The 288,358-nt window shown below is 41.0% G+C and overlaps 1 protein-coding gene across 2 annotated transcripts; it reads left to right on the top strand.

Annotated features, from left to right (window-relative positions):
• Nucleotides 1-47,204: 47,204 nt before the first annotated feature.
• On the top strand, nt 47,205-278,487 carry EPHA3 (EPH receptor A3). Of its 2 annotated transcripts, none has more exons than XM_056329548.1 (17): nt 47,205-47,447; nt 65,750-65,814; nt 120,942-121,602; nt 198,619-198,774; nt 199,266-199,601; nt 218,052-218,176; nt 224,868-225,027; nt 227,271-227,373; nt 227,828-227,895; nt 232,186-232,311; nt 239,309-239,494; nt 245,051-245,112; nt 247,433-247,642; nt 257,728-257,877; nt 259,811-260,004; nt 274,301-274,456; nt 275,912-278,487. In XM_056329548.1, the coding sequence occupies exons 1-17, from the start codon at nt 47,351-47,353 to the stop codon at nt 276,015-276,017; spliced, it is 2,961 nt and encodes a 986-aa protein (XP_056185523.1). In that variant the 5' UTR covers nt 47,205-47,350; the 3' UTR covers nt 276,018-278,487. The 2 variants fall into 2 exon arrangements, with proteins under 2 accessions (XP_056185523.1, XP_056185522.1); XM_056329547.1 differs by having other exon boundaries at nt 224,865-225,027.
• The last annotated feature ends 9,871 nt before the right edge of the window (nt 278,488-288,358 follow it).

Here is a 288,358-nt window from a genome sequence, read left to right as displayed (position 1 = left end):
GAGCTGGTTTAGTTTTTGCTTATTCAGTTTTCTGAAGGAGGAGAGACTGCACTGTTATGTAAAGCTTTTTAAAATCTAAAATAGGATAGGAAAAGAGAGAGATGAGGGATATAGGACCAAATTTTATCCATGTTGGTTAATACGTAGCTTTTCAACCAAGAAAGCTTTCTATTTTTTCCAGTTTAACAGTCCACATTAAAACTTCTAAATTGACTTCCTGGGTGCACGGAGTTGGCCTTTGCCTTTTAACAGAGATGCCAAACCAGCAATTTACAGGCACAAGATTTACTTTCCTTCTCACAGATGTTTTGCTTTGCCTTACTTTTATATTCACTCTTTTCTTTTTAGCTCTTTTACAATGAGTGCATATACTCAAGAAACACAGTATAGCTTAAATTAAGATTTAACTAGTTCATTTAAAGCCTTACAAAATCAAGCATAGAGGAACAAGTCCATCATGCTTATGGTGATTCAAGCGACTTTAAAAAAACCCACAAAGCTGAACAAGAACGGCAGCATTTATGTTCATTTACACAAACAAGTGCCTGTTTGGGTATAGTATGCATTTTTTTTATTTAAATGAAAAGTCATTTTTCGGGTCATAAACCCCAGGCATTGTCAGATCCCCAACCTCATCTAATCCCAATAACTCTGCTTTCCCCAAATTCTGCTTTGTGCTTGGATGGCGCACCAGCTTGCTCCTTTAGTGTGAGCAATTACTGTCATAAGGCATAAATCTGCTTCATAAAGCGACAGTTTAAGCTCGGGATTCTTAATGCTGGGCCTCTTAGCTTAATGGTTCCTTAACATAACATGTGGAGAATTACCCATGTGGATCAGAAAGAAGTCTTGAGTGAAAAAATTGTTCTGTCTTCTAGAGGAGTCTCTGATTGTCTTTATACTGCTTTTAGGCATATAAACTACTGTTATTTCATTCAATACTAAAACTTGTACTGAGCTTATGTAAGAACTTCATTTAAAGACACCAAGAAGACAGGAGAGAGCGATTGTCTGCAGTTTAACGGACCGTCTTCTCCTCTGACGCAATGTTTTACATATAAAAAAAACAACCCCTGTAAATCAATGGAGAGGCATAATGGCAAACTAACTTCTCCTTTAAGACATAAGCCTTCTGTATTTCTTGGGAAATCTTCCTTATGTAAGACATGTTGATATGTTTAAAGAGTGCATTAAGTTAAGCTAGAATCCTCTAGTCCTTCAGTGTGACCAAAAAAAAAAAAAAAAAGCAAACCACCCACTCACAAAAAGTAGGTATCATTGAGAATCTTCAGCAGCCCCTATGTAGATAATGTAGTGAAAGCATATTGGGTATTTACGGCTGTATTTTTGTGTTAGGACTGTAGGATGTGTAGATTTTTATATAACTGTTGTTACTGAATCCTGTGGAAATTTCCAGCTGATTGGACACCATGCTCCTCAAATTCTAGTCCTAGTTTGGTTTTTGACTTGCTGATAAGCTTGGCAACCTTCACTGTCCTTCCCTAATGACAAAGGAGAAATATTGGCCTTTTGAGTAGCTGGTAGAATTAATGCCTGATGATTCTACGATTAATGTAATCTTTATGCAGCAATTTCCACTGTTGTCCAATATCCAGGATGAATCTTTTCATAGCAGCTATCAAATATTTTAAGGAATTGTTACTTGGTCAGGAGCATGAGATACACATCTAATCCGAACTTTCTGAATGTAAATCATATTCATGCAAGGCAGACAGATCTCCTTGGTAAAAGAAGTCAATAATTAACCAGGAAAAATTTGTTCTGTCGCACATACAGTACTTTTAATGTGCTCAAACTTTGTTGGGTGCTCTTAGACTGTCTTTTTAACTCAGATTTCCAGACAGAGCTAAACCACATCCTGGATACAAACCATACCACAACTATATGTAATTCTGATCCAGAAAAATTACTCACAACCATCAAGGGCTACATGGATATCTTTTTTTACTGTCCTTTCAATACAATCGACATCCAAGTAAGCCTCAGCAAATGTGGTTTAGCCAATATTTTCTACTGGCATTACTAGTATGGCTTGGAATAGAGAGTGAGTCACCTACCAGACATAATAACTGTATTAGGAAGGATGCTATTTGTCATACTGATCTTTGTCTGCCTGCACAGCAGGAGATGAGAAGACAGCTTGCCTGACTTTGTGATTTTATTGCCCCCCGCACCCTTTCTCTGATTTGGCTAAACCTAGTTCTACTGAAGCCAGTGGAAATACTTTGCTCATCTCACATAGCCTTGGCTCGTGTAACCTTTCACAAATGCCTATTTTGTTTCTGTATCTCAGACTTATTTTCATTCAGGAATCCCAGCAACTATTGCAAAATCCCTAGCATTTACACTAATTGATAAAGGAAACCCTCGATCATTTTAAAAACCTACAAAGCCTGTGATCAGTATCTGTATAACACAAAGCAAATGTGTCAGGAGAAGATTTTTGAAAACCAAGATTGGGACTGGACTCAAAAATTGTAAGCCTGTGGTGAGGCTGAAGGCAAGAACATGTTCTTTCCTCCCTTACCTTCAGCAGTTGCCCCTGCTGCCTTGGTATGGGTTAGTTACTGCAGGCTGGCGTATAAATCCACGACTTTGTCTCACTGGGAGTTAGTTAATTTTTTTTGCTGTTTTTCTAGTACATTTTAAAATTAGAATTCTGAACTCTGTGTTCAAAGTTTTTTCTCCTGTTTGTGTTTTTATAGTCTAAATCAACTACAAGGAGAAACAAACCCAGACACTTGCTTTGGTGAATCCTAATCTGTTTTGTTACACAGACCTTGGTGGTGGAATATTGGATGGGATGAGATGTACAGTGCATGAGCTGCCACTTTTTCTGCAGTTGAAGTTCAGTAAGATGGCAACCTTCCTGCCTCAAGGTCTCAGCATTAGCTAAAGAAAATTTCCTTTAAAGTAACACATGAGTTAGAGCAGTATAAACAGTAAGGCTGCCAATTCATTGCTATAGACTTCTGTCAGGAATCTGAGTGAACTTGGGACTTGATTTTGACGTGCATGTTTATTTTACACCACAAGGTTTGCTTTTTCCAATCATACTTCTCCTCAGGGTTTATTTAGTTTTGCCAATACTAACAAAACTATTTGTGTGGTACCTGCTGGATTATTATCAAAGACATCCAGCAAGTCATTCTACACCCTCTTCTTAACGTATTTTTAACTCGACTACATAAACAGTTAACTTATTCCTTAAGTAACTGCCTTCCAAATCTCAAGTCACTTAAGCATTCTCTGATTATGTATTTACTGGATGTCACTTGTTAGATTTTGTTTTTTCAACATTATTAGAGAGAAATGCTCTGGCTATCAGAATGTACTAGTGGTGTTTCATACACTGCAGTCACCCCACATTTGTCTGGGCCTCTCATCCTTGTTGTACTTCTTTTCCTTGTCAAAATGTTAGTTGAAGACTGAATTATTTGCTAAACATTTCATTTGGTGTTTGCTTTTTGCTGGTGGTTTTTTTTTTTTCCTTCTTTCTTTTTTTTTTTTTTTTTTTTCCTGGTGGGGTGGTAATTGGCCCCTAGCTTTAATACATCTTAAGACTCCTGAGATGGACAAAGGCAACGTTTTTTCACCTTGATAAACTGGAAAGCCTAGTTCAGTGCTCAACAAGGAAGAGCCTATTTGCATGCTCTTTCTGCTTGAGGATACTCTAAATTTACCAGATCTCCAAAGTAATCTCACTTTGAGCTTAATATGCTTAACACTTTATACTGTCTCTGCTTTATTTTCTGCTGGCCATCATGGATCAGCGCTGAGAATTCCTGCAGACCCTTGTGTATTTTAGCATTTTTCTGTCATGACTATCATTAAGCATGCTGTTTTCCAGGGACAGTTTCACGTGGGATGGGTGAAAGTTTTCTGCCAAATTTCTTGAGCGTTTGGCAAAGTGGCAGTATTAATTGAAGCAACCTGCTGGTGGTTCATGCATGCTCATGTAAACTCTTGTTTCCAGTTGTGTGTTCTAGCCATTTACTGGCAAGATTTTAGTTCCTGGGCATATGAAAGCTCTTGTGCTGGACAGCAGCTAAGTCTTCCTGCAGGAAGAATATTATTCCCATCCCAGACAAAAACAGATTATGTCAACTGAAGTCGCCCCCCTTCTTGAGAAGGTGCCGTTTGATGTTCTGGCTGAGGAGGGATCTGAGAGAAAGTAGAGTAGGTAAGTTTATCCTCGAGGTGGTCATCTACCAGGAAAATGGAATGGATGAGGAGATGCATAATATTCCATCACCAGGCTTAAATAGGGATTTCCAAATCTTCGGTATTGGCGTTGCTGTGTTGTCTGCCGAGAGGACAAGTACACGCCTATATATCATTTTAGGCTTCAGTGATGTAGGAGCTGTGTGATACCAAATTGCTGGTGACGCTCACCTGAGTGGGTACAACTGCAATCTCCCTTTAAGTCAATAAGCAGGCTGCTATTCTGCTATAAAGGTGTGTGTGTTTTTGGTTTTTTCTAGGGGATAAAATATTTAAATTCAGGTTTGAAAACAGTAGAAGACCATTTACTGTGAGAAGCTATGAGCAGCAGGTAAGAGAATGAAAGCCTGCATAAGGACTGTTGTGCCTGCCTTGCTACAAGGGCAAATTCTCTTCTGTTAGGATCTGCTGTGTTGGCTGGGCCAGATGTTGACTTGCAGTTGCAGCGTGGTTCTCCTTTCCCTCACAGTCCTAGGGAGGAAGAATCGCGACCAGGATGAGCTGTGGGCTCTGCTCACTTACCGCCTTTGGCATCATTAGCCCCCATGCTTGTACTCTGCTCTCCAGCTGAGTAGACTCTCTTGCAGGCGAGGAGGCAAGCTGGCCAGAATATTTTAATATTTAGCACTGAAAAGCTATTTCTAGTTCAGAGCAGGATTCTAATTTAAAGTAGCCCTGCTGGTTTTGATGGGACAGGGAAAACACTTAAGCCCTGCTTTAATCCAGTTAGTCAGTCCAGGTATCAATAAGAAGGTTCCAGCCAGGACTTGGGATAATTAGGCCAGGTATTTGTGTGGTGCTTTTTTTCTCTTGCTAATACCTGAGCTAGATGTCTTCAATTTATCCTGGGTAAGGACACATTTGCTGCAGTCACGCTTCTGACTGTGGTGTAGACATAGCCTATGACTCTCATTTCTCAAGGGAAATAGGCGAGTTTTCCTGGCATAAATAGAAGAAACTAATGACTGCATCTACTTTTCTTCATTATCCTCATCATTTTGCTGCTGCTGTTAGGCAACGTGTCGGCATTTGGCCATAAACATCTCAGCCATGTAAAAGATGTATGCTGACTTACAAACATCATGGTATATTGCAAGCATGTATATGATTTCTGAGTGGGGGCTTTTTTTTTGTTGTCCCCCTTCAGGGCTGCAGAGTTGTTTCTGTGGGTGAGATTACTCACTGGTCTGCATCCCTCCTTTCTTCTGGTGTTACTAATTGGCCCTTGCTTTAGAAGTAAATCAAAATGCACAGATTTGTTTGGGATGTAAGCAGTGAGTGTTGCTGGTAACAAAAGCTACTAATTGTGAACCTACATGCTCAAAAAGAGAAAGGCATGGAACTGTTATTGTGACAATTTTATTTGATGGAAATTGATGCAAATCTTTATGAATTTTACTAAGAAGGAGGAAGGCAACAAGACTTGACTTGTTTGTATAGAGTCCCCGTTCGTGAATACGTGTTTGAAAACTGATGAAAACTTGAAGCTGCAACTTAGCAATTGAAAGAAAAAAATGGCTTGGAATAAATTGATTAAAAATGTAGAAAGAGCTATTATGGAATTTTCCCTGAATTTAAATCTCATGATGTATTTGAGTCAAATCATTATGTGCCACATTCACAATTTATACCAGCTGACTTTAAGTGTACTTCATTAGTGTAATGCCAGCGAGAATTTTCCACTTATTGAAAACCTAACGAATGCAGAAGAAGATTTAACAAGCTTTTAATCCACATTAATCTAAAACATGAAGAATCAAAAATAACAATGAAGTTCCCACTTATAATGCCATTGATCATGCTAGTGATCCACATAGCCTAGAATCCCTACATCTTTTGTGAGATCTTAAGGGCTGTCAAGCATAGGAGATTTATATAGAATGAATTCCTTGCAGTATATCTAGTAGGAAACTCGAGCCTGGCTGTGTTCATAGGCTTTCTAGTTAGGACCTTTAATTATTACAGCATTACTAAAATCAGTCTTTAAAAAAACAACAGATTTATATAAAATAAATTCTAGTGCTTCAATACATCAGCCCTTAAGAGGAGTTTTGCGTGGTCTTGAATAAACTCATGCTCTGTAGAGGCAGTATGCTTCTTTTATGCAATGCTAATAATAAGATGTTTTTCTGTAAAATGTAAATGGATTCTGAGTTTTTGTTTTATTGCTGTCTCTGGCAATGACTTATTGTTTGTTCATGGGAGCAGTGAAAGACTTGTTAAACTGAAAGTTTCTTTTTAACGTTTCTAGATAAATGGGCTGATTCTGATCTCCTGCTTTTTATACTTGAGTGCCTTCAGCTCTGCTGCTATTGTTTTTATGCCATCCAAAGTCATGATCTGGCTCAGTGGCAAATGGGAGACCTAAAGTTCAGATAAGTAGCATTAGTTGAACATTATTTGGGGAACGGTAATATTTCAGACTAAGATATTTAATCTTATTATTCAATTAATTAAATTTTATTAAGAAGCACAATGAATACAGGGACCTGATAGTCCTATTATGTGTCTGCATCCAACTTTAAAGCCAAGTTTGAAATTACTTCCAGTCTGCAACTTTTTTAGCAGTCAGGCTGAGTTAAGCTGGTTGAATAAACCCACAAATGTCACTAAGTAATGATAGCTTACCATAATCTCTAAAAAATCCTCATATTGCCAAAAAGGAAAGTCATGTGCAATGGATACAGAAATCACAGGAATTAGTGTACTCTTTGAAAAGCTTCTGAAGTTTCTCTGCAGCTCTGACACTACAAATCCATGAATATGTAATCATTTTTTTTCATTAACATAAATCTTTATGTATTATAATGTCAAATGACTGAAAGATGAGGATTCAACATAAGAGTTTTAAGCATTTCGTAAGGAAAGTGATTTAAAAAGGGATGATTTGGTGACAGAGACGGGAATTTCAGCCTACTGTCTGTACTCTGTTAATCTTGGGCAGTATTTTAGGCAGCATAATAATACAAATATGGGGCAAGCTAAACGTGGGATTTTTGTTCCATGAAGGAATATTGTTTTCTGTCATAAGCTAGGTTAAAATATTGACATTTTAATTATGTTTGTAGAATACTATGTTTATTTGCAAATTGTAACATTATCAATTATATATGTGTGTGTGTGCATATATATACACACACTTTTTAGGGAGCAATTAATCTGGCAAGTCACGTTGGTCTGGCGTTGCCTTAGAAGCACTACAAAATTAAATCTGGACTTCAGGTGCTGCTCCAGAAGGCTGGAGGCCCTCAGCCGTGCACGCTGTTCCAACGTGCATGTCTTACACACCTTAGAGGATCTAAAATAGCATTAGATGCATATGTTTTGGCAGCTGAATATCATTGTTACAACCATCTGTGTAACTTATAATTTCTATTGCTTTGCTTTTATATCTTATGGAAATAATACATTTTTAAGATATACAATTAATTTTATGAAGAACCTAATGAAGTAGAACATTTGAGTATTTAACTCACAGTTGCTTTCGCTCAGAAGAGTTTGCGATAGGAAACTTTTTAAAACCTCTGCTGGCTCTTTGTAGTGCTTTAGATACTTCAAATGACAGACAGAAGCAGTAGATATCAACCAGTTGGGTAGTTTAAATTCTGGGAATGTTACTGCGAGCAGTAGTCCAAGAAACAACATTCAGCCACAGCAAATTGAGTGAAAATCATACTTAACTGTTTTCAGACAAAATTTTTAATACTGTACAAATGATATTACGCAATAAGAATATAAGACACATAGATGTTCACTTTCACATAAGTGGGAAAATGAGGATGCTCAGAAAACTGAGACTAAAATGAAAATTAGGGAAAAAATTAAAAATGCAATATGTGGAAAGATCTAATAGAGAACTGTGGTCGTACAAAGAAGCAAGTACAATAAACATCTATTTGAACATTTGTGTGACTTTCATCAACACGCCGTTGGGCTGACAGAGAAAGGCTTACAAAAGCTTGCTCGAAAAGGTCAATTTTATGCCCTTCGCCTTGGCAGTTGGTTAAGGAGAAGATATGGAATCGGACCTAATGGCTGTGAATGTATGTTTCTGGCAATACAAAAGCAGAGAGGCAAGCTACAGGAGTTATAAACTTCTTATGGAGCCAGGGAGCAAGTCAAGCCTATACCGTAGATGCAGAGCCCCGTGGCCATGTGGGCAACCACCACCTCAAAGAAGCTGTAAACATAAGCTGAGACCTCAAAAAAATGTTTTCTGTTGCCTGGTGTTGTAAGAAAAATCTGGAAAGCCGGGAGAGAACCCTCTGCTACTCCGGCAGCCTGCCTCTGTGCCTGGGGGTGATGGCTTCGGGTACCCCTGTGTGCACGGAATCACCCTGCCGCTGTTCTGCCGCCTCCATAGGCTTTCTGTCAGTGCTGGCCTGTTGCAAGGCAAGTTAATACTCCCACTCCCTGAGGTCCTGTGCCAACGTCTGTCACAGTCCCCTTCTCCCTCTGCTGAGTTTGTCTTAAAAAAAAATAAAAAATATATTCCTTAAATTATGTGGGTTTTGTCCCTCCCTCAACTTTTGTGATGCTTCTGCTCATGGCAGCTCAATAAATAACTTTTGTCAGAAATACATGATGTGATCATATTGGGGTTTTTCTTCAGAAATCTCGTACTTGAGGAATTTCTGGGAAAGTATGCCAAAGAGCCTTTTTTTTTTTTTTTTTGAGGTTTGTACAGCACCTGCTGCTGCATCTGTGTATCCCGTGCATAGGGGATGCAGATATTCAGATATGCTTGAAAGTATGGTTAAATTAATAATAGAGGAACAAAACTCGGTTGGCATTTGTGTGTAAGGAGTGATCATCGTTAGAGCTGCAACCAAGCAACCCTGCTTAATTTCTGAGGGCAGCGCTTGTGTTTGAGTCAGGCCAGGATCAGGCAGCTGGTGAAAGGAGCGTTGGAAATATTTTCATGGTTGTACAAGGGTGGCCTTGACAAACATGGAAAGTGAAATCTTAGTATGGACAAGCCCCTTTAGAAAGGAAAATCATGCTGCACTAGAAAAGAGAGTATCAAAAATGCGGTGTAGGCTTCCAGTTCACATATGAGACTGATTTCCTAATGCAGAATCACAGAAGTTTTGGCTGGAGGGGACCTGTGAAGGTCCAACCATATGTTCGATGCAGTTCTGTCACCAATGGTAGGTTAGCTTAGCTGTGGTTTTGTCTAGCTGAGCCTCAAAAACCTCTAAGAATGGAGATTCCAACATCTCTCTGGGCAGAAAAATAAACAAAAACATGCCTTATAAATCAAACTGAATCCAGGTGATGAGTTGCTTCTGATCAGCCATTCCTTTGTGCAGTCCTGAAAGAAAACACACAATCAAAAGTGATTATTTGGTTATTTTCTTTGTTTTAATTTTCAGAGCTACATGGAGATCCATCATATGTTGCTGAAGGGATGCAATATTTTTGATGCAACTGTGTTTCTTCACTAGTGTCTGGGTGGTTTATGCATAGCGGTAGAAGGTGTCGTTAATAAGCTGTAGGTGCAATTTGGATGAGCAAGTGGAAGTTTGGTAGAGAGCAATCCAAAAAACCTGTTTGTCAAAAGGGGCTACGTCCAGATATTCCTATGGGCTGCACAGAATAGACATCTACGTATAGAAGAGAAATAGGACCATTTCCTTAACAAATGTGACTTGTTTACACCTTTCAGCTGGACAACAGATTGACCAGAAGGAGCCGTGTACAGCAGGGCGTGCAGTGATCCATGTTGCAGGTGCTGTAGGAGCACTTTCCTCTTTTGCAGTAGTGGTGGTTATCTGGGGGGGGTGTGTGTGTGTATGTGAGTGTGGGCTGTTAGTACAAAAGATTTTAATGATTTATGCTACTGGGAAGAAGGAAGATGTGCTTGTTTTTCCCCCACCCGGTGCAAAATGCATGGGATATTTCTACAGAAATGGTGGAGTTTCCTGAAGACTTAGGAGGTCAAAACAAACTGTAAAGGTGTGGTTGTGGGGGAATAGAATAGGAATGTGTATGCTGCTATGTCACGTAGCAAATATTTTTTGATCATATGGTTACTTTTCTGGTTTTGGCCTGAGATCTTGTTTCTGCTTGTTGTTTCTGAATGCTGTGAAATTTTGGTTGCAAACAAGACAGATACTTTAAATGACTGTTAATAATATTTCTCTGTAACTCGCTATGGGTTTTAAGAGATACATGGATGATAATTGCTAATTTCACATCATTCTTATGAGATGTGTGCAATAAAAAGATGAATCCACAGTGCTTTGGTTGAGGCACCTTGATAAAGCTCAGGTGTCCTACTGCAGTACTGGTGTAGTACTTGGTCTTGTTTCACATTTTTAAACTAGGAAAAATAATTATTCAGGTATGAATTCTGATGGTAACTGGAACAAAGACCATTTAGTTTACGTAAAATTAGAAAGATACCTAGAGCAGAATGAGACCAAATGTTCACCATGGAATTCAAGTTCAGAATTTGGGGCATCACATCTTGCAATCACTACTTAGCAAACCACAGTAATCTTTAGTAGTATGCACCCTAACCAATCTTGCTAAGTTTTGGATAAAATAATTACCATAGAGCAATTTGTAAGTTTTTTCACATTTCTAAGGTTGTAGTACTCTCAAGCCGATTGCAGGAGGCCAGGAGAATTACTGTTTTCAATGCTGTAACAGTAACAAATTCCACTTTAAAGAAAGAATGCAAAACAAAACCAACAACAAAACCCCCTTTTTGGTCCATGGAAGACAGAAAAAACGAATTCTGGTTTCTTTAGCATTTCCATGATGTCTGTGAGTATCACGGGACCTCTAAAAATGTGAATAACTGCATCCTGTTGCCTTGCAGTAGTCAAGTGATACTATCCTCAGCTTAAACACAGAAACGGAGATGAATTACAGAAGCTGCTAGTGTGAACTATATTTGATTTTTTTAGAGTAGTGTTTTCAAACATTCAAGTCTTACGCATGTTTTGGAATTCCCTTTTCAGTATTTTTGAAGTTCCCTATTTACAGTCCAGGTTATCCCCTGGTACCCCTCCCAAAACAAGAGAGGCTATGGAAGTGTGAGGGTATTCCCACATCCTTGACTACTTTAGTCTTAGCTTCCTGACTGAGATTTTCAGTTCAGATTTTTTTTTTTTTTTTTTTTTTTTGACAGTTAAAGCTGGCATCAATTTTACAGAATTGCTACTCTCGGCTAATGTGAAAGTTGTAATCTACAGGTGAAGTGATATTCCCAAGTTGCTTCACATTTGTCTTTGGTAATGGGATTTTATAAAAGTGAATACTTAGAGCTCTGCTCTGTATTTGCTCCAAATTGGACTAAAAATCTCACATGAAAGGAACTGAATCAGCTTGTGTTTTGTTGAGAGAAAGAATGCATGCTTCTGCTTGATCTGGTTGTACTTAAGTTCATTAAGTCTAAAAAAAAAATATCTGGCAAACAGAGTCATGTGTAGTTTTGTTTGTCTATTTGTCTTCTGCCCAAAAATGCCTGTAGCAGGAGTTTATATCTTCTGCAACTGGCTCAAACTGGGTTTTCTCCTGTAAAGTGTGCAGAAGTTATGGGTTTTCTTCCTTGATTTTTGTTCTTAAGATTTTACAACATTTTTTCTGGTTGAATAGCTGAATAGCAAAGCAGAAAGTCACCCAATTATAGCATGTAATTAAGCTTTTTATATGCTGAACCTTTGTCATTAACACAGGAAAAAAAAAATGTTTGCTGCTCTTGTGTAGTGTTTTGACAGTAAATACTGTGAGTAATTTCTTTCATTGTTACAGGTGATTTTTTGACAAACCAACGTTTTAAACAGAGCTTTTGCTTTCCTTTACAAACAGCTGAAGTATAATAGAAGAGGCTGAAAATTAAAAGTGATCCCTAATGCAAGGAACATAACAAAAATCATACTTTCACTGCCCATCTTCACAGGATGCTGTGTGTTACAATTTATGACAATCAGTGCAAATCAAGTGACGTGCACCATGCTGAGCTTGGAATCAGCATTCAACATGCAACCCTCAGGACAGAAATAGGCAGTACTGGTGGGGATGAAAACTGGTTTGGATGAAAACTACGAAAAGTAGAAAAATAGATCTCCTAATGACAAAATCACACCTGGTGTTAAAGCCTAGTCTCTCATTAAGCAATGATTATTGCCTGCTGTGTATAAAAATAGCCAACACAAATAGCACAGCTTAGCAGTGCTAATTTAATAGTTGAATGTGCTTATGGGTGTTCAGTGGAGCAGAGCGAATAATCCGGCAGGAGTAGTGTATTGAGTGATTTTTAGTCCCTCTTTTCTACTTCTGGAATAACCACAAACAGATTACAATTTCCTTGCATTCATCTCTGCAAATATTTTTTATTAACAGCTTTTCCCAGATACAATTTACTGAGTTGATTGATCATGAATATTCTGAATTTAAACCATAGTGCATACTTGCGGTTAATCAGATAAATCACATTTTATTATTCTTGTTGACTGGCTGGGTGAGTAGACACCAGCTTTCAGGAAGCTCAGCCCAGGTGTATGTAAAAGGAAGCAAATGTACTAAAGAACATCTGAAATATGATACTTCCCTAAACACATTTGTGTTATCTATCTTCAGTATAGGTAGAACAGAACCTTCGCTGTGTGCCTTAACTGTAGAGTAGAACGGGACCGGTAACTTTGCACTTAAATGTTATATGTTGCTATTGCAGATGTGTATTCTAGTGGGTAATGTGCATGCTTTGTTTCCTTCACAGAGCAATGTGAAATATGACTTATCCGTTGGCTTTCCAAGGTGGGAAGGAAATGTCACACTGGAAGAGCATAGGAGACAAAATTTAAGTATTGTACCTTTAAATGGAATGTGAAATTCATGCACCGGCTGGTAGCCTGCATGCTCCTTGATGAAGCACAAGCAAGAGATGAGATGATGCAGGGCCACCGGGCAGGGCTGCAACATGCTGGGATTCACTCCCGAGAGCGTTAAGTCACTGGGGAGCTTGTGCGAGTAACAGGGGTGAGCGCAATGGTGGGGACCCTGCACAGAGTGAGTCTGGTGGTAGATCAGGAGGGGGTCCTGACAGAGCACCGTGCATCTCTATGGTCCTGGTCTCTTCTTTTCTCCTACTTTAACTTTGGGTATGTTGTTCCACCTCCATGCACATGATTCATGATGTTTTATAAAAGCTCATTTGAAGTTGGCGAGCAGTTCAGCTTCTGCTTCGTAATATATGTGCATCGTATTATGAATTTACATTGTGCACAGACCTACAGGGACCCCGGTCCATTTGGCTTTTGGATGCAGTAGTAATAGCTGATGTTATAGACCCCACAATATAGCATAGGCTGGGGCTTTACAGGTCACTCTTATGCTCTTGTGTGATTTATGTATGGTGTGTACCACAGAAAAGCAAGGCCTTTTTCTTATATTCTTTTTCTCAGTGTCTGAGCCAATGGAGAAACCTGGGAGGTGTTTTCGTGTTGAAAATCCACCATACCTCAATTACATTTAACTTACACATAATTACTGCTAAACTTGATCGCTTGTAGCTGCTACTTCTATACCCAGCAGATGCTCAAGAACCTTTCTCATAGTGAGAATAAAACAAAGTCGTGGCTACATCAATGTATTCTTCTGTGTTTAAAAGAGGAAAACTCCGAGATTTTGATCCTAGTTTTACCTGAATTACTTGAAATCACAAAACAGTCATTATTGCATTGAATATTTCTGTTTTATGCTCTGACTTCTGCCAGAGCCATAGTGCAAACAGTTAACAAATGTGCCGTTATGTACATTTATCCTATAGTCATGCTTTCATCTGAGGCTGCTGGAAGAAAGCAAAGATGAAATAAGTGAAAATAATCTTGAAACACAGCTAGTATTGACTGCCTCACTGAATGTTTTTCCAACTCTTTCTGCCTCTGGAAGTTGCTGATAATTTATCCTTACAAAATGCAGGAGGCAAGATAACAAGAATTTGGAAATAATATAGTAAGAGGATGCTTGAAAGAAGAAACTATCAGAGTTGTTACAATATTTACAAAACCAAATCTGAAGCATCATGATAGACCCCTGTTTTGGCACTTAAGGATCGTTTTAATTCAGTTTTCCGGTCTCTTTTTGAGATCTGTAAGTAGTTTTTCAGCTATAGGAATTCATGGTTTATTTCAAAGGGTCAGGGAGAGGAAACAGAAGCTCAGAAGCTCCTGCGTTCCAATACAATGGAAATTGATGGTGCTGATTTTATAGGTACTAAAGGTGGAAGGTATTGTCTGCATTCATGTAGTGCAGAACCTTGCTTCATTTAAACTCTGACTTTCTGGTGTGACTAGATGTTAGATGTGGTTCTGCAGTGACTAGAATGAGACTTACACCTGTAACTGTGTGATATTTAAATATTGATTTATAAAACTGGGAATACTCACTCTGAAATCACACTAAACACCTGAAAGCATTTCTTTCCTGATAGTGCCGGATAGTATTTGTTTATGCTTTCCTCCCCTTGCCTCCCCTTCCTCCTTTACAAAAAACAAAAAAACAAACAAACAAAAAAAGTATTGCAAAAGGGTTTTTCCCAGCCAGATGCATTTGCAATTTGCTGCAGAGGGAACTGTGTTAGCTCAGCAGGAAAGAGCAGGCATGAGAGGATGCTTCGGCTGGATTAAAGTTACTTGTGCAGCCCTTCTCCCAAATGTGTGAAACCACAGCTCTTGCACCTTTTGACACAAGGTAACGTAAGAAACAGAAGGAGGACAAAAATTGAATTTTTATACCAAGAGGTGCTAAGCAGTTTAGCATTCAGTGATTCATTGACAAATACCTGCATTCCATGATGCCTAATCCCAGGTTGCTTTTATTTGCAGATTTAAATTTGAATTTAACATCCATTTCATTGCAGACTGAAAACAAACACTGGCGTTTGCCACAAAATATAACTTCAGTTCCAGTTATGGCATGTGAGTCTTTAAGAGATAGGACACCCATTGACTGGAGATTTAGGACTTCAACTTTCTTTTGCTTATTTGGACAATTGATATGGTTTTCGAAAGGGATAACAAGCCATAGACACAGCTAACTTTGCTGTAGCAGAAATGAAGGAATCTTGTAGCTGATGTGTACCAAAGGTACTGTTTGACATACATAATAATACCCTGAATTAAATCATAATAGCCAGACTTACTGTATGGTGTCAAACGTAACCGTAAGGGTGGGAAAGCCTCTGGCTGAGTGAGCTCAGTGATACGTATGCAGCATCTTTAATCAGGTGTCCTCTGGTCCTTAATCCCCAGTTTCCTTCACCCACAGCTGGTGGAGCCTTTGGGAGCAAACTGAAAAACTCCTCTCTCCACTCCTACCCACCTTAACTGGCAACCATCAAAACCTGTTGATTCAGAGGATGCTACAAATCTTGCTCTCCCATTAATCCTTAGGAGGAAAATGCCTTCTAAGGATGGGTTGACAGATTATATTCTTTATTTCCTGGTTTTTGAGTGACTTTTAATTTATTTACATAGCTTTCCTTTAAAACACAAAGACCTCTACAGTTAGGGCGGTGCCTTTTTAAGTGAGTGTGCTGTAGAGGCAGGTGTTTGATACAACCGATCCATCCAGCTGGGATTTAGAGTCCATTGTAATCTCTGGTTCCATTCCTCCCACCTGTCCCCTGCTCTGTGCATGCTGCCTGTTCTCCCCTTGTTTCCTCTCACTCTTCTCCCTTCCTTCTCTACTATCCTCTCCTAAAATCTCCTCTGCTTCATAGGTACCAAATTGCTTTATTTGCCTTAGCTTTGCCTTGGCTTTTTTGCCTCACATTTACCTTTGAACCTGTAGCATCTATTAAAGAGCAGAAGAAACCTGCCTAATTTTCCTAACCACATCTGTTGGCCTTATGAAGATTTTTTTCTTCTATCTTCAAATCTATGGGAGTGCTGAATTTATCCACGTTGATTTGTATCTTATATATAGTCTCTTTCCTCAGGAAGATAACATCAAGGTTAGAGACACATCTTCAAAACGTAATTACAAGCATCAAGAGGAAGACAGAGCGATCAAGCCTTTCGGTTTGCTCGGACGTAGGTACGGTGTGATATATGGCAAACATTAAAACTGGAGATGATGCAGAGTTCATACTGGAAAATTTAAACACTGTAGCATGATGTATACGCAAATGACTTTTCTACAGCATGGTGGTGATTTATGAACTTAGTGATTTCTAAAATAAGAAATGAGAATCTTTCGTGGAAAGCTTCTTCGTCTTTACTCCCCGAAACGAGTGATGAGCTGACAAATGGCATAAGCCAGAGATGTCACCCCAGGAATGGGCTTACCTGAACTTTTCTTGTAGTGGATGTCTAAAAAACAAAACAAAGCCCCTTCAGTGTTCTCTTAGAGTGTTTTATGTCACATCACTTACATTACTCCCGTTTAATTTTCCTGAGAGCTCTTTGCTGAAGTTCTATAACCGTGCTTCGTTATAGTGTCTCATTATCTATGTAGATGGCTGTTGTCAATTTGGTTAAAACTGAATTTCAGTACGTGTGGACGGATAACATTAATAGAACAATGAACTGGGTTGTGTTTGGGTTTTTTTAAACGTATTAAATTTCTAGATTGGCTCAAATTAGACTTTTCTTAGAACTAAGGAAAAATAATCTCAAACAATAGAGCTTTGACTAGTATTCCTTGATCTGAAATTGCCGGTTCATCCTGCTTCATAGACTTTATATAATTTGACCTTGAGTGAAAGAGCTTTCATTCCTGATAGAAACTAATTGTATGTGTGGTGTTCAAATCATAGTGTTAAAATGAAATTAGTACTGCACAGAAGGGGATAATACAAGGAAAAACATACTGTCTTAATGGGCTATAAACCTTCTGAGGGAAGCGCTGTTTTCAGACCAGTGAGATAGCCGTAAAGTCATCTTTACTATCTGTGATTCAAGTATACCCCTGAAAGTTATAATTTATACCTTAAATAAAAAAGACTATAGAGACTGAAATCTGCGCTCTGATTCTGCAAGATGTCTTCCTCTGGGTCAGCAGGGTCGGCCAATGTTCTTAGGCTGCTCAGGAGCTGTAAAAGCTTCCTAGAAAAATTAGTTAAGGGCACATGTGCCTTGTGTCATGGTATTTGCTAAAAACCTCCTTGCAGTCAATTGTGTGGTGCAGAAAGATGCCATGAGGTTCTGGGCAGTGTGCACGTTTCAGTAACGTGACGATAAGCCTCAGAGAGTCCGTGACAGTGTGGATTACAGCTGCGATAAATTAAGTATTTTAACAAATTTTAATGCCAAGGACTGACATATAAAGGTTTTAATATGTTCTTTAGAAAGTCAGCTTTCATTACATTAATACGAATCTTTCCGTTGTGCTTTCTTTCCTTAAGAGCACATGTTGTAAATTAATGCAGTTTCTATCTTGCTTTTTTTGCAGCACGCTTCACTTTCAGTGTACACAGTGATCTGATCTCAGCTTGTTTGCTCTAAAGATAATGTAAGTTTTGCCAATGACTTTGACAAAGAAAAGCACTTTGCCCAGTAATTGCTTGTAATATGCAGATATAACTATCTATAATAATACGTGCTATATTTTAAAAATAGAAGGAACAAGAAATGTAAAGCCGGAATACTGAAGAACTCCGAGGCTTCAGTTCTCGTCTGTGCTACACCACCCCCCACCACCCCCTTTTATACTGGTTAGCTCTGGGAACGTAAAGCGCTCTTGAAATGGTACAATTATAAACTTGGGTCACTTCAAGTTTGCTTTACTTTGACACAAGGTAAAGAAGCCTTTGTGCACCAGGGGACAGGCACCTAGGAATAAGCGCTGCCCCTGCTCCTTCCTTAGTCTACCTATATCTACAGCTTCTGGGCATATATTCTTTAGGCTCTGCGCACTTCAGGTAGTTGCACCTCCAGCTGTGGAGATCTCCGAGGGAATGTGACAGAAGAGGAAAGTACAAGAAAAATCTGTTGTAAAGATCTTGTTAAAATTTGGAAATAATTTATTGTCTTCGAACCCTTTTCTTCTGTGAATAGCGACGGGCTATTGAAGGCCGTGTGTTACAGAAGTGGTGGCTCTCCAGTGCAGGAGACCTTGTGACAGGGACTGTTCCATGCTTTTGCATCAGGCTGAGGTAGGCTGTGCTTACCGAACTGCCATCCTGCTCCAGAAGGGTCTGGTGCTGCCTCAGTACTGCCTGCCCTTGGGGTGGGCTTGACTCAAACAGTAGACAATAACTAAGAAAAGCGTTGGTTTAAAAGAAGAAAAGTCTGAGCTGTAGACCACTGCTGCTTCTGCACCATGAGGAAAGGAGACTTCCAAGGATGCACGGGAGCCTTACCCTGCCCGTTGGGTGGTAGCATGCCCAGTACTCCAGCTTTCCAGTTATGCTGGAGCACAGCTGGGGTGGAGGTGGCTGCTCCTTGTGACTCCGCCGCTGACTGTGTGTAGCAAGCACTGTCACGGCATCCCACCGTATTTTAGCTAGAGTGGATATCATCCTGGCCAGGGCTCACAGTGACCTGGACTAAAGCACTAGGCGAGATGTCCAAAAACAAGTGGCAGGTGTACGGGGACTGAAATTATCAGTCGGTAACCCCCCACGTGGGTGTGAAGACCTTCACTAGTTTGGGTATGGGAGTGAGAACCTAACCTGACATGTCCTTTGTGTTTTCCATCCTCTGTTTTGGAAATATTACTCAGCAGAATGAAACAGGATGAAGTTTGTACTGCTTCTGGAAATGAATTTAAATGTGCAGTGTCCAGGTAGCTTTCTAGAAACTTTGAGGTATCAGATATGATATCCTGCCCTCTGGCATATCCAGGCATTTAGAACGACTACTGCACCAGAATTATACCTGTTGCTTCTCCCATGATATGCATTTAGTAGGGATTTTTTCCCACTTTAAAGCCATTGAATCTATTTTTTAAGTGGAAAAAGTCTCAGCTTTTATTTAAACAAACAAACTTCTGTCTTCAGAGAAAGACTTGCAAGTGTAAAATCAAACTGAAGGCAGGAAAAACAAAATTTTGTCTTGGACTTTCCTGTAGCGTGTTTCAGATGAAGCCAGTCCAAATATTTGTGCACGCCTAAGGCTGACGATCACGATTAGGCATAGTCCTGAGACCAGAAAATGGAGATGACTGTTTGTATTGGGTCTTTCCCCTTATCTTGCTTTGTTGCAGAAAGAGTGAGAAACGATAACAAAAGGACTTCCTGAAAAGTGGCTCTGGCAGACATGCCACCTCTGCAGAGTTTCTGATCCAAAGCCACTGTGATGGCTGGAGAGGCCGGGGTCCCCCCCTCGCTGCCATGCCAGTGCACTTGCCCCCATTTCAGCTCTACTCGACTTCTTCCCATCCTTTGCACCCAGAGTGGAGAAATCTGGCAAGAGGGCTGACCAAGGGAAATAGGTGTCATTTTCCCTTGTAAGTTAAGGGAAGGAGGGAATCTGCTCACCCTGAATGTTTTGCATGCCCTTTTTCACACAGGGAGCACCTACTCATTGCCTAACAAAGCATACAAAGTAAATGAAAGAAGCTGATGGCATGAAATTAAGTTATCCACATCCACTTACACCCATTCTTTTTAATAAATACAGCAAATTAGGATGCTCTTCCTACTTCACTGTAGTGAAATTCTGGTGTTGCAGGTGCGTTTAAGAAGGAGCGTTGAGTCAGCGGTGCTTATCGAGAGAGCCCCGATCCTGCAAACCTCTCGTGAATGAGTAATTGCTTCATCCTCTTGGGTTCTCCAGAGTTCCTTCAGGCTGAGTAAAAAGGGCTGGCCCACTCTTAAAAACTGTCCTATCTCTTCCATACACATTCCTATTTCTTTAGCTTTCCTTGCTGAGGGGAGTTGTTCAGAGATTTTGATTAAAACTGTAAAATACATACTATTAATATACAATCTCTAATGGGTAAAATGTTGCTAAATTACAAACCATACCGGTTCACACCTCTGGACTTTTGTTTCTAATTTATTTCTTGTCAACAGCACAAAATGTCTTTGGCATCTTTGTTTAATGTTCACACATCTGAAACTGCTGCTGTGGCTTTTTCCAACAGGCCCTGGAGTTACACTCCAGTGAAATTAAAGGAATTCATTTGCTTATATCTTTGGCAACGGGACAAGAGAGTGGGTAAGAGAAAGTCTTTGCCAATTGTATAATCGTTTAGTAGTGATATAGGATAGTGAGGTACATCTGTGAATTATCAAATGATTGAATGAAGTACATTTATCTACATTAAAAAAACCCAACAAAACAAAACCAACGTAGTTTTTTTTTTAAATTCACAGATTTATACAGGACCTTTTGGATGAAAAAAGACCATTTCTGTGTTGTAATTGTCAATTTGTAGTTGAAGGAATGCTTATTAGCAGTTACTAATAACTATACAAAAGAAATGTGGCAACTTTAATTTGCTTTTTCAGTATTCTACTCTGTTTTCTTCTAAAAGCAAGGATTGATGCAAAAGCATCACTGTTAGTAACCAAATCATTAACATAAAATGTCACATTTTGAAAAGCTGGAAAAGTAAAGCAGTCATTCCTTCAAACTGAAGGTTTTCTTAACTCTCACACTGCTGTAAACTGCCATGAGCTCCGATGGCATTTGGAGGTATTTTTTGTTGTTACTTTCTGTTTCAGAGTGAATCAGTGGCTAGAAGTAAGGATCTAACAGAAGTGCAGTATTTTCAAACAAAGGTGGGATTTTTCCATGGAAAATGGTGGAAATATGTAAAATTTAATTGCATGGAAGAAATGTTATTTTTTTACATTTTCATCAAGTAAGGACTACTGTAAAATCTTGAAATTAAGATTGCGCTTTATAAAAAAACCTTTTAAGAAACTATTAAAAAAAATGGTCCTATTCCTTTAAAAACAACTGAACTACAAATAATGGGTTTGATGTAAATTGACAAATTACTTCAGTGGATCTGAGCATGAATGTTGGTGTGGGCAAACAGCTTGGCTGTATGAAAATGAAAATGTTCATATTTTCAATTTAAAATGAGATCTAGAGAATATAGATACCCTCTGGACTGTAACGTGCAAGACAATTTGAAACAGATTTATGGAAAAATCCAAATAATTTGCGCATGAATTATGATGTGGCTATAACCCTATTGTTTATAGCTGAAATTTAAGATATGCCATATACCCAAAGTAAAAACAGTTGTGAGCAAATGGGAAATTTTAGCTCATTCTGCAGAAATATTGGATAGATACTGACCGTCAGTGAAGCAAGCTATTAGTTTGAGTCAGGTTCCACCAGTCTGTTCTACCATGAGCAAGGGCAACGCAAAACATCACTTTCAGTAGCGGAGTCTAAAGGTTTCCACTATAGAGCATCACCCAGAGGTAATACATTGAAACAGAAAAAGGATGCCCCTTTGTATGTTGATTGTTGGGAAAAAACATCAGAGGATTAAGACAATTGTACTTGGAATTACTTAAATCTTGAATTGATGTCACAGAGAATTCAAGCCTTGTTAATTTATTCAGTTAATTCTGAATTAGTTGAAACCTAAGGATAGCACTTTCTGGAGGACTCGAAAATAGCAACACACAAACTAAGAGGTTTTCTCTCTTTAGTTTCAGCAGTGATCTTACCTAGAAGGCTTAAAAAGAACAGCTCCACACTTTTCACACTGTATTTTATTATTTGCTGATTATTTGAGGGTAATCTAACACCTTAATTGTTTTCATGCTTTTCTACAGGCAATCTGTGACAAAGAAAGGCAACTGAGGAGATGGGAGCATTATCTAAATGATATGAGGATAACCAGTGGGGCATCCAAATGCACCGCATTAACCCCTGTCAATAATCAGAGCAGCAGTATTTATAATTGGCATAATGTGAACCCTGTTTCGGAGCATAACTCAGCACATATTTTGTTTCCTTTTTAAAAGGAACAAAAATCCTTATCGGTATTAATTTAACTATAGTATATTATGAACTTTTAGACAGGGAAACATATCCAAAAGCTTGTGGGAGTCCTCAAAAGGGAGGTATTCATGACAGTTCCAAAACGTTTTTTTTTATAAACCCATTATGTAAAAGTGAGAGATTGCTGGAATCAAGATTTTCCCTTAAAAAGGAAAAAAAGTAGTCACTTTCCCTTGCAGATGGGAGGTATCAGGGAAGCAGCCTTAACCGTGGAAAGGGGATGGCTCTGCTGCAAGGGGTAACGTAAATCAGATGTGTCTCCAAAATTAATTCCACTACTTTTTTTTTTTTTTTTTTTTTTTTGCCACTAGTTTCAGAATCATGGAAAAATAACCCATAAATAAATGAAAATGTGGTTGTTTTCTACCTTAGGGATAAAGAATGGATTAAATTTATTTAATTAAGTTAATCTGCTGCTTAAGTGGAAAACATTTCTTTGGTGGAGTAAACAGACAGGAAGGCTAAATTTCTGAAACTTTGTTAATGCCCAAGTTAAGCTACCTCAAATAAGTTTCCCTTTGATTCCTTGAGAAAGAGAGAAAGAGAGAAAGAGAGAGAGAAAGAGAAAGAGAGAGAGAAAAAGAGCATAGAATATTAGCCCTTCTCCATGGCCACAGAGATGGTGGGATGTTTCTTAATTGTGCAGAGCTGTTACCCTTTCACATCCTTTTGTCTTCAGATTCAGTATATGCTCAGTTTTACGATTTACTTTTTTCAATGTCACAGTCATGTCAACTGTTGACTGTCCTTCCAGTACAGAAGAACGCAAGACGGTGATGGTTGTCACTATTTACCATGCTTAAGGTGCTTCAGACAGGAGAAAATGCTATCGGAATGCCTGTTATGCCTATATTGTAAAATGAGTCCTTTTTCATGCAAGCAGAAGGGGGAAACTGTGAATATAACAACAAAGACATCACGTTCTGTATGTATGGAATCTTCCTCTCTGCAAAACCTACTTAGTTCTTGTTTAGGAAGGTAAGACATCATCCAGAATAAGAGTCCTGCATTGGTTGCAATTTTTGCGTGTAATTGCAATTTAAAGTTTCATGTTTTCTTAGTACTAATAAGAAACAAATGACAAAACCAGTTTTGTGCTTACACACACACAGAGAAGATTTTATCTCTGAAAGCAGAATTAGGGTGATTTTCATTCTCTTACCCACTTTGGATGTTTGGTTTGTTTATATATTTGATTTTGTCTGCTTGAAATCAGCTCTAAAAGAAACTTTCTGTGTTCTTCCTTCACTCTTAAATCTGGCACAGGAAATGGAATCAGTGCTGGGAAAGATTATTTCTTGCAGAAATAATGAAGCAATAGGAACATTGTTGCTGCTCCCCCCCGCCCCCCCCCCCCCCCCGCCTTTAAAGTGGATTTGAATATATCCCGTGGTTTGAAAAGATCATATGCTGAAGTTTCCGTGAAAAGTCCCGTGAGGAGTTAGATGCTTATTCTTGGATTTATTTGAAAATGTTGGCTCAAGTTCGTAAATTTGATCTGTGGATAAGAAATAGTATCAAATGTGGGGTAATATCACTCAGGACAGCAGGAACTGTCCACACCTCACTCACTGCAGGCAACAGGAGACAGCACAGATCAAAGGCAGACAGTGATTCAGACTTACTGTTTAGGGCTATTGATGGTACTGGCTGCTTAAAAACTAGTTTTGAAACATTTCTGTAGAATCTTTTCATGCGTAATCATTCTCGATAGATTAGTCACAGTCCCTCTCCTGTTACTGTTTCAATCCATTTTTTAATTTCTCTTTCCTCTTTCTTTGCTTCTCCTTTCCTCTGAACAAGTTTCTCCTGGACTTCACTTTTACAGAGAGGGTTCACTTAGATTCTGAAAAATGGTACCGGGTTCCAAAATGTATTTAAATCACACCTGCCAAGCCCCTGCCAGCTGTATTTCAAGACTTAGGGTTACCTGGATGCGTACCTGAGCATGTAGAAGCTGTTTTCATTCCAGTGGGTCTTAAAGCCCACGAAGCCTTTGCAGATCTTTGTCAAAGATACTACTGTGCAACCCAAAGTTACATTTAAGTTGAGCATCACAGAATAGTACGCACTGCCACTGTGGGAATACGCATCTTGGTAAAAGCTCATCTGTTCTTCTGCCTAAAGCATCTCGATGTTGGCACAAGTTTTGTGCTGTGAATCACAGTTATTGACCCACTCTGGGTGACTTCAGTTTGCTGCCTCGTGAACCCTCCATCAGCACTGTTAGATCATCGTTCGTCTTAACTACATGACCTGTATGTGATAGCGTTGGCCTGTGGTATCGGCAATGCTAATTAAATAACATTCTGATAACCTTTTCAAATGGGTTCGTTTTGATTCACAGAGAATATAGCACTGCTGAAGGAGCACTGCTTGCACCTCCCGTGGATGATGCTCTTCTGACTGAGCAACACGGATGATCAAAATTCACTGCTTGTTATACTTCCCCCTCAAATTCAAAATTATTTTTTGCATCTTTTATTTAAATGCCTGAAGTAAATTTATATTTATAAAAATATTGCTGGGAAAAAAGCCTGAAAACTCATCTACATATTTCCAGAGTGTAAAAAACCCCAGAGACAGATGTTGCAAGCTCCCACTTATATTTATGAAAATTTAAAAAATAGCTAAGAAGCATGCTGAACTTTTGGAAGTGTGACTAAAGACTTGTGATGTTGGCAATACTGCACACAGCCTCAGGAAAGCTGTGAAATGCTTACTCAGAACAACACATGAGTAAAGACTGGGAACTGGAAGACTGAGGCAGAGTGCTGAGGGCGACATCTCAGCAAAAGCTGGTGGTGCCCCCATGGGTTCGTGCAGAAGCACACCTTGCAATTGTCCAAAGCAGATGAGGAAACCTTGAAAATGTGCTTTAAAGAAGTGAGGAATCATAACACCTAAAAGGTGTTGGATTTCTGAGAGCTGACATTTTGATCCTTCACAGTCTTCCTGCTTGGTATCATTTGGGTTAAGGATATTTTAGGACAAGAAAGATCCTTAAAATCTCTCTTCCCTCTCAGCATAGCATGACGAGGTCAGAGCTAATAACAAATTTGGTAGCTTTATGGCAGACTCTAGCTGTGACCTGTAAAATATGTGACACAATTATCTATATATCTCCTAAGCATATGCATTTTCTCATTTCTCTCTAGGCAATTCCTAATATAATTATGAGCCATGACATAAGGAATATAATCTTCTTGGGGTCAATGCAAATGTGCAATTGAGTGACTAAACGTCCTAATTGGGAATGGAGCACCCTGCCTTTAGTTGGCTTCTGCGTCTGACCTAACCCAAGGTGTAGAAAGACAAATGACGGTCATTCTGTTCCTCGTCACTGCACAATACTGGTGGGATATCTTTGGCAATAGAGCTCCAAGGGGACGTTTGGCTTCACTGTGTTGACAGCGAGGGTCATGGCTTTACTGGGCACAGACCCAGTTACACAGGTACCTTGTTCATCCCCATAAAGCAGGAAGGAAAGCATGGCTGCTCCTCCAGTGCCCCGCTCAGCACAACAAACACTGCTTTAAATAGGCAAGAACGCAACCGATGTGTTTATGAAAATATTGAAACTGCCCTGATTAGTATTTAGAAGGTTAAAAATTACTTAGGGTCCATTTAATCAAAACTCTATTTACCAATTTCTTTGCAAAGCAGTATGCATTATCTAAATATTACAATCAGAATATTCTGTCCTTCTTGCCAATTTGCTGGTATCGGTCGTGTTGCTGATGAACAGTGACAAAAACAAACCGCAGCTCCCTTAGGGACTCTTGGGACGTTTGAGCTCTTGCCTGCTTGAAAGAGCTGGGAGAATAAATCATGTGAATCTTCTTCTAAATGTGGTTGTTATGTTCCACAAACAGTGCCTGTATTCTAATACAAGAATGTGATTCTGTGAGTTGCTGCTGATGGCTCAGATGCACTGGTAAAGGCAGTTGTGGGCTCAAGATTTCAATTTTAACTGTGAATCCCGATTTCATGGAACATGAAGTAGCGTAACCCTGGTTATTACTACATTTACAGCTGGTACCTAGGGTAAAGGATGCCCGACTTCATGGCCACGTTTCAGAATAACAGAATCCCTTATTTCCCTCAGGGGAGACGCAAAGCAAAGCATTAGGAGACCTACATCTCTGGTTCCCAGAGGCCCCAGAACATGGGCTGCCTTGGGACAGCCCTGGGACAACGTCCCAGCTTCCCGGCCAAGTACGTGGGTCAGCCTGGGTTACCTGGTTGTTTACAGCCTCATCCTTTAAAGCCACGGCAGCCTTCTCAGAGCTTGTCAAGCAACCTCTGCATTTTCTGGAACTGTGAAGAAGCTGGGAGTCCCGGTAGCCCCAGCACAGTTCTGTTTCCCAAGAAAATTCTGCTATGGTCCTGCTACTTCAGATAGTGCCAGCACGGTCCTGCGCCTGGGACCTGTTGAAATGAGTTGTGCATCTTTGCGAGCTGGCTGCATCGACCTCCGTGTTAGTCAAGGTACAGCAGCTCTTTCTCCATGTAACCACCTTTCCACTTCAGGCCCTGTTAAGGGGGTGAACTCGCTTTGAACTGGGACAGCCTGGCGACGGCATTTACTCAAAGCAGCCAACTCTGACACCTGACCGAGTTTTTCTATTGCAATCAAACAAAATGGGGAACGACACAGCCAAACCGCACGTCAGCAGTCAGAAGTAAATACGACAAACTCTGCCTTAGCGTGTAGAGGTTAGTACAGTTCAGCAGCGTTGTTCTTCTGTGAACCAGATTCAAATAAGTGCAGAACAGTGCAGTGTGTAGTTTGTCACCTGCCTGTGTCACTGGTGAAATGCCACAGCCGCTGAGAAGCGCGGGAGGGATGCTGCAGGAGCAGGAAGGAGAAGCAGAAGAGACTGAGGACCTGATAACTGGAAACTAAAGAGCCTGGCAACCGCAGATAAGCAGATGCTTATTACTTAATCTGTGAAGAAGTATCATGAGACAGGTAGCAGGGCTGGCATGCTACGGAATTTATTTAATATGTCATTTTTTGTTTTGTTTCTAATTCCTCTCTGGGTCTTAGAGCTACGTTTTCAGAGAGGCAGAGACCTGCCCGTCAGTACAGGAAGGCACCGACTTTTGGGCGCTTGTGCTACAAAGCTCACAGGCTTCCTCCCCAGCTTGCAGGTTTTGTCATATCTGCAAATAAAACTAAAAGTACAGATGCTCTTTTTTGGATGCTGCAGTACCTACTCAGCCACAACTATTCAGTCAAAACCGTGGTCCTTGTTGAACAGATCTTAAGGAAGAATTCCCACTGGTATCTATAAATCTGACTTTTTGCAGGACAGCTGCAATGTGGGAAGAAATAGAATTGACTGTGCCATATAGCTGGAATATAAGATGTCACCTCTGTTTCAAAAAAATATAAAAAATTGCTTACAAAGTCTGCTGTCCCTTAATAAATATACGTAGTGATAACAATAAAAAGCTTGTAATTACACTTGATCCTATTCAAAGCTTGTTTCTGTTGACAGAAACGTGAAAGACTTGGTAGCTATAAGAATGCAAGGGTTTAGTAGAGGATGATTCTTTCATTGCAAAAGCATTGTGAAGGGGGAGAAATAAGCACATAAAGGAGACACATTATGGATTTCAACCACAGAAGCCAACACTGGAGTATTCAGCCCTGGGAAAGTCAAAGAATGGGGGATCTACTGTGTGTTTAAGAACACTGCGATTATGCTGTAGTTTATGTCTTGTGGCATTAAAGTAATCTTGTTAGAATCTGTTTTCTGTGTTTAAAAAAAAAAAAGAAAAGAAGTTTTGCTTTGTGCTTTGTAATGTTGAAAGCATTAAGATCCATAAACAATAGCATGGCTTAATCAAGTTTTACAATTGACTCCTAGAAGTATTCCAAAAGTTCCCAACGTTCTGGCAATGTTTCCCCTTTCCCATCTGCACCCGCAATCCCCGCGACGTTCTCCTGGTTTCATCCGATGTGCACAAGAGTCTCCACAGAGATCACAGCTGCTCTGATCACAGTTATTCACTAGTGACACTGCTTTTTAGCACAAACTTAAGTTTTTTGGTAAATGAATACCTAGTCTCAGCTATAGCTTTTTGATATCGACAGGAGTCGTTCCGCTAGTAACTCTGGGGTGGTATTTTTTAAAATTTGTATAGGATTGAGAGCATCTATATTTTTACTTTTTTGTGGTTTTATTGCAAAGTCAAAGTATGCGGTGAGTTATGTCTCATGTAGAACGCATCTGATTCACATACAGCTGGATGTCAAAATGCCCCCGTTGTAAGATTAATAGCTCTGTTGTTCGATTTAGATGCACCCTCATTTGTTCAGTTGCCCTTATCATCCAGCATCTCTGGTGAGTATCTCTTCTGGAACCTTCTCAGATGCTTTGGTCAGAGGCATTTGCAAACTTTGTCAGGAACACTAACCTTAAAGAGATGTAATTTCATTGTTAAGGTGCTTACAACAAGTACACAGTCCAACGTGTTGACAGTAGTCCATATTTTACTGAATTTTTCTGGGAAGCTTACATTTTTAAGTAAGGAATTGGTATGTTGGGAAACTTAGGGCCAGACCTTGACCTGCAGCATCTCCTGGTGTGCAGCGGTGTCGGTGTCTGGCAGAAGTCAGTTCTGGGTTTTTCCTCAAAGTTCTGATGGCCACTATGGAATGCTTCACAAGTTTAATCTGTCTTAAGGTTGCACATCTCTTTCTTGGTCATGTGAGTTGTTATTTTACATTTACATGTAAAAAAATGATGTTTCTTAGTGTAAACTTCCCTAAAGAATCTCAGCCTACCAAAGTGAGCGTATTGAGGGAGCTGGAGTTGTGCATTTCCAATAGAGAGGGTTGTTTAGGGTTTGGGGTTTTTCCCCAATTAGCATTTGTTCTGTTATATCTCTGGTCGGAAGCAGGTGTTCTGAGCGGGTCTCATTCTTTGCTGAATAAAGACAGCAGTTATTACCAGCCCAACCATGGCCCTATTTTTGATGTGAACAACGTAACTACAAATGCTTCTTAAATGTTTTCATTAAGAAAATCATTTAAATATTGTTGTTAATAATTGGTGATTGCTTTATATTCTAAAACCTATCACGGTTTGCATTCCTTTTCTAAAGCAGTGAATAAGAGAAAATTATTTTGAATATGACCGGTAACTTGTAATTTATAGACAGGGTCAGAAAAACTTTGCTTTTGTGTTAGTTGTGGGATAGTTGCTTGGCTTAAAACCATATTAAAAAAATGCGGTATTAAGATGTAAGAGCAATTCTCTCAGGTGTCAGAGTATGCTTCTAAATCAGATGAGCCTGGCATACGCATTCCTTTAACGTAAAAGGGAAAATACTCAGAAACTTCATTATGCAAAATACGCAGAGAAGGTTTGGATGCCTTCATTGCGTCAAGCCCTTATATCCATGTCAGTGAATCCTAGAACTCCTTTTTTCCCAAATAAGCTTTCTAGCATTTGAACAAAGAAGCAAAAGCCTTCGCTCTCATCTTTCTTCTTGCCCCTACCGTTTTTAATAATATATGTCTGACATGCTAACAATCAGGCACATGCTCATTCATTGTTGCCTCATCTCAGCTGCCTGATAATGGCTTAAGAGGGATGATGAGTGGAATTGCACATCAAGGATCTCTTTTGTTGATGGAGTAACCAGGAGTGCGTTTCCAATTTGCAGTTTGGCTCTGGGGCTTCAGAAGCACCATGTATGTTTGATATCCACTTGGTTGCTTGCCACCAAACTTGGGTATGAATCACTATGTTGTGAGAGGATATATGGGGAAAAAAACAACTACAACCAAACCAAACCAAAAACCAAAACCAAACAAAACAAAAAAAGAGGAAAAGGAAAAAAAAAAAAAAAAAGCAGGAAACCCCCCTTACTTTTATTTTGGAAATAGTAGGGTATCACACAGATTGAGAACTTGTCTATTGCAAAACATGCGGAGGAGTGTGTGTGTGTGTGTGTGTGTGTGTGTCTGAGTGAGAGGGAACATATGTATGTCTGTATTTCTCTTTCATAATATCTCAAAGACAAAATAATTCATAATTTGATTCCACTGACTGTTTTTGAGTTAAACCAGGGATTACACTGAGCCATTCTTAGACAACCACTTCCATGTTAATTCAGGACTCCTTGTGGCAAATCTGCATTCTTCCTAATCGCTTGCAGTCAATCAGATTTTAATTTGTCTTTGTCTTCAGCCTTGCAAAGTTTGGGCCTGGAATCCCTTTGCTTCAAGGATCAAAGAGTGTTTTCCCTGTGTATGTCAGGCACACTTATGGAATGCTCTTCTATGTTTATTTAGCTCAATAATTATTCCATATTAACAAAAGCAGATTGCTTCAGGAATGTTTTTCAGAATAGCCTTTTTGAAATCTTGCTTTGTTGGCATTATGGCACCTCCAATCCTGTTGTTTTCCTTTTGAAATACATTGTAGGAATTCACTACAAAACCTATAAAAACCCCATTCAGGGATGAATGGCTTATTCTGCTTCTTATCTTGTTAATCAATATTGTTAAATAGCTGTGATGGACATAATTAATGGAATGACCCTAGCCCCCCCCCCCCCCAATTAGAAATAATTGCCTTATTCAGTCGCATTCACTGTCCAAAATATAAGTGCACGACCATAAATTTCAGAATTTATTTTAGACTCCACCACAGCCATTACGTATTTTGTTTTCTTGTTAACAACTAATTTTAATTGTAGCTCACCCAGCAAAGTTGAAAGCCACGGAATGGCCCTCGTACCTCTCTGAGCCGGATGGCTAAATAACACCTCACTGCATCGCACGGAGGGTTGATGAGAGTAAACCCAGAATTCCACTGCTTGCTGGGCTCTGCTGCTGACATGAATCCATTGCCCAAGAGCCTGGTAAGATGCTGCCTGATGAGATACGTGTCTTGGCTTGAAGTTAAATGGTGCTGATATCAGAATAAGCCTCCTGGATTTTGGTATGCGTTTCGTGTATCCTTTTATCAGCTTTATTATTTGTTATGCTTTTGCTGAGCTTCCTTGAATAAGAACAAAAGGGTACACTTATTATGCAGCAATTTCATGAAAGCTATTTAAAATAATATTTGAGGAGGAAAAAACAAATCAAAATGAATAAAATCTATGAAACACATGATGAAACAGAATGAATATCAGAGCTATTAAATTAATAAGCTTGCAAAGCATTATTTATGGTATCTCAATGGAAGTTTAGAAATTGATACTGACTTTCCAAAATTAATTGAGCACCTTTGTTGTGTTTCAGGAAAACATATTCAAACTCATTGTGCCCATTCCTTGTGGGGAAAATTGTTCCACCTGCCAAAAACCTCAGGAGCTTCATCTGATTTTCATCTTCTCGAGGTAAACAGCGGAGGTATTGACTCAGTGTGCCGTTCAGTCAGTCACTCCGTACCGCTGGCGATTGCCTGTAGATGCTTGTCCTTGTTTTCCCAAGTTGCCCATTAAAAGAGTGTTTGAAGCTCTGCAGAAGCAGTAGCCTGAAGCAGACAACTCCACCGCCTCACAAAGTGTCCTGTCAGAGCGGGTTATTCTTAGTTTTTTCCCTTCCCTAACAACCACTTGTGCTGCTCATGAAGCGGCAGAAATGCAGGTGGAGGATTTGGTGTCGAGGATTGACATGCTCAGGAAGACTGTGGGCTCAGCTCAGATGTCCAGCTGGCTTGAAGCCCAGCAGCACGTTCCCGTGGAGCATCTCATATGCTTGGGGCTGGAGGATATCCCTCAGCGGTGTCCCCAGTTCTCAGTGGCCTGCAAAGAAGCACGGGGTCAGTGCTGCTACAGGCAGAGCAGCTGAGAGCACTGGAAGGGCAGAGGACTGGATGAACCATCACCGAGCCTCGTGGTACCAAGTTCTTTGGAGATTACCTTCACAGTATTGACTGGTATTGACTAGTGCAAACCAGGTGGAGATGCAGGTGTTCAGGTCTCTGAAAAACGGGTGTCAACAGACCGGAGCTGTCTCCTCAGAGTTAGCTGGCTGGTTTCTGATGGCTTTGATTGTGAGGAGCAGCTGAAATTCTAGTCCTTTGTGTTACAGCCATGAAATCTCCCTGCCTACCCACCTTTCACCATTAGAAGTACATCTGTTAATTTTTCCAGGATAGATGACTTCTGTGTGACGCTAGTTTGCCCCAGATTTACTAAATTGGCTGTTTCTGTTATAGCTTCTCATGCAAGAATGATGGCTGAAGTGACCCACCAAAAAGTGAACAGGGAAGATACAGAAGAACTGACAGAACGAATCCCATACCTGTTGTTGTTTCAGTTGATTATTCCATTTCTCGTCCCTCTTTTTTGCTTCTCCTTTTCTCTGAAGGAGCTTCTCCTGGACTTGCTTTTTTTTTGTTTGTTTTTCAGTGAGGGCTCTTTTCTTTTTCAGAGCAATTGTGCTGTGTTACAAAATCTGTGCTTTCCAAGTCCTTAGCAGCCACGTCTCCAAGCTTACGGTAACGTAAAACTCCCATGCAAAGTGTGCTGCGGCGTAGGTCCTTATTTTGTAGTTTTTAACTATTAATGGGCTAGTAGCTTAAGCTTTGCATTGTTTTTCCTAAGGCAGCTGGGTGCTGTGGTGGACGAGGGAACTCGGCGAGTGCACAACACCAGTGAAGCATCACTCATGTGGACCTGTTGAAGCTGAGCATGTGCGTAAACTCCTGCCAGCACCCATAGCAAGCGCACCGTTGACTGTGCACTCTTCTTGGCCTCCTCGTGGCTGTTGAAAGAATTAGCAGGATTTTCAGGCTGCTGAGGTGCTCAGCCCAGCAGCTCACCTGGCTCCATCTGTTTCATGCAACCTTATGCAGGGGCCTCGCAAAACCAGCGTGATTACGCAGGGAATCAGGCTTCCCAAATGTGATCCTTAAACAAGGTATTGGGTGAGAGCTCACAATTTCCAGGATATGTAAAAGATGTTCAAGGATATGTAAAAGAAGCATCAGAGCAAAGTGAATAATAGCACAGGAACAGCCAGTTCCATACTTAATCCTTCCTGCAAATCTACTTCTGCAAGTGTTTGCAATTCTGCCAATAGTTGCAAATGTTATTTGCCAGTGCAACACATCAGTTTGTAGTAAGCAGTAAAAATGTCTTTTACATTAAGCTGATTTTTCCCCTCATTGCTTGTCTTCAAATAGCCATAGCTTAGCTACAAATAGTTTTGTTTCCAACCAAAGTTTCAAAGCTTTATTTCTTTGATTGGTAGGCATCACCTGAAAGGTGATATTCACTACCCAGTGAGTAGTACCATCCCCCCCAGTCCTCCCCTGCTTAAATGGGGAACCTTGCAGAACCCTGCTATAGATAGCTATCAAAGCTTTTGTCCTTATTGCTTTGTTCTGAGATATTATCAAAGTGGTAGCTTTCCCTTTTAATATTGTCTATGCTAGCTGGGCGTATTTTTCTTTTTTTCTCTGAAATGTTCCTGACATGAACTTCTGAGATTAAGTAGTGTTTTAACTGCTTAGGATTGTTCTCAGCAAGGGTGAAAAGTGAAAGACCTCGTAATTGTTTGGACCAAAAGAGGCAGAGAATGGGGTTTTTTTTACAAATCCAGCTTCTGTCTGCACACCAGCAATGAACAAATGCTCGTGGGTTTGTTTCTTTTTCATTTCTTGTTGGCACCTTGCATATCTTATTGGGTTAATACCAAGGACTTTATCACTGAGGACTGTGCCCTCATAGTTCACAGCTCTAAAGGACGTTGTTCTTGGCTGGTATCTCCAGGCACTGATATAATGCAAAAAAAAAAAAATAAAAAAAAATAGATAGAGTAATTGTAGCTGCTGTTTATATTCATGTTTGTACCTGTAGGGATGCGTCGATGGGGAGGTGTGGTGAAATGATAAAAATGTTATGAAAGGCAGTTATTCCTTTCCATGAAATAAGGAAACCTGACGGCACCAATTCAATTCCTGGGAGCATAGTGAAAGGGACTAGGACCATATAAAGGCAGCACAAGAAGGAATTGAAAAATAATAATGGAAAAATCTATATCTAAAACACTGGCAGAAATATATTTATTCATGAAGAGTATTCAGTGATTGATCTACAATAAAACTGAGTGAGACACAGAAACAATACATAGACGTTTGTATCACTCTACAACTTCCACTGGAGATAAATATGAAATATAGTCGTATTTCATGAGCCCTATTTTAAGCGTTCCTCATTCCAGCATGCCCTTAACTTTTGTAGTGGATTTGTAACCACTTCCTTGCTTCTGATGGAGTCGTGTTCATCTTTTTGACCCATGAAATGCTTTCAGAGAATAAGTTTTGTCCTCGATATTGAAATAGTTACCTTAAACTACAGAGGCTAGAATTCTCAAAATACATGCTGAGACACAGCAGCCCTGATTTCTCTCTGTCATATCTCTTCACTCCCCTATTTTATGTTACACAAAGAAAACCTTCTGTCACTTTGTCACTGTACTCATTTTTCTATTAACCACCAAGCAGGAAAATGTCCAGTGAATTACGGTTGCCTCAGTCTTTCACTGGGGTAATTTTTGTTTAAATGTGGAAAAAAAATGCATGGGTAACTCAGTTTTTCTCCCCTCCTGTTTGTAAAAAGAGGAAAGCGAACTAAGTTTTAGCAGATTGGGTAGATTCCTCTTTTAAATTTCAGGAGTACTGGGCAGTGGTGAGGATTTAAATATTCTCATTATTCATCTCCTTTTTTTTGACTGCACACAACATTTCATGCACTGGAAGATACATTAGGCAAAACCAGAAGGCTTCTGAAATTCAGAAGCTGTCACTCAAACCCATCAACATGTCTCCTGAGTTTGAAACACCAAGGTCTGACTCCTGGCCTCAAATTTGACATCGCATGCCTTGAATTTGACATCATAGGTTTCTTTAGGAAAGACTTTAACTGCTGCATTCCTTGGGAAAGACTTCCACTACATATTCTTCAGTTTGAGTTTTTCCAATTAGATACAGAAAGAAGAGATTTCACTTTTTATCACCAGTTGGTTTGAGAATCTTAATTTTCTAAATCGGATTGTCTCTTCAGGCTAAGGAGGATCCGGTCCAGGAACGAGCCATAGCTCAGAGACAGCTTTGCATCTCTTAACGTTCAGGATCTTACAGTATTCTTTAGGGAGAAGAAATTAGGGTAGTTTTTCAGCCTGCGGAAGGGAGAGGAGCCTAGAGATCAGGAAAAAAGATCTTTTCATCACATTTTTCTTTGATATCTGAAATCAGATTGGTAGTACTACTATTTTCTTTTTCATTTCAGAGCCTATAAAAAATTAATTTAAAAAAGCAGAAATGGGCAAGTGAGTTCGAGTGAGACTTGATATTTATACTCAAGATGGAGAGTCCAAAATGAAGAGCTGTGTAACAGAGTAAATGGCACCCATGATTCATTGCCCAAAATAGCGCCTGGCAAAAGAGATGAAGTTTGAGATCCTCATGAGATAAAAGGAAAATCTTCTGTGATATGATTGGCCTTTACCTCTAGAAAACAGTGTGATTTATAAAGCGTTTTGTATTAAGGCAAGTGGTGGAAGAATCAGGTGAGACAGTGACGAGGTTTTATGATAGAAATCTATTTTCCGTTTTGGCTTTTAAGATTAAGTCTCAAATTTCAGAACATTTGGTGTCACAGAACCACGTAACTACTTTCAGAGAACACTTAGTAGCTGGCAATGCATGAGGCGAACCGTATTCCCTTTTGAGAATATGCAGCCCCGCAGAAGTCATTGGGGTGTCTGCAGGCTGATAGACACAGCGAAGCGAGTCTCTAGAATGAAGTATTAGTTTAAAACCTTACATTTACTGCATCATACACTATAAGATTCATGGATTTGTTCAGCATTTGGGGAAAAAATCACAAATGAGATAATTGTTCCGCAATTATGGATGGGATGGAATGCTCAGCAGTAGAAAAACTAATCTAAAATTCAAGTCAGGATATGGGATAGTCATTAGCTATGCTGTGTAAAGCAGACATATACAATCAATGTGTGAATGTCACGTTTGTCAGGCCAAAGTGATGGGAAAAGACTTCTACTAACAGAGAGAAAATTGAACACATCTATAACGGTGGAGGATAGTTCATATCCTGTTGTAATTGCAGTGCACTCGAAGCAGAATGAGAATAGCACGGGGGGAAAAAACCCCTCTCCAGAGCTTTACAGCAGCTCTGCCTGGAACGCGTGACAAAGGTAAAGGCTTGAAAGGTGATGTTGTGAAGCAACCCGAAGCCAAGCGAAGAAGCTTAGGGAGATGCTGTGGGAAAAAAAAAAAAAAAAAAAAAAAAAAAAAGCAAGCTGCGTTGAGCTTTAGGCAGCTAGGAAGAAAGTAACTGTAAAAGAACCCCAGATGGTGCCAGGGAGAACTGATAGTTTTGTTCCTTCTGTCTATTAAAATGTGTCAAGTGTGCAGGGTCAGAGTGCACGCGATGGGTTGATGGCAAACAGAGACATGGTAAAGCAGAAAAAGGCTTTGGAAGTTTGGATATGCATTATTGATAGGTATGTATTGGATAAGGTATTTACGTACCACTGCTCGTTCTTGTGCTATGAGGTGCCACCAAGAACAATCCTTTAGGGAGGAAAAAAAACTGAAAAAGAAAAGAGAAAATGGAAATAGTGTTACCTCATTAGAAAACCATGAAAACCAGATTTATTTGAGGCCATATCAGTTAAAAAGTCCAAAAACTTCTGAGTGTGCACCGAAGAAGTGAAGTCTGAAGGCATGAGATGGTTCTTGAGATACCGTGGTATACTAGATGCTGTAGTCATGGACAAGGATCTTGTTATGGGGTGGTAATAATAATAACAAGAAACCCCCCACAATTAAAACTCTGAAGCACCACACCACTATAGATAAAGCAAGAGAAATAACAGGTACACAACTGAGAGCCAAGTATAAAAAAAAAAAAAAAAAAAAAGAAATCAGACAATATTGCTCAGCAAGATAGGTAGTAGTCCAGTAGTCCAGTTCCATCAGAATGAACCAACTTACTTTCTGGTTTGGTTTTTGGCTTGCTTAGTAGTTGGTGAGTGTCTAGAGCTGGGAACAATTTAGTTCAGTGCTCCCTTGGCTGTGCCACTCTCCGAAACGCCTGGTGCTGCTGTGGGTTAATTAACGCCGAAGGAGCCGAGACGGGATGTGGGACTGGAGGGAGAGATGCCTGCATTTCTGTGCATGCATTTCTGCAGTTAGCTTGGAAAAACCACTCACTGGCCTGAAAATAGTCTTTCTTTTCACAGCTGACTTCATAGTCCAGAAACACAAGCAGCAGCTTCTGTACATTAAGGGACTGAAACAGTAAATTTTACAGCACGATTCATCAATGGCGTCAGTCAGATTTAAGAGAGAGCGAGCATGTTTTTGCAAAGCTGCAGAGACTGCTGTAACTGAGGTCAACGGCAAACTCCTAGTGCTTTTAAAAATTGATTTTACTGAAATCTTACTCTATTTTCCTAGTAATAAGGGCCTCCAAGGATTTAAAGTGCTGTAACTGAGAGCTGTGTTTGGCCCTGTTCTCTAAGTAGGTGTGGTATAGTTCCATTACAACTCCAGTGCAAAGAATATCCTTTAGAAATGGAGCATCCTTCCTCATATTTTAGTAAGCATCCTTTTGTTTTCTCTTGTAAAAGCTTAGAGGTCACAAGCTTAAACTTCTAAAGCCTCCAAGAAACCTATTTATGGCCTTTGTAAAAGGTCTAAAATGAAATAAGAAAACATATGTGACAGGAATATAAATATATTTGCTTATCTGACAAATCCAGTGCAGATTGCTTCATCAAAGATCTTGGCAGAATCAGTGTGGCTTGGTTATTTAATTCTAGACAGAATATTTGATACTGTATAAAATAATAGAAGATGTTGTCTTGATTATTCTGGACCTCACGAGAATATTCCACTGTTTTCCTCCGGAAATCTAAAGGGCAGGTGCCCCAGCATATATTGATCTGAAATTTATAGAACAGCAAATTCTTTAGAAATAGGTAATGTTGTAACTTGCAATTTTAATTTAAAAAAAAAACCAACACAAAAAAAGCAACAAGCACACACACACACACAACCCCCCAAAAAGCCAAGCAAAAAACCCCAAGCCACCCAATAACCAGTACCTGTGCTATAAACGATCTGATCTTACCTGCTGCCTTCGAGTGAGTGTTGTCACCTCTGGGTCACAGATCTCAGGCTTCTGCGGTTCTCTGAAGGCATGTGCATGGTTCTCTCTCCTTAAGCAGTGACGGAGGTTACGGTCCTCTTTCCACTTTCCGTGATTTATCTGAGCAGCTCTTACTTCTGTCTATGCTGCAGTTCTTTTCTCTTCTGGGGACTGGTAATAAGTCACCCAACTGCCACCTTAAAGCAAAGTATTATTTAAAACAAAGTCACATCAGAGGAAGCACATCCATAAAGCCAGCAGAGTACACTGTTTGCATATATTGTGTTCCAATAAAACTTTCCCCTCTGCAGGTCTGGCAAGTCCCCTGATTTTTTTTTCCCAGCCCCTCTGCAGAGCATCTCCTTCTTTAATTTCATGTAAGGTTCTCATTTTATGTCATTTTTTATGAGCATCGTCTTTTCTCAAGAAATGCTCTTTGGTTCTAGTGGGTTTAGATTTTTACTTTTGCAGCTTGGCGTGATGTTGGTGTCAGTTCAGCTTAGAAGCTGAATGTGGGCAATTTTCTAATAGCCCTCAGCTTTTCCAAGAATATTTTTTTTATTATTATTATTATTAATTTTACTTGTGGTCCCTTTTCTGTATATGTTTTCTACAGCTGCCTTTTGAGTTAGAACATTGCATTCATTTGGGAAGATCTTGCAACTATTTGTAATGAATTTCCCCCACCATATTTTGCAAATTATTTAACTGTCACATCTTTCTATTCAGTCTGCTGTCACTTCCCAGTTCCAAAGCTGATGCAGTGGGCACCTGAGTGAAATGAGTGAATACTGGATATTTTATTTCTCTCATTAAAGCCTCTAGAGAGAAGACAAGTTTCAATGTTGGTATACCTTTTTTTTAGCAACTTTTTTAGTTTGGAAATACAAAGGACTAGGAAGTAAAACGGTATTTGTTTTCCATTTCTGGTACCATAAAAGTAACATAGCCGTTCTTCCATGGTTGGTGACAGTTCAAAAAAATGAATGGAGCTATTTATGCAAATGCTTAATCTAACAGACCCATTAAGTCTTGGACTATACGTACCATGAAAAATAACACTGATGAACAAAGGTATTTTAAAGATTGAAAACTTAGTGTAGATAAACTGAATCTGATGTTGCAGTGGGAAAATTTTTTTTTCACATTCAAGAAAACAAGAAATCTTTGTGATACATTTTCCTGACATAGATAGCACAGCTCCAGCACAGGGTATGTAATGTTTGCATTTGCAGTCCTGCTTGGTGGCCCTTCCAAGTTAAAAAGGTTGAGGAGCTCCATCCTTCGCTGCAGGGCTGGGGAGGAAAGCGTATCAGCAAAATAACCTGTTTAATGGATAAGAACTGCTTGACTCAAGGTTAACAGACCATCTTGCTGCAGGTCATTTATTTCCTCTTGGGCTGGGAGAATACTAATGATGTATAATTATTTATTGCACGTGTTGTATAATAATTATAACAACAATATTCTAAACAATAATGTTTAGATAACATTAGCTTAATCTTCGGCAGAAACTGCAATTCATCATTGCCCAAGTGGCCAGGGAGGATTATTAAAAGATACCTCATCCGTTCTGGCGAAGTGATTAACTCGTTATAATCAAGAAGAAAATACTGGAAGTAATTCAGAGCTTCCCAGCATGTCCAGGGGAAGCTGGGATGCTGGGTCAGGCGGATGGGGACGTTTCATACCCTGTGGCATTCAGGCTGAAGGCATTCAGCAATACAGGTGAGACTGCGGGCAGTTTGCTCTGCGCCCAAACGCTGCTGACTGTAGCTGAGACAAGCCTGATTCGGGGTCCCGGGATTTAGGGGTTGCCTCAACTTGTGTGGCCTTACTCTTGCTGTATTTTGGTGGGAGGCTCAGAAGTCTGGGTAAAAGCCAGGTGTGCACGTTTGATTCCATGAAGGAACTTCTGAAAGTTCTGTGTACCCTGACAGGGATTTGTTCGGAACTTGCGTAACTCTTAATTGTCATATATGATGTTGTTCTCAGATTCCAGATTCGTTAATCTCTTCCCGAAGACCTGAGATGAGTGTTTTTTGAAGTAAATAGGAACTTTTTGTCTACACACTGTCATTAGAGTTGGGATCAAGTCTTTTGAAAACGGTTGCTGCCTTTTGAGTTCTGATTTTCTCCTTGGGGGGGAGGCATTTAGCTGGGAAATGCTGATTATACGTACACCATGCAATCAAATATATATCTCGCCATTCTGAGCAAAGATGTGAAATGATTTTATACCTTTGTGCTAGATGTGTAGCTGAGGCTTCTAAGATAATGCTACTTTATGGCCCTTTACTGATCTTATTCCAGATGCTTCCTTGGACCATCAATGAAACTCATGGTGCTGGGTCCGAGAGGGTAAAGAGGAGAAAAGCCCATCTTTGAGTACAAGGGGGAAAGCGAGAGGATTGAGAAAAATCAGCAGATGCACAAAAATTTGAAAGGACCCAAATTTATATATGGGATCTCAGGTATTCACTATAACTAAAAAGTATGCTGTAAGATAGTCGATCAGTTGTCAAATGCAAAAGTTCACTGTGGAAATGAAACTGTTAAGGAGGCTCTGCGCATTGTGAACACTGGCTCTTCAAATTATTTGCATTATGCTATTCAGACTTGCAGTTTACAATAACTCTTTCTGCAGTTTTTTAGTTAGCAAAAATACACGACCTATTTTGCTGTCAACGTGCAAGCTTGGCGCTGCAAAGACAAGGGAATACTTCCAATCCGGCTCAGCCAGATCACAGAAATAAGTCTGTGCACTCTCCAAGTGCATTCCCTGAATTGAATCCTGATCCTACTATTAGAAGTACTGGGGCATTTATTTTATAATCTGTCTGTCTATTTATTGTCCAATACTGCCTGACAGTACCTTCTGAAATGCAAAAAAAAAAAAAAAACAACAAACCAAACCCAAACCCCAAAAAACTAAAAAAGGCAAAAAAAAGCAGTTATTTGAAATACATGAGAATAAATAATTTAATTTCTTGGTGTGTGTATATATATATATATATGTTATTTTTAACAACATAATTGTTTTTGAACATTCGTTGTGATCTGGAAGAAAAAAATAAACTAATCAAGTTTGCCATTATGCACCTCGCTGGAGGTCTGCCAGCATCTCCATAATACAGTCTGGTTTTATAGGATTCATAGATTTCTACTGTAAATGCTGAGTCCAAGCAGAGATTTGGCAAGCTTTTTCATGATATAGTAATACTCTCTGCTGGATGTAAATGTTGCTTTTCCCTGAAAACGGACAGTAATGCTAGTGAAGCTTTTCTTTTATGTCTTCTATAGATTTTTGTTTACAGATAGGTAAATTCAGTCTAAGTGCTTGGAGTGTCACCTTTTTATTGCATATTTAACAAATGATTCAGCCTTTATGGGGAAAATTTGCAGCTACGCTGCATTTGCATTTCACATGCTTTCCTACTGTATTCCATCTCCATAATAAGTCATGCTTTTTTTCATTATGGAATTGGTGTGCAGTCGCTTCATAATTACAATTGCAGCTATGTTGCTGCTCAAAGCTGAATTTCTTATGCTGCCTAGTTAATCCATTTTTCTGGATTTTCACGTAATTATTGTGGAAGTATTGATTAGAAAGAGCTAGAGCTTAGCTTTAAATAACCGACTTATTTCAAGTAACTTTTCACACTTCATTTATCATGTGTTTTTATTGCATCCTGTCTTTTATTCCTCTGCATCCTGCATTTTCTTCTCCACCTGCACTTTCAGTGCAACTTTGTACGTTAGGAGACCTTTTGGTTGTGCTATAAAATCTCTCCTAAAGAATATTTAAAACATTTAAGTCTAGTTACTCGGTGGCTGGTAGGAGGGCTCTTCCTCCGTGGCCACCATTCCCAAGGCTGGCCCACGGCAGACTGCTGCCTTCTGATGAATTCCAGCAGCAACGCTGCCATTTATATTTTAACACTTAAAGAGTTAATCTGAAAAGATATGGTGATCTATAGACAGGCGCTTATTTATAAGGAGGCCTAAATGATCGCGAAACAGCTTGGAAAAGCTGCCCCTGGTGTGATTTATGTGGAGATGTGTCAGTCCAGGTCTCCGTGAAGGTGAGCGGGTGTGTGTGGGCAGGTATCAACAGCACAAACAAGAACCTTCATAATGAAGTACCAGAAATGGAGGGAGAAAATGTTCTCACGCCTCCAAAGATTCCCCTGGTGCCGGAGGCGAGGCATGTACTGCTGGGGAGCATCGCTCCGCCGCGCGCCTTGCCTCCTCCCCCAGTCACCCTTCTTTGTGAGTGGTGAACCTATCATTAATTAATTAATTGGATTTGTTTGTTTTTAAGGAAAATATTTTACCTTTAAACCTCTAAGATTAGAAGCTTCATGTTGTTCAATTAATTAAACAATGCAACTCAAGAGCCATAAACATTAAAAAGCCTTCTTGGAAGCAGACTGTGGCCCAGTCCATTGGATAAATTGATTGATTACTTCTGTGGCTGTTCCTAATAATCTGTAACATTTTTTCATTAGGCAGAAAGTTGTTTTCCTATTTAGTATGCAAACATGAGATCTGGAGCATTCTGCCCATGTGTTATGATTTCTTTTTTCCATTATGCAATCACAGAATGTGTCACTTCCCTGTTTACAAAAGAAAAATGTAAGAGATAAAATTTGTGTTTAGTAAGGATTTTGATCTCCAATATATTAAAGAAATTAAAGTCCAGGGTTGGCAGAAAATCATAAATCATGGTTATGTGTTTCTCTAGAATGATTTTATGGATGCTAAGGCAAAGATATTACCATGTGCTCCCTGGTTATGTAGAAATGCCACTAGAGGCTATTTTCTTTCTTCAAAGGTGCCCTTTAAGCTCACACAAAATTACTCTTAATAGAGTAAACATGCAACTTGCACAAAACTAACACAATGCGTTCCAGGTTACGTGTCACAGAGAAAAAAGCATAGTGAAAAATTCGCAACATATTTTGTCTGTCTTTCCTGATGAGGATTTTTCCCAGAACCTGCAGTTTTCTAAAATGTGTTCTTAATTTCAATTTTTTCCAAATATTTCTGCTATTCACTTCTAGCTGGTGAGGTGCCCTATGTACAGATTTGATACTGAAGATTTGTGTTACAGGGATGGCATTGTTTAATACTTTTTTCTTGAGTGAGATGAGTTCTATGGTGCCAGGATATTTACGAGTTCAGAATGTGTTTGCTACGAGTAACCTCAAAATATTTGTTTAACGTTTCTCTAATCCAGACAGAAAATTCTTCAGGATTAAGCTGTAGTGTTCGGCTGTGTTATCCATGTTGCTCCTTGTTAGGAAACTCTCTAACAAATGTCCACAATACGACATGAAAATCTGATCTTTCTTTTGTTTCTGGGAGGTGCATTTCTAACCCTCACAAGGAGAAACGGCTGAGAAATACACCTTGAGGCACGGACGGGGAAACTAACCCAAAATACGTGTGTGTGCGCGCACTGGCATGAGGCAGACTTGGGAATTCACAATCTGTTGTTTACAGTATAGACCTTAACTTGTTCCTCCCCTTCCTTCTTCTACCTCCTTTGCCTTTTTTTTTTTTTTAAAAAAAAATAAATCTTTACCTGGTAACCACATCGTTACATTAGAAAAAGTTGCATAGTTATTTTAACATCTTATGTTAGAAAAAGTTGCATAGATATTTTAACATCCACCCTTTGGTTTCTTACAGCAAACCAGTGAAGGAGTTAACGGTGACCTTAATACTTGGAGTAATAATACACTTGTAGTGTGTATTATCTTTTTTGTGATTTTTTTTTACCAGCTTTTTCTGTCAATCTCACCTACCACGTTTTCCTTTCTTTTTTTTCCTTTTTTTCAGCTTGGTTTTGTAGAAAAGGACATCACAACAGAGGACCGAAGCGGTTTCTCTGGTTTTGGGGTGAGCTGTGCGAACATTCCCAGCCCTATGGGTGCAGGCTTGGGAGCTGTTCGATAGCAGGTGGGGTGCTGGGGTGGGACCGTGCCCAGTCCGGAGGGATGCTGGTCAATCCAGCTTCGGAGCGTGACACAGGCCAGGACAAAGCGAGGGGATGCTGGGGCCGGGCTCAGCCACTGGCTGCCACCCTCAGCCCCTTGGAGGAGCTCTGTTCCTCCCGGGCAGGAGGAGACGTGCTTTATGTGACCAGCAGCCGTATGTATGACGGCGTGGATATGTGGCTCCGAGGGTCAGGAGCATCTGTGTGCTGGTGGAAGGAGAGTTTGGCCTTTAGCAAAGCGCTGCACCCTGTGTGTTGGCAGGAGCTGCCTGAGAATATTCGCATCTCATGGGCTCAAAGGAGTTGCCTCTCCTGCTTCCACTGTTCATGTGCCGGACAAGTTCCTCTGTCGCAAAGGGAGGATTGCCCTCCATGGGAAGGGAAATGCTGAATGCTGCGGCTCTTCCCCGAGGAGAAAAACAAGGTTTGGCAGTTGAATGTGGTTGCATTTCCTTTTTCTCTTTTCCTTTTTCAGCAAATGATTATTGTGTGGTAAAACCATGATGGGTGCTCAGCCTCCCGCTCCCAGAGGGGGAGCAAGAGCAGAATCAGGTGCTGCAGCTGGATGGTGCAGATGTTTTATACACACAAAGCTTGAAGACTGGAAAACAAAAATTCCCTCCTTTGCTTCTTGGGAAGTATATTTTCCCACTAACTGGAAACTGAAGGTTTCAGATCATATTTTTTGGTGGTGTCCCCCCCTGCCCCCGCCCCCCAAGAGATTTGTTAAATTTTCTAACCCTTTTTCTTCTACCTTTTTCTTTCACCGTAAAAAAAAAATATTTACCTGAAATCATGAAAGAAAATCCACAGAGACTGCACAGAGACCAAAACTAGTGGTCCTGAGAATTCCGTAGCGTTTTAAATAGTAGACTTACCTCTGCTGTAAGGAAGAACTCAAGGAAGAGAGCTGCGTATTCTAGAAAAGACTGGGAAAAGGTCTGCAAAAAAACCACCCAAACCAAACCAGATTTTATTACCAGGGACAGTAATATTTTGAGGAAATTAGGTTTATTTCTGGACTTCTTGCTTTGGAAAAGCATCTTTGTCATATAAATGAAAAGGTATAATGAAATGAGCCTTGAGAAAGACAGAGGAGGACAGGAGATGCCCTTCTCTGGGCCATACAGCGTTAGGCATACGGCTGGACCCCCCTGCCCTCCTTCTCTCTGCCTCTGAAGGCGGCTGCTCCAGAGCCCTGGGCAGCTCGCTCGTGCCTTTTGGAAGTTCAGCCGGAGAAGAAATAAGTAGGGTCGATGGTAAATACAAGTATAAGTGGAAGGAAGCATTGGAGGCATGAAAGAAGCAATATTGTTGATTTGGTGATTCCTTAATCTGGTTGAAGAATCAAACCTGGAAACAGGAAAGGAGGAGGAAAGTGATGCTCGTGTCCTCAACCCCTGAAACAAATGCCCGACTTCTGTCCTTTGACAAATGAGTGCCTTTGACAGCCTTACGCCTGCTTTGCTTGGCCTCTGGGGCATTTCCACCCCCTTCCATGCAGCGCAAACCTGGCACGGCTGGGTTGGGTGGCCGGGGCTGTGGCCGTGTCGCGCAGGAGAGGCGTGGGCACAGGCCCTGGCTTGGCACCAGCCCGGCACCTCCTCGGCCACTGCTGGGGGTGGCGGGGCTGGGGGGAGCCTGGAGCTGGGGTGGTGCCGGCAGCCCTTCCCAGGGGCGGGTGCCGGTGGCCCTGAGGAGACACAGGGGAATTCTTTGGTGTTATGGCGGGGCCGGCTGCTGGGGCGTTTAACGTGTGAAACAGGGAGGTTTGGCTCCTGTGGCATCCACGATTTTTGACGTTACTTCTGCACTTAGTTCCGTATCTGTTGCCAAAGGCTCCGTCCCTCCCGCCTGCGCAGCCAGTGCATGCGCTCAGCGCAAGACCCCGTACTATGTGGATGCGTTAACTTCGGCTTGGAGTAAAATATTTATTTGACCTAAGTACTATTCCAATATGTCCCTGTTTCCACAGAACCACGCTGGGTGGCTCTGGAGACCTGAGATGAGTCACTTGGGAAGAAAGATGTCCATGTTCTGAAGAAATGCTCCACAGAAGGGGAAGCCGGGTAAGTGCTGCTCTGCAGCGATTCCTCCTGGGAGCAGCGGAATCGCAGCGCCGCACGCCTGCTGCTCTGCCCTCTGCTCCGCCAGGTTCTCTGGGGCCTGCGGGGCGCTGAGGAGGATGGAGGCGAGGTGCGGGCGTGTAGAGAAGGCTTCAAAACCGCACCTTTGACATGGCAACCTGGAGAGCGAGGCTGCGCACCCCTACGGAGAGCAGTGCCTGGGAGGGGGCCCTGCCAGCGCCAAGGCTCCGCTTTGCTGTGACCGGGTGGCACTGAGGCTGCTCCCCGGGGAGCGGGCTGGGCTGGGCTGGGGTCCTCGTGGGCTGGGAAGGGCTGGGTGATGGAACCGGTGGCTTTCTAGCAAGGCTGCTACGGCTGCGCTAGGGAAGTCGGCCGGCTTTACCGCCACTTCGCACTTGTACCCACCTAGGAAAGGCCGGTAACGCAGACCGTGGGCTTGTGGCCGGCTCAGAGCCCCGAGCGAGCCTTCCGAGCGACGTGCCCGCTGGCACCCCCTTGGCAGAGCCTCCGCGCTTTGCCCATCGCCTCCCGCCGCCCAGCGCTTTGGCAGCGCCCCCCCCGCGCTGCGGGGTGCGTGTGCGTGCGTGCGTGTGTGTGTGTGCGTGTCTCTGTGTGTGTGTGTGTGTGTGCGTGTGCCAGCGCACGACCCCCGAGCGCGCCGTTCCCGCTGGGGAGCGCCCCCCCCGCGCCGCGCCCCCCGCGGGCAGGCAGGTGGGCGGGGCGGCGCTAGGGCCCGGGGCGGCGCGGCGGCGGCGGCGGGGCCGGGCGGGGGCGGCCCCTCCCGGGCGCAGCGCGAAGGCGGGCGCGGGCGGCGCGGGGCATGGTCCCGGTGCCGGTGCCGGCCCCGGCGGCGCGGAGCGGGCGCGGAGCGGTGGCATGCGGCGCGGAGACATGCGGCTCTGCCTGCGCGCTGCCCCGCCGACATGGACCGCCTGCTGCTGCCGCCGCTGCTGCTGCTGCTGCTGCTCTGCGCTGCCCTCGGCGCCGCCGGGCGTCTGAGCGCCCGCCCCGGCAACGAAGGTGAGCGGCGGCCCGGCCGGGGGCGAGCGGGTGGGTGGGCGGCCGCGCCGCGCTCTCCCCCTGCTTTTTTTCCTCTCCTTTTTTCATGTTTTTTTTTCCTCTCCTTTTTTCATGTTTCGTCTTGCCCTTTTTTCCCATTTTCCTATTTCTTTTTCCCTTTTCGTCCTCCCTCCCCTTTTCCTATTTCTTTCCTCCCCTTTTTTCCCCCCCTTGTATCCCTTCCCCCCCCGTTAAGGTGGTCCCGGGCGGCAGCTGCACCCCTCCCCGGGACCGCGCCGCTGCCCCCGCCTGGCGCCCTGGCCGCGCGGCCGCCGCCCGGTGCGGTGCGACGGGGGAAGGAGGGTCAGGTCAATCCCCCCACCCCCCCGCAGCAACAGCACCCCCACCCCCACCCTAGGGAACCCCCCTGGAAAGTTGGCGAGGGGGGAAGGACGGGCAGTGCCACCCCCGGGCTGCGCGGGGGGCGATGCGCGGAGAGCCGCGGTGGACCGGGGGCGAGGTGGGGAGCAAGGGGGATTTGCGGGGCCGGAGGGGGCTCTTTGCGGGGCTCTCTGCGGGGCTGGGGGGGGTGTGTCTCTGCGGGGTTCTCTGCGGGGCTGGGGGGTTCTCAGCGGGACCGGGGGGGGTTGCCCAGCCCCGGCAGGTGCCCAGCCTCCCCGGGCAGGGCAGGGCGGGCCGCCGCGCCCGCAGGCTGGGATGGCGGGGTGATGGCTGGCGGCCGTAGGCAATCAGCTTCCCTCGTTAAGTAATAAAAATCAGCTCTGAAAGCTAACGGTGGCCCCCGTCTCCCTCGCCCCGGTGCTAACCGGGCTGTGAGCTCTTTTGGATGTGCAAGGGGGGTGGTGGTTTCAGCAGCCGTCCTGTGCTTCAAAACTTTTAATTAACACCAAAAAGAAGCTTGCTCCCCTATAAAACCTCTTTTTGAGTCCGTAGCGGGTTTTGCAGTGTGTTGAAATGCCGCGTGTGGATGTGAACGTGTGTAAATGCCCAGTAACAAAGCACGAGTGGTTTGTTCTCCTTTGGTGTGGTAATTTTTATGATGACATTTGATGATAACACGTGTTAGATTTCAGGGAAAAATAATGACCGCTAGATGCTGTTTGAAAAGTAATTAAAATACTTGGAAAAAAAAAAAAGATTAAATCGCCCTTTCCCTCTTTCCCTATGGTAAAAGAAATAAATTATGCAGCTTTCACTCCGTTGCCCGGTGGTGGAGGCAGCCGGCACGGCTGGGATGTCCAGTGCAATCGTCTTTAGGGATAGAACCCAGAGGCCAAAGTGTGGGAAGAACTTACAGCATCAACCACCCATGTAAAACCTGCACCTGCTTGAGCTGTAGCGTTTGTGCAGAGGAGCAGGTATCAAAGCTGTTAGAGCAATCATTTCTCCTGCATGGGTAGCGCTGATGTACTTCCTGATATTCCGGGTGCTTGCGGGATAAGGCAGTGAGGTAATGACTTTCAATGACTTCAGGAAGGATAAAGAAATAGGACCTGAACCAACTAAGGAAAGATTCAAACTTTGCACATCCTGGATAACCTTAAATCAGTTGGTTTTATTGCTAGGAAGGAAGCTATGGTACCATCACACCAGAAGAGCAATATATCATATTTTGTATGTTTTATGTAAATTTGTTTTGCATGCATGGCCCTTTATAGGTTGCTTAAAAAAATGTGGTTTTAATAGTTGGTCACTTTTAAACCTCTGTATACGTGCTGGTTTGTAAGTGTTGTCATCTTTCACAAATGATTTTCAGAAATGAGAACAAGAGCATTAGTAGGGGTTACTCTTGTCTTATTCTTAAAAGCTTTTTGGGAACGTATGTAGTTCTGTCAGTCAGCAGAGCAGCTCTGCCTCCACGGCAGTGATAGACAGACACAGCCTGTAAACTGAGGCTAATTATGCAAAAACAAACAAACAAAAAAACCAACAAAAAACCAACCCCAAACCAACAACCCACCCACTTTTTGTTTCTTTGTTTAAAATCACTGTCACTGAGAATTGAGAAAGGAAGAAAAAAATTGGTATCATACCGAACGTGCATTAAGCATCCTCGCCCGAGTCAGCTTTCAGCAGACTCTGCTTCCAGTCTCCCTCCCTTCAGCTTCAAGCACTTGTACGATATGGGCAATATTCTTAAAATGGATAGTGAAAACAACAGCATAAATGCAGTTACCGGACAGGCACTCACTTTTGCATGCTTCCTTTTTTCAAGTACGTATTTTGCGATTCCTTTCAAAAACAGGAACACTGACAGTTTCTTTTAAAAATGAGATCAACTTTGAAGCGCTTACACACGCAGAGCCCCTTCCTTAGGAAAGCTCAGTAATTCTTTTATTTATTTACAGCATGTTTAGGCTGATGATGTGAGTTTAGAAATCTGAATTATTACAATTTGCAGACACACTGATTTGTATGACCATCAAGGGTTAGCATGCAGCTTTAGACCATGTCAGAAGATTGTTTTCCTCTTTTTAAATAATCTTTTTCTCACCACTTCACTTAACTTCCCTACTGTTGTTACCATACATTTCCTCCTGAAACTAGATGTGTCTGCGTTGCTGTGGGTATTTAGAAAAGTTTTCTTTTTCCACCACCAAGAATGAAAAACACTTTGGACAGAGGTTGTTAATATGGGCTTATAGATAAAAATGTATACATTTTTTCCTTACACTTTATATAAAAGTTTCCATTGAAATTCTCCTTGTGAATTGTTTTAATAAAGGATGGAACTGATTTTTGGTGTGTTTATATAGCATTGTCTAACTTTTAGGGGACGTGAATGTTGCAGTAGGCACGCTACAAGGGTATGTTTGGTAACATTGCTTATAATTTATTTGACTTGAAAGAATTGTATCACATTTTTCAATACAACTTTAGTTAATGTTTAAAGTTAATATTAAAACTGATGACTGTCTGAGTGAGTGCTAATACTGCAGTGGAAGTGGATGGGACGAAGGGAGGGAAGGATGAAAGGGATGAAGGCACGTTGTTGGCTTACTTTGTCATGTCAAATGCAGGTGGTTTTTTTCTTTGTGGTTTTTTTTTTTTTTTTTCTTGAAGTGCTGGAGTTTTTATTTACTTGTTTCACCCCCAAGAAGTGTTAGAGTTTTTTCTTGATGAAATGTAAAATTTTCCACCGAGTTTATTTTTAAACTCTCAGCCGTGCTCAGCGCAAGGCTGCGTGCATTTTACCTACGTAATCACAGGAGCTCGGGAGGGTTCTCTTAAAGTTCAGATCTATCTGTGTGCGGTGGTAAGGTGTGTGCTGTTTTCTGCAAGGCAGGAAAACGTCAGGAAGATTTAACATCTAACTTTCCCAGTTTGAAGCCACAAGCCGAACCCCATAGGTGCACAGAAACCACATGTTCTGATCTTCCATTCTGTTTGATATTTTCCACCTAGGGAGGATCGTGGGTTTTTAAAGGATGCAATTTCTTTCTGAGTAATTCCTATGGTATCAAGAAATCGAATGAGCTATATCAATCTGTAATTTAATAATTTTTCCTCAATCTCTTCTGTAACTATATTGCCTGCCTGAGGGTACCAGCAACCTTAATTTCTCTGTTTTATAACCCACAACAGTTAACACTTGACCTAGGTCATTAACAGGATTATCAGCAAATTTGTTTAAGCTTTTACTGACAACCTGAATTGCTTCAATAATATTTTGACTGTGCAGACAGGAAACTTCTTGTAACCTCTCAATCTAGCATAAAATTAATTTCTTGTGAACACAGCTACCAAAAGATCAATAAGGTAAATCTGCTTACAGGACTTGGTTTCAAATAGTGCCTGTTCTGGTTTACAGCAAGAAGGTTGCAATCAGCCTCTCTTTTTCAGGCTGCGTTGGATTTGGAGATGTGGTTTCATCTTTTATTCATCGATTACCATCTCAGAACTTGGCATAACTGCGCAATTAAACACCATTTTATCTGGGCTGGTCTCCGTTGACACTTAAAGTCGCGAAAGATGACTTAGTGTGTCTGGGTGGGCAGGACAGCTCTTGGCATGGCTCTGAGAAGCACGGTGTTTGCACGTGGGGCAAAACGCCTGCCGCGCTCTCGCAGGTTTGTTTTTTTTTTTTTTTTTTTTAAAGTAATTTTTGGAAAAGGCTGGCAATACCGGGAACTCTTCTGTAGCACCAAAAGGGATTCCACGGGGAAATGCTTTTTACAAATCTCGCCTCGCTGTGTGTCAGGTATCATTAGGTCAGAGCAAGTCTTCATTTGCTGTGACACAATTCCTGCTGGTGCCTCTAGCTTGCTCTGGAGTGTTTATCTGCAAAAGAAGTTAAAAGTAGGTTTAGAAATCTTAATGGGATGTCTTTTAAAATTTAATTTCAGTAAGCTCAAAGTCATGGGGGTCTAGAGGGCAGTTTTTCATACAGCTGTATCTTATTCAAAGCTTCTGTGCTTAATCCTAAGCTGTACGATTAGACAAATAATGAGCGTGCTTTAAAATTCACACCATGGTGTTTTTAAAATCCTGTGCAACAGGACAAGTCAGTCAGGTAAATTCCTCATTTTCTGTCAACATTTTTGGTAGGAGGCTGCAACACGTGGAATAATTATTTTTTTTTTTTTGTTTGTCCCTGAACTTTGTCTCGATTACTGCTGATTTCAGTGCGGTGTATTAAAAAGAAAAATCCCTGCATTGTCTATAGCAAACTTGAAGCAGATGTTTGAAATACGAAGATGTCCAAATTGGACACGGCAATTAATTCTTATTGGAGTTAATTTGGATACAACATATTTGCTACCCAACGAAGCAGTCAGGGCATAGACACGGGTTAGAACTCTCCTGTACTTGCAGCCTCAGGAAATTAGGCTTCAGAGGCACTTCCAGAAGGGAAAGCCTTAAACAGATAATAGGCACGCCAAGTTGGACAGTTGTTTACATGAAATCTTTGCAAATCAGGAGTGTATTCAGATTGAATGTTAGTTTTTCATTCCCATCCGGGAAGATATAGAAATTAGTTGGGGGTGTGTGGTGGTTTGTGTCTCTTTTAAAAATTTATTATTTATGATCTGCTGGAGTTAGGTAAGTTGCTGTTAGTATACTTACTTTTGATTCTGTTTGAGAACCTGGAAGTTTTCCTCTAGGAACGTATGTAATGGCTCTTGTTCTTGTAATCCCCACTTGATGAAAGTTTAGAAATACGGATGCAGGTGTTCATTTTCTTGTTTTCAGAGCTCTGGATTTTATCACCAGTGAGGGTCACTACAGAGCTGTTACCAAATCCAACAGTACTGTTTGTAGATTTTTGTACAGAGCCTGAGTTAGTTCTGTAAGTTGCCTGTAATTCATGTAGGTACCGCTGCTTTGTAGCTGCTGTTTGATTTTTCTGCTAAAAAAAAATAAAAAAAATATACAGATAACTGGAGATATAATCATGTCCTTACTTTTGTTAAGGTTCAGAGCTCTGCTCAGTGGGGCTGGTATTGATACACAGAAAGGACATTTTGGTACCCTAAGGTGCAAAATTGACTGGACTTGTCCACAGCCACTAGATAAAACTTCAGAGGTGGGGCAGAGGGCTCTCGCTGACCCATCGCAGCTCAAAATGGTAATTCCAGCATCCAAAGAGTTGTTTTTCCTGAAGTGAGATGTAGGGATTTTAAAATTTATTTTTTAACTTTTCCTTTCTTATGAAAATGGATTGTCTGATTTGTTGAAACGTTGTTGGAAATTGTTGAAAATACGTTTATGAGGAGGAAAAGACTTGCATTAAGGAATCATACAACAAAATGGAAGAATTTTTTTTTACTAATGCATGTGGCTACTGTGAAGCAATCAGTTTTGCTAAAAATTCACTGCAGTGGTGTAGCCCTTCTTATTTCCATAAACACTTTAGAGCAGTAGCTTTTGCTTTTTTTTTATATTTAAACTGTTGTAAACAAGAGCCACCACTTAAAAGAAAATAGTTTAATTCAGAAGATTAGATATGAACTCCCAGTGGTGTAATTTTGGAAACAGAATGTGGTAATAATTTGCTTGGTTAGGGTTGTGTTCCCTACCGGTACTTTTGTGCTTCTTTGTTCCTTAGGTGCGTGATAAATCCTAGCACGCATACTTCTTTTGCAGTGTAAGTACTCATTTTGCAGTGTGAAACGGCTGCAAGATTAAAATTCAGTCTCTTGGACTGAAGATTCCTTTAAATTTCTGCAGTGAAGGGATGAAAGAAATAAAGATACAGAAATAAAGATAATCCTGCCTGAAAGAAATCTTGGGATGGTGACAAAAAAGTTCCAGTCTAGGAGAGTGGCTGGTAGCCTGAATGGAGCACCAGCATGTAGAGGCTTAAATTTGCAGAGATGTTATTAAACCAGACACACTGTAAGCAGAAACGTTGCTGCCACGCTCCTGTTTTTTTTCATTAAACTACTGTGTCCTGCTGTTTCAGGCAAAATATGGAGGAAAATCCCATTAATCTGCTGGAAAAATATTGATGAAAGAAGAATAGCAGACCAAACGAACAGTGGGTGAAACTTGCTAGCAATTAAGTGAACAATAGGATGAATGTTAAGGTTCAGTCAGGGCAGTTTAGTGTAAAAAGGTGTGGGAATGGTGATTTTTTTTTTTTTTTTTTTTTTTATCTCCAGATGGTTTTATATACCATTTTTATACCTGTATTTGGATGGAAAGGTTTGCATTTCATTGGTCTCTCTCTTTTATTTTCCTTCTTTTTTTTTTTTTTAAATAATTAAAAAAACTTGCTAAAGCATAGCAGCCTCATGCAAGAGGAGATTAATGAAAAATGAAAACTTTTAAATTGGTGCCTAAGAAAGGAGGGGTTTGTTGAAAATCTAGAGTGGCTAGTTACCATTTAAATAAGTACTAATTAAAGCATCAAAATATATTTTGGTCCATGGTAGGCTTTCCACAAACTTTGTGCCGTAACAAATCGCAACGAGTGATGTTGGGTTTCTGGATTTAGGTGTGGAGAAGCTAGAAGGCAGCAAGAGAGGTTTTGCTCTGCTTGATTTTTGGAGAGGCAAGGCTTTTTGAGAGATCTCTTGGAGCAGGAGAGAAGCATTAAAGGAAGAGGAAAGGTAGGCAGTGGTGAAGTTAAAGTTGGACCAGAATCTTAGAAAAATCAGACCAAAATCCAAATTTTTTCTGGTTAATGACAGTGTTAGGAACCCAGAATTCAGTGCTGACAATGAACTGAACACTCAGCAAACCACAAATTAAGAAATTCCTTGCCTCCCTGAAAGTCTAAGCTTTGTTTACATTAGTAAGCTTCATGACTGATTTACCAGTGGTGAATTTCAACGGAGGCTGCAGTTAAGACAGGGTGGAGGCTTTTTTTTTTTTTACTGTTCTATTTAATCTTTCTGTAATGGTGCTTTCTCTTTTTTTAAAAAAAATAATATAAAGAAAGAAAAGAAAGTTATGTCTAACCAGCCTTAGCATTCATGACCAACCACGGAGAACACCCGCTTAAGGCATTTATTTCAGAACAGGTTCTGAGATGCTGAGAGTCTTATTCAGCACAAACTTTTCTCCCACATCTGATTTACCCCAGAGAGCAAATGTTCTACAGCAATGGTTGAGAGTTCAGTTTTCCTGAGTGGTGTGGCTACGGCTATGGAAAATGTACTGTGCTCACCCAAACCATCGAGGGAGAACCCAACCGCAGGGACACCTCATCGGTCGCTTTTGTTCCCAGCCCACCTACCCACGCTCTCTCGCAGTCTCTCTCTCATGCCTGGGCTTTTTATTCTGTCCCTTTCCCCCCAAAAAAACCAACATTTGCCCATAAAGAGTAGAAGGCAGAGATTGTTTTCTTTTCCTGATTGGGACAGCTGCATGTCCGTTCCTTCTTACTACGTGCTGTCTGCCAGAAGGGGGATGCTTTGATGCTGTAGATGCCCAGAAAAAACCCCAAAAGACACAGGAAAAGATTTCGATGTTTAATGGCATGGCTCTTTGTATGGTTAGTTGGCTGTGTTGGTCCTGAAAGCTGCGTTAAAGCTGGACAGAGAGTGTTGAAGGCATCAAAGCAGAAGTTGTCTGTGCTATCCAAGAAAAAGCAGTTCTGGAGGTGTGAGGAGCACACTTAGTTTGTGGAACGTGATGGAAACCCAAGCAGTTTGCGGGAAGGTAATGGAAGCAGAGGAGTAAGCAGAAGACAGGGGTCTGAAAAACTGGCTTGTGGGTAGATGGGAGTAGAACAGTCATTTAGGCATTTACCTTTTGTTATAAATATTTGTATTTCTCACATATGGAAATAGTGAAAAAAGATGTTAGTGGGGTTCTGGTTGCAAAGGCAGTGAATGAAGTCAGGGGCAATTCCATTTTTCATATGGATAGCTCAGCACACATGTTTTGCATTAATTACCTCCATAAATTCTGTTAACCTGGCAAACAATGAAAATATCATGTTGGTGACATCACTGTATTGGAAAATAAAACTGGTTTTAGTATCTTGGTTTTCTCAACCTGACATTTGAGGAGATTTCTTATGCTATTGGCATTTTACTCCCCCAGTTTGCACCAAGATGTTTAGTCATTTGCTCTATGGGTTTATTTTGTCTGTGGAGTAGCTGTGTAAGGATCCAGGCGTTTCGTATCCCATGTGAGCTGGAGCCCTTGATTCATGGCAGTAGAGAAGAAAAGCTTGACAAAAAACCCTCTGTCAGGGCACACCTGAGTAGATGGCTTTCCACATGTAGTAATTCAGGATTCTCAGATTTTTTTTTTACAAGCCTTAACTTCTGTGCTTCAAACTTAAAAAAACAACAACACCCAAACACCAAAACTACCCAAAAGTCAACCAAAGCCAATGCAACTATATTAACTTTTAAGGGTTTTTGTTTTTCTGTGCCCCATGTGAATAATTTCTTAAAAAGTGATTTGTAGCGAGATTATTATTATTATTATTTTTTTTTATTCTGAGTTGTGGCGTGTTGCCAGCTGGTTGACTCAGGGGGTATCACAGCTTTTTTAACAAATGAATGGTCATTTGCTGGACTTATGCTCTGATGCCTGCCTCAAAAAATTCTGTCCTCAAAGGAGTATTGATTACTTGCTGTGATTTTTTTTTTTTTTTTGGAGATTTCAGGACTTTGAATATATTTGAACTGCAGTACAGTTTGTAGGAACTTAGGAACTTTTAGTCGTGGGTGCTGCATGTGCCCAGGTGTCTCTTCTGGGACACTTTTTTTGGTGTCTAGAATTCTAGAAACTGTGTTGTACTGGGTTTCGAATTCTCAGTTTACTTTCAGTGAACTTGGACACTATGGTGCAACGTGGTTTTGCCCACATTAAGTTGCTCGATGCCTTTCCCGGGGGGGGCTTTGTGATGCTGTGGTAGACCCCAAATCTATCAGATCTTCTGTAAAACTAGTGAGCACTGAATGTTATTTTTTTTCCCCAAGGGAGGAAGAATGCAGCAGTGAAAAGACTTCCTTGTGCAGTGTGCTTAAGGCTTTTTGAAGAAGTGCTTTATTAAAATTGAGTCATGTTTGCTGCTGAGTTTTGGTTAGACGTAGGCATATGGTGACATGTCCTGTGGGAGACCCACTTCTATTCTGGGCTAGTGAGAGGCATGGAGTGGCTGGGTTTAAGCTGGGTCTCATCCTCAATGTCTGGTATATGTGTGGTGTTTTGTGTTTTGTTTTGTTTTTTTTTTCTCCTGAGAAAGGTGAACTTGGGTTTTGCAATTTCAACTCCTTTTTCACACAGTGGCCCCTGTTTTGTATTTACGTGTTTAGAGCTGCACTTTACCGATGTCAGATTTAATGCTATAGTAGTAAAGCAGGATAAGATTTGCAGGATCTGGATCTGAATGTGATGTTCAGCAGAACAGTAATTCAGATATCCCAGGGTTTATGCCTCTTGTCGGCGGCACTGGAAAAGGACCAGTTGGAATGGGTTAAAAAAAAAAAAATGCAAAGAAGTGAAAGTGACACAGTAATTTGGAACCCATTAGGTTAATCCATTTTTAATTTTTATATCCTTGTCTTAATGAAAAGAACTGGCACATATCAACTTACAGGAAATAGCCTAATAAAAGTGAAACCTTATTAGGCCCCTTTGATAAACATTGCATTCCAGCCCACCAGTCGTATGTTTTTGCATACTTGGAAATTGAGCTTTACGCCACTTTAACGATATCAAGAGAAGTCTCGTGTTTCAAACTAATAAAATAAAAAAAAAAAAAAAAAAAAAGAAAATCTGTTTTGTCTGTGTTCATCCATGAGAATGGATGGGCAGTTGTCAGCATTACTCAGACAGGTACTCCGAGAAAACGCAGCGCAGAGATTTGTCACCTCACTCCTATGAAAAGAGCTGCGAGTTCCTATGTCATCGTCGGTGCAGGAGCGGCTTGTCTTGGTTTTCTCTTTCCAGTAGCCAGAACAGCTTCTGCAAGGTGCCAGGGCCGGTGGGAGCGCGCCTGCACGCCCGCGTCGGCTCGATGGAGATTGATGAGGGGGGAAGGGGAAAGCGTCGCATGTGCCGCCTTGCCTTAGCTGTCACCTGCAGTCCCCCCGCAACGGGATGGGGGAGATCGGCTTTTGGCATTATGGGAGCGCTCCTAAGGTTTCTAGCAGCAAAATGTTTGCTTGCTTTCAGTGCCCCTTTGAAATAAGTTCCAGTTTTGCCTGCTAAGGAACAGTATCGTTCTGTGGTTTTGCTCTCGGGAACCTCTCACGTGAGGCTTTTATTTTTGGAACCGATCACCCTGTCCGTCCAGGAGACTTGGGACAGCGGCGTCCCTTTTGCGCGTGCAGGCTCCGTACCGAGCGAAAGGAGGAAGGCTGCTGGAGAGCTGCTGCTTGGCGTCGAGCGCAGGTGATGGGCTGAGGCACGCAGGGCAGTGGCTGCACGGGGGCACGGGAGCGCAGCCGATCCCTAGCAGTGTCACAATTCATGCTGCACGCAGGGAGAGGGCTGCTGTGTGACCACAGAGCCTCCCTGACTGCCTCTGGTTTTGCAGTTTACAATCCCTGCGTATATTTATAGGCAGTCCTGCACTGCTTATCGCTGTCCTGTGTTCCCTTGCTCGTGGCAGCCTCTTGAGGGAAACTTGCAGTGAGGTTCCTGCTTTGGCTGCTTCAGTATCCAGCTGCAGGAGAACCAGAGGTATCTAAATCTGGCTGCAGATGCTTTTGGAGAGTGTTTGATGAGGAGAGTAAAATCAGGGAGGAAAATTAAACACTTCAGCTTCAAAAGCTGGGGTAACTGCCGTTAAAACAGAATTTGCCAAATAATCCAGATTGATGTAGGAACCTTCTGTGTTCTATAGGAGCAACGATGTGTAGGGTAACTTGACATGTATTGCTAGTCTTTTGTCTTTTCAGCTGAGACTTGTGATGCCATTTCCTAATTTTGGAAACTGTTATTTACAGTACGTTTAAATGAAAATGATGGAGGCTTGGGCTATCCAGTCATCTTTTGTGAAGATTCCTGTGTTTAGTATCAGACAACGGTCTTTGAATTCATTTTGGTTTTTCCTTGTTTGTTCATCTCTTGCCCCAACCCTGGTGGAGCTCTTCAGTCAGCAATTTAACCACAGATTGAACATGAGAGTTGCCAAATTTGGAACGTTCTGCACAAAATCACATTTGTATCGTACAGTACAAAGACACAGGCAAGGAGGGTTGAAAGTGCAGACCTCACAGCGCTGTGCCTCTCGAAGGACTGTGGTCTGGCTTTGAGCTGTAGCAGAAATCTCACTGAGAAATCTCACATTTGGAAAGGAGTTTGTGTCGTAAATGGGCCAAACTTTGTTGTAGCTTAGTGTCACTTTGCTTCCTGGGGTGTCCCAGGCTGGAGGGAGACAAAACCATAAAAGCGGAGCTAGTAGATGGGGACGCAGAAGATCTCTTACGCTAAGGTTGTTTTCTTCTGAGAATAATAAACTTCTTCACTACAATATTTGATGGGAAGCGCAGGACCGTAAAATCACAAGAAACAAACAGTAAATTAGGCCTCAAGTCTGCTGCTTTAAACCAGGCTTCACTGTGGGACACCCTTCGTGAGGAGAGTATTGCACGTGTTAGCACCGCTTCACGGGGTGCTTTCCTACCTACCGATGTTACTGATATGTTGTCCTTCCCGAAGATTTTGTGGTCTACCTTACAAATTTCAGCACGATTCCAGCAACACCAACAAGATAGCTGATCCTAGTTGGCGTTGCACCTAGCCTTGGAATAAACCAAAGGCACAAAGGTGATCTGCTGCTGCTCTTACTTCACTTTTACCACTGCTGAGGGATCGGAGAGTTGAGAAAATTCGAATCTGTACTCGTAGGTAGATGAAAATCCAGGTGCAAATCCCCTTTGCTGGGGAGAGGCCACCATTCTAAAATTGCACACCGGGGTTTGTGCTGACTCCGCTCTGTCCCACCCCAAACCCAAGTTCTGGCTGTCTTCCTGCCGCAAAGGATTTTCTTTGCTGCTCAGGATTATATGACACATTTCAATTATGGGCATTCACCATTTTTTTTTTTTTATACAATTTTAATTTTTGGTTGCATAGCAAACAATTTTCCCCATTTGTTGGCACTTTTTTAATAACCAGCTGGTGTATTTCTAAACTGACAGTTTGATGCCAAAGAGGAAAAGACAAAACAGTGGTGGTTTCTTGTTCTTGGCTTTTTTAAAAAAACCTTTAATTGGAAAATGTAAATTAGATGAAGAAAAAATATTGTATATGTTTTACCTCATTGGCTGTTGCTCTCTATTTTCTTTGTAAAGAATATGAGCTGGAAATGCTTTCTAGGGGTGAAGTTATTTGTAAGTGTTTCTTTAGATATTGCAAGTTGCCTTCTAGCAGGTTTTCCTCGCCGCTTCCTAGGCAGTGAGGGGGATCCTCGGAGTGGTTCTACCTGGCACAGAATTTACTTGTTTGTTTTTTTTACTGGAGGGCAGAGGTGTATTTATACTGTGTTCGGTCTGTGGTAGCAGTCATTATTCAACATGTTTCTGGAAATGCCTCTGCTTTCTACCTATATTCAGGTATCGTGTTAGTTTTACAGTAATCTTTCTATCACTGACGTGAGCCCTGATGAACCTGCTGCCGGTGAGCCTCGCAGCGGGTCCTCCCTCCACCATCATGCTCAAGCTGGAAGGGATTTCTGGTAGCGTGAGGGGCCCGTGCGACAAATTCCACCCAAGCCTTCGTGCACCTTCTGCCTGATGCCAGCAAAAGGAGAGCAAGCAAGCTTTGCATTTCATGTCCGCATCCCTGCTCCGGTTGCTGGAAGGAGATTCACCTTTACCCCCTGGCAGAAATGCACGTTGAGGGAAGTAATAAGGCTTTCCCTCGCAGTGGTGGGGAGGGAGGGCCGGAGGAGTTAGGTAGGAGAGACCTAAAAAGAGAACGTGTTCTTAATCGGCATTTTGCTGCTATGCTGCCACTTGGCAGAGCTAGCTACGGTGTACAGCGTGGGGAGCGAGGCTGTTGTACGCAAGGGCCAAGCTGCTGACATTCAGAGCCAGAAGTGATGGTTGCTCCATTTGTTCAGCACTGCAGTATTTTTAATAGCAGTAGCTTCTCCCTCGTACTTACCGCTAGTTTTAAAGCAAGTTAGTTACATGATGGGAACCAGTGCAGGACACTGCGGTTATTAGACAGCACTTTCTTTCTTTCTTTCAAGTTGTTTTATGAGAACTCCTCTGTGTCTCCTTAGCATAACCACTGATCCTTTTCAAGGCATTGTGTAGGAAAGAATCATCAATAGCAACAAAACTGTTCAGCTAGTTTAAGAGTTACCCTTAGTAACCGGCTGGTCAACCTCAAAGATGTCTGTAAGAGCTAGCTGAATGATGCTCACACAGTTTTGCAGGAGGAGGAGGTACAAGGAGAGCAAATGAGTTGTGTGAGAAACAGATAAGCTTCAGAAGGAGCCTGGAAATGCTGATTCTCTTTCATGTGGCTTGACTTGTAAAACTACCTCCTCACTCTCTTCTGGAAAGTGATAATAGGGAGGAAGAGGAGTTATGAGGTTTATTTTTGGGATATAATATGCCAACCTTTCCACTTCTTGTGTTCCTCAGTACCTCATTTAAGAAGGTGGGAGCTGTGGGTACTCAGCCTCCCAAGTCAGGACCGTATCTGACCTGTGGTTACGATGCCTTGCACAACCAATGCTCTTCGCTGGGCCAGGTGCTCTGGTACCTGCTAGTTATGCTTGCAACGAAAGAAAATATATTGCCGCACAAAATAGCTTGACCTCTTTTTTTTGTTTTTGCTTTTTCTTAAGTTGTATAATTCCCTTCATGCTCGTGCAGCTGGAGGCATGCACCTTGCATGGGACAGTGGCACGAGAGAGGTTAGAGCTCTCTGCTCTTCAGTTCCCTCTTTCATCTGGTAAATACCTGGCTATAGGTATTCGTAGTACATTTAAGTGTTGGCTTTCATCTCACTTTAATTGTATGTGGAAAAACACGAGGGTCACACAGAGATATGTCTGCTGCTGATCTGACTGAATATATCTTTGTGATACACTTCATGAATTGGTCAGGCCAGTTTTGTGACCAAGTGTTGCCTTTTGCCATGCTAGAAGATATATCAGGGTTGAAAACAGTTGGAATGAGTCGCTATATGAATCATGGGCTTGTGTAAAGTTTTATTTTTTACTCTCTACTGCTGCAAATCCATGCAAAAAAATTCAGACAACTATCTAATCTGTTTTTTACGTATTTCTTCAGTCTTTTGTGTAGGGAAATGCCATTTTCTCCTTCAGTTTCCAGATTAATGTGTAATGTTAGGACGTACAATGACAAAACATAACCCCAGCCTTCCCTGTTGATTTTGTCTGGGACCATTATCATGGCAGCCTGTAAGTTCTGTATGAGTTGTTTGCTCTCTGTGGAGGTGTGCAGTGCTCTCTGGAAGTCACAGGGAAAACGAGTGTCATAGAAGCTTTTTTTTAGGGAGAGGGAGGTGCTTTTTTCAGGTGACTACCTGAAAGGAAACAGGCTTTGCATTTTAGATACTATTAAAAAACAAGTACACTTTTGGTGAAAAGTGTTAGTTTTTTTCTCCTCCAGTTTTTTAGTAGAGAGAAGGTACTGTATGTATGAGCTTCAGTTGGGTTCTAAACAGTTGCAGCACTCGGGCAGTCTGCTCTGTGTTTCTGCTTGCCTGTAATATAATTCTTACTAAACAAAGGGTGAAGGCATCCAGGCAAAGTGACAGTTATCTAGAGGGTCAGTATTATATTTTCTTTCTGTGTGGGTTTTTTTTTTTTTCCCTCCCCTGGTCTTTTATTTCTTGGTATTCCCCTCTCCCCCCCGCACCCCACCCCCCCCCCCAAAATAAAAAGGGGGGGGGGAGGGGGAGGGGGCGGGCTTTATTATCACTGAGGACCATGTGGCTAGACAGGTGAAGGAACTGAAGGTTTTTGGAACTTGCTTTGCTAGATATTGAATACTTACTTGACATGACATGCTTTGTTCATTCTTGCACAAATGAAAACGGAGGAAGTCGAAAACTGGGCAGTATGAAAGCATATAAAAAAGTGTAGCACAAAACTACTTTCTTAATAAAGTGACAAGCCTGGAACATAGCTTTGCTTTGATTGATTTATTTATTTGGTCACTAATGGGAGCATTCATACCACTCTTTTTAGGTACCTGCTTGCATTCTCTGATTTGCATCTGAAGTGTAAGCCTACTGTAGTCAGTGTTGAAACTTCCCCTTTGGATTTCTAAAACGTAGTGAAATGTATATGAGCATGGAAAAGCCATTTGCCTAGTGGTGCCAGTTTGCAGGAGGTGAGGAAGATAAGGTGGGTGGAATGAAGGAGAGAGGTTGAAAAAAATATTCTTGCTGTGGTAGATTTGATCCCAGTTGATTGCAGCACATGTTGCCCCATGGGTGTCCTGGGGCACGCGTGGCTTGGGCTGAATATTTAATTGCCTCCCCCCCCCCCCCCCCCCCGCTCTATTGCAATGCCTGTGAGTGCTTCTTCTAGAAGTAGTGGGTAACCTGGTAAGTGTGCAGTAGGGAGCTGACTGTCATGGTGGTGGCACGGAGAGATGGGGACGGTGATGCTGAAGGCTGCCCTGCACCGCGGGGGCACGCTGTAACTGCTGGGCTGCTTGGCAGGTCCAGGGAGGGAAAGTACCACCAGGTCCTGTGTCTGTTGCCCGTTTATTTTTCCCAGATGAGACTGATGAATTTGGGGTGAATTCATAAATTTCAGAGTGGCTGCAATTGTGCTTTCAAGAAGCTCGTTCTTAAAGAATAGATCTTTTACTTAAGCTTACTCCTGAGTGATTTGCCTTAGTAACTTACTGCCAAGTAACTTACCTCAAAAGCCATACTTCCTTCACCACCATGTATTGCAACAGACATATCTGTCTTCTCCCAGGAGATTCATCATCTGTGGGAATGTGTAGTCGCAAAAGCAAGACGTGCACTTTTTCCTTTAGTATTTTTGTTAGTGTTTCCTTTTTATAGATGAAAACCTTGCTTCAGAATAGCCTGCCTAGGGCCCTGTGCACTCAGTAAAGGGCTGACTGATTTTTCTTTGTGTAGCTGATTGAGAATTTAATTATTGATAAACCCAGAGCTAAGAAATGTAGAATACTGCATTATGTTCTTTCCCTAAGATTGGTAAAGATATTTTTATTTATTGATGTAGGGAAAAGTTCAAAACACCTCTGTTTTCTTTTAAAGGGGTGTATAACTGCGGGGGGAAACGTTTTTCCTCACGTAGGTGGCAGAGCAGCACATTCGTGGTGGTATCGCACTGCGTATGTACACATACACGGCACAAATGCAGTTGCACACAAATGTGTCTATTGGTGGTTGTTTATAACATGGCCTGATTTCTGATACTGTGTGCTTGGTTTTCCCTACCACGTCTCCTCCCGTACATCCCAATAACAGGAAAAAATAATGCTTTCATAGCTCTTATTTTGTAAGTGATGTCCAAAATTAAATGGCAATTAACAGGAGAATGAGGAAATAATACAAATAACTTAGCAGATTCCTAGATAATTAATTTCCCTCGTTTTTCCCCTTCTTAGTCCCATTCTTTTACTTTCTTGGAGCACGGGTACCCAGACCGTTTGCTCTGGGAGCAGTGACAACCCCAGGAGCTGCAGTGGCTCAGATTGCTACAGTGGCCACCTATAACAGAGGTGTTAAATCTCATCATATGCAAGGGAATTTTATTTCTTTTCTTATTGTCAGTAATTTCCATATTGAAGGGGGGAAAAAAAAAAGTGGTTGGGGCAGAAGCCCAAACTGCAGCTAATAAATATTGATGGTGCAGAGATTGGTGCAGCTGGGAGAGGGTGGTGATGTTGTGGTAGTTTGTATCTATAGAGAGCCTGTTTATTTTTTTTGTATGATACTTTGTATCAATTCACCTTGTTCTACTTCATGTTAAGAAAGAAATGTTTATGTAGGGAACTTTGTGATGAAGCACTTGGAAACTGTACGGCCAGGGCAAGGGACAGAATTTATTTTGGTGCTTGTAAAAAGCAAATGAATAAATACCAAAGAGGTATATCCTTTCATTTGTATTTGTTTATTGATTTTTAAATACCTGTCATGTTTTAAAATGGGTATAAAACCCACTGTGGTTTGTTTGACTGGAAAATGTCTGTGTCGCACTGTTTACAAATAAAATCGTCCTTCTTACTCTGAAAATTGTTGTATGCCTTTCAAAAGAAAAAATAATAGCAAGATTAGCAATGATTTGATGGCTCTCTTTAAAACTAGCTTTGTCTGAACTTGTAACATTGTAAATAATTACTTTTGTATCTAATGTGTTACACATGACATTTAGGAAACACTACTGCAAGACAATTTGAGAACAAATCTGATCAGAAGGAAGCAAGCACTGCAGGAAAGACTTTAATCAGCATTCATTATTTATTCCTGTATTCTGAGAAAATTATATATGCCAAATACAGGCCTTTAATCAAATAATGATTAAAATATTCAGATCTCACCTATGTAGTTAGATGCATTGACCCAAATTTCAGGCATCCAAGGGGAAAACGCTGTAGTTTGTGCAGCTGATGGAAGCGCTCTGTTCCCACCCCCTGCTGTAATTAATTTGGCCAGCCGTCCACTGTTTGTTTTTTGTCACTTTTCTTGTTTTGAAAAGTTCCCCCATCCGCTGTTCATACCGTGTTTTAAGATAAACAAGATGATCCTTTTCATTTGTCTGTCTCTTTCTTCTTTGTAGCTAGCTGCCAGGCCACCTGAACAAATCAACTGCTCGCAAGGTCCCCAAATAAACACATTTTTCGGTACGGGTAACTGAGGTTAACTGGACAGAGGCAAATGAAACTCATTCCTCTTCATTTTGTCTTCTTTTGTAGTTAATCTGCTGGATTCAAAAACAATTCAAGGGGAGCTGGGCTGGATCTCCTACCCATCACATGGGGTGAGTTCACTAGACTGTGAAATGGAAAAGTGCTGCTACAGACCAATGTGCTATTTAACCATTTTTTCCTCTTCAGAGGACACCGTGCAATAGCGCCGGTTCTTTGGAGCTTCAAAAATGGTCTGCTCTACACTTGCAATATATAGCTTATATAGCTCTGGTGCCTTCTCCTTAGAACGTACGTGGCACTGCATATAATCCCTAGGAAGAGTTCAGTTTTATTGGAGAAAATGAAAGCAAAAGGTGCATGAAACAAATAAACAAAAATAGTCCTGTTTAGTGACTTTCCTTCTTTTGTTGCAATGTGTATTTTTAAAAGATATCATGGGACTGTTTTGTGGTATTACTTGCTAATTTATTCAGATGGAAGTAGTGGAAGGTGAAAAATGTGTAGACGTAAGCAGTACTTACAAATTTTGTGCTGAATTGTTCAACTACTGTTACTTAGGAGTTAAAATATTGCTAAAGAAATGGTTAAATAATGTTCTTGAGGGTTGTGGGGTTTTTTTGTTTTTTGTTTACCTTGCATCCAGATCTAATGAAACTAAACATTCTATTTGGAGAAGTAGAAATGCAGTTAAGAGCACCTGTGCTTTTAAAGTTGCTGACTCCATCAGTTTTGAGATGGCATTTGCCACCAGTCTCTTGAAAATGGTTGATGACTTAACATCAGTGCACGGCTGTGTGTGGTGCTGATATCTGGTCGCTCCCCGACTTCTTGTCTCTGTGGAATGTGTGTGTGTGTGCCAGAACAAGCCATTACTCTCTTTTGACACTGCACAGCACAGATGTGCAAGGAGAAACTTGCACTCCTGCATCCTGTCCCCGCAAACAAACCCACCCAGAACACTGGGCAGGCTGAAGCCCTGGCGCTTCCCTGGCCCTCAGAGCCGCTGTGCCATCGGGTCTGCTGCCAGAAGGCACTTGGAGACCTGTGGCTCCTTCTCTTGCTGTCCTCTCACTTGTGCCTGCCCTTAAGGTGCTTTTCCTTCCTTCCTCTGTGGCAGACTTATTTTGGTTTTCTACTGTTAGGATTACAATTTCTAGAAGTTTTCATGCGTGTCTCTGCCTGTGTCTTCAACCCAATGAGTAAACCTCTGCCAGAGAGCACTGCCGCTGCAACTCCTTGGGGAATCAAAACTGTAGTTTTGATGAGGGTGGAGTTGCTAGCTAAGAGTCCAGCAACTGTCCTTTTCCCATACCAATGGTGTCCTGAATTCTCAGCGTTGGCAGGTGTCTGCCTGGTAGTTTGTAGGATCATGAACGTCCGATTCTTGACTCTTCTGTGCCTTTGGGCAAGGTGGAACTTCACCTTTATCGCTTTTACAGAGATCAGTGGTAACAATACTTTTGCATCTCTGCCTTACAGGATTCAGTTGTTAATATTAAGTAGTGCTTTCTTGATATTAAGTGTTATGCAGGTGTTCAGCAGTATTTAAGGATTAAGGCTTGGTTTTGGTGGGGTTTTTTTGATTGTTTTTCTTTTTTTTTTTTAGTTTACACATGGATCTTTTTCTGTGTTTCTGAGCAAATCGTTCCATTCTCATGGGGAAGAAGTGGGAAGAGGGTTCATGTTTCTTTCTAGTGTGGTTCCCGCTGACTTTTCCCAATAAGAGACCTCTATAAACAGGATGTCCAAGAGGGAACTCTCCAGCAATTTCTAGCTCACCAGGTTTTTTGTCTTCACTTGCATTTTTTCTTTTCTTTTTTTTTTTTCTGCAAAGCTTTTTTTTTTTTTTTCCTTCCCATCTGCTGTGCCCTCCTCTGCTTTACTCTTCTGCTCTGTTCATCTCCTTGCAGCTGTGCAGATCTGCTGTTCTGCTCCCTGCAGCTGTGTCTCTCTTGCCTTGGATTCCTAAAGCAGTTGGTAGGGAATGATGCAGGGTATCTTGGGGGCTATAAGAAAAACAGATGTGCTACATTACCCCACCAAAAAGGGCCCCCAAATCTCCCAAAGCAATTTTATTAGCTTCTGCAAGTTTTTGTCAGGTAAATCCAGCACAACTTGTTTGTGTGTGTCTGTGCGTGCTGTTCCTATTTACTGTAGTATCCACAGATACTGAAGCCAAAGTAAATCATGGAATTGTACTGATGTTCTTACAAGTTAATGAAATTCTTAATTAAAAATTGCATGGTAGTGTAAATTAATGTAGATCATGTACTGTGAGTGTTTTTGTAAGAGAACTGAGACTCTGAACTGTAGCCTTCAAAATACTGTGAAATTTTAAGCTTACATAGTGAAACATGAATATAAAGTATAGAAATAGTAACATTTATCCTATCTGAATTGGCATTTTGCTGTAAAATGATGACAACTTGAACATCATGTGAAAGTGATGCCTTCTTTTTACAGCCCTTTATTTATAGTCAATTAATTAAACCTGGTAAATATGGCTGCATCTGTCCCTGAGCTAACTAAAATATGAACTTAAACTTTAGTGGAAAAACATTATAATAAAGATGTCACATCATATTGAAAGATTGCTAATAGCATAGTGGTGATTTACAAGGTAAAGCTAATAGAGCTACACTTGAGGCTGTGATTCACGAATGAGAGTATTGGTGGTGTGCCAGTTCTTCTCCGGCATGTAGCAGTGTTCTCATCTGAAGCCATAAATGTCAGTATGCTGAGGCCGGTGACTTACCAAATTTTTAAAAATAATTTAGCCAATGTGTTTAATAAACCTCTTAAGAGGTTAATAATTTTGTCTTATCGATACCTGATATTGATTGATTTTCTGGCAAAATGACCCAAATGGATTGGCTGTCATTTTCAGCATTCAGCGGTTCTTTCTTCTGTTAAGTCTGCCTTGACTTGGGCACGTATAATAACAGCTTTCCAGAAATTCCTGAATATTCATGTTAAGATTTATAGCTCATTTGTGTTCCAAGATTTCTGTGTCCCACGTAAGAACACTCTAATGGCAGTGTATTAGACCATGGTTAATAATATCACCCTGTAAGAATGTGATCTCTCCTTGAATGATCCCACACAGCCACAGCCTCGGCGCCAGTAACACTGAATCTGGTCAAGCTCATTAAAATCCCCTAAGTACAAAACATCGGCCCCTCTAGATAGCAAGGCAACAGAATTAAAAAATATAATAGCGGGCTTTGCTGATGCTGGAGCATGATTGGCAGCAGCCACAAGGCCTGTATCCTGTACTACCATCCCCAGCACCTGCCTAGGCAACCTTTTTGTAATGCCAATCAGTCAAATACCAGTTCCATTTCTATAGGTTTCATTAAAGGGGAAAGAAAGAAGAGCTACTTAGTCTGTGCAGAGTATATTATTGATATGCTGATTAAGCATAACGCAAGTGATCATTAACTGCAATTCACATAAATTACAGCAGCACAGATGTGGGGGTTGGGAGGATAAAAAAGCAAGTCACTTTAATAATATACAATAGAAATGCGATGGATAATTCATACAGGACAAAAAGAGTACAGCCTAAATCCCGCTCTGCATATTCATGTGAGTAGTTGTATTGGTTTCAGCGTAATTTTTTTAGTAAGAGATGTATCTAATTTGACTCCTGCTTCGCAATCTTTGGGAATTTTGAGGGAAAGAAATAAATAAATTGTGTCATAATCGCAGTACGTTGTTTTGCAGTCACCCAACTTGTGACTTGATCTTTACATGCTTACTACTTATATTTGTGGACTTGAAACTTTTGGGCGCTATTTCTTTTAGGTAGTTTGTAGAAAATTAAGAGAAATCATGCTTATCTTGTTTTGCTTGTAACTAGAGAAAAGAGTGCTCTGGCATTTATTACTGTCATGTAATAGATAATTGTAAAAAAAAAACAACCCCAAACCAAGCCAAAAAACCCAACAAAAATCCCAACCACAGCATGTTCTGTACGTGATCAAAGTTAGTAAACTGTGGGCAGAACTTTAAAACGCCATTTGGGAAATAAAGACATTATCTTTGATTGTGAGAGCTTTCTAGGTCCCTGAATTTCTTCAGAAACATCTGACTTCTTTGAGAGCTGGCTAGGCTCAGTAACTTAAACTTTTGGGCACATATTTGAGCTGCCACCTGTACACTTGAAATGCTTTGAAAACCTGGTGTAAATAACTTTGCTTTTTTTCTTAGTGATCGCTCCCGTGATCATTTGAACAAAGCAAGCTGATCGTCTCAGTAATGGAAACTGGTTTTGTGAGTATTAGAGAAGGGCAACATTCCCTGCTTCTGTAATAGTGCTGTGCTAGGAAGGCTAAAGCATGCGTGACTGCAATTAATGAGACCTTTTTCCATCAACCAAAATTGGGTTAGAATCCAAAGATCCAACTGAAAATGAGGAAAATGCCTCCTTTCTTATATTTCAAAGGCCTGAAAGTAGTTTGTCACGTTAGACTGTATTACTGCCCACCCATGACAGTGGCAGTCTCCCTGGCTGCGTTTGTTCTGGTTTCAATAGTCGGCTCATGTGTGGCACCGTAAAAACATTTTGGGCTCCCCCCCAGGATATCATGAACACAGTGACTGCAGAAGAGTATGACTAAAATAAGTGTTTGGATATCCCTTGTGACTAGATGAAGGTAGAGGAGAACTTGTGCAGTTACATTTTGCCTGTGATTAAGGTGCACTCAAACTGCTTTCAAGAATCGCGTATCCAGGCTGCTGTGAACGGGAAGTTCATCTGTTTATATGGAAGATATTTTCAAGATTATAAGTTTTTCCACAAGCGGTGGAAATAATGAGGTTTGTTTTCCTGCAGCTTTGTGTCTTGCGGTTAATTGTATCCTGTGACTGAAGTTTTTTTTGCAGTAGGTCCTCAGTGCCAGTGGGTTCTGGGTGTCACGCTTCAGTCTTCCCCTCAGCTGGGCACACACAGTTTCTCTTCTCTACACGTCTCTTATTTTCACACCAGTGCAGAATCTTAGGGCAGCTGAGCTGTCAAAACCCTCCCCCTTGAAACTGGCCAACAGATAGAAAAATTTGTGAAACAGCCTAATTCTAGTTTTCTTTTGATACTGATTGACATCTTAGTTTGCATCATTTTTTTGTCTGAGTCCCCAGACTCATCTTGTCAACTTCCAAGTGATACTGTATTTAAAGTGGGGAGTATTACCAGTATCACCAGGTGATTGTAAAAATGAGTTTCAAAGTAAAACAAATGATATCAAACAATCAGTATGAGACAAAAGATTGAAACTGAAAGTTGTCTTCGTAAAACAAAAAAGTACTTTTTTTTTCAAAATGAAAACAGGCATGTTATGCTATTATGCACTTTCTTTTTCCTATTCATTACCAGTGGAATTTCCTTAGGACTTCTTAAAACAATGCACCCTGTTACAACCAAGATTTATCTATGTTTTGCCTAAGCTCTGGTCTCTTTACAAGTTCATATATTTCCTACTGTCACCCTGCCTTTGACGACTTGTGTATCGGGTCTGAAATGCAAGCAGACTGTTTTGGCGATTGAAAGTCAAACGAACCACTTGGGATTCTGGGTTTGTGAATCATAGACTTTGTTTCATCTTACCCTGAATGGCTGATTGAGAAAGTGGTTAATATACACCTTTTTTTTTTTTTTTGGTGTCACAATGATATTTGCTTTTGGGGTGCAATGAAAGTACATTTGTTTAGTTTTATTCACCTCTTTTTCAAAATAATGAAAGAGACTGTAATAAATACCAAGAGCATTTTTACTACGCCTTTCCTAAGTTCTTCCCTTCACCTCCAGTTTTCTTTAACCAAGCACGTGCTGTTTCTCAGTGTTAGACTTCTTGTTTTGTTTCTACTAGAAGAAAACTACTTGCATTTTTTTATTAAAGTGAATGACTTTGCTTTGGAGAGGGACATTTAAAAATCTGCCTCTTTTGAACTAAAATCTCTTCACACTCAGAGCCTTGAATCAGCCTGTGGGGGCTGCTTTTTTTACATGAAGTCAAACGTGACAAAAAATGAAGTTACTCGTACTGTACTTTTTTCACCCTTTCTGATAGGTATTGCTTTTAGCACTATAATGCCATTTAGCAATGAGATATGCCAGGTGATTATTTTAATTTTATGAATATTGTTCAATTGATGACAGCATTGTTTAGTACTTCTTTCCAAATGAAAGTTTTGTTGATGTTTTCAGGAGCAGTATGCAAGTAGTCGAGGGTAGAATGTACTTTTGGTGTACTTTAGCGGGCTTTGACTTGTGTTTCATCTGTGCGCTATGTTCAGCTGCTTGCATTAGGCACGTGTTTAAAATGGAAGTTTAAATAAAAAAAATCAGGTGGAGTTGACAATAGAAATGGGGGAAATGGTTTGAAAAAAAAATGGCAATCATGTGCTTTACTCGAGAATTGTATTTATGCCTGTCTCATGATGAATTGTTACCAACAAGAAATGCCTTGTTAAAATGTGGAGCACTGTGATATGCCTTATTTTTGTTGTTTTGATAACAGTAGTCTGTATGGCATTCATTTGAAAAGTCCAATATGATCATGATGGTGCTGTGTTTTGGTACATTTTACAAACAGCTTTTAACTTGAAGTAAAACGTGTGCTAACTTCTGTTCCATGATCATCACAAAAAGAAAGCCCTTTTCCCCCCTTTCTTTGGAAACCTAGTACTTTTACCATGTTCCGTCAGATTATGAGATTTCTGTTGAAAAATTGTAAGAACAAAAAAGCTAAATGTACAATAAGTGCAATGTCCTTGTACCATTTCCTTTTATAATGAAAAATAGGGAAAACTGCCTCATATTTCATTAGCCTCATCAGACGTTTTACTGACTGGTAATAGGTTGCTGAAGGTCAGGTATCAGTTTTCTGTGGTTTCAAATAAAAAAAAACAACCAAAAAACACAAGTTCTGGCGTCTATTCCAAGAGTTAAATAAAGATCTTATTTAGAGTTGGAATATCAGATACTTCAGCTTCCAGTTTTTAACTTCCAAGGCTGGGGAATGGCATTGCTGTCCCCACGGGCAGAGCTGTTTCCCTCAGCACGGCGGCAGGCCGTCTGCGACTAGTTCTCTCAAGCTGCTTCTCCCTTTGTAAAGAAACACTTCATAACTTGCTTTTCTTTTGTGCTGAATTTATTTGCCTAAACCAGAATAGAACAGAGTACGTACGGTCACTGTCGCGATAGGCAGCGCTGCGTATCGCAGGGGCATGCTGCAGTTGATGGTGAGACTGTTTTTGCAACATCAAGCCCACAAGAAAAGTGCTCCTGTTAAAAATACCCATAAATGTTTTTGCCTGATAGCTTTGCTGTGGTTGTGGATTATTTCTTATGGTCTGGATAGTTTTGGTAGGCAATTTTTTCAGGATTTTTTATTTTTTTGTGATGCCTGAAAACACTCGGTGTGAAAGGATTGTCCATGGAGAAGAGCAATTTCTACAACTTGAAATTCTTCTTTTAAAAGAAGATGCTGGGCAGTAGGCGATGAAGGGCAGGGTTCATTCGCGGGTGGTTTTAATGCTGTTTTTAGCGACACGGAATGCAGTTTCTTGTCACCCGCATTTGCTTAACACACACACACAGCAGCCCTCTCCGAGTCGTTTGTGAAAAGAGCCTGAGTATTCTGTTAATTAGGAAATTAATTTCACACACTTCAACCTCTCCAGAGTGGCATCCCCAGCCCAGCGGCAGGGGTCGCGGCCCCGGGCCCGCCGCCCGGCCCGGCCCTCCCCGGCCCTGCGCCAGGCCGGGCCCGGCGGCCGGAGGGCCCTGAGGGGCTGCGTGCAGGGGCGGGGGGCACCTGGGCCGAGACCCGGGCGGGAGCCGCCTCCTGCCCTCAGCCGGGACCCCCCTCAGCCCGGGACCCCCTCAGCCGGGACCCCGGCGGGGGCCGGCCCTGCTGCCCGCTGCGGGGTGCGCGGCGCGTCCCCCCGGCCGGGTCCCCCCCTCACAGCCCGGCCAGGCGGCGGGGGGCTTGCGCTGTGTTCCCCCATTGCGGGCGGCTACGGGCTGCCTTTGGGGGAGGAGGGGGCAGGGCAGGGCAGCGCTCCGGGGGACGCTGGGCGCTTCGGGCACGGCCCTCCTCTTCCTCGCAGTGCCGGTGTTCCGCACCGCACGGCGGGCACGGCCCCTGCCCGCGGCCCGGCGGCTCGGCAGGTGGCGCTGTTCCTTCGGCGCGGCCGCCCGCGGGCTGGTGGCCGGGGGCGCGGGCGGGTGGCCGGCGCCTCTTGGCTCCCGCGTGGCGAGGGCTCTCCCGCATGGCGAGGGCTCGCCACGGCCCTGAGGCAGCGGCTGTGGCTCCCCTCAGGCGCGCCGGTTTGCTCCGGCACGTAGCAGGCGGCCGGGTGTCTCGGTGCTTGGCCTGCCTGGTTTGGTTTGCAGTGGAAGGCGTCATGGCGAAACGCACTTTTGGCCCTCGTGTTGTGCTTGCCATCGGTGGCTGAGCTCCCTGGAGCGTGTGCTGGTTTTTTTTTTTTGTTGGTTTTTTTTTTTGGCACCGTGTGTAAATCCCACATTACGCATACTACCCTGGAGTCTTGCTCAGTGACATTTGGCCCCAGCACCTGCGTGCTGGTTTTCCCTGCCGAACTGCTATTCCTTGGTATTTTCCAGATTAGAGCCTTATTCCCAGCTGTTGGACTTGCAGAGGCCCTGAAGGGTAATTAAGAGTCGCGGAATGATTGCTGGTGCCCGTTAGCCACCGTACGGCTGAGCCCTGTGCAGTTTGGGTGCTGCACAGGTAGGAGCGGTCACCAGCGGCTTCCTCCGGGGCGGTGGAGTTCAGACTCCAGGGGAAGAAACTGGAATTGCTCTAGTTTTTAAATTAAATTTTAAAATTTAAATACCGATTTACTTTTAAAATTTTTACCGATCCTTTATTTACTACCTGTTTAGACTTCATGGGTATTGACAAAAAAATTGTGGTGAACTAACTCGCTTAAGCTTCTGATGTTGCCCAGAAGTTCTGATGGATGGGAGCAGCTGATAATGTCGGTGTTGGTTATGGATCAGGCTGCGGGATGGCATAAAGCGGAATCTATTTTTCACTTGGAATTTTTTTTTTTAGTTTGATGCTGAAGTGTGTCTCTGTTTCCGAGCTGCAGATTATCAGAGAAATGACAAAATGTTGTTTGGGAGACTTACCAGGAGGCCCTTCTAGCCCATCCGATCTCCTGCTCGGGGCAGGACCATTCCTGATGTTGTATCAGGCCAGCAGCTATGGTTGTGCATAGCGGAGTCTAGGAAGCCTCTGAGGATGGAGATGTCACAACCCCTCCAGGCAGCCTGTTTCAGCCCTGCACAGGCTTCCAGTGATCAGAGTCCTGTCTGGTACCTAACCTGAATCTCTCAAGACACAGTTTGTGGCTGTTTTCTCTTTATGCCATCTGCCACTATGGAGGAGAGTTTGCGTTAAGTCCCTTTCGAGTTGTTGCAGTCTGTAATCAGACCGTTCCTTAGCTTTTCCCTTTTACAAGACCGAACGATCCCTGCTTCCTCACATCATGTGCTGCTGTCCTCTGACTGGCTTGGATTTGAGCAATCTTACTAGGTATGATGCCATGCTCATTGCCACCCTTAACTAGGCGAGACAAACACGTGGAAAACCTCGGCCAGGATGGCAGAAAAAATCCAAGAATGGGATGAAGTAAGAACATAAGTGCCTTATCTGTAACTGGTCAAGTGTTTCAGTCTAGAAACAATTCACAAGCTATATTATATTTTGTTTTGCATTCTTTTTACCACCCAGGGATTTGACAAGTAAAAGCTACATGGGTTCTGGAAGAGCTGAGATTTCATGGAAAGAGAAGATAACAGCATAGCATGGTTTACTTCTCCACAGCTCCTAAAAATGAGAAGTTTCGTCCTATACTAGCTTGTTATCCGAAAGCTTTTGTAATTGGAGACATGTTTGTCTAGAATCTGAATGCTTTCAAGGTCTTTTTCAATCTTGAGAGCTTTTTGCATAATAGCAAAAAATCTTAGGCTTATATTTTCTGCCTGAAGGAGAGATTTTATTTGTTTAAGATTCGGTAGCAGGAGTGCTTTGTGGATTTGAGTGTTTTCTTTTTTTTTTCTTTTTTTTTTTTAAAAAAAAAAAAAAAAGGCAAATACGTTTCCTGAGGGTAAACAGGACACAAAAAAAGAGGGATAAGGAGGTAACGGCAGCTGAAGATGAGAACTCTGGTTAGAATGACATTAAACAGTCAAAGCCTGTGTGGAGAGAGGTGTCAGGTGTGAGGGCGAGTGAAGAATCAAGATTGAAATCTTCAGAAAGCAACCCAGATTTAAACTGCTTGTGGAGCTATTTCTGTTGTCTTCCATCTGGAAGACTTGGAGCTTCTTTCCCGTGTGACAGTAGGGAATAAAAATGCCACAACAACCTTCATGTTCCAGAGGAAAGGCAGGACCCTTTGGCTTCTTCAGGAAGGAGCAAGCTTGGGTTAACTCCTAGCTTCCCTGCGACTGATTCCTGCCTTCATATGGCAGAGATTGATTCAATGACATTTGTGCCTGTCATCTGTTCAAAACTCAGCCTTTGTGAACCTCCGTGTAAATACTTCCCAGAAATTAAAACAAACAGTATTCTCACTTTTCTGCTTTTCACTTAATGCAAAATTAAAATCCCAACCAGAATTTCAGAAGTTAATTTTCTTCCCGGCAGTGTGGCTTGATACATAATGTACAATGCATTCCATCAAACTTACGGGATGTGTAACCTGGCAAAGCAAACTTTGCTACTGGAACTTGAGCGTTTATGTTCCCTCATATCCTTGTGTTACCTGTTTAACTTTCACTAATGTTTTTGTGACACTTTTATTAATAAACTGTCATGTATCCATGGCGGTAATTTAATTTATCTCTGAAACCTGGTAATAAATGTTTGAACTGTAGAACATTTATGCAGAAGTGTTTTTAGACCAAAGAAATGTTTAGAGGAGAAGCTGAGCCGCACATCCCCTGATGGCACTGTATTTCGGCAGCATGCACTCCAAGTAAATGGTTTTCAGATTAGAACATCCTCTTACAATGAAAACATCCAGAGGGGTGAATGTTACTAAGGTCGGTAGGAAAGTACTGTGTGGATGTAGGACAGGCAGGGGTGGTGAAGTAGTGCACAAAATAAATGCGCAGCCCAGGTGCAAACTTTGCCTTTAATACGTGACTGATTTGCCAGGATCACAGGACTCCTGAATTTTTGTCTTTTGACTGGGAACTAACTGGAGGTATCTCCAAAGTACAGGTGTAAATAAACAGAGATATTTGCTTTAAAGCACAGACGGTGGGGTTGGGAGGGCAGAGAAAAGTTATCGAATCTTGGAACAAACCATTGACTATCTTGTGCTGTAGCAGGGTGCAGATTGCAGACTACCCCACCTCTGAGCTTGTGGAGAGGTTGTGATTTTCTCTTAAAGTAATCATCAGTGAAGTCTAAGCAGAAACTGAGAGAATGGAGAACGTTTTGGAAATATAAAGTAAATGCTGAGCGTTGGTGTTCTTAAGATTTTAGGAAACCTAATAGGTATGTGGCACGCTACATCTTGCAAATTCAGTTGTTGCATGTGACTGCATTCGTGCAATGTCTCGATTGAGAAGGTGGAGGGCAGCATTGAACTCACAGAGCTCACTTAGTTACACCCTATTAATAGAGACACAAAGTGAAAAGTCTGCAATTTGTGTTAAATAAGTTGAAATGTAGTGACTTTGAGGACCGAGCAAAGAAAATACAGTTTTACTTGACTGGGAGTTGTGTTTTAATCTGAAGACTGGCAGGTCTCCAAATGAAAGATGTAAAAGCGTAATGCAATCTGTTATTAAATGTACAACCTGTATTAACTATACAATCTGTGTTTACGTCCTTTTGAAAATACTTTCTTGCTCCAGTGCTGAATTCATCTGAACTAAAGGTATGCCCTTAGACTCTTGCAGGACTGATGTACAAAAGTTTGCAGGATTAGGTCTGCCATCCTATTTTATGTTAAAAATAAAATGTGTAATTCATTCTTTCTGATGTGTTTGGAAGTGAACCTTTTTAAAGCTACATGTGTTTTAACTGGTGTGTGTTAAAGGTATTTACAAATATCGGTCAAATGTGATGTAGGTTTGTTTAACCTGGTTTACTAGTTGAGTTAAAGGCAGTGCTGTGACCAAATGTAAACAAGTTTTGGCATGGCCCCTTGCAATGTGTTTTGTTTAGAAATCAAGTTCACTTAGTAACTACAGCACTGGTTTTTATCTCCTTGGTTATGCCTTGTTTAGAAAAACTGAGTTCAACATACAGATTCAAATCTTCCTTTTGCATTCTTCTGTAAAATAGAGATTTTGAATTAAAACCTTATGAGTTCTTTTCCTTTTATTTGCCTGTTCAAATTCAGCAAAAGATACTCATCTAGGAAAGACCTAGGAAATGGACAAGAAACAGCATGCTTATAATTTCTGTCTTTTTTTTTTGTTTTTTTTTGTTTCTGTTTAAAATAATGTTTTTATGAAACAACCAAAAAAAAAAAAAAAGGCAAAAAGGAAGGGGAAGAGAAGAACAAAACTGTGAGTGATAGCATTCCATTTAGCTTACCTCTTTATGGCTACATTTCCCTCGTTCACCGTTACAGGAAGAACAGACCAATCTTCCTCTCCATGTTTTTTCCCAATGAATGTTTTGGTCCGGTTGTTTCCTCTTGTTACCTACAGCAGGATTCCACTGGCTGCATGGGAGTCTGCTCGATAGTTGAGCGCCAGACCTGGAGGCTCCTGAAGCCCCTGTAGGATGGGAGTAAAGTCCCCAGTGCTTTGCTCTGGATCGAACAGAATTAACTGTGTGTGTTCTTGAAGTTGGGTATTCTGGAAGAATGTCATTTGTATTGCCTTATACCTCAGCTGTTCTTTTAGGGTACAAGCATTCTTGAGTTGATTTGGTGATCTGTCAAAGGCTGGAAGACCCTGCAAGGTGTGTGGTCAGTGCTAGGATGTTCTTTGGTTGCGGTGTTGGTGTGCATCTCTGAAACGGATCTTTATTACTAAAAGTAATGATAATATGGATTTGAAAAAGAAATAATGGCAGTTTGCACAGTTACAATATTAGAATTGAATCCAGCCATGTTTAACTTGATCTATTGAGGAAAGATGTCTTAGTAATCCTGATAGAAATTCTGTTATTTTTAATCCATCACTAAGAACTTTTGGAAGCTGTTCCTCTGATTGCAGTGACATTTGACTGCAGGGAGCCAGGCAGCATAGGTCTCAAATCTAATTCCTATGTTTCATGCAAGAAGGACTTAGTCTTCTGTTGAGTAGCCCTACTCAAGCTGTAGTTACTAACCGCTGCAGTATCTAAATGGAGGACAGCCATCATAAAAGTCCAACTCGGGAAAATAATTCAGAAAAAGCTTCGCATCCCTAAACCTAAAGTCACCAGAGCACCAGACAAAAATCTGTATGAAGCCAGGCTTCCTTAGTGCTCACATACATAGCAATTACTTGTTCTAGTGAGTTGTTTTTTATTTTTTTACTTTGGAGGGCTTCTAAAGTTTGATAAGTGACATACAATGGCAAGTGATAGTTATGACCCCACAGAGGATGTACCTCTCTGTTTTACTGCAGAAACCGTAATATGTGGATAAAATCTTTAGAAAAAAAACCCTTAGAAATATGTGTATGTTTGAAAGTTGATGTTGATATTCCTAGCAATTAAAATATCAAGCATGTGATTCTGCATTTGGGAGAAGTGCCTTAGGAAAGTATGTTTGGGCTCACTGTGCTTTCCAATGAAATCTGATTTTGCATCCTAGTAAAAAAATTGCACTGAGTATTAACGGTATTTCAAAATTATTCAAGAACAACTCCTGCGGTATCTGCTATTAATGATACAGCAGAAAGTCATATAGAAGTAAATTTTTGGGGGTGGGAGGTAATCAACTGCTGCTTAATATATATAGATGATGCAACCCTTTTTATCTTAGATCTACTAGATGACAAGATGACGTTAGGTGGTCTCTGCTTCCTAGCAAGGATCATCAGAACCCTTACCGTCACTGATATTTATTTCCCACCTGAATGCTCTTAACAGTGTGGAGTAGTTGGAAAGGTTTATGTAGAAAAACAGAAGAAGAATGATGTAAAGGGTGTCTGGAAGAGTTATCCAGATAAATTTTCATAAATTCTTAGCAGGAGATAGAATCAGAATCACTTTTATCTTAGCAAATCTATCACTGGACAAAGTGAAGGCTGGACAGAGCTCTAGGATCCACAGTGTATTAAAGTTGTTGTTAACCTACCTGTGGACCCATTTTAGACATAGGAATTGTGTTGTATTTACATTGTAACTGAGGAGTAAAATATAGCTTCGTGCAAATAATGTTCCTGCACTGAACGTAGCAAAAAGATTAGTTAATGGTGTGATGGTTCTTCTTTTTCCCCACTTCTGTCAGCCTAAACGTGAGTAGTGTTTTGTAAGTGTGATGAACTGGAATGAATATAAACTGTTATATTTTGGCACCACGTTTTCTGCCAGACTTTCAGTGGGATAAAGTCACAGCTGGAAGGGACAGAGGTGAAATAAGTGTCTGAAGAGAAATCATTGGTTCAAACCAGCTATAAATGCCTTTGTTGTGAAGAGAGAATGAATACAGAAGCGCAATAAGCAATCACTGCTGGCTGATGTGAACAATGTGTGTGGTATACTAGGCAACTGGAAAGGTTATGGAATGGTTAATGACAATATTAAAATGATAATAAAGTAGGAATGGCAAAAGGTCAAAATAAATAATAAAGATATATTATATTATCTGAGAGAGAATGGGCCAATAAAATAAAAGAAAAAGTGAAGAACCTTAGAAATAACCCAGAGTAATTAAATTAACGTGGAATTTGCATAAAACCAAAATTAGATTAAAGAATTGTTTTGATGTCCACAAATCTCTAAAAATGCATAAACCAAGAATAATGCAAGGAAGATCATACTGGGTTAAGTGGGAATGGTTTATTACTAGCTTTTTTTGGTGACACTTGGCATTTTGTGCACTGAAAGGAACATGGATATGGGGGAAAACTGTAGATAATGTAACAGACCTCTACAGCAAATGTTGTGGAGAAGGAGATGGAACTAAGGAGAAGAGGAGCTAAAGAGAGGAAATTCAAGAAGAGGGAAGAAAATTGAAGGATGCACTCTTCAAAATATATAGCTATGTATGAGCAAGCGGTAAAGTGAGAGTGAAAGCTGTGTGGCTTACAGATTAAATATTTTTTCTTGCTGTTTATTAAGCCAGTAGAAGAGAGTCCATGTTTGCTTGATGCCCCGTGGTCTGCCGTGGCAGCACGGGCTTTTCTCTCCAAGGGGCTGCCCTGAGAGCAGCCCATTGCTCACCTTTGCCTCCCGGGAGCCCCTTGGAGAGAAAAGCCCGTGCTGCAATTCTGCCCAAAGGTGTAGACAGTTTCATGTTGTATCGTTGGGGTGTTACTCTGGCGAGTTGCTGAATCCTTTTACCGGTCCTGTGTGGGATGAGAATGGTGTGGTGGAGGGTAGGAGTGGGAGACCAGAAGGTAGGCAGGCAGCAGCAGCTGGATCCTGTTGAGTAATGCCTACCCCAAATCGTAACTGCCCTTGTGTCATCCAGATAAAATTTTATTTAGTTGATAAAGAAAAAATTTACCATCAGCTCTGATGTTTAACAGTTTAAAAGTTTTAACAACTTTTAAACTTAAAAGCTGCTTTTAAAAGGTTACCAGTGGATTTAAACCATTTGGCATTGCTCTGTATCTTCAAGTCTGTCTTTTCTGTGTTGCTAGATGAAGACAGTAATTAAAAAAACAACTATGAGACCTCTGTGCTATTCCAAAACACTGGGTTTGCTCCTGGGAATTCTCTCGGGGAAAAAAGTGTTGGGGTTTTTTTTGGGTTTTTTTTTTTTTGGTGGTTTTTTTTTGTTGTTTGTTTGTGGGTGGGTTTTTTTTGTGTGTGTGCAAGGTTCGACAGGTAGAATGAATACAGAATCCTGATCAAAAGTGTTAAAATATAAAGCAAAATTCTAATAGTTCAATGCCTATAATTTTATGAACACAGTTGAAGCTCCCCACGGTCTTGTTTTCTATGAGGATCGCACAAATGCAGATAGCTTTATAGCTATGCGCACATTGACTCTTGCTTGATAACGGTTGTAAAACAAATGACTGTGCAAAGTTAAGTACACTTAATACTGCATGCAGCCTTTCTTTTTTGGTTATAAAGTCACACACACCTGTTTTGTGGCCTTACAGTACGTACTTGTTATCTGTGACCTGTGTGGGTCTTGACAGTTTTGGTTTGTTATGAGTTTAATGAATTAATTTTCAGGTGCTTTCAGCCATAATTTCCCAGATATATTGTTTCTAGAACACTGAAGACAAAACTCTAAAAGAAAGTAGTTAATTGTCATGTATACATTGTGAAAATTAAATTTTTCCCAAATTGACTCTGACCGAGACAAAAAGATGATATGGTCACAGTTGTAAAAGAACTGGATGTCAGAATGTGACACGGAGCTTGTATGTGCAGCATAACAAATATCTAGCTGTCCAGCCAGCAATTGACTGAATCCAGTTGGCTATGGAAAATTGTTATTTTGGGTTTCTTCAAGGAGTTTTAAAGTTTCCTTCTTGTTTTAGATATGGGAAGGCTTTCCTGTGGATGCAGGGAATAAATAGAAAACATTTTGTTATTGTAGAAGATACCATGTCTCCTTTTCCCATATGGGTAGCATCTTCTGTCTGTCAAAAGTAACAGCATCTCCCTTCAGGAGTGTTCTTAAACCCTGGTGGTATGAAGATGAATTCAGATCTCAGCAGCAGGTCACAGCCCTTAGTAAATGTGAGCCTAGTTCTCACACATCCTTATGTCAGCTTGAGTTCTTCTGGATGTAAGTGGTTTTGTTGTTGTGTGTTTTTTTGGTTTTGTTTTGTTGGGTTTTTTTTGTTTTTTTTTTGGTCTGTCCATTTATCTTTCTCCATTTCACTTCCCTGATTAAGGTTTCAAACTTCTATAGACGTGACATTTTTGAGTCAGCTTGCACTATTTTGTCATGCAAAGAGTTCCAGCAGCAATTTTGGGGAAACATTCTTGCTCCATCAACGCGGCTTGTACTGTAGGTAGGAAAGGATGCTGGGAGCAGAGACAGAGGGCTCCCTGTGGATGTAGGAAGCGATCAACTGGGGAGGGGGAGGGCAAGAACTGAGTATGTAGGGAAGGTGTGTGTGCGGTTGGATGGCATGGTGCTGGCCTTTCTAGGGAATTTACAAGCGGTGCTGATGTTTGGGTGCTGTGGGAGTTCCTTCTCTGTAGCTTTTTACTTTATCAGGTATCTGCGGTGCACAGACAGATGTGCGTGAGGATGATGTACCCCTTTGTTAAAAGTATCGTTCAGGATCATCGTGGAGATCTAAGTTCTCTCTTTTCTCCCCCTCTTTCTGCGCTTGTTCCTAGTTTCTTGTGCTAAGCTGGTGAAGGATCCCTCTCAGCTGTGGCATGAAATGGTGCTTTGTTGTGAGGGTGGGAGTACCAGCAGGTACCGCAGTTACCGTTCAGCAGGGGTCTCTGGTGCCAGCACTTGCAGAACTGGTGAATTCTTTTTAAGAAGATTTTCTTCTCCTCTCACAACGGGCTGTGTCAGAAGATACAGTACTTGTGCTGTTTGTAAATACCCTTGGTCTAGTAGTGTAAGCGTGAAATAAAAAGCTGTCCTCCAAGCTGCTGATTCCTGTGACTGGCACCAGTACAGAAACTCCTGGCATCTGCCAGCAGCTGGCAGAGGGCAGCTTTACGTACAGCATTTTAATTTTCAGCTCTGGAAATACAGGTAAGCTTTAGGGAGACTGTGCTACATGTTTCAGTAATTTGATGGAATCGGTAACAGGGAGATAGGCTATTTGAATTGTTTTCGTGATGGAAAGTCATTGTTAGGAAGTATTTGCTGATCAGCTGACCTTTTGATGCTTGGTGTTCTCTGCCAACGTGTTAACTCTACTTTCCCATTAGGAATTTCCCATTGGAAGATGAGCTGCTGCTGGTAATTTAAAAACACCAGTAACATCCCACCCCCCAACTCTGGGAGCGTAGTTATAACTTATGGCATTCAGTTGAAAATTTTGTACTGAATTATCTGGATTACATGGCACTAAACACAAAAGTATCTCACAGATTGAGGGTTTTTATCATGGCAGTCTGCCATACAGATCTTGTCTTTTCATCATGCAAACACGTCCGTGTTTTGGTGGGTTTTTTAGTGTATACAAACTAATTTTAAAAAGAACTCTTAAAAGAACATGAGGTACGTGTACATTTTCATAAACTAGTATTTATTACACTAGAACCTCTAATGCTGAGCAAACAGTCTGCTAGTATGTCAGAGTAGCCAAGTGCAGTGAATGTGAACTGAGGGAAACACTGTCTAGTCTTGGAAATCAGTTTTTTATTTTATTGGAAATCACAAAAAAACACCAACTACAAACAAAAAAAATACCTTACCATTCCCAGAGAAAGCAGTAAGTGTTAAAAGAATTCGGTTTAATACAAATGAAGGCTATAGACCAGATAATTGTATTGATAGCACAGTCTTTCTGATTTATGGTACAAGAGTGAATATGAAATTAACTTGATAGTCATTGATCTCGTACTGCCTTGTATTGACAACGTGCGATGTGATATCTGTATTCCAGACTTTGACTGATTTCTTATTGCTCTTAAAGTAAAGATTATTCCTTATTACTCTAACTCCTACTTTTTTATTGCTATGAAGGCGAAGCGAGCATTCTGACCTGGCTCCCACTGTTTTGAGCGACTTGTTTGGTTTCACTGGCGTGAGGTGATTTGGCCTGGACCAGTTTGCTCCAGACTCACGTTTGAGAAATTAAGTCTTCATTAAATGCCTTGCTTCTGAAGTCTTTGTAACAAAATAAGACTTACTGGTGACTGTATGTATAAAAGCTATGCAGAATTAAAGTCTAGGTGATACATTCCTCTACCTTGGACCAGTTACTTGCTCTGTATTCTCTACCTCCCTTAGGCCTATTGCCTTCATTCCATGGCTCCGAATAGTTTCAAGTAGTCATCAAACCACATAAATAGGGTATATTTTATAAACGTTGGAATTGAAGTTGCCATATAGACATGAATACAGCGTTCAGTTCAATGTCATTTTTTTGTATTACCTCTGGCTCTTTGGTGCTTGTAGGCACAGGAAACCTGTTGTAGAAACTATTCAGAGCTTTTGGGTATTCCTCTCAGTCAGTCAGATCTGCTTTGAGGGCTGGCTGCAAGAAGTAGCCATATAAATATCTCTTAAATATCGCTTTCATAGAGAAACAGAAAAAACATAATAGCATCTATCAGAAGTATAAAGGAAAGTACTCACATATTGTATAAAATCCTTTAATGGTCGGACTTGCTTGCCAGAAAGAATGGGCATTTCAGAATACGTAACAGTTTCAAGTGAGATGTAAGAATATAGTGTGCAATGGGGGAAAAAAATAATTTTTTTAAGCTTAGAGTCATAGTATTTGATCATGGCAACTTAATTTGAATAGACAGCGAGTGATGTTGGGTATCACAAGCCTGATCAAATCCTGATAGTAAGTTGTTGTAATCCATCTCTGTTTCTTGAGGGGAAAAAAGAAACTGTTGCTATTGTATACTCGTAACTTGAATTCGCATGTGACATCAACTCAACAGCAATCTGGATTTATTCTGTATACTACAAAATGGTTCTTATTTGGTTTCTGGTCTTACCAAAGGTTGATATATGGAACTAGTTTCACTGACCATTCTGTGAACTCACAGCTTTGAGTCTTCCAGTGGCGTTAAGGTAAATCCATTTATGACATGAGAGTCGTGAGAACAGAATGTGCCTGTGACTGACAGGTAATTTGCAATGAGCTTTTCCAGGGATGCAGCATAATTTCAATAGCAGCTATAATCATAGTGTCTGAAGAGTTTGGAATATGTGTGCACATGTGTGCTTCAGTGATTATTTTTGTTGTTGTTGATTTAAATTTTAATAGGAAATTCTTCAGGTGCAAATGTGATCTCAATTTTACTACCTTTTACTGTAGCATTAGTGTGTTGATTTCAGAGGATCAGCTCTTATGCTACTTTATATCACTATATAACCAGAATAAATGCTTATTTTACAGTGGTGTTAATGAAATCACATTTTCTTCCCAGACAATCACTAAATCTAAGTGGGTGAAAGTGTAGTAACAGCTAGAATCCTAACTTAATGAAGCTTTGTTGTTGGTTTGATACTTATTGATGTCAGGCTACTGTTACAGGTTTGGTAATTCTTACTACTAAGAACCATCTTTCACCCTCCCCATACTTTTTTTTAAGGCATAGGCACATGGCTGGTTAACATGAAGTATTGCTGTTTTCTGAAATGAAATTAGTAGTCTATGTAATTTAGTGATAAATAGAAAGAGAAAATGTATTTATTACATAGCTGCTGTGTGTCTGACTACCGTGTTTTCTTTGAAGAAAGAACAAAAGTAAATAAAACAAGAAAGAACATACCAGCCAGTGACTGGCAGAGAAAAAATACATAAAAAACTAAAGGTTTTTGAGTGTATGAGATGGTGAATTAGAAAGTAATTTTTAATGAGAAAGTAGTTTTCTGTTTCCTGACTGTGATTTGTACTAGTTACTGCAGTGTAAAATAAAAGTTAAAATCATACAAATGGTACAAGAACTAAAATTACTGAGGTATGGTGTTTTCATCTGAGCTCTTAAACTCTGAATTGTGATTTTTACTATATCCTTAAGCATGTCTCAGAAATACAGAATCTTGATATTTGGAGATAAATAAGTTGTGCAGCTTTTGTTGCTTTACTCCCTAGACCTGATTTTCACAAATTCTGTAATGTCATTTTGAGCAGAAGTTCTTTAATCTGCTGTTAGTATCATTTGACACATTCTATACTACAAGATGATGTTTTATTGTGGTGGTGGTTGTAAACAGTACTTTGAGTACCAGTAAAGAGCTTCAGGTAGGCATTTTTGTTGTTTAAATCAACTAGTAAACCACTCTTCAAGGATGCTTTAACTAGAATAATTAATTTAGTAGGATATTGGACATGCACTTGCAGAAAATTCTTGTTTGAGCTATATCCTTAGGTATTTCCAAAGATCTGTCAAAAGCATAACTTATAGCAAAATCCACGTATTGGAGTTTCTGTGACAAATTGTGATCGTTAGTCTGCATTATACAGAGTGTACTGTGGGGGTTTGCATAGAGTGGAATACGACACCTGGAAACTGGGGACGTGAAAAATAAGTTGCAAAATTCAAAAGGTATCACACTACTTGAGTAGGTGTAAACTTAGCTGGAGTTGACCAAGGGCAGAGTTGCAGTTCAGCAAATACAAGTGTTTGAGTTTTGTGGATTTATCCCAACAAAATGCTGAACAAAGCAGCAAAAATTAAACATTTCAGTGGGTGAGTGGGATCGTTTTAGAAATAACTTCATTTTATCTTGGCATATTGAGGATTGTTGGCCCTTTTGTGTAACACTGGGCTCCTCCACAAAACCGTATTTAATTTTAGTTTTCATTTCTGGTAAGCAATCTGTGTGCCACACGCATGATATGTTTATGGCTGATAAATGTATCAGCTGTCACAACGAAATCACATCATGTTTTTGAGTTTTAGCGTTTTAATTATATTTGGCTTAAAATACTTTTGCATTTCCTTTTGTGGTCAAGTAACTGTGTATCACAAATCCAAGGAAATCAGAAAAAAAGATAATATTTGGTGTTGTGTCTTTTATGACTTGGAGACTGTCTTGCTGTTCTTAAATTGGCAAGGCCCAGATGTTACTGAAATGTAAAGAACGAACATGAACCTCCATAGAATATTTTTGTAGGAGCGACATAGTTAACATTGTATTTCAATCACATCCATAGCTGTTAAAAGTTTATATCGTTTGAAAAATTTATGGACAATATATTACAGGGGAGGACTGCAGTGTGGTAAGAGAGCACAGGATATTAAAAGAGATTATAGATAAAAAAAAAAAAGAGATTTACTGTACTCGGCAACTACAGCATGGATGTGGAAAAATGGAAATGGAAAATTAGCTTGCAGATAAAAAAGAAAAAAAACTTGAAACAATTGAAGGTCAAACACTGACAGATTTTGCCTTTGAGAGATAGACGGGGCTTCATCACCTTCTCCCGTTATTCTCTGGCTTTCTGCGCTTGCTAGGCTCGAATGCCGGGACAAACTTCCCCAGCCCCCTCCTAAGGCAGTCTGGTGTGTAGAGACGTTCGTCTCCGTGGCCGCGGTAAATAGAGGCTGCAGTGCAACGCAGAATCGGAATACAGTGTTTCCCAGCCTTTCCCAGAAAACTGAGTTGCAGGCTGTTGGATGGTCATGAAGTAAAACAGCCGTCCAGTTGGGACTTTTTTTTTTTTTGTGGGGCAGTAGTCTGTCTTTTTGTTCCTTAACATCAGCCAGTCTTTTTCACCCTGAATTACATGTATTTCGCTATTGTGTAACTGACACCGTAGTTCACAGCATCTCTGAATTTGTTCCAGTGTTTGTCATAAATACCTGGTACTTCACTGTCCCGTGTCTTTCGCCTGCTTGTGCAAATGAAATGAGCAGGACTTTACAGTTTTTCTATAAATATTGGGTTAGTCAAAGCAGATATTTTGTGACAATTAATTTGAGGGGTAGCATTGAAGAGTTACATGGAATAAAGCAGCTTGAGAGCAACATTGTTTGGAGGAAAAAAAAACTTTAGGCATGTGGAGAGAAAATAATCCAGAAGTATTGGGGCCACTGTAGTCAAAAAAACCCAAATGTGTTTATTTTGGTGAAAGTTACTGAGAGAAATTTATTTAAGGTGACTGTGATGTTAAATGGAGTTCATAGTATAATTTATTGTATTAATTCGTGGTAAGATTTTATTAGTTCCTAAAAAATATGTGGATGTAATAAAGCAAAGATAAAGTATTAGTAAGTAACTTTAGTACTAAAAAATGAGCACTGAGAGAACTGTAAGAAAGAGCTTTAGACTGAAAAGGAACAGGTGGATCAGGAACAGGAGAACTTTTTTATAGACCGGTATAAAGGCTCAGTACTTGCCCCCCCCCCCCCCCCCCCTCCAGCCCTGTTCCTTTGGGCTTGGAATTTTCAGAGTTTTATAACTCTGTGAAAAACTGCTGGGCAAGTGCAGAAAAGCAGGAGACACTTGCTGTGGAGCTTTTGCCCAATGTGCTACAGCAAGAGTGATGCGAGACCTTGTAGGTTAGAACACTGAGTATGTGTTCTTGGATCAATGGCAAGGTATTTCACCTATCTGTTCCTGAAAAAAATGGGATGGAGTAGCTAGTAGAAAAGAATTCAAATAAACGAGCCCATAACTGGATATTCCGGCCTGGTAGACCCCCACCCCAGAGGGAGAGAATGCAAACAAACCTCAAAAGTATTCCCGAAGGTCTGATCGCTAATAGTTCCACCTTATTAGTCATAGAGCTGCTGCAGCAATATGTGTAAGATGAGTGGGAGTTTTATTAGTATCTGCATTTTCAGTAGTCCATCTTAACTATTTGAATCTTGCTGTATTGGGTTTCTTGGAGAGAAGCTAACGGGCCTCTTAAGACTTGTGGTCGGGAGGTGCTTTTTACAGTATTAGACTCTTTTCTAGCTTTTTCATAGGAAATTTGTAGCACGGAGCTGCAAGAACAACAGATTGTGCTGTTTTTACTTGTTCTGTTTGGAAGTCATCATGTAAATATAACGGAATAAGCTATTTGTTGTAGCCTAACTCGGGCTATTCCCTGCTCTTTGGAGGGATGCGGGCGGTGTTGCTGCTTGGCTTTCTTCTCGCTGCTTTTCTCATTTCAGATCTTCTAACCAGGTATTGCACAAAGGAGCAAAATAAATCCAACTAGACTGGGAAAGTAAAACACTTGAAAGGGCATCGTTCTATCCCCTAGATGAGCAGGTTGGATCCCTAAAGTACGTGTTCTTATATCTTGTTCAGCCTAATTTTAAAATTCCAGCTAATGGGGTTCCTTTGGGAGATCTTTTTGCAGCCTGCTTTATATCTCTCACTGTTATGAATTATTTGCTGATAATCAGTCTCCTGTTTCTTAATGGGATTTTTTTTAAATGAGTGCTTTTTGAATTTTACCCTGGTGAATCATACGAAATAAGTCTTTTTTTTTTTTAATTCCTTTGCTCTTTAAATAGCTGTTACATGATCATTTTGGTTTTGCTCAATTTAGCAAAAATACATAGCTTTCTAACTCCTATTTCTTGCATCAGTCTACCCAATTTCCATTTCTGTGTTTCCTTTGGGTTCTCTGCCAGCGTTGAAACCTTTCTGTGGTTAATAGTAAAAAGTGAACTCACTGGTCAGCCTCCTAGTTTTGAGCTGGTGAAAGCATAGGTATCCTGTGAAGGAATCTAAAAAGTGTTTCACCCATAAGAAGTGATGATCAGCAATGAAGAGGAGGGCAAATGACTATTTATGAGACTAGGAAAGCGTGAATTAACAGTTCTCGCAAAGGGACTGCTCGAATCCTGTGAATCATGTGAAGTGTTTGAAAAGTAATAGTTCTCTTGGAAAGTAATAGTTTATTAACTACTTATTAATTGCTTGCATCAGTTTGTATGAAAGCTCAAGTTACACTGAACTGTGGTAAACTGGAAATAGCGGAGACAGTAAGAGGGAAACCACTTGAATTTATACAGCAAGCAGGAATGCTAGGCACCGTTTATCACTTGAAAGGCAAAGAAGTGTTTCTTACTTTGCTATCATCAAAGGAAATCCTCTTTGTACAGGGGACATAAGAACTCTTCTAAATCTGGGCTTTGACAACTTTGTTATCCCTGATTCCTGTATGCTCGAATTAGAGAACAACAGGAAATTCCATGAATGTTTTTCATAAACATTTTAAAGCATTATGCACTATAATCGTAACCCTGCAATTTAAAAAAATACGATTCCCTATAGAAAAGCACATTAGGCCAGGTTAAGATTTAAATAACTGATTTCAACGCAAATGCTACTGGTTGTCCAATTAAACTTGTAATTCTTTCAGTTTCTGAAAATTGCACTTTCATTTGTTTCTGTCCACTGTAAAGTCACAATGTGACAAAGAGAAAACAAAATTAGTTCCTTCTAAACACCTTTCATTTTTTGTATTGCTTGAGTGATTATCACGCACATGTTTCTCAATTACATTCCATGACTTCTAAAAAATATTAATTAATGTTTTGTATGCAACTGAGAGACTAGTTTCTGTGTGTATTTATCAATTGTAAATGTTATGTATGGTGGCAGGAGAGGAAAACTGTGATTACTGGTGTTTATACTACCTATTGGGTTTATTTGTTGTGAAAACTTTGCTCATGACAAAGCTTTCAAGTTGTTCACAATACAAATAAATCTGCTTTCGGGAGCATTTAGCAGTCTGGGCCTCACCGAAGCTGTGTTTGTGATGGATAGAAACCAGCTGAAAGATGAGTGTATGCCTTTGTCTTCTCCTTCTGGAAAATCAAAGTGGAAGAAGGTTCCTTGAGTCTCAAAACTCGATCCACTGTGGTTGTGTTAGCTCAGTCTTGAAGGACCTGGGGATATCTATTCTACAAATTGTAAAGCAGTTTCTCTTGATAACAAACACAAATAGATTGGTAAGTGACAAGCTTCAGTAGTGTAAGGTCCATAGCAGTAAACCAGCCACAACTGTATTTGACACAGAACCGAGACCAGACTTAACGCCATCTCTCTCAGCAGCAGGAAATTTGTTATGTAAAATTGCAGATGTTCTTAGGAATTCGTGATGTGTAAATGAGAGTTCCTGAATGTTCTTTTCTGATCTGAAATATTTTGATAATAACCACTTTTCACCTCTAATGTCAAACAAGTTGTATCAGCTTCATCAACAAGAGACTTCAAGGATGTGACAGCCACAAGGATACCTGACGGAGGAAGTGGATTTATGTTCTTCCCTTTCCATATCCATTCTTCAGCATTCCCACCCTTTGCCAGCTTGCGTTACCTGAGCGGTTAGAAAGACGCAGGTCAGCGGGAAATGCCCTAATACAAAATAATACATATTTTTTTATATTATAGTTACATATAAAATTAATACTTATATATAATATATAAAATACATATTATATTTATATATATAAATAAAAAAATACAAAAATAGAAAATGCAAAGACACCCAGTGGAGCTGTCTTTGGAGCTCGGATGGGGATGCCGAGGGATCTGATCCTTGAAAGAATTGCGCTGCAAGCTTTGTTTTCTCCTCTTCTGTTTGGGAAATGTAGCAAGCGCCAACTTCAAACACGTTAGCTTGCTTTGCCTCCTGTCAAAAGCTCGTTGGTAATGCAGGATTGTGTGTCAGCTTTAGGACTGCTCAGATTTCATCTATTAATACATTAGGCGTATCTGATTTTAATGGAAGAGCTATATCTGTAATTAATGTTTTAAGCAACTATCCAGCAGACAGCTTGAATTCCTGTTTTCCTGTGTGTGCTTTCTTTTTAATAATATGTTATGTTTTGTAACTGAATGTAACTTCTTTAAACATTTGTCTCTGCTTTGTTTTTGTTTTTTGTTTTGTCTTGAAATGGGAAAGTACATAAACATACCCTTAGCTTAAAGGGCTCCAGAACAGCTGGGCTGGTTCCTGCATGGCTTACACTTCCCTGAACAGTGGAGTATTTATGGTCTCTGAGAGGTGTGATGTTTGTGTATTTGTACCTGAATGGAGGAATTCAGAGATGGTTTTCCCTGAGTAATACTTGCAATTTGTGCATTGATAGCTCTGGCTACTGTTACATGTGTTTTTTTGGTGTCTCCAGAAATGAAACATCTGTACTGTGCTCCCGGACTGCAGTAGCATTTAGGAATTAATCACGTACACTTAGGTTTTGGTCTGATAGTTTCTTCTCCTGGAAATCTTCAGGGTGGGCTTCCTTTCTTTCAGCTGTTCTTATTTTAAACCTGTAATTTCAATAGTTAAAGCAGCACATCACCGTAGAAGGTTACAGTGAATCAAATAGGGCTCTAGTTCTGCAAAACCTTCTGCACCTGCATTGCTTACCTCTTTGGATCCCATTGGGATTGACGAGCTCGCTAGCTGCAAAATTAAACAGATACTTCTGAATTTGCAGGAGCAAGTGCTTTATAAATTTCTTGTTGTTTTTGTTTGAAATGTCAGTGTTATGCAGGTGCTCATCTTTGTAAGAAGTTAAAGCTGCAATAGGGAAAGTTCTGGGGACCGAAACAGCTTTAGTGTTGGGGTATCAGAATTTACTTTGAGGTTGAGGAAGAGGAATTGTGCTTCTCCAAGAACCTTGTTCCGCAGCCTCACGGTGAGGTTGTATGTGCTGACCTTTTCTTTGAAGTTTTTCCTGTTAGCGAACTTGCTGTCGGGCTGTAAGACACAAAGACATCGTTTTAAAAAAGAAGGAACCTTGTTGGCATTTGATTGGAAATGTTTAAAGCATCAGAAAGTTACTAATAGGAAGGTTAAATGTTGGCATTGTATTTAAAAAAAAATAATCTTGAACTAATTTAAAGTCCACAATTAGCCTGGATCACAGGTGGCAAGAAGAAGTTTTAATGATAGACTGGCCCAGACCTTGAGGTAAATTATGCATAATTATTCATAACTGCTATTTTTGGCTTGCTTGCATTTGTCCTAGACCTCTGCCTGAGGAAACAATTTGAAATAATTAGTGTGTGAGTGCACTGACAATGATGAATGAATCAAATGCATCTGGTGCCAAACATGGATCTTGATAAGAAGCAGATAACTTTTGGCAACTGTGGATTTTTTGTTTTTAAATCTCCAAGACTGGGAACCGTTTGTTCTTTTTTTTTTTCCAGACTGACATGTTCGAGGTAGAAAATTACCACTCACTGGGCCATGATCAAAGTGCAGCAAGGAATTCTAGCATTGCGAACATGAAACAGGTCTGCACCCTGTGTGTGCAAATATTCGGGGCAAAGAAAATTAAGGGGATATTAAGGCGGAACGTTTGGAACACGCGGGTCAGAGAAGCCAAAAGTTAATGTTCTGACAGCGAGATGCATTGCTTATCTGACATAAGTTGCAGGCACATTTTGTGTAAATATTCAGCAGCGTAAATACAGCTGTATGTCATTACTCAGGGCAAAGCAAAAGCAGAAACAAGAAGATTTTGTTCGGATTTGTGCATTGTAACTTGGTTAAGAACGCTTCTGGCGTCTTACGGGGGTGGTGTTTCTTTCTCTGGCTTGAGTGCTTGGCTTCTTGGCTGGGGAACTGGCTTTATGTGGTTTAGATGTGGATGAATACGAGGCTTTTTTAAATGGAGGTGTTTCAAGAAGAGGAGAAACCCTACGTTTCAATTAGTATGCTCACGATAGCTCATTTATATCTTGTTGGACTAGTGCAAGAGCTCTTAATAGGTTTGAGTTTGCTCATGATACATAGAATAGAGCAAGAGGAGGGCACACCATAGCTGTAACGTCATCTTCGCTGTGACGGGCAATCTCTCAATGCAGAGATGATTTGGCTTGTAGTTACTACCTTGAAGTTACAACATTGCAAGTAATGTTCTCTGAAACAAATGTGACTGTAAAGGAAGATTTTTCCAACTGAAATGCAAGGTATAAATTTGATGGAAGAGCTGACAAGTTGGGAGCTGAGCTGTTTATTCACTTTTATCTCTCTGTGTTTCAGGTAAAGTTGTTACAATGAGGGTTTAAATTAAAAAAAACAAAACAAAACAAAAAACAACAAACAAGCAGCTTGTCAACTGCTGCTGCATGTGCTGTCTTTTGAAGGAGTTTCTTGGTGACGTTGTTTTATGCTTTGGATTGGATCTTCAACTCTGCATAAAATCAAATAGGAGGAGTTTAGGAAGTCTGCAACCTTCTAGCTAGTCTTCCAGCTTCTGCTTCTATATGTAATTAATATTTTTCTAGTGATTTTTCTGATGAGGATCCTAACATTGCCCAAGAAACTTATGCCTGTGTGGGTAGTACTCACTACAGAGCTCTGTGTTGTGGGTGCCTTTGGCAGAATATTAATATAAAGAAATGTTTAGCCTATCTAAGTGAGATCCCTGTTCCTAAGAGAAGTTCTGCTGTGATGATATGTTAGTATGATCAGATATTTTTCTTTTAAACATCTCTCAGGGCCATGTCCAAATTCCCTAAAATCACTGGGTTTTTTGTTTGTTTGCTTGTTCTTTAATCTCAGCGCTCCTCTGGATCTGCTGCTTGGTATTAATGTGGGAGGAGACTAAAGCAAGAAAACATTGTGAATGACTGTATGTTCAGAGTCTGCTGAAATAAAGTGCTGACGATAAATTCAGCACGTTTTCCCACTCTCCCGGAACACAAAGGTCCTGTGGGGAAAAAAGGTAATCACCTAATTAGGCAATATCATAACACATATGCCCAGTGGGGCAGTTAGGTTTCCGTGTCTCAGAGCATGTACTTTCCGTTCCGAGGCTTCAGAAGAGTGAACCCAAGTACTAAATGCTGACACACTGCATCAGCAACGTTAAACTTGTACACTCAGAGGCAAAGTATCTAACGACCGTGGGTCATTTCATACTATTTTAACTACCAAAGATCCCAGAAGCAAAACTCCTAAAACTCCTTACGGTCCTGAGGCCACCAGGTGAAATGCCAAGTGAATGCCCGGGTAAGGGCAGTGTCTCGGGGGCGCTCTGAGAGCCTTTTCGTGAGGCGGTCGTGGGTTCTGTCTCTCCCCGTCACTGGTGCTCCCGAAGCTGGCCCTCGGCAGGTGTCATCTCTCTGCTGAACAGGCATCCTAAGATGTATCTAACTGGATCCTGCCTGGCCCCCGTACTGGATCCAGGGGCACCTTGACCTGTGGCCAGAAGTCAGGACACAGTTGTTGGCTGCCCTGTAAACTGGAGGTCTCCAGAAGCATCTGAATCCAGACCAGATCTTACTATTCAGCACAATTTCCCACTCTCCTGGAACACAAAGGTCCTATGGGAAAAAAGATAATCACCTAATTAAGCAATATCATAATGCATATGCACAGTGGAGCAGAGTTAGATTTCTGGGTCTCAAGGAGCATACAATTGATCGACATTTCAGTGGCTCTGTGAAGAATGAGAGGGAATGATGTTATTTTCTGTGTTCCTCTCTTTTTGAGGATCTGGTGGGGATGGTTTGTTTTAGTAGGTGGTACAGGCCTTTTAGTAAAGAGTTTGCAGCTCTGGAATCATCCCACCATTTGTCTTCTACACTGTCAGGTCCTTTTGACTTGTAGGGCAAATGCAGCATCTTGACTAATCCCCGCTTCCCATTTCCACTTGATGTTCCATGTGAGAAGGGACAAGCATAGTCTTTCTTGTGAGGCAAAAGTGTTAGCTGGTAGCGTTGTTATTTTTATAATATGGTGATGTGATTGGAGCACTGGGTGAATGTCTTTTTTCAAACTGGAAGGAGTAAGATGATTTAAAAAAATACAGGTTGTGAGCTTTCGTAAGTTGTTAAAGCTACTTATAATCACAAAGTTTATATAGGTTTTTACTTTCTTGAAAAGCTTGCCACATATTGCAAGATGCTAATGCCTGCTCCTGTCCCCTCAGCTGTGGTTATAATTATATCTGGACAATTAAATTCAGTAGCTTGTTCCACAAGCGGCATAACGAAGCCATTTTTAGTTTCTCCAGATGGATATCCTAACCCTAGCTTGCCCACAAACGTCCTTCTTTGTGGCTTCTCTCCTCCATAGCAATGCCATCGCTCTAGTGTCCGTTGTCATTCCTGTGTAGTTTCAAACTGATCTCTGTGCACGCCAGCTTTCTCACGCTGCGCATGTCACCTTCCTCCAGTGCCCTCTGAACTTCGATGGGCAGACAGCCGGCAGTCCTCTTCTGTTGGACATAGCTCTGGAAAGCATGTGTATGGACGGAGACCCAAGCGGCCACTGTCACACCGTAGCCTTGCCCTTCGTTGTCTTCCTCTCCTTTAACTGCCCGCGGATTTTTCACAAAGCCCATCAAAATCCTTTGAGACCCCAGCCCTCTAAAATGTGAAATTGGCCAAGAGTTTCCATCGTTACGGGGGCCGGTGTGGATGGGGAAAGGGCGAATAAAATGGGTCGGGATAATTATGGATGTGGTGTGTCTGGGGGAAACCAGACCAACGCCTTTATTTCTGCCTTTTGCAGAGGGGGTGATGTGTGATTACTTGAATATTGCCTGTTGGCTTGGGATCCTAAAGTTCTCCAAAGTGCATTACAACCTGTCTGATTCCAAAAAGTGTCAGATTTGCAGATGTGACTAGGACTTAAAGATGTGTGAAATCACTTTTGATGGTCAGCTGCTTATTCTCTGAGCACCTGATGGGGTTCACATAAGATGCGTATCAGGCGTGACAGGGAGCCGTATTTTGCTCGTAAAATGTCACCTCTCTCTGGACACCCTAATCTTTCTGCTGAGTTTGGATGGCATGCCAGTACCTGGTGAAAAAGGCTAAAAGCCTTTGCTTTGAACATGTTTTTTCTGGGAAAGTTGTTGAGAGAAATGCACGTGCTTTCTGGAGCAAATACCGCTGCCAGCATTACACGCGTAGCAATCTCTGCCAAGCATGCAGTTTGCCCAAGAAAAAGGGTTGCTTTTAGAAATGCAAATGTGTTCTGTTCCTATTAGCTTGGTTTTGTAACAGTTCAATTCTGTCGTTCTTTGTGCCAGCTCATAAAAAGAACCATTTAAGAGATTTTTTCTTTAGTAGTAGGTAGGTGTGCTTCTCCATCAGGTTCCTGCGTGCACATGTTCACAGCAGACGCTCTCACTGTCCGAAGGAGTGAGGCGTGGGGAATATTTCTCTTTAATTCATCAGTGGGTCAATATCATGCAAACGTGGATTTCTCAGTTGATGGTTAATAAGACCAATTGATACTTCTGGTAATTAAAGCATGAAAACGGTATCGGGAATGCCTGCTGTCCTGATTAATGTATTTGCAGGTGGAAGCCTGGCAGGTTCGATTTCACGGTGTCACAATGTAAGTGCAGACATCCGTGGAAAAAGGATCAACTGGTGAAAAGGATCAAATGTGAACTAATCAGGATGTTGTTTTCTGAGGGAAAGAAGTGAGTGCTCTCAGGCTGAGGAGGGAGAGACAGAACACTTGTTGGAAGTTTTTTTGTGCATTTTTTGAACTTACCATAATTGATGTTTAATTTTTGAGGTTTTATTTTTTTCCTTATGGAAGGAGTGATACTGGAAGGATTTGATGGCTTTGAGCTTCATAGGACTGAGATGCTTTCTGGAGAAAAAGACTGATCCCTGAGTTCGAGGGAAATTACTATTTCTCTTTTGGAACCATTAAAAAAAGTGTAGAATTTTCAATGTAATGAAGATTAACAGACTTAAGCAAATAATTCAGCCTTCAAAGTCTGTTCAGTGGTCCTAAAACTAACTAGAAATTTTTATGGTCATAGAAACAAGAGTAATTTACTCTTTACCTATAAAATTACTCTTCCCAAATCCTATCTATATTTTGCATGGTATTTTGCATGGGTTTTGCTTTGCTGTGGGCAAATATTTTGGTTTAGATTTTAATGGAATTTCAAGTTACTAGATAACTCTATTTCACAGCCCGTTCCTCTCCTGAAAAGCAAAACAAAAAGGATAACTAATTTCTCTGAGGCAGCAGGATCAGACTGTGTACTGGTTCTTTCCAGGTGGAAGCATGGTGTAAATAAGAAACTTCTTTAAGGAGGAGAATGTGAAAAGGTGTTATTTGTAGCGGATAAACTTGTTTTATTGTTTTTTGTGTCTGAAGCTGTTGAGTACGGTAATAGCTGGCGTGGAGGTGGTCAGCATCGACCGGTAGGTGCTAGCAGCTGCACAGACCTTGAGGGTGGTGGTGGTGGCTGGGTAGTGTGTGTGTGGGTTTTTTTGTTGTTTTGGGGTTTTTTTTTGGTTTTGTGTGTGTGTGTTGGTTTTTACTTTTTTCTTTCTTGGGGGGTGTGATTGTGTGTGATGGTTTTTAATATGAGCGTAACCCCAAACCCCTTGTCATTCCTCCTGTGTCCCTGCTCCGTTGCCGTGTGAGGAGCCGGTGGTGGGGCTAACCATCCCCAGCTGGGACCAGCTGCGTGAGGAGGGTGGCTTGTGGGTGCTGGGGACGAGGGGCCAGGGGATGCTGGCAGAGGCAGCCAGGTGCCAGCGGAGCCTGGTAGGTGACACAGGGTTTCACCTATCTCCGCTGTGCCCTGCTGCACGGGCAGGCCTGGGCAACAAAAGGCACACAGGTCTCCTTTGTAAGCTTCATTAACTCCTTTAGAAGAGAGAGCGCTACTTTGACATATTAATTAGTTGCCATGCTTTCTTTTGCTCCGAGTTAACCTTTGCTTTGGTCACTTGATTCAAATTACTGATAATTGCAAGGCTGGTAGGGGTCTGTTTATGCAAAGTGTAGGGAAAGGGGCTTTGCTGTCGCGTGAACGGGCAAATGTTTCTGATCACTGGGGGGCAGCTGGGCTGGGCTTGCCCCACGCTCCTCTCCTCAAAAAGAGAAAGAGCAACCGAGGAGAAACAAAGGAAAGGGAAAACAGAATACCAGAAGAAGGTACTGCTGAGCCAACCAGTTATTCTTCACTGGAAAATAAATGGAGTAGTGAAAGAGTGGTCTGATGTGCAGTTGTTGGGCAAAGAACGTGTTTTCTACATTATTTCCTGCATTGTGTTCAATACAATTTTTTTCATTTTTTTACATGGGTGCTGAATAATGTATTTTACTTCCACAGAAAAAGAGGAAGATTTTGAATTGTTAGCTTGAAACTTTCTGGCTAAAGTAAGACAAAAAGATGTACAGGTTAACTTAAACTGGTACAGTTTGGTGGATATAATATTTTTTTTTGTGTGTAACTGTTTAATACTTTCCTTAAAACCAGCACACTTCTGTAATGTACTTTTTATTTCTTTTGCACAACGAAAGCAAACAGTACTTTTCACAAAATATTCTTTTGAAACTTTGTTTCAACTTTTCACCAATATATCTGTCAAAGCTAGTGCCTGGAATCACTGTATGGGTTTGATTGCCCTCAAACAGGATCAGGTTTTTATTTTTATCGATAAGTTATTTGAGCGAAAAATTTCACTCTGACCTAATTTCTAGGACTGTTTGCAATGTGTATTTTCTGTGAGCTAAGCATTGGTTGATGAATGCTGGTAGCACAAAAAAGATAGGTTTAGCCAAACTTTATGTTCTCTTGGCTGAGGTCTCAGTTTTCAGAAAATAGTGATGTAAAAGCTGACTGTCCATTTGTGTGTACAAACATTGTCATTCAAATGTTACAAGAATGCCCAGGTGAGTCTTCTGATTTGTAGTTTCTTTACACCAGGGCACTACGGTTACTGTACTCCAGGACACTTGGACTGATAAAAAACTTCTGTTTTGAAATGTGTTGTGTTCTTCTTGCTGTGATAATTCACTGTAAAAAGGCATGGGACCTTCTTTATCAAATCTAAACTATAAAATAACATCTACCATTCAGACTGGAAGCTTTTTCTGGACAGAGATGAATCATTCTTACATATTCCTATTACACCTTGCACAATGGGATCGTTCCTTCTTAGTACTACCACTTTTCAAGTAATGTGGCAGTAAAAATACTTTTTCCTGAACTTACCTGCTACAAAAAAGTGCCATTATCTTGCTGTCATGATCATTAAAGTTTCTTTTTTTTTTTTTTTTTTCCCTGTGGGTGACCTACTTTGTAGGGTAGAGACTTCTTAGAGTTCTTTCTTTTTCACACAACTAATCTGTATTCTTTATTGTGTAAGTCTCAGTTTCTTTGTCATTTAGTGAACTGTAAATAATTTAAAGTCTAGCTAAAGCTTTGATTTTAAGTTAGTGCTAGATTTTGTGGTCGTGAACCACGAATACTGACATGGACCTTAGGTTGTCGCTGTGAGATTGTTTTCATAATACTGTATATTTATAAAGTTCATCAATGTAGAGAATGAGATTGTTTTGAAAATTAAGAAATTAATTTTGAACTAGCATAGTTTCCTGCTAGGGTATTTATGTGGTTTGTCTTAGGAGATCTGGTTGATTGTTATTTTGACTATTAAACAATGTAAAGCACAGGAGCAGGTGTTCTGTGCCAAAAGAAATGTCGTTTGAGTAATGTACTGCAACTTTATAAAGTGGAAAAAACCTTCCCAGTCTCTTTGTGACCTGCTGCTCTTCCAGCAGACCTGCACTGGAGGAACAGTGACCTCCATATGGTTCAGGAGTGATATGGGAAAAGGAAGGCGACGAGACAGCCCGAACATGGGAGGCACAGACCGCTTTCCTGCTAGCGGCTTTAGCTGCTAGCTCTGTACTGTGCTTTCTCCCAAGCCCGGTGCGAGGTAGGTCATTCAAACCACTTTTCTGTCGTTACATCTATTCCATATTGCAATAACCCAGCAAGACCTTTGTTCATACGGCCGTGCGGTGTGGTGCTCTGAGGTTTGATGCAAAGGATGGTTTCAGCACAGGTATACCATAGCCCTCCCAGGTGTGTGTGCTGCGGGGGGTGTGTGTGTGTTAGCGCTGTAAGCAATATCATCTATCTCCTTGGGGGGGGTTAAGATTATTTGCTAGCTGGTTATGCTGCAGGGCTGAGGTCTGTTAAGGATTGCTTGTGGTTTCGCAGGCTGTGAGACAACTAGTCAGGCTTTTTAGGGCGAAGCACATGATGATGGGATGTGTGTTGGCATGTAGTTGTCTTACACGACTGTAATTGATATATTCTGACTCATTTCCAACTTGACACACTTGTCACACCTCTGTTTTTCTGAGGGGAATTCTATCACGCTGATACAGTTATCACCTTCCTCTTCTCCCAGTGAAAAAAATAAAATAAAAAAAATAACTATCTCTCAAATACTGACCTCGGCTACATCATCCTAGAATGAGAAGTCTACCTGTCATTACAGGGCACTCTCAGTCTTTGTCTCTTACACTTTTCCCTGTCGAAGCAGGTGGCTGTGTATACTGTTGATGGTGTGAGTTTGTGAGTTTGGCCACCTCTGAAAGTGATTTCTTTATCTCTGCTGTTATGCAGAGAATGTGTCTTCCTACTTGTAAAAGATACTTGATCTTGTGCTTTTTTTTTAAAAAAAAAAAACACCTTTCTTACATCTGTTACCCTATATATGCCAATGACCATAGAAATCTGTTAAAAGACCAAATTGTCTTAATTAGGGCAGCTGGATGTGCCTGTTTGTACTGTCCTTTACAGTCATGAATGAGTAGTTGTTAAATGCAATCCCATTTCATTCTTCCCTGCCTGGATCACACGTGCAGTCACCCCAGATTTGCTGTTGTGGCTGAATTAGCCCTGTTCAAATAAATGACTGCCAAGTATAGCCTGGAAAGGGTTAACAGCAATTGTGTTCCTGCTGTGAAGTGATAGTACCTTCCCTGCTGAGGGAGGAGATGGGACCCTTTGGGTGCAGAGTTGTGGAATAGAAAATGATGCTGATCGGGCCTGAGGAGTCAGAGAAGGTGTCTGTGGAAGGGCTTTTGTGTTAGAACATAAACCTTGCGCAGGTATTCAGTGCAGGCTCTTGTTTCTCTTCCTTGCTTTAGAGCACGGTTCTCTCATCACAATTTAAAGCAGCAGCTTTGTGACCTGTATGCATCCAGGTCCTATAAGTTGCAGTTACCAAAGTTCCTGATTGACCTGAGCTCACCTGCCAGCTCGAACGGTGTTCCTGAGGTTTGTGCTGTGCTTGCTGGTACTATTGCTGAGGTGGACAACTTCACCTGCATGGCCAGGTGCTTTGTGCCAGACACGGGAGGCTCTTCTGAGAATCACAATGAGGTCGCCCTGTAAATTATGCAGGAAGCCAGCATTGCTGGATCTGTTATAAACCCTTTGCTGCAGTCTATAGGGTGATAGCGGTGTGGAAGGGGAGGTCATCTAGAAAGCAAGTATGTGGATCTAGGTGTCTTTGTACCGAAGCTATCTGCTTATGTTTGGATCAGTGTGAACTGATGCCGAGGAGGAGTCCGGTTTTGCTCAGCCAAACGTTCCGAGTATGTTGTTCATTCGCAGGTGCGAGAACTTTGCAGATCCCTTTGAAGTTCATGAGGCTCCTGTCAACCCATTTCTCCAGCCTGGTTTAATTTATGTTTCTACCAGTTTTGTGTCATCAGCAAACTCGCGCTTGCCCATTCAACCCCATCAGCCAGGTCATTAATGAAGATGTTGAAGAGGACCGGACCTGTCGCTGGCGCTTGGGGCACACCGCTAGCTGCTGCCCTCCAGCTGGGCTTTGTGGTGCTGCTCACAGCCTGCTGAACTGGGCTGTGCAGGCAGGATCAGTCCACCTCGCTGTCCCTCACCTAGCCTGGGCTTCATCAGCTTCTCCGTGAGCGTGCTGTGGGAGACAGTGTTGCAAGCCTTACTGAAGTCCAGGTAGACAATATCCACTGCTCTCCCCTCATCTACTCGGCTGGTTATTTCATCGTAGATGTGTATGGAGTTGGTCAAGCATCACTTTCCCTTGGTGAAACCATGCTGGCTGTTCGTGTAGATTTCTCTTGTCTTTTGTGTGCTTGGAAATGGTTGCCAGGATGAGTCATTCCACCACCTTCCCGAGGTGGAGGCTGACCTGCCTGTGGTTCTCCAGGTCTTCCCTGCTCCCCATCCCTCTGTTCCTACCCTAGCCTTGGACTGGCATTAGTGCTTTGGAATCACTGATTATAGTAGCCACTCTTGTTGGCTTTATTTAGGGTTTGGAGGGGGGTGTGGGGTTTAGGTTTTTTTTCTTTCTTTTTGCCTTTTTTCTGGTTTTAGTGTGTTTTTGGAAGGTTCACATTCAGGTGTATTTTCCCTGTGTCAGCTCTGTTCATTGCCACTTCAATGCGGTAATCAGAAGAGAAGGCAGGAGCAGGGCAGAGCAGAATCAGCAGTTGAGCTGTTACAGAGCTACGACTTCACTTACTCTGCAAGTTCAGCCACTTTTCCACATGATGGTTAAAGATCACACGCACATTTCTGTATTCTTCGCAGACACAAAAAAAAAAGTCATGAGACAAAATTTTGGCAAGGTGTTTTGTTTGTGGTGTTTTAATTTCAGCTTGGTGTTGCGGTAGTCTGACAATGGTTATTTCTGAAGAGCAGTGTCTTGGCAGTAAGTGATTTTTAAATTATGCCTTAGAACGTTGTGTTAGGCACTCTTGAAAAAAAGAAACTCGTATCCAAAATGTCCCACCTTGAATGTGGCAGAATTGTCACTCGTACCTGAATTGCCACACTCTGCGTGTGGAGGTGTCCAGGTTGCTGTAGTCAGACTACAGCTTGGCTTCAGACAATGTGAGTGTGTTGCCTCCATATTCCATCGCCTTCGCAGCCTTCGGATTTAATCAGGAGTTGCCTCCCTAGCATTTAGGAAGCTGCGTGAATTTGCTCCAGCCTCTCTCTCTCTCTCTCTCTCTGGCCTTGGTTACATCTCCTTGCGGATCCAGACCTCGGTGTCTGCTTCTTCCCCACGCTTCCCAGTGGCTGGGAACAGCTCTTGTACAAACTGCCACCTTTCTGTTTGCAATGTCTGCTTTTTTCCCAGCTTTCATTCTTTGTGTATTAAGCCTCCCACTTGATTCAGTTACAGCTTTCTTTCCTCAACCCATTTGTTCATAATAGTTTCTGAATCGTACCCTCTTTTGCATTGGATTTTATGTTATCGTTTATTCTTTTTCCTGTTCCGATTGCAGCAGCATTCTTCTTTCCTCATTTCTTGTCACTTAACTGTCCTTGCTGTTGCCTAGTCTTGTGAGCCTGACAACCTTTTGCCACTTTTTCTCTCCCATCTAGGCTTCTGATACTGTTTTAAAACTTTTTTTTTAATATTTCGGTAAGATCCGTATTTTGTTTTCTTTCTGCTTGGAAAAAAAATATCATTGCCTTTTGAGACAGAGCAGTATAAACAAATTATAATTTGTTTTGTGTGTTTGTTTCTTCTGTAAAAAGAAGTTTGTTCAAACTAGGGTCATTCATAAATATAATTTGAATGTTTTGTGAGAGTAAATTTCAGCTGTGGGAGGCCCATGATGAGACTGTGTGTAATTTGTCATGTACATTGCATGCTGGCGTTTTTGTTTCTTTGCTAAGATTACAAAAGCTTTGCCAAACATCTACCTAGAAAACTGTTTTGCTTGCCTTTTTTGTCTGCCCCCGCCCCTACACCTCTAGGAAATAAAGCAAAACTATTACAAAACCCAATATGTAACCCCTGAACGGCAGCAGCAAGAGGAAAGAGAGACCAAGGCTGGGCATTTTTCTAAGTACTATTGCCTGTTTGGGCAAAAAGAAAAGAAAAAGAAAAAAATCCACGCTCAATAACAAAATTACAGTTTTATACTTGAATTCAAGAACCTGCCTATGTGAAAGGTAGCATAAATCATAACTAAATTGTGCTTTTACTCTCCTGTCACCCTTTTTCCAAGCAGAAGGCTTTTATCTTTTCTTGTCAGTCCAGCATTTTTTGTGGGAAAGTGAGTTTTCACAGAGTTCAAAAATGCTTTGATTAAAAGAGAAATTACAGTACAGAATAGGTATATGTGGGATATATAGTATATCCTTTATAATGAAAAATGATGCCTCCCTCAGTATTTTTTTTTAAAAAAGTTCTTATATTATTTTTAGCTACTTGGGCTCTCTGTCCACCCAATTATATCTAGCAATACTTCTAATTCTAATCAATGCCTTCTGAAACTGTTGTGTAAGTAGGCATGTAAACAATATTATTTTCTTTGAAAAATCTCTGCATATAGTGAATAAAGGGTTAAATATGGGTAAATTATGTTCAGTCTTGTGAAGCATGATTTTTCAGTATTTTCACAGACTTTTTATATTCAATTTAAGTAATTGCTGATTTATCACTAATAGCCACAGAACTATTTTCCTGTTGGAAATACTCTTGTTTATGGTGCAAAATAGGTGCAAGGTAATTACAGTAAACAGGTTTTCATTTAGTGTGAAATAATATTGCATTTAAAATTAGCAGGCCAGAATATTTGAGAATGTTTAATGCATAAGTTATTAAACTGCTGGACATAAAGTCTGTATTTAGCATCACCTGCATAAAATACTTCCATGAAATCAAAGACATGTTGTGGGGGGTTTTAGTTACAAATACTGCCTTTTTTTTTTTTTTTTTTTCAATATGAGTTATATATTTAGTTATCTTTTTATTCCTGACAAAATGAGATGGAGACAAACAAATCTGGTTTTTTTTAGGCTGGTTTTTTTTTTTTTTTATAATGTGTATATTTAATACTTTTCTCTCTGACTCCTTTGGTTTTGGATATTGTACCACAGAGGTTCATCAGTAATAATTTTCTTCATTATCATTTGAAAAATGGAACTCTGAGTATTATGCTTATCGGCTCCCTACGTTCTCTATCTCATTTTCTGCTGCTGTAAGCTGGAAGTGGCATATGGAGTTCAAGCTGTAGTTCTCATTTCCCAAAACATTGCCAGTTAGGATGTTGGCTCTGGGACATGTGAATATGAAACAGCTATGAAATGCACTTTTGAACTTTATTGCATATCAGTAAATCTGTATTACTAGCTGTATTTCATGGGTTATAAATCAGTAGTGATACTGAATTTTTCCTGTTTCCTGTGGCTTGATGCACATTCCAAGTGTTTTCATGTGACAGGTTTCTCACCAGGTCCCATCCATCTTGTGGGAGAGAGTTCCGATTCCTGCAATGGCCAGGATTCCTGACAGCTCAGGTTCTCCGTTAGAAACATGTAGGCTTTCAATTTCATTCCCACAACGTGTTCAGACGGACACTGGGAAGCAAGTGACTGAAGCCAAAGATCTGAGAGACAGTTGCCTACATATGGTAGCTTTCCTAACCAAGTATATTAAATTGTAATTTTTATCTTTATGGGACTTCAAAGACTTAACTCGCCCAGAAAGTCTGTGATGGTCTTATCACAGAGTCCTGAGATTGAGTCTTCTTTATCAGGAGCATAAATAATTTGACGGAGGTGCTGACCTTTGGGCAGGAAGAGCCCAAGGGATGAGCTAGTGTGAAGGCTTAGTTTGTCTCTCATCCTTTAAGTTGTGATTCACCCGTTACCACTGAGGTCACTGTCAGGACGGTATGGAAGACCCTACGGTTATTACTACAGGGCAACCTTGTTGGCAAATAGAGGCTCTCATTGTGTCCTCGTCTTGCGTAAACTTTAACCTCTGGAGCCACAATTCAGCAAAATAAATAAAACAGTGAAATCCTTGTCTGATTCCCCCCCTGCCCCATGCAGTTACAAACGCAGGGCACTGAGTCAGACACACGTTTATTGAAATGCGTTCCCAGCAGGTTATTCATCTGTGTTTGGTGCTGGGGTTTGTGGAAAAAAACCAACCCCAAAACCTCTCTCCTGTGCAGTTGTTTTCATTTTGAGCTTTTCTCAGAATGTAATCAGTGTCTTCCTGCAACCACTGCGAGGTTGACTTTTTTTTTTAACCACGGGACCTAGAAGTCAGACAATTTTGAATGTTTGAATACAAAACCGGCAGTGCCGCGCTATTGAGTGCGTTGATAGCTAAGCTAGTTATGGCAAAGAAATGAAGCTTGAGTAAATAAAAGTAAGCTATAGAAATATTTTCAGCGTTACAGCTAATGAGCACTCTTTAGCTCGAGAGTAATTCTCCGAGCTCTATTTAATCTCCGCAGTAAGGTATTGATAGTAATGATAATAATTAGTGTGGCATATTTCTTGAAGCACATAGTGCTCCGCTCTGTCAGAGGAAGCTAGAAAATGAAATACAAGCCTCAGATTTACATACGAAGTTTTACGGAGGAATTTTGTTAGTAGGATTATAGCTTAGGAATTTGTGCTCTTGCTAACGTCTGTCAACCTCCCACACGGTAAGCATACAAATACACCTATGTAATGAGATTTATAAGTTTGACTTTTTTTTGCGAGGCTTTGCTAAAATATGACAGTACCTTTAGTATGGCACGTATCCCATTCCCAGGAGGCATCTGACTCCTGCTCTGGCTTGTGATGACCTGTGACCAAGGTCTTCAGCAAAGATGCTGTGCAGGATGCATGTAACACGGTGTGAACAACAGACTTATTTATTTTTATTTTATTTTAGTGTGTGTGTGGTTTTGTGAGCTATTTTATCGATCGAGCTTCTGTTTACCCAAGACTGAAAGTGATTGAACCTGAAAGCGGCCTAGTGGCTATGATCAACTCTTTGTGTTGTTTTTTTTTTCTTTTTCCCCCCTACATGTAAAACTACCTTTTTCTGTGACGTGCTTGCTTTTCTGCAGTTCCCAGTGCGTAGAGTTTGTCAAATAATGAACAGAGAGTTTTTAGAAAGTGGTGCATCTCCAACTTACTGCTACAGTCTAGAATGGTGAAGATTAGCTAATACCGCTGCTCCTCAAGGGTCTTTGGTTAAATTCCTGGTTGAGTTACTTCTGTTTATTTATCTCATATTAAATTAGGCATGAGTTCCTCTTTCATCCCTAGCTTGACATATGAAAAGTAATTGTTTAATAATGTTTCAGAGCCTTGAGGAATTAAGAGCATCTTAGCCAGAGGTTGAGAAGATATCTGGACTATCTCCAGAATTCCCAGTCTAATTACTTTCTTCTTGTTGAACCGAAGCAAATTTATCTTTAGAAAATATGAAATGTCAAGCTATGAGTTCCTGTATTAAACATGTTTTTCAATTAAAATAACTATGGAAATATGTGCATAGAACTAACTTTTCCTAATTGCATGGTAAGAAAATTAATTTCCATAGAATTACAGTAAAAATATAATAATTATCATTACTCTTTCGACCCAGCAGTTTACAAAAGATTAATAACCTTTTTTAGAGGTATTTTTAACTTAGCCTTTTAAGCATAATGACTCTTCTCTGATTTTAACACACGCTTAATTTTAAAGACCCTATACGATAGTTAGATTTTAAAAGTAGTATCTGTACTCTCTTTATTTATTGCCAGTTTTGCAGTACTTCCCCAGTAAGGGATTGAAGGCAACAATATTCTGCTTTTCAGGTACATTTCATAACTATTTCTGGCTTATCCCCATTAAAGGGAAGGTATGATGGCAATGACAGGATTTCAGATGTTTTCTTTAAGAAAAGAGTGGCTGCGTTGCCTTTACAGCAATAAAAAGGCAATCTTAGGAGGAAAAACGTTGCTTTTTGTTGACGGCTTACAGGAAGATGGTAGTATTGAGTACTTCACATGCTCTGCTAATGGCAGAGCTGCAGATTGACTTTTGTTAACCAGCGGTCACCAGTTCAATTGGTTGATTCTGAGCTGATGTGGGGAGGTAAGGGTTGCGTTGGCCCTTCTAGAAGACCTTTTGTGTGCCAGACTGAAAGCCATTCTGTGTGGGTAAGGATGCTGGTTCTGGATACAAGCCTTCCTCAGTGCCTGAATAAAGGAGTTGAAGGAGAAAGCTCTTGGCGTACAGATGAGGTGAGGGGGGCTGTGTAGGCTGTGGTCATTGCTACAGCTGAAATACGTGGCAGGGATGTACGAGGGGTAGGTCTGGATGCTGGAAGAAGATCTATATGAAAAGGAGCATCTAGGCAATGGGATGCCATAGCTGTTTGCATCAGCTGGGTTGAAGCTGGGGCTGAAGAACTGGCGGTCAATAACTAACATTAGTGTATGCCTGTTTAACATTCTTTTTGCTGGCAGTCATAATAGTGAACTTTGTATTTAAATAACTACACTGAAGAATCCAGTTTTCAATGAGTGTGAAATGACAAATGAAAAGAATGGCCCTTCAAGTTGTTGTTAAGAAATGATGCTGAAGGTGGGAGCATGGAGATTTGTGAGTGTGGAACTCTGCTAAGCTGAAGAATATCAAAAAAGAGCATTGCTGTCTGAGCTAAGTAAAACCAAAATAACCCAATTACTTCTAAATGATGGTAATTGCACTGAGCAGCCTTTTATGGAATAGACTGCAGGCTCCATCTGTCATGGAAGTTGAGTTTTCAGATTAAATTGTTCCCTCATATGAAGTTACGAAGCATTAACTGTGCTTTACTCATGCAAATTAAAATTTCCTGTTTCTGGATTTGTTCTCCAGCTAGGTTGTTCTCCAGCTAGGTTGTTCTCCAGCTAGGTTGTGCCAGGGAGCTGAAGAAAGTCTCGTGACCATCAAGTCTGCTCTGCCAGACAGCTGGGGGCGGGGGCACAAGTCTTGGAGTGTGTCTGCAGGGCAATGCTGTTGTGTTTGTGTTCCCAGGTGCATTGTACTCACTGCCCACTCAACACCGAGTTAATCTTCTTTGGGAGAGGTAAAGCTATCCTGCGCACGCATAGAAGAATTGCCTGTGGGCATAAGTACGGCTTCTGGACTGGCTGGTACTATCCGACTGTTTTATGGAGTGATCCAGTACTTCCTATGGAATTAATAATTAACCACCCCCACCCCAGAAACTTGTGCTGTGCCCTGTGTTTCTACCTCAGCACACTGTTCTGGCCAATTCATCTTTATTCGTGGTCTGTGAAAAACATTGGTGGAAGGCTATGTTGGTCTTAAAGCAGCTGGCGTAACGATGCCTGGTATTTTTATTTTTTTTTTCTCTTCAGTTTTCCACTTAGAAAATAAGCAAATGTTGTTTGGAATAAAGAAAAAAGACAGCTATGTAAAATTTGCTCAGAACTCTGCATCCATCTTTGGTTTAATCATCTCAGAACAAATAAGATTTTCTGTTGGGAAGTAGTTTTATATGCATTTGCGTTACTTGTCCTTGTGCAGTAGTACTGCCAATTATATTTATTAGCCCTAAATATTAAACAGCTGGCAGGATTCCACTGTATATAAATAAGACATTTGAGACCTGGAAGAATGCCATTTCTAATACAGCCAGCTGGTGCTTTTTACAGTTACATTCAGCACAACACTACTGAATTGCACTGTACGTTCAGCGCTGTGTTAATGACAATAAGGAACATGGGGTGGTTTGGGATTTCTGTAGGAAATGCCATTGTGTAAAAATACCTCGTTTTGAAAGCCTGACTGTACCGAGGAAATGCTATCTTATGCACCTGTTTTATGCATTTTGATGTAAATACTTCTGTGTTTATGTGTTTTGCTGGCAAATGCAAAGCGACAAATTGCAGGGGCTTTTTAAATGTGAATTTTTTAAGTGTCCCTGTGCCACAAATGTTCTTCACTTTCTCTGTTGCGGTGGTGTTTTCCTATGTAAGTGATGGTTTTATGCTTAAAAATTCCTGCTGGCTGCTACTTCCGAAACCATTTGCTAATGGTTTGGAGTTTGTTTACAAAGACGTGATTGACTCTTTGTTAAAACCCAAGTAATAACTAAAATAGCAAATATATCTCCCTGCTACTCATTTGTTGCTATTCTGCGTATTAGAAGACGGATGTTTAAACGTGGGCAAAGAGTATCTTCAGTTTTACGGAACCAGCAAACAGATCGGAGAACTGGCTTCCTTCCAGGCTGGGATGACTATGCCACGATCATTTCATTGTAAAGGTTTGCCATCAGTATTTGTCTGGCTGCACCCAGGGGCAGCACTTTAGGTGAAGCAGAGGATAACGCTGGAGGACGTGGCGCTTTGTATTATTATTAGTAAATATTAACAGGAGCTTATTGTTAACGAGCCATAGAGCTGAAAGCCTTACGTCTAACACAAAGTGTGAAATCATCTCTAATTGTAATTAGTGAAGACAGGATTTTTCACCAGATTGCTATGTCCTCAGCCTTGGGTGGGTTCCATCTTGGATAAAATTCTGCTTGCTGAAGTCCACGTTGCATTAAACAGCAGCTTCTTTCCACCTCTGGAACAGCTACACTTCAAGGTTAAATCGTACCCACTTTGTACAACGCTCATGGATGGAAGGTGCTTGTATGTGAGTGGGAGCTCAGTGCAGAATGCAACCATGGGGGCTGTTGTGTTGAGAACTTCCCCAGAAAATCAGCTTAACCTGTGAGCTAAATGGGACTGAAACCTGTTTCTCAAGGAGACGTGCAGCCTGGAGAAAAATGAAGCTGTAAATGTTTCGCTTGTCCGAGCTCTGAGCGGGCATTTGGATGCTGGGTTCAGATGGGTGTCAGAAAGTCAGATGTTTTCCTCATGGTAGCGACCTTTTAACCTCACTGTGACTTAGAGGATTTTGCTTGCAAAAAGGGTGAGAATCAGCTGTCCTTACAGGTTTGATGATGAAGTATTCAGCTGTCTGGCAATTAGAGATGGGGAAAAAACAGGGCTTTACTTATCTTTCTGCAGTTTGGTTTAATTATTAGTCTAGTATTCCCATGGTAGGGTGTGTACTCACGCTTTCTCAATTATTGTGGGTTTATGGGCGCTTGGTACCTATAACACAGTTGCACTTTTTTTTTTAACCCTATTTATTGCAATATTTATGTTATTTTACTTCCCAGATGAAAGTTCTTTAAAATCTAAGAGGTGTTAGTGCGTCCAACGCTTTTTGTGGTTTTGTTTCGAGAGAGGAAGAAGAGGGTCAAGATTTATGTTAAATCTGTATGCTTTTGTTATGTCTTGGTGAAATGAGGTTTATTTACTCTGAAAGATCTTCAGGTCACTGTAGCAATATATATTGTGCTGTAGGTAGCAAGGTATGATGTGGCTGTTCTAGGCAGAGGGAGGAGGCTCTTGTGATTTCCAACTTTTTCCATGTTTGATCCTATTTTTCTGACCAGGCTAGGATTCTGTGGTCACACCATGGGACACCATCCCTTGTCAGGTCATGTGCCAGGAACTGCATGTATTTGTGGGGAGGATGAGGGTGGGCTTGCCTTTTTTGTTAGAAAAATGATATTTTTTTTTTTTTCTGAGTTTCACTACTTTGGCTTTGCTTATAGTGAAAGAAAAAAAACCCGTGAAAAACCAAAACAGGCAAAAGGTTAGCTAAGAATCTTCCATTAGACCTGGTGGGTTTGGATAATCTGGGATAATTTTGGAGCTATGTGTTACATGGCAAATGCTATATCTCAGTTTTTGTTGGCCAAATTTAATACCTGGACACTAGATAAGTTTCTTAGTTCATCTGAGTTCTTATCAGACAAGACGTTAAGATCTTGTCTTGCTAGTAGTTCTGAAACTGTTTTGCGTGGTTATGAAGAAAACGGATCCTGAATGCAACGATACTCTGTTGCATGTGTTTCTTCTGCTCTCACAAATGTGCAGACTTCAGCGGTAACTGAACAGAGGGGCAGAGCAGTGGCACTACCAGGGTGACCTTAGAGTATAGTTGCATGTATATATCCTTCTTTCAACCATACATTGTCTCTGATCTGCTTGCTTTCTGTCACAGTAGAGCTTTTTCAGCTCACGGTTCTGACTGGTTGATGTGAGGCCATAGGTTAGTAAAGCAGCGCTAGGAGAAAGCATACCAGTTTGCGCCGTAGCAGGGTTTATGCAATGCTTATGTCACTGGATGTGCAGCAAAACTGGAAAACTCTTACCATGCAAATTCCTCTTCTTTCAGTTGCATCTTAGAAAAAAACAAAAAATAAAAACTGGGGGCTGACCCGGTACTATCAGGTAATTTCATTGACTTTTGAAAGCCAAACGTAGAAGAAAATGTTACTTCCTAAATTTCTCAAATTCCCAAATGAGGTAATTTTCTGTCCTCTGATCCCAGTTGATGCGTGTTTACGGGCCATGCATCAGCATCTTTGGTGATGTTATGAGGAAAGTGGTTTCATATAGATGAGTTGGTATGGAACGTGTTCTTCTGTGATACCGTCGTTGCAGGGTGTTTTGTCAATAGGAGGCTTTCAGAGTTCTTGCATCCTGTTAAAATTTAGTTAGGTTTTTATATATTATGTGGGAAGGTTCACCTTCCTTGTAGATTTGAATTATTTTAATTCCTAGCCTCAAGCTGTCCTAAAATGTGTGCTAATTTTTGTTGGGTGTTTGATTTCCCCACTCCTCAGGATTTTGGCTTTTTTTTTGTTGAACACTCTCCTCAAATACTTTTTTACTTTCAAGTAACAGCAAAAGTTCTTATTCCCTATGTATTGACTATGAAGTTGATTAGGATACATTAGAGTCATGTTCAACATGTGAAAGCTTGATTCTCTTACTGACCTGAATTTGGACATATTTAACTTTGCAGTAAAAATGACAACAGAAGAGCTAAGTACTAAAACAAAGGAGGCATCAAAGTTACTCATCTTGTCTTAAATCCTGCAACCTGTTTCCCAAATGTGTTCTTCAGGGTGATGGAAATGTTTGAAATATTGGACAGTGTGTGACAGAGAAAGAGTTAGACTGATATATATGTTATGTGTGTGTGTGTGTGTGTATGTATGTTTGTTTAAATACACTGTAATTCCCTATTACCATACTGAAAGATTAGGTCAAATTCTTGTATGCAAAGTTTTTTTTAAAAAACCCCAAAAAGCAAAAACAATAATAGAAACATTATTTAGATGTGGTGAATATTCCCATGCCTGAGGCTTTCAATTTTAGCCTGTTATGTTGTTATAGTATAAATAATGTCAGATGTTTCATATTTAACGTGAATTGTATCGTCAGTTAATTAAGGTGACAAGTACAACGTTGTCAGAAAATGACTTGTAGACTTTTATATTCTTTTATAAAGATACAGTTGTCTGTGATGGTGATGGTTCGTCTTTTGGGATGTGGTTTCCCTGTGCTCATTGTTATTTCTAAAGTTTTTGTCCTTTCTGAAAGCTTTGCACATCACAATGCATCTTCCTTAGAAGTTGGGATTTCATTTAAGCATTTCAACTCTGGCTATGCTCATGCTTTTATTAAAGTTAATGGCAAATGTCCCTCGAGAGCAAGATCAAGGAGTCTTGGGCAAGTGTCAGATATATAGACCAAGAAGTAAATGAAATTTTTATATCAGTGAAGATTAATTTCCCACTCTTAAGCTAAATAGCAGAGAGCATTGCGTAATGCTGAAGGATGCTGAAGTATTACAGTAAGGAATATATGAAACAGTCTGTAACATCAACTTGACAAGGATGCCATTGGAACTGAATTTTCTTTGGTTAAGAATGTTTGTAGCACTCCCACTTTCCAAAATAAGAAAATTGGCTTGATTTTTATACATTTCTGGCACAAAGAAATAAAAGTCAAGAAAAACTGGGGGTGGGTGGGGAAGATGATGTCAAATACTTCATATCGATTTTTTCTTTCCAATGGAATGAACTTTTCACAAGGAGTATCTGCTTTATGCTCTTACTCAGGACTTCTACTGAATTGCCCCTGTAACTTTTTCCTCGCTGAGGGAAATAATTCCAAAAAGCCTTGCTGTAATACAGAGCAATACCTCAAATGCCTGTTGATCAGTCATCTCAGTACTTCTAGGAATTAAACACACATAGGAATATTTCAGCATTTTCCAAGTTCTGCATGAAACCCTCATATGCTTAATGTTAAGCTCATAATAGAACATGTTGACTATTTTGATTTTTTGCTTACAAATACATGTTTTTATCAAAGACCCCCCCCTCCCTTAAAACCTCAGCAGAAAGGCATAGTGTCTACACCAGTCTTAGCAATTTTAAATACTGGCTGTATGTGGAGCCGTTGTCGTCTTTTTAGCATAATCTCTGGAGCAAATGGAAACTTCAGACAAGTATGTGTTTGAGTGTGTGTATGTACAAGGGAAAGGAAGGTCCCAGTTAGTAGTTTTTGAACTCAGAGGTGAATTTGAACGGTTTCATGGAGGAGTAGAGGTCTCAGAAGGCTTAAGTCGCTACAAGATTTATGAAAATAAACAATAGGAGGGAAGAGGGAGACAGACAGAGATGGCATTAATGTTCCCAATGAGGAAAAGACTTTTTTTATGCTCACCTTTTATTAGACATCAGAGTCCATGTTGGACACCAAGCATGAGACACAGATTTGTAGGAAACTAGGCTTCATTCATTGGGTTGCTCACGGCACGGCTTGTTTGTTTACCTCTCTTTAAGGGAGGGGGGAGGCAATAAAAAAAAAAGAAAAAAGGAAAGATTATTAGCCAGTTGGTAGTATGTCAGTGAAATGTTGAAAATTTGCATGTACTTATCTGCAATGTGAGATTGCTATCATAATGATCTTCTGTTTGGGAAGGGAATCCCTTGACTAAATAGCAGAACAGAAGGCAGAAAGTGCGCATACAAAAATTTTTTTGTCATTGCTCAGTGAGGCATAATAAAGGTGATTTCCGTGCCCCCCCCCCCGCCCCCCTCTTCCCGGCTGAAAAACTGTGCCGAATACTAAGAGCCAGTAGATCAGAGCAGGGTCAGTTTTCAGTATTAGAACAAAGTGTTTTTCAGGTCTAGTTTGAATGGCAGTTCTGTAGAGGCTTATGTGAACACCGTGCATTGGTGAAAAGCAATGACACTAACAAAAAAAATTAAAATTAGTTTAGAAATCAGCAATGATTTTGAGTGCTCTGCTCAGGAAGGGTGGGACATCCTAGCACAGAAGGTGTTTTCATGAGGTTTCAAAGGCATGTCACTCACTCACTCCTACTTTTGTTCCGATTCCTCAGCACCGTATTCCCCGTCTGTGCTTGAGCATGCACAGTGATTGTGTAGTTTATGTCCCATCTAGCCACTATTAGAATGATTAATTTCTGTTAAAGGACATTTGGACATTACCTGAAATGGTACTCGTACCAAATTGTACTGAATACATCATCGTACCAGATTTCTTAATGTAAAATAAAATTGTAAAGACATATCGTTAGACTGTTGCCTGAAGCTGTCAGTGGACTCTTAGGGAGTTGGTTCCAGAGGTGCCTTGGGAAACGACCAAACTCCGGTTTTAGCAGGAGGTTTATAGTTTAGGAGTTTTATAGGAATGTGATGCTGAAAGATAAAATGTATGTTTTTTGGAAGCATGCGTATGCATATATGTTGTATTACAAATCACAAATAGCCTTCAATTTCTTAACTGAAACTTAAGGGGGTTTTGGGTGTCATGTTGGTTGTTTTTTGGTTTTGGGGACTTTTTGTTGGTTGGTTATGTTTTGTGGGTTTTTTTGTTTGTTTGTTTGGGTTGGTTTGTGTGTGTGGTTTTTTTTTTTTTTTTTAAATGAAGGCTAAAAAGCCACAAAATCTGCAGCATGCCACAGGAAGGGTGAAAGAACTTAGGAGATAACTCATGTCCTAGATTAGCACATTGAGAAGGAACTTCTTAGTGAGACTGATGATGACATCCTAGGCAATGGCCTACATTCGCTTTGGTGCATTCCCTTTTGTAAAGAAAATGGAAGAGAAAAACCCAAACCCGTAAGTCCAGCACACCCTGCTAGATCTCTTCCGGAAAAGAAAACCCTTTCTGTCCCACCTTTGTTGGTCAGTATGACAGAAGCAGATGAGTTAGACCCTCTCACTGGACATCTCAGGATCTTCTGTATCACTGAAAACTCTTGTTTCCTGCCATTAACAGCATCTAGAGAAGATTTAAAAAATTAAAAGCAAACCAAAGAAGGCTTTCCAAAAGCCAAATTACATGCTGGGGAGGGAGTGGTGCTATGGCACTTCTCCTGGACGTGTTTCAATAGTGTGGAAGGTTCCTGAAGGCATTAGAGTAATATGATTAAGCGGAGTGTAAAAATAATGTGAATTCAGAGATGATGGTCACACCTCCGCTCCTTCCCTCTTGACAATGGGAACAAATCCAGCACCCAAAGGCTCGTAAAACAGATTTCCATCTCCCCCATCATGCTGTCATAAAATCGCTGACACGATATTATAAACCTCTTCTGTAAAAAAAAAAAAAAAAAAAAGTTGGATTTATTGTCCCTGTCGGGCTGCTTGGAGGATAGTCCTGTCGCTTCATTCTTCCAGTATTTAGAACCCAGCTATTAATTTCTAGTCTAACCATAGCCACGGCTGATAAATACCCATTAGTTCCATAGCTGCACAGTACTGAAAGAAAGAAATGCCGGCTGGGACACCTTTGAAGTATTAATGCCCCTTGGACCAGAGTTACCCGAGTAATTGCATGTAATTGAGGTGAGAATTAGGTGTGTGCCACCAGTGTCTGATTTACAGGGTATCGGTATGGATCGTTCGTATGGTCGCTCTGCCAGCATCTCAACAGATTTTGTAACAGTTAAATTACTTTGGTCAGGTTAGCAGGTTAGCACCTTATTGAGGCTCTTTCTTCCATCCAGCAATGCTTCTGCGTTAAATGATAGATTTGAAATTTTATTTTTTATGATAGTGGTCTAACGTGGACTACAACAGTTTCCAAGCAATTTGGTCTTCATTGCAAATTAATGAAGTGATAATTGCGCTTTGCAACTTCTAGGTGAAGAACACGGCAGTGGTGCTACCTGTATTGTGCAATTCGTACATCTACATCCAATTGTCTGTGTGAGCATGTTAGGTAAGAGACTTCTGAAAAAAAAAAGCGATGAGACTTTTTTAGAAAAATCACATCTGTTGTGGAGATGTTTTAAATTCTACAAGTTCCTGGTTTTGTTTCTGTATCTCACTGAACATGTAAAATATCTTGAAGTGATGAGAGATTGTATGGAAGAGGTAAGAAGGAGACCATTTATGAATCAGTGTGAGCTGCTTTAAATGCCCATAAAATTATGTTTCATTATAGAATCTTACCTAGTTTCATCCAGTTGTTGTAACTGGATTTTTATTTGTCCAGGTAGGACCTGTGGTTGAATAGGTACATCCAGCTTCCTGGGAGGCTGTTATGGTGTCTGAACGGCTTTTTGCAACAGGATCAGATTATTGGCTTGGGCTGTACTTGTACAAGGACATCTGTCAGAGGAGGGTCCGCCACTCGGTTTTGGGAATTCGGCAGAGGCTGGGAGCCAGGGTCCATCTGCCTCTTGTATAGGCAGGAGCTTGACCTTGTACATGGGGTGCCAGGAGCTCTAGTGTAGTGCCTCTGACTCGGCAGGTCCCCGTGCTGTCGTGGCTTTCTGCTGCATACACATCCGAGATGGTGTTTTTAACTCTGAACTAGCCAGGAAGAGATAAAACTTCTGTATAGTCAGGTCTGTAAAGTGGACTAAAATAAACTTTGTTTCAATTAAAGGAAGTGTATTTATACTGCTTTTATCTATTGGTTTAATAACATGATTTAAAATCACATCTTCAGTGGTGCGTGGACAAATTCATTGTGCCGACCAGCCCTTAGTCGTATCAAAACTTCCTTAAATCAGTGGGTCGGGACTGAGAACTCTCAGATATTACTCTGATGTGGCCACTTTGCGCTTTTTTTTTTTTTTTTTTTGTTCCTTTGTGTGTGTGCAGTATATGTATTATAAAACCAGGAACCTGTAAAGACAGTTAATGCTTTGGCCCCTTGGTTTCTTTGTGGGTATAGTGGAAATAGTACTTTCCTAACGTTTACTAAGGTCCTGCAGCAAAAGGTGCTGACATAAAATGAACAATTAATAGCCTGAGATCCTAAATATAACATTGATGTGACTTGGTTTTTGAGGCAAGATGCTTTTCTGGTAGAAGTTCTTCTTTGTCTCACTCCCCGCAAAGTGGCAGTTATTTCTCACAACATACTTAATTCTGTCTACTTCGCATCTCCAGGTTTTGTCCCACGCAGCAGCTCCGTTTGGAGCTTTACTGTTCCCCAGCTGTGCTACATCTGGTTGCGTGGGGCAGCATCTGTGTTTCTTGCAAGGGCTGTGCATGTGGGTGACGGTGAAGCAGGGGTTTCTCTAGCTGCTGTGCTACCATATGCTCTGTTAGTGTGCGCTTCATTATCACGATAGGAGTTTACCTCTTTTGTTTGTGTAATTAACTTTGAAGCACATAACAGAAGATAAGGCTCAGGGGGATCTTACCAGTGTGTCTAAATACCTGATGGCAGGGTATAGAGAATATGGAACCAGGCTCTTCTCTCTGGTGCCCAGTGAAAGGCCAAGAGGCAACGGGTACAACTGGAAATACAGGAAATCCTGTTTAAACATACGGACCAAGCTTTTTACTCCAAGTACAATCAAACACCCCAGAGAGGCTGTGAGGTTTCCATCCTTGGAGATACTCAAAAGCCTGGCTGGTCAGGATCCTGAGGAACGCGCTCAGGCTGACCCCGCGTGAGCAGGGGGTTTGGCTGGAAGATCTGGGAGGGTTTCTTTCAATTTCAGTCATTGTGTGATCCTGTAACAGGTGTTGTTTGTTGTCATGAGTTTTAATTCTAGCGCTTTAGTGGTGAGGCTCCTCGCTTTGTATTTTAAGACCTGGAATATAGAACAGCTGCAGGTTTTGTGTGGGTGAAAGCTGAAGAATGATGACCTTAAGAAAACCCCACACCCCAAAATACTAGTCCTAGTCATCCATTCAGGGAGAAAGTGAGGAAGGATGCGTCTTAAGTCACTTAGTTGTGTATGGTAAATGACTAAGAGTAAGTATTTACTTTTAAGGACCCCTGTAGGATTTCTTTCCCCTGTGATAAGTGAATAATTCCTCTCTGGTGAGCTTGACTTCAGAAATCAGGTTGGACTGGTACATGAGTAATTCACAAATAGGAAACCCATTCCTTCCCTGGCTGGGTCGAGTGAGTTTGTCAGCTGATGACTGATGTAAAAACAAACGATGACAATATAATCTTCAAAAAACATTTTAGCATCATAGCCTATATAGTATAGATGTATTAAGTAATCAATATACGGTAAGTTGATGGTAATTTTTAATAAGTCTGGAAACCGGGCTAAGCTTGACTGTGCAGAGGACACATACCCCAAGCAAAATCAATTGTCATGCTTTGTATAAATTTTAAACAGTAACATTTTGTTATGACTTTATGGAATTTCAGTGGGAGCCATTGACTTTTGTTTGTAAGATCTTAAATCTTGTTAAATCATTGAAGTACAACTTGATTCTAACAGGGAAAATGTGGTGGTGTCCTAGTGACGGCACTGCATATATAGTTGAAGAAATCAGAGGTTTTTAATAATGCAAACCAGCTGTATCATCTCTTTCATGCCACCTTGAAATAACTTGGTAAAACCTGACTTCTTAATGGTGAATTCTGTGTTCCTTTAAGATGTTTACATGTTTAAATAGGAAAAAAAAGTAAGTACAAGTTCAACCAGTCTTTGTCTATTTCACAGAGATTTCCAAGCAAAGTGATTTTTTCTTTTTCACAACTTTTCTCTCTAAATGTGATATTTATTGGTATAATCATTAATTTTAAAATATATCCTTTTTTCCCCTTTTTTTTTCCTCCTTTTTTTTTTTTCTTTTTTTCCAGTGGGAAGAGATTAGTGGTGTTGATGAGCATTATACTCCAATAAGAACTTACCAAGTGTGCAATGTTATGGATCACAGTCAAAACAACTGGCTGCGAACAAACTGGATTCCACGCAATTCAGCTCAGAAGATCTATGTGGAGCTCAAGTTTACCTTGAGGGACTGTAATAGTATCCCTCTAGTCCTGGGCACTTGCAAAGAGACCTTCAATCTCTATTATATGGAGTCTGATGATGACCATTTGGTAAAATTCAGAGAGCATCAGTTCACGAAGATCGACACCATTGCGGCTGATGAGAGCTTCACCCAAATGGATCTTGGGGACCGAATTCTCAAGCTGAACACAGAAGTCCGCGAGGTGGGGCCTGTCAGCAGGAAAGGCTTTTACTTGGCTTTTCAAGACGTAGGTGCGTGTGTTGCCTTAGTCTCGGTGCGAGTGTACTTCAAAAAGTGCCCTTTCACTGTCAAGAACCTCGCCATGTTTCCCGATACGGTACCCATGGACTCCCAGTCACTGGTGGAGGTGCGGGGTTCTTGTGTCAATCATTCCAAGGAGGAAGAGCCGCCCAAGATGTATTGCAGTACAGAAGGAGAATGGCTAGTGCCCATAGGGAAGTGCTTGTGTAATGCTGGCTATGAAGAAAGAGGCTTTGCGTGCCAAGGTAACGATGCCCTCCATGTTCATAGTTCGATGATTAACAGGGGCTTCACTTTGTGCCCCTACTCTGTGTATTGGGTCCTGTTAATAGTCTCCAAATTCTTGAGAGAAATAAATGAGTTCATAAAGTCACCGTGAAAACGGGGTTTATTTAATCTCTGTACATAATGTAATCTGCTAAAAATATTTGATAAGGGTCAGTAATTGATTTTTACTTAATACAGTCTGTAGCAAATCTAACCTCTCTTACCACTCTTGGACTTCCTTCCAGTAGATTATAGTTTTCTCAAATACATTGTTTGTGTCAAAATATTTGATTTTTGTGTGTGTGTGTGTTTGGTTTTTTTAAACTTTGTGGCTTGATGTACAAACTTTGCTACTGAGCTGTGCTGATTAATTGGCGTTGGTCAGAAAAAAAACAGGTAGCATTTTTTCAGTTAGTATAGTTCCTAAATGCAGGTGCATTTTGAAAATCAATATTTGGAACTTCAAAATTGCATTTTCATGAATACTCATATATTTAACTCAAAATAGTTGTCTCCAAGCTTTTGGTTTCTCCAAACTGTGGTTATGTGAATGCTCCCAAGAATGAGACTATACCAGAGATTTTGAGGTTGTCCAAAAATGGTCTTTAAAAAAAAGTTAGAGAAATACATATTATGTTTACCTAATTTTAATATCAGACAAATGATGGTGTTATACACTTTCCTTTTTATAAAAGTGCATTTTGAAGCTTAATCCTCTTTTCACAGAGTGCCTTAAAGGGTGCTGGCTGTGGCAAAGGGTTTTCCATTAAATAAATGAGTAAAAATTGATCAGTAATATCTAGATACACCATAGATGGAAGGAGTAGTAGCTGAGATATTTACCGTGGGGTGTGTGTCTGTGTACGTGTGCATATGCAGATATCCATAAAACCAGAAATTTAAAGTATTTTGAACCTGGTTGAGAGAGCGCCTGTTCCTTTTTCATCAGTACTGCCACAATCTTTACGTAAAACAAGGAAGGCCTGGGGAGCTACCAGGAGCCCACCAAACCATAGCCACGTCATTGTGAAAATTGTTGCTCTATTTAGGGTGACTTTTTTCTCAGAAAATGGCAGGGAGGCGTGGGAGGAAAGGGGTAGGCGTGTGTTTGGTTTGGTTTTGCTTTTAACTAGATTTTAAATTGGTTTTACCCTCAAAATGCTTGGAGTAAACAAGGCAGCTCGCACAGAGTTCTACAGAGATTAGAGTGAGCTTACATCCATGTGTGAGTATATCATACATGATTTGAAAGGCATAAAATTAGACCGTAGGACTACTCTATTTTTCTCTCCCCCCCACCCCTTTTTTTTTTACTTCCTCACCAGCTTTTGATTGAGGGAGTGATATACGATGAAACCTTTAACAATAGCGACAGTTCCTCCTGGTATATTCTGATTTAACATGTAATGTTCTACTAACTTTTATCAGAAGTCATATTTATCAACTCCTTTCAGTGTGGTGTGACTGAAGTGGCACTCTAAAAGCAGTCAGTAATTCAAAACCTCCCATTTGTTGGCATCAGTAACTCGGCAGGAGTTGGAAAGCTCGGAAAAGAGAGTTCAGGTTTGACCTCAAGCTCAAGGCTGCCCCTGCACCTTTCCTTTTCCTTTTCTTTGCTCCTTTTCTTGCTCCTTCCTTTTGGGTGTTGGGGTTGAAGGTGCACTCTTTTTGCCTTTTTTTTTTTTTTTTTTTACTTTCTTGGCATCAAAAGTTCAGTAGAGTCAGGATTATAGAATCTATAGAAGATCCAAAATGGTGTTACAAGCATGGGCTAGAACGAAGGCATAATTTAGGGGGAAAAAAGTTTCAGTTGAAGTTTGAAAGAGTAGTAAGTTATAAGAATTATCTCCCCAGTAGTTGAAAGCACTCAATGACTTAGTGTCTGTCACTACTTGATGCTACATTTTTGATTTTGTTTCTTTCTGTAACATTGTGTTAGGAAACAATGTCATTTTGCACTAGCGGGGGATTATCACTGACAATTAAAATGAAGGGCCCTAATGGTATATGATCAGCCTATTTAAGTTTCATTCAGAACAGTTTTTTTGGTACTTGGAAAAATATTAAGGCACAGTCATGCCTCCTGCCGTTATCCACAACTGCTTCGCTTTCTCTGCATAACCAGGAAAAGTTGATGTAAGGCTCGAGCCATTTTTTGTTATTGGTGTACGTGTACATATAAAAACATACGTGTTTTTATAACACATTTGTACCTAAGCTCTGAAAAGCCAAGACTGGACTGTTGGCTTTACTCAGCATATTGGTTCTTGTTGGAAAGATTGTTGTTCTGTTCTAGGTCCTACCACCTGACAAGCAGTTTACATGTACAGCAGCGCGATACCTACCTGTCAGTCACTTAAAGAATCAAGACCAATTTTGAGGTGACCATCCTCATCCTCGTTAATGTGCGTGTGTGGAGAAATGATTTCTCAAAAGCGAATTGTATAACCTTGAGGAATTTTGGTCTTCGTGGTATACTTCAGGTGAACAGCTAAAGATTTAACATGTCGTCTAGGAAAGACTTTTGCACCTGGTCAGTATTTTGGAGGGGTTAGGTTTGTATACGGTAAGGTAATATATGTTGGGGAGCATGTTGGAAAAAATGCTCTTTCATACCTTTTCTCCCCCTTAGCTAATATGTATGTTAGTTAACTAAATGTGGTATATTTTATCCACTGTAGACTGTTGCTACAGCTTTGTTAGTACTTGCATAGTAGTGATCCTGTCTACTTAATCTTACTGTAGTATGTCATGGTTGAATAGAACTTCTTCCTCACAGTGTCTTTTCTAAATCATCTCTTCATGCCGTTTTGGCCAAACTACATCTTTATAACATTGTCACTCAGAATTAGTGTGTTTTAATTAGGGGGAAAACCCAGCTGGCTGGAACTGCACACTAAACCTAATGTTTTATGGTAGTCTCCATCCTGTTTCCCAGTCAACAAGGATAACTCATCTTTTCCATTTGTTTCCCATCAAACAGTCATAGTAGATCAGATCAGAGGTTTGTCTGCCTTAGTACCCTTTCTCCGACACTGGCTGACGGTGGATTCCTAAGGAAAAGTATAAGAAACTGTGTAATGTGCTGCTTTACTGGGTGTACCTGTCACCTTCTGCCAATCTACTTTTGACTTTCAGAGATTTAAGATACATTTTGTAAGAGACTGTGTGCAATAGCAATCAGTGACCTGTCACCTGTTGATTTTTCTATTTTTTGACTCGTTTGTATTTTTAGTCTGTAAGTTTTTATGGCAATGGATGCTGTATCTTGTCTTGTGTGGAAAACATATATTCTTGCTATGTTCAAGTCTTCTGCTTTAAGTCAATTGGATAAAGTTTTCCATGTCCTTGTATAGTGAGAAAATAACTGCTCCCTTTTCAGCTTCTGGTTTAACAATTTTCAAGGACCCACTCATGTTTAATATCTCATCTCTAATACCTATTTCCCCCACTCTCCTTCTCTACTAGTGCTTTCTTATTTGGAGGACAGGCTAATTGCTCCCTACCCGTTGCTGTACCTAATCAAAGTAAATGACGTGACTGTTTGTTATGAAAAGGCCAGTGAAGCTTGTGTATGTGCTGTTTGAAGTCCACCAGGAGATGATACAGTGGCATAGTGTTTGGAACAGCCCAAAGATCAATGAAAGAAAAGGAGCATTCACATCACCTGCCCAGTGAGTGATTTGTATGTGGAGAAGCTAGGCTCAGTTTGGTTTTGAATGCTGCAGAAAGGAAATAGATCTCATGATGGGAAGGTGGATGAGCTGGGGTAAAAGTATCATAATAAATGGGAAAATGTAGGATAAATGTTAGAAAAATGCTTTTAGTTCTGTAATGATCTAGAATTTCTCCTTGGAGAAATAATGAAAGCCTCATTTCAGGAGCTGTTTCTTAAAAATGCAGTAATCGGATGATAAAGGGAATCCTGCACTGGCAGGCTTGGACTAATAAATTTCTTCCATCCTGAATGTGTCTATGCTGTTGGTGGTTTATTTCATGCACTTCAGAAAGACTAGGTGGCCGTGGAGAACGCTATTTTTCATGATGGTATACTTAATTAGCAAACATGCAGCGGGCAGTTGTATATCCGTGTGGGAGTATGAGTGAACTTGAATGTTCTTTTGAATGCTTCTGACAGGTGACCCTCTAGACCAAACCCAAGCTTCATGGCTCCAGTTGTCACACGGAAAATTAAATTGGTGGGCCTGAACAGCATGACTCAAAAAGCACAGCTTTCTATTTTCTGCATGCTATCATTTCAAGGTTTAGTTCTGAATTTTAGTTGCTGGAATAGAGTAAGTCTGAATTGTAAATTTCCTTTGTAATGCTGTGTAATAAAATTTTAAGTTTTAACCGCAAGTGACTGACACGTTTTCTAAAAACAAACCAGAAGAAAAAAGAGAACGGAATCCAACAGTCCTTCCTTATATACAGTTTTTAGGTATTAATCAGAATGAATGGGAGAAAAGGGAGTGAGGGGTAAAGGAGGGAGAGGTGAAGTTTGCCCACTGTGCCTGGTTATTGCAAAAATGTCCTCACAAAATTTCCCCTAACACTAAATTATTCAGTGCTTCAAGTTTTATAGTGAGCATGGACTAAACCTTATTTTTTTTCTCTGAGTTTATGGAGATATAAAAGGAATGCCATCTGCAGCTGCTAAATCTGAACTATTGCATAGATTACTTAATTCTTTCAGTATAATAAATGCTGTACTGGAGATAAAAATATGTAAAACATTACTAAGGGTGCAAAACATTTCTCCAGATCTCTTTTCCCCCTCCTATGCTTTAAATAATCGTTTTGTCTCTGCATAAGGAAATATACTTCATACTTGCTTATATCAGTGGATAGAAGATAACTTTACATGTAAAGAAAAAAATGGTGCTGTGAGGAGCTACTCAACTTTGTGCAAGTGAAAACAGACGGAAGGCACGCGTGCTTGCTGCAACAGCAAGGATGGTAATGTTTTCCCTTGGGAATAGCCGAGTGGCTTGGATGTGTCCGTTACGCTACAGAAGTACGTGGGTTTAACTCTTAGGCTTTGTATAGGAATAATTATATTTAATAAAATGTAGGATCTGATCATACGAAGATCATATCATATAACAATAGAAGTATTAAAGTGTTTCTTTTTACATGAAACCTGAAAAAGCTAGGGATTCCCATTTTTTACAGCAGAAGTTTAAGGTGCTTTTTTATTTTTCCCTTCATTTTGAAGTATTGTTTTGATTTTTAAAAGCAAGAGAGATGTTTTTTAAAAGAGACTCTTAATCTTTCAAGCTAGTAAACTAAAATGACAGAAGCTATAAATTATGAATCACTTTATTTGTAAAATATTCATTGTTTTTATCCACTTTATATTCTATAAGTACATAAACAGAGCACACAATGAAGGATTTACCTTCCTGCTTAGAGTTTATTTAACTCTTATGAAAGTTATGTCAGAGATAGCCAGATAATTTGTCATAGGGGAAGAATTATGTTGCATTGAATACTTGGAAGATTGCAGCCAACTTTTTTTGTGACACTTGCTCTGTTCCAAATTTGGAAAATACTCTCCAATTTGTACATCATAACCAGTAGATCTAAAATTCAGGTTTTTAAGGCAGACAAAATTTCTTGGGCACAATCTTATGGTTTGTGAGCACATTTGTCACACATCCTAAAGAGATTTTTTTGATGTGACACTATACGGATTCTCAAGTTAGAAAAGTGTTGTTTCAGTGTTAATTTATTTTTATATATTTTATATATAAAATAAATATAAATATATATTGTTACAGTGCTCTGTAGTTAGTTGAGAAGAATCTTTACTAAATTTATTGGAGATAGCAATAGAAATATTTAAACAAAGACATAATTTCTATTATTTTTTAATGCTCAATGATTGGGAACCTAATGTCAGTGTTCTTTGGAAAACTTACTAACACATCTCTCCCGGTTGTTCAGGACTACAGTGTCAACGTAGACGTGATCAGGTAATTCAGAACTGAATTTTTGTACTTGAAACTAGTTGGGAAATGAAAAGGTTCATTCAGAAAACGAAATAATTGCAAAAGTCTTAATGACTCACAAAATGCAACTTAATACAGTTGCCCTGTATGTTTGTTCAATCTGGATCTCTTACCAGTTTAGGGTGGTGCTTGCTATGCCACAGTGCGCTTATTTTGGCAGTTTTTTCCTTGTCCCTATCACCTGCTTTTCAAGCAACAAGAAGACACCCCCCCCCCCCCCCCAAAAAAAAAAGCAACACACACACACACATACCCTCAACAGTGGAATATACTGGGTATTGACCCAGACCCTTTAAAATTTAACAAGTATGTGTAAGACATTTGCTTCCTCTTTTTAACATAGAAATTTTCGCCTTGGTTCTCTGATCCTTATGTGTTCAAGACCGCTGCTGTTGAATTTTTGTGCAGGATTTTACTGCCAATATCTTACAGATGTCTATCGCAGAGAATCCCAAGGGATCTTCCTGGCATTTCCTTAACCTTTTCATTTTAATGGCTTTGCTGCTTTGGAGGCTTTCAAAAGATTAAAACCTAAATTAATAGTATCATCCTGAGCATGTTTTCTCTTGCACTGTCTTTGGTGACTTTCAATGTGATCTTAGCTTGGTGTTGCACAAAGATTGTATTGTCAGTGTGAATTCATTGACCACAACACTTTTTCCATCGGTTTCTCTGCCACTTGCATCTGTGTATAGAGCTATTTGACAATCCCTTATTAGTTCCAGAGTGGAACTTTTAAGGGCTAACAGGGGTATGCATTACAAATGACAGCTGGTACTAGACTTTAATAGAGAGCAATTGTATTGAGAGCTGTAAGTTTTGATAATGTTCAACAAAAATGCTCTTAAAGCAAGAGCTGTATTGAAAGATGAGTACAAGATGACAATATCTTCTGCATGTCTGCTGCTCCTCAGCGTGAAGCACAAGATGTGCTGTTGGCAGACATCTAAATAAGCAGCAATTGATATCAGACTTTATTGAAACACTTGGACTGCAGAAGTTTCAAAACTGACTGTTTCCAGGATTGCAAACTGAATAACAAGGGTTGCATTTGTAATGTCTTGTTTTCTTTGCATTTGAAATTGCAACTTGATTTTTGATTGCACAACAGGAACATAATAACTTGAACTTCCCACAGTCTTTTTAGGGAGAAAGGATGAGTACTTCCTTGCCTGGAATTTGTAGTGTCAGCTTTAAGGACTTGCCTACATCGGCTACCCTGACCATTGGTGTAGCCGTTCTGCTAAGGCAGAAATAGACCTAAACAACGACAAATCCTTCGTAGGTCAAGGAGGCAAACTATTTCACTGTCATGAATCTGTGGGTTCAGTGGTTGTCTACTGTAAGGTTAAAATTTGATGTGATAATTTAGAACAGCTGCTCTTTGACAGAAAGATTCACTTTCAACAAGGGAAGCAAAAGGCATATGGTAAAAGTTGACACTGTGCCAAGCCAGAATAACTGCAGAAGTGATACAGGACAGCTCTTCAACAGCGTGGTTGAAGTAATGCATTTTTACTTGCCATTGATATTTTCAATCTGTATGCTTTTTTGAATCATGCTTTATCCCATGATACTTCTTTTGTAGTTATTTTTAAATGGTATTTTTTAGTAACAGTGGAGATTAAGTGACAGAAAAGGGGTTTTGGGCTTGAAAACCACACGGTTTGCTCATAACTTGGCCAGGCCACTCTTTGGGCTGTAAAAACGTACCAAAGGTTCGTAAAGGGAGTGCTTCAAAGTTTTCAACTGCACTTAACATGCATTGTTAGAGAGGGTGTCTAATACCTGAGTTTATATGCAGAGTATTTAAGAATTCACCCAAGTTGCACTGCTTTTATACGCATATCTAAGTTTTAGTAAATTGAGCGTGTGAATAGCATGAACACTAATGAAAGGAGTAATTTACTCTGCTCCGCCTAAGCAGTAGTGGACATTTTACATGTAGGAGTAAGGAAGCCGTCAGGAGTTCAAAATCCTAGGAAGAATTCAGTTGTTCTCCAATTTGAAGGAACCATTTTCCACAGCAGTTAGTTCTAGGCGAAAAAATACATCAAGTCTCTTCTTTGATTTGGCAGAGATTTTCAATGGAAGGAGAATAACAGAAGAAATTACTTGGAAGTAGCCCTCAGCTCTAAGAAATGACACTAAACAAGTGACCAAACCCCTTCCACCAACAGCTTACTGCTATGAGCTCATCTGGTTTTGTGTGTCCCCCCACCCCCATATACTGAGACTGGGGCACAAAATTGTTGTGTGAGGAAGAAAAAAATTGTCTTCCATTCTCAGAAAAAAAAAAAAAAAAAAAAAAAAAGAGAAAATCTCTAAGGTGATTATTATAAAGCGGTAAAATATGTTGAAATGGTCATCTGTTACCCAGCTGAAGTAAGAAAGGACATAAAGTTTGGCAAACATTAAAGTCGAATATTAAATGTGTTCTTTGATGTTTTGCAACCTTTCACAGAGTTCGCTCGTACGGGGTTTGACCTAACCTGAACAGTCCCTTGATTTCTGTAAGAGGTATTTCTAGGATTTACGTATGCATATATAGAATTGTTTTATTTATATATGTATCCTGTAGCTTTTTTATAATGCAACGTTAATAGTAGGAGGCTGTAGGATACAGTAAATAAGAATTGTTCCTTTGCTTTCATAATGAATGGCATAATGTAGTCATTATTATTATTATTATTATTATTATTATTATAGAAAGAAATACAGGCAAATTATTCAATCGTATGTAGTTGCAGTTTAACAGGGGCATCTCCAGCTGCTGTATCATGCTTCTGTAGATTACAAAACAACTTGAATTCTCTGAAGGTTTAACAGGTTGGTTTTTTTTTCCTTTGCTTCTTATTTTGGTAATGCAATCCTAATACTGAGATGACATGTATGGGCAGTTATTTTAACAAGCTGCTCTTCAAATCTGTTCTAGGAATTTCCAGGTTGTGCTCCCAAAAGGATAAGATGGAAAACGAAAGCAGGGCTGAGGGATTGTGACTTGAAGTGAAGTCAAGGTGTATTAACCATGAAAATGAGATCACCGTTCCAGCTGTAAAACTCATGTTCATCCTGGGGGGAGGGGAAAAAAAAAAAAGAAAAAAGAAAAAAGAAAAAAAAAAAGATCTGGGTAGGAAGCAGGACACACTAGACACTAGCAGAAAATGATGTTGTTCGGAAATCTGAGTTAACCACAGCTAATGAACCTTCTGTTTCATAAATTAATAGACCATTCATTAAGCTGCTATTTTTATACAATATATAATGTCTGACTTCTTGGACTGTGAAAAGCTTTCACGTCAAGGCTATGCAAATACGTATTTGTAAACACAGGGGATAGGATTAGGAAGACGTAGAAATGCTACTTGTGCGTGACATTTAATAAGCAGTGATGGTCATGTTTCCCATGCTGTGTGAGGGGGTGAACTGGCAGGGAAATTAACAGTAAAAGGGGTCTCAGCTTCTGTATCTTTTCTCTACCCACACTAACTGCAGCAGGTGGTGGAAGAAAGCAAGCTAAAGACATTTTTTTAGAAGGGTCAGTACAGGAAAGAGAACAGGAGTAGAGAGAAGAACGGAGGGGAAAAAAATACCATGGTAAGTAAAATATATCTATGTAATTGTTTCACTGAAACCTAAATGCTGCAGTTAATATTCCTTAAAAAAAGTAAGAAATTAGAGAAAGGGAAGGGTGCTGATTTGAGTTCAGACAGGAGTATCATTTAACAGTGTCTTTAAATGCAGATGAGTATCTCTGCAAGTTTGCTCTGTGTCTAATTGCTAAAAAGACATTAAATTTTTAAGGTGGGGAAGAATGTGTTGACCAAATCTTGCATGGAACGGCTCTGCAAATAATAATAATTAAATTGTAATAATGAGCCTGTTACACCGAGAGATTCAAAACTGATCCAGTTACACTGGAAAACCATATGGGTTGTTCATAACCCTGGCCAGGCTACTCTTCGAGCTGTAAAAATGCGCCAAAGGTTCGTAGAGCGAGTGCTTCAAAATTTTCAACCGAACTTCCGCGCAGTGTTAGAGAGGGTGTCTAATACCTGAGTTTCTATGCTTTTGGCTGAGTATGTAAGAATTCATTCAAGTTGCACTGCCTTTATGCACATACCTAAGTTCTAGCAAACTGAGCATGTGAATAGCATGAACCCTAATGAAAGGGGTAATTTACTTTGCTCAGCCTAAGTAGTAGTGGACAGTTAACATATAGGAATAATGAGGAATGAGGACACATCTCCTGTGTTTCACTGAGCACTGTCTCAATGTAGTCGCAGAAAAGATCTGTTGTTTTCTCAAGAGCCTTCCTCTCAGAGGAAGGTGATGTGTAAATGGTCTCTCTGATTCTCTTCTGGTCAGTATTTTAAGAACGCTTCCTTGATGTTTCTTTACATCACTGAACTCTCAAGAGCTCTGAGTATGTACTTTAGCGGTGGTTCAGAAAGGGCTGCATCTTGCCCTCGCCTCGGTGGGTTTTTTTTTTTCCGTGACGCAGTGATTCAATGAGCCTTCTGTCTGGTGGGCTCAGCCCTGTGCTGGAGTGCTTACCAGAAGGACACAAGATAAAGCGCTTGCCAGTGGCTGTGTGTATATATATAGTTTCCCTTTGTAACTCTGATTTAGAGGTGCAGTTTATCATCTGCATCCTTTGGGAACAGCTGCCTCCTGCTCTGTTCATAGGCAAACAGCTGCTGTGGCCAGGGAGGGAGGTGTGTGTGGAGCTGGGATGTCCCGAATACTCCCGCTCTCTGCCTTCTCTAGCCACTTGCTCACAGCAGGGATGAGGAGGATACAAGCGGTGAGTCCCTGGAAGAGCTGGAGGAAGACAGTAGCAGAGGGTTTTGGGCTGAGTAGCAGTTAATCCTTGTTTGCCCCCACACTGCGGCCATGCTACCGATCCGTTCTAATCCGCAGCGAACCTGAAACGTGGTTGTAACATGGAGTGTGTGAGTTCTCACTCTGTCGGATTTCTAGTCTTACTTCTGATTTGCATCTGCAGGGTGATAACAACCTGACCTTTTAATTCGTAATCTCTTTGCTGAACAAGTAGACTCTGGTTTTCCCCCCCAAAAGTTAAATGTTAGTCTTTTAATTGAAAAACACACAACCCCCCGCCAAGTCCTGTGGTAAAAACAGGTGTTCAGGCGCAAGTCTGTTTAGAGTAGAGTTTGTTTAAACATGGATTAAAAGCTGCTTTGGAATGGAGTACATTGTTTTCCTGTGCAATAATTACTTTCCAGGGGCAGTGTGTTTAAATTACTGCCTTAAAACCCAGACCGGCCATCTATCCCAAATTCTCTTATAATTAGGGATTATCTTATAGCCTGTCAGTTACCCATCTGTTGCGAAGCTTCCTTGTCCATCTTGCCATCACAGCAGTCAAGTTGTTACCTCACACTTGCATGTTAGCATCAGATCCCCAGATGTGCATCTACAGATTGCACGTGAACCAAGTTGAAACAACTATCAAATCTACAGGTGGTTTTTGGTTTTTTTTTTGGTTTTTTTTTTTGTGGCAGAAAAATATTCTACTATGTTATTAATGAATGCAGTATAATATATGCAATGTGTTAGTTGCATTCATGAATACGTATGTGGTGGTGGAAATAGTTTCTCTGTACTAGAGAAAAGAAGTCCCAGGTTATAATTCTCTCAAAAAGATGGCAGAATAAAAAGCATGCTGGTTCGATGATATTTTTTTTTTTAATTCTTGTCTGTTCATAGTCTATATTAGTTTCATACGATGCTTTAAAATTTCCACTATTTGGAAGAACATTTTTCCCCTGTAACGTAGTAATTTGGCTTTTGAGTTGTTGCATTTTTCCTTTTCCTCTGAAGCATTGGATTGGCCACAGCTAGCAATTGGATGTACCTTGAGGGTACGGATGCTCCTCCAAGTTAACTTTTCCAAGGCACTTGGGATACCATGTTCTGCTCCTGCCTTCTTCATTAATCTTTTTGTTAGATTTGACATTTGAGGGCAAGAAGGGCATTTTTCTCTAGATCAGTTTGATCAAGTCTATCAGATTCCAAGCCTCCCCACCCAAACACGTGGAAACACAAACTTATGCATTCATTGTACTCTGGGATACCTCTGATTTTGTAGGATCATCTGGGAGACCAAAAAAGAAATAATCTTTGCTATATTGCTCTGAGCTAGGACTTTGGAAATGCTCTTGACGTATTAGAGATGATGTGTTTTGAAATGGTTGTGGCTTTTGGTCTTTTATTACAGATTGTAAATCTGATTTGGGGCATTGCAACTTGTTTTGTGGTGCTTGATGATGTGTTTTGTTGACTTTCTGTGGACTATTTCCATAAGCTGAAAATCTGGCTGTATCCAAAGATTGATTTAAAGAAACAAAGGAAAATCTGGCTGTATCCAAAGTTTGATTTAAAAACAAAGGAAAAGCTGGCCGTATCCAAAGGTTGATTTAAAAACAAAGGAAAAGCTGGCTGTATCCAAAGGTTGATTTAAAAACAACCCAAAGAATTAATACAATGTTGCATACTGTCTCTGCAACCCATTTAGAAACACTCCTTTTGGAAAACAGTCATGTCCTGCTGCAATCTGAGGAGGTTTCTAGTTGAAGAAAAAGAAAAATGTATAGTTCTTTCCTTCCTATAGTAATTATAAAGGAGTTTGAAGTCAGAGGAACTTGACTGTTACATGCTGAAGACTCTTGGGCATAGGCAGTGTCATTCACACCAGGTCCCAGTAGGAGTTTCCTTATGTCAAGTTGCAAACATGCAAGAGGTGGGACGATTGCAGTTTTATGTAGAAATTGGGGGGAAAAAAAAGTTTGAAGACACAACTGTTGATAGAGGTACAAAACATTTTTTTATGGTTCCATTGAAGATTCACCAAGAGCATGCTACAAGGCTTTCATAAATTCTAAAAAAAATGTTTCCTAAAGAATAAAGGCTTGTTCATTCTGGAGTAGTTCATCTGAAGAGAAACTAGTCAAAATGACCAACAGGTCTGTGGCTACTGTTCCCTGAGGAGCAGGGGCGTGTGTGGAGGAGGCAGGAGGGGTTACGGTGCACACAGCATGCCTCACCTTCTGCATCAGCAGCTATTCATAACATCAAAGCGTTCATTTTTTCTTTGTTGTTGTTGACATAACTTTTTACTTCACCTTCTCATGCTGTGATGGACCTGCAGACCTTTGCGCAGGCTACTTTTTTATCCTTGTCTAGCATGTTCCTGTTTTGGTAGAGAGAGGCAGCTTTCCCATCTCAGATAGCTGGCAGGCTGCTTGGCTGAGGATTGATGCTCGTTGCTGCCTCTCAGTAGGAGCCGGTGGAACCCGTGACAGAGACAGATGATGGCATGCTGGAGCCTGTCAGCTGAAAACGGCAGTGGCCTGAGCGAGGAGGAATGCTTTCCTCATCAGCAAAGCTTGCTTTCCCCTTCTCTAAAGGTGGGACATGGGGGAACGGTTGCCTGGTGGAGTATATTTTCCTTTTCTTTTGTCTTTACATTTTATGCACAGGGTCTCCAACTGCGTATAGGGGTTGCTCGTGCCATCTCTGAAATCAGTTGCCAAGTTCTTGTTGATTCGATGGGAACAAGCTAATAATTTTAAACAATAAGAATTTTTTAGACTTATGAGAACATGCGGCTTCTTAATAAAATGCTATTCCTCTTACATAGCAACATATCACTCTACAGTTAGGGAAATCAGTACAATAAATCAGTGGATGAATTTGTTTGTTTTTTTTTTGTATTTGTGAAATACCTTACAAATCAGATTATGAAATTTGCAGAGTTAGGGATAAATCAATTGTTTAACTAATTTACCAAGTGAAGACCTTTAGCTCTGTCAGTCATTTAAAACCACTTCATATTGTATTGTAATTTAAAATACAAGAGAGTTGGTGTGCTAATAATATTAGTCAAATGGTATTGCTTTAGATTCCAGTTGGCTAACCTCCATAAATAACGTCAACATGAACTTATAAATGTTTCAATGAAGTATGTAACATTTGGGTGATAACCAATTGAAGTGCACATTATCCAGTTAGAAAAGAAAAGCAGTTGGTCATGTGATTTTGCTAATAGATGGAGTCCAAATTTCAAATCACCAGATTAATGAAAAATGTGTAGTTAAAGAGATTCTTTAGCAGTATGTATTCAAAAAATATCTTTACAAAAAAAGAAAAACCAAAACCAAAAAACCAAACCAAAACCAAAAAAAAAACCCAGACCAAAACCAAAAAAAACCCCAAACCACCAAACCAAAACCCAGCAGCTGAGCTTCACCAGCACAAATATTTGCAATAATTGTGTATTTGTGTGTGTGATTTTTGTCCAGCTGATACTTAGGTTAGAATGTAGATAGCTGTGTACACACTGGTGCTTTTACGGCTCTTGTTATTCAGGGTCCAGTTCGACAGCTGCATGTGTACTGGGTAATTGTAAGAAACTTCATGGAATGTTTGTACGTCAAGACTTTTTAATTTTTATTTTTTTTAATCAGTTACCAAAAATATCACCGGTTGCCCATACATGTCTCGTTACAGAAGAATAATGATAACCTGAAGGCATTGTTTTTATTGCTTTGGGGTTTGTATTTTACAGAGTCCTCGTGATCACAGTTTCATTATAGATGTGCATGAAAAATGCTGCAATTAGCAATATATTGAAATGGTTTGAAATTTTTGTGGTCCTTCCCTATAATTTGAAATTTTCATAAATTAATATGTTCACAGGACTGAACTTCTAGCGTGCCCAAGGGCTTTGGGTCTGGGCTTCTGGTTCATATCAGTCCTTTCAATGCCTTGAAAGAAAAGCTGTCCTTTTCCCCCAGTTTTTTCTTGATGCGTATTTTCTCTCAGTCATACCTATACATACATCTCTGTACAGACATGTATAAATACATGAGATACATCTCACAGAGACAGGAACTGAAAGTCTGGCCTTTACTTACTTTGCACGTCTTGGGAGAGTAATTTATAAAATACTGGACAGGGAGATTTATTTGAAAACATATGGAAGCTATGGGGGTGAAGGCTGAAGAGGCTACCTGTCCCAGCATGGGATGGCCCGTGTCACCCTGGACAGAAGCTGCTGGATCAGGCTGGCTGGCCCCGTGCTGGGGCTGGCAGCCTGTGTCAACCGAGCTTAGTGACCAGGGGACGTATCTGGCTCGCAGGCTACTGCTGCCACGTAATGTATTGCCTTGTCAGTAATGCCACGTAAACGCAACTTGCAATAGAGGAATCTCACCTAATGCAATGTATGTTAGAAAGCAATTAGTAGGTGTTACATATTTCATCTAAAAGCACGTGGTGGTAATGCGAAAAGAGATTGTATCTATGTGAATTTAACTACTGAAGAGACACAAACTTGGGCTTAAATAATAATTGGTGCTTTTAAACATGGGAGGTCTGTTTTAAAACTCTATCTTAAAGACTTCAGGGCATATGCAGTGAAAACAATCAAAACTGGTGCAGAAATTAAGTATTAGTGTTATTTAAACCCCCTAGCAGCTCTAGCGCCTGTAGCCCCAAAAAACTGTTTGTTTGCTGGGCTTAATCAGAACTGATTTGGTTATTTTTTTAAACAGCTGTTTTAGTCTGGTTTACCCTGAGGAAAGCTCATAATTCTAATTACAGAGCACTGTTTAAAAAATAATTATCTAAGTAATGCACCAAATTATTACGATCCGAATAGGTGGGTTTTGTTAATAATTTATGCTTTGTATCTTCTCAGCTTTGTTTGCACGTTATGTGCTTTTTAGGAGAGCTGAAGCGTGCTCTTGTTAAGCTTCAGTCTCTTGCTCGCTGACTTAACTTCTGCAATACAAGTGATTTCCCCCAGATGCCGGTTCCTGGTGGGCGCGCTGAGCTGAGGTGCTCAGCCGGCAGCTCTGTCCCTGCACCTGCAGTGGTGGCACTTCTGAGACAGCAGCAGGTACCAAACTGCTGCACCCCCCCCCCCCCCCCCCCCATCCTCTGTGGCTGGTGGCACCTGTGCCAGGCCAGCCTGGATGATCACGTCCCTGATGGCACAGCTGAAGGGTGACTGCTTTGCCCTCTCACGGTGTTGTCCTGCAAGCAAGTTTTATACAGGTTTCCATTCCTTTTTGGAAGGGGGAAAAATGCAGGCGCTCTCTAATACCCGGCCTGTGTGCGTGCAGCTGTCGTGGGTTGCTGTGCAGCTGAAAGCAATGGCTGCAGCTGGTCGAGGGTGCTGAGCTCCGATGCTGCTCCTGCTCCACAGCTCGATTCCCACCTTCACCTCAGGGTGGATCTTCTGGGCTCTCCTGCAAGCTGCTCTGTGTCTTGCTCCCATAACCTACTTTTTATTTGCTTCCTGCCTTCTTGTGCTTATACCCATTCCCTTTTTTTACACCCTTTGCTTTCTTCAGCGTCCAGTGGTTGTATAGCTCACCCATCTGCATGGATTTTCTTGACTGGATACGACCTTTTCTTATCATCGGGGTTCCAACGATGCCCAGGAACTGGCTGGGCGTAGCTCATCCTCTTCACTCAGGAAAATCATTGCTTCTAGCATTTCTGGTAAATTATACCCCCAGGGGCTTTTCTAGGAGAAGGTGACTCTCCAAGAGCAGTGTTGATTATTACTTTCTGACCTCTTCCACCATGTGCCATTCTTCTTTAAAGCGTGCTAAAACCATTACTGTAGTGCACAGGTCAGTGTTTGGAGACCAGGTCCTTCCCTGTGCAGAAACAGCCAGTCCGTGGCTTTTCAGACCTGGTTGCAGCTTTTGCCCACTTTGGGCTTCACGTGTGCACACCAGAGAGGTCGCCTCCCAGTTTTGGGAGCTCTTTTTTGCCATGCTGCCCTCCTGCACTGTCCTGTATTGGGCTCGCCTCAGTCCCAGGGATGCTGGGGCTCTGTGCTGGGGAGGGGGTTGAGGACCATGATGGTCCCGATGTGTCCCACAGGAAGGCAGGCAGCAATCCCGCCGTACGCGTGCTGCTGAAGCAAACCCAGCTGTAAGCTCCAGGTGCCTGGAGGTACATGGGCACTCATGCTACGCCCTGAAAGGGTTCTGAGAGGCTACATCCCTCTAAGGGCTCAAGTTATCTATATATTTCTTTTATTTATTTGGTAAAATTTGCATTCCAAGGGCCAATTTGATGGGTGTAGAATTTTTTTTTTTAGTGAAGATGGACTAAACCACAACTTGAAGCTATAGAAATACTGAGCTCTGTTAAATGCAAGTTTTCCTTCTTTCTAAAAAAAAAATCTCATCAAGAAGTGTCTCATTCATATTTTATTGTGCTGATTATTATATTTTTGAAGAAGCCTCTTTAAGGATCACTCAGGGAATTTAATTCATTAACCTAAAAGCACTTTGCAGCATAATAAAATATCGCCTTGAATTTACAAATAGAGTATTAAAACAGGAAAAGATGTGGTTGCTTGGTCACATAAAGCTGTTGCCCACTGACAAACCAAACCCAGATTCCTTGAGTCTCATCTCTGCTTGCTTCATGAACCATGGCCACCTCATCACTGTTTGGGAATGATAAATGCCTCCCATTTAGAAGCACATATGCATGTTCTGCTAATACAGTAAACAATGAAGCCTTTCAGTATTAAGTGTAAGTATTCACAAGAGGCCAAGCCTGTGGTTCTTACTCAGACAAAGCTCTTGTGGGCTTGAGTCAGAATTTTGCTTTGAATGATTACTAGACCAAGCTCATAATGTGTGTTTAAACCTTCTCAGGGGAGGAAAACATCAAGCATGAAACAAATCAGAAGTAAGATTATTTTTTTTTTCTTTTCTCCCCCCCACCATGGAACAAAAGAGAATAAATGTAGTATCACTATGGATCAGATCATATGAGAAATCCCCTTGCCACAGAAGTGAGCTGACTTTTGCTGTGCTTAAAACGGCTTTCCTTGAGGTCAGTTAACATATATAACTTTCATAGTTCATCTGCTTAGTGATTTACAGCTCAGTAAATTAGATAATGGGTGTTATTCCTCACTAATATTCTGCAAACTAAAAGTTTAGTGAGGGGTCTCACATTTCGTGTTTATGCAGTCACATTAATTGGACTTTGGTTTGGAAGGTTCAGTTTCAAATCAAAGGGGTTATTTCTTCAAGATTTTTTCCAACCTAAACGATCCTATGATGCTCTGATTTAACTCAGCTACTGTGTTCTCCAGGCCACTACGCTTTAACACATAGAGATGAAAAACATTATTGTGGATAGTTATTTTTAAAAAAACAGCAACATCCACCCGAGGCACCCAGACTTTACCAGGAATGCATTTTGGAGGTGAAGGTACCGCAGAGTACTTTGATAGGCAATTTAAGAAGAATTATTTTCATCTCCTGTACTTTGATACGCAAATTAGGAAGAATTATTTTCATCTCCCCTCCTCCCTCACATAACCAGATGTCTATAGTCTGAGATGAAATAATCTTTTCTTTGCATCCTAATGGCAAGTTTATAGCTGCTTGTGAGAAACCAGTGTTTACATTTCTGTGTTTTCCTTTGACAGTATAGTCTGTCTGTCATTCTTATGGTCTTTGTCTTTAACCATTCTATGTTTAGGTATTTTCTACAAAGAAAAATCAGTCATTCAAGAGGAAATGGAATCATGTAAAATAAAGTTGAATATAAAAATTAGGCCATGCAACACACAGTACTTACAAAGGCAATAATGAAAAAGGTTAATTCTTATTTCTTTGGGTTTTTTATTTCCTTTTATTTCCCCACACTCATAACATCTTGTCATAGTGAATTTGCCGTGGAATTGCCAAGGAGCTAAATGTAAGTGTTCAGTGGTGGGCTGCGGGGCTTAAACGGGTCCCAGCTCTCTGATCTTTTGTAATCTTGTTCCTCCCGGGAGCTCGTTGGCAGCAGCGAGGGTTCCTTGAGCGCCTGAATTTGCTCGTAGGTGTGCGTTCCAGAGCAGAGCTTTTTCGTGGTTTGTACCTACCTTGAGTGTTTGTGCCTGTCTTTAGATGTGTGTAGCATACACGTACAGGATTGGCACAGCTGTGAAATGCACTTGCACGGGTTTGCACTGGGCTGTTTATAATGGTGGCAGAGCAATATAATTTTATTGAAATCTCATATGCAGCCATGAGCAGCCTTTCAACTCTCTCCTTTCCTACCCGTAGAAGGATCATGCCTCATGTGTATACTGTCATAACAGCTCAATGGGTTTTTTTTCCAGCTGACAATGTAGGGCTAGTGTATGTGTGGAATACGAAGTAGCTAGAATATCAGAATTTGTGATTCAAACACATTCAGAAAATGGTATTTTTGAAATACCAGATGGTAAGCTTCCAGTAACCCTGTTTTTTAGGATGACATTCTTGGATTTGTATGCTTAAGCATAGATTGTTCGTTTACTTTCTCACAGTCACCCAAAAATGTATGCACATGCACACATCTTGTCAGTTTGGAGAAGGGATTTCAATCTTGATGTAACAGTATTTTTGAGCAGAAAATTGTTTGGTGAAGGATTTTCCAATCAGCTATAATCTTGTATGTCTAGGTAGCTTTGAAGTCATTCTGGTTTTGGAAAAGAAATACATTTCCTGCTTCAAATATTGAATCCTCCTACAAAACCATGTTTGTCCAAAGATGTAGGAGAGCAAAATTAAATCAGGGATAACTTCCTTATTCTTAAAAGTATCATAGTTGCAAATTGGTATTTTATATATATATATATATATATATATATATATATATATATATATATATAAAATAATTGCCTGCATTAGTAGAAGTATCATTTATTTTTAAATTTTAAATTAAATACTAATGCAAGTACAGCTTGATGTAAGAGTTTTTTTCTCCTGGGAAAAAGAAAATTCCCACCTTTCCATTGAATCTTCTGTTCCTATCCTAGGAAGACCAGGGCTAAGGTTGTAAAACTGCCACATTTCTTTTTTATATATAGAAAAAAGAATAATAAAAAAAAGTCAGGTCCTTTCCAAGTATATGCTAAAGTGCTGAACAGCCATATAGTGACCTTGAGTTTTAGAAGTTTTCTCATTTTGATGTTTTCAGGCTCAGGCAGATAGATTCTCAGTAATCAATACTCTTGGTTCTGCAGGTGACATGATATGGAAAATAATCACAATAAACATTTTACACTCTTCCAACTTCCTACACTACCAAACAGTGTAAATGATGCATAGTATGTTAGGGTGTGCAGCAGTGCTTTTATCCTCACATTTCTAGAGGACATCTGTAGTTATGTCCTTACTTTAACCTGTTTTGTCATTGCCTTATTGCACTTCAAGTTCTGGAACTGCTTGCGTGAAACACCGTGGATGCTGAAAATGTACATGGATTCAAAAAGTGACTGTACAAAAAACGATGGAAGAAAAAAAATCTATCAAAGGTTATTAGATACAAAGGCACCTTCTTTGGCTCAGGAAGTCACTTTGCCACAAATAGCAGGAGTCTAGGAAAGTATTCTGAGGAGACATCAAAACATTTGTCTTGTTGCTATACTCTTGTCAGGCATAGGCAGTTAGAGAGATGGTCTCCAGTAAGGACAGAGGTCTCTGTAGACATCTGGTCTTGCATGGTAGAGTACTTCTAGTAGTTCTTACTTTTGTAAGGATATTGGCTATGAAGTTTTACCCTTAAGAAGCAAAATAACTTTATTTGCAGCAAACTGGCATTCAAGATCAGTAGACGTGACTACTGAAAGGGTGTCTGGACCATCTCACATTTATGCTCTGAGTTTCTAAAAACAGTTACTCTTCCAATTTTTCCAGTGGTGTCTAACCATGGTTTGAATTCATACTTCCAACACAATAGCTCTGAACTTCAAAAAGTAGAAGGGAAGCAACAAAGTTCCCCCCACCCCAGTTTTGTGGGTGAGAGGAGGTAGTGTATCTTGCATGAGATTTAATGCTGGTGGAACTGAAACATGCTCCTGTTGTAGAGATGTATTTGATAAATAACTGCTGCATGGTAAGAAAGCACCAGAAGGCAGGAAGAAGGCTATCAAGTGAATCTATCAAACCTGTCAATATCTAAAAGTAAGGTTATTTGCTTTCCCCTGGAGCTATGGCAAAGAGAAATGTCTATGAAGAGCCTAGATCTTACTTCAGTAGGTACAAGGATGTTGGGTTCTTTTTGTTTGTTTGTTTTGTTTTGTTTTTGCATAAAAGAGGTCATTTATTTGATTTTATTTTTTTTAAATAAAATTGACGTTTTGCAGATAATTAAACTATTCAATGGGCTGAAATACCAGACCCAGATGTACAAAGCTCAGAATGGCCATAATATTTTTTCCTTTTGTGCCCTTTCTGGAACAGCATAATTTTGATTAATATATTCTGATAATTTTTGTGAAAAGTAATTTACTTCCTTCTTGTCTCTCAAGTAACAGATTGCTGAAGTTGAACCTGTGATCAGGTGCCTTTTCAACAGACAGTTTCATATTCCAGTGACTTTTTCCCTGGCCTGGTTGGCTTGATTTATAATAGATGAGATTAGTGTGAAATTAAAAATTAATTAATTTCAATGAATTTGTAATCAAGCAGACTGGCCTGAGCTGTGGAGGTGCTAATAGGTCTCCTGCCTGTCCCCCTCCAGCCAGCTGATTCCTCAGGGTGCGGAGCAGCTGCACAGGCAAACCTGACATCTGAGCACAGGCGAGGGGCAGGGGTCTGCCTGCCAGCCCCCTGGGGCCAGGCTCCCTCTGACCCTTCAGGTTAAGGAAGAAAGTGTAACAGCTTGTTAAAATAACACGGGAGTAGGATGGTCATGAGCAAAGCCTGTATGAGTAGTCATTGGTGTTAATCTTTGTTACCTGCTTGCCCTCTGGGGTGTAGATGTCTCGATACGCTTAAATACTTGCGGGACAAGGTCGTTGTTTCGAATGCTTAGGAGTAATATACTAGGCTATGTGCTAGAGGGCGGAAACATTTGAAAAATTAATAATTGGCTTTTTGAAATTAATAATTTGATCCTTACTGTGGCTTGCGGGTGGTGTGTAGCCCTTCAGAAGCCTCTTCAGGAACATGTTTGTGTAGGTCAGGTAAGTCGTATAGACAAGCTAGAGCAGAGATTTGGATGCTGCGGAGTGCTCCCTTCTATCCTCTGCAAGCTCCAACCTTGCTCATGGCAGACAAGTTACAAACAGTCCAGTCAACAGTAAAAGGACCCCTAAACGCTCAGTGATGTGATGTATTCTGTAGAGGAATGTTCTGACATGACTGAATCCATCCTGTAAAAATAAAAATCTCCTTTACAGCAATTTTTGTATGGTAGGGAGGTAATTTTCTGAAAACTGTCCCTGTGACATGGAAACATGCCAGACCTGAAGAGCTAGTTCTTCATCACCCTCTCTGGTTTTCCTGTGAGAGAAGAAAAAAATGGTAGAAACAGAGACCACATCACTTTGCTTATCTCGGTTGCTTTCTGAAAGCCCTCTATGATGTATTTCTATGTAAGGTGAGCATTTAGACCCTGAAACAGTAAGATAAAAAGTATTTCCGATCTCCACTGAAACAGCAGGTTAAAAAGGCAAAAGGGTGTGATACCAGCCTGATAAACGGCCCTTTCTCTCCCCTGTCAGTCATCATACTTTGACTTTTCTGGTGGCTTGGATTCTGACGATGTACAGCTTCAGAGTCTAGCTGTCCTGCTCTGTTCAAGAAGAAAAGCTTCAAGAAGAGATGGTTGGGTTTTTTGCATACAAAATCTTCAATGAAGTAGTAGCTGAGGTAAGCCATGTGATTCCATGCAGTATTAAAAAAAAATTGTAAAAGAAAAAAACCTTTTGTTTTACATTTTTAAATTTAGGTACTTTGTGAAGTTTTCAAGTTTTTACCTGTCTGAGGGTAAAACAGGAGGGATGAATTAACGTAAGACTAATTTGATCAACTGAAAAAGGTACGACTGGATTTCAAATGAACTTATCGTTTTAACATTTGACCAAATATTGACTAATTATTTGACTAAATGCTCCCCTGACAAAAAAAAAAATAAAAAAAAAAATCTACTGGCGTTAGTCTGTATCAGGCTACAGATATTAGGCAATTGTGAGTTATGCATAAATGTTTCCCTTATAAATTTATCTTTTCATGGATGGATTTCCATTGACTTTTTGTTCTCCCAGAGGACCATGGTTTGGCTCTGTGTTTTGAATAAAATTTAAATCAATCTGGAGACTTAGAGCATACCTAGTAGCACAGAGTCACCTAGTGTATTTCTGATCTAAATTGAAGTGGAAAGAGTAGGTCTAACTCAGAGATGCTAAACTTTCATTATTTGTTCTGTGTCTAGTAGGAATACAACCATGGTTCTATCTGATGGGCTTTGAAGGTCACTTTAATTCTTTGAAGGCTCAGGACAAATATATACATTAATAAGCATCTCTCCTATCTTCACACTTTACTGCATTCACTTATTTTTTAAAAAATCTGGACAGAGCAAGAAAAGCAGAGGGATAGTCTCATGTGGTATCCCTTTAGAAACATCCTAATTGCCAAAATATCATCCTGGTTAATATTGAAGCATCACTTGCTCCAAGCTTAAGATTGGTGCATCCCTGTGACTAAGAAACCAAGCATAGGAGGCAGGAGACCTGCATGGATGAGCAAGGAGCTTCTGGGAAAACTCAAACAGAAGGAGAAGGTTTACAGAATGTGGAAAAAGGGACAGGCCACCTGGGAGTGGACATAGGAATGTTGTTGGAACATTCAGGGATGTGATGAGGAAGGCTAAAGTCCATTTGGACTTAAATCTGTGAGGGATGGCAAGAACAAGAAGGGCTTCTTCAAGTTCATCAGTAGGAAAAAAAGGACTAGGGAAAATGGGGGCCTGCTGCTGCATGAGGTGGGTTCCCTGGTGAGAAAGGACAGAGAAGGCACAGTTACCGAATGCCTTTGTTGCTTCAGTCTTTACTGTTAAGACCAGCCCTCAGGAATCCCAGACCCCAGAGGCAAGAGAGAGTCTGGAGCAAGGAAGACTTTCCCTTGGTCGAGGAGGATCGGGTTGGAGACCATTTAGGCAAAACCTGACACCTACAGCTCCATGGGCCCCGATGGGATGCACCCCTGAGCGCTGAGGGAGCTGGCAGGTGCTACTGCTAAGCCACTCTCCATCTGTGAAAGGTCATGGAGAACAGGAGAGGGGCCAGAGGACCGGAGGAAAGCCGGTGTCACTCCAGTCTTCAAAAAGGGCAAGAAGGAGGGCCCAGGAAACTGGGGGCCGGTCAGCATCACCTCCATCCCTGGACAGGTATTGGAACAGCTCATCCTGGAGGTCACCTCTGAGCATGTGGAGGAAGAGAAGGTCATCAGGAGTAGCCAACATGGATCCACCAAGGGGAAACCACGCCTGACCCAGCTAACAGCCTTCTGTGAGGGAACGATGGCTGGGTAGAGGGGAGAGCGGCGGACGCTGCCTGCCCTGACCCCAGCGAGGCTCCTGTCGCTGCCCCGTCCCACGCTGGCAGTGAGCGCAGGGGCTGGGCGAGGCGAGGGGACAGCGCGGGGGGCTGGGGCCTGGCTGCAGGCAGAGCTCAGGGGCTGCCACCAGCGGCGCAGGGCCTGGCTGGGGGCTGGAGCTCGCGGGGTTCCCAGGGGCACGGCTGGGTCCCGTCCTGCTCGGCTGATCCACCGCTGGCCTGGGGGAGGGGACGGGGCCCCCAGCACGTGGGCTGGTGGCACAGGCTGGGGGGAGCGGCCGGTGGCCCAAGGGGTGCCGGGGGGTGCCAGCTGCCCGCGGGCCAGCAGTGTGTCCCGGGGGCCAAGGGGCCCGTGGGACCCTGGGGGGCACGAGGAGGAGCGTGGCCGGCAGGGCGAGGGAGGGGACCCTGCCCCTCTGCTCTGGGGAGGGCACGTCTGGGGTGCTGGGCCCAGTGCCGGGCTCCCCAGTTCAAGGGAGACAGGGAACTACTGGGGAGGGTCCAACAAGGGGCTGCAAAGATGATGAGGGGCTGGAGCATCTCCCTGATGGGGACAGGCTGAGGGAGCTGGGGCTGCTCAGCCTGGAGAGGAGAAGGCTGGGAGGGGACCTTACCGATGTCTACAGACACCTTAAGGGCGGGTGCCAAGAGGACGGGGCCGGGCTCCTTTCTGCGGTGCCCAGGGACAGGACACGGGGCGACTGGCACACACTGCAACACGAGAAGAGGGAAGAACTTCTTTACCTTGAGGGTGATGGAGCCCTGGGACAGGCTGCCCGGGGTGGCTGTGGGGTCTCCTTCTCTGGAGACATTCAACCCACCTGGGTGCGATCCTGTGCAACCTGCTCTGGGAGACCCTGCTTGAGCTGGGGGTTGGACTGGGTGGTCTCCAGGGGTCCTTTCCAACCCTGACCGGTCTGGGATTTTGTGAGTACATGTACATGCATACGTAAACGTTTATATGTACGCACATGTAACAATTTCTGTAAAACTGTTGCGAGATTTCCTTTCTGTTTAAGGAAGTCAGATTAGTTGAAGTAAAGCTGGTAACATTTTACCTTCTCTGCTTCAAAACCAGACATAGTAATATGTCAGTATTTTCTTTCGTGTTACACCATGATTGCTGACTCAACCATAATGAAGCATGGCAAATATAAATGCCGAATATTCAGTCAGCAGCAGATACTCAAATGAGGTATCAATATGTGAGTCAGGATGTAGCTAAAAAATTAAGATTAATGGATTCACTTTTTCCCTGTGAGCATACTCATGACCAACCCAAAACTGTCTGGTGCTTTGTTTGAATGTTGTATTTGAATTTTTCCAAGTGGAATTGATGTATCCTCAGCCATCAGCTTAGTGAACTATGGAAATGTGACCCAGCCTGGCTAGGAGTGGTGTTTGGGAAGGATGGGCGACGTGTGGGAATTGGTCAGTGCTGCTTCTAGAGGGACCTTTGGTGGACAGACCCACAAAGGGCAGCCTACCCACCTTCTGCCTGCTTGTCACAGCTATGAGAAAAGGTACTTAGTGACCCTAAATAAAAATGAAAAATAAGAGCAGCAATGCACACGCAGCATATTCGTAAAGGCTCCATATGGATTTATCCTGTCACAGGTTTAATGGAGTGGCTTACAAGTATGTGTAAATGAGGGTTTGTACATGAAACGTCACCATATATTATTATTTAAATGTAAATGCAAATATCTTTGATCTACTTTGAGATATATATTATGGTTTTGTCTGGTAGAGTAATATTTTTGCTGTTAATGATAATGATGGTTAGCATTTTATTAATATTTATTTTGACACCTAGTGTGCTTTTAACAGTTAGATATCTTGTAAACACAGGGAGACAGATGGGTTGCTTCCCTGAACGCCATGCATCCTAGAATTTTTTTTTACCAGGCCAGTATAATACAGAAATCCTGCAGTGGCACAAATTAGTGTTTTTCAGCATTTTTTAATTATTATTTCCAGATCTTGATTCCCCCCCCCCCCCCCCCCCCCCCATTGGAAAGCAGATATATGTATATAGTGAATTTAATCTTGGCTGTGTGCTTCCTTTTGTTAAGTAACTTTTGTAGAGTATCTTAGAAGTGGTCTAAGAGCTATAGGTTGAAAACAAAACGCATAAAATACTTAAATGCTTTTATTTTAGATCCTTCTTTCCAAAAGTTTGATAGCTGACACTGACATTATGATACCCTTAAGCTTTTGCCTCTATGTTTCTCATATATTCCTGAGAACAGGAATTTCTTATATTTTAAATATTTTGTGCTAGGTAGTGACAAGAACTTAAATAACCACAATTTTTGCAAGAGTGAGGAAAGCTGTCTGATCTGATTGTATAGGATTGATATATGGATGGGTTTTGAAATATAATCTCAATAGTTTGGGTATATTCTTCCTACAAAGCATGCTTCAGATGTCACACTAAAAAGAAGATTGAACCACACCATGACATTGCTGTTCCTAAATTGTTTAATATCCTAACTATTAATCCAGTAAACTCCACAACAGTACAAGCCCATCTTTAGCCATTTCTGCCTTTAGTAAATCACCAGAGTGAACCTGAAGCATGTTTTTTGAAACCTAATGATTTTTTTTCTTTTCTTATTTAGAAATAGAGTGAAAATATATTTTGATTTGAGAGCAATAGTTTTTCTATACATGGGCTCTCAGTGTTGCTAATGAAATATCCAGTCCATATTAATTACAAGACTGTGTTTCTTAAGTTAGGGCACGGACTTCTTCATGTTCAGAGCATTCTTGAAATGGGATAAGAAATAACATATTTATGATGAGCTTGATCATAATATTTAGGATAAATTTGCTTTCAAATTCATCTGGTTTAAGGAAACGTGGGAGTCCTTAGGGTGTTTTTTCATCCTCCTTCAATACTGTTCCCAGGTGTCATTCAGTTATTCCCAGCGATAATGAAAGATTTATGCATTGACAAGTGGTTAAAGCAGTGCTGCAAGTGATACTCCTGATCCCAGCAGGAATTGCTGGCATGCTTGCATTTTTGGAAGATTTTGCAAAGTTTCCCCTTGTGAATAACCATAAATTAATTTCTGGAAACTTTTCTTGTGGAAGCTCATGTCACCTCTTCTGGCCTAGAGATTCCTGAGGTGCATAATAGAAGTTAATCCAGTACATTTGGATCTGAAAGGATCTGAAAGGGTTTTAGTATATGAAAAAAAGGATTTTTCAGGCTTATGAAGTAAGAACAATTACCATCACATAACAGTTTGAGTACTTCTTATTCCTTTCACCCACCACTTTCTTTAAGAAAGAAAGGAATTAAAAAACCAAAGAGAGAAAGAAAGGGGAGAAAAACCCAACAACTTTTAAGGGCTCAGAGTAAGCCGTAGTTGCTATGATCGTGCTCTAACTGCAGTCAGTCTCTTGAGACCTGTAACATGGATTAAATTCATCAAAAAGAGAATGTGTGTCAGAAATGACCCTATCTATAATGGGGAGAGATTGGGTCCTAGTTTCATGGTGTATTAAAAATAAAGGCCAGCTTCAGGTCTCACACGCAAAGAACAGAGGGGAGGCTTTTGGGGAGATTCGAGAGTCAAGCAGTGACGATATAAATAAGCACTTGCCTTGATTAGTTTGTGGCTTTGAATGAGCTTCAAAAGCCCTTCTGGGTAGCAGGGAGGTTCTCGGACAAAAAAAATCCAAAACACAAAGTGCAATCATAAAAGTTTGGTCTGTCTGCTTTGGGGGAATGAGGGTATGGTGGGTATCTTTAAGAAATTGTTGAATTTCAGCTCTTCTTTCCAGTAGCATTTAAAAACCAATGGCTACCATCCTACACTGCATCTTAGTTGTTTCAAAGGCAAGAGAGTCCTCAAAGAGAGCCTGCATATAGTGTACGTATCTTGTTTGCTTTTAACACTTGGGGAAATTGAATTTATGATAATCTGAACTGCACGGGGCCTTTCATCCACAGATGACATGAACAAAACCACACAGAAGTCTAGCTCACTGTATGCAATAACAGCAGTCCAAACCATGCGCTTGGGGCTTTAAGGTTTTCAAATTCTGAAGTGAAAAAGTTTGTAAGCTTGAAGGGGCTGGGTATCAGTATTTCAAAAATATCATTAGAAAATATTGGTGAAGGTCACAGGGGCTCATGGATTCCCCTTCCCATCCTCAAACAGGCTGGCAGTGGCTGTGTTATCATTGCCACCCCACCAACCCCTCCAGATGTGCTTTCCTATTAAATACATTTACAGTCAAAGGCACGCTAATGTGCAGCAATTTGCAGGTTTAGGACTAGGCAGCTGCAGAACTGGATTTGAAAGTTCTTCAAGCGGCTTGAGTGAAACAGGCCTATGAAGGAAGGTTCAGATGCATTGAGGATATCTGAGGTATCAAAGTATTTTGTACATCTGATCGGCAGTAAGATTTTTATATTATTTTTTTAACCTGTCACTGCCCTGTATGCAAAGCTATGTACAAAATGAAAATAAGACCAAGAGATAGATCAGTCAATGCATAAGTGTTCTGTCGGTCTTTTGAGGGGAATTTTTTGGTCCAAACCAAATTAACTGTCCGCTCTTTCTCCTTTGGAGGTTTGAAGGGGGAGCACAGAATAAGACATGATTTATTTTACTAAGAAGTAGACCAGTCCTCAGCTCACAAATGGAGGTGCTTATTTTGGAGAACATGACATCCTAAGAGAAGCATTGAGAACAGGCCTTTTCCTAACACTGGAGGAACTGGTCTGTTAACCTCCTGTTAGTCACCCTACAATTAACATCTGTTCCCTAGGTATTATGATTTGTTTCATACAAATTTTATTCTGTGTGGCTTAAAGGAGTTGTTCGTACATGTGGCAGATTTTTGTTCAGTGCTGCAAAGAGAATGAAGCATGCCTTCTTGAGAGCGCTTTGGTGGTTCTTCAGGTTACTCATACCATTTGCTGGACTGTGAGAAGCTTCCCCAACATCTGTGCAAGTCAACCCCCTTGTTCAGAGCGTTATCTACTTCTCATTTCCTCAGAAAATGAACTGCAAGTTGAAACGTGAGAGAGAACGAGATGGGTATTCATTTTTTTTAATACTCATATGCTTCAGTTTACCTGCTTGTTTTCATGCTGTTGTAGAGTTAGGTTCAGGAGACTGGGGAAAGAAAGCAGGAGAGGAGGGAAAAATCAGTGATGAAATCGCATGTGAGAGTCGAGAAGTGGAATGAGACTTGTGGGCAGCTATTAACTGGGAAATTCCCCATTAAGTCCAGGCAGGATTAATAGTTCCAGGTCAACACTAATGGATTTGTTTCCCCAAGGTTGGAATGAAAATTAGATTAGTGCTTATCTAGGGCCAAAAGCCAGGGCCTGGCACACGCTGCTGCGCATGGAAGAACACAGTGGTGCAGTCTGTCTTCTGGTGTGACCAAATGATAACTACAATAACCAGAGCTTGCCAAAAACATAGGAGGTAGGTGGGTGTTTGCTGTTTTGTCTCATTTTAGAGTTGTTCTGTTGTACCTCTGAGGGAGGGAAAGGTACCTCTCTCAAGAAATTTGGGGTACCATTGGGAGCAAACACAGGTGAGTCAAAAATACTGTGGTTTTGTATTCCTGACCGATATACGTGGATGGGGGTGGAGGAGAGAGAAAACTATGTATGAAGCAGCAAAAGAAACGTAAGGAAACTTGTATATTTTTTGTAAATAGTAAGTGCAAAAATGAAGCAGGTGAAGTATGATGATTACTGACCTTGTAATTTATCAAACTCCCCATGCATAACGTTGTTGCACTGCTTCGCTACCTTATGATATATTCTATTTTGCTCAGATACTGAGATCCTCCTACTCAACCTTTAAAGTCCTTCAAGAATAGCTGACCTTCAAAAAACATTTAAAACAGAATGCCAAATGAGAGTTTTCTGAAGTGAAACTCTTTTCCCTACATCCTTTTCCTCAGATGTTATTCATTGTTTAAACACATTTTGTGCTCTCTCGCTATTACAGCACAGCCAGGCTTGCTGGTAGGACTGAGGAGAAGGAAAAAATAAAAAAACCCAGACCTTGAGACTGCTCTTTTTCTTTGGTAACTAAATTGTAAATGAAACTGAGTAAAACATGTAGCAGAAAATTAGTAGAAATCAAACTGGATCAGTGGGAAAAAGTAACCTTATCCTCAGAAAGCCAAATTCAGAAAGTTACAGAAAATGTTTCTGTGCCTCCAGGAGTAATTTAAGGAGCTGGTGAGCAACATCATTGTTTGCTTTGTAAATGAATTCAGTCGGCTGTCTGCTGGTGTGGGAGCTTGAGTTCTGGGTAGGTAGTTTGCTGTATATTCACTGAAAGCATGTAATTAATTATCTGCGGTTATTTTATGCAGTGGATAAATCAGACGTTACTGGGCCAGCAAACAGGAAAGGAATATGTTGCAGGAAACAATCACGTACCGGCCAAATGAGGCAGGAGGGAGGGGGAGCAAAGTCATGGGCTGGGTGACCCGGGTCTCTTCCATCTCCAGCTTCTATGAAGCTATGAAATAGGCTTACTGGGGCCTTGGGATATTTTCATTAAAAAAATGAGGAGTCAGCAAATGCCGCTGCGATGCACAGTGTGCGCAACCAGACTGCAATTCCCGCTGGAAATCGGAGAGGGGAACGATAGGAGAGGAAATAAGTGTCAGGAATCGCTGGGCTCAGGCCTTGATGCATCAGCCACAGGGTATCGGCTAGACAGGGCTGCTTGACTTGTACTGGTTAAACTCAAAATGCTTTCAAAAGTTTCCGTGACAAATAAGAGGCAAATATACTGCACTTTGAAGGTGGTGTCACAGCGTGAAGATCTGCATTGTGATTGACGTTTGTGTGTAGCAAGCATGTCCCGTGCTGTTTGGCTCTGCCTGTTTTTACATTGTTTGATTCACCTTTTTTGGAGCTTTGGTGAAACTTTCCTTGCTGTTACCTTGGACGTTACTCGAGTATTCTTTTAAGCTGTTTTGATCTGGCCTCTGATGTGGGTCTGTACCCATTTCGGATTAGAGAATGGTCTGAATCAGTCACCCTGGGACAGAAAAGCAGGTACCACGCCGTGCTGGGATACTGTCCTTTCTCTGCCTCTTGCCTCAGCCTGACCTTCCCTCGGTGTGCCTCCCTGCTCTGGGACACGGAGCCCAGCCAGACCCTCCTTCTGTCCCCCTGGGGCTGCCTCTGGGACGCTGGTACCCACTGAGAGGGGAGGTGGGCCAGCTCCTGGCACTGTCCCATTCACCGCTGCTGTGTTTGTCTGAAGTCTGAAACCCAGAGGCCTTGTGGACTCCAGCTGGTTTCTTTTTCCAGATAAACCAAATTGTCCGAAGCCTCATCAGTCAGGAATGTGAAAAGTCAGAGTGTTCAGGTTTCACTGCTTGTACACATCAATTCTGCACCTCTGTTGCACTTCTCTGTCTTCAGTTGAGAAGCATTGGTATGAAAGTTGGGCATAATTTTGATACAAAGTCGTTTATTGTACTAGTTTCAAGATGTTTCATAAAACTGGCCTGAATTCTTCAATAAAACCAGATACAAGGTTGGAGAAAACCTCTGATAGCACAAGAGTTACATGGTCTGCGTTGTGACAGAAGCATTTCACATAGCCTTCTTTCTAACAGCTACTCAGGGCTGAACACAGATCCTCCAAAGATCAGCTTTCCTCTTTGTTAAAGCAAGTGAGGAAGGTTCTTCAGAGAGATTTGTTTATTTTACCATGCTAAGAATTTTCTAGAGAAGCATTGTCAAGATTTTATTTTGGTTATATACATTTGTAGAGGTTATAGTCAGACATTTCAGTATTTTCCTAAACAAAATGAAGCTATGAAGACCATTCAGAAACAGGCCAGCATGTTTTCTGAATTAATTAATAGCATTAAGAATTTCATTTTCAATTGCTTCATAGTCATTGTCATGATTAAAAAAAAAAAAAAAAAAGGAAAGAAATCCATAGCAAAAATTTCCAATTTCCTATGATAAATTTAGAAATGTCTAAGCTAAAGATGAAAGAAGACCCACTGGTTCTGTCTTTCCCTTTCAGTGTTGATTGCTCCCTGCAGTACAGGGTTTTTTTGTGTTTGCTTGATCCTACCCGAAATAGATCCGAAGTGGTGGATTCCATTGTTTCTTTTGAAAAGTTATTCCGGGGTCTAAGAGATGTCAGTCTCACTTACGTATTTCTTTCTCCTGGAACTCATTAAAACTTTTCCCTGTATTTTCAACCCCTTCTGCTTCCAGTTGATACAACCTTTTTGGTTTCCCTTCATTTTCTTGGTGTCTGATGTTCTTTAGATACATCAGGTACATACTGAGCCTCTCCCACTGTAATAGAGCAGCATGTGGGGGAAAATAGGAGATTGCAAAAGTTGTATGTGACACGGATGGTCAGCTCATGGCACCATCAATGCTCTGGTTTCACAGTAGTGTTTCTGTGTTTTGTGAGTAGCATGTTTGCTGGCTCCATCATTCCTCCTCTTCCTTTGTACTTGTTAAAACTGCTCCTTTTGTTTTAGCTTTCCGGGTCTGGAGTGTATGTTAGTGTGATGGTGTGGAAACCTAGAGGAAGGCCATAGAAATGGGATGCTTGTTACTGTAAGGTGTTTGAGTGTTGTGTTATACAGCTGGGCGGTAGTTCAGAATATGAGGTACTGAATCAAACAAGTTTGCATTGTACAGTAGACAAGCCCTCATTTCCTAATTAGAGATGCCATTAACTGGCTGGTTTGCTAGTGTAGCTGTGACTAAGGAAAGTTCTGCTGTCATCTGTCCTGACAAAGCTGTTTCAGAGGACTCGGGGGGGAAAAAAACTGTTCTAATAAATTATTGGTAAGGATGGTTCTTTTGTAAGATTAAGTATCTTTGTTGTTGCCCATGTTCTTTCCTTCCCCATTTCTTGTCCAGTCGACATTGGTCTCTGTGTTCTGTGGCCTTTCCCACTGCTGGCCACCTTTTTGATGTCCTGTTGAAGCATCCTTTAGCATTGCATCTTAGTGACTGCTTCTCCTCAGGCTGAGCATCTTCACCCATGGACTAGTGCATCCCTAGCTCTTCCAGGGAGCGCCCTGTGCTCATGCATAATTCATGTGCCTGAGGTTGGAACAGGACAGCATTTACACGGGAGGTTGTCTCCTGCCTTTCGCTGCATCTAGAGCTCTGCAAAAATACCAACTTTTCTGCCAGCAGAAACGCTGTAGAGCTGGAAGGAAAACACTTGAATCCCTTCCCACTGCTGGTATTCACTAGGCTGAGTCAGAGAAAACGCTGCCAGAACCTGCTGCCTCTCACTCCAAGAATGGCATGGAACCAGGCGATTTTGCTTCGGCTGAAGTGCTGGTGGCCAAGCCGCTGTTGTTTCATTAGAAAAGTGCTTTATTATCAAGGGTTTGAACAACTCTTCCAAATCCACTTCCCATATTTTTCCAGATGGTTTTGGTGACTTTTTTTTGGCTTCAGTATTTCATCTCTAGAAAGGAGCTAATTACGCTGTTCTGGTGAGTGCGTTGCAATAGTGAGTTTATCTTTGTGATACCCAGATAACATAATTGGCTCACGTAATTTAACAGAAGGATCTCCATCAGACCTCCTACCTGAGAATGCTGTCTTGCATCATAGATTTTGCTGGTCCCTCTTGCATCATGGTCTGAGCTGCTTTCTTCCTGGTTAGTAGAATGCCTGCTGCTCCTTTTCCCTTTATTTTCTCTCTGTTTTTTTCTTCTTTCTTTCTTTCTTTCTTTCTTTCTTCCCCCTGTACAAGTATTTAGAGGTTAGGCATATCCTTAATGACTGAGGCACCAGAGGAAATCTGAGCAATGTTCCTGGGCCTTGGATTCAAAAGGGGAAACATATTTTAATGTTTTTACAGGTGCCCCTTTTAATTTTAACAAATAATGTTCTCCTGGAAGAAAACGTCTTCTAACCTAACGTTTTCCAAAAGTATTGACAAAGCTTATGAATAGGCTGCTACTGTGGCTACATGTAGTAACTTACTGATGTTTTCTTTGTTTATTTAGCTGTGTCTTCTGTTCCTGAAAATACTGACTGTGATCTGTCTAGTAGGAGGAGTGTGGAATAAATTATAAGGGTCCTTCTTTGGGAACATGGTGTTCTAAAGTAGAAGTTGTACAGTCATTTGTACTAAAGAAGGAAAGCTTTGGCTCTCTCCAAGGTTTTGGGAAAATCTTTCTTGGAGTGAGAAGGAAAGATGTTTCCTATCATAAACAAACAAAATGCAGTTTCTTTAGTGCTTTTGTCAACAGTGTTCTGAGAGCAATACTTGGGAATGCTAAGTGAATGCCAGCTGAAGTAGGGATGTGACAATTGTTCTAGATAGCTTTAGCCTTTGCGCAGTCATGCTTGCATGCAACCACAAAATCTTCTGTTTCAAGTCCCAACGGGGCTTCCCAAGGGCTAATAGGATACTTTCACTGTTAAAACTAGGGCTATTGTAAATAGGTTATCATCTTACATGTAGTCACATGAATATTCCCTCGAGAACCACTGGACATGATGATGAAATGTCCTTTTTTTTTTTGTTAGTTGGTTGTGGGTTTGGTTTTTGTTTTGTTTTTTTTTTTTTTTTGTCCCCTTTGGTATTATTTATAATGAGTTATAGATTAACTTTTTATTTAAGGCACTTGAGAAGGGCAGCAAGACTACAAACTGTTTCATGCCTAATTTAGAGGGGATTGGATGTGCTTGTACATCTCTTACAGCACTGAACTGTATTTAGGCAACTAAAGTTGGCTGATAGACTGTCATTTTTCTGAGCAAAAAAATTTGCATCACTTCAAAGGAAAAAGTTTTCTGCTATTCTCGCATGATTTCTATACTTGCTTGGCAGTATGCATTTGAATTGTGTAAAGCTGTTTTAAAATATTTTTGTTTATTTAACCTGTGTTTACAGCTTTCCTATACAATGTTGATTTCAGTGCGGGTTCAGTTTGTAGCTCACAAAACAGGGCAGAATAATCTTGATCCTTTCCAGATTTTAATGGAGGGCTGAATGGACTTGGAGACTGACCCTCTCACTTCTTAATGCTGGGTGTCTTCTTCCAGGTGACAGTGCTTTGCTGCCATAATACTAGGAAATTTGTATCTGGAATCAAGGTTTGTTGCTTTGTCAACAGCGCTGTGAGCTGACTGCTGTACATTTCTTTCATAATCCAGCTTCGCTTCTGTGAATCCAAATTCACTTCTGCAATTTGGCCACTTTTGTCTAAGTTACAAATTACTAAGAGCAGAGTTTTGTGATGGCAGTGCTGACACAGCCTGACCTATAGCAATGAAAATACTGTGCTGTTTGAAAGCCTCTTTAATAAGTTTCAACTGAGTTGTCAGTGTGAGGAAAGAGCCACGTGCCATGCTGAGACTTCACTTCCAGCCTTCATGGATTATTGATTGTTCTACCTGCTGCAAGCTGGTACTTTTGGGCAGGGCAAAAGGTGATGGAATGGAAGAGAATTTTTAAATGGTTCCTTGCCTGTGAGGTAAACGGTATTGTGTATCCTTTTATACCGTGTGTCTAAATAAATCCTGAATAATAATATAAGTGAAGGTAACTTGCTGTCTTCTATTTTTGATACAGCAGTTTCACATGGGCATATAAATTAAAAAAAACAGGAGCTGAAAGCAGCAGTGAATGGTAGAGAGCTAGTTTAACTATTTAGATGTTTCGAAAAAAGCCTTATAAAATAAGTTTGATTAAGAGAGTGCGTTTTACTGAGCTTTCTGCATTTGATATTAAGATTTATAAGAATAAACTAAATGGTGCTCTCAGGAAGCCAGGGTTCCCACAGAATGCAGGAAATTACTTTTTTTTTTTTTTTGTTACACTAAAAAGGGGTTTCCGCATTAAAAGGCGTATTTGAGTCACTGATGTTCTGAGGGAGTGCAGCTGTGATACTAATCCAGACCACTGTAATTTTATTCCCATATTAAGAAATAAAATAACCAAAGATGTATTTACGTATGCCTGGCAAATATATTAAACTCAAGATTCAAAAAAGACAGTCAGTATTAATCTGTCATCTTTAAATATCCTCCCTGCCCCCGCTTCCCAACATCACCTTGTTTTCAAATAAGTGTCAGAACTCACTTCCAGCATCAATATTTCAAAAGCTTTGTTCTTCTTCTTCTCTGCCATCTGACAGCTCTTTGTTTCTTTCTGTTTTACTATAGTACAGCATTTGGCCTGAGAAATGTATTTCTTTTCTCAATTAGTCTGAGTTTTTGCTGGGTGCACTTGTGATGTTGAAGTCGATAACCACGTTCTGCCCCTGATACCTGACAAAGCACAAGCACTCCAAGCGAAATGGAAACTCTGATTTAAGATATGTTATTGCAAGCTTGCTTTCACAGTTACTGTTTAATTTACAAAATGTGAACATGGATTTGTTACAGAAATTCCAGAAGATTATGTTTTGACTAAGACCTTAACAGTAGGTTTTTCTCTCTGTGCTCCCTCTGGTTACATTTAGTGAGCATTACATTGAAGTATTAGACTAGTAGGTTTTAATACAGTAACATTTTTTTAACTAACAGTCCTATGAAATGACCTTTCTTCCTTTAAAATTTTATAGATTAGAATTTGTTGTACAGCAGGAAATCAACGCACTTGGCAGTGGAGGGCCGTCTCTTCCTGGGAAGACCAGGCCCTTGTGTTTAAAAGGAAATCCCACTGTGGATTTTCTAGCTGAGGTATTTTTGTAATTGAATGGAAGGCTCAAAATTGAAATGATCTCTTAAGAAAATGCATAGAAAAAAAATCAGGGATGAATTCTTGAGCTATGATCCTGGGCTTTATTTAATTCCAGAGAATTCTGAAAAGAGTATTTTTACACACGCAAAACAAAAACCCATTAAAAAAAAGAAATCAAACTTTTCAAAGTTTCAGGAATTCAAGCAACACTTTGTTTTGTTTTTTAACAGACAAAAACCTCTGGTTTAATTTACAACGATACAGGATTGAACATCTTTAAAATAAGCAGACACACCATTTGTGGTATAGGCGCAAATGAGCATCCCTGGCTTTAGCAGAACACGCAGGATGGGCTGTTCTGAGTGTCATTCGACCCACATCAGAGAAGCCAAGCATTTGTCTGTGCTGTTGTATATTATCCTTACTAGTCAGGTTCTGATTAGGTGATGAAATAAGAATATGACAAGTTAAGTTGTTAAAAACAAGTCTTTGCACTGCTTGTCAGGGTAATGGTGTCAAGACAGTGATTACATCCCAGAAAGTGTAAATGGTAGAAGCATTTCCACATACTTTTTAGATTTTCAAATGGAACTTTGTACTGTCTTGTAGTAACCATTTGCCAGGTTTTTACAATTTCTTACTACTTCACATTTCAGTATGGACCTTTATTTTCCCAGATTCCAGGGATCTAAGATCAAAAAGGGCTTCCCTTTTCATTTTCTTCATTTAACAACGCAAGTTCAGTGCTGTTTACCTTTATTTCCAGCTGTGTAAGACCAGACATTGAATACACGTTTGGTTCACCTACATTTAATACTGATTTGCAGTAACAACATGGTAGAAAAGTTTTTAAGCAGTTCAGAGTTCAAAGTTGTCTGGATCCATTCTGAATAAACCCTAAATTAGTGGGATTAACACAATGGGATCTGTGTTTTACCTAGTAAAGTCCCTCTAGGGGATAAAAATTGCAGAGCATAGGGAAAAAGGCATTTAGCTAGAATAGCATTTAGTATATGCCTCGCTCCAAAGGATGTAGGTACGTGCTTAAATTGAAGTCTGTTTTAGACACACTTCCTGAATCAGAGCCATAGAGAGCAAGAGCTCCTGGAGTACCTACAATAAAGATTGAAAAATAAGGAGACAATGAAGTCAGGCAAGGAAAGAGAATAGAATTCAGAATTATTTTAAACCCAGAGAAATAACAGCTGGTTGTGCCAGTGCATATTTTCAAAGCTTTGATCTAACTCCAGGACATGGCATTTCTGTCTCTCTTTCTCTAATGGGGAAGAAAGTGACTTGTCATTGAAAAATAGTTTGGATTTGAGGAGAAGGTTACAAAACTGAACTTTTGATAAATCTAAACACAACTTGGAGAAAGTCACAGCATCTTGATTTTCACTAGCTAAATACAATTGATATTCAAACAATGCTGTTTCTGATTTTGTGTGAGGCATCAGCTCAGCTCAAAGGTTTTAATCTTCATGAGAAGAGTGGCAGCACCTTATTTTACTGGGTAGCTAGTCCGTGCTTCACTGCACAGAAAAAAAAAATAATTTGCAGATTATATTTGTCTTTGCTTTAAGAAGCTTCACCATGGGTTTGTACTTTTTCTAATATGTCTTTGAAATAGCACCTTTTTAACTCCCCTGAAACATTTTAAAATGGACTTTGGTAGCTTTGCTGCTGAGTGAAGATTACCCTGAAGATGGTGAGTTTTCTTGGTCCCCTTTCCCTATTTGAAGATGTATTTCTAATCCCAAGCACGCTGGAGCATGATTCAAGGCGTATTACTTGATTTTATTCCAGTGCTCTGCTGGTTCCCTATCAGCATCCAAGTATGTCATACCTCTTGAATAAAGGCAGCAGCGAGCATGTGGTTAGCTCTGTAGGTGGTTTCAGGTCGAAGAAGCTGCCTTCTTTCAGGTGGGAAATCAACCTGTCAGACTGAGTTATGGCAACATGATTAGTTTACCGAGTTCATTAAATGAAAACTTTTGCGGCTCTGGGTTCCCATCGCTTGCTGTGTTTGTTACACTGAAACAATCCAGTTTTTCATTCACTGAGTAGAATACCATGTGTAGACCCAGCAGGAGGACATTCCAGATTCCCCGTTGATTTCCTCTACCAGAAAGTTGTTTTGTAATCTAGATGGTGTCACATATAGTATCTGTATCATCAGTTCTCTTTTGTCTTGCTCTCTTGCCATTGTGTATATGCACAAGCTAGTGTTTAGATAAAACATGGAAGACAAGCATGTAACAGAATATCTTCATATATAGATAGAATATAATCAGAGTATTAATTTGCCCTTAAAATATTTGGCTCAGTACAGAAGATGTGTTTTGATACCCACTTTGATATGGCACGTTTGCAATCCAAAAGGGTGGTGGCCCCGCAAGAAATCTTTACCAGAGAATATGGTACAAGATTTGATAAAGGTCTCTCTAGCTCCAGATGTTGCCGTTCTTTGCTATTTTGAGCAGCTGCAGAGCTCCCCAGTTTAGGCACAGTGATAAATTTCACTTACTGTCAGTGAGGAACTGGAATGTGGTACCTGTTTACATTTATCATAGGTTCACTGCTAATTGCTGCCCCCATTCATGAGCCAGTCCTTCCTCAGTGAAGGGGACTGCTGGGGGCCAGAAAGGGCTGCAGGGTCTGGCCTCAGCCTGCCATGGTGCAGCCCTTGCAGGGCTCTGTGCTGGCAAGAACATGGTCTGGGAAGTTGTTCCTAGCAGAAGTGCTGTCATGCGTAGTGTTCATCTTTTCCAGTTTGTTAGCAGTATTATTGAAAATAAACCCAAACAAACAGACTCTATTTATGCAGGCTTCCAACGAGGGCACTTTCAAGATATTTACCTGACGTCGACACTCCTTAGGAGTGAGTGGCCTTCGTGCCATTTTGTGCCTCTTAAAAATCATGCCTTAAAAAGGTTTTTGAAGAGGGGCAGGGTGCTTTCCCTTGTTATTTATTTATATGTTTGGAGCCTGAAAAGAGTGGCCTTCTTCCTAATGAAATGTATCATGTTCTCTTAAGCTAAAAGTGGCCATTTCTGACTTAAAAGCAAACTGTTATCAGTCAGGTATAGATTCTTCTCTGAGCAGTAAGCAATATGCTTAAAAGGTTGTGCAGTCCTGGCTAATACAATAACTGCACTCTGCTTGTCTTTCAGGGAGAAGATGGAAAAGGTCAATGAGGTACAATTGCTGTAGTATAATATTTAGAGATAAAGTACCAGATAAGACCTAATTTATAAAAGAAACATCATGAGCTATCCATCATGAATTAACTTTATACTTTCCTTTTAAGCAGCTGTCTGTAGATAATTGTTTAAGAGCTTAAAGATTTGTTTAATAAATGCCGAGGGTAAATGGAGCTGAAAATTCAGAGAAATGGCTCAATTTGCTCAGTATTCAGTGATAAAAGCTGGTACGTCAGCCAGTTGTATGCATAGAATTTTGACTAATTGATCACAAGTGACATCCCACTGTTCCTTAAATGTGGGCATTTATCTTCAATGGTTTCCTATAAAAGTGCATAGTTGGTACAACATCCACAGTATACCTAAGGTAAACGTGCGTGATGCCTTTTAGGTGGTGTACCCTGTCCTCATTAACTTTTAGCTTAAGCTAGAATTAAAAGCCTTTTAAAACTAGGTAAGATGCAGACATGTGCGTACTGAGTATGGAGACCATCAGGAGTACTGTTGAGCATCTCCAGCATAATTACATGCAAGACTGAAAAATATCCTCTTTTCAATCTATTTTGATTTTTTTTAGGAGAAGAATATATTGCTTGAATAGAATACATATGCCTAATCTTTTTTAGAACAACGCGTGTGTTGTTTCTTGACAATAACACTGTTTTGCAGGTGTAAATTACCTCTAGCTTGCTTTATTTTTTATATCCTATTTTTACACTTGAGAATTAAAAATTAGTAGCCACTGTTTTTCTAAAGCTTCTTAAAGGAAACATTTTTGCCTTCTTGGTATATATTATGTGGAGTTAATAAAACCCAAAAAATCTAGTAAGACGAGCTGCAAACCTAGATGTCTCGAACTATTGTGACCCGTTCTTTGGGGAGTACAGGGAAAAATAATAAAAATAATCTAAAGGGTATCTGTGAACCAGAAATGCATGGAGTGGCATTAAATGCATCAGATTTACTCATGTTATTCATTATTCAGTCTCTGGAACACCCCCTGGAATTCTTTCCGTACAACTTTCTATTTCACTGAAGTCTCAGTAAGTTGTTCCTGAGAAATTGAGAAAAATAAGTCTAGAAAGCTGAGACTTTTTTACATAGACTAAGGGCAAATATTGCATTAGACAGCCTGTCTGCATCCTTGCGACACTGGCATAGGGAGAGCATCTCAGATTTAACGCTAGATCAATATCAAGGCTGCCAGAGTCTGGTGAAGCAAACCAGGGACACATTGTCGTCTTGTCTCTGCCTCCTGTTGTACAGCTCATACAAATCAAAGCGCTTCAGCAGTGACAAGTGATGTTTCTATTCCTATCGATCTCAGCTGAGTGAACCATCCTGGAGGGAATGACTGTTTTTCAGTGTCAGATGTCCTGTGATTCGGTTTCAGACATATTATGAGCCCCATTAGTACAGCTGTTAGAAATGGTCGGAGTTCGTGTTGATACCTACCTACGTCTGTGTAACGCATGGGGAAGTGGTAGAGCACTTGCTGTATGGTTTTGGTGGAGTTTGGTTTTTTGGTGGTTTTTTTTTTTTTTGTTGTTGTTGTTTTGGTTTGTTTGTTTCTTTTTTATCCAGTTGATCAGTAACCTGAAAGAGGAATCAAGTCAAATTATGTGGAAATTGGGTAGAAGCCACAGGTGTATTTGCAGTGCTGGTGAGCCTGGCCCCTTGGTTTTTCCAGGTGGCCTGAGGTCACGCATATCACCGGCAGCCAACAGAGCCAAATTTTGAGGATCAAATTTTGAGTAGATCAACCTCCAAAGATCAGCTGGCCTCACCTTTACATGAATTTAGGCATTTATTTATTTTTTTTCAAAGGTGGGATGGGAAACTAATCCAAACATCGCTTCAGCCAATTTTTCTCTTCCTCAAAAAAAAAAAAAAACCCCACTAAAAAAACCCCAAAAGAATTAAACCAGCTTGCGTCAAAGCTGAGGCTAAACAGCGACTGAATCAAAAACTTATTGGAACAGTTACCTAATTTCAGCACTCTTAACGTAGCTGATCGGATGGGGTTCAGGTTTAGCTGCTGGAATCCTTTGCAGCCACAGCACAAGATGAAGGCAGCTAGGTGCCTGTGCTCACTGCAATGGCTTTGAAGAAGTTTTGCCGGTGGGGAATGAGTTTCTAACTCACAGAACAAAAGAAGTCTGTCCCTGAATATTTGCCTGTTAATATATTTTCTGTTTGAATTACTAACAGTGATTTTGATGTTCAGTTTTTGGTGTTTTGACAAGTATTGAGTATTGTAATGTGCTGGTGAGGAAGACGGAAAGATTCACTCTTCTATTTTCTTGTTTGGTGACAGCCATGAAGAATGTAGTCTTATATTTAGTTCAGGTTTTAGCTAATACTCTGTAGACAATATTGGTGAAATTTTCCCATACTGGTGGGCTTCAAATGGAAATCAGCTGGAAAATAAGGGTGATGATACAATGTAATGTCTATTTGATTTTTATCAGCGTCCATGAGCGTTGTTATCTAAAGTGTTGATTTGTTCCGTAGCATGGAAACCTGTCCTGTTAAGACTGAGAGATTTGCCAAACATTTTTGTGGTGGTGTTGGCCCACTGGTGCAGCAGTAAGTAATCTGAAAATACCAGATCTGTCGTTCATGATTGCTCTGCTCGGTCGTCTGGTGCCGACCAAGTGATCAGGGTTTCCATTCACTGTGAGTTCTGCTTTAAGGAAAATGAAAGGGTGAAAAAAAACAAAGGACAGGAAAAAACCCAAAGCTTATTATTAACCTATAGAGAGCTAGGTGGGACTGCGATACCTATAGAGATCTAGGTGGGACTGTGATACTCACATAGCACACATTTTATGTTATTAAGTCCAGGAAGAAGAGAGTGAAGAGTATGACAATAATTGTTTTTTTATACTGTTTTGCATTCATTTTGCACTGGTTGCAATTGCTACATGCAGTGCGAGCAACCCAGCTGAGATACCAGCAGCACTAGGCATAAAGGATCCTGTGGCCATACAGTTTTGGAAACTTATATATAGCAAACCGATAGTCGTCTGTTGTGGAAGCTTTACAGTAGCTGAAATGGAGTGTTTGATTGACACCATTTCTTCTTCACTCCGTGGCATTGGAATTGCATGTAGGAACTGTTGTATTTTGAAGCATATGAGGACATCTGTCATGGTAAATCTCTTTTTGAACAAAGCCTCCGTGCCAAAACTATGCAAAATTCTGTCAAAGTGTATATTTCTCATAAGTTACATGGTCTGCACCATTAATAATGTCTATTTTGATGGGTGGCAGTGGTAAATGTTGCCTTCAGGATACAAACGTTAAAGCAGCCTTTTTTTCTTTTTTTTTTTTTTTTTTTTTTCTCTTTCTGCCTTCCAAGGTCAGTATGTTACAGTTCTAGTCAGATTGAAGAGACATTCCTTTATTTATTTACTGTTTTTATGCAAGCATTTAAATTCTGCTGAAGACTTGTAGCAAATGCATATACTGTTTAGCTATTTCCTATGTGGAGCAAGCACATTTTTGAAAGGTATTCAAACATCTGAAGTCAGGCTGTTGGCAGTGGCTAGGGTGTAGCTAGCTTTAAGCGCCTCCAGAAACCCCGTTTTAACTCTAGCACACAGAAGTGATAAAGAGGAGAAGGTGGTGAAAAGATAAGCTGCAGCTGGCAAGTGGGAATAGAGGCTTCTTGGCTCCCTTGCTCCATCTTTGACTCACTGCAGAACCTCAGACACATTATTCAGCTACCGCAGATACACAGTAAGACCCAATGCCCCGTATGTAAATATTGCTGAGGTGTGTAGATGAGAAGTGACAGAAAATGCTAAGTAATATTATTTATACTCTTCCCATGTCCTTCTCTGTGGCCTCGTTGCAGTTCTTAGAGCCTCATTGCAGCCGCGGGGTGCTAACCATCCCTGCAGCCCTGTGCTACTTCGAGGAGCGTACCGCCTTCGGTGCAAAAGCGTTTGTGATGGGCTCTTCGGTCTCGGCTGACAAATAACATTAAATATCGCTTCTTCGCTGTGGTTCTGTAATGACAACTAAAATCATTCTGTCTCTGACCTTCCTTTAAATTTATTTGCCTTAAAATATCTATTGAGGCAGTTGAAGGGTTGGTTGGGGTTTTGGGTTTGGGTTTGGGTTTGGTGGGGGTTTTTTGGTTTGGTTTTTTTTTTTTTTTTCTTTTTTTTTAATTCCCAGTAAAATCTGAACATGAGAAACCCCCCTGTTGACACAGATTTGTGAGAAACAAAATATTCTGTGTGGCCCAAACTCACTGGTGGTTTAGAGGGAGCGATGGAGATGCCCTGCAGATGGAGATGCCCAGGGCTGCAGCTGTGAAAGTTAAAGCCTTGTCTTCTAGATGGTGCCTCAGCACAGCGTGCCTGAATATTGTTCATAAACATTTGTTACGTATGCTAATAAGATGATCTTTAGAAATTAAATACATATACATACACTGTTTTATCTTTCTTAAATAAGTAGCAGAGCAGGAATCATTTACTAATAAATAGAGCTCTGAAAGATTATGATGCTCACTTTTATTTTAACATAAAGTGTCTATTCTAAAATTATATATGGAATCTGATACTCTGATTTTATCTGAAGTATATTTAGTTCTTCTTTCCAATTTTATTTTTCAATTCTATTATATGATAAAATACCTTAGGTTTTAAATATCTTAATAAATTTTCCATTAATAGCTTGTGAAGAATGACTAAAATTGGCTAGTAATTGATGCTTAATTTTAAAATTAGAAAGTTTAGAAGCTTAATTTGAGGTCGGTCTCCTCTTATATCCAATAAACCCTTTCAGGAGATGTTTCTCAATAAAGTTTCAGTCTGACTTTTGGGTGTTGATTATTTTTTTTTTTTGGCTTGTTAATAAGAGGGTGGTTACATCGGCTTGTGTTGCCTTGCACTGGAGTTGTTCTGCCTGAGAGTAGGTTTGGTGACTGAACACACTGTGAAAACTCAGGAGAAAGCAATCAGAGGAAGCAGAATTATTGCTCTTTCTGGTTGGCTTTTTATTTGCTGTACCAAATTTAATATCATTTTTGTGTTCAATTTCCTAGACGACCAACCAAAAAGAAAGTTTCTTGTTCCCACGTCTGCCAGTAGGTTTACTTTTACAGATGGTGTTCTCAAGATAGAAGTTGTAAAATTACTAACGTGTACATGAGAGATCTGTGTTACTGACATGAGATGAATCATAGTCCAGCCTTCACGAATTTTGAGTAGTCAGTGTAGCTCCTTTTTATATGTGCATCCAGTGTAGCTCCTTTTCACACGTGTATCCAGGGATGTTCAACAGTCTTTAATGGTTTAAAATTGAAAAAAGTAATGGATATAAATGCTATTAAAATATTTTTTGCTTATAACTGTGTCTGTAAGACAAGAACATCTAAAACTAATAGGAAAATTGTTATCTCATGTTCTTGGGCAACATCTCTTCGCTGATTCCAGTAAGTCATCACATTGATAAAATACGCCAGAAGAGTGCAGAGAGTACCTTTTAGGTCAGTGTGGAGTTGGGGTTTTGATGTTTGCGTTTTGAGGGTTTTTTTTTTATTAAGTCATGTTTTTAGTTTTGCAGTGACTAGATCACTGGAATTGCAAATAATCATTGAGTTGAACAATAATAGGTTTTAATTTAGCGGAAAAGTCTCAGCATAGTTGATTTTCAGCATGTGTTCCAGAATCTTCCCAACTTGTTTCCAGATTATCCTGCAGGAATTGAAAAGAAAAAGCTTAGCAGGAAGTAGTGTGTACTGTTGAGTAATTGTAAACTTCTTAAGGCTTTTCTTGGAATGTGGGAAAGTTGTGATAACATCTCTCTATAGGCATTTTTTATGATAAATTTAAGTATTTTTTTTCCATTCATGAAAGAGCAAAATCTTTTGTGTTTTGTTTCTCTGAACTGGTTTGTGCAAAATTCTAATATGAAGTGTGTCATAGCTGACATTTTGTGGGAAAAACGTTTATTTTTACTATGGCTGTCCAGATGATCGATTTAATAATGGCTTTATTAATATGTATATATTATTATTTTTCCTTTTAAAGATGAGAAGTAATAGTCTCACAGATAAGTCCATGAGGTTTGTGTGTTGAATTTCTGGCTGTCTTGGATCCTTTTGAGAGCTGAATCCCTGTCTCTCCTTAAGTTCTCTGCCTATGGTATGAAGCTCTTTGATAGACAGCAATGACTTCCACATTAATTGTGGTGTGACTGAATTCCAATTTATGTAATGTATAATGACGAGCTGTTTCTTTCGTCTATTTTTGCTTTTTATGAAGATGTGTGAGCATATTCTTAGCACAAGAGGCTTGTACAAAATGCAAATGAGCAAGTTGTCCTGGCACTAGCTACCTTACATAACTTCTTAAAAAGGCTGTGATTCTAGAAAGAGCTATGACTGTGCAGATGTTATGTGCATTTTAAGAAGCCAAAATGCTAAAGTATTTGTTGCACTGATGAGAAATCATTCTTCTGACTTGGAATGGAGACAAATTATAGATTTTCAAACTATGCTTGAACGATTTACCATAAACCGCCATTATTCCTTACAGCAAGTTTGGCGTGACTCTGGTATTAGTCAATAGAGGTTAAAAGCCTCTACCTGTGGTGGTTGGGTTTCAGACTGTAATGGTTTTTCTGTGCCTTAAAATTCTCAATATCTTGAATTGACAGCTTTGATGCTTTGGCTCTGACAGGAGTAGCCAAGCAGTTTGTTTTCTCCTAGACCTGATCAATAGGAGTAGATGGCGGTGGATTACAGGTGAAGGAGTGACCTCTCCGATGCAGTAGGTGGGCACGGACTCAGTTTTAACAAGCTGTTAATTATGTGGAAGGAGGTGGTTGCCTTGTTGGGTAGAGGGCTGGAGGAGTGTGCTGAAGGGAGATCTGACTGGAACCGCGCAGAGCAGGTGCCCAAGCTGCAGGTCTGTGACACATGGAAAGCACGTCCTGCTGTGCCCGACTCAGGAGCCAGGGCGAGGTATGCCAGCATCCTTCCCTCTGCTGCCTGAACTAAGAAATAGCAGAGAATCTCTCCGCTGTAAGGAAGTGGCAAAGCATCCAACATCTGCGTGTTTTTCCAGATTCCCATCCTTCCAGATGAGACGATACTCTCGAGGGCTGGTCCTAAATCCCAACAAATCCCAGAGTTACCATGTATAACTCACAGTGATAAAACAGGTTTCTAACGCACCTCTGACTGCAAATCTGATTACAACCACTACAGCGTGCTTGTGTCTGGTATGCTTGCATGAATGCAGGAGGCTTACAGAAGCAGTATTTAGTAGCAAACTGTAGGACATTATTTCAGGCTTGTGATACTAGAGCACTGTTCAATTACAGATGTAGGTCTTTGCCACTGGAATTGCATTAAGTGCCAGTTTTTGTTTGTCTCTCAGTTCCTTCTAGTATAAACGTTACTAGCGCAAACATTCATTAATATAATGGTGCTCTTCATATAAAGACCACTGTGTTTGCCTGCATACAAATGCTTCAGTACAGTAGATTTCATATTCTCTACAGCTCTTTAAGACAGTCCGTGACAAGGGCTGTAAATGCCAACGTGGTGCAGCACCATAGTACTTCATTTGTGTCAGAGAAGGCACGTTACCAGTTAAATATTTAACCTACCCTGAAATTGTATTTGGCATCCATTTAGGCAGATGTTTAGAATGAAAAGCATATTATGAATGAGATGCCTCTCACTGTGTGACTGGCTATGACAAATGTGTCATTCATTAATGGAAGAAAAATGCTATTGTTTTATAAATCTGACAAATTTAGGATGATATTTTGATATTAGATTATGTCAGCGCGTGTGCATGCTGTAGTTTAAAACCTGTGGCAGTGCAGTGGTAATAGAGATCTGAGGAGAGAAAAAACAAGAAAAAACATTCAGACTTTTGGTGGGGGTCTTTTCCTTAGTGCATATTTGTTCATTCCTTTCAGAACCAAAGCCTTTTGCGTTCAGCATTGAAGGCTAAAATGTTGCTGTACTGTGTGGTTTGTTGAATTGGCGATGTCGCTGCTGTAGCGAGTACAGGAGCAGCAGTGCAGTGCATTTTATCTGTTCACCGGACTACATCCATATAGAATGGATACCTTGAGGTTACATCTTAGTGGCCATTCCCTTTGAATGGCTAACTGGGTGAAAACTCTGTTTTAATAGCAGATAATTAGTTGGAACGTTCACACACTTTCCATGAGGTTGTCATTACATACCTTTTCCTGGTCGGTGAAAAAAATGAATTTCCAAAAGTATCTGGCCATGCAATTTTTATAGGTTATAGGTTATATGTATAACCATGCAAAAATAGGTTATTTTTAAAGTGATCTCCCTGCAGCCTCCGCCGGGGGAGAGGGCTGCTACTCTGGTGCCTCTGCAGACACCCACAGCACCCCCCAACCCCGCGCAGGGGTGGGGTGGTGTCACACAGGTATGTGTGCAGCAGCAAAACCCAAGGCGCGAAGCCTTTGAAATGGAATTGTGCTGGTTTGGAAGCCTCTGGGTGTATGTTTTACGTGGCCTTGCTCCAGCTGACTCTTTAGAGAGCCACAGGGGCTGTCTGATGGAAATACTGGATGGAAAATTAAGGCCTCAGCTGAAACATCAGAAGGGTTGTCATTATGTCAGCTGTGAAATACATGGTATCAAGAGATGTTAGTAGTTTCTACCATTGACTGCTGGTATGAACTAGGGGAAAGCTTTTAACCTCTTAAAGCATTTCTGAAAATCTGGTGATGGGACCTGGCTACTGCCTTAGAAAGAATCGAAAGGATTTTGATCAGTTTGGACCTGTATTTGAATCCATCAAAAAGAAAAGGATGTGCCTGTGCTGAACTGGGGCTCGTTTGGTTTGCCGGTAAGGGGTTTCAGTTTCCTGCTGAAAGGCAACCTTGCCTTTACAAGGCCAAGGATACCATAAATTTCTCCTTATTAGAAAGGGTATGGGCAGAGGGTAGGAACTCCGTGAGAAATCGGGCACAGACTGCTCACATCTGTGCAATACAGACTGTACTGGCTTCACTTAGGGCTTGCAAAGCCGTGGAAACACATACGTGGCAGCGTGGGTATAACTCTACTCGTAGACATACGGCTGCTGTGGTTAGAAATAATATTCCAGAGCTCGATTACACCAGAATAGTGTTTTTTGTAGCAGAAGCTTTAATTATGATAAATGTCTGCACTGAATGGAAATCTTCAACTTTTTAATACAAAACTGAATGCTTTAAATTGGAAAAAAATTGTTTTTCAATTCATACAGAAAGTCTTGATTAGAAAATGTCATTTTGTGACTGTAATATGAATTCCTTTAATTTTCTGTGTTAGGCTGCCTGTGTCGATAGACTGCATCTCATTAAAGCACTGTGTTGTTGAAGGTATTTTTTGACCCTGAAAGTCCCTCATTAAAGTAGTTTTCTGAACAGCTCTGAATAAAGGAACATGTTTAACCTCTCTTTTCTCTTACCCATACCTCTTTTTTGGTCTTGGGGGGAAAGGTTAGTTCATTAACCTTTACTTTTAAGCTGGGTCTGGCAGAAATTATGAGCTTCCCCCTGCACACACACAGTCACTTTCTCAAAAATGCCTTGTCTGTTTTGGCTGCCAAGTGTGTCAGAGAAATAATACGTTTATAAACAGAAAGTGTTTTGTATGGAAGAGCTCTGTCTTACCTCCAAGAAAAGCTGAATTCTAGATTTGAATGTACTGGTCCTGTAATTTTTGAAGTCATATTTCTTGGGGGAGTGGGGGTAGGTTTTCTTTTCTGCACCTGAGTATAATTTACAACACTTTATCTCTAAGTTTTGTAAAATATATTTCAGCATTTTTGGGCATATGTGTGTGATTTAATGGGTTTCGATAAAGTTATTTTGTATAAAAGGATAATGTCTTCTCACAAAGTTCAACTGCTGGCCACATGAAGTTTGTAATGCTTTTGCTTTTTAAGGAATATAATGTGAGATAGAATGTAGTCTACCGGCACAAGTTTTTGCTTTGGAAGCTAAATTTTTTGGAAGTCTGGCTGATTTTCTGTGACCTGGGATGCTACACATTTCTGTAATTTTGCAAAGCAATAAAAAGCGAAAGGAATATATCCCTTTTGCATCATCCATGAGAATATCCAGTTTGTGGCACTTGACTACATAAGTGAATGCAATTCGGTGTATAAAGGTTAGTAGAGTTAAAATAAATCAAACTATTTCTTGTAAAAGTTAATAGCTTAACAGGCACTTTATGCTCAAGAAGGATTTTTCACAGATCAACTCTTTCACTATTCAGAAATAGCAAAGCCTTCTGCTAACAGGACACAACGTCCCAGAGGCACCTGGAGGCCTTATTTCAAAGCTGGGAACATGGATGAAACCAGGTGGCATGCTCAGGGACTGGGACCTGGGTCGGTGACAGTGACGAACTTGCTTTTGTTGTCATCGTCATTTCCATAGTCATTTACTTGGGAGGCAAAACGTTTGGCACGGTCAGCAACAAAGCTCCGTGATGTGAGTAGATCCCTTTAGCACTTTATCTCTAATGTTCAGTTATTAGCACTTCTCACCGGGCGCGTAGTTCTGGAGACGAAGGCTAATACTCACCTTTCCTGAAGGACAGGGTGTTTGCAAATATCTGAGTTACGCAAGAAACCGCTTTCTTTAGCATTCCTGAGGCGTGCGAGGGATGCCTGCCTCGGAGAAAAATCACGATGTTCTAAACCCGCAGAACCTAATTATGTAGAACGGCTTGATGTATATGCAGAGATGCTTAAGGAAAGTTAATAAATGCACTTTTAGTCCTGAACAAAAGCCCAATCCTGGAAGAAAGGGGAGGAAACAAGAGAATTTTTTACAGAATATTTGAATAATGAGATCAGTATGAGATTGCACATTGAAGGTACCTTTTAGGCAATTTAGGTACTTAGGCTGAAGAGTTATTATTAAACCACTGAGGACCTTGAAGTGCAATGTTGCATGTGATTATGTGCAAGGATCATTTCCTGCACTTTATAACTCTTGTCGCTTACTGACAGCAAAAAGAAAGAAACTTTGTTGTGCGTGGCTAAAAGTTTGGGCTGATTTATGTGACATGGGTGCCCAGCTGGCATGATATATGAAAACATCTCTTCTCCTGATGAACTTCTTGTTGTCTCGCAAGAGCTTTGATGTATTTTGAGGAGGTTTACAATCTGCCCTGTGACAGTTTCAGTGCCTAGTCAGGGGAGATAAATTGGAGATGGCTGGCACTGAAATCTTAACAAATGTGCTGACATCCCAGCTGAACCACAGGCATATGATTTGATTGATTTTTTTTTAAATATTATTTTTATTTATTTATTTTTTTCCTGAGTGGATGCAGAGACTTGCTGTCACTTGAGGTCCCTCTGCTCCGTAAGCCTCAGGTGATGAGCATTTTTAATTGAGGTACGCTGAAATAAATCAGAGTGCTCTTTTCACTCAGCGCTAATGCTTCTGTTACAAACTTTGCTAGTTTTCGCCCGCTATTCTACACAAGCTGGTCAGCTTTTTGGCGTGGTATGATCTCAGATGTTGTAATGTGTAGTCAGCACTCTCTCATCTGTGTCTCTCCAGGGTAATTATGAAGCCTTTGCAGCCTGCACCATTGCTTCTTTTCAACTTTGTTTAGTCAGGCTTATTTCTGAAACTAAATAAAGGAGAAGGAACTGAAGAATTAATACTGGCACCTGCCAGTGCTTGAGTTAATGGGCTATATGAAGGAAAGCCTTCTGAAATTTCCCCCTTTTTTTTTTTTTCTTTTTTTTCTGGTTTAATTACTCTGGTTATCCTATAGCACCAGCCAGCACTCAAAGTACTGTTAATTTATTTGCCACAAGAAATACCATAAAAAGAGCTACTTCCACTTGTAATTTCAACCCTTACATTTTTACTAACATCTGATACAATTAAGGAGGAAGCCTAAGCTGACATTTCTTTTTATTACAAAAGCAGAGCTTCAGCATCAGGCATTTCTCTGCCGTGTGCTGAGCTGGGAAGTGTGAAGGCAGTAGCTGGCCCTTCGATTTTTAACTGACCCTCTTCATTGCAGCTCTCTGACTCCATTTACATGTTTCTGACCATCTGAGCACAACACTTTGTGTTTGTTGCCGCTTTTGCCTGTTGCATAGAAAGGGACATTTGAACCTCAAATCCTACACAGGATCCAGCCAAGCAGGTTTGGAAGGGACAAGTCCTGCAGCTCTCCTGTGCCGAGTATTCAGGGGCAAATTTGCAAGTCACAGTTGGTTGGTTTTTTTCGTTGGTTTTTTTTTTTTTCTTTTTATATATGACTGATATTTGAAATAAAATAATGGATAAGGTGAACTGTATTTCGGTCTCACTGATCACCTACCCTGTGTTTTTGTGTAGGTGGGACAGTAATAGGCAGCAACTCATTACCATTTCATGGGCGTTAGTGACTCCCATCAAAATGTTTCTTGCCTGTTACATTTAAGCATTCGGTTACTATAGCTTTTTGAAAGTCAAAGCAGCAGCACCGTGTCTGTGAAGCCTTTGATCTATAGATTAAAATCACACTCAGCACGTGAGGGCGCAGCTCAGAATGGTGTGCTGAGTTTTGGAAGGGTAACACAGGAAAGAAGAAATACCTGAAGAGTATTTTTGTCCAGATACTTGTCAAATAGTGGCTTCGTCAATCCAAAGGCCATGCAAAACAACATGTCTCAAGAGGATGCTACTTACTAGCAGGAGAACAGCTAGTTGATGGAGGACATCAGTATAGCATGTTGAAGTGTCAAAATGACTGTTTATCTGAACTGCCAGCAGGTCCCCGCTAACACTTCATAAATATAAAAAAATCTTCCCATGGCAGAGTGTTTCCCTAATTTTCTCTTTTTAGAGGCAGAAAGTATAACTTCCAGATCCCGTGATCCTAAACAGTTAGTCTACCTACAGTGTAAGACATTAAGAGATTCATTTTGCCATGTCTAAAAGGTAAGATACTTCCATTCTTTTGAAAATTTGTTCATTTTTAAGCATTTTTTTCCCCCCGAAGATCGCTATTCTCTCCTGTGGGGGTGGTTGAGTTTTTCGTTTTTGGGGTTTTTTTTCTTTTCTTTTCTGCCTGTTGCCACTGTTTCTTTTTTCTCCTGTTTGTGACAATTACATCCCACCTGCTTATATATCACCAGCTCAGAATTAGTCCTATGTTAGTAGTTATAGCCTCTTCCTAAAGTACCGTGGCAATGTAATAAGGAGTTACTGCATCAAAAAGGAAATCAGTTTTCTCTGTCTTTACTGAAAATGTTTACTTAAAAAAGAAGGAATTGAATTTGAAAAGATTGGATTGGTTTTGATAGAGCCCTAAATAAAGGGTTTGGGGTTGCTTGTGCTGCTGCCTTGATGCCTTAATTTAGGGTGACCAGGCACACACTAAATAAATAAATCATCAGAACAAGGGAGAGCATTTCTCATAACTTTCTGCAGACAGATAAACAAAATATTGTTAGTGTAATTCACCTGACTCTATCACAGTATTTATTTGGTTTGGGTTTTTGTAAAAACTTCTTTAATAATTTTTGTCTTATTTAGTATTGGTAGTTAAAACTTTTGAAGGATCTCGCTGTTCTCTCTGAAAATATGAACAGTGGACTGTAAATAACGCTTTGCTCGGTCTGAAATCTGCCTTTAAAATCTTTCTCTTTTTAATATGCACTTTTTTGGGGGGGCAAGCATTCGGAGTATCTTATTTATGAGAATATTAGGACTAAAGGGCGTAATGGAAGGATATTGACTTGCAACGCAGTTGCATCACTTGGGCAAAAGGAGGGCCCCTCACCTCTCTGTGCATGCATGAATAGCACCAGTTCAGCATCTGCCACGAGTATTTAAAATAATAATTAATTTAGTTCTTAGGAAAGCAAAGGATTAACAACAGTAGCCTGTGCCAGGATTAGAGTAGGGGAGTGCTGCAGCAACCTATCTCAACCACTCTGCCAAGACACTTGACTTTTAGTGGGTAAGAACAAAGCTGTCAGAGTCATTTAAATTACACTTTGCAAGAGGAGACTCCGAGGTCCCAGAACACGTGTTCTCAAGTTGTAGGTCATACCCATGTTTCGGTGTTTGGTGCTCACACTTGTTGGTCTGATGGCTGACAGGGAGCAAGGTCATTATGCTTATTTGTTTATAACAAAATCACGTTATGGCAAAGGTTGAAAGGAGTCTGAGAGATTAGGGCTGAGCAAAGCTTCTGAAGTCGTTTTGTTCTTAGCTTTGGGTTATTCCATGATAGTACTGCTAGTTTTCCACGGTAGCTCTTGGTCACATCCAGCCTTGAAACCTTGGTTTGAAACGGTGATCTCAGAATCTCCTTTGCCAAATCATTACACTATTTATTTTTAGTAGTTGCCTTTTCATCTTTTACAATGTTAGGTTTAGTTTCTTGACTACAGGCATTTTTCACTTTCACTTGCATCACTTTTTATGAATACTTCCTAGGCTTTTACAAATAATGTTAAATTTCAGCAGTTTTTTTCTTTTCTTCTGGTTAGCTGTTAAAACCATATTTTTAAAATGGGACTTTCTAAACAAATACAGCATTTTGTTTCCTGAAATTTTCTGGTTGCTTTTCTGAACAGAGCTGATGGACACTTGTAGTGTAAACATTGCCCATGCATGCTTCACCAGAAGGTTTCGGGTAGAGGGACCAAATTCTCCAAGCATACTGGGTGAACGATTGGACATGCTTGGGAATGGTACTCTTTCTTCAGCTCCAAACCAGAAATTTCACTGTTCCTCTCCTTAATACAATAGTATTTTTTAAAGTTTTGATAAGAATGTAAGTTGCTCCAGTTGTAGTTTCACTCTTGCTATTGCGTGAAGTTCAAACATACATTCTTGAAGCATCACATCTTAGAATCACAGGATCGTTTAGGTAAGGAAAGACCTTTAAGATCAAGTCCAATCGTAAACCAAACACTGCTGACTAGTCTTGCAAACCTAAGGCACCCACAAGGTGACAATGACCATAGTTTTATCTGGGACGCTCCAAACCAGGTCCTGAACTGCTATCTGAAAGGTGAAGCTGAACCTCTCATCCTACACACCAACCCCGTGTTGGCCGCTTTCTGCAGAAGTATCCCATCGCACAGCTATTTATGGCCTTAGTTTAGTATTGTCTGCTTTTGGTTAGCTCGTCTTCTCTGTGCAGCCTTGATTTCTCTGAAATGCCTCATATGGACTGAGTGAAGTTTTAAATCCATTTATCTAGTCTTGTCAGCTGCATTCGCCACATCTGCAATAGCATTAGCCCAGGACGTTTTATGGGGATGGGTAATATTCTTGGAGTTGCCTAGTGGTCCTTGGAGAATTCAGATACTGCCTTGATGACATTCCAGTATGTCTCTGAATGTGGTTGTGTTTATTTTCACATTAGTCAATGCATGTGCTTGTTCTGCCAGGTTACCCCTTTATCTCGGGAAATATTTTCCATGCAGGTTCTGATGCTGTATTTTGGCAATGCTGCTCCAAAGACCATTTGATTTTTCATTCAATGGCTTGCGTATGTCAAATCTTTACTCTTCAAGTAAAACTTCAGCAGCTTATTATAACTGGTCATTTTTATCCTTCTTTTTTTTCTTTCTTTTTTTTTTTTTTTTCTCTCCTTTTCCCCCCTTCTCTCAATCTTTATGAATACTGAAGTTCTCCAGTAAAATAAACTAGAGAATGTTGTTATTCCTTCCTTCTATGCTGGGTCTTAATCTCAGTAGCAGAAAATTAGTGGGATAACAAAGGGACTTTGCATCACTTGTACCCAGCTGTTGCGTAGCAGCAATCTGCAGCCTCAGGAGCTGTGGAAGGAGGAGTTGTAGGTCTTGGAATTGTAAAATGAATGAATATTTCTAAAGAGATGGAACGGGCTGGAACTCAGTAGGCTGTTTCTCTGAGTGTCAGATAAAAGAAATCTTGAACGTCCAGCAAAGGATTGCTCTGAAATAGGAATATGTTTGGTAATCTGCTGCTTGAAACAGCTTTACGTGGAAGAGAACCTGAATTTCTGCACAGTGCCACAGATTGTTCTCATTAGTGTCTGGCAACTCTGTATGTCAGATATTCAAACAACTATGTTTAGCTTAATTAAACAGCAGATAGCTAAAGGAAATCAACATACTAACACTGAAAATTACTGTGTTGCTAACATTTTACGTTTAGGAATGTAAAACAGTAGATAATGGAATATATACATTGTTTTCCTGAGAAGAAATTCCCACAAGCAGTGTTACTGCATTTATGAGTTAGTGCTTATACAGTTCTCTCTCTCTCTCTCTCTCTTTAAACACATTTATACATATAAATATATATCTATTCATATTTTTCTGGGCAAATATTAGTTAACAAGAACCATTTGAATCATCTTAGATTAAGCTAACAGAAATCAATCAGTGTCTAAACTGGCAGTTATTCTAGAAGCAGCTGCATTCACCAAACTTCATGTTAAAGGAACTAAAGCAAGAATAATACAATAATAAATAATAAAACAGCTTCAAAATAAGAATGCTGGATGGGTGGCTTGCACTTTAGAGGCAACTGTGAAGGTGTAAGTCTCATTTGTGGGGCAACTGGGAAATCCTTCCTTGCTACCACCTTCAAAGAAAATTATTTTTTTTTTCTTTTGAAAATCAGGGAAATATTCTGCTGTATCAATGTTATAATAAGCTTTTAGAAAATCACAGAAAATTGTTCTTGTAATATAATTTACAGGTGAAAGGAAAAGGAGAACATAATGAGAACACAACTGTGATGTCTTGGTGTGGTTTATTTTGCACACTAGTGTGACCAGCTAGGACAGAGCAAATGTGTGAGAGCTGTCACAGCAGCTATCATGATGGCATGGCTCTGAGCCAAGGAAGACGACCCAAGAAGTGCTTGACTAAGTACAGAAAGTAAGGTGAGAAAACAGAGAAGTCCTGGGATACTCATGTGGAAAGACACTGAGAATGGAAAAACAGGACAAGAGGGGACACAACAGTCTTGTGCTAAAATTTGGGAAATAAATAATTAAACTACTGCTCTAGAGTTTGTATGGTTTTGGCCTCTTTCCAGTGTGTGTTGGGATTTTCCCACAGAAATTTTAGAAATGCCAAAATCAGTAATCTTGTAATATTATTTTAGCATAGATTTTTGATCTATGTTTATCAGGAAATCCTGTTGGCTCACATCCAGATTTTCCATTAGATATGTTGATGTCGTCATTAGTGAGAGCAGCTTAATTAGATAATTGCAAACACATATGTGGACGTTATTCTGTTTTAAGAAACTCTTACTTGGATTTAGTGCTTATATTCCTGTTTAACGCATCAGCAAGCTGTGTAACTTTAGGTGAGGTGGTAGTTTGAAATTGATTTATTTAAGCTAGTGCTACTCTTGTATAGAACCTGGCTTAATTTCAGGCTAATTTTGTTTTAACTGCAATTGATTAAGGAGCTATTTAAGATAAGCTGATATAAATGACTGTTAAGCAAAAGATGTGCAGAGAGATTTACAGTCACGGCACTAAAATAGGTTAAAACACACATTTAGGTGGTCTATCTTTCTCCAGTAGTTACATGAAATGTGATTAGTGTCAGCAAACCAAAGTAAAATCGCATTATATGTTTCTAAACAAAGCACAGGCACATGGTTGAATTACTTTGGATCTGCTGAAACCTCTTACAAAGGTTTAATCCAGGCTGCAGTTGTTCTCTTTGAGTTTAGCTGCACACGGGAGTTACTGCGGCTGAATAAATCATGGCGTGGAGGCGGGGGAGAAGGACCTGCCGCGCCTGTAGCCCATGGTAAACAGTGAAGGAAGCTTACGCAAGTGCATTTTACAGTCTCATATTTACACCAGGTGGAGAACATACACAAATGCTCAGGATAACTTCTTATGATGTTGCTAGACAGTCACATTTGAACCCTGTTATCTACTTCTAAACATAGCTCAAGCCAAAAGACACCTTCCCCCACCTCAAAACAAAAACACAAAAAACCCAAAAAAAACAACAACAAAAACAAAAGTGAAGATTTTGAGATGAGATTAACATAGGTATTTTTTTTTCAAGTACTTATGTATCCATTAGGACTATGTTTCAGCTGCTGCAAAGGCAGAGTGGTCTTATTTTGTTGCTATATGACTATAAAAATGTGAAGCCTCAGATTAAATATATGAAGATATAACTAAGAAAAATGTTGATATACAGAAATTTCTGTAGTGACTGCTGAAAGAGAGAAACATAGCTTAGCCAGTTATACTGGTGTAATTCTACGAAATCTGGGGACTACCAAGTAGTATGGATGGGGATGAGTGGTTTTGTGGACTGGTGTCCTCTTTCTGACACCTGGTGATCAGTCCTAGGTGCTTGGTGGTTTTGGTCTGTTTGTCTCCTTGTGAATACGTGATCATGCAAAAGTATTTATTCCTCATGGACTTTAAAAGCCCATCCAAGAAGTTCCTGCCCTGTCTCAAGGTGGGAGAGCGTAAGGAAGGTCTTTACCACAGGGCCATCGAAGCAGGCAGGCGGGGATCGTGAGAGGACTTCCAGCCTCTCCCCAGAGGCAAGACCAACCTTACCTACTTTTCCCGTGCTGACTGGTTATTTATCATTAATAATCTGATCATGTTCCTCTTCACTGGTGTCACCCATGGAAACAGCCTTTTAAATTTTCCGGAGGAAGGGTGCTTTGGTTCCCCCACTACCCTCGTCACTTCTTCTTTTTGTATTTTTTATTCCCTTTTTCTACCGCTGAACTAAATTTCTACTTCAGTAACTGATCAGTCATTTGGGATCTCTTGGAGTCAGAGTTGGACCCCATTTTCCATATGTGGGCAAAAGGCTGGTCTGTTTAATAACTTTTCAATAACTTCTCTGCAGTTTCATATAAATATTTTCCTGGTCTCGAGTATCTAATTGGGGAGAGATAACGTCTATAGATAAAGCCAAGACCCAACTAATCTGTTCTTGCTACTCAACATTCCGGCAGTTAAAATCAGGCTAGGTAGAAGCAAATGCAATTCCAATTTATTTTAATGGGAATTCAGGATTTTCAGATTGCAGCTGATTAAAAGTGCTCCCAATACCAATTTGCTGTTAATTATTCCTGTTTTGCATAACCCCCAAACATATTCATTTGCTCCTCAAAACTGCTGCTGCTAACGATTAGATAACCAGGTTGTCACTCCAGGTTTTTCACGGCTGAACTTGGCAGGGTGTGACCAGCCCTCTCCTGTCTCATCCCTAGGAGTCCATCCCCAAAGAGATGGCGTTAAATTTAGTGAACGTGAAGACTGACTAATCACATGGATTCCTAACTACTAATCCAGGCCAACTCTTCTCTTGCTTAAGTTGGAACTGTTTCAATAGCTCTTATAAAACTGAGTTATTTCAGTATCTGGAATTCATAGACTATTTGGCGATGAAAATATCATAGTAACTTTTTCCTGTGCATTAGGCAGGATACTACTTGTATATTGCACACAGCTTCTGCTTTTTACTTGGACTGTGGTATCTTAGTGCAAATGAGGGTTGAGGTAGTAGGCTTATTTGAAAATAATAAAAATGAGATGGGTAAAATGCAAATTAAAAATATTTGGTCTCTCCTGTTGTTGTTTTATGATTATTTTCCACTGTTTTCTTTATGTTCTTGATTATTTCCTTCCCCGCAATTATGGTCCAGTGGAAAATTCAACTTGATGTTTGCTTATAGGCTTCATTTCGGAATCGTTTCGGCTGCACAGTCCTTTTCTGGGATAGAATTTACCTACCCACAAGCGTCCCTAGAAGGGGCCACAGGTCTCTTTTTTTAAACCTGTTCTCTAAGAAAGTTTTGGTTTTTTTTAAGAAAACCTGAAGTAGTAAAAGGGTGGAGAAATATGGAGAGGGAGCTCTACTGTATCCTTTCCCACGTTTCAGATGCAAGGGGGAAATGGGCTGGTTTTACTTGCTTATAGCTGCCGTTACAGCTTTTTAAAATAGTTGAACATTAGCCATACACAATGAAACCACCACGGGTAAGCATTCCTGATGTCTGAGAGTTTTATTTTTCTTCCCCCACCACTTTGGAAGTCTTGTTATGCTGTTGCAGAGTCTGGAATCGTGTTGCCTTAACCTTGTAAGGTGAACACGTTGTAACCCAGGAATTTTAGGAGAGGGATGCTTTTTATAGAATACTTTCCTTTACTACTAACTGAGCCCTAACTCCTATTCTGACTTTGTTGTGCCACAGTTGTGAAAGATGGAGAAAAGGCTCTGTGAGAAAAATGAGATAAAAATATCCAAACCTTATTGGAGCTTTTGGAGAGTGCATGGAGCAGAGGCCATGGGGGGATTTTCAGTATTAAATGCAAATCTAGGATTTCGTAATGTTAACAACCGATATTTTCAAGAGGGTAGAAAGAATTCCTAACAGCAGTTTCTCTAAGATATCACGTGCCTGTGAAACCAGCTTTCATTTCAGAGCTGTCAGTAGTGTGGATATGCAAAGACTGATAGGTACAAATCATTCTACAAGCCAGAAGTCTAGAATTTCTGCCCCTGGCTGCTAGGCAGCTGAATGTTTCTTTTGGTGAATTTTATATAATTATTCCCCCCCAGCTTCAGAGAGCAGGAATTGTAGGATATGCAGAAAGTGCTCCATGTGTCCCTCTGTTCCTTGGAAGAGCCAGCTCTGGGAAGTGTTATTCCTTCTTCCCCATGATGATCCATTGGGTTTAATCTTTGCTTATGAACTTCGGAAGTCACCACCTATTACATTGGATTGAATTGGTCGTGGTAGTATCAATCTCTGAGTAACTTCTGAGAAGCTGGAGACAGGAGGCAGAGAACCATTGCAACAGATAAAGCAAAGCAAAAGGAGAATGCGGCTGAGCAGTCAGGGCAGTGGCATTTCCAACTGCTTGCAGGGTAGCAGGGGAGGATGATATGACTCAAGGCAAATTCACAAGCACTACATCACTCTCTTCTAAACTGGGACTGTTGGCAGCTATTAAATCAGTTGTAAGTATTGCAGCTCTTAAGTTACATTATTAATCAAGAATAACAAGGCTAGTTGCTGCTAGCCTATTTCAAGCATTCGCTGTACACGTTTAACCCAGCGGTCACTGTAACCGAAAGCAGAAAGGGGGAAACAGCAAAACATTTAACAATGAGTCCTGAAGTAGAAGCAATGTTTTCCTGGTTAGGGAAGAGTTATACAGCTGTAGTTCACTTTATCTGACAGTGATTGGCTTCCTGGTCAGTGCAAATCAATGTCCCTGCTCATAGCTGGACCTGAACACAGCAGCTCACAATCCCTGTCCCAGGTGGCACAGAGCAGAAGAGAAAAATTTGTTGGTGCTGGAGCAGGCTACCTGCCCTTATAGCTGCCCTTGCGTTGCTGCCCATGTGTTGTTTGGACAAGGGCATTTTGTCAGTTCTGAAGGCAGTCCAAAGGAGATTCATGGCACAGTTCATTTATACGGTGGGAACAATTTTCCTGGTGCCAGGGGATGTGAGTGCTTAATCACCTGCTATGACATGATGTTGGATCTGTGGTGCTAGGTTTATAACTGTGGAAAGCTCTCTTAGTCTTACTTCACGATGTCAGTACAGCAGACCACCGTATCAGTGATATTCATGTTAGTGGAAGATGATTTCAGATTAGTTATGCTATAATATGACATTTCACTAATGCATTTTGACAGTACCTTCAAAATACAGTTATACTTGCCTATCGTAATCGCTTCTTGTATACTTCTAATCCGACATGCAGCACAGGCAGCAAGGAGAGGAGCAAGAAAAAAAATGTATAAAAGCTTTACTGACTTATATAGGCACTGAAGTTTATATTGGCCACAGAGCATGTTTATGAATGTTTTTGCATTTATTCTTACAAGGTTTCTATTATACTTCAACTAACTGGATTCATCTGTCCGAAGAACAGAGCCATTACCTATGAGAAAAACCCTGTATGGGATGCTCACAGCTGACATCCACGCTTAGCCTGTGGTTTTGGTGGTGAAATAAGAGTTCACAATCTGCCGAAACGTGGCTTTGCAGAAAGGACACAGTTGCAGTAACCTTTTCTAGCAGTCCAGCGTTGTCCCAAGCGGAATCCTTGTGCAGGCCCTGCACGAGCTACATCAAAGCAGCAGGTTGCCTTGGGAGCTGGCTTCCACTTGCGATGCACACAGCATCCCAGCTTGGGGCTGGGAGCTCCAGCTGTGGCTGGGAAGCTTATACATCATCTAACCAATCTGCAAAGCCTTTACCTCCGGTGTAGATTTTAAGCTATTGGTCCTGGGTCCTCATAGATGCACATGGTGAGTAATGGATGTGAGATGTGTAACCGCTTACTGAATTGGGGAGGAGCCTTTTTCCTGTTCTCCTCTCTGTGTCAGCTTGGGAGGACATCAGGGATTCTTTGGATCTCGTTTGCCTGTGGGTTTTATACCTTGCTTGTTTATAAAAAACCCAAACCCACAATTGTTTGATGTGTGATGTGTACCTCAGGATCTTTTTTGCGAAGCAAGGCAGTGGTATTACCTTCATTTTATCTGTCTCAGTGGGGTTCTGATTTAAGAATCAGGGTCTGGAAAGGGAGTTTCTTGTCCAGTGATGTCTACTGCTGGAAATTCAATGGGCAATTTTTTCAAATGTAGTATCTAGTGACAAAAGAAGTCACGACGTTATGTATGCTGGAAACCAATTGTCCCAGTGGGAGTCATATTGATAATCAGGAAATTATTTCTTTTTGTTTGTTTTTCAAGAGCAGACATTTGTTACTTGATTGTTTTCATTGGAGAAATTAGCTACTCTGTTTATGTTCAGCAGCATAATCCTTGGTGGTGGTAGAAATACTCTATATACCCCATGTTAAATAATTGTTGGGGTCAGCTGTCCTTTTCTATCTAGTGCTCTGGGTCAAGTGTGTTCAGAAATGTGCTCCAGGGTGGGCGATACTGTGGTCAGTGAGGCTCTGGGCCTTTGCAAGCTCCACCTGCTTTTTCTCGAACCTCTGGATGGCCCAGGCTTTGCAAGGAAATGCATGAGAATCAGTTTCTTCCCGGATGACATAGGGGGTGGTAGAAGGAAAAAATACAGGGCTTAGGTATGCTTTTCCTATAGCTTTGCCAAAAGTAGTCTGAGAAGAATATTTTTCTGTTATCTGATTTGTTCAACTTGATTTTTTCAGTTAGCAATAAAAGCCCAAATACTTTGTGTCCAGGCTCTTGGACACAGCAAACCTGATCTGTTTGGGTTTATGTGCTGGTTTGTACGATTTGGCTGTAAGTTTACAGTGTGCAGGGTGCTTTCTTCTAGATGCTTTTTTTTTTTTCTTTAAAAGAATAAAAATAAACAGAAATACTGAATATGTGACTTAGCCAGGAAAGAAGAAAACCTTTTTCATTGTCTTGAGATTTCCTCTACTCTCTGTGGCTCTAACTTGCTATAATTTTTTTCCACATAATAGAAGATTTAAAAGGCTTTATTAAATGATAAAATATAGGCCCTTCACTACAGTTACAACCAGATCAAAATATGTCTCTGCTTGAATATATTGGATATTCTTCAGAGGACTGATTAAAATACTATTCTATTAATATGTAACAATTTCCTGTGCTTTATATACATCACCGTGATGGTAGATCAGTTACAATCCAGACAGAAATGGACTGCCCTGACCCAGTAAGATTCAATTTTGGTTCAATATCCTACCATATCATTTGCTTCATTATCAAACGTGCCATTGGTTTTTATGACCTGGTTTGGTCAGAAGTAGTAAAATAGGTCATTTAGAAACAGATCTCTGTTCAGAGTTTTGCTAAGCAAAGTAACCAGCTACAACTTGACTTTCCTGTTTCCAAGATGAAGCAGGAAAATTATTTCAGCTCAGCTGCAGTGTGGCTCAAAACTCTTAGCCACCTCCAAAGGGTTCTAGTGGGAGTAGATGGGAATATTCCTAGTAGGAAAAAACCCCACCACAAGCCTTCTTCTGCATCAGTTAGTACAGATAGGTGCAGAATTTCATATCTCGTGGTGGATTTGCCTAAATGTTTTCAGCTTTTGAGGGGTGTGTATGTCCTTTCAGCCTCCTTGGGTTCTGCTTTTAAAGTGGTAAAGCAAGAAGTGGAAAGATGAAAATAAAAACAATGGTGTAGTTAAATCCTTTGTGTTTACAGTATTCTTCCTTCAGTTAGGAGATGGTATGTTGTCTATACAGCAAAAGCTTTGGTATAAAAGAGCAAAGAGTCATGAAATGTATTTTAATGCTGTTCTTCAATTCTTTTCCCCATAAAAAGCAGTGGTCTTAACTTGCTGCTAGTGTTGAGCTTCAGTGGAATTGAAAACTGTTGATTGAACATGTGGCATTTTATACTAGCACACAGTAGCATTTGTTAGAGAAAATATATACAGAATGCAGTACTGGAAACTTAGTTTCCTTTCACTTCTGATGAATTTTCTGCATTGCAAAGTGGATGCTGTTGGAGAATACTGAGTTCTTATTGCTGTTACTGTTTGTAAAGCTTCCCCGCTACAAGGAGAGATTTAATTCTGTAGCAAATATGGTGTAAAATGCAATACATCAGATTCTTTGTTTTCTAAACAGCTGAGATTCTACCCCTCTTGAATTCACACAGGTATCAGGCTAGTGAATAAAAATGCTGAACTTTGAGGGTTTTTTAATTTACATTTAATTGGGTTTTTGTTCAGCAGATAATTGCTTACCCTGCAAAGCTAGACATTTATAACACACACATATAAAATGCGTGTGAAGTAATTAAGAGTTCTCTTTTGAAAAGGCAAAATACCAAGGAAGTCCAGAAAAACCCTAAAGCATACAATGTATAAATACTGCACTTGAGTGGTCAGATATTTTTGCAAAAGCCTTGGGCTTTTCCTTTCAGCTGTGTGAAGAAGATTGTCAGTGCACAGAGGTCCCCAGAGGCCTGAACTGTTTAATTTTCAGGCTTTCCACTGGAAGGATGAAAATACAGTCAGTGAAAAAGGCACATGAAGAAGAGAGGTTGTTATGATGATGATGGAGCCATAAAGTTTTGCTCCTCTGGTTAAAGCCTTTCTTTAGTAATCACTGAAAACTCTTTGTGCCTATTCCACGCCCTATAAAACGTGCTAGAATACAGACATTAATGTCTGTTTATTACTGGTTATATGTTTCATGGCTTTACAATAATAAAATCAACTTTTTCCATTACCAGGGCTTTATGAATCTCTGTTCTTATGGAAATATCTAACAATTACAGCAAAGCTGACTGCACTGAGATATTTAAAGGCTGATAATCATGACTTAAATCTACATTAGCAAGCAGCGTGGCCAAGTAGGGAGCAGAGCAGTAGCGTTAAGCAGTCGACGTGAACAGCCCTGTGCCAGCACCATAACCATTTCAGTGGGTTTTACTCCAGCATATCACTAGTCAGGTCCCGTAGACACCCTGTAGCAGGGAGTGCATCATCCATCTCTGTTTATGTGCTCTGAAGACACTTTTCATTATGAACTAGACCATGGCAAGATGGGAGAACTGGAGTTTTGCTTTAAAAGTGCTCTCCACATATGAACTAAACCACTTATGGAGACGTACCCAATAAGTGGCATTAACAGCATCACTAGCGAAGCAACGGCTGTTTCTTGTACACTGTTACAAATTACAACCATGTTCCGATACACTAAATTACATCCCAGACATATGTCAGCAAGTAATGACAGTGGCTTCAACCATAGGAATTTTTTCATAAGCGTTTAAGTGCCTGCCATTGCAGCACCGTTTCTCTCCTTAAGAGCTTCCCTTTCCCAGCAGCACCTCTCAGTGAATTCAAGCAGCAATATGTCAGTGGTTGGCAGTGAAATTAATGCTAAAGGATTCAGTAGCCTTTGTCAAATGAGGCACAGCCATGCAATTTGAGCTTTTCATCTCATGTTTAATTGAGTGCTTAAAAATGCCATTTGTCGTTTGGTTTTTGTTGGTTTTTTTTTTTTTTAATAGTGAGGTAGGACAGTATAGTATCTCCAGTGCTTGTTTCCAAAACCTTAAGGCTTCTGTGTGTCTAGCCATGTCTAGCCTCCAGTAGCTGAATTCAGAAATATTTTAAAATTGAGGAAACAGTGCGCTATGTTTTGGATACATCTGCAAATTAGGGATAAACTGAAAGAACTAACTTTGAGATGTGAGAAACTGAGAGTTCATGAAAAATGAATTATAGCTATTCTAGCCACTGGCCATTAAGTGAATTTTTATTTGTTTGTTTGTTTACCAGCAGATGGAATATTTCAGGGTTATAAAATTGTTGTGGCTTAACCCCAGCTGGCAACCAAGCCCCACGCAGCCGCTCACTCGCTCCCCCCTGGAGGGATGGGGGAGACAATTGGAAGAGTAACAGTGAGACAACTCCTGGGCTGAGATAGAGACAGTTTAATAGGTAAAGCAAAACCCGTGCATGTGAGCAAAGCAAAGGATTCGTTCCCCACTCCCCATGGGCAGGCAGGGGCTCGGCCATCCCCAGGACAGCAGGGCTCCGGCACATGGAATGGGGACTTGGGAAGGCAGACACCACCGCTTTGAAGGTGTCCCCCCGTTCCTTCTTCTTCCCCAGCTTTATATGCTGAGCATGATGCTGTGTGGGCTGGGATCCCCCTTGGGCCAGCTGGGGGCAGCTGTCCCGGCTGTGCCCCCTCCCAGCCCCTCGTGCCCCCCAGCCCGCTGGCTGCTGGGGTGGGGTGAGGGGCAGAGAAGCCCTTGGCTCTGTGCGAGCACCGCTCAGCAACAGCAAAACCATTCCTGTGTTATCAACGCCGTTTCCAGCACAAACCCCAACCACAGCCCTGTACTAGCTGCTGTGAAGAAAATAACTCTGTCCAAGCCAAAACCAGCCTGGAAACTGATTGTCTTTTTTATGTCAGTGGGCTGTTTGTGACAGGTACTGGATTAACAGCTCTGGAAAAGAAAATCCTCCCTTTATACCAACAAAACCAGGTTCAGTGGGAGCGCGAGGAACACGAGCTTCCCCAACACTGCTCAAGCAATACGCCTCAACCCTGACCCGAAAGAATATCTCTAAGGGGAAAGGCATTTGTTAAATTCCTTTTCCAATTAATTTGACTGCTCTGCTGAGACTGCTAACAAAAGTACTAATTCATGCTAATTGCAGTAGTGGACCTATGTCACTGGGGAGCTGGGCTGAGCTCGTCGTAACATCCCACAACCCACAAGGCAGCATTTAGATTAGGAGCTGTCACTGGAAGAAAGAACATTGGGTTTGGAGCCTGATCTACACTAATTTCTTTTCACCCGCAAAGTGGGGTGAATGCTTTCCTGTCTGCATTAGCAAGGGTGGAAAGTTGAAAAATAACTTTCACCCTCAATAAATGCAAAATCATCTTGTCTCCCTCCCAGGGAGAAAATGTAGATTTGTTTGTTTGTCTGGATTAGCTGCTTTGGCCCGGGATATGTGCATTGGCACAGGAGAGGCAAACCTGGTCAATGGGTTGCTGGAAATAAAAACCAAAACAGAGCCCCAAACGTGTTAGAAACAGAGGGTAAGAGCTGAAAATGTAGTCCAATGTATAAATGAATTAGAAGCGTTATGAAAAGAGTAAGAGCATTTTCTACCTGATGAATGATGCTGCAGAACTAGAGATGGGTATGATCAAAGGCATAGCAGATATTTCTATAAAAGCTGATTGAAAAGGCTTGTGTTTGTTCATCACAGAGAAGGTAAGTTCACGATAGCTCTGTGTAAGGTAAGGAATGGCTTAGAGAGGGCACAGCAGGAGCAGCTGGTCTCCCTGTCTTGTAATAAAAATAATTAAAAAAAAAAAAAAAAAAAGCTTACATTGATTTGGTTAAAAGCGATCAAATCCAAAGGTAAACTGAAGAAAGGATATATTACCTAGACTCGAGAGGAACATCAGAGAAATTAATTGAGACCAATAATTAGCAAAAAATCATTGGATATTCTACATGATGGACAGCACAATGGAGAATTACCGTAATTAATCTTTGTTAAAAAAGAAATTAGCAGACATATTGAAACTCGGGGTTCCAGGGTTTTGAAATAATATCTAGGTTGCATGGATAAGGGTGAAATAATGAGGGATGGCAAACAATCACCCCCTGTTGGCCTTTCTCTTGCACTCTCACATAGTGCTACCATCCGATGCAAGACAGGCACCCAAGGTAAGTGCTAGGGCGATGTAACCCGTGTGGCAGTTCGTTCGTTCTTCTTTATTTCTACTACCTTTCATATTGTTAATCTGTTAGTCTGGCCTGGTTCAGGCACAGGGAAATTACATAAACAACCCCAAGTTATGAAGATTGTTTTTCACTTCTTAGCTAAATCTCGCCTGGGAGGATTATTTTCCATTGGGCTGGGAAGGAAACGTGCTCCCAAGAGCTTGTGGGACAGAGGGTGCCACGTCTACCAGGTCTGGTGGGTTTTCTCTGGGGGCGGTCGGGGGCTGTTTGGTTGGTCGGTCTTGTTTGTGGTTTTCGTTTTTTACAAGCTCTGGCAGAGAGAGGGGAGGTTGAGGAGAGACTAAACCAGAGCAGTACTGCAGTTATTCCTTCACGGCACTCTTGGCCTGATGTTAGAAAACATTTATTGTTTGAAGCTGTCGTGATCCTACGTCTAGTTTGACTTTGAGGAGTCCTTAGTGTAATTTTAATTCAAGGAAAAAGTCTCTCATTCCTTTTTATACTTACCAAACGGTCATTTAAACTTCCTTGTGTGTGTGCTTGTACAGCCTTACTTTTCAAGTTGATGCTGGTGGGTTTTTTTCTGGTATTTCTTTATTTAGATTTTTTTTTACAACGCTTCTTGAATTAGGAAGTTATTTGTCATCTCAGTGTGGATTAAATTCAGTTTTAAAAAAACAGAATGTGGAATTTCTTTGTTTGACAAAATGATAGCTTAATGTATCTCAGTGTGTCCAGGCGTTGCTTCAGGAAAACATCTTGTTTAGGGAAAGGGAAAAACAGTGCTTATAAGCATGGGCTTATTAAATTCCCTTTTTAGATACTGGTTTAAGTGATTCATCGAGTATGGGTGGAATTAAAGTAGAACTTTGTTTATTTTGCTTTAATTCTGAATTAAGGCTGTAGATCCCAATGTTTTCCTATTAAAGGAAGATTTCTTTTCCCCAAAAGAGCCTGCAAAGAAGCTGAAATGCCTTCTGCATTCTGAAAAAAAAATTATCTGCGTTACCCACAAGTGAGAACGTTTTTGCTGTAATGCTGGTTTAGACCTACTGTCTTTGACATTGCACTTTCAACAATCTTGCTGGTAGCAGCCACGGCTGTAATGCACTTTATAAAAGGAGCTACAGAAGCCTGCAAGGCATAACGTGGAGCTATTGCAGACTGCGGTTGAAAGGTGCAGTGTTATTCCCGCAGGATAAAGCTATCTCTTATGCACATATAATTAATATGTCTGCCAGTAACAGTTATTAAACAAAGAACAGGAATTGTTTCTGCTGAATGACTTGACCTGGGAGTAAAGCCAATTTAAAAAGCATCTGATTAAAATATGTTAGGGTCACAGATCACTATAAAATATGAAGGGGGGAGGAAAAAGCAGAAATTTACTCATGAGTAAGATTAAATACTACTGAATATGTGTTTTGTGCTAGCAGCAGCTTTCAGGTGTAAAAAATGAAAACTGTTCATTCCAAAGAGTATTTTTCTGGAGGCATTTCAGTGTCCCGTTGCACTGAAGCCGTGTCCCATGTACACCGCACAGTCCATCCTGCTGGTGCAAAGGCTGGAGGGTTGGGAAGCATGGAGAGCAGAGAGAACGTTTCCTGAGCCCTCAGATTATTGGCCTGTCACTGCCTAGTGATATGAAAGAAATTGCATCAGTTTTGTTAATTATTGATTTCTCCTAGCAGTGGACAGCTGCAGTGGTTCTTCAAATCTCTCAGCACCTTTGGCTGTGATTACTGTGTTTTCCAGTCTGGAGATGCAAAAGTACACATGACACGTGTTTTCTTCTGCAGTAGTTTGTGCCCCCCCCAAGATAAGCTATAGTAATCCCCCCCAAGATAAGCTATAGTAATAAAGAATTGCATTTTCCAAGCAATATTGCATGGCTAATAATAAAAGGAGCAGCGGGTGGGAACTCGCTTTAGTAATTTAAATGCAACTTTTAGTTTTATGCCTGCATCATCAGGGTAAAAAGTATGTCTCGTGCACAGAAAAGGCAGTTTGAGATTTTATTGATTTGCTTGTAACGCTTAGCCAAAATGGCTGGGTTTCTGCTGCTGGTCCCAGTGCTACCTGCTTTATAATTATTTCAGGTATTATGTATAGTATGCTGAAGACTATAGGGAAAACAATAATGTAAGAATATAAATACTAAGAATAATTTTAAGGTTTTATTTCCCCAACAAACAGAATAGAATCCTATGCGCAACGAGAGAAGGCCAATGTCCTTATCTCTTTCTGTGGCTGTTCTTACCTTGGTGTAACGGTGCCCATCCCCACCAGAGCTTTTCGCTCTTACTAAAGCCTTTCTCAATTTTGTTTCTCTCCTTCCCTGAGCACAGGCAGCGTACGTGCCAGCGCTGCAGCGCAGCCAAGAGAAAGCGTGCTCTGCCCCTGCAGCAGTGCCGTGCGTGGGGGTCCCTGCCTGCGGGCAGGCATCAGGGCTGCCCTGCCGCCTCCTCCTCCTCCTCCCTAGCAGGTACAGGGGGTTGTCGAAGTGTGGCAAGCGACATTCAGCCCTGTGCCTCTATTTCTGCTGCAAGGAGCAGTACTCAGCTTTGAGACCTACCCCCTTGAGTGGCGTCTTTTGCTTTATTGGGGTCTGGTGATAAAAAGCATACCTTACATTCAATGGAAACAAGAATGGAAAGCAGACTAGTTTTCCAAAGCCTGTTTGGGCTAGGTGGGTATGAGAAATGGTACTTAAAGGCCCAGGAGAGAGAACGGATGTGCACATATTCAGTGCTGTGGATTATGCGGCTTTTCATATCCTAATGGACAATGAGAGCTGCTGGAGACTGTTTCCCTGCTCTGAGGGATTTTGCAGGAAACCTGCGTTATAAAGTACCGCTGCCTGCTGAGCGGGGTGCCGTCCTCAGCAAGGAAGGGAAAAATGAGGCGTTTTCAGTGGGGTGAATAACATGTGATACATGAGGGCGGGATGAGTCAGGGCAGAATTCTGTCTTCATTTCGTACACGTCATGTACCTCAGCCAGAACTGTACCGTATCTATACTGTGTTATTTTTAGTGTCGCAAGAGTAACATGTGGCTGGATATAATTTGTGACAGCAGCATGAAGTGAGCAGTTTTGAAATCTTCATTTAAAGTTAATCACATTTTTCACTTTTTTGGGTGTTTCTCAAAGCTATAAACAAGCACAAGGAGGGAAAGAAATGATGTGCCTAAAGAAAATAAAACGGTTTTGAAAGTTTTATAAGGTTAATCTAGGCTGCTTGTTATTCCAGCCGTTTTCACAGGCTGACAGCCGTGTTACATCTCATTTTCCATCTACATATGGGTGGGTGGACATGCAATTCTGTTACTGGTGATAAACATAGTGCTGTTGACATCTCCAGAGCATGACCGTAATATGCGGAGTGAGAAAAAAGAGTTGGGTAAATGCTTTTAGAAGCAACTCAAGAACATTGCAATGATGCAAGGCTGTACGTGGGCATCAGGGCAAGCCAGGCCGTAGAGTTCACTTCCCAGCACAACTGCGCATCCAAAGGTCATCCTCTGGCTCCAGATCCAGCGTAAGGTCCTCCACTGCTGCTCCGACACTGGGAGCAGTTTGCAAAGCCCCTCTAACGCAGACCACACGTGGGTGAGGCTTCCCTGTCCTCTCCGCAGGGGACAGAAGGCTTGTCCCAGGATTTCTGTCATCTGCCTCGCTAGCACGTGGTATAAGGAAATGTTAAGGTACCTATGGGCTGTACAGATTTATGACTGAATTCCCTTCTGCTCTAAATGCTTAATTTAATGGCACAGTGGCATCTTGCCCACGGGGCTGTGTTATTGAAAAGCAGAGGAACGAAGGAAGGAAACACTTGATTACTTGGTGGACGCTGTGTATATCTGCTTCCAGTGCCTTGCGATGCTTGAGCCGTGCCTCAGAGCATCGTACCTCTTTTCAGAGCACAAAAAGCAGAGTTCCTGTAGGACCAGGGAGTGTGGCTTGTTTTGCAAATAAAGTGTTGCTTTGACCTTGTGCAGGGAAATGGGCCCTGTCAGGGCTGGAGTACCGGGGCTGGGAAGTCATCTGCTCAGGCAGCGGGCTTAGGTTGTTAGTTGGTATTTACAGCTGGGAGTTGGTGATATTGCTCTGTGTATAGGGGGCTGCAGGGTCTGAATACCAAGATGATCCTATTTACTAACAGCTTTACATTTTAATTTAAAATTAATTCAGATTAAAATGAACCATTTAACCCTGAATTAGGACCATGTTTTCGTCTCAAACAGCTTAGTCAAACAGGCAAAATTCACATTGCTGTTGAAAAGACGGTTACATTTCTTTAAGCAGTAACTACTATAGACTGCCTCATGCATTTGTTTTTCTTTCACTGAAATAACTTTCCCCACTCTTTGTCTCTGAGGCAGATTCATCAGTTATACCTTAAGGAAATTCATTTTCATACAGTAACAAGGACAACTGCAGTCCTGAAATTCTTACCAGTAGGTGACTTCAATAAAGTAAGGGTGGCTCGCACCCCAAAGAGATTGAAATGAGACTGCATACACTCTTAAAATCATATTGCAGTTTGGAGTTATCACATGAGTCATCGAGGCCAACAGGTAGTGGGCATCTGAATTGAGGAGACCTTCTTCAAAAGCAAAACCAGACAGCCTTTCTGTACACCTTGTATCATGGATGTGGAAAGTCACAGGGTTTCCTTTACTTACTTTCAGTGAGCCAAGAAGTTTTTCTTCCCAGCCTATTGCATCTGTTTCCCCTCACGCCCTTCCCTCTTGTGAGGGAGAGGAAAATTTCTTCACTTCTAGAAGAAAATGTTGAGAAAAGCAACTGCTGTTCACAGCTGGTTCCCATGCTGAAATTACAGATTCTGTGAAGACTCCTATGCTAGTCCTTTTATTTTCAAGCTGACTGAAACCAAAGCCATGGTATTCACCTCAAAAAGCCATACCTTCTTCTGTCAGTTCATGTAATCCAATTTTTCTGACATAAAAAAAATGAATACCTTTTGAAGTAAAGGTTTCATTTTTTCCTCTTGTATATCAGAATTAAAAAATGACTAGGAAAAGAATAAGAATAGTAAGTACATTGACAACATTTTCTATTGGCGCCCCCCTTTCTAACCTTCAATTTCAAGTATAATTGCTTTTTTTTTTTTTTTTTCTTCCCCTCTTTTGGGCTATACTTGTGAATAATCTTAAACTGGTCTAACAGACAAAGGCAGAAGGCCCAAGACAGCCAGAGGGGAAGACGGGAGATTGGAATGCCCTCGCTAGAGCAGGGCAGGGCAGCAGGGATCTGCCCGGCTCATCGCCCTGCCCTGACTGCTCGCTCTGTCCCACACTAACAGAAGCGTGAAATGATGAAATCCCCATCCCTGGGGAAAAGAAAAGGGCTGATCTCATCTTACCAGGATGCTTCATGCATGCTCCTCTTTCTCACTCCTTTTTTATCTGGCCCCACCCCAATACTATGTTTTCTCAAATTACATCTACAAGTTTTCACCTGAGGGATGGGACATTTATTAATGAAGCACTTTGATTCCTTCCATTCTCTTCCTCACCCCAAAAAATCTGTCTACTTCTTACACAAAGTTGTTTACTTATTTTAAATTCATTGCCATATTAAAATGTCAGTGGTGGCTGCTTTGAAAGTGTCCCAGATAAACAGTCTTCCTGGAGTTCCATCCTACGTTCATGTGTTACGATGCAACGAATAAATTATGCTTAATAAGCAGTGGAAATTGTGTCTTGTAGGAAGACCAACCACATGACAAAGGTTCAGTTTTAGGTTATTAGTCTTTTTCCAATCTTTACATTAAACTACTGTATAAATTATTTTAAAATGATACTGTACGTATTCGTGAATACATCTTTCTCTAATGTATGCTTGCCCATAAATATAAAAAAGTCCCTGCAAGCTGAGTAGATATGGTTAAGCCAAACCATTTGAGCTTAATACCTAGCAGTAAGTTTCCATGGGAAGTTTTGGTGAAAGTACTGTGTAATTAGCTGGAAAGATGTATTGTGAATATTTATTCCTTAATATGTTTTCTTAGTTACTAGTGCTGGTAAGAGCGGGGTTGGCATCCCTTTTTTTCTGGCTGGCTCATTGTCTGAGGGCCAGGAATGACCGTGCTGTGCCCAGAGACAATAAAATCGTTTGAGGCTCCTGTATCAGCCAGAGGGAGAGCGAAGAGGCTGGCTCTAGAGATGCAGCACAGGTATCACGGGCAGTACTTGGCAGGGAATGAGGTTTGGGTCTTAAAGGGCTGCAACAATAACAACAACAAGACCACAAAAAGCCAACTCTGTTTCCTGCTGCATTTTCTCCTAGTGGAGGTGGTTTAGAGGGGCTTAGGTTTCCTTTCTATCCTCTGTCAAACAGAAATCCCCAAACATCCTGCAGCCCTCGAGGGGATGGGTGCAGAGGTGCCGGCTGGAGGAGGACAGGCTGTGCCAGGGCAGGCGGGTCGGTGCCAGGCTCCGCGACCTTCGCCGCACGGTCATGTTTTAGCAGTTCTCCTTTCCCAGATTGCCTGTCGGGCGCACGCCTGGGAGGCGCAAGCTCAGGCGTGTTCCCTCGGGCCTCACAGGAGAGAGCTTGGGGCAGGAGGTGCCTTTCTTGGCTGCTTTGCTAGCGGGGAAGTGGGAGGCAGCAGCGGCAGCCAGTCGCTTCACCGGGGCTGCCAGGGGCTGAGGGGTGGCAGAGGTCAGCACTTCCCTGTGCAATGTTCCATGCCTCCCACGCTGTGTTCAGTGCAGGGTGAGGAGGGTTTCCTTTAGCCAGTGTTTCGGAGCAGGACATATGACTGTACAGGTGTTTGCTCTCTCTCCGCTTGCCGCTGCATTTCACTCAGGTGTTTGGCACCAGGCGCTAATCAACAAATGTGCCTGACATCCATCAATCAAGAAAGTTGCCCAATATTCAGTTAGGGTTTGGTTATGGATGGTAAGGTGGAAGCTGGACATCCAGTTTAATACTGCAGCATCTCTCTCTCCTCCATTGCTTACAAAGGTCCTGGGATTTATGTTGGATTTATATTCTGATGTTTTTTTCCACCTCAGGCTGCCCATCCAAACACTGTTCTCTTTGGCCAGTGCATGAATGAACATGAAAGACCACACAGTCTTGGGTTTTATACTACATTTGTGCATCTCCATAAGCAGAACCATAAAGTGTGTCCCAGTTGAGGCTTACACTATGTCTGGTGGACCCATTCTATCGGTTTCAAATTAGTGTTCAAATCAGTGACAGGTTCTGGGCAATTTTATCTAAGCTTAACTGTCTGGGCTGCAGACATATAAATAAGTTGTGTTTTTCTTTGTATTACTCTTTTTTTCTTTTTTTTTTCTTTTTTCATTATATTTGTAATGGGAATGCATTGGGGTTTTCCTAGCGTGCTTGTGCATATTAGGCAGCGTTTGCCGTGGAACTGAAATGTAGCAAAAGGTGAATGCTTTTGAAGACATGCTCCCTTTTGTTCCATTATCTGTTTGTGTGTGGTGGGTGTAGGTGTGAGTACAGACCTGTGGGTGACCAGTGTCAGCCAGGATGGTTTTACTTGGTAAATTCCATTTGGAGAAGGATGCGTGTCTTGGGGAGAAGCAACAGTAGAGTCTGTTCCTTCTTATCTGGTTTTGGTGTGTCTTTTTCTAATTTTGTTTTCAGGTGGTGATACCATCTTCGTGGGAAGAAGCAAACAGTGTTCAGTGTTACTTCACTGCATGGGTTTTTCATAAAAAGTGATTTGCTAAATTCTTCTTTTCTGTAACCTACTTCAAAATCTGTTTTCTTCTGATGCAAACATAGCCCTCAATCAGTCTAAAATGCCACAGGAGTCAAAACAGAGGGAATATGCCAGTGTTAATGAAACATACCTCCCCAGAATTTTTCAGAAGCAGCATTTATGGGTTCAATCACCATCCCTAAGGGACTGGGTTGATGTAAAAAACGTCCTCCTTGTATAGACCATATCAGTTCCTGATAGTATCAGAAGCAGCTCATTGAACCTGATGCATGGTTCTTCAGAAATGGACTAGATCTTTCACTGGTCAGGTTGTTTGCTTGGTTTCAGCTTGCTTACTCCTGCTGAACTGAGGAGACATAGTTTGCAATTAGTGAGCCCTTGTAAGCAAATCTGCTGGCAAAGAGGGGATAAAGTTAGCTGCTTATGGAAGATAGGGCCAATGTTTTTGGACATCAACCAGAAGAGAAATAAGTGAAGTTCTCAAAATGCAACATAGAAAATGTTTCTTCAGTGGTGCAATACAGTGTTTTGTTTTCCAGGCAAAATTAAATGCAAATTCAAGCTGATCCATGAAGAGCTCTATTCTACCAAGAGCTTTTATTTCCATCAGCTTTCTCATTATGAGGAAAATCTGTATTTTTAGGCTATAAGCATCAGCAAAATGTGATCTACATAAGGATAGGTCCCAGGGCAGTAACAAAGTAGCATGTTCAAATCGAGGAGATGTCCATGGACTTTAAAATTATACGTGTTATTTTGCAGCTTGTCGACCTGGGTTCTACAAAGCCTCTGCCGGCAACGTGAAGTGTGCTAAATGCCCACCTCACAGCTCTACCTACGAAGATGCGTCTCTGAACTGCAGGTGTGAAAAGAATTACTTTCGCTCTGAGAAAGACCCTCCATCCATGGCTTGCACCAGTGAGTAGCATCATTGTGCTCGGGGCTGTCATTCTTGCTCCTCCGTCTGTATCTCAGCAGCTTGCTTGCTTCCTCTCATGTCCCATTGCAGTCAGCCATCCACTGCCTCCCATGTCTTCTTACATGTTGGACAGGCTACCAAAAATTGGTGGGCTGGGTTTGCTGTCTTTCTATTTTAATTTTCTCCTTCTTGTTCTCTGTCAGACTTGAGAAGGGGAGATATGATTTTGAGATTGCTACCAATATGTTCAGCCCTCAGTCCGGAACTGCACCCTGAGGGTACTGTCTGTCTATAAGAAAACATGGTCCTTGATAGCCTCAGGTAGACTACAGATGTAGTCCGGTGAAATATTTCAGGAGTCGCTACAGGAAATAACTAGAAGAGTTTGGTTATTTACAGTTTTGACTTTGGTATCCTCGCACCCTTGTTACTCCCGTCTCAGAGCACTACAGAAAATCTCACCCCTCTGATGTCCCGTTTCCTTTCATAGGACCGCCGTCTGCTCCAAGGAACGTTATCTCTAACATCAACGAGACGTCTGTTATCCTGGACTGGAGCTGGCCTCTTGACACTGGAGGTCGGAAAGATGTCACTTTCAACATCATTTGCAAAAAATGTGGAGGAAACATCAAGATGTGTGAGCCGTGTAGTGACAACGTGCGATTCTTACCCCGTCAGACTGGACTCACCAACACCACGGTGACGGTAGTGGACCTTTTGGCACATACCAATTACACTTTTGAGATTGATGCAGTCAACGGGGTATCTGACCTGAGTACACTTTCCAGACAATTTGCTGCTGTCAGCATCACAACTAATCAGGCTGGTGAGTCTTTCTGATTACCCTTTCTTTGTTCAAAACTACTGAGATGTATGTACCTTTGTTGCCTTTCCTTATTCCGCAGGAGTTGCTCTGACGGCTCGTGTGCTAGGGTAACTAATTGACTTGAATATGCTGGTAAAAGTAAAAGCAGAAACAAACTTGTCTCTCTGTCAAAGGACCTGGCAGCACGACTGTTATGATTAAGTCCTAGTTCCCAGTTCAGTCTCTAATAGCAGACTCACATGATTCCTTAGCCAGAGTGTGTTTTATTAGTAAAACCAGATTTTAATAAAACACTCATTCCAATAATCCTCAACATAAATTACTGTAGTAATCTTAGTGATTAATTTTGATTAAATAGAAGTGAAAAAATGCTTTGATGTTAGACATATAAAAAGCTAACATTAAATTAGAGAGGTTTAAAACACAGGGTTTTTTATTCCCCCCCCCCCCCCCCCCCCCCTTTACAAGTTGTCTCACCAATGCTGAATTATTACCAACGTGATGGGGGTATGGAGCTGAATACTGAATTAGGTCCTGGTGTCGTAGCTGAAGGTGTACGAAGAGACTGCTCTGCTTCTGTGGAGACTTACTAAAGTCATCGAGGCGCTGCCTGAGCCCAGCAGTACGCTTTGGCTGTAGGATCGAGCTTTTGTCACTGCTGCACTGCTCTACCATTTGCTTCTCATTTGGCGAGGTTCCCTTTATCTGAAAGATGTGAAGAATCTAGGCTCTTGGCTGACATTTGTTTAGGTACCATTTTACTTGGAGTGATGTTTGCCAGAGGAGAGAAAGACTAGATCCTGAAACTTCTGTTGTTCTGCTCCCTGCGGTTCCCCGTCAGGAAGCTTTGTGCTGAGAGCACGCGTGTGTGCAGTAAGTCTTCTCCCACCTCCTCCCAGCCCACGCCCCATCCCCTAAATACCTACCTTTCTGTCTTCCTCGAAGCACAAATGAGGTTAACATTCTTCTGAGCAGACGTTCTCCTAGCGAGCTCTGTTATGGCAATGGTTTTCACTGTAGAGGATGTATCTCTTCTCCTCAGTCACAGAGCAGCTTCAGTGGGAGGCATCAAAACGTGAGAACAGGGTGTTTCCTGACAGCAGCCGTCACATTTCCCAACACGCTGGAGGACTTTCTAACTATGCAGCAGGAAGGCAGAGGTGACTCTACCCAATTGAAACATCTTCTCATGATCTCTTTCTCATCTAGGCGTTGACTTCAACTCTGAAACTCCTATTTTATGCCCATTCCAAACAATTTGCTGCTGTTATGGTTACATTTTTTTGGATATTTGTGTCAGCGACTTCAGCAGCCTTGTTTAGTTGCTGTCTTTTCTCCTGGTTTTTGGATCAGAGATATTGCCTTTCAGCCTGTTCATCACTGTAGCAGGTAGAAATCACCTGGGGACACTCCAGAGAATGAAGTGTCCAGGATCATTGAAAAGCATTTCTCTGCAGAGGCCCCCTGCTTTGCAGTGTGCTTCCCCGGGACCCGCAGCCGGCTACTTTTGCGCTGCAGTCCAAGGGGGATATTGATTTCGTTTGGGAATGCACCATTCCCATGATGTGGCAGAGTCAATGTATTTCTGGCAATAGCAGCCTTGTTTAATGCAACCCATAGGCTGCTTAAGCAATTTGTTTGTTTTCTGCTTTTATGTGTAGCCTATTTTTGCTTTAAGTACTTTTAGGTGGTCTGGGTTACTACAGGCTTAATTGTGCTCTCTCTTGGTCATGCCGATTCATTTACTATATTAGAATTCCCCTAGAAGTTCTGCAGATTGCTCAAATGAGATCTTAAATACGTATGTAAGTAATATTTTAAAGTATAATTACAAAAACACAGTTTCTCTTGCACTGCCTTCCTGGTTAGATCACAAAAGGGACACACCAGAAGGATATTTTTAGCTAATGTCATATTTAAAGACCAAGGCAGGAGGTAGGGAGAGAAAGTCTGAAGATCTTAGATTACATTATAATTAAGGGTTTAACTGGGAGATGTTTCAAAAAAGAATTAAAGCACCATTCAGCTAGATCTGGTAGAGAATCCAAAGATTCCAAAAGCCAGGCATGACTCTAGGGCTATTATTGCTGCTGATTTAGGTACGTTCCTTCAAGGATGGAGGTATGCACCAGCTGGATAAAGCTGGGGTTAAAGGACTGAGCTTGGCTGGCCGCAGGGAAGCAGGAGAGGTGGATTGCTTTGGGAGGTTGTTCTCTGGATGGGGTATCACGGCGGGGATGCGGTTCGGTACGGCCAGGCAGATCCTGGGGACAGAGCCCCTGGCAAGCGATGTCAGTCAGTAGGCTGAGAGTTTCGGAGAGATGATGGAAAAGTAGAAGGTCCCTACAACCCGGGTCTCCTCAGCCTCTCCTGAATCCAGGCTATTTCTTTTCTGCCAACCTTGATTTGGAAAGCCTGTACCCTTGCAATGGGTATGAAGAAGTTGCAGTTTTAATCCTGGATTTTCAGCATCCATGTGCTTTTTTCAGGCACTGTCAGGGCCAATCCCAGCTTAGCCAAAGCTGTTCTGCAGAATGTTCCTCATCCACCTCAAACACTGGTTTTCAAGTGTGTGAGTTTCCCAGAGCCTGAGGCAGAACTGCAGAATGTTTTCTGTTTTCTAATGAAAAAAATGTGATTTCTGTGGCAGTTCTCTCGGTGGCAAAAATCAGATGTTGTACATCTTTACTTCAGATGAACTCAGTTCAAGACAGGCATCGCCTGGCGATATGTTTGCCAGGTCTCTGAGCTCCAAAGGCCTGCCGAAAATCAAACATTTCTTTTCATGTTTCGCACCATACACATGGACATTTCTGCCTATGAATCCATCACCAGCCTAATAGATCAGAATGTGCATGTACTAATTTTCAGTAATGCAGCAATTGGGAGGTCTGCCAGAGTGTGTTAAAATAAATTCAGCTGATGGGTTAGAAGTCGGTCACTTTGCACAGCAGCTCCGTTTTTATATGTAAACAGATCATACACACACATGCATGCACATATTTTTAATTAATGTGTATGCATAGATATCTACAGGCACGAAAATGGTCACCTTAAATGTTGCTGAAAAATTCACTGACACCTTTATGGTGACTCTCAGTTCCAGAGCCTGTAACTAACAATCTCAATAGGATTTTCCTGGAGAGTTTTCCAGTCTGATCTAGAAGTGTAAGAAAGGTGTGCTTCATTTTCATGTATGAGGTTTGAAGCATCCAGACTCTGATTCTGCTGGTGCTGTGAATGCCAGAAGGATAATACATTTTACACTACAAAACTGTTGTAAAGCCAAAATCTAGTCCCCTGAATTGAGGGAAAATTCAGAAAATGGATGGGCTTTTTTCTTCCAACTGTCTGGCCTGAGTTTTGCTGGGCTTTTATGGCACTTTGTTTTCCTTCCCTTTCAGTGAAAGTTAATGAGCAGACACCTCTGGAAGAAAAAAAAAAAAAAAAAAAAAAAGTCTTGCAAAATACTGCTGGACAGGTATGACACTGCACTATTTCTAATTCCTGTAAGTCTTTCTGTCTTTGGTGTGGAAGTAAAAGAGAAAGGGCACACGTTTCTGTTTAATTTAGTTTGTTCATCCTCTTTGATATCCTCTCTGCACCATAATACATGCCTCCAGTTGCCGCCTGATACAGCCTCCACCAAATTACATTGAAGCATTCTGCTGCTACCCGAAGAAAGCTTTCGCCTCAAGTCAATATGTTGCACCGCGCAGATGTTATCTCCTAATAACACCAATCAACCCTGTTTAGAAAGGGTCATTGGCTGTGAGGGGCGAGGATATGGAATTCCGTACCCCGGAGGTGATGTGCTAATTGTTAGTGTGCCAGGCAGAGAGGCTGACAGCCATGCCATGCTGCCTGCCTTGTTGCTAGCATCATCAGCTGTCTGGGCACAGTTATTCTGGGTTTTCTGGGGTTTCTGAACACAGTTTATGTGCTTTTTTTAAGTGCATTTGTCTGTGAAGACCAAAAAGTTGTCCGTTCCTTGGAGCTTTATAAGTAACCCAAAGGGAAAAGACCACCCAGTCCAGGTCAGGGCAGTTCTGCGTTTACGGCCTGTGGGCTGTGTCAAGCAGAAAACTCACGATGGAGCCCAAGGAAGTTTTAAATGGAAACAAGGTGTGGAATTCACTGAAGAAAGACTTAAGATTTGGTAGGGACAGCACGATGATGCTACTGGATAATCAGTTTACAAAGATGAGGGAGGAGGTTTTCCAGTGTGAAACACAGCCATTGGGTCAGGGACCTCTGAGCTGGATATGTTTTGCAGATGCTGTGTGAGAAAGTAACAGTTTTTCTACCCAATCGCTGCTTTTATGGCATCACACAGTGTCATACAGGGTATGACGCAGGAATGCTGAATGAAAAGATTAATATTTTCACCAAGGACCTAATTGACTTAACAGCACTTTAAATAGACATGTGCTCTGCAGTGCTCTTTACAATCTAGAGGAGACAAGGCAAACTTCCAGCACATGCAGAAATCTGTACCATTAGCAGATGCTGATCTATCAGATATTGATCAATCAGATAGGACTTAGGAAGGCTTGGCTATCCCACTGGTATCCCAGCACACACAGTGCTGTCCTGTCCTTTCCTCCCCGCAGATCTGGTGAGAAGGTTCACCTTATGAGAAATGGTTCTGTTTGTTTAATCTAAAATCTGTTTGCTTAGTTTTGTTTAGCTTTGTATGCGTTAGTTCTAGCAACTATAAACTCAGGCAAACAAGATGATAGTGGCATGTCTAATAAATAATAAATACAGTTCTCGCTGTATTTATTGTGTAAAACAAAACAAATACTGAAAGCATCCTCAGCTTGTGGAAACTTGGGGAAGTCCCAAAGTGAGCAATAACAAATAAACCTTGTTATGTTCCTGAAGGGAGCTGCACTTCCTATCTAACAAATAAACACGGTGTCTCTGTAAGTACATTCCATGTAAGTCTGTTGGATATAAGCATATACCTAAGGATAAAAATGTATTTAACTGCTTAAAAGCTAAATGACCTTTGAAGGTTCTAGTTTTACCTGGAGAAGGTGTTAGAATTGGTTTGTAAAGAATTCTTGTTCTAGGTCTCTTCCCCGAAGTAGAGTAAGATGATGTGTAAAGTTGATAACATTTCCTCAACAGTCACATTTTTGGCACTGTGAAGAAGCTGAGAGTCTTTGCATTTTCCTGACTTTCCAGAATGTACTTCTGGTGAGCTTCCTCCAGCATGCTGTTTTCACTGTCTTTAGCATTCCTGTAGCTGCACCCGGGGAGGACTAACCTCACGTACCAGTACATGCTGGAGGCCAACTGACTGGAAAGCAGCTTTGCAGAAAAGGCCCTGGAAGTCCTGGTGGAGCACCTGGGGCTGCAGTAGGAAGAGCAGCCCTACCAGCAGGTCGAGGGAGCTGATCCTTCCCCTCTGCTCAGCACTGGTGAGGCCACGCGTGGTGTGTCCAGCTTAGCCCTGGCCCAGTATGAGAGAGACATGGATAAACTGAGGCCAAACCAGTGAAGAGTCACTAAGGCGATAAAGGGAGAGGAACATCTGTTGTATGAGGAGAGGCTGAGAAAGGTGGGACTGCCCGTCCTGGAGGAGAGGAGGCTCAGGGGGATCTTCTCAATGTCTATAAAGGCCTGATGGGAGTGTGTAAAGACAGAGATGAACCAGAAATAGCAGAAATTCTGTTTAAACGTAGGAAAAAACTTTCTTAATCAAGTGTGATTGAGCAGTGGAACAGGTAGCCCAAAGAGATTGTGGTGTCTCCATCTGTGGAGGTACTCGAAACCCAACTCACCAAGATCCCGAGCAACTGGCTCTGGCTGCCCCCGCTGAAAGCAGCGGGTTGGAGGAGGTGGTCTGCAGAGCCCCCTTTCTGCCTCAGTCCCTCTGCGATGGTTGTGTGCAAAGGGGATAAGGGCAGCTGGAAGGACGACCAGGTAAGGGACTGATCAGTGATCACTGTTCTCTTTTAACGCTGACCTTGGCGTTTAGGTAGCAAGGCCTTCCAATGGCATCTGAGGGAGTAAACTCGCTCACTCAGGTGGGAGAGAGCGTAAACCTGTGGGTGCAGAGTCTGTAAACCTCAGTATCCCTGCTTCAAAGAAGTTCAGAAGAGTATTGTGGAAACATGTTAGGTTTTTTTCTTTTATTTGGCAATGATAACCTCAAAACTCTTACCATTTCTCACAGCATGTAAAGTTCATGCATACATGAGTATGGATGTGTGCAGTAGGATTGGCTTATTTTATAGAATACCACTGTAAGACTAGATGGCTTTAAAGGGAGAGATTTGATTTGCTTAAATTGCCTGTGGGTTACTGCCTCCTTCCTAAGCTTCTTCATCAGAGAGCCTGTGGGATCCAGTCTTATTCATCCCTGTGTTGTACAGCATTATTGTATGCCACGGTACTATAGCAAACAGCTATGGTGCTCCCCCTTGGAGTCAGTAATGAGTAAGCTGAGACATACTTTCCACTAGCTAGCTTTCCCCATGTGAATATTAGGATGCCTGATTACAGGGGGAAGCGGTTTTAAATTGCATGTGAACATTTCGCACTTGTGTTGCTCTAAGAATTAAGGGGGTTTTTCCTACTTTTTCATGTTAAATTAATTGGGACACTCTAAAGGAAGAGTGCCCATTTTGGGACTTGAACTGATCTGAACAAATTACTTGATAAGCAAGTTATGTTACACTAGTATGGTTTTACTGTGGAGACAGTTTATGTTTGAAGATGTCTTTGGGCTTCCTAGCTGTAAGAACCACGCAAGCTGTAGAATATTAACTGCTGTCCCAAGGGAGCTTGTGTGTAGTTTTATCATTAATTTCCATGTAGCATATCTAAACGGGTCAGGGTTGCCAGGTGTAGGGTAGCAAATCCAGTTGTCCAGGTTAGACCAGAGGGTCCACAAGGGCAGAGCAAAGAGAGTGAGCGAGATCAAACCCCTGTAAAGGGTAGGTGGAAATAAGGGGGTAAGTGTGTGACCCTCTTTTTGCAGCAGCATTTTCCTGGATAGAGCATCTCCTCTATACCAGGCTGAATATTCAGTCTCCAAACCCCAGCTTTGCATGTCTGTCTTCTGGAGCTCTAACCCCTTCCAGTATTTCCAACATGATTCAGTGTCCAGTGCCACTAAAAGCACAGTATAACAGCTTTAAATGTAGTTTTAGGTTTGATTAGTTCTTAAGGCCTTGTAAACCAAGGTCTCGACAGTGCAGCTGTGAATGGTGGTAGCAACTGAGTTCAGCTACAATAAGCCAGGGTCAGTGCTAAATCGATTCTGCAGAGTTTTGTGCTGTCACGTATCCTGGCATCAGGAGAGGAACAAAGGGAACATGTTGTAACAAGAGACTCTGACAAACTCTGCCCTCAGTTCAGCACAGCTCTTCCACACAATCCATGTAGGATTCAGATAGCTGGGGGAAAAAAATAGAAAAAAATATTCTGGTATAAATAGGAATCTGTGCTTACCTGCTGTACAAGGAAATGCAAAGGAAACACAAGAGGCTTTTGTGGGTTAAATTTCTACTTAGAGATGTCAGTCTTTTCCTAGTAACTATAGAAAGTGGTTATGCTCCTCAAATGAGTACCTAAAAGTGCCTAAACCTGAGGTTTGATGTTCCCCCCCAATTCAATTGTGCACTTGTAAAATGTTGATTCCTTTCTCTGTGTGGCTCTTTTCATATAGGAAGCTATAAGAGAATAACCACCCCTGGATCCAAACCCATGCATATATGCACAGCTATAGTATAAAGGATAACAAAAACCCCCAGGCACACCCTGTATCATCTCAGGCTTGCCTAGAAGAGCGGTAGTGTGTGATTATCAGGAATCTGACCCTTTTATTTTTTGTATTTCTAAAACTTACAAAGCAGAACAATTCATGTAGCCTGTTTAATCGTCTTGCTTAATCATTTAACTCATGCATGAAAAGGTGTAGGAAAACAGATGACGGCAATAGTAACTGAGCATGTGCCCTTCTGCACGGCAGCATTAGGTCTGGCAGGTGACTCCATCATCCATTTTTCTCTCTCAATTTTTCTGGCTTAATGAATAACAATGCAGTAAAACCACATCAACCAGGTATTTTCTTCAGGTGTAAGCACACAGCCCAGTCTGTTACATACATTGGATTAAATTTGCTTTTACTCCTCTTTCTGCCTTTTTCTTAAGAGGATTAGCTGTCAAGCCTGGACATTCTGAAACGCACAAGGGCTGAGTTTGTTTAAGGAGAAGGTAACCGATAAGGCACTACGGAGTTTTTACAAGGGGCCAGGATGAAAATCGTTCAGGAAAAACTTCAGAACAAAACTGACAACTAGGTACAGAAATTAGGATCATTGGGAGGATAGTCTCAAAGGGTAGACGTAGCTGGTTTGTAATATCTTGATCCACGTGTCACTTGCAGACTGAAAATTTCAAACTGTCCTTTAGTTTCAGCTTCGGGGGGGTGGTGGTGGGGGAGGTAAACATTTTAAATGGAGAAAGAATCAGTAAATTTTTCACTTTTGTTGGAAGCAAAGACTCACTTGGCTCCCAGGAAAAGCTGTTAAAAACCTCGTCAGAACTAGAATTCTATTTGCCTGAAATCTACGGTTTCAAGTGAATAAATTCAGCATGAAGTTGAACACCAAGCTTTATTTCAATGTGTATCTTTGATTACATGCAGGAACTGTGGTGCTATTTATATGTTCAGCCTCTATTCTGTTAAGCTAGACTGCACTGTCTGCAGCAACTTGCAAATGATGTTTGTTGTTCCCTGTTTAAATAAAATCCATATTTAGAAAGGGTTGTGTACACTTTACAATCTATATCCCAAGACAGGTCCCTTCAGTAGATATGTCTTCTCAGAGACAATTTGAGAAAGCCACAGATGTTTGGTGCACGATATATTTCTTTCTTTCCCTATGGTCCTTATAAAAAGGACAAGAAGATAGACTTATTAAAAGTGAGCTAATGACATGATGTAGGGAGTCTCTGGTTCACTGACTGTTATTACAGCTGTGCCCCATTACGTACCGAATACCTAGGACATGCTTGGTTTTTTGAATGACATTTATCTTTTGAGTTTCAAACATTCCTGGCATAAATAAAGATTTTACGCTTTTCAAATGTGTTTTACAGTTCAGCCCAGAGGCTATTCAAGGATCATTTTAACTCAATAAAACTCCTCCTTTAGGGATAAAAAAAAGGGAAGTGTTTTAACAATGTCACTCCATGCATAGCCTGTTATTAGCTAGAGACATTCTGCTTGCAAAGCCTTTGATCCCTTTTCCCCTGAACGTCAAGGAAGCTCTGCCGAGGCTTCAAAGTCTGTGACATACATCGGTCCCTTCTGTGCGCACACAGGCCTCGTGCGAACGCTCGCGACCTTAGGGAAAGTTCGCAGGTGAAGTTTGTGGCTCAGCTGGTGTTTTTTGCTTCCAGTGCTTTTAGCTACCTTTTCCAGAGGTCACGGTGAAATTGTGGATCGGTGGATAGCGGCTTTCTCTCCTCCTATTGCGGTCTTTAACCTGAGGCTCTGTGTAAATACTCGTTTAATATCTTGCTTTGGTAAAGTGGTAAAATTAAAGAAATGTAGTTAACAGGATGCTTAGCACTCAGTTAAATAGCATCCCTTAGACTTCTGTCTCTCCCTTATCTGTACTAGTGTTCTTGGGAATCACTGAGGGAAATGGTCTGTGTTCCTCTCGATGGTAAACAAAACCATCAACTTCCCTTCTTTCTTGAAGCTATTCCATCTAGAAAATTTGTAGGCTGGGGACAGCCGGGAAAATAATGTTACTTGTTTCTTTGGGTTTGGGGACTATTCCTGTCCATGGGAATTCTGAATGTAATAAGTATTTTTAAAAGCATTTTAATATAAAACCAAATTCTAGTTTCAAAGTTATGCACCCCTGCCTGGTACAGTCTTCACATAACATGCGGCTTTGGTTTGACTCACGCCAGCTACGCCTGTGCCATCCTGCTCGTCAGGACAGGGACGCTTTGAAGCCAGTAGACCTTTTCCTGGAAGTTAAAGAATTTGTTTCTTCTCACTAGTACCGACTTCCTAGTGTCAGAATTTGTAAACTTGACATCAGAAATCCCTCAAGGAAATTATATTTCTTTGTTTCTTTTTACTTTTTTTGCGGTGTCTAATTCTACAGCAGAATACGTGTGCAAGTTTTCTTTCTAGCATTTCTTCTAGTAAACTTTGTTTCTTTGTTTAAAGAAAATGCTTTAAACCAAACAAAAATAAAGGTTAAATCATCCCAAAATCCAAAAGAAAGTGAAAGGAGGTGTGATCACCTTTCAAGTCTTTTCCATCTTTCCATCCAAGGAGATTCTCATTAACCTTTGCAAAAGCGATTGATCCCTAGCCATCTGGGAATGTACCAGAGAACGACAGAGCAAGAAGTTTGAGAAATAGTATTCCCATTTATAGCGGTTTCTGACCAGCTTGAAAAGATTCTGTTGGAACTTACTGACAGAACAGTTCGGGAGCTCTTGGTGATTTCTCAAAAGGCGAGAAATACTTTATATCATAGGTTAATTAGCTGAGGATTGTCTTCTCCAGTTTTGGATACTGGCATTTCTAGAGATGGGTCTTAAGTTTCCTTCTGAAATTGTGAACAGGATTCCTCTGGTTGAGGAAATAGCCAAACATTCACAGAAAGGGGAAGCCCACTCAGGACCTGACTGATGATGTTATGGACACAGTGAATAAATTCTTCTTTCTGAAAACTTCGCACCGGGAAGCCCGAGGCTTTAACGTCGTGTAGAGTACTGTAACAATAGTGCAGGGAAGGCAAAGCAAAACTGTTTATTTTAAACTGATACAGTCTTAAATGCATTCAGTGAAAACTATGAAGTATTGCAAAGCTCCCACCATCTCAAACAGAGAACAGAAAGAATAACATTTGTGTTATGAGTACCTATGGGCTGAATCCTTATAAAAGCATATATGGCATTTGTCTCCTCTCTGAAATAACAGCTGTGAACGCCATGGCACCATAATTTTCAATTTCTGAAGCGAGTGCCTTGTGCAGCCTGATACTTCCCAAATGGACATGGCGTTTCCGTGATATATTACACATGTGTTAAACATATGAGCAAGTCCGACGTTTTGTTTGCTCTGTGGAAGGCATTTGCTATCTCTTTTAATAAAAAGAGGGAGAAATGAGACCATGAATGTGCAACACGTAATGAAGTTTGCTTTTAATTTAGAATTTATTTGTAAGAGTGAGAAATGAGCTCTGATAATCACTTGTCCAGTGACAGCTGCTGCCCAGAAGGTTGCCTTTCTCCGCACTGGAGAGCAAAACCAAGCAGCTGCCTTTCAGTGTAATTCCTGCTGAAGCTGCTTGTTTTCCCCTTTCCAGTTCCCTGCCATCTTTCCTTCACAGCACCTGTGCAATGCCTGCAGCCGCTCTGGAGTCTATAAGCACAGGCTGGAACCCACCAGCTTCCAGATGCATTTGGGTACTTCTGCCATAATGCAGGCAGCCATCTGTTAAAATAGCCATGAACAAATCAGTCTTTAAAGTTTCTGGGAGAAGCACACGCAGCTGCCCCACACAGCTTTGTTTCAGCCAGAGTTAACTTGTTTCTGTGTGTCCTTAAAGCTTCGTCCTTTTTCTTTCCGTCCACATTTTGATACGTGTAAATGCCCGGATCTTGATAGCCCTCTCCCAAAAACTGGGAACCTTTTCACCCGCTTCCTTTTGATTGCACCCTGCTAGGATCCAGCCTGGATGTGGTCTGAGGGTCCTGCCCGCTGACATGGCCTCTTGCCGTTGGGACGGCTAGAAGCCCTAATGCCCGGTCTCTGGCGACAGGGAGGGCGCGTTGCCTTCTGGCTGACAGTCACTTAATGATGTTACAGAATCAGATGACATTTTACAGCCCAAGTTGTAAAATTATATTGAGCCTGCTTCAGCTCAAGGAAAAGGTGCAGGAACACAAACACGAGTACTGTGCTAGTTTAACTACGTGTCCTGGAGATTAAAGGGCAGAGGACTGCGTCTGCACGCGTGTTGAAGAGGTGGGTAATTGTAGCTGGAAGAGGAGCGCGTAGGGTTTAGCAGGTTTCCAAGGTGTTGTTAAAGCGTAACTGTTTCCTCCTCCTCCTGACTCCTGGGAGGCACCTGGGGGGATGCAGGGCTGAGCAAGCCTCCTTGGAATGTGCCTGTGGGATCAGCCCTGCTCCAGCACAGCCGCCCAGAGGGAGGCAGCGCCTTTACCTGCACTTGACGGGGAAAGGAAACAGTAATGCAATCGGAGAAGGGTTAAAGTAGCGCAGCTCCTACGTTCTGTGAGCAGGCTTCTGCAATAAGCCCCTAAGATGTTAATCCGCAGGCTAGACGTTGGAGATGTGAAGGATCCGAGGGCAAGCACAGCAGTTCATACAGACATCATGTTAATGTCATCATGCCACGGAGATGCGGCGTCATTACACCGATTTGCGAGTCATGGCTTAGGGCTCCATCACGAATTGAATGGTGGCTGGTGGTGGCGTGGTTGGATAAACCTAAAGGTGGAAGGGCTGGTTCACAGGACCCCAGATGTTGGGTGGCTGCTGCTGGAGAGAAGCGCGCGTGCGGCGGCGTTATGGGCAGTGCCGGGCTGAGCTGTGCATGGCACCTAATGCTTGCACCGGGGCAAGTTCTGTCACTTGTCCTGACGCTGCAGGTGTGCCTCCAGTTCCCTAGAGAGACTGCCTCTAAGCCAGAGCGCCATTTGTTCATTCAGACGTTGGCGTTTCTACTTTAACTTGTATGATAGCTTTGTGGTTTTGACACCGGTCCCCTAAGACTTACAGATTTGGGTTTGGATCCCAGTGGACCTGCTGTCAGAGGCTGCGGGTTTAATTTTCAGATTACGATCTTTATTTATTGCTCTTGTTCCACATTACCTCCTAGAGGCATCATAGGCATTAAAGAAAACTTATACATTATATCCAATTACAGTATTACGGTTAGATAATATAATCATTGGGTTTCTAAGGAAAGAAGAAGGAACAAGCCTTCCGTTTATTCAGCAGTGCAGAAGAAGTCGTAATTTGGTAAGATAGTAATTTTTGCTGGCTCGGATATGTTCTTGATCACTATCTTTCAGCATCGCTTGGAATATTTTATTCTCAGATGCTGATTAGCTGTTTGCAAGCAAAAGCTGGAAGTGGGCAGGCCACGGTCATTTTCAAATGAAATCCTTCCCTAAAATTTAATTTGTGATCTAGAGACCTAAGCAAGAAACAACAGAACTTTAAATGTTTCAGCAGTTGTACACACATGGCCTCCCTCAGTTAATCGTGAGTTCTCCCTGTCGCAGGACAGGGAATTTCCTTGCAGTATGGTTATACATCTGTAAGCCAGTCACATATGAAAACAATAACCAAGGAATAAGGAAAAAGTCAATGAGCAGATTTATATACAGCTGCTATTAACTGGAGGAAAACAAATGATCTGTTGGGGTCAGTTTAGCTGGGAAATCAATTTGAGCAGAGTTTTATTGTCGTCTCTGCTAGATCCTTCATGTTATTTGCTTGCACCTTTACTAGTCATGACTGAGGAGGTTTTTACACTTGTGAGTCTAAGCTCCCTGGATCATTGCGTTTGTTACCTTTTCAACATCCACATTCCCAGTTGTCACAAATGCTACCTAACAACATTGAGCGCTCAAAGTACATTTCCGCTTGGAACTCTAGGGAGTTCTGAATGTTCATATTAACTGCTTGAACTAGTCATAAACCAGTTAGACTGTAGTACCAGACAAATAGTAACCATCTGATGCATGAAAATACCTCTGTATGGCTTGTGTGTGACTGTGGAGACTAAAGCTCTTAATGCGTGGCCACACAGGCTTGACATTAATTATAAAGAACGCCCACTCCTATTCAGTGAAGAAGTTAAAGATATTAATACATTAATCAAAATGCCAATAAGAATGTAAATACATAGAGGTATACAAGCCACAAGATTTATCAAAAAATCACTGAAACAGCATTCATTCGTCTTAGTCTAAAAAAAGCACTCTCCTTAAGTTTTACTTTGAAAAGTATGTTTTCCAAATAATAAATTAATTTAGCCTAACTATGTGTTGCTGTTGATACTTCCATATAATTTTTAAACCTTCAGTTTATCCTAAAAAGCTTCATAACGAGTCAGTTTTTGCTAACCCCTAGTACAAAACTGGTTTCGTCAGTGGGAGCTGCAGACATTTAACAAATTTGTTCTCACATATCTCTAGATAGTTGCATGATCTATCTGTCTTTTAATTTAAGAAAGGAAGATCCTGGAACTGCAATGAAAAATGGCTATTCTAAATACGAAGTACTTCTGTTCCTCTTTGTGGCCTGATTTTGAATTCAGCCTCATCCTGTTGCTGTTAAATAATGGTGTTCAGGAAAAAGGAAGAGCTAGGAGCTTACAGAAGTCTAAAGACATCGGTACTTGCGGTAACGCCTTCATTGTTTAATGGTTTCTAACATTAACTCCCTTTAACTGCCGCTTCGCTGCTGGATTTTCAGACTCTATCAAGTAAATAGGAAAATACAGTAACTGAGCTGCCGTGGTGAGAAGGGAGGATTAACTGTGTTACAGAATGACAATTTAAGGCTGACTTAGGCACTGTTTAGAACACAGTTTCGAAGTTTTGGTTTATTACATTGTGTTCTAGGGATGCATATGAAAAGAAATCAATTCCATGGTCCAGATGTCAAGTTATCCCTCCCGCTTGCACCCCAGCCCCGAGCTGGGGCCGTAGGCAGGGAGGCACCCCTGTTGTCATATACTGTCCCTGTGCAGGACAGTACTTACAGGTTACCTGAACTTGTACCATATCTTAAATCCATCGATTGCAGTGAATTTAAGGATAAACTTAGAAGTCCCGAACAAAATGTTTTCCTAAATTATGGTTCAAGGACTTTTAACACTTTTCAAACCTACTTATCTAATAGGTGTAAAACCAAAAAAGATCACATTAAGATGTAAAGCTTTAACAGTCCAACTTCTTGCAGACCTTGCAAAGAAAGGTTGTGCCACGTGCTGTGGTGGTAAGGTTTTTTTCATTTTATCTCATCTTGGTCAAATCAAAGTGTAGCATGTGTTCATCAGTCGATCCCATGTGTTAGTAGCAGAGTCAGTTCTGGATGTAGGCAAAGAAAAAAGGTAGTAAAGAAAGTGCCAGACATGGTTTGGGGGAAGCCAGGCTGCCACAGCTGTAAAGGCTGTGCAGGCTGGCAGCCCCCCCAGGCACAGCACCCCCACTCCCTTCTCTGCCCCCATCTGTGGTGCATCTGCAAGGCTGGCTATCGGGGATGCTCACACCAGGATTTATCCCCTCTCCTCAACTTTTTGCAGAAGGAGAGTCCTAGAACCGAAATCATCCCAGGAGCAGCACAGTTGGGCATCAGCTGTGCTTTGGAGAGCTGTAAGCCTGACATAGCGCCAGGAGAGGACTGCTGGAAGGGGTTCTTGTGAGGTCTGTCCTCTCCAGGGCTCTGTTTTGTCAATAGACACATAAAGGGGGATCAAAAGTCAACTATTGCTCATTACATCCAGCATGAACACACAGAGACTATAGGAACAGCAGGAAATCTGTACCCTGAGGTCGAGTCTTTATTTTTAGCATCCTGTGTGCTTCAAAACTAAAACACTCGAGTCAATATATAAGATAGTTTAACAAGATGGGGGAAAAAAATACAAGATTAATAATTAAAATTAAGTTACAAATACATCTCTTCCCCTCTGAACACAAATAGCGTGGTTTATCCACTAGAAATAAATGATTGACCACCTAAATATCTGAAGACACTGTTCTTTCATGTGCTGAAGATTGCTGCCTTAAAACCAGGCAGCTTTTGTAATCCACATTGTTAAGTTGCGGTGTTGATTTAAACAGGTTTGGAACACACAATTCCTGTAGCTCAGAGGCTCGGTAGCTGTTGGAGTGGGCTGGGGGCTGCAGAGCTCAGATCTGGTCTGTGCGTGGGATTAAAGGTGCCTGGAACAGTGTGTTCCTGGTGATTATCCATCTCCCCTCCACTTGCCCGTGCAGTGGGATGCTCTCTCTTCCAGACGCTCTGTATGTATAATTTCTAAGCAGCTTTGGCAACCCTAGGGATTAAAAAGGGTGTATGAATGTTTTATAATGTTATTGATAACTGCAGAGCAGATGCTTTTCTAATAAACTGCTGTGAGATAAGTTACTGGTAGCATCTGCAGAGATGTGTGTAAATGAGCTCAAAATAATTAATACTGTGTTAGAAGAAAGCGGTTTTTAAAGCACATCTGTATTGGAGGCATATAAGATTATTTCAGCCTGCCCTGAGAATGTGTTATAACACAAATTACCATAATTTATTAGGGGAAAAGCCATTTCTGTTAATCATATATTAATTATTCATAAAATCTGTATTAATGTTACCTTAATGGGAAGTGTTAGCAGCTGGGGTACTGGGCTTGGCAGTCTATTCACATACAAAAGAAAGATGAATAGCTTGACTTAAAAAGAAGACATAAAAATGACTTACAAGAGCATAAAAGCAGCAAGCATCGGTATATGAGTTAACATACAGCCAGCTACGGTAGAGCAGTCCATCCAGCTAACTACTTTGTATTTTGGCTCTAGCACCGGGTTGTTCCCGAGTGGAATTCCAGTGGGATTACTGGAGGATGTTTGTTACAAACCAGTCCTGTATACCTTGCCCTAATGCTTTTCAGCTCTTTAGCAAGCATAGATCTGGTGAGTCTGAGTAAAACAGAGACTCTTTCCCAGCCTACTTATAAAAAAAAAAACAAAACACAAACAAACAAAAAAACCCAAAACAAACCAAAACAAGAAACAACACACGTGCACAAAACACCACAAACCCCCTCTCCAATATCTGATTTTAGTAATTTAAATGCAGGATAAATTCTTCCTACTGGGAAGAAAAAGGAGGAGAGAAAAAAAAAAAAAAAAAGGTTTTGCAACTTTTTAATCTTTTAAGTGAGCTATTCTGAACCATGTGGTGTGACAATGCTGCTCAGAGGATGTATATCAACCCAGAATGAACGGGCCACTGTGTATATACATACGTGCTGTGTGGCTTTATGTAGCTTGCTAGATGTTCCACTCAGTTAGAGGAGGATGTCAGCATTTAGATTATGACTTGAGACTAGAGGGTATGTTTTGATAAAAGTTTAGCAAAATCAATTACAGAATAAATTTTCCAGAATTTATTTTAATTAAAACTTTTTTTTTTCTTTTTTTCTGGCTTTTGGAAGTTCTGTTGCAGGAATGAAAACCCAAACAGCAAGGGCACTGGCTAATGCATACGATGTGTAATGCCTGTAAAGTGTAACTGGTTTTATATTAGCAGTAAAAGCTTCATAAGATTCAACTGAAATTAAATTGTTTAGATCAGCTAGAGCCTTTTTTTTAGGATGGAACAATGCTGAACTTCTAAACACATTTGGTTTACATGTGAAGATAAAAGGCTGTTTATTGGTAAAATGTTGTTTGGTTCTTTTTATTTCAATGGCAATTATGATCTATAATGTGTGATCTGTAAGCTATCATCTGATGAATTTTGGCCAAAGCCATGGAAGAGAAGGATTTGGAGTGGGAAGCCAACCCAAAAGAAACAGAAAAAATGATTTTAAAAATTGCATAGCTTTCAGTGAGTCCAGGAAACCTAGGCCTGGTCTTGGAAGAACGTGTAGAGCCGGGTGGTCTAAAACTGAAGTGATGTTCAAGAATCTTAAGTAATTATTATTATTTTTTCCTTCTTCTGTCATGTTGATACTACTTCCAAGTTGTGGGTGGTGGGTGAGTCTGGGGCATGCGATCAGTTGTCATGCCTAACTGATTAATACAGATCAGAAAGGAGGTTGTTTTGAAGTTCAGATATTTTTTTTTCCTTCAAATTTCATTTTTGAAGACATGCGGTAAAGGAGGAGCGTGTATGGGAGCAATTTGTATCTGGAGAGCCCACCAAATAGTTGGTTGTAAAAGAGGCTGTATTCTGCAGAATGCTGGAGGTTATTGCTAGCTGTGGGTACAAGGAGCTCCTTGTACGTAATTCATCCCAGCACCATTTTACACTTTGCATGTGAAAATGTTATCGGAGTCCTGCAGGGTCTGGTAACGGTAATACTTCAGCATTACAACAAATAGGTAGTACTGTTATTTTGTTCTATATTGTAGTATATTGAATATATTTCATTGCTTACACTGTAGTAGCAGATCAAAACCATCTGCTGTCTTGCCACTAGTCCTCCGGTCTAACAAAAAATCGCAGCTCATTTTCCTTGAGGCCGGTGTGCTTCAAGGCATGTGTACCAGGACGGTGATCCAGCTGCTGAATGTTGGTGTGAGTCCAGACCTATGCTCGTGAGTTTTTTAAACGGAAACAATACTCCTTCCCAAGGATTGGAACACAGATAAACTCAGTTTCTCTCTTCCCTCCTTCCCCCATCCCCTTTACAGCTCCATCCCCCATCACAGTCATACGGAAAGACAGGACATCCAGGAACAGCGTGTCCCTGTCTTGGCAAGAACCCGAACATCCGAATGGGATCATCTTGGACTACGAGGTCAAATACTATGAAAAGGTGGGAAGAAAGATCAAAGGGGAGGTTTTTTGTGCTATTAATAATGTAATTAAATGATTGCATCTTGTCTACGGTAAGGATTCAGAGACACATAGCTCACTTACTGTTGCCTCAATGACTCTAAGCACTGCAACTGTTCAATTTGTGGTAAGCAGAAATTAAGTTGTGTTTTCTTCTCCAACAACATTAAACCCCAAACACATTAAAACAAAAATAGAAGGTAATGCAGACAAGCTGTAATACTTTATCATCATGATCATTATTAATTAAGTATGGTCTGCTTACTCAGTTCTGTTATGCTGTCAGTGTTCATACATTTATTTGTCAGCATCCATGTGCTGGTGCTTCCCCATGGTGCAAGAATCTTTTACACCATGTATGGAAAAGATACAGGTGACCCTTTGGGCTGGTTTGTACAATGAGACTTTCCACTTTTCACAAATAACAAAATTCTTTGTAAATTGTCTGTTAATAAAAACAAGCCAAAGAAAATCTGCCATTAAATAGGTCCTGCTTTTTATTGACATTTTCTTGTAATTACAGCTGTTGATTTCTACATATCATATAGATTGGTACATAGGAAAAAAAATCTTCATAACAGCATGGTTCTTTTAGTAAATCTTACTGGCAGAATTGAAAAGACCATAGAAGGTTGTGAAGATTGTGAAGAGTGGTATTAGCCATTCTAAAACTGATCAGAGACACCTTTTGATAAAATGCGTATTGCTACTGAAGTTGACAGATTTTGAAAAGATGTCAGAAATAATGGTTTAATTTAGCATTTACTAATGCTGTTCATATCTAGAAGTCAGTCACCCATACCAGGGAATACATGGTGCTAATATCCACTTATAAACTGCTCTTAAAAAAAATCCATGGGTATTCTGCTAACCTTTAGGAAGTATTTTTATGGAGCTTACCAGTGAAGCAATGTGGTATTGATAGTCCACGCCTGATCTTCAGCTGAAAGAAGGGAATGAAGAAGGGAATGGGAGGGCTGTACTCTGTAAAGATTCCTCCCAAATTGCTATGTCATCTGATTTTGAGAGGGTTTTTTTGATGAGCACTTGGACCTTCAATGACCTTGATAAAAATCTAAACATACGTTGTGCTACTGATAAAAGGGGATAAAGAAAGCTTCCTAAACATTTCAGTTCAGTCTCACCTTATAAAGCAGTACCCTATGGATTTGTACTTTGGCGGGGGGTGGGGTGGGGTGGCGTCTGTTAATTTCAATGGTGACAGGACCAAGTCCAGGTCCTGGGCTTGAGAAGTAAAAGAGAACTGTCTCGTACATCAGATTGTCTTTCTTTAGACATCCTCAGCAGTGAAAGGATACAGGAATTATTTGGAATTTTTTCTTTCCAATATTTTTAAGAAAAGGGAAGAGATGCTGTCTTTTAGTAAGGCTTGGGAGAGCTACTGACCTCAGTAAAAGCCTGTGCCTGAAAGATCCTAGAACTTCACCTGGCTGAAGTTCTTGCACCATCTTGCAACCTGGTGAAGCCACGTTGTTTCCATGCATGACTAACTTGTGTTTCACTTAAGACCTACCTGCCTGCTCTCGCTGCTGTTGCCCAGACCTTTGTTTTTCCTAAAGCTGCAGCAGCCCCGTCGCAGCTCCATCTCCAGCCACCCCAAGCAGCAGTCCCTGCCTGGGGGGCTGCGAGTACTGCAGGGTGCAGGGTCTTACACAGGGCTGTCTTGTACATCGTGGCCTTAAGATGATCTCTTGGGCTTTAGTTGCTCCAAAGGAACAATTTTTTCCCCTTGAATGCATTTAGTTCATTTTAACAAATCAGCTGAGAAGTTTTATTTGTGTATTTGGTTTTTTTGTGGGGTTTTGATCGTCATTTTACACTGAAATAGGCTTGTTTTATTCAAGAAAATTGTATGCACAGAATAAGTACGTGGCTTCTATTCCCATCGAGTGTATCCAGTTTTAGGGAGCAACTGGTTGTCGTAAGACAGCTTCATAAGACAACCAGTCATACGAGGCTGATCTTCCACATGTTTCTTCCCTTTGAAGTCTGTGATCAAGAGGTCATACGCACCAGGCAGCTCTCTGAAACCAGAGAGCCAACTGCCTGACAATAGGGGCCGGACCATCCAGAGCAAAGGGGTTTTTAAAAACAACCTCCTGACACCAGTGTATTTAACGTGTTCTGCAATCCCTTAAGAAATCAGAAGGCTGTTCCTCGGGGTATATGAAAGCTAACGAAGCAGAGCAAATTTATTGTCAGGAGGGTTTAATCTATTGCCCCTTTTAGGTCTGCAAACTGTAAGAGCTGGAAAATGGCTGCTCTGTCAAACTTTCCCGAGGCCAAAGCAGCCCGTGCTGGACGGGTGCTATTCATTCCTTCTCCAAACACCTTTGGAAGATGCTGCTTTTGAGTCTGAGATCCCTAAGCAGCCCCTCTCCCCTCCTGTTTCTTTGAAAAGCGAGCTTGTTTTTCAAACTGGTCCAGTCCATTTGATTTTCTGTTTCAGAATCATCTTGGTTGTGCTCATCACAAACCCCACCACTGTTCAGTGGCAGCTGCTAGGGGAGAAAGCCTTCGCAGTCAGCAGTCGGGGTATTTCTCCTGGCAAGTCGGACCTGATTGTTGGTAGACGATTTATGTTGAGCCATTCATTTCCCTCCTGCTTGTTTTTGCTTGCCATATCTTTTGTGATCTTTTCAAAATTAATAAATACAGCATGAATAGAGTAGTACAGCTCAGCTCAATGCTGTCATACACCTTATCTGTGCAATTATGCTTTTCCCTTTCCTAGGCTGTTCTTGAATTTCAAAGAATGTGTCGTAGTTATGGGCAACTGCATGATACTGATATTCAGGATGTTAGAATAGATTTGGAATAAAAATAGAATGTCCTGTATCTAAATTATGATTTCATGTAGGTTTTGTAATGCATTATTGCCGGAAAGTACGTGGAAAACATTTATTTTCTGCAAGGGTAATATATTAACCTATTCAGGTTTTTTTCACCACTGGTTGTGCTTGTGTAACCAGGGGAGAATAGAGCTTTACGTGATGTTTCTAGAGAAATTAGGAACTTCAGTTTTGGGAAACAATGTTAACTTTTTGGAAAGAACCTGTGGGGTTTTAATGCATAACATTATGAACCGAGAGTGGCACTTTTTCATGACTCAGTCTTTGGAATAGAATTGTGTTTTCTGTAAAAATCTATAGAGCCTGCTCATGAGGCCCCAGTTACTATTTATTCAAAAGATTTAAAAGAAATAACATCCTCTTTCAGAGGAATACCGTATGGAACTGCTGGGCATTTGTTTTATGGTAAGGCATAGCATTTTATGTTGAGTTAATGGTACCAAATGACACCCTGGTTTAGTCCATCCATATAATGCTGTGCTGGATTTTAAGTGTCTCAGCCATCAAAGCACACATATAAAAAAAGCCAGGGTTGTTTGGTTGTTTGTTTTTTTTTTAATTATGCAAGCAGATACTTTGTTTCCTCCTTGTCCTTGCTCACATAATTATGTTCTCTGGAAGGATTATCTTGTCATGCAAAGCTACAGAAAAAGCCATGTCCTAAATACCACACATAAACTATTAATTGCTTCATTTAAATATGTGGCTTATATTTATGCTAACTAAATCCCACACACTTTATTAAAGGCGGAATCTGCTGCAAACAATGTGTGAAATTTAATTGCAGTCTCACCTCACTGAAATAGATTTGCCTTTGCCATTGCTGAAATGATGTGCTCAGTAGACTGGTTAAAGCCAACAAATAAATAATGATATCTAGTTTATGCTCTTTCCGAGGCTGAAAAAGTAAATTATATGCAAATGCACTTAGCGACTTTTAAATTCTTATTATTACGGCTTTGAGGGTAGGTGGGCCACGTATACTCCCCGAGGTTTGTAGTGATATCAACAGGTGGGTTACTCCTGGCAATGAGGGGAAGAAGCAATATAGGGACTGTGGGCTCCCCCCAAAGATGTGTGGTCCAGTTTTGGTCTCTCGAGTGTTGATGCAGCTGATGGAGAAAATGTTCTTCCTCATGCAATATAAACACTGTGCTTATCTGAAATAGGACGTCCCACTCACTCTTGCTAGTACTGCCACAATAAATTTTAAATGTATCTAAAATATGTCTTTTGCAAAACATAGTTTAAAAGTATAAAGAAATGTTTGCAAATGAGATACTAATAGTAGTGGGATTTGCCTCCCCAGTAAACTACGCAGAAATATTCAGGAAGGATTTGATTTGTGCATCCAAGTTCAATTTTATCATCGGAGTGTTTGATTAAAGTTCTGCTTGGCAAAGACTGACCCTCCTTTCTGCATATTCCTTCTGCTTATGGCAGCTAGAGTGCTGTATCTCTGAAATTTTCCTTCATCCCCAAGAAAGATAAACTTGGGCTTTTATGTGGTGTTTCACAGATTTGATTACTAGTAATGTAAAAAATGACTTACCAAATATGTGTGTAAAAAGCTTACCATAAACTAAGATACCATGACATCCTCCATACCATTGTTTTAGACGTTTATTTTCCAAGTTCCATTGCGGATTATTAATAGACAGGGCCATGACTATGTTTTCGCTTGCACGTATGTATCTGCACAAAAAGGAAATGTTTGCATTTCATAAAAGCAGCCTGAAGTGAGAGCAAAATGAATGTCCAGTCATAGCATACACAAAAGATTTTATGCTTTAAAGACAAGATTATTATGTCTTTGAAATTAAAATAGTTGCCTACGTTCAACGGAACGATGAGATAAAGCAAGCCTGCAAATTATAATACTAGGCTTTTGTTAGCTCAAAAATAAATAATTTTAGGCAAACCTGTTAGCTCCTTAGAATATCCTCCTGTAAATTTTCTCTTCTGAATTTATAACATAATTTTTTTGTCAGGGAAGCATCAGGAAACCACAGGGAGGTCCAAAGCTGATTTCCTTTTTTATTTTTAGTGTGCAAAGAAAAAGGGCCATGGTAAACATTTTTAGAATCATTCCTTGAAGACTAGGTCCTGCTCACGCTAGCTGAGGTTTTGATTCTGGATGGTAACATTTAGGCGCAGGCTTATTTGCTTTTTTTTGTTTGTTTGTTTTGTTTTGTTCTTCCTCCCCTTCACTGTGATTAGTCGCGTGCATAATATTGAATATTATGTGGAGATTCTGGCAATTTCCCTGACTATGGTGTAAATGTTTCTGTTTCTTTCTGTATCAAAGCCAGTCAAGAGCAGGGTAGTCAGGCTTCTGTAGCACCCAAGTGAACCGTTTTTGATGGTCATCTCCTAACTTAGAATAAACCTAACTTTCTCTAGACAGCACAGCAGGGCAAACACACTGGAAAGCTCTGGTCACCTGCAGTTTTCACGTGGCTTTGGCAATGCGTGTGTTGGGTGTTCTCCAACCTCTGTACTTGTGCGGTGGCACTCAAGTGTTGTCAAAGTGGAAATGTCAGCACCTTGCAAGCTTATGCAATGCCAAAAACACAGGGGGAATTAGGTGAGATTGTTCTCATCCAACATACGTTAACTCAGCTTCTGCTTCCAGCCAGGCAAAACTCAATGTTTTTTGTATATTTCAGCGTTTTCAAAGTAAAAGGGCAGCGTATGAAATCCCCACCGCCTCCAGAATAAAAAAAAGTTCATGGTTAGGAACCTAAACAACTGAGATTCTCACAGTTCCCCACATGTGTGGCTGCTGTCCAAGATTCTTTCTGAGGCAGTTCCAGCTGCCATTTTTAGGAAGCCAAAAATGCTCTTTTGGTACAGGATGGCTGTAGTAAAATAAGCAATACCTTGGGCTCCAAATGCACGCTTCAGTTTTTAGAAGACGTACTTACAGTGGGACTGAGACATACTGTTATCAGAAGTAGCTTTATACTTACAAATTACAAATCGGTCCATTTCTTAATTAATTACAAAATGGTCAGTTTCTCATTTTATAGAAAACATTGCTATGACAGAAATAGGTGACCATTAAGCAGAGTGTGGTTGTGAGTGTATTGTCTGTACTGGACACACATTTTGCTTTTCAGCAAAAAGCACTAAGGAGCAAACACCCGTTTCTGGCTGCTAAAACCCACGACTCATTCAGGAACAGGTTCAGGAGGGGTTTGCCCACATGAGGATGGATGCATCAGTCTCATAGTTTTCTATAGCATAATAGAAAGCTGCTTATATTTGCCTGTTGGCAGAGCTGAGGTGAGGAGCCTGAGTGGAGTTTCTCTTCTGACTGTTACAAAGGTAAATGCTGTCTTGTAAAAGGCAAGGCAGTAAAAACTGCATCCTGCAATAGCTCTGCAGAGCCTTAAAATGTCCAAGTTGCCCTCTTATAACTTCCAGTTCAGTGCAGTAGGCAAAGCTGGTTTATGGTTTTTTAAATAACTTTTTCATCTTGATTTTCTTCTTGTGCTACAGACTACAGACAGAATGATGCAAAGCTATTTAATTAAATAGCATATAGTCAACATGTCTACTATTTGATTTATAGCACAAGGCTGTAGAAGCTCTAATGATTTAGATTTCTTGCTAACCAAAACATTTTTAGCTGATTGAAATTGTATGGCTGTACAAGCATTTGTCTGGCTATAAATACTCAAAAAATTATACTGGTGCTTTCCAGGTGATGTGTGGTAATGTTGTACCAACCACCTCCTGTTCCTGTTTTTTAGGGTGAGGTTTTAATCTGATGATTTCTCTTCCCAAAAGCAGGAACAAGAGACAAGCTATACTATCCTGAGAGCCAAAGGCACCAACGTTACCATCAGCGGCCTCAAACCTGATACCACCTACATCTTCCAAATCCGAGCCCGAACTGCAGCTGGATATGGGACAAACAGCCGCAAGTTTGAATTCGAAACCAGTCCAGACTGTATGTATTGGTTCAAATGGTTTATGCCACCATCCTGGCCAGTTTCTGACTGATCCGAATGACTGCTTTCACTCCTTCTCTGGTTTAGTAAATGCAACTCGTAACTATTTATGATGTGTCTTTCTGGGTAACGTTACTATATAACTTTATCATTAAATGTTAAACATGCTATAAAGGGTATATATACTGTAATTGTCACAGGTGGTATTTTTTTCCATTCCCTACCCGGCTTCTGCCTCATGCCTTGATACCTTGCTAGACCACGGCTCCTGCCAAGGGGGGAGGTTTGATAGAAAAACAGATTCACAGCCTCGCAATGTTCCAAGTTTGTGGCCTGAACCCTATGGACTATAAACCACTGCTCCTAGAGAATTAATGTCATATTGGTCCATCACTCCTGTGGGTCAGTGTGTAGTTCTCCACACTACTGCAGAGCATTGCTGATGGCTCCTGCGTAGCCCTGAGATGATCCTAATATGCCCAGGCCGGGAAGGATGGTCACTCAGCTGAGCAGCTGGTCAGGGAGCTGAGCTGTTTGGGTCCCTTCTCTCTGTCACTGCATTTCTGGGTGGCCTGGGGGGAGTTATTTCCTGGTCCAGCACTCCTTTTTCTTTTCTCTGGTGCCTAGTATAACATTATTTAACTGATGACCTTATAGGTATTCTTTACAAGTTCTGTTATTATATCAGAAAAAGTCTTAATAGAACCCACAGTCTTTAAATGTTACTTTCTTATCACTTGTTAACTATGGAGTAAGTCAGACCTTCTCTCTGCTAGAAGCTGAAAGTGGCTTCATGCACCAAAAAGTCAGTCTTTACCTAGTGCCTGGTTACTGATGTAGACTGATGATGCATAAAGACTGTTTGCTTTTTAGGTCAGACTTCCACAGAATACTCATATCTGCTGTTCAGAGTTATGACACAACTAAGGGCTATAATTCTGATTACTATCTCATAAGGCTGATTCATGTACTCATGATAAGGCTTGAGAAGCCATAGTGCAAGAAGTGCTCTGCTAAAAACAGCAAGCTTGTAACCTAGAGTAGTAGCATCAGGTCTTATTCTGAAAAGCAGACAGGCTTCTTGTTTAAAAAAATAGTTAGGAATTGTTGTTATGGTGACACATAGCTTTGGCATACTGGATGAAACTTTAACTCCAGATAGGACAAATAAGTACAGCAAGGAGAAAAAGTCAGTTGCAGTGATAACAGATTTCATAATTTAGAGGTTAACGAGTTTTCTCTGCAAAGTAATATCACAAAAAAAAAGTAAAAAGAAAAAATAGCTGTCCAAAAATGTGGCAGGTGACGGGAGACAGCAGTGCACATCTCAATAATGAGCGTACAAGTTACACAGAGAGACAAAAAATGGCATAACTTTGTTCCTATTGCTAAGTTATAGCTACGTGAGTGCAGTCGCAGGACTGTAATAGGCAGAGGCTTCTTCCCCAGGGGAACGGTGTGACTCCAAGCAGTCCCGTCCACAAACTGCCTGACTCGTGGGGACCAGGAGTGCAAACTTGCTGCTCAGTTTGGACAGTTAACTTGAAGCATAGCGCTGAGGAGCCTAATTCTGCTGTGTTCAGGGGAGTCTGGTAGGTGTCTGCTGAAGGTTGTTCACAACACCTAAGACCCCAAGGTGTCCTGCCATTGCACAGCAGTCCAGTGCACGTGGCACCATGCTTAGGGACCACAGGGAAGCATCCAGCGTAAGGCAGAAAACAGCCTTTCTTTTTCTGAAAGACATTGATTAACCATGGATAGTCCTTCCATGTGCTTCTGAGTGCCTCCGGCTTTTCACAGCTGGCACAGGGATGCTATCAAGCTTAATGCATTAAATCACTTCCCATCATACAGAAGTGACAGTAAGGGTGGTGATGATGGGCCGGCTGGAATTTCTTGCCAAGGAAAAATTCCTCACTGAACATGACAAAATATACGTATGTCATGATATGCATGTTTGTATTTACATATATGTTTGTATATAAGTATCAGTTTAACAGCAGTTACTACAATCAGCAGTAGCAGAAACAGCTTTGGTAAATTGTCAAAGATGACCAGAGTCTTTGGTTTTCTTCCCTTGTATTTATTTGTCTGATGAAAAATTAATTAGCAGATGAAATATTTGGCAGGAAACACAATGCTCTACAGTGATGATTTAATCTGTCTCTTCCCTGTATGATATGTAATCAATGTTATATGTGTGTTGGGGGGTTATTTATATATTTTTGTGTTAACTTTCCAGCATTCTCCATTTCCAGTGAGAATAGCCAGGTCGTAATGATTGCCATTTCAGCGGCAGTAGCCATTATCCTCCTCACGGTTGTGGTGTACGTCTTGATTGGGAGGTTAGTTTATCATCTGAGTTGCTTCCACTTCCATTTTCCCGAGGGGCCTTGACGAGCGTGGCAAATTGGGTGGCGTCGGGCAGCGGCAGGGCTGCTTTGCACCTTCTCCTTTGTCTGCTGCCCAGGAGCTCCGAGCACTGCTTCGCGCTCGATAATGAGCCCGCTAACGTTAGCAGCCCCCATCATGCAGCAGTTGTTAAAAAATGCTATAAACACATTCTTAGGCAATTGTAAAATTAAACTGTAGGGGTCAAAAATCAACAAATCCTCTCATTAGCCAATTTCCTCAAATTCCCTGAGAACATAACATGCCTCTATAGGGCACAGAGAATGAAAATATCATTAAACTTTCAAACAGGCATTTAATTGTGGAGGGAAAACATTTTATTCTGTTTCCACCTGCAGTGAACATATAAAATTCTCTATATTAATCTTTTTTCTCTGTTGCTTGTAGATTCTGTGGATACAAGAAGTCTAAACATGGCACTGATGAGAAAAGACTGCATTTTGGGAATGGCCATTGTAAGTTACTTGCAGCCTTTTAATGCTTCTCAATCTGTTGAATTCATCCCCTAGATAACTGGTATTTTTCAATTTAAAACAAAAAGTCATACTTCACTTAAACCAAGGTGAAATTGGGAAGAGAATTATCTCTTCTCTTGTGGGTAAGGAGATTTTCCCCAAACAATTATTCTTTGTTTCAAAATCTTTCATCTGTGTTCAGGTTAGTAATAAGCAAAACATCGCTGTCTGTGTTCAAACAATGCGTGTGGTTAGCAACATCATATTGATTCTGCTGTGCATTACTGAAATGCAGAATGTAGCTTCAGCTTCCTCATCAGCTGTATAACGTCTAAGAAATTACTTCTTTTTTTTTTTTTCCCAAAGCAAAATATAAAATCAATGAAACCTGTCTTGATGACTACTGAAGGGACTGTGAAAATTGCTTCCTTGACAAAATTGACCCGCTAATAATTTAGTTTGGAGTTCTTCTAAGCACAGGCTGAAAAGTGATTTGGAGTACTTTCTTAAATTAAGAATAACTACTAAAGAAGTGTCTCACGAATTAATGGCATTTTTTTAATCCAGTTGTGTTTACAAACATGTTTTGTTCAAGTAAGTCCTGGTTCCCCACTTGCAGGAACGAATACGTCTGTGCTGTCTTTGGGTGCCATCCAGGACTAAGGGAGCCTTTCTCTTGATTTACATTATCTTTGTGTCACAAAAATTGTCTGGAGTTAAGGATGTGAGATTTTGCTCACCCTGAGGAATCTGGGCTGCTTTTGAAACATGTTCAAAAGCCAGACCCGAAGCCTGTCTATTTCTGCTGTTTGCATGCCTATTTTTAATAAGTCTAAATGGGACTTTATTCGTGGCTGCTCGGGGTCATTCAGCTGTGCCCTGTGAAAGGAACAGCGTGGAGCAAGATCCCGTCCAGGAGACACTGAAGGGAAGAAGCACTGATTTTCTGAGGCCAGGCACGTGCCCTGGCTACCAGGAAAGAGCTTGCTATGGCCCGTGGCTGGAGGGGAATGTCATCCTGCAGCATTTCAGCTCCTCTCTGACGCTGGATCCCCTCTGCAGGGTGCGCAGCCCCCTGCAGCACTTTGCCACAATGGAGAGGCTGTGGATGGTGAAGACTGGATCATAGCCAAAGCTCCACCCACACCACCCTCCTTAAAATACAAATAAATTAGTTTTGGAGCATGAAAAGCTGGGGGGAGAGGAAGGTGACAGTTCAAAATTCCAGAGCAGGGACAGGGGGAAATCTTGGGGTTTTATCACTGCATTTTTGGATTTTTTTCATCCTTATAGGGCGAAGATAACACCCTTCAAAAACACCAAGTCTGGAAATTCCTTTTTTTCACTCCCACAACTCTTGGTGTCTAATGAGCATGTTTTAATAAGAAGCAGTTGTTTGTCTTTGAAACTGTTTCAGCTCCAAATAAAAATCCTGTTGCACCACGTAAGCCATGTTGAACCATATATTTCTATCACTTAGCACGTTGTGAGGTTCCCGTACGTGGGTTTTTGCACACAACAGTGGCGCTGTACCGTCTGCAAGGAGAGAGCTGCTGGTACCATAATCAGATGCCTCCCCACCAAATATAATTGAATTAACATTTTAATGAGGGATTTACCTGCAGTAGTTGGAAATTAGAACTGCTTCCTAATCCTCGTGACAATGGAGTAACTGTTCTCTGACTGTTCATATTTTTATTATTTCACGTTGGGAGCCCCTCCTTACCCCCGTGAGCCGTGAGCATGCATATCCCAGCACGTGTGCCCCTCCCCCGGCACTGTCGGGGGACACGCAAGGGTTTGCCTCGTGCAGCCCAACAACCCCTAACCAACTAGTCTCAAAAAACTCTAGATGGTTACATGTGGCCCATAGAATTAATGCTTCATCATCCAAATTTAATGAGGTTATAAAATAAAAGCAGCCAGTAAAGAAAGTGTCACAGACAAATAACAGGTCAGAATTTGCTCTCCTTACTCCCACACAATGGAAAGTTGCAATCACTATTCTTAAACATGTCAGTGCTGTTAAATTCCTGGGGATTAAATTGCTTTTAATTTGGCTTTAGATATTTATGTACTGTTTTCTGAGTAGTGCCATGCTGATTCACTACGCAGTAAGAAACAGAGCTGATCGTGGACCTGTTAGAAATTCTTGAAAATGGTTTATTGATTTTGCAGATATTTATCTGTTAGGGTTTGTATGTATGTACGTGTGTGGCTGTTGAAACTTTATTCTACTAAATTGCAGTCTTTCTCAAAGAATAAGCAAATTGCTCCTGTGAACTAAAAAAGGATAAAGTAACTTCCATGGCTGTCGTAAACTTTCAGCATCTTAAATACAGCAGCTGGTTTATTTCAGTCAGTTTATTCTGAATTACTTTAAAAAAAGGCCCCAGCCATGAACTATTCCCTGCAGCCTTATTACAAATCCTATAATATTACTTCAAAGGAGCAAAAATGTTTCACCTCCTCAGATCCTCTCCCTTTGCCTTCTTTGGCTAGGCTCTTTTTATTTTTTTGTTACCTTTAGGGCAATTCATGCTGTTAAAATGAAAATGTAAATTATTATGTTTGCACAGAATGAGCTGTAAAGTAGTACAGCTTAACACATGTGCATGTGTTTATTATCTGTTTTTCATGACAGAAGCCAGTTACCATACAGGCTGCCCTTAATTATTGGTGTGAAGGGATTATTCTCCTTGCAGCCACCATCACCTGATCTTGGGAACCTCTGGGGTCAGCATTAAAAATCTGCAGCCAAAAAACCCACAGTGCAGCAGCTTTTAATTGTTGTTATTTTTATTGGGGGTATGAGGGAGCCTGTAATGTACATTCAGCATGGATGGAAAGCAGCATTTACAAGATTTTTAACCAACAGCAATATACAGCCAATTACTTTTTGTTTTACTTGCAAGTAATTCTGTAATCATCAGGCTCTTGAAGGAAACACAGTTGGCATTTAATGCCGTGCACACGCAGCCCTTGTGTTAGGAGCATGGCTCTTAGTTTGCGTTGTTTTCCAGGCAATTAGCTTGGGAACTCAGTTTTATCATTTCTTTGTCAATTCTGAGGCCAATAAATATCTGTGAGATCAATTATTATTTCTTTTACATACACTTGGGATTGTTTGACCAAACAATGGTGTGCGCTAATAGTCCAAAGGTATTTTTCTCCCATCTGTGTAACCCCAGCAAAAAAAAAGATTTAACTCTTCTAGCAGTCAACAGATTGACGCAGTATAATAATGCCAAGCTGGAAGGGATATTCCTGAGTAGGTCAAGGCAGTGTTTGTAGGAGGAGTTAATATCTTTTACAAGACCAACTGGTACAGTTAGGAAAAGTTAGAGTACATGTCCAGGAATGCAGGGTTTGTGTCAGCAGCAGAGAAATTCAAGCTGGATGTAACGGTTATTTCACTTTGCTTGAAAAAACCATCATCTCTGTGTCCTAAAATAGCACAGAGTTGGACACACGAGGTACTGGGTCCAAGCGCAAGCAGGACCTTGAGCTGGGGAGGAGGAATGAGACTGCTTTGCCTTCAGCAATCTTTTCTGGAGAAAAAGGTTGGGAATGGTGATGTGTTCCTCCCGCCCCCAGTCCTGCTGGAGGAAGGGATGTGGAGAGCTCGAAACTGCCCTTCAAACCTTTCAGTCATTTGAAGCGATGCTTGCTCCGGGCAAAGAGAGCAATCCCTGGCCGGGAAACGACGGAAGGGGACGAAATAAATAACATGGAGCACTAGAACCAGACTTTAGTAACAGGAACAACTGGCTGCCATCCTTGTGCATACTAGCAGAGGGATTGAGGCAGAGGTGCATTTGCTCATGTATAATTTGCTTTTCTTATGCATTGTTGGAGGACTCTGAAAGAAAAAGTATAAGTTAATGTGGTCTCCTTAATATATTCCTAACAACTTTTCAGGTTGACCATAGCGTCACATGTTTTATTCCTTGCCTCTTTGTTGTTACCGTGCGAGGGACAGTATAAGGCAGCACCTAAATGTAGCAAGCTGGGAGGGATGGGTAATATTTTAATATCTGAAAAGCAGCTAAATTTGGCAAGAGCAGATATATTTAAAATAGGGTTTCAGACTTCTGTGCAATAACTACATTAGTGTCTCTGGTTTCATTCTATATTAAGATTCCTGAAGACCCATGGAAAGCAGTTTAATATGAAGAAGCAGTATACCTTTTTCTTCTATTGATTTGATTTCTATTGTCTCACGAGCTTTCTTTAGAAGGATTAATTAAGTCTGAATAACATTTTCTCTCTGAATTTGTTTTTACACAGTAAAACTCCCAGGCCTGAGAACTTACGTAGATCCGCATACCTATGAGGATCCCAGTCAAGCTGTGCATGAATTTGCCAAGGAACTAGATGCTTCTAATATATCCATCGATAAAGTAGTTGGAGCAGGTAATGACTACCAGATATACTGAATTAAAAATAGCTTTTTGCTGTATATCCTGTTTTACATCTTTGGGTTTATACTTACGGCTGGAAAGAAAACATTGTAAAGTCTTCAAATTAGTAGGGCATATTTACAGCTGACTTTGGCTCCTAGGAAAAGTTAAAGGCACACAGTTCTATTTTTTTTTGTCCCCAGAGAAAGCAGATAGCAAGGTGGTTTTTCAAAGGACACCCATCAACTCACACTTGGACACAGCACTGTTGGGAGTGAAAAAGAGAGTTCAGCCTCACTTCTATGTTTCTCTTTAAAATCTGTCAGCACAGAAAATGGTATCAACTGTGAAGACGTTTTCTTTTTTTTCCCTTAAAAGGACTGTTGACTATTATGCCTTGAATGAAACCACAAACTCATTTCATACCAGTCACCCCTCATCCATCAGACTGCAGTGACCTTTGGTCATTGGATTGATTTTGGTCACTGCTTTGGATTTGAATTATCGATTTAAGAGGAAGGGGTTGTCTGTCTGATAACTGATTGTCTGAGCCATACAGACGCCATAGATAGTTGAGTTTACAGAAGGCAAACTGTCAAAATGAGCAGATTTTGTAGCAGAGGAGCCAGGTTACAGAAAGTCTCGTCACACTGAGTTCTCCATGTTGCAATGCAGCATGTAGCTTCTGACAAGATGCATGTTTGCTTCTTGAAGTGGCAGATTGTCTTGTCAAGTCAGAAGATCATAAAGTGTTAGCTTTCCTGATAAATTAAAGCATTTGTGAGAAGTAATATTGATTTTTAATTCATTGAAAATTACTGGTTCTTTTATTATTGATTTCTTGCTTCTCTCTAAATCTAGTATTTGAATTAAAATCATGAGATGTGAGAGACAGGCTCCTAGTCCATAGCAAAAGGTTTTCAGTTGGAAAAAAAACCAAACCACATAAAACCAAGCTACTGTACTCAGTGCATCTCCTGAATTACCCAGTAAAAAGAAACAGTATTCATCTTGTCTTACTGCAGCTGCTCAGCACCTCGTATGAAGATAGGTTATTTTCTGCAAAGGTAGAATTGTTGTTTCTTGCTGGTTTTAATTTTGCCCCACAAGAGTGCACTGTTCCCCATCATCTTCAGTCAAGGCAGCAGCGCTGCTTACTGCACATAGCAGAGAATTGCTGTGGGGCTAGAGAAGGCGTTACTGAAAAGCTAAGGCCAAGAGCAGTATGTTTCTTATCAGACTCTCAGGGGCCTTTGTTCACAAATGTGGGCTCTGTGCAGTATATGAATCTAGAAAACAGATTCACAAGAATGGATGATGTGTCATATTTCATAGCATCGTTTAAGCTGGACAAGACCTTTCAAATCATCAAGCCCAACCGGTAGCCCAGGACAGCCAAGCCCACCCCTAAGCCATGTCCCTGAGCACCCATCTACGTGGTTTTTAAACACCTCCAGGCGTGGTGACTCCACCACCTCCCTGGGCAGCTTGTTCCAATGCTTGACCATCCCTTCAGTGAAGTTTTTTCCTAAAATCCAATCTAAACCTCCTCTGGTGCAACTTGGGGATGTTTCGTCTTGTCCTGTCACTTGTTACTTGGGAGAAGAGACCGACCCCCACCTGCCTACAGCCTCCTGTATTTATATTATCACTCCTACAGCTGTAGGGAGTGATAAGATCCCCCCCTCTCCCAAGCCTCCTCCTCTCCAGACTAAACCACCTTAGTTGCTTCAGCTGCTCCTCACAAGACTTGTGCTCCAGACCCTGCCCCAGCTCCATTGCCCTTCTCTGGACATGGTCCAGCAGCTCTCTGTCCCTCCCGAAGCTCATTGTTTGGACTTATTTTTAATCAGAATGCATATGGGAGTAATAGGTAAACCCAAACTGGCCAAATATGACCTCTGAAAATGGAGGAGGAGTTTTCTGAGAGGCTTCAAAAAAGGGATATGTCCTAAAAGATTCAGGTGGTTTAAAAAGTTTGTCCACGCCAGTAAAAGCGACAGAGGGTTCCTGCAGGTCCTCTACACTGAAGCATGAACTGAAGATATATTAACGCCATTTGTTGGAGGCGGGGACTCAGGTTCACGCAGCCTAAACTACGTACGGCGTTACAGTCTGCATTTCCTTGAGCAGTTGCCAGAGATGCCAACAGGAAGAGCCAAGCAGGGAAAACCAGATGAAAATAAGGCTATGGAGTGCTCAGAGCTTCCAAAACGCATTCGTAGCATCACTGCACACTGCTGTCCCATCCAACACGGGGCAGCTTTTGCGTTCAGAGTAAGTTGTTCCAGGCTGCTTCTGCAAGAACGCTTCTTTCCTCCCCCAAGGCAGAAAGGTGTTTCCTGTCTCCTACTTGAGTCAATGACTTATTGGAGTGAATGACTTGGTCTTTTCCTGCCCTTCTCTGTTACAAATGCAAATGTGAATGAAATTATAAGAAGACAGTGATTTGAGAAGGGATTCATTTAACTGCATTGAAGTGTGACGTAAGTAATGAGACCTTCAAGTCAGGCAAGTAATCTTGATCTTCTGAGGTGCTTTCCCAAGTCATTTTTCACAGCTTTAGCCAGAAGTTTCTGAGAGGAGAGGGCAGCTTACATAGCTTTGAAAACACACCCAAATGCAATCAGGAAATACTCTTGTCCAAAAGAACCTCCAGAAGAGCACGAGGGATTTTGGTGGGAGGCTAAGCATAAGAAAATTGAGTTCAGGAGCCACTTTTCCAGATTTTTCTTTACAGCGATTTTTTATTTTAAAACAACTCACTTGTTTTTACAGACCCAGTTCAGCAAACCACTTAAGAAGTTTAAAGCCAATTGGATAGCAAAAGAATACTACAGAAAGTACTTTCTCAATTTGGGATGGATTTAACTATGTGCTTTGCTGAACGCGAAAACAAGCATTTGCTTTTCTTTCAACGCTTAAACATACTTGTAGGATAACTTCTTGTTAATCAAAGTATTTCTAAAATTTAGGGACTACTGGTCCATGAACTTATTGTGAAGGCTGGCAGTGTCTCAGGGAGCACTTGCAGATCATTGCTGAGGTTCATGATGTTTATGAAACATTCAGCTCAGTTGACTCTCCAGCTCCGAGGGAGTTCTGTGCACGGCAGCGCAATCGTGACTTAAGACACAACAAAGTGAAGGGAGTAGCTAATTTCAGAGTCATCTTTTATTTGTCCTCTGGGTCTAAATGCACAGCAAATGCCATTCACTGATGCACTAAGTAGCCCATTTAAAAAGAAATTAAGATCTCCTTAAGAGAGATCTTTATATCATGAACAGCTCTCCTAATAATATCTATTTGCTTTCCACACGTAAATAGACCTATCACTCTGCAGGGTAGGTTATACAATGTTTGTGTGTGTAGCATAATTAAAAATAAACACTTCAGAAAGGCTTTATGTGAAAAGCCATCAACTTCATCTCTTAAAATCACTGCCAGGTTTTCCACCCTCGAACTCAAACACAAGTCCTTATTCCTCCTAAACAATATTTGATGAGATCCAGTCCATCTAGCGGGACCATGTAATAATGATTTCCAGGCAAAAGATGTAGCGTAACTCGTGCCACTTATGGGTGTTGACCAGGTAGGCTTATGTAGCATCCATAGTGCCCTGTATACAAAAGAGCCAAAGGTTAACATAGTTGGGCTGCCCAGTGAGATTTTTCCAGTGAAATCATTTTCCAAGAAAATAAACCCATTTTATATTCGTGGACAGCAGTAAGCTCCGTTGTTAGGAAGGGTCCAACTTTTAGTCTCCTGCAGCACTGGCCTTGAGGCGCTTGTGGAATCCACTTAATCACCCAAGTTCTAATTTCTGCAGCCATGGCCAAATGGAACTGTGTTGATGGACATTAGCTGTAACCTTTCCCTTCCCAAAAGTCAAACAAATATCAGACACATGATTCCGGTCCAAAATGAGGGATTGATTGCTGAACTGCTTGATGAAATCATAGCTGTAGTCTCCGTTGACAGTAACTGACAATAGTGTTAAGGGGTTAGCTTGTTAGAGCTTTTTGGACCATTAAAACATAGAAAAGAAGACAAAGCTGGGCTTTACAAGGTTTATTTCAAGCCCTTTTTTTCCCTTCCCTCTGTTTTCAAGACGTGCTTTGCTCTTCCTCTTTGTGGTGCTCTGACAGTATTGAGCTGGGCTTACTCTTTGAACTGAAGCAGTGTTTGCTCTTGGTAAAGTGTACCGGTCATTTTGGCTTGCAGAGGTTGAGTATTTTTAATTAAGAAGTCTGAACAGAACTCAGCACCCATTAGTTACTAGTAATAGGTTTTACAATTCATTTTCTGAGTTGCTGCCCGTCTTGGCAGCCTGAAATACAAATAATGTTGGAAATGATGGATGTAATGTAAGTGCTATGTTAGTAGTATATATGTATATAAAGATATATCCTGTTTCTAATTTTTTTTGGTTATTCCATTAATAGCACAGTATCGTGCCTAAAGGATGGACCAGCTTAGCAGCTGGTGATAAGACACGGTGACATTCACTTCTGTGTTCTTGATTCAAATCTAGCCTGGGTTAGCAACAGAGAAAAGTCATCACCCTGTAACACATTTGCTTTTTTTTTTTTTTTTTTTTTTTTTTTTTGTCTAGCAGAGAACCCTTAGAAAATAAAGCTGAAAACTGACCTCAAGAGGTCATTAAGTCCACACCCTTGCCCAAAACAGAACTTGTTAGGTACCATTCTTGACATGCTTGTTCTTCAGAGTCTCCAAGACAGAAGAGTTAATAGTCTCCCTAAAAAATCTTTTGCGCCATCCAAGTGTCCTTACTGTTAGAATTTTTTTCCTGATCTAACTGACCTTTATTGTAATTTGCAACTCTACTTTGGTTTGCCTTTTGTGTATAGAAAAAGGAGTTGGTGTCCACCTTATTTATAAGCATAATGTTGATTAGCCAAAACTATTGTTATGTCCCTTCTCATTCCTTGTTGTGTATAAACAACACAAATTTCCTGAGTTTTTGAACGTGAGCACACAGCCCTGACTTTTAAGATCCTGGTCATTTTTATTGCTCCCTTTTATCACTCCTTAATTGCAGTGGCACAGATGGGACATGGACTTTAATGCCAGCCATATTGATGGCAAGCTGATGAAAGACTAATTTCAGTTTGCTCATAAATGGGCTGAATGTAACGTCTAAAATATATCCCATGTGGTACCACATCTGAAGTCAACAGTGAAGGGCTGTCAATGCATCACATTTTTGAGCATTAAGTCTATGAAGAGCAACATGATTTAAATGTGCCTATTACAGATATCTTATTTCAGTGGGTTTGGGTCATTTTTGGTTTTCACAGATGTTGCTTAATGTAAACAATCAGCTGCAGAGATAAAAAAAGAACCATTGTGGGCAAATGAGCTCCAAGTGCCTTTGCTCTTTAGAGGCATAGCAATGCTCTTGCATAGTACCATAGGATCCTAGAATAGTTTGGGCTGGAGGGGACCTTTAAAGGTCACCGAGACCAGCTCCCCTGCAACAAGCGGGGACATCTTCAGAATTTCGATGTACTACACATTCAGTTGGGAAAAGCTCCTATGTAAGCAGTACAATCACTCTTTCCATGATGTTTCACTCACAAATAAAAACAAAATTCCCAGTTTGCATAAAAAATTATGCCACCTAGATTTAGATTTATAGGGTTTGTTTGTTTCCAAGCTAAACTTTCTATACAAGGCTACTTGATACATGCCAAAATAAGGCATATGAGGGGCTAATATATATTTAGACCTTGTGTATTTTGACAAAAGAACCTGAACAGGCATGTATTGTTGGAAAATGAGTGTTAAAGTCCTCCAGCAACACCCTCTAGTTTCTTGAAAAAAAAACCATCAACCACAAAACAAACCACCTTTCTTCTCTTCTTTGTTCAGTAAAGTGTTTTCCTTGTCTTTAAATATAAATAATCATGTAGGGCAATTCTTGCCATCATATTTCTTGTATAATTTATCCATTCTCTGGTTTTTGTTTTTGTTGGGTTTGTTTTTTTTTTTGGGGGGGGGTGTTCGTTATTTCAATTATTTTGTCATTTAAGCAAAAAGACAAAAAGTTGCTACTCTAATTTAAGTGGGGTGCGTGTGCAATTCACGATATATGAAATCTAAGGTAGAGGGTTGGATAATTTGGAATCAAAAGTCAGTTGCTGCTCAAATGTTTTTTATGATACTGCGACTTCCTTAAATGCTTTATGCAATCATGAGTTAAATGCAGAAATTTTCAAATGAGATGCCTTCTTCCAGCATTTTGTGAACATATTTCGTACTTGCTTATTTGAATGCTACGATGATTTTCCCTGTGCACTCTCCTTGGACGTTACATAGCAAAGGATAAACCACTTTATATAAAAGTAGACATGCAGTGATACCTGCCATCTTCTGTTGAGGGATCTCACACAACACACAGTGGGCACGATATTCACGGTGGACTATCAAGTCCCGTAGTCCCATAGTGACAGTGTGTATTGGCACGATTAGATCTCTCTGAATAGTGGTAGAACAAAGATAGTTTGTATGGATTTCTTTTTTCTTTGCAGCTGCATAGATAAATTCCTTATCTTATGAAGTATCCTGCTACTTTAATTGAAAGAAATAAAATAATTGGGAACTGTACTCTCTCTCTGTTTGGGTAGAAATGAAGAGTGCAGTGCTCACACGGAGGCATGACTATTCTGATACTCTTGCATTAATCAGTTAGTCCTCCTACTGTTGTCTCAAAGTGCATCAACTGAAACAAAAAGGGAATTTTCTGGTTGCATTTTTGCAGTCATCTGGTTATGCAGTGTAACTAGGTGACATTGTCCAGTTTGACAGCTGGAGAACCTAAGCATGGAAATGCAAAGTAGTTGCCCAAAGGCCTCCTTTGGAGCTCTGGTCCATGGCCCATCAGTAAACATCCTACTTCAGGGACTTCTGCTGAATGCTGGGGCTTCTTTCTTAAATCCCCATGAAATAACTGCATTTCATCTTTTGTCATTTTTCCACTTTTTTAGGGGAGTTTGGAGAAGTGTGCAGTGGGCGCCTAAAGCTGCCTTCGAAGAAGGAAATTTCAGTGGCTATCAAAACCCTGAAAGTTGGCTACACTGAAAAACAGAGAAGGGACTTCCTGGGAGAAGCCAGCATCATGGGACAGTTTGACCACCCTAATATCATTCGGTTAGAGGGAGTCGTCACTAAAAGTAAGAGATGACAGGGGCATCTGTTTTGCATGGGATGTGTCACTGGAGGTCCCTTCCAACCTAATTTATTCTGTGATTTGCTGATCTCTCAAGACAGAGCAAAAGCAAATAAAAACTAGAATCACCCACGTTTATGCTCTCCAAACCCTTCCAGAAATGTTTATGTCATAACCCTGTCAATATGTACCAAATATCCTTCAAAAGAGATGACAGCAGAAACACAGAGTTTGGCTTTCGCAACATATATTGTATTTCCTCAAAAGCAGGAAAAAAATTACCCATGTGAATGCACCAGCTAAACCCACGCTGCAGGATCCAACAACACATTGGTGGTGGTCGAGGGTCTTGCCCACCACGCAGCTGCAGGACCTTCGCTGCCTTGCTGCTCTCCGGCTGCTGGGAGCTTAGAAACACTGCCCTGGCTTGACGAGCTGGGAGAAATTGGGGAATAAAAATACAGGGGACTTGGGGGGGAAAAGGAGCATTTCTGTAGAACACTGCAGCTCAGTAATAAAGTAGCAGGTTTAATAAACTCCAGAGCTACAAATTGCTACGAAGTGGCCAAGAGGCAGTGGCTGATAATCTGTTAGGAGCCGTGGAGTCTGATGTCCTAAGGTTCCCTAATTGCACTGAAGCAATGTGTTCTGCTTGCAACTAAATCATTAGATTTTATCTTTAGCGCAAATTAATGAACAGCCTACCTGGCTACAGCAACAGATACTAGTAAATAAATAAGTCCAGACTTTTTCCAACATGGTTTTCATGCAGGGAAAACACTGGGTGTGATACTCAGTGTGTACCAGTATGAGGCATTTTAAAGATCCTGATCCTCCAGAATTTATACTTCTTAGTAAAATCTCAGAAAAATAAAAATCTTGGGGCTTGAAGCTGTCAGCAGTAAATTTGATTTTATTTCTTTGATAATATGTGTACTTTTACTAATTGATATTTTCTAAATCTGCCTTTGGGTGTTTTTGTTATGGGTTTGCGCTTTGTGGTCTCTTCTCTTCTTTTTTCTCTTCTCTTCTTGTCCTCTTCTCTTTTTTTCTTTATTTTTCCCTTTTTTTCTTTTTCTCTCTTTCTTTTTCCTTTTTGTTTGTGTAGCTTTGTTGGGTTTTTTTGGGGGGTTTTTTCTTCCAGTTTTTGTTTCTTTTTTTTTTTTTTTTTTTGTTAAAGCATATTTTTGTCTATGTTTATGGTAACAAATCACCTTCTCTTTTTGTGACCAAAAAAGTAGTTGAAACCTCTATCCACGTGCGGTACCCTCCTGGAAAAGTAACATACTTGCAGAACCCTTTCCAGCTGCCCTGTTGTTAAGCTGGCAAACAGCAGGTTTGTAACAGGAATTCCTGAACGGTGGCCTTGGTCTTTGAGCTGCCACCCAGCTTTCCCACGGCGGCCACGGCAGCTCCTCGAAGCCACCCGGATCCTACCTGCTCTTCCCCTTTCGAGCAGCTGGTGGGATTTGGTGCTGGTGACGCTGCCCCATTTAGGCAAGTTCTGGCTCTCGTTGCTTGTGCTGCTGCTTGTCCTCCACTTGGAGGTGGAAGGGCAGAAATAGTTGGTAGTAGAAGAGTGAGGTTGCGTGAAGCACCAAAACGGGCTTGTTCTGTGACACATAAATTCAGAGACTTCAGCTACACTTTCTAAACATCCATTGCAGCATAACGTGATAAAAATTTGATGATCAGATTTATCTACCTGCAGTAGTTATTAGGTGAGAGCTCAATAAGATTTTATATGAGGTGTTCTTAAAAAAAATAACCAGGAATGCTCTGAGATTTTTCAGGGGAGTGGAAAAATCGGTAGGATATCTCCTAGTTATCCTAGAGGACTCTGCTGGCAAAGCAACCTCTTGCCATTTCAGTGAACGGCTTGGAATGCGCTGAGGAGATTTCCAGTTTTAACTGGGCAGAAGTATACCAAATACTTTGTTGCAAAGTGGGTGGGTTTATTGGTTTTCAGGAATCTTTTTTTAAAATTGCATGATTCAAGTTTTTACAAGCATGGATAGGTATAGAAGAATTTCATAGCTTACTGCAACAACTTATATGAAAGAAAAAATAACCACAGGAATATGTCTAAAAGTAACTAGTGAAGGGTACTTAAACCCCTCGGTGTTATGAGGAGACAGAATTACAATAATAATGCTTTCTCTAGGTGTGATTCATGAGTCTGTTTTGCTGATTTAAATAATAAAGAAGTCACGCTTCAGCTTAGGTCTCGCGGTTCCATTAGGAAAGGGCTGCCCGGTCTGCCTGTACAAATACAAGTTATCTCCTGCTTTTTAATGACACACGCTTTGTACAGTCAGAACAAGATTTGCAGTCCCAAAATTACTTGAAACGCCAGCATCAGTCAGGACACAGCTGAGCTAAAATCTATTTTGTTACATTTTGTATTCCTGTGGCACTTGAGAAAATAATTTAATTGCTGTGCACGCAGGAATTTGTGCATTGCTTTTGAATGTGCATTACTAATTCTGTCTGTATTCTGTGTGACTATTACAAAGTTTGCTACTCAGCTGTATTCACAGCAGCCTGCTGTCTGTTTTGGGGGGGCTGGGAGTGCCAGCTGCCTATCACATGTCAGTATGAGAGAGCAAGCACTGAATATTCCCAGCTGAAGTCAATGAAAGCCTCAGGGATACAGCACCCTTTCCGCATAGCTCGGATATAGGAGCTGAGGAAACAGCTCGGGAACTATTTGTATCCATTTTACTGGGTAAAATTATATGGCATACACGCAAGTAATCATTTATTTGCTATAACATTCTGTAGGGTGGTAGAAGGGTAAGAAGGTTGTGGGGTTTGTTGGTGGTGTGGTTTTTTTTATTATTATTATTATTTATAAACCAAAGCAATATACTGTAATAACAAGTTAGCGAGTGTTCATACTTCTTAATGGTAGGTATTAAATCTCACTCAAAAGCGTTAGTTGCTGTACAGTCAGTAGCGAGCCTGTGGAGCATTTGCTGGATGGCTCTCAATGCAGGCACAGGCAATATGACCTTTTCTTCATTAACCACATTCTTTTCGACAGGCGCCCCTTAGCCATGCTTTAGCGTTTCATACTGAGCAGATCTTCTGAAGCGACTCCTAATAACTGCAACAGCCACCATCCCTATGACGAGACCGTTTGGTCTGAGAAGTTCTGGAGCTGGGGTGGCCCTGGTTTGCGGGTGGGACAACCCACCAGCAGCACGAAGGGGGTGCACCCACTAGATACAGCTTCAGCCCTTTGCCCCAGCGCAGGATTGTTCCCCTGCTTCACGCTGATTTCTGTTCTGCCTTTTCTTGCCGCTCGACCGGTCTCCTGGGCGCGCTGTAGGCAGTAGTCTTAATAACCAGCGTGCATGTTCTGCTTAGTTTATTAATAATTTACAGCAATTTGTAACCTGTTAGTATAATAAATTTCGGCAACACTGTTGACACAAGTTGTTATCATGTATAAACGGCTGTGCTTTGATAAATGAATGCAGAATGTTCTTTTAAAAGCGCCCCGTGCTCCTTCAGAGCATATGCTTCTTGTTATGGACACGTTCCCAGCTGCATGAGAGTGAAACCCTGCACTTGGGGCTTTCGGAGTCTGGGTGAGCAAGGCAGGAGGATGCTCTCTTAATAATTTGAAAGGCGTATCTTCTTACTCTAATTTCAGCCTTCTGACGTGTCCTAAAATTGCCGGAGTTTATACAAAAAACAGGCAACTGTCTCCTGGTTTCCAAGTATGTGGATTTATCACAGAAAGTTTTGGATAGCCCCATCAGTACATGGCCTTTACTCAAAACATCCAGCAGCATTTTCTGTGTGTTACAAGAAACACCTTTGGGTTGACGTTACACACAGTGTAAGTTAGCTACTTTTCCTTGCACTGCGTATTTCTTGCTAAAAGGAGTGAGCAAGCAACAGGTTTGGGTTCTTTTGTTTTGGGTTTTTGGGGTTTTTTTTGAGACTTTACATTGTTAGGTCTTTTATCTGCACCATATCCTATATAATTTAAGATTAATGTTTTGATTAAAGCATTTTTTCCTATTATTATGGGGTATTGTCGATACCCCATTAGTGTGACTCCCACAGTATAACACATCATTCACACAGCAGAAAGAAGATATTTTAACCCATTAATCCATGTGAAAAGGGCAAAGGATTCTCTTCTCATTATATTAAACTCATTCTTTGAAATTAATATATCCCTTTGAAGAATTTCTATTTGGTAAAAGTTGTGTTTTCTGAAAAACAAACAGAAAAGGAGTTGTTACCGTTTACTTTGATTTTTTAATGGCTTTTTTTCACTTTTAATTATACTGGGTACCTCTTTCAAGCCTCATGCTGTTCAATTTTAAAAGCTGAAATATCACCATGACCGCTATGCAATATGCAGGCCTTCATCATGCTTTTGTGGTCAGATGCCTTCCTGCATTATATGTGAAATAATAATTCATCGCCTGAAATAACTTCACACTTTCACCCACCTTTCTCTCTAGCACAAAGAGAAAATAAACCAAGCTTTAGAAATATTATGAAATAACACAATCCATATGATGGTAAAATATTAGCAGGGCAATGACCTTTGTCTGGAAACTTCACTGTAATGACATTAAGTTTTTGTATTCATTTCTCTCCAGCATGTCAGAGTTGCATATAAAACCTTGGTCGTGTTACAAAATACCTTAGGGTAGAGAGAATGGTTTCAAAAACTGATCTGAACCTGCGTGGGCAAGCTTTGAAAAATATTAGAGGCTTTTCAAGGATGCAGGGCTGTTCCCTTAGAGCTGGCCACTGCCCAGTGGATGCATCGCTACGATGTGCTTGGTGGGAGGGGGGGTTCCTCATGTCAGCCACTGTGATGCAGAGGGAGGCAGGGCTCCTGGAAAGAAGGCTAACCCCCAGCCGTGCAAGGGGGCTTTCTTCCCAGTGTCCTCCCTTACTTTTATCCTGCACTTCCCTTTCCATCTGTGTCCCCACCCCAATATTCTCCTCGGCTTATGCCAGGAAAATGCTGCAGCTCAGTAGTTTAAGTGTGTTGTGAATACCCTCCTGAGGGCTAGTGCCTCCAAGTATGCTACTTACTCTCTCCCTTGGAGTAGTATCTGAGGAACTTGTTGACTGTGCTCGTGCAGAGCACGGCACCTCGAGAGAAACTGCGGCTCCCTGCCCAGCAAGTGCCCAGTTCCCTTCCTAGAGGGAACCTGGGGGAAAATGCACGGCAGAATACACCAGCTTCACTGCATGAATTCAACAGTTAGGTACAGAATATTCAGCAGTGATGGATAAGATGCTATACACTGAAAATACAGGATACTTTGCTTTGTTTCTTGGGACTTGAGCTGCTTAAAATCCAATCTGTTTATCCTGACATGACTGTACTTGTGCTGATGTCAGTGGAATCATAATTACGTTGTGGACGGAGCTGCTTTTGCCCACGCATCTTTTGCTTGCTTTCTAAATGTAAAATTATCCTCAGGGTTTGGAAAATTTGGGCACACTTGGGAAATGCTGTTTTTACTGATCGTTACGTATTCACTTTAGATGCCTGACCCCTGTAATCTGTTTGTAGGTAAACCGGTTATGATTGTTACTGAATATATGGAAAACGGTTCCTTGGACAGCTTCCTGCGGGTAAGTGCAACAGAAAACCGGATGGTACAGAACTGCCTCTTGTTCTGAATTTGTTATGAATTTGCTGCCACTCTTGTTTGATTCATCGTCAGCTCTTGTCGCTTGATATTTCATTATTTCTGTTTGGTTTTGTGTGCATCATGATGTGCTTAGAAAGCCAGGCATGGATTCACTAGTCCATTTTGACTGCTGACAGTAAGCATTAGTCCAGAATGACAAAACTATTGGTTTTATTAGAATGTTGCATCGATAAAAAACTAAACAAAACCAAAATAACATTCTGGCACACAAAAATGTTTTCCTGAGGCTGAACTGCCGCTCTAATGCAGTTAGACTTATTGGTTGGTGGCCTGCATGTCCTACCAAGCAATTTCCAAAAGATTTGTGAAAATTTTATCATTAAACCACCAGTACTGAGCCAAGAGCTGTTTCCCTAAATATGAAAAATTTAGAAACTAACCCCATACCTAAGGGTGTCAGAAACGTTTTGCTAGCAAACTTTCTTGGCCTGTTTTCTTTCCCCAACCTTGGACATACTAATACTGCTGTTGATTTATCTTTGTTTTCTGTCAAAGTTGGTAGTGAGCCTAAAAAAATTTGAATGCTCCCTGTGTCACCAAGATTTACTTGTGGCAAAACAAGAAGTGTAGCAGAAATGAAATCCCATCTGAGGGGAAACACGAGTTTAATTTTAATTTGTTAGGGCAAACTCAGCTGTGGCTGGGAGACTGCTTTGGTTCTGCCACGGTTGAATGACATTATCCCCCAAATTCATAACACTGAACTAGATGTTTAACCCCAAAAGGGGATATATTGTCAACCTTCATTTCAGTATGTACTATATATGTTATGATGTCCAGTGGAGCATGTAAAATACATATAAATAATGTGTCAATATATCTGAATGAAATATGTCTGTACTGAACTATATATATTTTGTTGAGGCTTAAAATCCTTGAAGAAAGCTCTGAGGAGGGTAATTTCTGACTGTACAAAGCAGTTGTTTGGCCTGTTCGCTCATTAGGGTGTGATTTTCTTTTTTTTTTTTCTCCACTGTTGTGTTGAAACATAGATAAGAACCTTATGACTCATTAATATCACAAGGCAGCTCAGGCAATGCAATCTTTTTTTATAAATGTCTTTTAAAACTAGTTGGTTTGCTTTCCCCAATGCTATTGAGAGGCTATCTGAGCATCTGATTCCTTTCACGGTTAGAAACCTTCTTCTGATTTCCAGCTAAATCTTTCCCAGAGTCTATATAGATGCTCTTGTGTTGGCTCTAGTTAAAGAAGGTTTCATAACAGGGAACTGCTATGAGTCGTTTATAATAATTAATTCTTCATGAAAGGGAATTCTGAGAAGCTCCTTAAGCATCTGCTGTGTCGTATATCTGTCTAATGTTTACAGTGCTAATATTGCCCCTAAGTATATTAATCAAAATTGGAATAAACGCAATCAGTCTTGCGGACTGATGCATGTGAGCTTACCCCACATGGCAGAGCCGGCTCCCATGCATTTAATAAAACTCTGGAAGAAGCAGCAGGAAGAGCTGGAGAGCTGCCCACGATGATACATCTCCAGCACCGGGGAATTCATTTGAGAGCTGCACCAGGGCGCACTGTAGTCCTGCCGTCTGTGTATCTATATATCAGTATCAAAGCTAGACGTTAACAAACAGCGTTAGTAAGAGCTGGGGGATTTAAAGCATGTGTCTAAAAGTAGGCAATTAGAAATATATGCTACTCTTGGTTTCTAGGCTAAGTCACAGTGTGTTTAAGTGATTTTTGTGTTCCTGAAGTTGAGAAAAATTCTGAGGAATTAGTTTAAATTTAATGGAATTTGAAAGCCACTGAATCAGATCGGCACTTGATTTTGTTAAAATAAATAAATAAATATACGCTTGTGTAATAGAAAACTTTCATTAGTCCATTGGGTAAGGCTGGGATTTTCACTAACAATTCCTATGGCCTTTCAGGGAAGCTGGACATGTTTCTCTCAAGTCCTGACTCTCCAGTCTCAGGAGCACACACAACTTGGATTTATGTGCTGCTTTCACACAGCTCCCATCTAGGAAATTAAAATTCTGATGACAGCAAGAATGGGAAAAATGAATTTTTATCTGAATTGAAAATCTGCCCCCTTCCCTCAGCTGATTAGGAAATTGTCCTCCACGGATCCAAGTAGTTCCATGTGTGACATGTAAATCGTAACCCCTGACTCACGAGCTGTTCACTTGAGGAGCTTCCAGGGTCTTTATCAAAAATTCTGTGCAAAGAGGAACAAGAGCAATCTCTGAAATGACATTTCGAATGTTTTCCAGAAACATGATGCCCAGTTCACAGTCATCCAGCTAGTAGGCATGCTTCGAGGGATCGCATCTGGCATGAAATATTTGTCAGATATGGGTTATGTCCATCGAGATTTAGCTGCTCGTAATATCCTCATTAATAGCAACTTGGTATGCAAAGTCTCAGATTTTGGTCTCTCTCGTGTACTGGAAGATGACCCAGAAGCTGCTTACACCACGAGGGTGAGTTTCTGTCTTTGTTTATCCTTTTAAAATTCTTCTTGGTGGTGACAAAGTTAGACTGAAATCCGAGGGGAGTCCCTAAGGTTTATACCCTGTGTTGCAGAGGCCGTCCAGTCCTGCACGCCAAGAGATATTCGATAAACCTTACACTCATCACAGCTATTTTTTTAATTCATGTCTCAGAGAAGAAAGAAGGCAAAAAATATGGTTTCTGTTGGTAGATTATTTTTTAAAAAAATATGCAGAATTCTTGGCTCATTTTCTTTTTGCTGGATGTGTAAAGGAGTGAATCTCATAATTAAGGCCTGAGTAGTTTTGGCACACAATAATGAAAGAATTCATGTGTGCTTTGAGCAGGTTTTGTTACACTGCTGATTGAGCTTCTACCCAGGAAAAAGAAAATCCTTCCCAGCAATAATAACCTTTTTTTTTTTTTTTTTTTTTTTTTAACCTTTTTGTGTTTTCTTGTATGATGGGACAGATGTCTGACTGGAGCATACTGATATCACTGTTCTGTGAGGGTGTGTCTGTTATACCTGATGTTGTACTCCTAACTGAGTAATAGATTGAGTAAAGCAAAAAAAAATAAATACCTATATATCTTTTTAACAGTATGTATAATAAACCTGCTTCTTGTATGATATATACAAAGTGGTACCCATCTTCTGGAGAGGTAATGACATCAAGGAGGAGAGTTACCTCTGACTGTTTTGTCTGGAGACAAAGAAGCTTTTATCATATAGGGGACTCCCCATCGTGTAGGCTGTTACTTGTTTCTTTTTTAAATTTCATCCTGCCTGAAAAACTACCCACAAGTTGTGGTGTTGATTCAGAGCCTTAGGAAAGCCACAGTGTCTCCTACAAACAGCTTTGCTGCACCTCTTGTTCTCGCTTGAGTAGCACTTCTCTTTTGTTGTGGAAACCTTTCAGGCATGCATTTCATTCTGTGTACGCAAATATTACATATTATTATTACATATTACGATAATATTATTATTATTGTGATGGCTGGTTGTTCACTTTAATCGTATTGCAAGTGGCTTTTATTAACTTTAGAAAAAGTGACATCAATATCCAGTTTCTTAGTCAAGCGCAATTTGCATTGATGCTAGCGATCGCCTCCCCTTCACTGTACAAACTGGGTTAGAGTAGAATGTATCAGCAGAATCTTAGTGTGGGTTTTCTAGGGCTTCCTTCATCCCTGGCCACTGAAAGGAGCGATCCATGACTCTGGTAGTTGCATGCTATCTGCTTCATGATTGAAATAATATAACATGACAAATGAGTAAAGAAATCCTAGCTGGTTTCTTATGCATTATGTACGCATTACATACATGTGTATTTATAGATACGTGTTTATCAATCATACCTTCATAACTTAATAGGCATAACGACTGTTCTTTTTTTGACCTTTCAGTGCTTTCTTTGACTTCTGATAAGCTTTGGCATGTTGTTAGAAATACGCAATATGTACCACCTTAGAAAACTGTCTGCAGAGGTCTGTCATGGTTAATATCAGGAGGCAGGAGAAACCAGTTTTCATGCTCAGTATAGGTGCAGCAATCATATATATATATATACACACACACACACACACAGACACATATATATATATACACACACAAAATTATTAATATTGTGCAAGATATCCTCAAAAATGAATTGTCTGTAGCTCAGCCGGCGGTGTATTGCCTTGTCAGATATACTTGTCTGCCCTCTTAAAAACACCTGTGAAAGTAATGGGTGTAACTGTCCCCAAGGTAAACAGTTTTAGATACAGTATTTATCTAGTCTCGTGCTTAACCTCCCTCCCCCAGGACATACGCTTGCAAGCTGAGGCAATTACTCTGTGTCCTACCACCGCTGCCCGCAGGCAGGTGATCGATCTCCCCTTTAAAGCGGCTGCTTACATGAACGGAGATTGCTGTTCCCTTCACACTCATCTCTCCATTCTTTTATTTTCTAAGAATTTTTTCTAAACTTACTGCTCCTGATGGTCTCCTTCGAATTCTTTTCAACTTAAGTACATTTTCCTTAAATGTGATGCCCAAAATGGGATACTAATCCCCAGCACCGAGCACAGCATATTTATATACTATTTCTTGCACATGCCCTTTCTGTAAATATCTCCGTGGGTGAGAAGTCTCTATTTCTCCTCCCACCCCCAATATGTGTTCTTCTGCTCAGACACATACCTCTGCCAGGCTTCGAAGTTCAATTCTCTTATTTCAAAATTCATCAGGGCATGGAAACTAATCTCCACTTTAGTATTTTTATCAGCATTCTGTGTACTAGCATTAAGAGCTGAAGATACTGTTAAGTCCTAGGTAGCTTAGATGAAGAAGTTGTATAGGGAGGAAAAATCAGCTTCCCATCCAACGGTATAGCACACAGCTTTGTAAGAGAAGGGCACTTCCCTGAAAATTAAATGTACACCAGCGACTGACACCCACAGGTGGGTAGGACAAACCGGGGTGTGCAGGATGTCAGTGTTTCCAGCCAGTGTTACATGTGAAATTCATATGTCCAGGTGCAATATTGGGATATTTTTTTTAATTCCTCTCCTTCTGCCACCTATTTTCTAAGCCTACCTGCCTATTTACATTTAGATAGGGAAATCAGATGGCAAGAAACTGTTTTGTAAAGTGTAATCATCTGTGTTCAGTAAACTCCATCTGGCATTTATGGTATATATGGATACTGCTGCAGGAGGATGCTCAGATAATTAAAACCTTCAAATACAATCTAGGACAAATCTAATTTTCTTGAAAAGTAGTTGCTGGATATACCTCTGCCACATCTCGTCTCTGAGAGAATCTCTGAGAGAAAAAAAGGTTTTTCACCTTTTTGCTCAAGTTTCCTTTGAAGTGAGTCTCATATCTATGTCCAGCTAGCGTGTCCCTGAGTTTGATCCCCAGCTTAAACAACTGGGGACCATGAGTGTAAAGCAGAGCTCCACTCCACTGGTAGAAAAACTGGGCAGCTCGTGTTCCTGCTGCTTTGTCTGATCGCAAAACACAGGACCATTTCCTAGGCTGCTCCGAGTGCATTTTGCAAGCTGTAAATATGTGACAAAACCAGGATAAAAATACTGCCACTTTTTAAAATAATTACATCATCCCAAACAGTTTCCTGCCTTTACAACTAAAAGATGACAACTACTCAGTAAGATCTCTGAAAGGAAAAAAATAATAATAAAATCCAATTTATAATCTCAGTTTCAAACATTCAAATAGTAAAGATTGCATATTATATTAACAGGTAGAGACTTTTGCCTCCCCTCCACCTCTTCCCACTCCCAGTTCTCCGTTTAATATCAGCAGTACTAGGGAAATTAATAAAGGTAGCTGCAAAGATGGGTGTTTTGTCTGTTTAGCCTCCACTTCTACCCCTATTTTGTGCCTGAAAATGTCTAAGACCGAGAACAATTCCGTTGCTTTAATTGGTAATTGCCGTTTGGGATTGGTGTGCCCCCAGGAAGCCCAGCCAGCCCTTTGGGCTTGCAGTGCACACCACTGACGGGTGAAATTCTGTGCTGTGCTGCTCTCAGAAGCCGCGTCTGAAGCTTTGCCTAAAGGATATGAACATGTATCCTTTCATATATCAATAATGTATATATAGGGATATATAATCTGTGATATTTGCACTGTTGTACAGGAGCTCTGAAGGACAGTGCAAAGACCATAGGTGCGTATGTGGGCTACAGGGACTCGGGAGTTGTAAGGAAACTTTGCTGCCTGACAGGGTCATTTTTTACCTCCTGAATTATTGTCACTGACTCGATAACTACAAAAGGCTTTTGGTAACCTGTGGTCTGCCTGCTTACAGAAACAGAAGCCAGCATGTGAATCAAGCTGACTGAGTGTTTGGATTTTTTTTTTTTTTTTTTTGACAGACCCTTTATGCCAGAGGGGATGTACTGTAATTATCTACGTTCTCTGTACCTGCTCACTTCTAATTGAAAGGCCAAGACTGTATTAAAATTGTCATTGTCAAATTGATCTGTTTTACTCTTATTATTTTTAGATGTCTGCATGACAGGTGGGTGGACTAATGACACAGTACGAAGTGAAAGTAAATTTAAGACATCGCTCATGTAGAGGGCCTGTAATTATGTCTCTCAAAGGCATAATATTTGGGTAATCAGTAGACAAACTTTGACTATTTAAGCAGGTAGTTGGATACATCACCGGTGTTCGTGACATTTCACTGTAAAACACCATCCACTTTATTTATTATTCTCATTATTCAAAAATCCTGGGCTTGGATGGCAAGTGCTGTGCCAGCCTGTGCCCCCTGTAACGCTGCTCTACTCTGTGCCCCCCATACTGCTGCTCTGCTCTGCGCTGCAGGGACGGGCACACGGGTCCCATTGCTCACGCACGTGCTATTGCCACTGGTGCTTGACAGGGATTTGTTGTGGTTCGTTCATTCCCTTTATTTGCAAAAAAAGATGGTAAAATGCAAGCTGTGTCTGGAAGGGTGGGGTAAAAATGGAAACCAGAACCCCACAGTTTCTCTTGCCTGGTAAGCACGAGGGAGAGACACGGTGTTCTGTTACCATTTACCGCTCAACAAGGAGATAATTTCAAGGTAAAATATTCATTAGTAATGGATGAACAAGTAGCATCAGGTAATTTTTCAGGTGCTTAAGAGGGTACATCAGGCTCATCTCACTCACGTGACACCATCTTGTTCTGTACCGGTAAGATACCTCCTGAACTAGCCTAAATCCTCATGTAATGAACGAATGTCAGGCTTTTATCTTCAGGTTTTCCTGCAAAGTTCTTCTAATAATTCTGTTAGAATCCATTTTTCTTGATTCTCCTCTCCGCAGGCCTGTGGCTTAGGTGCCTGTGGCAGTCGCCCTGTAACAGATTATAAATCGGAATATCGGAGTGGGTTATGGAGGCCTGGAAACAGCTGCCTGCTGCTGGAGCGCCAGACGTGCTAGAAATAAATCGAGGACTTCATTGCCTTTAGATGAATTACACTGAATGACCAGATGCTGTAGGAATCACAGCTCCATCTAGAGCAGATAAAACTTTCGGTTACTGCTGGCTCACTAAATTCAAACCCCAAGAGTGTTCTCTGACCTCGACTGCCTGGGATTTTGAGCTGCAATAACAAACTCCTGCAATTTCTAACACTAATGCTTTCTTTCCACTCGAATTCAGGCAGCTTCTTTGGCTTCATGATGAACACACCCTTAAAAGGAGGCCATGACAAAAATATATAAAACCTGTATTTATCTTCAGGAAATAATCAGGAACTATATTACCAATAGCTAGTGATACATGCACATATACATTTCTGTTTATAAGCCTGTAGCAAACAGATTTGGACAAACCTTTTTCCTAGGCATATCTATAGTGATTTTTCATTTAGCAAGTTTGTCTTACATGTTCAGTCCCGATAATAGTAATTTTGAAGGGTAGGAGCACAGTAATACCAGCCAATAATATTAAGAGTTTCTGATTTTCCAGTGGAAGATAAGAAACAGAGATAGCAGGTAAAGAAGATTAAATTGCATTAAATCCTAGCAGGCATCCAGTGCATAATTAACAACAAAACCAAGTAAGATTTCTTAGCGCTTTCATCATAGCTGCTTACCGAGCAGGTATCATTACACTGATTGTAAATACTGGGAGACTGTGGAAAGCAGCTAAAAACCAAGAGACAAGTAAAGAAACAAGTATGGGAGCTTGGTTTCCCCAGCTCCAGCTCTGTGGTCTAGGAGTAAGTGCTTGGATTAATTTCTGCAAAGGTAAATTATGTAAGGTATCTTTGATCCTAGCAAAGGATATTGCAAAGAATATTCTGATTTCTGGCAAAGTAGAAAACGAAATAGGTGATACATGTTCCAATGAGATGTGTATTTCTTAAAAATCGCTGAGAGAAGTGAAGAGGGTTTTTCTAATGCTGGAATGATTATGGTGGGTTTTTTAATTTCAAAATCTGAATTACAGCAAGCCTTATAATTTCCAAAGGTAACAGCAATACAACCCCATGCATTCACTTTGATACAGCTCTTCAGATTTTCTGCATATATTGATATTTGGACATCTGCTAAAATGTGAATGTTGCATAAATCCTTTGGGGGAAAGTGTTTTTGTGTTAAAATGCCTATTTGTCTAAAAAATATTTATTGACCAGAACTTTTTTATTTTTTGCTGTTCTTGCTTTAAATTATTCAAAATATGAGTCAACAAAGTCCCCTTTTTAAATACAAAGATGAGATTGACATTTTTATGAGAAATTGGGGAGCAGAATAGCAAAATTATAGTTTCATACTTCATTCAGTGACAGTTGATTTCTTTTTTAGCTACATTTTAATACTCTCCTTATTTTACTCTCATTTATGGTAATGCTACATATATCTGTAGGCTCGTATAGAGTTACAGCTGAGGCTTAGAAAAGAGAATTTACTTCTTTGTAATGGAATCTAGGGGTGATGTACATTCACTTTTCACTAAAACAAACAAAGCCAGAAGAACTTTTTTTCACTGAGTTTGTCATATTACTTACCCTGCAATAAAGCAGTCCCAAAATGTTAGGAGACTAATTAATGTCATTTTGTGTAAATGTGTTTCTCCAACTGTTTAAATGACTTTTTCCATGAGATTATGAAGGTAAAGACCTTCTATCAAACATGATATTTCCTGCCCTTACCTAAATTGCTCATGTTCTAGCCATGAGCACATTTTTCCATGTGATATCTGGCAATTATTTCTCTAGGGTTCAGCAAGAAGCACTCCGTTTTCATATCTTCACATGAAATTAAACATGAGCCTGAAGCCACACATGGGAATTCAGATTTTTCAGAGTAATATACTGAAACCTCCAAGATGATGCTTCTGGGTTTCACAGAACCAGCCCTGATGCTGATGCGACACAAACACCATCTCTGCTCTCTGCCTTGAGGGCTTTCTTACATGGCATGCTGTAGATGTCTGTTCTGCCATCCCTCTATTCAACGTGCAGCCGAGGCAACTGCTGGAGGACGAGGCCCAGCCCGGCTGTGTTTCCACGAGCCCACGGAGGACACTTAGCTCTGTATCTCAGCTTCTTTCCCATCACAGTCTTTCCCAGCAGCGCTGGTGCCTCCGGGCACAAGGGGAGGGATCAGCGGAGGTGAGAGGAGTTTGGGGCTTGTCTGATATTGTCCAAAGCAGCAAGGATCAACAATTTCCTCTTTTACTCTCCACCTGGCCAGGAATATGAAACACTTCATCTCAAACCGAACACCAGTGTTGGTCTGGCTTGGTCCCTGCGGGAACGCGGGCAGGCAGATGGAACTCAGAAGACCCCACCAAAGGGCATGGTGCTGGTCCCTCGTGCCTGGGCTCCAGCAGCCCCACGAGCTACACGATCCTTTCCAGATGTGGTCCACAGCATTGAGGCTAAACTCTAAAAGTCCTTTTTAAAAGTTTGTATCTCAAGTAACCCAGAGGCAGTTTTGTCCTGGCAGCTGAGATGGGCTGTGGTGGGTGAGCACCCTGTGGGGTCTGCTGGCACCCTCAGCCTGCAGCCCAGGCTCGCCCTGCCCGCTCCTCCGGGCAGGCAGTGCTCCAGCCACTCGGTCTTGTGCCAGCTTCTGAGCCTGTGGGACAAGTGGGAGATGTTTAATTAGGAAGCTCTTTCATTTCGTGGTGGAGGGGTTTTGTTTGTATAGATTTAGGATATGGCTTTCTGCCAGCTTTGACATATTTTATTGGAAATCAAAGTTCAGTCTACTAGAATGTGCAGAAGAAAAGGTTGAAAAAGTGGGACTGATTTCTTTATCATCCACACATCTTAAAGCATAAGTGGATTTGTTGTGAAAACACTGGAACACGGGAGAGCTTTCCTTGTTTCTTGGCTGTGCCTTTGGCTCACTGAGGGACCCTGGACATTTGTAAGGGAGGTATAATACTGCTAATCAATAGAGTATGAGAAAAACAAAATCATTTCTCGGTTCTCTGTACTGTTACGGAGCAGCACCGGGAATTGTGAATAAACTTATAATGAATAGAAAATGCGATGTACTTCTTGTACTAAAGAACATCACCTTACAGATCTCAGAGAGAGAGGCATCAGGCTCTCCGCGCTGGCTTCTGTGATGGAGCAGGGGTTTAAATACTACTCTTTATTTTGTATGTCCTCTTTGCTGGTCCACAAATAATGCTGAAATTTGGTGTTTACTTAATTTTAAGGGTTGTGTGTGCAATGAAGTTTTGTCTTTTGGTTAAGGTAGGCAGTCTGCTAAATAGTGTGGGATCCATAAAAACTGTATGCCGGCATAGGTTCCTTCTCGATCCTTTGCCAAGCCTCTAAGACATACCTAGTGGCATTTTGGAGGTCTAAATTGTAGCCTGAGTCAGGCCTGCCTGTGTTGCTTATATTTAATCTAATTCCTGCAATATCAGCCATGAAATTGCAGGTGCTTAGGCTCCAGTGTATTTAGGTCTCTAATTAACACTAATTTCCCATTTCTGTTGTTAACCAAGCCAGTTAAGCTGCAGCTGGCCGTCACCCTCAGTGCAGGTAGGCTTTATGGAAGTGTAGGCAAAGCATTAATATCTTTACGTTTTATTTCTTCCTGGTTATTCAGTGGAAATTAGAGCACTCCCTTCCCACACAGGTTATTGTGAGCGTAGGCACGTAACTGTAGCCTAATGGGGGTTGCAGAGGTAACTTCAATAGATAGTCTAGTGTGAAATCTTCAGAATATATCCTTGTACGTGTTGTGCAACCCTGGAACTGGAAACCTCTTTAAATTCTCAGTTTTCTGTATTCAAATATATTCATAGAATTGTAGAATCACAGAATGGTTTGGGTTGGCAGGGACCTTAAAGACCATCTCATTCTGCACCCCCTGCCACAGGCAGGGACACCTTCCACCAGCCCAGGCTGCTCCAAGCCCCGTCCAACTGCCAGGGATGGGGCATCCACAGCTGCTGCTCTGGGCAACCTGTGCCAGTGCCTCACCACCATCATAGTAAAGAATTTCTTCCCAATATCTAATCTAAATCTACGCCCTTTCTGTTTAAAACCATTACCACTTGTCCTATCGCTGTAGAATTATCTTAAGGAACAAGTTCTGCACCACTGTCTTTTAGAACTTTGTTTTCTCATATGTGACTCACGAATCGGAGTCTTAAAAACCTCTGCCAAAGCTGGCACTATTGGAAATTGTCTCTTTCCTCTAATTCTCATCTTGCAGAAGCTCAGCCTGAAGCTGCTTGTGTGCATTTTCCTAATTTGACTTATGGCACCAAGTGGTGGCTGTAAGTGAAGAGAAATGTTCCCCTAACTGTGATGTTAATTGCAATGGTAGCTGCAATTCTTTTCAAGTTTACATCATTTAATGATGGTTTGCTTCTCTTGTGACTATAAAAAACGTTTAAAACCATTTCCCCAGGTGATGGTTTTGCAGTGTCCCCTCTGCACAGATGACCCCGTTTACATCTTTCTGTGTCTGTGATGGCGCTGGAAAGGGGAAATTGTGCATGTGGTCGTGGTCACTGCCCTGTGCGATTGGAGGCTTGGCATCAGTGGAACAGAGCAACACCATGATCCCTCATTTTCCTTGAACGTCCTAGAGAACATGGGGTGAAAACACGATTAAATTGTGCAGGCTCCACACCGACAGGGGGTTCACTTGAAATGCCTTAGAAATGCCCGAATCCAGCCCTGTAGTGCTGTGCAAAAGGATCTAGGGTATAAGCAAGGAGCTCGTAGTAGCTTTTTCTTCTTTAATGATGTGTGACTGTCTTGCCAGTTCCCAAATATTTTATAACTGAAAATCAACCATTCATAATTTACCTTTATTATCTGTGAATATTATGCTATGCATAAATATATATATATGTACAGATATGTAGATGCATACGGGATGTGTACTATACTACGTAGCTTCAGTAGATTTTGCACTATAATGTATTTTATAGCATACAAGACGCTTTCCCAACAAATGACAACAGCATTTTCCAACTTTGGGTTTTACACCAATAGAATTGAGAATCGCAGAGATAAAATAATCATGCAAAATTGTATTTGTTGTGTCACAGTCAAATGGACTTTTATTTTGCTTTGCTCCCTAGGGGGGCAAGATTCCTATCCGATGGACATCACCAGAAGCCATTGCGTATCGGAAGTTCACATCAGCCAGTGACGCGTGGAGCTATGGGATTGTTCTCTGGGAGGTGATGTCTTATGGAGAGAGACCATACTGGGAAATGTCCAACCAGGATGTGAGTATATTGTTATCTGAGTTATGTTCTCAAATAAAGGATCAAGCTGTGAAAGGAAGTGGAGCATAACGAAACCAGGTGGCTCTGAGTTTTTGATGTTGACATTGAATAAGATGTAGAAATGAAAATCTCCAAATCTCCATTGTCAAGTGAAAGTTCTAATGAACTTAAAAAAAAAGCCAACATCTTTATAGCAGGGTGTTTTGGACCTCTGAAGGAACCTTATTAGAGAATTTTATCACGCTGGTGGTTTTCTGTAGGATGACTCCAGCAATTCCACTGCAATGAGGTCATTGCCTTTTACATTCCGTAGCTTATTGTTAGAAAACCCTCCTAAATTTCTGTTGATCCCCTTTGGTTCCACTTGTATAATATTCTGTAGAAGTTTTCTGTAAACGTCAAATACACAGAATAAATTGCTCTTGGTGCTTGTGAAAAAAAGAAGCAAAGCATTTCTACTAAGAGTTTAATGAAACCAAAATAGTTCTGGAAGTAATCAACGGATAAAATAGAGAAGTAGAGCGATCTGATTAGAAGATTTCCAATACAGGCTTCTTTGCAACATTAGTAAAATATCCAAGCCTGCAATCCAAATGATTCATGGATCTCTCCCAATATTTTTGTAAGAAGCATAACATTTCCCCAAATAAGATTTTTATTACAGCTATTTTGGATTCTTTTTCTGTTGTTTTATTAATCCTAGATTTATTCCACAAGACTTACTTATGAACAGAATTTTCTGAAGTACTTTCACTAACACAAATAAATTTTCCGAGGGGTTGGTATATATTCTTACTGGTAATAAATTTAAAAAAGTCAGTAGTGTAGCTGTAGTCAGACATTTTCTACACCGCTTTATGTTAAACAAGGAAAAAGAGAAGAAAGCTTCCTTTCCAATCAGTACCTCTGGCACCCAAGCCTCTGCAGAAAACTATGTATTTCTTTTAATTAGCCACAGACGGGGGTGGGGGGGTGTCTATTGTTTGTGGGGGTGAACGAATCATGTTATGTAGGCTGATGTGCCAGTGGAATACTGTTAATAATATCACAATAAAATTAGAAACAGAAGGATTAACCTATTTATGTGCCTCTGCTTCATGGCTGCATAAACTATGGACTGTTTTCCTATTCCTGTTCTGACCCAGAATTTGATTTAACTGATCCAGGTTAAAAAAAAAAAAAAAAAAAAAAAAGATCACGAGAATATGGCTTTACCATTTTCTACTCTAGAATACAAAGGGATTTTATTCCCGGTGCAATATATATTGTAGGACTGCTCAAGAGGTATTATACCTTAGTCACAAGATTGTATTAAACAGGTTAATTATTTTTTTTTTCAATCTAGACAAATGATAGATAATCTAGACAAATTTTGTCAGTCTAGAGAAATGATAAAGAAATTGGGGCTGCACTGCCTTGTAGGAAATGTACAGTTATCCTCACGGTAACTTTTAAAAATATCTTCCTGCCCTGTGAGATCACCTGCAAGATGTTCTGTCTGTCAGTTCAGGATGTCCCATGAGAGGGCAGGTCGGTTTCCTCCAAGTGCAGCGTCCACTGGAGAGCATGGGAAGCATATGTGCTGAGGGTGGTCAGAAGAGAGATTTTCCAGACCTTCGGACGCCTGGCATAGCTAAGCAAGCACCTTACTACCTGTAGCTTTTGTTTATGGATTTAGTTCAATCGAGTGTGAGTTTTGGAGATCCTTTCAAGATTCACCTTCCTCAAAGTCACATACTGTATCGGAACTCCTCTTTCTGTATGCCTAATTTACTGCCTGGTTTACTTTGCAGATAAACCAGAGGCATTGCGCAATGAGACAATTAGTGGATAAACACATTTGTTTAAACACAGAATGTCCATGTTAATGTGGTTCCCAGAACTGATAAAAACAAGTTGATTTAAGTGCCTTTAAACTTTTCTCCTTGTGCAGGTGATTAAGGCTGTCGATGAAGGGTACCGCTTGCCACCTCCCATGGACTGCCCAGCTGCCTTGTATCAGCTGATGCTGGACTGTTGGCAGAAAGACAGGAACAACAGACCCAAGTTTGAGCAGATTGTCAGCATCCTGGATAAGCTGATCCGTAATCCCAGCAGTCTGAAAATAATCACCAATGCGGCGGCAAGGTGACATATTAGATCTTACATTGCACATCAATAAATGCCTTTGGTTTCTTTGTCTTCCATAAGTAGAATTTGTTTTCTTTATTCACCTGCTTCTTCAACTTTTAACTGTAGCTGTTTGTGATCTTCAAGGGTAGAGAAAGCTTCCTCACTATCCCTTTGGAAGAAGGATGATGATGATACTATTATTATTATTATTGTTGTTGTTGTTGTTATTATTATTATTGCTGCTGCTGCGGTTATTTTTATTGATGATTTCCTCTTATTTCTTCAAATTGTGTAAAGCTGTTACACCAGGGTTATTAAACCCGTTGTAAGATTGTGCAGAGGTGTGTGAGAAAAACACAGATGGCAGATTTGGCCATCATAGGATCTTCCTTTTCCTTCTGACCTTCGGTGGTGTTTTAAGCGCTTAGTGTTTCATAGGTTACAGCTAGCTGCGTTTCTAAGTATCTTTCTGAGTTGGGTCCAAATACATGTCCTACATCTTATGTTCTGCTCTGACAAGTCACCTAAACATTAATCACATGAATAATCTTTTTGCTTTCAGTAGGACTCGCAAACTTAAAAATGCACTTATGTTCCCTGTTAGATCAGTGAGTTAACTAGGAATTAATTTCCAACTCGTGTGATATTCCTAATTCCATTAAAAACGTTCATTTTTAGTCCTGGTTATTCAACACACTCTGGAACATCGCTATGATGAGATAAGAATTACCTCATGGAGACAGAGAACTGGAGAGTGTGTTGACACCTCGGGGCGTAACGAGGGTGTGGTGAAAGGATTAAGTGAATTGGTTTATATAATGCACAAAATGCCATACTCTTACTGAAGTGATGTAAATGATGTAAAATTACTTTTAGCATGAATGCTGGTGCAAAATCCTCTGTCCGCAGAGCAGGCAGAGTCAGGGAGAAATGCGCTCAGCTCCTCTGGAGCTTCAGACCCAGGTCCTGGAGGGTGTTTCAGCAGGCAAGATCAGGAGTCTGACAGGAGGCAAGCTTCCTACAGGAGCACAGCAAAACATTCCTCTCGGACCTTTACCTGGACCGCAGCACGCTGCTCCCCATAGCAATGGAACGGGAAGGCGTGGAAGGGGAACAGAGCGAAGGCAGGGAATTGCTGCATGGGTACCACAGCCTGCTGGGGGGTGACACAGACCTGGCCTCGCTGGTCCTGGCCCCCGGCACCGCGCTGCATCCTGAGCCGGAGCCTGGCCGCTCTGAGTGCCTCCTGCAGCCGCTGCAGAGACCAGAAAAAGAAAGCAGAGATGAGAGGAGGAAGGCAGCCGTACTAATAGGCTTTGCTTTTAAAAATAGATAATGAAAGAAGACTGCCTGCACAGTAATTATGTTTCAATAAATTAATTGCTGAGCGTTTAACACATAGTAAACCAGCATGCTTACCAAAGCAATTATTTCTGTTACCTGCCACGTAACAGGCTGCAACAAACCCCCCAAAAAACTAAAAGTTTTGGAAAAAAACCCCAAAGTGTTTAAACCCTATCTTCTCAGCCAAGCATATTTCTTCCAAATGTCTTGCATGCCAATTTGGCAAATGATTGGTGCAAATAATGATCTTGTAGGGATATACTGCAGCAATCTGCTGAACAAGGGAGTTGGGAATCATGACTGTCATGCGTTGGTTTGGGGATTTGATTGCAGAAACCAGCGCTGCATATTTTGCATTCCAAACAGAAGCAAAATGTTCCCTGTTTACTGTCCTTCCAATTTGGGAGTTAAAACACAAAAGAGCTGAAAAAAATGTTGAACCATCATTTTCAGGTACCTGTTTGTAGCCAGTAGAAGCTGATATCCTCTAATGGAGACCAAATTCAGTGCAAGCACTGCCTGCACCAGCCGGATTGTGGGAGGGAGCACCACAGTGCAGCGTTGCTCTCCCCCCTCTCTCTCTTGCTCTCTTTGCTCCTGTTTCATTGTATGCTTTGCTGGCGTGGGCAGCAGAGGCTGCATGTCTGCACCACCAAGCTGTGCTCTCTGCTCGTGGCACAGCGGGGGGGAAGGAAGGAGGCTGCTAGCATGGTAGGGAACTCCTCACAGCTGCTTTAGGTGAGCTCTCGGTAAAATGCTCCTCGTGGCAGGTTACTGCTTTGGCTTTGATACGGAGCATGTTTCTGAGGAGGCAAATGTCGAAAGTGAGTTGATTCCCTCCTTTCCAATTACCTTTCCACTGCTCTGTCCTTGCACTCTTTGCATTCCCAAACAGTGCAGTGTCTCCCTCTCTGCAGCTTCTCACTGCCCGGTGCCAGACGGGGGTCTGGGGGTGTCTGGGTTGGGGGTATATGCTCACCAGCATGGGTGAGGCCATGCCCTTTCCCTCTGGGCAGGCATTTGTTGCAGTTCAGGTAACGTGTGATCCGTGATCTCTCCATCTCACTCTCCCCACACCGGTGTCTGCAGACCAACCCAGGCTATCCTTAAAATTGACCACGACCAAGAGATACGTATGACAACATGAAGGGTGCTGGGCAGTCCTACGCAGATTTGGAAATCTGTGCTCACTGCCATGTCACCATTGCCAAAACTGATAATCTCAAACCTCAGACCTGGCCAAGGAGCTGCAGGCAGCTCCACACCCGCAGAGCCTCAGGTCCTGCAGGGAGGCACTTGCAGTAACGTGTGCTCCTTCTGCAGGGGAGCCTGTCTGCTGGAGGGGACGGAGCCTGGGCAGTCCAGCATCACCTTCCGACAGGTGACAGAGAAAAATGAGGAGCCAGACTTCAAATGGGTCTCATGTGCAGAAATATGTAACTGATAGGAAAGGCGGAGAGTCAGGGAAGCTCCTTGGGAAGGAGGCGCGCCGTCAGATCCCTGCCGGTATCCTGGTACTGTCGGCAGCCAGAGAGGGACAGTGGAGAGGGAAAGGCATCAGAGAGGGACAGTGGAGAGGGAAAAGCATCACTGCAGAAGTAAAGCACTCTGCCACTCGGCCCTGAGGGCTCGGGGCATTACATCGGCTCAAATGACTGCTCTCAGTTGTTATTTGAGGCTGCAGTACTCCTGCAGTACCTCTCCTCATATACCTAATAAGCAATTAATCTAAATTATCGAGGTCCCAGCTCTCTTTTACCCATGCCTGTAGTGCTACTGGAAGAATGCTAAAGCTTTATGCCCACCATATGCTCGTAGGTGTTCAGAATAGACTTGGTCAGGCAAAATGTCTAACCTGCCGCTATCTGTTGCAGATGCAAAGCCTGTCTCTTCTTACAGATTTGAGAGCTGCTCTTTGTTTAAAACGGTCACAGCGCTGTCATATCCCATTTAAAAGCACATTGCTGGAGGTGCATAGGAGATCCCTGTCCTCCGGTGTGTTACTGTTAACTGACTTTAACCAAAGGATGTGCTTGACCGTACGTCTGATTTTACACCAATAGCTCATAGGAGTATGGGAGAGAAGTCAAAGCCTTCAATTCTGTATTTTCTTTTCAGTTGTCTAACCCTTCTGGCCACTCCCTGGCATCTGATAATTTCCTGGTACCTGAGGGGATGTTTTTACCCTTATTGATCATCTCTCCACAGACCATTCAACATGCCTGTGAACATTACACTCACAAAAGGTCTTTTGTCACAGCAAATGTTTCATAATACCTTTCCTGGTGTTGTGTTTCATCTCAAATTCACAAGGAAATTCCTTTCCCATTCCTTGTAAAGTACAGGGTATGGCTGATTTCTTTCTTACCTGCCAAAATTCACTTTTTAATCAGGTGGCCACCTTGAGCTCATGCTAACAAGACCTGCACTGGTCTTGGACACATGGGTGTTTCGTGTCCTTTAGGCTGCCTGGGGTTACCGAGCTCTCCAAAGGGCTCCAGGAACAGAGCTCAGTGCACAGAAGGTTACACAAGTCATGCAGTTTTCTAAAGCATAACCTCATGATATTTTTATTTGATTTATGTCTTGCTGTTCTTCCCTGTTTTCTGAACATGATGTTCATTTTTATAACAGAGTCCTTAGGTTGTTTGGATATCTTTAGGGTCGAAGTGAGTTCATAGTTCTTCCAGTTTTGATCAAGTGCATTGTTTTTCTTCTTGAGCTTATGATTTTTTAGTCCACTGTGTATTACTTCACATTTGTGAACATTTAATGCAGATACAAAGCAGATGGAAAGTTTTCTCGACTCAAGCAGGAGAGGCAGAATCACTTCACCCACCTGCTCGCCAGTTGGTGAAGCTGTGGCCTGAAAGGGCTTATTAGTTGTTGTTACATTTGTATGGCAAAAAAAATAACCCAGGAGTCATGCAACTGGAAATCCTTTGTGTATGCTACAAATCTTAAATGGACATTTCATTTTCTCTTTCTTTCTTTCTTTCTTTGGTTTTTTTCCACTTATTTATATTCCGGGGTGGGTGGGGTGGGTGGGGTGTGTCTTATTTATATTTCTAATTCTGATCTTTTTTGTGTCTGTGTATATGATAACTCTCAAGTTAAAATGTATGTTATCCTTTTATTATATGAATCTTACTCCTACAAAGCCATTTTAAAAAATATATTTAAACTGTAGAGTTTAATTTAAAATATATTTAAAGCATTTCTGCCTCAAAGTGAGTTAAGCTGTTGGAGAATGGTGTGACCTTGAGGTACGAGCATTGTGATATGGGATTCAGGCAACCCAAGCATTATGGCAGCTTTCCTATAGCTGCTGTGTATGTTCACAACTGTGATGTAGGTGTGACTAAAGGCCTTAGTCTTCATGAACCTTTTATAAAACAAGAATAGGCAAATTAATCCACAACCTCTGCTAGGGAAAAAAAAAATGAGGAAAGATTGAAAAATGTTTCTAATTCCAACACATGAATTTTAGAAATTCTGAATTTCTGCCAGGTCTGCAATTGATTTCAAAACTGGCAGGGAATCTACACACACACACATACACACACACACACAAGAAAACAAACCAAAACAAACCAAACAAAACCAAAAAAACCCCCAAAAACAACCCAACCTGTTTCGGTATCTGCTTTTGTTTCTGTGTAACCTTTTGGTAAAGTGAAAGTCCGTGTCAGATATCACTGCTGTTTTTTCTTTATACTGCAAGCACATAGCTAGGAGGGGAGGAAGGAATTATATTGCAAACTAGGGGAGAAAACTGGAAACCACCTGAGAATTCAGGATATTTCATTATTAACTGATCTATAACCATTTGTGTGTTTCTAGCTGTACTAATACCTTTATCTAAGTGGAAGAATTTGTCTCATATATCGAATGTAGAAAACAGCAAGCTGATTGGCTTGTAAAAAAGACCGTTATCTTACAAGTTGCTCCGAGCTAACAGCTGACAACTTTGTTGGCTTCTTTGGGTCCTCACAGAAAATGCTACCTATTTTGCATTGCAAAATGAGAGGAGGATCCAGAGGAAGGATATTTTAATGGAACATTTATCGTTCAGTATCTTTATTCTCACTTCGTATCTAACCCAAGCATCTAAGATGGATAGTCATTATCCCTTCTTACTGCTTACAGGGAGTTCTGTAAAATTGGCTGGTGACTTCTGTCCACTTATTAATAAGATTCCAGTAGTGTGGTTTCAAACACATTGTGAAACAGTTTTCGGTTTGGAAATGCAAGCCGTGGAATGTTTTGCGAAGTCTGCCGGTCCTAATTTTATTTTGGAAAATGTCAAAATGTCACCCATTTCAAAAGCAGCTGCCTTACCGGGACTTTTAAAATGATTCTTTGGTTTAACTAACATATCTGTCGCCCTGAAAATTCAAGTTACCTTCCTCACAGGAGGATTAATTAGCAAGTTTGCCCCAAATCTTTGAAGATGAAGGTGTTACAGGCTAGCCAGCAGTCGTTAATAGGATTCAGCATCTGTTTCTTCTGGCGTGGAGCTCCCTTTAGCAGGAAAAACATGGAAAAGGCAGAGCATGTTCAGCAAAGGCACCAACCTCCAGTAAGGCCATTGATTTCATAGAGGCAGAATGCAAGGCTGCCTTGCCTGCACTTTATAGACTCCTCTCTCCGAGCACTGCTGGTAGGATCAGCCAGCCAAACTGCTTTCCACTTAGTCCTTGGGTTTAAGGTGTTTTCAAAGAATTAAAAATCTACCTCTGTGTTCTTCTGTATAGAAGCTGTGGAAGCAGTTTTATTTTGTGGTTTCAAGGATTCATTGTAGTCCACTAGACTGCTCCGGAGAGTGTGATAAATGTTGCGTGTTGCAAAAAAAACCATAAAAATCTGAATAGATGTGCAGAGTGAAAAGCTGATGGAAAACAGGGGAAACAAACCAGAATTTTAAAGAAATAATGCTGCTTACCAAAATAAAAAGACATTTAAAACTCTATTTTTGCTAATTTCAAAATTAAGACCATTGTGCATGTTAATGATGCACCTTTTCTGTGCATAGACCTCAACTAAAATTTAACCTCAAATTTCTTGTTTCCTGATACCTCGTCAAGCTCAGTCAAGTTGTTCCTGACTTACAACACTGAATATGCAGCTTGCACTTACTCTTTCTGTTTCATTCAATTGTCATTCATTCATATAATGAATGACAATTAAAGTACATGGATAACACCTCTTAATTTTTTATTGAAGGCTCTGGATGGACCTGATGTTTGCAAAATGTGTGGTTGCCTCCTTGGAACTCCACTCAGAGGCCTGAGAGTGTGTATCCCATACTGTTCTAGAAATTTTGCATCTTCCATTAAATTCCAAGTTCCAGTTCCATGATGAGGAAGCAGCATGCCTGACTATGGGAATAATTATTAAAAAAAAATAAATCATCTATGAACAGTCATGTCATTTTTCTTTAATCCCCCAAATGCATCTTTTTTGCTAATTTATGACCCTATGTAATTTTATTGGGGCGGGGGAAGCATTATTGCTGGATCGTTCTGCAGCATTGGAGGTAGATTTGGTTTCAGGTTTGTTTTATGTTTTAGAAGTTCTCCATTTAAAATACGGGTTCTGCCGCTATTGTTATAACTAAGGGTAGAAAAACAAGAAAGCCACTTATTTTCAGAAAAAGCATAGCTGAAATTCTTTTAATATAGTCCAGGAAATTTAGGAGGGTCAGGGTCAGCTGCTCTTTCTGATGAAAATACGAAAGTGTTTGAAATAGCGCATGAATAATTCTTCCTACATTCTTCCCTGTGATAGCAAGTTGTTGACAGCCCTACCCTGATTTTCTTGAATTTGATGCGTTGTTTGAATTATTCACTGGAGTAATTTCCTTGAGCAGCGTTTGGATGACCTGTTATTTGCGGGTAGTTGATTGCAAGCGTTCGCCGCTAAACCTGCGCTTTGTTGTCCATCCTGTGGCACTCTCCCTGGTGTGGAGGGCAATGTTTGCTTTCAAATGTCCAGAGGCATCATTTGCAATTTAAAATTTGAAGTTTGCTTCTCACAAAGTTTGTTTCCACTTAAAAACTGATGATTCAGTAGAAAGTCTCTAGTATGCTGGCTCGGTAGGATATTTATGAAAATTAAACCCAATAGGAGCAGTGAAACAGGTCAAATAAAAAATTCAGACCAATCCATTATGCAGCATAATTCAAGCCCTGTTTTTACAATAATATTTACAACAAAATGACTATTTGCGTTGGCTGAACATTTTGTTGAAAAGTTCCCTTTTTTTGCTATTCGGTCAGATGCTTGACATGTATTGCTGACCTGCTGTAATATTGCTTGTTTGCTTCTCTCTGTTAGGAACTTCCAGGCTGGAGGGCTGAAGGAGGGAGATTTCAGTTTGATCTGGAGCCTCTCAGAGAGGGCTTATGCTTTCTGGTTGTCGAGGCATTAACCACAGGGTCCGAACCTGGCCAAACGCTGCATGATGCAAGGCTACATCGAATTTTTAGCCTTGTTCAAAACCCAGCAATGATATAATCCGTGTCCTAAAACGGACCGCTCGCTCTGGAAGGATTCAAATAATGAAAGCCTACAGCGTTAGCTCTCCTTCTGAAGTCTGCTAAACATAAAATAGTGAATTTATGGAGGCGGGGGTGGGGGGGAACGGACACACAGCACACACTTAACTACAAATCACAAAGGAAAATGGGAGATTGCAGTAAATTATACTCCTTGGTGTCTAATCGTAGTTTGGGTTGTAGGAGGAATCTGGGAGCCAGACTGAGATTTTTCAGGACTTGAGTTAGCACGCTAGGGACAGAAAAGCCCAATTTCACCTGACTTTTCCAGCGGTCATTAGTACCATGCCCAGGGCAGCCATTCTTCCTTCAAAGTTAAAAGTTGTTGGGGCTCACCGTTAACAGAGACGGTAAAATACCTATTTGCAGTTTCACACGTCTACTTTGACTCTGCTGGTGAAACTCAGACAAGAATTCACGGCAGAACGAGCTGGGTGCTGTATAATTTCAAGAGCAATGCAGCCGCGTCAGCGGGTGGCCCCATCGTGAGCGTCTGCTGTTTACTGTGATTCTGAGGGATTTTGTTCTGCTGTTCTCAGCTCGATGTGCTGGGCCCTCGTTAGTGTTAATGGCAATTCTGCACTGGAGAGGCTGAGAAGAGAAACTGAGCCCTCGCCTGACGCTGTGAACGCTGTAGCAAAAGGCTGTAGAAATACACAGTGCGGCCAAATGCGAGATAAGGGGAAGCGGTGCACAGCAAATGGTAGGTGCAAAGAGCCAGAAAAGCATTTAAAGAGCTCTCTGAGGCATTTTTCTCTTCCTCTTGTAAAGAGCCTGTAGATTGTCCTAACAATAATGCCTGGTTGCCGTTAAGGGTCTGCCTCTGGGACAGCCACGAATCCCAGGCACTGGCCACATGATGTCACTTCTGTGGTTTAGAAGCACGGCTTAAAGCTGTGTGATGACAAAAAGAAACCCATTTCAGCAGCATGCTAGTATTTTTGCCTTCGGTGGTTTAGTGGTGCGAAAAAGTAAATTAAGGAGCATCCATACATTCAGGCATATGTTCTATTATCCCACCAGGATGCTAAAAAGATATAAGCCCCTTGAAAAGCATGTTCTGATGGGCAGCTAAAGGAGCAGGGAAGACTGGAGGACATCCTATGGGGCATTGGAAATTTTTATTTGCTCATTATCCTAGAGGTAACAGTGTGGTAAGTTTTTCAGAGCTAGAAAATGAGAAGTCCGGGGTGGTGTTTAGAGAGAGGTATCATTTTGCAGCAGGCCACCAGCCTCACCTGCCCTGGTTATTTGTGCTAGTCCCCTTTATTTCTCCAGCTGTCTTTTGACTTGAAAGTGTAGTCACAACTTGCTTATTCTAAAAGTGTGCAAGTATCGTACGAAGCCCCTTGGGAAAAGCCAATGTGCCACCTTAAGAGGTGAATTGTATTTTGGGGACTAAGTTACAAATTTTGCTAAGAGTACCTTAAAGTACCTTTACTTATGGTAAAAGAGTACCATACCACCTAGGCATGAAGAGGTGGAACTCCAAAGATTCTTATCTTTAAGGTCCAGGGATAATCAAGTAAACACGATAACTCTACTTCTCCTTGGCATGTCATTTGTTTACTGGTCTCCTTTTGATAGGCACGTACACTTACGATTCTGCTTGCTGTAGAAGATAAAGCTAAAATTTGCTTTCTATGCCAGCTGCTGGTTTTTGGTTTATTTTTCTCTTGAAATAGGAGATACCCTTCTTGTTAGACTCGAATTCTGTGTTCCAGCTTGCCATAATTGTAGAGCACATAGGATTTGTGTTCAAACCAGGCCTGGCTCCCTCCTAGGAAGCAATTTCACTTTACGAAATCAGCTTATGCTTGCCTAAAATTTGCCAAAGGAAATTACTGTATGCGTTGGGGTTTTTTTAATGCTTTCCCATTTAAAAGAAACTGACTGTGGAAGGGCAAGCCCAGATTTAAAAACTGAAGGTTGGTTGTGTTGTTTGGAGGAAGGGAAAGAGAGAGGCTGCTGAGCCCGGGATCGTGTGTGCATGATAGCCCCGTGTATTTGCAGAACTGCCCTCCATGCAGAAGTGGCAGGACACTTTCCTTTTATTTGTCTCAGCTCCTAGATTTTACAAGTTAATCTATCCCTTTCTCTCCAGACAGCACCCAAGCAGAGAAGAGATTTTTTTTATGCTGTACCGGGAAGGGTTCTAATGACGTTTTCTGTGGTTTTTACCATTACTGTACGGTGCAGCAAAAGTTTCCTTGCGTCATGACAAAAAGCTGAGCTAACGATAACAAACTACAGTGCTCCTCCCTACTGCAGCTAACTCAAAGGTTAATTCCAACTGTTCCCATAATGGGCGCATCCAGAGAAAGCTTTAAGCAACAGGGCGTTTTGTAACTGGCAGCTTGCCGTTAAAATTGTCTCTCTAACCTGAGTCTTGCTGATTATTTTTTTTTCAGGGCACCACATGTCAGTAAATACAGCTCTTAGATAGGCACACAATCAGGATCAACAGGGTAGAGTCTTTCCACGACTGTCACAAGATGACACGATGGGGTACAGCATAGTTGGTCAAAACAATAAAGACAGTTCCAAAAAAAAGAGGGGAGAGAAGAAAAGACAGAGGGAAATGTTCTGTTTCACTTCCCCTGAGCAAACATGTAATTTCCATGATTTCTTTTTAATGACTCTCTTCTGAAGCTAGTAGGTACTGATTTATGAAAAGCTGTAAAAGATCAGGTGGAACCCTGCAGGACGTCGTTTACAGCTGCATGGATTGCAACCCATCTAATTTGTCTAGTAAAGTGTGAGCTCATGGTGCACATCACCCAGACCATAAATTTCATGTTCAGACCTTCTGTCTAGGGGCTGGGTCAGGGGGAAAAAAAACCCCTTGCCGATGCATGCAGATGCTCTGAAAGCCCAGCTTTCCCTTGGCGCATGCGAGGAGACATCACAGGCTCTTTGCAGTGAGGCAAATTCCTGCTCATTGATAAACTATCCAGATGTCCTCTCTGAGGAGGAAAGTAACTAATTTTTGTTTAGAATCCTACAAGGAGAAAAATGATACTTTACAGTGCTGGTTATTCTGAGGTCACTTGCATTAAAATTAGGTCATATTTTTTGTCCTGATGATACTTTGATCCAAGTAATAAACATAAAAGCTCTTTTGGGCCACTCTAATTCCTAATCCTAGATACCTGTTCTATTTCAAGTTGTTTATACATTTTTGTTTTTCATTAGCGATTCTTGAGTCAGGCCTTGTTTTATTAGATTTAAGTTAAAAAGACATACTAGGCTGGAAAAAAAAATCTCCATGCTTTATCACTAAGAACACTTCATAAATACTCTTAATAAATGTCTTGGGATTCCAGATGCTATACCCAGAAAACTATAAATAAAAAGCATTGGCTCTTCATGGGACAAACAGTAGTCAGGGAGATGCAGGCTGTGCAGCTACCGAATAAAAGTATCTTGGGCCTGATTATCAAACCTCAGCCTTTAGCTGGAGGGCATTTAAAGCTGGGTCTCATGTAGGTGCTTAAGATCTGGTTTTAGAGAACAGTAACATGAAGTGTGCTCCATCTGCTGCCCTCAGCTCAGTCTGTGTCTCGGTGCGGCCGTGCTGTGCTTTCCCTTCTGCAGTGTTTTGGGGGCAGAGCATGTTTCTGTGGTCTTCTGGCACTTTCCTTCCCACCTGCGGCTCTTCCTGGGGTGTGAAGTCCATAGTTGGTGCCAGTGATCATGATCATTTGCAGCAGTGCCTTGTCCCAGCTGGGAGGGAGGAAGGTCATCAGGCAAAACGTGTCCCACCAGGGAGATCGCTGCTCTGAGAGCTGGTGAAAACTGAGGGTCAATCTCCAGTGGTGTTATGTCCATCTGTGGGTTTGAAATGAAGATTTTAAAGCACCTAATGAGGTCTTTAATTGTGGCCTGCAATCCCAGAAGGGAGGAAGATCTTAAAAGAATTTTCTGAACCTGAAATAAATCAGCTGATGGATAACAATTGGCAAAACATCAGCAGCAAAAGCTGCTGTTTAATATGTAGCTGATGCCAAAAGTTAGTTTGGTTTTGGTTTTTCTTTGTTTGTTGTTTCCCCCCCCCACCCCACCCCGAGCTATATTGTTCTTTTGTCCAAAGGTGAAGGGTAAAAGTTTCAGTGTAACTGATGTGATATCTCCCAATTCCAGTGCGAGTGAGATGTACTGCAAGAGTGCGCTATTGTAGTGCTGCTGAGCTTGATGAAACTCAATAAAGACTTGTGTTATGATTGAGAAGTTTTGCTTGGATTTTCTAGGCTCTTTATGAGCTTAAATTCACTGGTATTTAAATACGTTGTTCTCTTTGGCACCTTTACAATCTCCCCCCAGTTGTTTTTTTGTTTTGTTTTTCCAGTGCTCAGAGATGGTTTGGGATTGGGGTGAAGAAGGTGTTTTACAGCCCAAATCAATCAAAGTGACCAGTAGCTCTCACCTACCCATTACACTGCCTAATCTCTGCCTTTAAATTCCAGTGCTAGCCTAAGCACCCCTCATTTTCCCATCTTTCCATTGACAAAAGTCACTTCAGACTCCTGCACAGGTGATGTTTCACTGGAGCCACAGGGAAAAAACATTTCTGGGGCAGAAGACAGACTGTAAAGTTGCGTGATAACTGCTTTGAACATCGTCCAGTTCAGTCTGCTGTGCTCAAGGGTAGCACCATCATGGTAGCATCGCTAAGCACAGGCTTGGCTTTAAGCCTGGGATGGACACCCAGAAGGTAGTGAACTGACAGTGGAGCATGAATGTTGCTGGGTGGAGGTTAAAAAGCTCTCCCGTGTGGACATAACGTTTGTCAATGGAGGGGAAAAATGCAGAAATAGAGTTGAGGTCTCTAATAACATCTGACTAGGTGAAGAAGTTGTTTTGCTAATTAGCACTGAGAAAGGTAACTAGAATTAGAAAGATGACTTGTTAGTAGTCAGGGGCTTCTCACACCTCTTAGAATAAGCCAACATGTTAGTGAGGAGGAAGAGCTGAGAACAGGTTCACCGCTCGTGGAGCTGAGTGTCTCCTCCAAGCCATTTAGCCTGGCAGACCTCGTTTGGAGAGGACAACCCCCCTGCCTGGAAATGCCTCTGTCTCTCCAGGGACTGCAGCCATAGTTCAGGAAACTGGCTGGGCCAACTTGTGTTCCAGTTCGACGGCTAAAATGAGCTGTGGTAGAGCCTGACACTAGTCACTTTATGGCAGAGCTGTCATTTATTTTTAGTCTTGATAATCTCAAGTAAGAAGTTACAGTAGGCTCCCAAGACCATGAAAACGAGAGTATTCATACCAGAGAGAACTGAATTTCTGCATCAAAGGGAGGGCAGCCATTTTTGCCATGTGTCATATGCAGAGTCAGCTGCAATATATTCCTTCTGTATAGAAAATTAAGTCTTTAATCAACATTTTGAGAATATTTTTTTCTCTATAGCTTATAGGCAGACTTTTGCCTATAGGCAGACTTATGCAGATGGAAAAGGTTTAAATGTGCAAAGAAGCATGAACGTATGTTTTGTTGGATTCGTTGTGTTTGTTTTGTTTGTTCCTTACTGGTTTCTTTGTTGTTTTCCAAGTAGAGAACTTGGATGCAAATCATGTCAGTGGAGCATCCTTCAGGAGCACCAAGTTAATGTCAAAGGCAGGAGATTATTTAGTTCTCACTTCTAAATTATTCATACGATATTCTTATGGAAGTTTTAGTCTTAAAGTGAGCATCGATTTTAAATTGGCATGGCAATTGCATTTTACACTTGGCTAAGTGTTTTTAATAGCAAACATCCTCATTTTTGCCTCTGTGTGCTGCTGCGTGCAAGTTTCATGCAGTTACATTTGTCTCACAAATTCACTTCATGTTTGATATTTAGACTTGATACAATTTTTTTAAAGCCACTGGTGTCTTTATTATTAGTGCTTCTAACTTATGAAGGAACATTTAGGATTTGCCAGTGGACTTCAATACTCGGGATAGCTGATATGTGTAAATTCCACCAACAGGCTCAGCTTGGAGACTAGAACGTGCATCATTTGTGTGTTGTTTGGGACTAGGTGAATCACATAAATATAATCTAAATGAGGCTTGGGTTTGCTAATGTTTCACACCTTAAATTGTAAGGTAACAGCACACTAAATGAGTTAGTGATGCTTCCGTGATTTAAACGTGGGCATGAGAAGCTGGTGCTCTTAAGCAAGATGGTTACATGGCGTTCGTTAGAGCTGCCAGTGTGCGTGTGTGCAGTGGCCGCAGCAGCAGAGAGCATCCACAGGCGAACAGAAAAGCCCCGTCTAGCCTGGAAGCTTCTACAATGCCAACACTAAGTTTAGCATAAATAAATCCATACCAAATAAATCAGTACATCTCCCTGCTCCCTAACTTTCAGCACATTCTTTTCATTCTTTTTTTTTTTTTATTTTTATTTTTATTTCAGGCCATCAAACCTTCTCCTGGACCAAAGTAACATTGACATTTCAGCCTTCCGCACAACAGGTGACTGGCTCAATGGTTTTCGGACAGGACAGTGCAAGGAGATTTTCACAGGCGTCGAGTACAGCTCCTGTGATACAATAGCCAAGATTTCTACAGAGTAAGTTTGAATTGACTACAGCTCTTCGTCATTAGTTGTGGCTGGAGGTACATGTTTAAACATAAGCATGAGAATAGCGTTTTTATATGGAGTTTCTCGGTTTTAGCTAAAATATTCTTGCATTAAAAGAGACAAACTTAAATATTTGTTACAGCTGCAATACACGTGCAAAACCTAGGTGCTCTGGTGACTGTGTGAAGGCCACAGTCCCGTAGCTTTTTCTTGCTAATAACAAGGAAATTCCAAATTTCTTCTGACACAGTAGCACCGTGCATCATCTGGTACACCAGCATCACTTTCTTTCACTCACAGTTTAGGAGTTTTTCTGTTGATTCTTTATATTTTGCCTTTTATATGGTGGTTTCCCCACAGCTGGCACACGTGCCGATTTTTTCCTTTATTGCCAATCCCATATTTTATCAAACCAGGGGAGACAGAGCCAGATCGTTGTAGCTGCTTTCCTCCTACATGATAATGATTGTTGAGGGGCTGAACTGCCTCCTGCCTCCAGTTTTGACATTTAAATTAAATTAAGTAAAAACCACTAAACTTGGAAGTTTATGACTCGCAAGTGTATTACGTTCTAACACAGTCCGTCTTTGTTCTAGTGATAAGGAAGAGGAGGATAATCTTTTCTTTGCACCTGGAAAGGCAGCAAATACAGTTAGGAACTTATAGCCAAAGGGAATGGTGGTTCCCTGTTGGGCTAGCCAAACACATGACAAGCTACCAAGAAGTAAGCAGCAGCTGCGATACTGACAATTAAACACATCAATGCCGTTAATTAGTGTATTATTGCAACTATAAAAAGGCTGCTAATGGCTTTTTATAACAATTACCCTTTGGGGACAGTGCAGCAGTCCTCTAGGAATGCCCAATTTCCTGTGAGCCACTGGTTAATTAGCCCTTCACCCGCGTTACACCACTTCTGTGTTGCAGGGAACAAAGGAACCGGAGGAGAACTGGTGGAGGAGCGGGGTGGGTGCGGGCAGCTTGGCCGTGTAGCCGCTACTCTCAGTGCACCAGGGTTCAGGTGCCCATTCAGGGGGATCAGCCCCTCGGAGGGGGCTGTCAGCACTGCAGGAAAGGCCATCAGGCCGGTAGGGGGTGGGGGGCTAGAGAGGCTCACATTCACTGCTGGCCCAGGAGTGAGCCCCTGGCCCCTAAAGCCCAGTGCACGTACGGCCGGAGAACACTGTTGCGTTGTCTTTTCTTCCAGGTAAGCAAACACAACGAGGCTCCAGGAGTTTTTACTCTCTTTTGTGGCCTCTTGCTGTTTTCGTACAGCAGTGCTCAGCACTTTTCCTGCTGGCTGGTGTTCCAGCGGTATCACTGTACCTGGAGGCTCCTCCAGTGCAACATTAGAAGATGAGCCAGTTGATTTGCTCACATTGGTGCTGGGAAACACAGAGACAGTATGCTTGCTCACCCCATGCCTCTTCTCTTTTTTTCCAGTGACATGAAGAAAGTTGGCGTTACAGTTGTGGGGCCTCAAAAGAAGATTGTTAGCAGTATCAAAGCTCTAGAAACTCATACAAAGAACAGCCCCGTTCCTGTGTAAGGTACCAAAATGATGTTGCTCAGGAGAGAGAAAAAGAGAAAAGTTGCGTCACAGGTCAAAAGTGATGGCTGATAAACAGCAGAATTTAAAGGAGCTCTTTGCAACAGTTGGGAAACATAGTGGTTGAAATTTTGAACCCACTAAGACACTCAAATATTGAGTATAAATGCCTTAAAAATAGGAGCGAACTTGTTTTCTATCTGTTAATCCTAAAGGGTGGGTGCTCTTGACTGACTGTTAACGCAGATAGTAAATTTCAAAGGAAAAAAAAAAAAAGGTAAAAAATCCTTCCAAGTAAAAACCAGTGATACTAAAACCTAGAGCCATTTGAATATTAAGTGACTGAATAACACAGAAAACCCATGGACATAAAAGCTGCGTATTTGATCTATACAGCAAACAAGAAGAAAGAAAGACTTGCAGTATTTTTATACAGAAGAGATCTGTAACAGGTATTTTATTTCTTTAAAAGCAAGGGAAATAGAGGACTATACCTCACAACCTGTCTGGCCATATTTACTATAATGTCGTTGTAACATGCTATTTCAGCTTCAGAAAGGAACACAGAAATTAAGTTTGTAGTGACTTTGAGTTAGCTGACAAAAGATTTTTGCCATTATGTTAGCTTCCCTAATTGTCTTCATTTAAGTAGAAACAAGTCTTATTTTTAGAAGACTTATTTATTTCTTTTTTTTTTCCCATTATTGTTTATATTTATGCTTAAATACCTTAACCTGGCTGTATTATTGCCAAGTGCCAAATATTATCAAAACTTCATTGGTTCAACCTGAGAAATTGTCTGAGGGTCAATTACTAGACGATTTTATACTCGTAACATCGTGTAAGAAATACAGAAGGAAAGAAAGATGGTCTTTTTCCAGCTCTGACACTACAAAAAGCATCTGGACTCGTTGAGATTCCTTCCATTTGCTGTGAGTGGTATTTTAAGCTGGCCCTGAGTTTTGGCAGAGGTGCGTGGGTATCTAGATCAGTATCTGCCCTGGGCCAGCACATCAGTCTCATGTACTTCCCGAAGGCCTGCTTTGCTGTCAAAATCAGGATCACTGGTCTCAGGTGGCGTTCAGGTGGGAGATTTGCCTAGCAAACATTTAAAAAAAAAAAAAAAAGAGTCAGGGTTGCATCCTGCATTGACTGAGGATGCTCTTTGGGTTCACTGGGGAGCGGTCCATGCCTGGCTGCGGTCTGGCCGGCTCTGCTCCCGCTGGTGGGAGCTGGGAGGTGCAGGACCCTGTGGGCAGCTGCGGGTCCTTGCGCTGATATATGGTCACTTGCAGCCAAGGATAAGTAGTTTAAAAGGATGATTTTTTAAACTGTGAAATGGGGCTTTAGTATGTAATTTTACCTAAGTCTGAGATAGAAGAGCTCTGTCCAGGTGGTGACCTCCTGCAGGGGACTCGAGTTTTTGGCACAGGTTCCTTATGGCACCTGTTCCTTGAAAGAAAGCAGAGAGGAGCTGATCTTTAGGAGAGTGGTCACATTTCCCAGGGGAAACAGGAGCCTGGAAGGTAGAATTTGGGAGCCCCCTCATCTTCAGCATCTTTCCAATAACCAACTCTTAAGCCGTTGCTCTGGAGCACGTCAGCCCCGGTTCTGAGCAGACACAACTTGCTCTGAAAACAAGTGGTTTGCTTGCGCTATGTACCGGTGAGCTTCTGAAGGCTCTAGAGGTGATGCCAGGCACGCAGACATCAGGCTTTGGGTGCTAGTGGAAACCACTCTGACTCCCAACCTGCCATGCTGGCATCGAACCCTGATTCTGATGGATAAAAGGGAATCCCTCAAAGTCCCAGACTGCGTGGGAGGCAGGTGACTTTATGGCACACTGCCTTTCGCTGGGTGTGCAAAAGCAGGTAGAACTACTTGTGCTTTCTTTCTTGTATTTGGATTTATGAAGCTCCTTGTAGCGTAGGGCACGTAAGGGAAGAATCAGGTCCTAAGATTTGTGTGGCTGAATCGGCTTTTAAATTGTTCTTTATGGGTCCAGGAATTATATTTATCACGCATTGCTAAATAGAAGCAGAATTAGAGACTTTCATGAGTGCTGGCAGTGAGCATGCTGTAAAGGACTGGATTTGAAACACACTCACAGGGTAGTAATTAGTAATATTTTCTGAAAGAAAAATGAATGCGTTTTAAAGTAAGTTGAAATAAAAAAGTAAAAATGGAAGAAAATGAGAACAAAGCGAGAACAAAGCACTTAAGATGTAAAGAAAACTTCTCTTTATCTGCCACAATCTCTCGTGAAAAGCAGCATGCTGAATAGAAAAGCTGTGTTTTCCATTGCTCTTGGTTCGTTCAGAATCTTTTCTTCAGTTTGAGATTGCTCTAAATCAGACGTTGTTAGTGAACGTAAGTCACCAAAATCCATCTGCAGACATTAGCTGTGTGGGGACGGCTTTTTATAACATATTCCTCGTGACATTTCTCTTCAGCTTCATCCTGCTGCTGGAGCGTAGGGGCGAGGGGCTGGGGTGGGAGGAAGACATCGGTGAAATGCTTCTGAAAACACAGAACCAGTTCGTAGAGTTTTAGATGATGACTGAAAACTTTGCACCAACCACCCTCAATTTTCTCTTAGTATCCTGTCATGTTCCTTGCCCACTGTTTGAGCATGCTCAGCCTAACAGATTAAATCTCACTGATGCTTGGGGAAAAAAAAAAAAAGAAAAAAAAAAAGAAACTCGATTTTGCTTTTCTTTGCTATTGATTTTGCTTTTCTTTGCTATTAGGAATATAGGAATTTAAAAATAAGTTTAGTTTTCTCTCGCTGTCAAAAGTTGATTTGTACTGTAAGTGGCCTCTGTTGCAAGCATCCTATACTCCCTGTCCCCGTGTACATATGTATACATAGCAGTGTACAATTCTTCATTGTGGAGTAGAGATACTAGAATTCGTGTGGCCATCTTCCTGTACAGGACTTGCATCGGTTACTGACATCCAGCAAAATGCAACTACTCATCAAATGACATGCCGTATTATTGGGTTTGTATCTTTAAATATAGTTTCCATTTTATTTATTTCTGTTAACGTATCTAGTTTTGTGCTGTTACTTAGCATTCAATAAGCAATGTATAGATGTGATTTGATTGGCACTATGTATTTACTTTAACTTGTATTTCAAAGCATTACTTACTCATTTAGATTATATATTGTGCAATTGTAGATGGCCTCTTACTAATGTAAAATGATTTGTAGTGGAAACATTTATATTTTTATAATAAACATAATGAAAGTATTTTTTACATACTGGAATACTGAGGTGATTGCTTGGAGGACAAAGTAAATTTATTTGATTAGAGAAGTGTGATAAAATTGTAATTAAATATGGATAAATTCTGAGTGTTAAAGCATGGGTTCGGAGTGAAAGCTAGATATTGCCTATATTATCTATTCAAAGAAACAAGTACTACAGGTTTTAGGCAGACCAACGTTTGTGCTAAACTGACTGACACCAGTCAAAGACTTTTACTTTCTCTGTGGATACAGGAAAACATCGTCTCCTACGGCCTGCCTATGGGACATCGAAAAAGCTGTCATTTATTTCAGTTGTGTCAAGTATTTCCAAACTTTTGCTTTTTTTCCTCCCTTGCCAGTGGACCTCTTTTCATCTTATTACTATGTTGAATCCAGTAAAAGATGTACTTTTCAACAAAATAAAAAAGCCCACCGCTTACTGTAATTTAACCCCATGATTATTTCTTGCCTCTGAGTATCTCTGTTAGATAATATTTCGCTCCTGTTTTGTTATGTCCCTACCGAGTTGTTTCTGTATGCTTCGCTGAAATGCAGTGTCTCTGAAAATACCAATATACAACACAACTTTGCATCTCAGGAATTATCTGCCTAGAAAAACAGGAGAGGTTTGAATGTTCGCCGGCTACTTGAGGAGTGAAGTTACAGGATCTCTCTGTACCATAAAGAATTTTGCATGCTTTTGTATATTACTGTGCTTACTGGTACAAAACAATGAATGATATACCTGTCCTGGAGTCTGCAGGTTGATAAATTTTATGGACGTGGTTGTAGCATACTTTTTTAATTATTATTATTTAATTTTGTCTTGGTATCGTCCATAAAAAGGGGAATCGCCAGAAAGAGCTACCCAGAACAGGACTTAACATTAAATGCCAACAGCTGGACTGAAATCCACTTGTTCTTTGTAACATCCCGCTGTGCTGCAGTGGGGATGTATGGTGCCATTGTAACTTCTGATGAGTGGGTTTCGGTGCTGTAACTGGAAGGACAGGGAAGCAGCTGTGCTGCTCTGATCTATGCAGTATGCAAACTACACTGGCAATTGGTTTCACTTCGGCAGTTCTGGTACGCTGACTCCTACCTGTCCCTTTAGCCTTATTGGTACCTTGCATTGGCTTTATATCCCGAAGGGCACAGTGGATATTAATGCTTTTATAACTTACATCTCTTGTAAAAAGGTATTAATACTCACAGCCAGTTTTGGGACGGCAGTAGGATGCATTCACCTGAAGAGCAGCAGAGCAAGCAAATGCCTTGCAGGCCACCACCATGTCTCAGCTCAAATCTGGAGGGATAAATTGAGGATAATCAGTTCCACAAATTCGGATATGTTTGGGGTTTTGTTTGGTTTGGTTTGGATTTTTTCTTTTTTCTTGTAGTAATGTCCAAGCGACTTTTTCCTACCTTGCATTCCTTCTTAAGGACGATACCCAGACCCAGATATCTATACCGGTAAAAGCCTTAGCAGCGCCAAGTGGAAGCAGACAGGTAGTTCTGCTGTCTCAGACATGCTGCTCCTGTTAATTCAGACAAATATCCATATTATTGACTTCCCTTCATTTTCTGAGCCACTATAACTCCAGAGATCCTTTCCAAACTATCACTTGGACACATACACAGCCTGGTCAGTTATTTCCTGTTTCTATGTGTGAACTCATTTCCTTTTTCAGTCCTCAGTCCAAATCTTTGTGTCTTTCTTACTGAATTTTACTTTCCTAATTTAAAAATGTTTCTCCTGGAAATATTTCTGTCAGCCTTGATTCATTCAGACATATAAATGTGCACATGCTCATCATCCCGGTTACTAATGCAAACAGTGAACAGCATGAAAAATGAAGGACAGGCTTCTCTCAGCTTCCTTGTTATGCTTTTCAGATGGCCGGAGAACCTCTGATAAATGAAGAGCACTCGGTACACAAGATTTGTTCGCCTTGCTCTGCTTTCACATTACAGTGATTCCATAATAACCCATATTTCCCCAGTTAGCTCATCAGAATGTCAGGTGGGACAGCACCAGAAGCCTTACTAAAGACAAGATAAATCACATCTACTACTTTTTAGATTATCCCGTCACTGAAATAAATTAGACGAGTTTGACATGATTTGTTTATTCTTGACGAATCTTAGTTGATTTCTAAAGACCTTGTAATCCTCCAGCTGCTTAGAAATGTATTATGTGATATATATACACACACACACACACACACACACACACACACATATATATATATATAAAAAAAAATATCTTTCTGGGTATTTGAGATTAGCATACCTAGTCCGTAATTGCCTGGCTCTGCTTTTTTCCCCGTTGGAAAGCTCAGGATGATCTTTGCTCTTTCCTAGTTGCCTGGACTCCATGACTTCTCCAAGAGAATAGCCAGTGGCTACCCTTGGGCTAGTCTCTTACGTGGCTGTAGTAAATCTCACAAACTCTGCAAACCTGAGTGCATCAATCACTTGTTCTGACTCCTGGGATCCCTAATTGTAAAATAAAAATAAAATACATATGGACAAATGTTTTTACTGCATGTCCAGGTTTTCAGCTTATGCCTTGAACTTTTGCGAGCAAGCGGCTACTAAGAGTCAGTGTTAAAGAAGCATGGAGTAACATCTGTTTGGTTAGCAAATTTCATTATTTGTTTTTAATTAGATTGAACAACTGAGGTTCAGCACTGCTGTGTGACTTTGAAGTTGATGATAAGGTCAAGCATCCTACAAAGGTAGTCGAGGTCCACTGTCTGGGATTGTTAGAAATCTTCTAATTCTCCCTGCTGCTATCTACATAAAGGGGGAAATATCCTTTATCTATGCTCCTTTTCTATCCAGTTTATCCTAATATTATTAGAAAACTCAATTTTTAAATCTCTTCAGTAAAGTGAGCCACTTGAATGTATTCACCGTGGATTTGTAATTAATACTGAGTTTAGTTTCCAGACCTCTCGAAAGTTTATGTTTGCAAGAGAGTGTGAAATAACCAGAGCTTTATGTTCTTAATATGTGGGGATTTAGGGAAGCAGATGCTGAGCTTGTGTCTGAACCGAATCATCGCTAAGCCATGACATGTAGCAGCAACAGTAAAACGCATCTGAGCATCAAACATCAGACGTGAGGTCTCAGACATCCGTAGAGATAATACATAGATATAATATATATATAACAAATACTATAGATCCTTCCTAGAGGAAACTGTGCTGTAGCTGTACAGTGAGGCTGCTTCGCCATGGGCAAAGCATGCGTGCCACGACGGCGCTGCCCCTTCCGTGTCTCACCAAGGCAATGCCTGCCTTGGGGGGGCTCTGCTCCTTGCCCAGAAGAGGGCACAGGTCCCACCCCAGCCCTCCCCACGGGCCGGGATCTCTCCTCCTGGCACAAGGCCCACAAGGACAAAACCCAAAACCCACGCGTTTAGTCTCGCTGAGTTCGTGTGAGCACAGGGTGTAACATTTAGTCTTAAAGAGCTGAACTGAACTGAAGCCAGAAAAAACTTATATATGCTAACAACTATTTGTGGGAATGAAAACCAAAATGGAGCTCTGGTAGCTTTGCGCTAGAGTCTGACCAGGGGATTCCAATAAGCATCCCTGAGGCTAATTTTCCTGCCATCCCTCTCCCCACCCAGCAGAAACCAGTCCTTGGGTATAGTCGAATTGCTTAAAGCGATTTATTCTCGCAGGGTTGTTCACTCTTTTCCCTTTCATTGCTCTGAGAACTCCCATCTTTCCTCATGCAGTTCAACAGGCCCCCAAATTAGGCTCAAACTACAAAAGTTTGGTGTGTCACAGCCCCCCCCTCCCTCCTGCAGGCTCCCCTGGTACCTGCCAGCCGCTGCCGTGCCCACCGAGCATCGCCCTGAGCCGCCCTCCTGTGCTGGTGAGAGTGGGTCCCCATCCATGGGGGCTGGTGGCCCAACCTCCTGGAGAACCCCGAATTCAGAATGGGAGGTGACTACAGCAATATTTGGGGTCAGAGCAGTATTTCTTCCATAGTTGCACTGTCAACTGCTCCTCTTGCTGCACTCTCCACTTCTGATCTCTCGCCACAGACGTTTGACTATGTGGGGTCCCACCAGACGTTCAGATTTGCCTGTGATTTTTTTCCTTATAAATCACATTCACTGTAGCCATTTTCTTCCACTTAGGATTTAGAGTGGTAGAATAATAATTTTAGCTAGAGAATGATATCATTTTAATAGAAACAGATGATGCTTAAAAGAAAACCAAAAGGAAACAAATAAAAAAACCCAACCACACACAAAACAAAACAAAACAAAAAAACAAACCAAAAAAAACCCCAACCAACCAACCAACCAACCAACCTTCAACAAAATCCACCAAAAATCCAGGTTGCTGAAGCGGTAGTGCCTCTCTAGCTCGTAATTTGCACCGTGAACATGCATCCCACACACAAACAGGCAAAGTCAGGGTCCTGGGTGTTCTCCCCACCTTTTCTGCAGTATCTGGGTGCTTTTTGCACAGCTAGCTCGACGTTTGCTAGCAGGTTTGGTAACTGCTAAACCATGCAGCTTTCCCTCAGACTAGTTGTCAGCTAATCAGCCATAATGATTCCCTACTTTTAGTGTGGCCCTTTAAAGTTGCATCACCTTTTATGATTTCACTATTTTGAATCTCTTTCCTTCACTTTCATAAAGTTTGGGGGTTCTTTGTTTTGTTTTGTTTTGTTTTTGGGGGGGGCTTTAGTGAAGGACTAATCCACAATTCCCAGTTGTATATACTTTTAAAAAAAAAAAAGTTATGCCTCATTAGCTGAGTTAATACTTGCCTAATTGTAATAGCAAAGCAATAAAATTCAATCCCTGCAACAATGGGATACTGTAACTTCCTTTCCTGCAACTGATGGAGCGCTGGGCTACCTGCCAGGGAAGTCAAATGGAAATAGGAAACAATACGGACAAATAAAATCTCTTTCTGAGGTTTAGGTATAGATATTTTCCTGGGGTTTTTTTGGTCGGTTTTAAAAATTTCTGTCATTACTTGATTCGTTTTTCTTTCTCTCTGTTCCCAACTTTCATTCTGTCATTGTGCATGTGGGGTTTTGGGGAGAGGAGGTGTCGACCCATAGTAAGATTATTTTTCTGCCTCTTTTTATCTCTTCCTCATATATAAACTATCCCCTTCATACCAGGTTCCACAGTTTTATTTTTTTGAAAGTAAAAAGCATATCAAAGACACCGAAAAATGGACTATATAAAGAACTGTAACTAAGTCAGAGAGATAATTAGATTCCTTCAAACAAAGATAAAATAATATAAAACGAAACAGTGAGGTCACGTTGAGGTAAACCTCTGTCCGTGGCAGCAGCCAACCATTATAACAGCTTTATAGATGTTTATAGATGCTTATGCTGCCAGCGGGGCAGGTAAGCGGCCCCATCCCCAGGCAGAAGGAACACACAGGGCTGGAAAACTCAAGACCTTTGATAGTCTTCACATCCCAAACTAGAAAGTCTTCCTTCTCCCTCCTTCTGCGGTTTCTATTCAATATAGGCTTTGCCGAATGAGTACCATAGCTGGCTAAGCTACGCGTTTGGACTGGAAAAAAAAGGTATTTATGAGCACCCACATGCTAACCAGGTCGTCCATGCTGTTAGTGCTCAAGCGGATGGTTGCCCATCGCTGGATGGTGATGTAGGTTTACACTGCATAGACCAGGGTCTGTGATCTCAGCTGTGGGTTTGGATGTAGAGTACAGAAACACTATGAAATCAAGTAGCTCTTTAGCTTAGTCTCTTCGGCTGGCACAGTACCTCCTGCTGTTTACTTTTTAAGCACTCTCAGTCTGAGGTGAGAGTGCTTTTTTTGGGGCAAAGCTGTGAAACGTGTCTGATGGGATGTATCTCGTCTGCTCTTAACTATGGCAAGACCACCAAAAAAACCAAACCACCACCCTTTTCCCCCAGTCTGCCTGTTTCAACAACACACCAGTTTTCACTGGTATCTGTTAGGTGCCTTTTCAGAGGAACCTCTCTGCCAGGATTGCTTCCTTGGCCCAAATCCTTATGTTTATTATATGCAATCACTAGCTGTTCTACAGCCTCCTAATGAGACCGTATAATGATCTTGGCTATAGTCCTGAGTTGCCAAGTGCTTGCTAGGGGAGTGCTGAAATTACGGTTTAAATATTTTGTTACTCTCAAAAGAGAGGTCTTGTGGGTTGTAGTAGATACTGCTCCACAAGAAGGGATGTAGTTTCAAAAAAAAAAAATTAAAAAAAAAACCAGAACAAAAGTTTTCCACCTTGTGAGAAACTAGTGAAACAATCTACTTGGGAAATTTTCTCCTCCTCGTCCTGGACTTACTGTAACAACCTGAAATCCATATCAGACACTTTCGTAGTCAGCGTCCTCAGTATCCCTACAGTATCCTGCCTCAACAGGCACAGAGCCCAGTGAATCCATGGTCAAAAAATGTCTTTGCAGCTTGCTGGAAAGGAAACTTCCAAACCCGATTACTGCTATTCTATCATTTTATCAACAGATATGACTTCTTTCTCCAAGCAGCAGTTCTTGTCACACTGCAAAACACACTGAGGCGGCTACGATAGGGCTGGCTGGCTGCAAATGGTCCGAGTTACTGTGATACTGAAATTATAATTTTTTAGATATTTAACCAATTTAAATGACGTGGGCTTGGATCACCAGACACCCAAAATGCATTTGATGTTTTAGGCTAAATATTAGCCCTGTATCTTGAGGGAGCAATTGCCACTACGACGCTGAGAAAAACTACATCTTCCAGAATGAAAGAATCTGAAAAAGCGCAGGAGAGTTGTCAGAAGTTTCACCTACAGTTTGTGAAGGGCTGATTAATTTTCCAGTGGGAGGGTGAGAAGAAAAAAGGTCTGGCTGACTACCTGAAATACCAAGCTCAGTAAAATCAGAGGCAGAAGTAGAGGACTCGGGGGAAGCATTCCTGTTTCCTTCATTTAGCCTTAGCTGAGTATGGACACAGGCCTAAAGTTACCGCTCTCTCCAGAGATGCTCTGCAGGGTCTTGCATGTGGATTGGGAATGGTCCATTATAAATCTCTTTGCAGAGTACAAAAGTGTAAGATTCTTGCAAGAAAAATGTATCAACTCGTGTCATTTAAGGGTTGTGGTATTTCCAACCTTGCAATAATTGCCTAGCACTTTGCATTTGTGAGAAAGTAGAATAAGATGTCTTAAAAGGGGGTTCTGCATATTGTAAAAGTCCAGCCGTGACTTGGAGAAACACCCCTGAGACTTATTGCTACCATTATAAGCTTAATGTGCACATATTTTTCTTTTTAGACCACGCACACTTTATCCAACCCTCAGAAGTAAAAAAAAAAAAAAAAAGAAAGAAAAAGAAAAAGAAAAAAATAGTTCTGTTAAATCTTGAGCGGTTTGTTCCTTTGTTTTAATCTTCCTGGGTCAGACAGGCCAATGTGTGCGATGAGGTGGGCTCAGCCGAAGGCAAGGTGCCCGGTTAGCTGGTGGTGAGTCCCAGCCCCCCCATCCGTGATGTCACACACATCCATAGTGCCCCAGCCCCCACGCATCTCCCTGAAGGCCACGATTTCTCTGCTGGGGCTGGGATTTCCAGGCCTGCTTCCCAGCTGCAAAAGGGCCCCAAGCAGCAGTTACAGGGGATGGTGGCGAGGGAGGGGGCTTCATGCTGGCTGCAAACTCGGGAGCTCGGCACCAAGCTTCCCTGGGGGTTACCAGCACCTGGTGCAGCAGCTCCCAGTCCTTGATGGGGCACGAGCAGCTTTGGCAAGGCAAAGGAGTGAACGGTGATTTAGAAATCCTTGATTAAGGAAAATGCTCATCGTTTGAATCTCATTAATTTTTGTTCTCTGCATGTATCGGTTGTCATGCCTTGGCAACAGAGGAGGGGCAAGGTGGCAGCACGGACTTTGTGAAACACCTCCTTTGCTTTGGTTCTTGTTGGTTTTATTGCATTTTGGAAGATCTCAGGCCTACTTTGTAACTTAACAGGTGGAAATTTTCTTCCTTCTGTTCAACCCAAAAGTTGCCGTGCCTTGAGTCAGCTTTATACAGAGGGTGGCAATGATTAAACCACAGCACATAGAAAAACAAATGTAATGATGGGTGTAGCAGTTGAATAACTTAGAAGTTTTCACTTGGACACCAGCTATGCTGCAAAATCAGCAGCAGGAGTGGTATGAAACCTTTGGCGCTGCAGGGTATTTTAAGAAAGTGATGGAGCAGGATCTCATAGAATTCGTTTGGCATAGCTGAGGCACAGCCCGAGGCAGAAACCCTCTCGGCCTTTTTGGCTTCAGACTGCACAATTGACCCACGGTCACACAGCTCTTCCCCCTCCTGCTCTTAAGAAGCCTTCAGACTATGAGACAGATATCCCTGCTCCCATTTCCCTCGCCTACCGGGCACAGCCAGATGAGAAGACTTGCTGGAAGTGCCTCAGGCGGGCAGGGATATCGCTGGTGCCTGAACCAGGGCTGACTGCCACCCATCGCGGTCCCTGTGCTGCCGGGCTACTGCTACAACATACTGTGAGAGTCACAAACCTGGGGGGGAACCCAAAACTGCTCATCGTTCTGCTGCTCAGCAGCCCGTGGCTCTCCCCTTTCCCTCAGCCCTCCACCCTCGCCGTTTTGGTAATGAGAGAACAACCTGTGCAATCTGCTCAGCGAGAGAGCAGCTCATCTGAGCCCAATTTCCTCTTCTCTGCTGTTGAATATAACTTCCCTTGGGTAGGTGAAAATTTTGGCAGCCTGCACAAAGGCTAGCAGAGACTGAAGCAGAAGCTGTGATAGAGCTGTTATGACTTGACAGCCCTGTTTTGTAGTGCACGGGGGGATTTTATTACAAGTCAGTTGTGGCTTCAAGAAATTTAAGAGTATGGCATCTGCTTGTATGATTATTTTTTTTTAATGTTTAATAAATGAAAATGCAGTAGATTTTTAACATGAAGGCTGTAGCTGTAGCATACCTGGACGACTTAATAAAAACTGAAATCAATCAGCCAACCTGATTTCATTGGCAAGTTTTGGCTCTGTAAGAAAAAAAGCCCCAATTCTTTGCAGCTCTAATAATTTTGCA

The sequence above is a fragment of the Falco biarmicus genome, chromosome 2 (assembly GCF_023638135.1).
Source record: "Falco biarmicus isolate bFalBia1 chromosome 2, bFalBia1.pri, whole genome shotgun sequence".
Lineage (NCBI taxonomy): Eukaryota > Metazoa > Chordata > Aves > Falconiformes > Falconidae > Falco > Falco biarmicus.
This window is presented reverse-complemented; position numbering and strand designations above follow the sequence as displayed.

What these genes read in the sequence shown, in the direction of transcription:
- EPHA3 (XM_056329547.1), top strand. Translation starts at nt 47,351, where the DNA reads ATGGACCGCCTGCTGCTGCCGCCGCTGCTGCTGCTGCTGCTGCTCTGC. An exon ending in TCTCCTACCCATCACATGGG is followed by an intron (nt 65,815 to 120,941) that starts GTGAGTTCACTA and finishes CTTTTTTTCCAG; the next exon opens with TGGGAAGAGATTAGTGGTGT. An exon ending in CGATAAAGTAGTTGGAGCAG is followed by an intron (nt 232,312 to 239,308) that starts GTAATGACTACC and finishes CCACTTTTTTAG; the next exon opens with GGGAGTTTGGAGAAGTGTGC.